General features: G+C 42.7%; 4 protein-coding genes across 6 annotated transcripts in view; 2 read left to right on the top strand and 2 right to left on the bottom strand.

Moving 5' to 3' along the window:
• Window positions 1-93,466: 93,466 nt before the first annotated feature.
• On the bottom strand, window positions 93,467-119,242 carry LOC124032329 (Krueppel-like factor 15). Of its 2 annotated transcripts, none has more exons than XM_046344647.1 (3): window positions 119,060-119,242; window positions 115,564-116,835; window positions 93,467-96,562 (listed from the first exon to the last, which is right to left on the bottom strand). In XM_046344647.1, exons 2-3 carry the CDS (start codon window positions 116,739-116,741, stop codon window positions 96,394-96,396), a joined length of 1,347 nt encoding a protein of 448 aa, XP_046200603.1. In that variant the 5' UTR covers window positions 116,742-116,835; window positions 119,060-119,242; the 3' UTR covers window positions 93,467-96,393. The 2 variants fall into 2 exon arrangements, with proteins under 2 accessions (XP_046200603.1, XP_046200602.1); XM_046344646.1 differs by having other exon boundaries at window positions 119,027-119,242.
• A 6,066-nt stretch (window positions 119,243-125,308) lies between these two features.
• On the top strand, window positions 125,309-149,292 carry LOC124017973 (cilia- and flagella-associated protein 100-like). The gene is made up of 15 exons (XM_046333219.1): window positions 125,309-125,396; window positions 127,126-127,194; window positions 127,325-127,425; window positions 127,622-127,808; window positions 130,366-130,430; window positions 131,819-131,982; window positions 132,175-132,255; window positions 132,442-132,623; window positions 132,727-132,820; window positions 142,481-142,529; window positions 142,627-142,778; window positions 143,210-143,345; window positions 143,586-143,788; window positions 148,935-149,028; window positions 149,179-149,292. Exons 1-15 carry the CDS (start codon window positions 125,309-125,311, stop codon window positions 149,290-149,292), a joined length of 1,779 nt encoding a protein of 592 aa, XP_046189175.1.
• Window positions 149,293-153,089: 3,797 nt separating this feature from the next.
• Window positions 153,090-230,800, bottom strand: LOC124032330 (copine-9-like). Its single transcript, XM_046344648.1, has 21 exons — window positions 230,540-230,800; window positions 228,087-228,127; window positions 207,586-207,632; window positions 201,882-201,985; window positions 199,954-199,993; window positions 199,748-199,750; window positions 198,195-198,271; window positions 183,683-183,746; window positions 176,101-176,204; window positions 175,773-175,877; window positions 174,993-175,034; window positions 174,830-174,905; window positions 172,962-173,015; window positions 172,768-172,829; window positions 172,452-172,498; window positions 170,782-170,963; window positions 162,920-163,047; window positions 158,512-158,614; window positions 158,332-158,389; window positions 157,381-157,454; window positions 153,090-157,154 (listed from the first exon to the last, which is right to left on the bottom strand). Exons 1-21 carry the CDS (start codon window positions 230,617-230,619, stop codon window positions 156,972-156,974), a joined length of 1,674 nt encoding a protein of 557 aa, XP_046200604.1. The 5' UTR covers window positions 230,620-230,800; the 3' UTR covers window positions 153,090-156,971.
• Window positions 230,801-247,300: 16,500 nt separating this feature from the next.
• LOC124023225 (LHFPL tetraspan subfamily member 4 protein-like) overlaps window positions 247,301-255,000 on the top strand; it is an 11,826-nt gene continuing 4,126 nt past the window's right edge. For both annotated transcript variants that reach the window (XM_046337753.1, XM_046337759.1), the window contains exon 1: window positions 247,301-248,389. In XM_046337753.1, the coding sequence (XP_046193709.1) occupies window positions 247,984-248,389 (406 nt within the window). In that variant the 5' untranslated portion in view covers window positions 247,301-247,983. The remainder of the gene's footprint in view (window positions 248,390-255,000) is intronic.

A 255,000-nucleotide genomic window follows, 5' to 3' on the forward strand; every position in this document is an offset into this window, starting at 1 on the left:
GTCCAGACGTCACTAGAGTGTTCACTCTCTCTGTCATATGATACTACCACAGCTGTTGACCACACTGCTAACAGGCTCTATCTTACTGGCACACAAAGTACTCTACCAAGAGGCTTTCACTCAATTCCTGGTCCTTGACTCGGTACCGGTACCCCTGTATATAGCCTCGTTATTGTTATTTCATTGTTGCTCTTGTATTTTATTAATTACTTTAGTTTATTTAGTAAACATTTTTCTTAACTCTTATTTTTCTTAGAACTGCACTGTTGGTTAAGGGCTTGTAAAGTAAGCATTTCACGGTAAGGTCTACTACACCTGTTGTATTCGGCGCATGTGACAAATAAAATGTGATTTGAGAATAGAAAGAGGCAGCAGGTACAGTTGATCCAATTAGAATCTTCTTGTTGCTCCCGTTCCATTGGTTTGATTGTTTCCATGGCCTTTGCTGGCTCACTGACAGGAAACATGCTCTCTGTGCCTTCTGAGAAAACAGAAAGGAAAAATGACTCATTCACCGTCAGGGTAGGCCTCTGCAGGAGATATTTTTCTTTTAAAGAATCGATATTTCAGTGTCAAGACACTTTAATTATTTTGGAAGTATGAATTATGCCCTCAAATACTAAGATAACACACCAAGATTTTGGCATTATTATTTGATAGATGATCCAACAGAGTAAGCATCAGTGATTGTCTATATAAGCCAGTCTACTTCATAGACTTGTGATGTATTCACTCGAACATGAGAAGGCAACATGCACGGGTTCCATGCCGGGGTTCAAGGCAACATGCACGGGTTCCATGCCAGGGTTCAAGGCAACATGCACGGGTTCCATGCCAGGGTTCAAGGCAACATGCACGGGTTCCATGCCAGGGTTCAAGGCAACATGCACGGGTTCCATGCCAGGGTTCAAGGCAACATGCACGGTTCAAGGCAACATGCACGGGTTCCATGCCAGGGTTCAAGGCAACATGCACGGGTTCCATGCCAGGGTTCAAGGCAACATGCACGGGTTCCATGCCAGGGTTCAAGGCAACATGCACGGGTTCCATGCCAGGGTTCAAGGCAACATGCACAGGTTCCATGCCGGGGTTCAAGGCAACATGCACGGGTTCCATGCCAGGGTTCAAGGCAACATGCACGGGTTCCATGCCAGGGTTCAAGGCAACATGCACGGGTTCCATGCCGGGTTCCATGCCAGGGTTCAAGGCAACATGCACGGGTTCCATGCCAGGTTCCAACATGCCGGGTTCCATGGGGTTCAAGGCAACATGCACGGGTTCCATGCCAGGGTTCAAGGCCATGGGTTCAAGGCAACATGCACGGGTTCCATGCCAGGGTTCAAGGCAACATGCACGGGTTCCATGCCAGGGTTCAAGGCAACATGCACGGGTTCCATGCCAGGGTTCAAGGCAACATGCATGCCGGGTTCCATGCCAGGGTTCAAGGCAACATGCACGGTTCCATGCCGGGTTCAAGGCAACATGCACGGGTTCCATGCCGGGGTTCAAGGCAACATGCACGGGTTCCATGCCAGGGTTCAAGGCAACATGCACGGGTTCCATGCCAGGGTTCAAGGCAACATGGAGTCACTCACTGTACAGCACCATGGGGCAGCAGGGAGCCGAGTGGTTAGAGCGTTGGACTTGTAACATAGGTTAAGTAATCCCTCTCACCCCACCCCACCCCCCCTAAGTTTTAGATGCACTATTGTTAAGTGACTGTCCCACTGGATGTCATAAGGTGAATGCACCAATTTGTAAGTCGCTCTGGATAAGAGCGTCTGCTAAATGACTTAAATGTAATGTAACCGAAAGGTTGCAAGATCGAATCCCCGAGCTGACAAGCTAAAAACCTGTCATTCTGCCCCTGAACAAGGCAGTTAACCCACTGTTCCTAGGCTGTCATTGAAAATAATAAATTGTTCTTAACTGACTTATCTAGTTAAATAAAGGTAAAGGAACATGTTAGACTCCTCCTCCACCATGGCCATTGACACCTTCTTGATGAGCTGGATGGGCTGGATGAGCTGGATGGGCTGGATGAGCTGGATGGGCTGGATGAGCTGGATGAGCTGAATGAGCTGGATGCGCTGAATGAGCTGGATGAGCTGGATGAGCTGAATGAGCTGAATGAGCTGGATGAGCTGGATGAGCTGGATGAGCTGAATGAGCTGAATGAGCTGAATGAGCTGAATGAGCTGAATGAGCTGAATGAGCTGGATGAGCTGGATGGGGGGCAATAATGTCAGCACATCTTGCACATCTACCTTGGCCTGTGCCCTTTGGTGTTCCCCTTCCCCTTGGCCTGTGTCTGTCCCCTTGGCCTGTCCCCTTCCCCTTGGTCTTGCATGCCTCCCCCTCCCTGTTTTTAATTGGCTTAATTGTATTTTGAGACAGAGAAACTTTTTCTAATGTTTGCAAGTATGCCTCCCCTTCCCCTTGGCCTGTCCCCTTCCCCTTGGTCTTCCCCTTGGTCTTGCATGCCTCCCCTTCCCCTTGACCTGTCCCCTTCCCCTTGGCCTGTCCCCTTCCTCTGGCATGCCTCCCCTTCCCCTTCCTCTGGCATGCCTCCCCTTCCCCTTCCTCTGGCATGCCTCCCCTTCCCCTTCCTCTGGCATGCCTCCCCTTCCCCTTGGTCTTCCCCTTGGTCTTGCATGCCTCCCCTTCCCCTTGGTCTTCCCCTTGGTCTTGCATGCCTCCCCTTCCCCTTGGTCTTCACCTTGGTCTTGCATGCCTCCCCTTCCCCTTGGTCTTCCCCTTGGTCTTGCATGCCTCCCCTTCCCTGTCCCCCCTTGGTTCCCCTTGGTCTTCCCCTTGGTCTTGCATGCCTCCCCTTCCCCTTGGTCTTCCCCTTGGTCTTGCATGCCTCCCCTTCCCCTTGGTCTTCACCTTGGTCTTGCATGCCGCCCCTTCCCCTTGGTCTTCCCCTTGGTCTTGCATGCCTCCCCTTCCCCTTGGCCTGTCCCCTTCCCCTTGGTCTTCCCCTTGGTCTTGCATGCCTCCCCTTCCCCTTGGCCTATCCCCTTCCGCCTTGGTCTTCCCCTTGGTCTTGCATGCCTCCCCTTCCTCTTGGCCTGTCCCCTTCCCCTTGGTCTTCCCCTTGGTCTTGCATGCCTCCCCTTCCCCTTGGCCTGTCCCCTTGGTCTTGCATGCCTCCCCTTCCCCTTGGCCTGTCCCCTTCCCCTTGGTCTTCCCCTTGGTCTTGCATGCCTCCCCTTCCCCTTGGCCTGTCCCCTTCCCCTTGGTCTTCCCCTTGGTCTTGCATGCCTCCCCTTCCCCTTGGTCTTCCCCTTGGTCTTGCATGCCTCCCCTTCCCCTTGGTCTTCCCCTTGGTCTTGCATACCTCCCCTTCCCCTTGGTCTTCCCCTTCCTCTGGCATGCCTCCCCTTCCCCTTGGCCTGTCCCCTTCCCCTTCCCCTGTGCCTGTCCCCTTCCACCTTGGTCTTCCCCTTGGTCTTGCATGCCTCCCCTTCCCCTTGGTCTGTCCCCTTCCCCTTGGTCTTCCCCTTGGTCTTGCATGCCTCCCCTTCCCCTTGGTCTTCCCCTTGGTCTTGCATGCCTCCCCTTCCCCTTGGTCTTCCCCTTGGTCTTGCATGCCTCCCCTTCCCCTTGGCCTGTCCCCTTCCCCTTGGTCTTCCCCTTGGTCTTGCATGCCTCCCCTCCCCCCGGTCTGTCCCCTTGGTCTGTCCCCTTCCCCTGTGCCTGTCCCCTTCCCCTTGGTCTTCCCCTTGGTCTTGCATGCCTCCCCTTCCCCTTGGTCTTTCCCCTTCCCCTTGGTCTGTCCCCTTCCCCTTGGTCTTCCCCTTGGTCTTGCATGCCTCCCCTTCCCCTTGGTCTTTTTTTTATTATTATTTTTTTAAACCTTTATTTAACCAGGCAAGTCAGTTAAGAACGTATTCTTATTTTCAATGACGGCCTGGGAACAGTGGGTTAACTGCCTGTTCAGGGGCAGAATGACAGACTTGTACCTTGTCAGCTCGCATGCCTCCCCTTCCCCTTGGTCTGTCCCCTTCCCCTTGGTCTGTCCCCTTCCCCTTGGCCTGTCCCCTTCCCCTTGGTCTTCCCCTTCCTCTGGCATGCCTCCCCTTCCCCTTGGCCTGTCCCCTTCCCCTTGGCCTGTCCCCTTCCCCTTGGTCTTCCCCTTCCTCTGGCATGCCTCCCCTTCCCATTGGCCTGTCCCCTTCCCCTTGGTCTTCCCCTTCCTCTGGCATGCCTCCCCTTCCCCTTGGCCTGTCCCCTTCCCCTTGGTCTTCCCCTTGGTCTTGCATGCCTCCCCTTCCCCTTGGCCTGTCCCCTTCCCCTTGGTCTTACCCTTTCTCTGGCATGCCTCCCCTTCCCCTTGGCCTGTCCCCTTCCCCTTGGTTTGTAAGTCGCTCTGGATAAGAGCGTCTGCTAAATGACTTAAATGTAAATGTAAATGTCTTCCCCTTGGTCTTGCATGCCTCCCCTTCCCCTTGGCCTGTCCCCTTCCCCTTGGTCTTCCCCTTGGTCTTCCAAGCCTCCCCTTCCCCTTGGCCTGTCCCCTTCCCCTTGGTCTTCCCCTTGGTCTGTCCCCTTCCCCTTGGTCTGTCCCCTTCCCCTTGGTCTGTCCCCTTCCCCTTGGTCTGTCCCCTTCCCCTTGGTCTTGCATGCCTCCCCTTCCCCTTGGCCTGTCCCCTTCCCCTTGGTCTTCCCCTTCCTCTGGCATGCCTCCCCTTCCCCTTGGCCTGTCCCCTTCCCCTTGGCGTGTCCCCTTCCCCTTGGTCTTCCCCTTCCTCTGGCATGCCTCCCCTTCCCCTTGGCCTGTCCCCTTCCCCTTGGTCTTCCCCTTCCTCTTGGCCTGTCCCCTCCCCTTGGCCTGTCCCCTTCCCCTTGGTCTTCCCCTTCCTCTGGCATGCCTCCCCTTCCCCTTGGCCTGTCCCATTCCCTTGGCCTGTCCCCTTCCCCTTGGCCTGTCCTCTTCCCCTTGGTCTTCCCCTTCCTCTGGCATGCCTCCCCTTCCCCTTGGCCTGTCCCCTTCCTCTGGCATGCCTCCCCTTCCCCTTAGCCTGTCCCCTTCCCCTTGGTCTTCCCCTTCCTCTGGCATGCCTCCCCTTCCCCATGGCCTGTCCCCTTCCTCTGGCATGCCTCCCCTTCCCCTTGGCCTGTCCCCTTCCCCTTGGTCTTCCCCTTCCTCTGGCATGCCTCCCCTTCCCCTTGGCCTGTCCCCTTCCTCTGGCATGCCTCCCCTTCCCCTTGGCCTGTCCCCTTCCCCTTGGTCTGTCCCCTTCCTCTGGCATGCCTCCCCTTCTGGCATGGTGGTGGATGTAATGTGGTGTCTTATACTGAACACTTTCCACACAAAAGCAATCAATAATATTACATAACACGCACCAAACCAACAACCAACCTGTTTGCTACACTAATAGGTCTTGCACCTGCATGACAGGAACCGTCAACCCTGCGAAACATAAAACTTTGCCTGGTTGATAATATTGTAGCTATATGGCCATTCAGAATCACAACAACACAGACTTCTGCCCTATTGAAGCACGTGCAATGCTTTCTTGACATTGGAACACAGGAGATGGTTGCTGATATTGGGCCAATGTACGCCTATGTAGATATTTTATAAAAAAATCTGCCGTTTCCAGCTACGATAGTCATTTACAACATTAACAATGTCTACACTGTATTTCTGATCAATTTTATATTATTTTAATGGACAAAATGTTTTGCCTTTCTTTCAAAAACAAGGACAGTTCTAAGTGACCCCAAACTTTTTAACAGTAGGGTATGTTGTGCAGAAAAAAGTCAATTATGAATGATTTTGGCTTAGTTAAAAACAAAATGTCATCCATTAGGCTTTGATTAAATTTCCAATATCCCCATCTACGTGGAAATTCTGTAAGAGTGATATGGAGGTCAATTAGATGGTCTAATCACATACTGTCTCCTATTAATACTTTTAAAACTTTTGATGCCAGCAAGAATGAGACCAGGAAGTTACCAAGACAGCTAGCTTGTTTAAGCCTCCTCCATGTTTATCTCACTAGGTCAGGATTTTTCAGCCTCCATATGTCCACTAGTTCTAATGTATCCATGATATTTGCGATCTCCTTAAGTCCTTGAGGGTGATAGTTTGTAGTGTGATTTCCTTTATGATCCATTGAGGTACTTAAAACCATATTATAATCTCCCACCATAATAATAGATTCATTTATTGCTTGTGAGCCCAATAGATTATTATATATATTTTCAAAGAAGTGTGGATCATCATTATTATTTGGCCCATATAGATTCATTAGTCAGATCTGTTTATGGTCCAATAGCATTTCTAAAATAATAAATATTATTTGTACAGTTTGCACGATCAACATTTATATGAATATGTATAATCACCCCTTTTCCGTTTCTTTGCCCATGACAAAAATATATTTCTCCCTCCCAGTCCCTTTTCCACCCAACCTCATCTATATTTGTAGACTGAGTTTCCTGTAAACAATTGATATTATATTCTTTCTCTTTTTGCCATGTAAAAATGGATCTTCTTTTTTTATGATCTGGTAAACCATTACAATTATAACTGGCTGTACTTATTTCCCTAAGGGGCCATAAAGATACTCAAGTTTCAATTATACTTACCACAACCAATGTCAAACCATTCTTGAAACACACGGTAAATCTGTTGAGCGTGAAAAAACCCCAGCAGCATTGAAGTTCTTGCCACAAATCGGTGCTCCTGGCACCTACTAACCTTCTTTAACCTGTCTCCTCCCCTTCATCTACACTGATTGAAGTGGATTTAACAAGTGACATTAATACGGTTTCAGCTGGATTCACCGGGTCAGTCTATATCATGGAAAGAGCAGGGTGTTCTTAATGGTTTGTACTCTCAGTGTGCATTAGAGTGTTCCCACTAGGTGGTGTCGTGGAATAACGAAACAGACAGAACATACTGGAAAAGGAAAACCGAAACGTCTTTATTATGCCTCAATCAGCCATGCATAAACATTGATTTGAGAAGTTGTACCACTCACCACATTGCAACCGAATTCTTCGCCGACAGTTGGCTGGCAATTACAACAGAGTTACTAATGTCAAACAACTTACAGTTGTGCTGTTTTACAGCTGTAGGAGACACATACGGAAATGTACAACGGTATGTTGATGTATTTCAGCGGACGGCTTGCAGTAGTTTCTATACATGTTTATATTCCTGTCAAAACACCATGATTGTATGGTTTGTAGCAGAAGCTGTAGTACAGCGATTATTATTGTTCCAATAATCCTTGTTCATGATGTAGATTTGAGCGTAAACCCCTGAGAGGTGGAAAGCCCCAGGAGATGTCTGGGTTTGTCACGGTCGTCCTCCTCTTCGTCTGAAGAGGAGAGGCGAGAAGGATCGGAGGACCAATATGCAGCGTGATATGTGTTCATGTTGAATGTTTAATTAAAGAAAGGACTGAACACTGAAACACTATACACAAACAGTAAACACGCTGAAACAAGCCATCAACATAGACAATCACCCACAAACAAACAGTGCAACCCAGGCTACCTAAGTATGATTCTCAATCAGAGACAACTAATGACACCTGCCTCTGATTGAGAACCATACTAGGCCGAAACATAGAAATACCCCAAAACATAGAAAAACAAACATAGACTGCCCACCCAACTCACGCCCTGACCATACTAACTAAATACAAAACACAGGAAATAAAGGTCAGAACGTGACAGGGTTTTGGTTGACGGTCCACTGATGTTTATTTAACATCACATGTAATCAAAACCAGCAATATGCCAATACTACACCTTTTCCAATTTGAACATTTTCTTTTACTACTTTCTTTTTTAGCGTTAGGAGTTTTGGCAGCCAAGCAGCCGTCTACATGAGCGGAGGTGTTTTCATCACCTCAGTAACACCTCCATGCAGACATCATACAGTTCACTCTGGGTTCCACACATGCACTCCACAGGAGGGCCTAGGGGGCAGCGCTGTGGGTTCGGGAGCTGTCAAAGGGGGGAAACAATCCCCTCTAGCTAAAGCTGGTACATCCGTGACGTGACAAGCCGACAGTTACGCTATTCACTGTGGAAGTTTTAGTGCATTTTCCTTTATTAGAAATGTTTGGAATATGAGACATGGGAGACAATTTGATCAACTGTGGTGTGGATCATTGGAGTGTCTTGAGTCAGTGTCTCAACTCAACAGAGGGCTGTCCTATATCCTCTCTGAACCTGAGGATGGGTATTTCCAGACCCTCTGGCTAGCATTGTGGAAACTCTCATGGCTAAAAATACATGTCCCTGTCCCTCTGGGCCTGGGCTGTCTGTCAGGGACACCTGTTGCCAGCCCACCAACAGACAGCTGTTGGCCTCACGCTACTTTCACTTTTCTGTTCCCCAACACCCCTGCAGCACCTCGGTGTGTGATCTCTGTCACTGTCACTAACAACGTCATAGGCACAACCCATGAGAAGAGGAAGACAATGGCCTGACTCGGAGTATGCCAACGAAATCATGTGGGTGCCACTGCCACTCAAGAACATTCGTTAAAAAGTGTGATTGTTGCAGGCACACTCATCTATAGTTATGCCTGAACTGGTTTTGCATTCATTCATTTTTCATTTCCCCACACTCTCTATCTTACAGTTTTAGCATGACTTGCAATTGCTTTTAGTCTGCCAATTATTCCACGAGTAAACTCCAGAAGTATATCTGGGACAACAAAAAACAACAGTTATCTACTGTTTATAGTCCTACTGACAGTTACCTACTGTTTATAGTCCTACTGATAGTTATCTACTGTTTATAGTCCTACTGACAGTTATCTACTGTTTATAGGTCCTACTGACAGTTATCTACTGTTTATAGGTCCTACTGACAGTTACCTACTGTTTATAGGTCCTACTGACAGTTATCTACTTACTGTATGTAGACCTACTGACAGTTATCTACTTACTGTATGTAGACCTACTGACAGTTATCTACTGTTTATAGGTCCTACTGACAGTTACCTACTGTTTATAGGTCCTACTGACAGTTATCTACTTACTGTATGTAGACCTACTGACTGTTATCTACTGTTTATAGGCCTACTGACAGTTATCTACTTACTGTATGTAGACCTACTGACAGTTATCTACTGTTTATAGGTCCTACTGACAGTTATCTACTGTTTATAGGTCCTACTGACAGTTACCTACTGTTTATAGGTCCTACTGACAGTTATCTACTTACTGTATGTAGACCTACGGACAGTTATCTACTGTTTATAGGTCCTACTGACAGTTACCTACTGTTTATAGGTCTTACTGACAGTTATCTACTTATTGTATGTAGACCTACTGACAGTTATCTACTTACTGTATGTAGACCTACTGACAGTTATCTACTGTTTATAGGTCCTACTGACAGTTATCTACTGTTTATAGGTCCTACTGACAGTTATCTACTTACTGTATGTAGACCTACTGACAGTTATCTACTGTTTATAGGTCCTACTGACAGTTATCTACTTACTGTATGTAGACCTACTGACAGTTATCTACTGTTTATAGTCCTACTGACAGTTACCTACTGTTTATAGGTCCTACTGACAGTTATCTACTGTTTATAGGTCCTACTGACAGTTACCTACTTAATGTATGTAGAACTACTGACAGTTACCTACTGTTTATAGGTCCTACTGACAGTTACCTACTGTTTATAGGTCCTACTGACAGTTATCTACTTACTGTATGTAGACCTACTGACAGTTATCTACTGTTTATAGTCCTACGGACAGTTATCTACTGTTTATAGGTCCTACTGCCAGTTATCTACTTACTGTATGTAGACCTACTGACAGTTATCTACTGTTTATAGTCCTACTGACAGTTATCTACTGTTTATAGGTCCTACTGACAGTTATCTACTTACTGTATGTAGACCTACTGACAGTTATCTACTGTTTATAGGTCCTACTGACAGTTACCTACTGTTTATAGGTCCTACTGACAGTTATCTACTTACTGTATGTAGACCTACTGACAGTTATCTACTGTTTATAGTCCTACTGACAGTTATCTACTGTTTATAGGTCCTACTGACAGTTATCTACTTACTGTATGTAGACCTACTGACAGTTACCTACTGTTTATAGGTCCTACTGACAGTTACCTACTGTTTATAGGTCCTACTAACAGTTATCTACTGTTTATAGTCCTACTGACAGTTATCTACTGTTTATAGGTCCTACTGACAGTTATCTACTTACTGTATGTAGACCTACTGACAGTTATCTACTGTTTATAGTCCTACTGACAGTTATCTACTGTTTATAGTCCTACTGACAGTTATCTACTGTTTATAGGTCCTACTGACAGTTACCTACTGTTTATAGGTCCTACTGACAGTTACCTACTTACTGTATGTAGACCTACTGACAGTTATCTACTGTTTATAGTCCTACTGACAGTTACCTACTTAATGTATGTAGAACTACTGACAGTTACCTACTGTTTATAGGTCCTACTGACAGTTACCTACTGTTTATAGGTCCTACTGACAGTTATCTACTTACTGTATGTAGACCTACTGACAGTTATCTACTTACTGTATGTAGACCTACTGACAGTTATCTACTGTTTATAGGTCCTACTGACAGTTACCTACTGTTTATAGGTCCTACTGACAGTTATCTACTTACTGTATGTAGACCTACTGACAGTTATCTACTGTTTATAGTCCTACTGACAGTTATCTACTGTTTATAGATCATACTGACAGTTATCTACTTACTGTATGTAGACCTACTGACAGTTATCTACTGTTTATAGGTCCTACTGACAGTTATCTACTGTTTATAGGTCCTACTGACAGTTACCTACTGTTTATAGGTCCTACTGACAGTTATCTACTGTTTATAGGTCCTACTGACAGTTATCTACTGTTTATAGGTCCTACTGACAGTTATCTACTGTTTATAGGTCCTACTGACAGTTACCTACTGTTTATAGGTCCTACTGACAGTTATCTACTTACTGTATGTAGACCTACTGACAGTTATCTACTTACTGTATGTAGACCTACTGACAGTTATCTACTTACTGTATGTAGACCTACTGACAGTTATCTACTTACTGTATGTAGACCTACTGACAGTTACCTACTGTTTATAGGTCCTACTGACAGTTACCTACTGTTTATAGGTCATACTGACAGTTACCTACTGTTTATAGGTCCTACTGACAGTTATCTACTTACTGTATGTAGACCTACTGACAGTTATCTACTTACTGTATGTAGACCTACTGACAGTTATCTACTGTTTATAGGTCCTACTGACAGTTACCTACTGTTTATAGGTCCTACTGACAGTTATCTACTTACTGTATGTAGACCTACTGACAGTTATCTACTGTTTATAGACCTACTGACAGTTATCTACTTACTGTATGTGGACCTACTGACAGTTATCTACTGTTTATAGGCCTACTGACAGTTATCTACTGTTTATAGGCCTACTGACAGTTATCTACTGTTTATAGTCCTACTGACAGTTATCTACTGTTTATAGGTCCTACTGACAGTTATCTACTTACTGTATGTAGACCTATTGACAGTTATCTACTGTTTATAGGGCCTACTGACAGTTATCTACTGTTTATAGGCCTACTGACAGTTATCTACTGTTTATAGGCCTATTGACAGTTATCTACTGTTTATAGTCCTACTGACAGTTATCTACTGTTTATAGGTCCTACTGACAGTTATCTACTTACTGTATGTAGACCTACTTACAGTTATCTACTTACTGTATGTGGACCTACTGACAGTTATCTACTGTTTATAGGCCTACTGACAGTTATCTACTGTTTATAGGCCTACTGACAGTTATCTACTGTTTATAGTCCTACTGACAGTTATCTACTGTTTATAGGTCCTACTGACAGTTATCTACTTACTGTATGTAGACCTATTGACAGTTATCTACTGTTTATAGGTCCTACTGACAGTTATCTACTGTTTATAGTCCTACTGACAGTTATCTACTGTTTATAGGTCCTACTGACAGTTATCTACTTACTGTATGTAGACCTATTGACAGTTATCTACTGTTTATAGGTCCTACTGACAGTTATCTACTGTTTATAGGCCTACTGACAGTTATCTACTGTTTATAGGCCTATTGACAGTTATCTACTGTTTATAGTCCTACTGACAGTTATCTACTGTTTATAGGTCCTACTGACAGTTATCTACTTACTGTATGTAGACCTACTGACAGTTATCTACTTACTGTATGTGGACCTACTGACAGTTATCTACTGTTTATAGGCCTACTGACAGTTATCTACTGTTTATAGGCCTACTGACAGTTATCTACTGTTTATAGTCCTACTGACAGTTATCTACTGTTTATAGGTCCTACTGACAGTTATCTACTTACTGTATGTAGACCTATTGACAGTTATCTACTGTTTATAGGTCCTACTGACAGTTATCTACTGTTTATAGGCCTACTGACAGTTATCTACTGTTTATAGGCCTATTGACAGTTATCTACTGTTTATAGTCCTACTGACAGTTATCTACTGTTTATAGGTCCTACTGACAGTTATCTACTGTTTATAGGTCCTACTGACAGTTATCTACTGTTTATAGGTCCTACTGACAGTTATCTACTGTTTATAGTCCTACTGACAGTTATCTACTGTTTATAGGTCCTACTGACAGTTATCTACTTACTGTATGTAGACCTACTGACAGTTATCTACTTACTGTATGTAGACCTACTGACAGTTATCTACTGTTTATAGGTCCTACTGACAGTTATCTACTGTTTATAGGTCCTACTGACAGTTACCTACTGTTTATAGGTCCTACTGACAGTTATCTACTTACTGTATGTAGACCTACTGACAGTTATCTACTTACTGTATGTAGACCTACTGACAGTTATCTACTGTTTATAGGTCCTACTGACAGTTACCTACTGTATCTACTTACTGTATGTTATAGGTCCTACTGACAGTTATCTACTTACTGTATGTAGACCTACTGACTGTTATCTACTGTTTATAGGCCTACTGACAGTTATCTACTTACTGTATGTAGACCTACTGACAGTTATCTACTGTTTATAGGTCCTACTGACAGTTATCTACTGTTTATAGGTCCTACTGACAGTTACCTACTGTTTATAGGTCCTACTGACAGTTATCTACTTACTGTATGTAGACCTACGGACAGTTATCTACTGTTTATAGGTCCTACTGACAGTTATCTACTGTTTATAGGTCCTACTGACAGTTATCTACTGTTTATAGGTCCTACTGACAGTTATCTACTTACTGTATGTAGACCTACTGACAGTTATCTACTGTTTATAGGTCCTACTGACAGTTATCTACTGTTTATAGGTCCTACTGACAGTTATCTACTTACTGTATGTAGACCTACTGACAGTTATCTACTGTTTATAGGTCCTACTGACAGTTATCTACTTACTGTATGTAGACCTACTGACAGTTATCTACTGTTTATAGGTCCTACTGACAGTTATCTACTTACTGTATGTAGACCTACTGACTGTTATCTACTGTTTATAGGTCCTACTGACAGTTATCTACTTACTGTATGTAGACCTACTGACAATTATAGTTATCTACTTCATGTGTTTGGTCAAATTGAACTCAACTAGTCGTAGGTAGGAGCCATGTTCACTGTAATGTCATCCCATGTTAACACGCTGAGCCCATTTCCCCTGGTAAGATCCTCAAAGCCTCATCCAACGACCTGTGACACTTTTTTATTTAACTTGTATTTGACTAGGCAAGTTAGTTAGGAACTAATTCTTATTTTACAATTGAGGCCTACCCCGACCAAACACTCCCCTAACCCGGACAACGCTGGGCCAATTGTGAGTTCCATTGCGTAATGGAACTCATGATCACGGCCAGTTGTGATACAGCCCGGGATCGAACCTGGGTCTGTAGTGACGCATCTAGAACTGCGAAGGAATGCCTTAGACCACTGCATCACTCAGGATCCCAAAAAGACGTGGCAGCCATTCAAAGGGGTTGCTTGATATGGATAGCTGTTCCTCTTTTCCTGCCTCCTCCAGCCTGGTCCAAACAAAGTCTCCATCTGTTTCCCCATGCTGTGTTCTCCATCTGTTTCCCCATGCTGTGTGTTTTGACTGCGTTGGCAAGGGGAGCTGTGATTCCTGCAGGATGAAGTCACGACCGACCGTGAGACTGACTGTGGAGGGTTGAAAGCTCCTGCAGTGAAATATGCTTCATCCACTTACTGCAGCAAAGTATGTCCTTTAGTTTGTCACAAATCTTTAAAAAAAAGTTATCTTTCACCATAAATTCTCTAGGTTCATCATAAATTGTGTGACGTGTTCCTGTATTAGTTGTTTTCTTTTGGTGGTAATTTCAATCAAAAGCTTCAAACAAATACTCATTACACTGTTTTCTGACTGTCTCCCATTCGGAAGTGGAAGAACTCAGTCCACCACACTCAACCACATGACATCTGGTCCTTCTGTAGCTCAGTTGGTAGAGCATGGCGCTTGTAACGCCAGGGTAGTGGGTTCGATCCCCGGGACCACCCATACGTAGAATGTATGCACACATGACTGTAAGTCGCTTTGGATAAAAGCGTCTGCTAAATGGCATATATTATATTATATTATCTTCAAGACACCCTTGTGTTCATATCAAATCTAAAGAAAAGAGTAAAACAGTTTCATGTGTCTTAATCTTTTACCTCTGTGGGTTAGATATCAGTCAGGGAGCTATTTTGCCAGAAACTGAGCGCTGCGACAGTGTCTACTGGTTATGATTCATGGACAAGTGGAAGATATAAAGGACATTTCAGTCCAGAAGGAGTGATGACTGCACAGTCATTCTGTCTAATAAGTATGTACTACACATTTGGCCTGAGAGATACAATGACTACATCAGAAACAGTGGGAAATAAGGGCTTATTTTACCCTTTGTCTATTGGCAATAACATTTACTGCTCAATCCAGCCTTTGTTTCAACCTGATCAGAGTAAAACAGATGTGTGTGTTTGATAGGGTTGAATGTGTTCGGATCCACCATGTGTTATTATGCTGCCCTCCGACCCTTTCAATAAAAAAGGACATGACATACATTTACCAAATTTGATTGATGATGGCTTCCTATTACAGTTGCTCTGTGCCAGTACCTCAACAATTCCATTTTTAAAAATCCAAAGTGCATTAATTTTCCTTTTTATTTATTAAGGTGAATGTGTAAAGATTGACTTTTGATAAGACTAGAATGGGTCCACAGTGGTGAGGTCAGGGCGTAATGCTGGGGGGAGCAGAGGCAGCCTGTAGTTTTAAAACTAGAATGGGTCCACAGTGGTGAGGTCAGGGCGTAATGCTGGGGGGAGCAGAGGCAGCCTGTAGTTTTAAAACTAGAATGGGTCCACAGTGGTGAGATCAGGGCGTAATGCTGGGGGGAGCAGAGGCAGCCTGTAGTTTTAAAACTAGAATGGGTCCACAGTGGTGAGGTCAGGGCGTAATGCTGGGGGGAGCAGAGGCAGCCTGTAGTTTTAAAACTAGAATGGGTCCACAGTGGTGAGGTCAGGGCGTAATGCTGGGGGGAGCAGAGGCAGCCTGTAGTTTTAAAACTAGAGTGGGTCCACAGTGGTGAAGTCAGGGCGTAATGCTGGGGGAGCAGAGGCAGCCTGAAGGTGTGAGCAACCCTTCCCCCTCTCTCTCCTCACACCTCTAACACACGCACCTACACTTTCACACATGTACTGTATGTATTCTACTCCTGAATGTAAGGATACTCCTGCCCGTTACGGGAAAGGGGGATAGAAACCAGCTTGAATTCCACCTAAAGTAGAAGTTGTAGTGATGGAAGGCGTTATGCCCAAAAGAGCAGCATCAGATTAATTTTCATTGATGGTTATTTTATATCTGCACTACTAATTTCTAAAACATGATATTGATACAAATTAGGCCAGTTTGTTCTGTGTGTTTTAAATCATGTATTTTTTTTTAAATATACAGTGGGGAGAACAAGTATTTGATACACTGCCGATTTAGCAGGTTTTCCTACTTACAAAGTATGTAGAGGTCTGTCATTTTTATCATAGGTACACTTCAACTGTGAGAGACGGAATCTAAAACAAAAATCCAGAAAATCACATTGTATGATTTTTAAGTAATTAATTAGCATTTTATTGCATTTTATTGCATGACATAAGTATTTGATCACCTACCAACCAGTTAGAATTCCAGCTCTCACAGACCTGTTAGTGTTTCTTTAAGAAGCCCCCCTGTTCTCCACTCATTACCTGTATTAACTGCACCTGTTTGAACTCGTTACCTGTTTAAAAGACACCTGTCCACACACTCAATCAAACAGACTCCAACCTCTCCACAATGGCCAAGACCAGAGAGCTGTGTAAGGACATCAGGGTTAAAGTGTAGACCTGCACAAGGCTGGGATGGGCTACAGGACAATAGGCAAGCAGCTTGGTGAGAAGGCAACAACTGTTGGCGCAATTATTAGAAAATGGAAGAAGTTCAAGATGACGGTCAATCACCCTCGGTCTGGGGCTCCATGCAAGATCTCACCTCATGGGGCATCAATGATCATGAGGAAGGTGAGGGATTAGCCCAGAACTACACTGCAGGACCTGGTCAAAGACCTGAAGAGAGCTGGGACCACAGTCTCAAAGAAAACCATTAGTGACACACTACGCCATCATGGATTAAAATCCTGCAGCGCACGCAAGGTCCCCCTGCTCAAGCCAGCGCATGTCCAGGTCCGTCTGAAGTTTGCTAATGACCATCTGGATGATCCAGAGGAGGAATGGGAGACGGTCATGTCGTCTGATGAGACAAAAATAGAGCTTTTTGGTCTAAACTCCACTCGCTGTGTTTGGAGGAAGAAGAAGGCTGAGTATAACCTCAAGAACACCATCCCAACTGTGAAGCATGGAGGTGGAAACATCATTCTTTGGGGATGCTTTTCTGCAAAGGGGACAGGACGACTGCACCATATTGAGGGGAGGATGGATGGGGCCATGTATCGACCCGAAACAAAGGGCTAGGGCAACTAAGGAGTGGCTCCGTAATAAGTATCTCAAGGTGCTGGAGTGGCCTAGCCAGTCTCCAGACCTGAACCCAATAGAACATCTTTGGAGGGAACTGAAAGTCCATATTGCCCAGCGACAGCCTCGAAACCTGAAGGGTCTGGAGAAGGTCTGTTTGGAGGAGTGGGCCAAAATCCCTGCTGCAGTGTGTGCAAACCTGGTCAAAAACTACAGGAAACGTATGATCTCTGTAATTGCAAACAATGGTTTCTGTACCAAATATTAAGTTCTGCTTTTCTGATGTATCAAATACTTATGTCATGCAATAAAATGCTAATTCATTACTTAAAAATCATACAATGTGATTTTCTGGATTTTTGTTTTAGATTCCGTCTCTCACAGTTGAAGTGTAAAAAAATTATAGACCTCTACGTGCTTTGTAAGTAGGACAACCTGCAAAATCGGCAGTGTATCAAATACTTGTTCTCCCCACTGTAGCAGGCGGTCGTTGATTCAAATCACAGCAGCATGTCAAGCTGTGAGCCGACTAGATCAGAAGAGCTTACAAAGTAGCACGGCGATAAACATCATATATTTTCTCCATTGACTCAGGATGCTGAGGGATTAATTCCTGTATTGCTGACATCTTCAAAACGAATAACAAGGCCGGATCTCATTCCTCTCTCTCACGCTGTAGAGACCCTTCTACTATGTTCTATCACCCTGTAGTCTAATGTTAGAATGTGTTCTATCACCCTGTAATCTAATGTTAGAATGTGTTCTTTCACCCTGTAGTCTAATGATAGAATGTGTTCTATCACCCTGTAGAGACCCTTCTACTATGTTCTATCACCCTGTAGTCTAATGTTAGAATGTGTTTTATCACCCTGTAATCTAATGTTAGAATGTCTTCTATCACCCTGTAGTCTAATGATAGAATGTGTTCTATCACCCTGTAGTCTAATGATAGAATATGTTCTATCACCCTGTAGAGACCCTTCTACTATGTTCTATCACCCTGTAGTCTAATGTTAGAATGTGTTCTATCACCCTGTAGTCTAATGATAGAATGTGTTCAATCACCCTGTAGAGATCCTTCTACTATGTTCTATCACCCTGTAGTCTAATGTTAGTATGTGTTCTATCACCCTGTAGTCTAATGAAATAATATGTTCTATCACCCTGTAGTCTAATGTTAGAATGTGTTCTATCACCCTGTAGTCTAATGATAGAATGTGTTCTGTCACCCTGTAGTCTAATGTTAGAATGTGTTCTATCACCCTGTAGTCTAATAATAGAATGTGTTCTGTCACCCTGTAGTCTAATGATAGAATGTGTTCAATCACCCTGTAGTCTAATGTTAGAATGTGTTCTATCACCCTGTAGTCTAATGAAAGAATGTGTTCTATCACTCTGTAGTCTAATGTTAGAATATGTTCTATCACCCTGTAGAGACCCTTCTACTATGTTCTATCACCCTGTAGTCTAATGAAAGAATGTGTTCTATCACTCTGTAGTCTAATGTTAGAATATGTTCTATCACCCTGTAGAGATCCTTCTACTATGTCCTATCACCCTGTAGTCTAATGTTAGAATGTGTTCTATCACCCTGTAGTCTAATGAAAGAATATATTCTATCACCCTGTAGTCTAATGATAGAATGATAGAATGTGTTCTATCACCCTGTAGTCTAATGTTAGAATATGTTCTATCACCCTGTAGTCTAATGTTAGAATTTGTTCTATCACCCTGTAGTCTAATGTTAGAATGTGTTCTATCACCCTGTAGAGATCCTTCTACTATGTTCTATCACCCTGTAGTCTAATGTTAGAATGTGTTCTATAACTCTGTAGTCTAATGTTAGAATGTGTTCTATCACTCTGTAGTCTAATGTTAGAATATGTTCTATCACCCTGTAGAGACCCTTCTACTATGTTCTATCACCCTGTAGTCTAATGTTAGAATGTGTTCTATCACCCTGTAGTCTAATGATAGAATGTGTTCTATCACCCTGTAGTCTAATGTTAGAATGTGTTCTATCACCCTGTAGTCTAATGAAAGAATGTGTTCTATCACTCTGTAGTCTAATGTTAGAATATGTTCTATCACCCTGTAGAGACCCTTCTACTATGTTCTATCACCCTGTAGTCTAATGTTAGAATGTGTTCTATCACCCTGTAGGCTAATGATATAATGTGTTCTATCACCCTGCAGAGATCCTTCTACTATGTTCTATCACCCTGTAGTCTAATGATAGAATGTGTTCTGTCACCCTGTAGTCTAATGTTAGAATGTGTTCTGTCACCCTGTAGAGACCCTTCTACTATGTTCTATCACCCTGTAGTCTAATGATAGAATGTGTTCTATCACTCTGTAGTCTAATGTTAGAATATGTTCTATCACCCTGTAGTCTAATGTTAGAATTTGTTCTATCACCCTGTAGTCTAATGATAGAATGATAGAATGTGTTCTATCACCCTGTAGTCTAATGTTAGAACGTGTTCTATCACTCTGTAGTCTAATGTTAGAATATGTTCTATCACCCTGTAGTCTAATGTTAGAATTTGTTCTATCACCCTGTAGTCTAATGTTAGAATGTGTTCTATCACCCTGTAGAGATCCTTCTACTATGTTCTATCACCCTGTAGTCTAATGTTAGAATATGTTCTATCACCCTGTAGTCTAATGTTAGAATGTGTTCTATCACCCTGTAGTCTAATGTTAGAATGTGTTCTATCACTCTGTAGTCTAATGTTAGAATTGGTTCTATCACCCTGTAGTCTAATGTTAGAATGTGTTCTATCACCCTGTAGTCTAATGTTAGAATGTGTTCTATCACCCTGTAGTCTAATGATAGAATGTGTTCTATCACCCTGTAGTCTAATGTTAGAATGTGTTCTATCACCCTGTAGTCTAATGAAAGAATGTGTTCTATCACTCTGTAGTCTAATGTTAGAATATGTTCTATCACCCTGCAGAGACCCTTCTACTATGTTCTATCACCCTGTAGTCTAATGTTAGAATGTGTTCTATCACCCTGTAGTCTAATGATAGAATGTGTTCTATCACCCTGTAGAGATCCTTCTACTATGTTCTATCACCCTGTAGTCTAATGAAAGAATATGTTCTATCACCCTGTAGTCTAATGTTAGAATGTGTTCTATCACCCTGTAGTCTAATGTTAGAATGTGTTCTATCACCCTGTAGTCTAATAATAGAATGTGTTCTGTCACCCTGTAGTCTAATGATAGAATGTGTTCTATCACCCTGTAGTCTAATGTTAGAATGTGTTCTATCACCATGTAGTCTAATGTTAGAATATGTTCTATCACCCTGTAGTCTAATGTTAGAATGTGTTCTATCACCCTGTAGTCTAATGATAGAATGATAGAATGTGTTCTATCACCCTGTAGTCTAATGTTAGAACGTGTTCTATCACTCTGTAGTCTAATGTTAGAATATGTTCTATCACCCTGTAGTCTAATGTTAGAATTGGTTCTATCACCCTGTAGTCTAATGTTAGAATGTGTTCTATCACCCTGTAGAGATCCTTCTACTATGTTCTATCACCCTGTAGTCTAATGTTAGAATGTGTTCTGTCACCCTGTAGTCTAATGTTAGAATGTGTTCTATCACCCTGTAGTCTAATGTTAGAATGTGTTCTATTACTCTGTAGTCTAATGTTAGAATATGTTCTATCACCCTGTAGTCTAATGTTAGAATGTGTTCTATCACTCTGTAGTCTAATGTTAGAATTTGTTCTATCACCCTGTAGTCTAATGTTAGAATGTGTTCTATCCCCCTGTAGAGATCCTTCTATGTTCTATCACCCTGTAGTCTAATGTTAGAATGTGTTCTATAACTCTGTAGTCTAATGTTAGAATGTGTTCTATCACTCTGTAGTCTAATGTTAGAATATGTTCTATCAAATCAAATCAAATCAAATCAAATTTATTTATATAGCCCTTCGTACATCAGCTGATATCTCAAAGTGCTGTACAGAAACCCAGCCTAAAACCCCAAACAGCAAACAATGCAGGTGTAAAAGCACGGTGGCTAGGAAAAACTCCCTAGAAAGGCCAAAACCTAGGAAGAAACCTAGAGAGGAACCGGGCTATGTGGGGTGGCCAGTCCTCTTCTGGCTGTGCCGGGTAGAGATTATAACAGAACATGACCAAGATGTTCAAATGTTCATAAATGACCAGCATGGTCAAATAATAATAAGGCAGAACAGTTGAAACTGGAGCAGCAGCACAGTCAGATGGACTGGGGACAGCAAGGAGCCATCATGTCAGGTAGTCCTGGGGCACGGTCCTAGGGCTCAGGTCCTCCGAGAGAGAGAAAGAAAGAGAGAATTAGAGAGAGCATATGTGGGGTGGCCAGTCCTCTTCTGGCTGTGCCAGGTGGAGATTATAACAGAACGTGGCCAAGATGTTCAAACGTTCAAATGTTCATAAATGACCAACCAGCATGGTTGAATAATAGTAAGGCAGAACAGTTGAAACTGGAGCAGGAGCATGGCCAGGTGGACTGGGGACAGCAAGGAGTCCTCATGTCAGGTAGTCCTGGGACATGGTCCTAGGGCCCAGGCCAGTTGAAACTGGAGCAGCAGCATGGCCAGGTGGACTGGGGACAGCAAGGAGTCATCATGTCAGGTAGTCCTGGGGCATGGTTCTAGGGCTCAGGTCCTCCGAGAGAGAGAAAGAAAGAGAGAAGGAGAGAATTAGAGAACGCACACTTAGATTTACACAGGACACCGAATAGGACAGGAGAAGTACTCCAGATAAACAAACTGACCCTAGCCCCCCGACACATAAACTACTGCAGCATAAATACTGGAGGCTGAGACAGGAGGGGTCAGGAGACACTGTGGCCCCATCCGAGGACACCCCCGGACAGGGCCAAACAGGAAGGATATAACCCCACCCACTTTGCCAAAGCACAGCCCCCACACCACTAGAGGGAAATCTTCAACCACCAACTTACCATCCTGAGACAAGGCCGAGTATAGCCCACAAAGATCTCCGACACGGTACAACCCAAGGGGTGGGGGGGGGAACCCAGACAGGCCGACCACAACAGTGAATCAACCCACCCAGGTGACGCATCCCCCCCCAGGGACGGCACGAGAGAGCCCCAGCAAGCCAGTGACTCACCCTGTAGAGACCCTTCTACTATGTTCTATAACCCTGTAGTCTAATGTTAGAATGTGTTCTATCACTCTGTAGTCTAATGTTAGAATATGTTCTATCACTCTGTAGTCTAATGTTAGAATGTGTTCTATCACCATGTAGTCTAATGATAGAATGTGTTCTATCACCATGTAGTCTAATGATAGAATGTGTTCTATCACCCTGTAGTCTAATGTTAGAATGTGTTCTATCACCAAGTAGTCTAATGATAGAATGTGTTCTATCACCCTGTAGTCTAATGTTAGAATGTGTTCTATCACCATGTAGTCTAATGATAGAATGTGTTCTATCACCCTGTAGAGACCCTTCTACTATGTTCTATCACCCTGTAGTCTAATGTTAGAATGTGTTCTATCACCATGTAGTCTAATGTTAGAATATGTTCTATCACCCTGTAGTCTAATGTTAGAATGTGTTCTATCACCATGTAGTCTAATGATAGAATGTGTTCTATCACCATGTAGTCTAATGATAGAATGTGTTCTATCACCCTGTAGTCTAATGTTAGAATGTGTTCTATCACCATGTAGAGATCCTTCTACTATGTTCTATCACCCTGTAGTCTAATGTTAGAATGTGTTCTATCACCCTGTAGTCTAATGTTAGAATGTGTTCTATCACTCTGTAGTCTAATGTTAGAATATGTTCTATCACCCTGTAGAGACCCTTCTACTATGTTCTATCACCCTGTAGTCTAATGATAGAATGTGTTCTGTCACCCTGTAGTCTAATAATAGAATGTGTTCTGTCACCCTGTAGTCTAATAATAGAATGTGTTCTGTCACCCTGTAGTCTAATGATAGAATGTGTTCTATCACCCTGTAGTCTAATGTTAGAATGTGTTCTATCACCCTGTAGTCTAATGATAGAATGATAGAATGTGTTCTATCACCCTGTAGTCTAATGTTAGAATGTGTTCTATCACTCTGTAGAGATCCTTCTACTATGTTCTATCACCCTGTAGTCTAATGTTAGAATGTGTTCTATAACTCTGTAGTCTAATGATAGAATGTGTTCTGTCACCCTGTAGTCTAATGTTAGAATGTGTTCTATCACCCTGTAGTCTAATGTTAGAATGTGTTCTATCACCCTGTAGTCTAATGTTAGAATGTGTTCTATCACCATGTAGTCTAATGATAGAATGTGTTCTATCACCCTGTAGTCTAATGTTAGAATGTGTTCTATCACCATGTAGTCTAATGATAGAATGTGTTCTATCACCCTGTAGTCTAATGTTAGAATGTGTTCTATCACCATGTAGTCTAATGATAGAATGTGTTCTATCACCCTGTAGAGACCCTTCTACTATGTTCTATCACCCTGTAGTCTAATGTTAGAATGTGTTCTATCACCATGTAGTCTAATGTTAGAATATGTTCTATCACCCTGTAGTCTAATGTTAGAATGTGTTCTATCACCATGTAGTCTAATGATAGAATGTGTTCTATCACCATGTAGTCTAATGATAGAATGTGTTCTATCACCCTGTAGTCTAATGTTAGAATGTGTTCTATCACCATGTAGAGATCCTTCTACTATGTTCTATCACCCTGTAGTCTAATGATAGAATGTGTTCTGTCACCCTGTAGTCTAATGTTAGAATGTGTTCTGTCACCCTGTAGTCTAATAATAGAATGTGTTCTGTCACCCTGTAGTCTAATGATAGAATGTGTTCTATCACCTGTAGTCTAATGTTAGAATGTGTTCTATCACCCTGTAGTCTAATGATAGAATGATAGAATGTGTTCTATCACCCTGTAGTCTAATGTTAGAATGTGTTCTATCACTCTGTAGAGATCCTTCTACTATGTTCTGTCACCCTGTAGTCTAATGTTAGAATGTGTTCTATCACCCTGTAGTCTAATGAAAGAATATGTTCTATCACTCTGTAGTCTAATGTTAGAATATGTTCTATCACCCTGTAGAGACCCTTCTACTATGTTCTATCACCCTGTAGTCTGTTAGAATGTGTTCTATAACTCTGTAGTCTAATGTTAGAATGTGTTCTATCACCATGTAGTCTAATGATAGAATGATAGAATGTGTTCTATCACCCTGTAGTCTAATGTTAGAATGTGTTCTATCACTCTGTAGAGATCCTTCTACTATGTTCTATCACCCTGTAGTCTAATGTTAGAATGTGTTCTATAACTCTGTAGTCTAATGATAGAATGTGTGTGTTCTGTCACCCTGTAGTCTAATGTTAGAATGTGTTCTATCACCCTGTAGTCTAATGTTAGAATGTGTTCTATCACCCTGTAGTCTAATGTTAGAATGTGTTCTATCACCCTGTAGTCTAATGTTAGAATGTGTTCTATCACTCTGTAGTCTAATGTTAGAATTGGTTCTATCACCCTGTAGTCTAATGTTAGAATGTGTTCTATCACCCTGTAGTCTAATGTTAGAATGTGTTCTATCACCCTGTAGTCTAATGATAGAATGTGTTCTATCACCCTGTAGTCTAATGTTAGAATGTGTTCTATCACCCTGTAGTCTAATGAAAGAATGTGTTCTATCACTCTGTAGTCTAATGTTAGAATATGTTCTATCACCCTGCAGAGACCCTTCTACTATGTTCTATCACCCTGTAGTCTAATGTTAGAATGTGTTCTATCACCCTGTAGTCTAATGATAGAATGTGTTCTATCACCCTGTAGAGATCCTTCTACTATGTTCTATCACCCTGTAGTCTAATGAAAGAATATGTTCTATCACCCTGTAGTCTAATGTTAGAATGTGTTCTATCACCCTGTAGTCTAATGTTAGAATGTGTTCTATCACCCTGTAGTCTAATAATAGAATGTGTTCTGTCACCCTGTAGTCTAATGATAGAATGTGTTCTATCACCCTGTAGTCTAATGTTAGAATGTGTTCTATCACCATGTAGTCTAATGTTAGAATATGTTCTATCACCCTGTAGTCTAATGTTAGAATGTGTTCTATCACCCTGTAGTCTAATGATAGAATGATAGAATGTGTTCTATCACCCTGTAGTCTAATGTTAGAACGTGTTCTATCACTCTGTAGTCTAATGTTAGAATATGTTCTATCACCCTGTAGTCTAATGTTAGAATTGGTTCTATCACCCTGTAGTCTAATGTTAGAATGTGTTCTATCACCCTGTAGAGATCCTTCTACTATGTTCTATCACCCTGTAGTCTAATGTTAGAATATGTTCTATCACCCTGTAGTCTAATGTTAGAATGTGTTCTATCACTCTGTAGTCTAATGTTAGAATTTGTTCTATCACCCTGTAGTCTAATGTTAGAATGTGTTCTATCACCCTGTAGAAACCCTTCTACTATGTTCTATCACCCTGTAGTCTAATGTTAGAATGTGTTCTGTCACCCTGTAGTCTAATGTTAGAATGTGTTCTATCACCCTGTAGTCTAATGTTAGAATGTGTTCTATTACTCTGTAGTCTAATGTTAGAATATGTTCTATCACCCTGTAGAGACCCTTCTACTATGTTCTATCACCCTGTATTCTAATGATAGAATGTGTTCTGTCACCCTGTAGTCTAATGTTAGAATGTGTTCTATCACTCTGTAGTCTAATGTTAGAATATGTTCTATCACCCTGTAGTCTAATGTTAGAATTTGTTCTATCACCCTGTAGTCTAATGTTAGAATGTGTTCTATCCCCCTGTAGAGATCCTTCTATGTTCTATCACCCTGTAGTCTAATGTTAGAATGTGTTCTATAACTCTGTAGTCTAATGTTAGAATGTGTTCTATCACTCTGTAGTCTAATGTTAGAATATGTTCTATCACCCTGTAGAGACCCTTCTACTATGTTCTATCACCCTGTAGTCTAATGTTAGAATGTGTTCTATCACTCTGTAGTCTAATGTTAGAATATGTTCTATCACTCTGTAGTCTAATGTTAGAATGTGTTCTATCACCATGTAGTCTAATGATAGAATGTGTTCTATCACCATGTAGTCTAATGATAGAATGTGTTCTATCACCCTGTAGTCTAATGTTAGAATGTGTTCTATCACCAAGTAGTCTAATGATAGAATGTGTTCTATCACCCTGTAGTCTAATGTTAGAATGTGTTCTATCACCATGTAGTCTAATGATAGAATGTGTTCTATCACCCTGTAGAGACCCTTCTACTATGTTCTATCACCCTGTAGTCTAATGTTAGAATGTGTTCTATCACCATGTAGTCTAATGTTAGAATATGTTCTATCACCCTGTAGTCTAATGTTAGAATGTGTTCTATCACCATGTAGTCTAATGATAGAATGTGTTCTATCACCCTGTAGTCTAATGTTAGAATGTGTTCTATCACCATGTAGAGATCCTTCTACTATGTTCTATCACCCTGTAGTCTAATGTTAGAATGTGTTCTATCACTCTGTAGTCTAATGTTAGAATATGTTCTATCACCCTGTAGAGACCCTTCTACTATGTTCTATCACCCTGTAGTCTAATGATAGAATGTGTTCTGTCACCCTGTAGTCTAATAATAGAATGTGTTCTGTCACCCTGTAGTCTAATAATAGAATGTGTTCTGTCACCCTGTAGTCTAATGATAGAATGTGTTCTATCACCCTGTAGTCTAATGTTAGAATGTGTTCTATCACTCTGTAGAGATCCTTCTACTATGTTCTATCACCCTGTAGTCTAATGTTAGAATGTGTTCTATAACTCTGTAGTCTAATGATAGAATGTGTTCTGTCACCCTGTAGTCTAATGTTAGAATGTGTTCTATCACCCTGTAGTCTAATGTTAGAATGTGTTCTATCACCCTGTAGTCTAATGTTAGAATGTGTTCTATCACCATGTAGTCTAATGATAGAATGTGTTCTATCACCCTGTAGTCTAATGTTAGAATGTGTTCTATCACCATGTAGTCTAATGATAGAATGTGTTCTATCACCCTGTAGTCTAATGTTAGAATGTGTTCTATCACCATGTAGTCTAATGATAGAATGTGTTCTATCACCCTGTAGAGACCCTTCTACTATGTTCTATCACCCTGTAGTCTAATGTTAGAATGTGTTCTATCACCATGTAGTCTAATGTTAGAATATGTTCTATCACCCTGTAGTCTAATGTTAGAATGTGTTCTATCACCATGTAGTCTAATGATAGAATGTGTTCTATCACCATGTAGTCTAATGATAGAATGTGTTCTATCACCCTGTAGTCTAATGTTAGAATGTGTTCTATCACCATGTAGAGATCCTTCTACTATGTTCTATCACCCTGTAGTCTAATGATAGAATGTGTTCTGTCACCCTGTAGTCTAATGTTAGAATGTGTTCTGTCACCCTGTAGTCTAATAATAGAATGTGTTCTGTCACCCTGTAGTCTAATGATAGAATGTGTTCTATCACCCTGTAGTCTAATGTTAGAATGTGTTCTATCACCCTGTAGTCTAATGATAGAATGATAGAATGTGTTCTATCACCCTGTAGTCTAATGTTAGAATGTGTTCTATCACTCTGTAGAGATCCTTCTACTATGTTCTGTCACCCTGTAGTCTAATGTTAGAATGTGTTCTATCACCCTGTAGTCTAATGAAAGAATATGTTCTATCACTCTGTAGTCTAATGTTAGAATATGTTCTATCACCCTGTAGAGACCCTTCTACTATGTTCTATCACCCTGTAGTCTGTTAGAATGTGTTCTATAACTCTGTAGTCTAATGTTAGAATGTGTTCTATCACCATGTAGTCTAATGATAGAATGATAGAATGTGTTCTATCACCCTGTAGTCTAATGTTAGAATGTGTTCTATCACTCTGTAGAGATCCTTCTACTATGTTCTATCACCCTGTAGTCTAATGTTAGAATGTGTTCTATAACTCTGTAGTCTAATGATAGAATGTGTTCTGTCACCCTGTAGTCTAATGTTAGAATGTGTTCTATCACCCTGTAGTCTAATGTTAGAATGTGTTCTATCACCATGTAGTCTAATGATAGAATGTGTTCTATCACCCTGTAGTCTAATGTTAGAATGTGTTCTATCACCATGTAGTCTAATGATAGAATGTGTTCTATCACCCTGTAGAGACCCTTCTACTATGTTCTATCACCCTGTAGTCTAATGTTAGAATGTGTTCTATCACCATGTAGTCTAATGTTAGAATATGTTCTATCACCCTGTAGTCTAATGTTAGAATGTGTTCTATCACCATGTAGTCTAATGATAGAATGTGTTCTATCACCATGTAGTCTAATGATAGAATGTGTTCTATCACCCTGTAGTCTAATGATAGAATGATAGAATGTGTTCTATCACCCTGTAGTCTAATGTTAGAATGTGTTCTATCACTCTGTAGAGATCATTCTACTATGTTCTATCACCCTGTAGTCTAATGTTAGAATGTGTTCTATAACTCTGTAGTCTAATGATAGAATGTGTTCTGTCACCCTGTAGTCTAATGTTAGAATGTGTTCTATCACCATGTAGTCTAATGAAAGAATATGTTCTATCACTCTGTAGTCTAATGTTAGAATATGTTCTATCACCCTGTAGAGACCCTTCTACTATGTTCTATCACCCTGTAGTCTAATGTTAGAATGTGTTCTATCACTCTGTAGTCTAATGTTAGAATATGTTCTATCACTCTGTAGTCTAATGTTAGAATGTGTTCTATCACCATGTAGTCTAATGATAGAATGTGTTCTATCACCATGTAGTCTAATGATAGAATGTGTTCTATCACCCTGTAGTCTAATGTTAGAATGTGTTCTATCACCAAGTAGTCTAATGATAGAATGTGTTCTATCACCCTGTAGTCTAATGTTAGAATGTGTTCTATCACCATGTAGTCTAATGATAGAATGTGTTCTATCACCCTGTAGAGACCCTTCTACTATGTTCTATCACCCTGTAGTCTAATGTTAGAATGTGTTCTATCACCATGTAGTCTAATGTTAGAATATGTTCTATCACCCTGTAGTCTAATGTTAGAATGTGTTCTATCACCATGTAGTCTAATGATAGAATGTGTTCTATCACCCTGTAGTCTAATGTTAGAATGTGTTCTATCACCATGTAGAGATCCTTCTACTATGTTCTATCACCCTGTAGTCTAATGTTAGAATGTGTTCTATCACCCTGTAGTCTAATGTTAGAATGTGTTCTATCACTCTGTAGTCTAATGTTAGAATATGTTCTATCACCCTGTAGAGACCCTTCTACTATGTTCTATCACCCTGTAGTCTAATGTTAGAATGTGTTCTGTCACCCTGTAGTCTAATGTTAGAATGTGTTCTGTCACCCTGTAGTCTAATAATAGAATGTGTTCTGTCACCCTGTAGTCTAATGATAGAATGTGTTCTATCACCCTGTAGTCTAATGTTAGAATGTGTTCTATCACTCTGTAGAGATCCTTCTACTATGTTCTATCACCCTGTAGTCTAATGTTAGAATGTGTTCTATAACTCTGTAGTCTAATGATAGAATGTGTTCTGTCACCCTGTAGTCTAATGTTAGAATGTGTTCTATCACCCTGTAGTCTAATGTTAGAATGTGTTCTATCACCCTGTAGTCTAATGTTAGAATGTGTTCTATCACCATGTAGTCTAATGATAGAATGTGTTCTATCACCCTGTAGTCTAATGTTAGAATGTGTTCTATCACCATGTAGTCTAATGATAGAATGTGTTCTATCACCCTGTAGTCTAATGTTAGAATGTGTTCTGTCACCCTGTAGTCTAATGTTAGAATGTGTTCTGTCACCCTGTAGTCTAATAATAGAATGTGTTCTGTCACCCTGTAGTCTAATGATAGAATGTGTTCTATCACCCTGTAGTCTAATGTTAGAATGTGTTCTATCACCCTGTAGTCTAATGATAGAATGATAGAATGTGTTCTATCACCCTGTAGTCTAATGTTAGAATGTGTTCTATCACTCTGTAGAGATCCTTCTACTATGTTCTGTCACCCTGTAGTCTAATGTTAGAATGTGTTCTATCACCCTGTAGTCTAATGAAAGAATATGTTCTATCACTCTGTAGTCTAATGTTAGAATATGTTCTATCACCCTGTAGAGACCCTTCTACTATGTTCTATCACCCTGTAGTCTGTTAGAATGTGTTCTATAACTCTGTAGTCTAATGTTAGAATGTGTTCTATCACCATGTAGTCTAATGATAGAATGATAGAATGTGTTCTATCACCCTGTAGTCTAATGTTAGAATGTGTTCTATCACTCTGTAGAGATCCTTCTACTATGTTCTATCACCCTGTAGTCTAATGTTAGAATGTGTTCTATAACTCTGTAGTCTAATGATAGAATGTGTTCTGTCACCCTGTAGTCTAATGTTAGAATGTGTTCTATCACCCTGTAGTCTAATGTTAGAATGTGTTCTATCACCATGTAGTCTAATGATAGAATGTGTTCTATCACCCTGTAGTCTAATGTTAGAATGTGTTCTATCACCATGTAGTCTAATGATAGAATGTGTTCTATCACCCTGTAGAGACCCTTCTACTATGTTCTATCACCCTGTAGTCTAATGTTAGAATGTGTTCTATCACCATGTAGTCTAATGTTAGAATATGTTCTATCACCCTGTAGTCTAATGTTAGAATGTGTTCTATCACCATGTAGTCTAATGATAGAATGTGTTCTATCACCATGTAGTCTAATGATAGAATGTGTTCTATCACCCTGTAGTCTAATGATAGAATGATAGAATGTGTTCTATCACCCTGTAGTCTAATGTTAGAATGTGTTCTATCACTCTGTAGAGATCATTCTACTATGTTCTATCACCCTGTAGTCTAATGTTAGAATGTGTTCTATAACTCTGTAGTCTAATGATAGAATGTGTTCTGTCACCCTGTAGTCTAATGTTAGAATGTGTTCTATCACCATGTAGTCTAATGAAAGAATATGTTCTATCACTCTGTAGTCTAATGTTAGAATATGTTCTATCACCCTGTAGAGACCCTTCTACTATGTTCTATCACCCTGTAGTCTAATGTTAGAATGTGTTCTATAACTCTGTAGTCTAATGTTAGAATATGTTCTATCACTCTGTAGTCTAATGTTAGAATGTGTTCTATCACCATGTAGTCTAATGATAGAATGTGTTCTATCACCATGTAGTCTAATGATAGAATGTGTTCTATCACCCTGTAGTCTAATGTTAGAATGTGTTCTATCACCAAGTAGTCTAATGATAGAATGTGTTCTATCACCCTGTAGTCTAATGTTAGAATGTGTTCTATCACCATGTAGTCTAAAGATAGAATGTGTTCTATCACCCTGTAGAGACCCTTCTACTATGTTCTATCACCCTGTAGTCTAATGTTAGAATGTGTTCTATCACCATGTAGTCTAATGTTAGAATATGTTCTATCACCCTGTAGTCTAATGTTAGAATGTGTTCTATCACCATGTAGTCTAATGATAGAATGTGTTCTATCACCCTGTAGTCTAATGTTAGAATGTGTTCTATCACCATGTAGAGATCCTTCTACTATGTTCTATCACCCTGTAGTCTAATGTTAGAATGTGTTCTATCACCCTGTAGTCTAATGTTAGAATGTGTTCTATCACTCTGTAGTCTAATGTTAGAATATGTTCTATCACCCTGTAGAGACCCTTCTACTATGTTCTATCACCCTGTAGTCTAATGATAGAATGTGTTCTGTCACCCTGTAGTCTAATAATAGAATGTGTTCTGTCACCCTGTAGTCTAATAATAGAATGTGTTCTGTCACCCTGTAGTCTAATGATAGAATGTGTTCTATCACCCTGTAGTCTAATGTTAGAATGTGTTCTATCACTCTGTAGAGATCCTTCTACTATGTTCTATCACCCTGTAGTCTAATGTTAGAATGTGTTCTATAACTCTGTAGTCTAATGATAGAATGTGTTCTGTCACCCTGTAGTCTAATGTTAGAATGTGTTCTATCACCCTGTAGTCTAATGTTAGAATGTGTTCTATCACCCTGTAGTCTAATGTTAGAATGTGTTCTATCACCATGTAGTCTAATGATAGAATGTGTTCTATCACCCTGTAGTCTAATGTTAGAATGTGTTCTATCACCATGTAGTCTAATGATAGAATGTGTTCTATCACCCTGTAGTCTAATGTTAGAATGTGTTCTATCACCATGTAGTCTAATGATAGAATGTGTTCTATCACCCTGTAGAGACCCTTCTACTATGTTCTATCACCCTGTAGTCTAATGTTAGAATGTGTTCTATCACCATGTAGTCTAATGTTAGAATATGTTCTATCACCCTGTAGTCTAATGTTAGAATGTGTTCTATCACCATGTAGTCTAATGATAGAATGTGTTCTATCACCATGTAGTCTAATGATAGAATGTGTTCTATCACCCTGTAGTCTAATGTTAGAATGTGTTCTATCACCATGTAGAGATCCTTCTACTATGTTCTATCACCCTGTAGTCTAATGATAGAATGTGTTCTGTCACCCTGTAGTCTAATGTTAGAATGTGTTCTGTCACCCTGTAGTCTAATAATAGAATGTGTTCTGTCACCCTGTAGTCTAATGATAGAATGTGTTCTATCACCCTGTAGTCTAATGTTAGAATGTGTTCTATCACCCTGTAGTCTAATGATAGAATGATAGAATGTGTTCTATCACCCTGTAGTCTAATGTTAGAATGTGTTCTATCACTCTGTAGAGATCCTTCTACTATGTTCTGTCACCCTGTAGTCTAATGTTAGAATGTGTTCTATCACCCTGTAGTCTAATGAAAGAATATGTTCTATCACTCTGTAGTCTAATGTTAGAATATGTTCTATCACCCTGTAGAGACCCTTCTACTATGTTCTATCACCCTGTAGTCTGTTAGAATGTGTTCTATAACTCTGTAGTCTAATGTTAGAATGTGTTCTATCACCATGTAGTCTAATGATAGAATGATAGAATGTGTTCTATCACCCTGTAGTCTAATGTTAGAATGTGTTCTATCACTCTGTAGAGATCCTTCTACTATGTTCTATCACCCTGTAGTCTAATGTTAGAATGTGTTCTATAACTCTGTAGTCTAATGATAGAATGTGTTCTGTCACCCTGTAGTCTAATGTTAGAATGTGTTCTATCACCCTGTAGTCTAATGTTAGAATGTGTTCTATCACCATGTAGTCTAATGATAGAATGTGTTCTATCACCCTGTAGTCTAATGTTAGAATGTGTTCTATCACCATGTAGTCTAATGATAGAATGTGTTCTATCACCCTGTAGAGACCCTTCTACTATGTTCTATCACCCTGTAGTCTAATGTTAGAATGTGTTCTATCACCATGTAGTCTAATGTTAGAATATGTTCTATCACCCTGTAGTCTAATGTTAGAATGTGTTCTATCACCATGTAGTCTAATGATAGAATGTGTTCTATCACCATGTAGTCTAATGATAGAATGTGTTCTATCACCCTGTAGTCTAATGATAGAATGATAGAATGTGTTCTATCACCCTGTAGTCTAATGTTAGAATGTGTTCTATCACTCTGTAGAGATCATTCTACTATGTTCTATCACCCTGTAGTCTAATGTTAGAATGTGTTCTATAACTCTGTAGTCTAATGATAGAATGTGTTCTGTCACCCTGTAGTCTAATGTTAGAATGTGTTCTATCACCATGTAGTCTAATGAAAGAATATGTTCTATCACTCTGTAGTCTAATGTTAGAATGTGTTCTATAACTCTGTAGTTTAATGTTAGAATGTGTTCTATAACCCTGTAGTCTAATTTTAGAATGTGTTCTATCACCCTGTAGTCTAATGTTAGAATGTGTTCTATAACTCTGTAGTCTAATGTTAGAATGTGTTCTATAACCCTGTAGTCTAATTTTAGAATATGTTCTATCACCATGTAGTCTAATGTTAGAATGTGTTCTATCACTCTGTAGTCTAATGTTAGAATTTGTTCTATCACCATGTAGTCTAATGATAGAATGTGTTCTGTCACCCTGTAGTCTAATGTTAGAATGTGTTCTATCACTCTGTAGTCTAATGTTAGAATATGTTCTATCACCCTGTAGAGACCCTTCTACTATGTTCTATCACCCTGTAGTCTAATGTTAGAATGTGTTCTATAACTCTGTAGTCTAATGATAGTATGTGTTCTATCACCCTGTAGTCTAATGTTAGAATGTGTTCTATCACCCTGTAGTCTAATGATAGAATGTGTTCTATCACCCTGTAGTCTAATGTTAGAATGTGTTCTATCACTCTGTAGTCTATTGTTAGAATGTGTTCTATCACCCTGTAGTCTAATGTTAGAATATGTTCTATCACCCTGTAGTCTAATGTTAGAATTTGTTCTATCACCCTGTAGAGACCCTTCTACTATGTTCTATCACCCTGTAGTCTAATGTTAGAATGTGTTCTATAACTCTGTAGTCTAATGTTAGAATGTGTTCTATCACCTTGTAGTCTAATGTTAGAATATGTTCTATCACCCTGTAGTCTAATGTTAGAATGTGTTCTATAACTCTGTAGTCTAATGTTAGAATGTGTTCTATCACCTTGTAGTCTAATGTTAGAATATGTTCTATCACCCTGTAGTCTAATGTTAGAATGTGTTCTATCACTCTGTAGTCTAATGTTAGAATATGGTCTATCACCCTGTAGAGATCCTTCTACTATGTTCTATCACCCTGTAGTCTAATGTTAGAATGTGTTCTATCACCCTGTAGTCTAATGATAGAATGTGTTCTATCACCCTGTAGAGATCCTTCTACTATGTTCTATCACCCTGTAGTCTAATGATATAATGTGTTCTGTCACCCTGTAGTCTAATGTTAGAATATGTTCTATCACCCTGTAGTCTAATGTTAGAATTTGTTCTATCACCCTGTAGAGACCCTTCTACTATGTTCTATCACCCTGTAGTCTAATGTTAGAATGTGTTCTATAACTCTGTAGTCTAATGTTAGAATGTGTTCTATCACCTTGTAGTCTAATGTTAGAATATGTTCTATCACCCTGTAGTCTAATGATAGAATGTGTTCTATCACCCTGTAGTCTAATGTTAGAATGTGTTCTATCACTCTGTAGTCTAATGTTAGAATATGGTCTATCACCCTGTAGAGATCCTTCTACTATGTTCTATCACCCTGTAGTCTAATGTTAGAATGTGTTCTATCACCCTGTAGTCTAATGATAGAATGTGTTCTATCACCCTGTAGAGATCCTTCTACTATGTTCTATCACCCTGTAGTCTAATGATATAATGTGTTCTGTCACCCTGTAGTCTAATGTTAGAATGTGTTCTATCACCCTGTAGTCTAATGTTAGAATGTGTTCTATCACCCTGTAGTCTAATGTTAGAATGTGTTCTATCACCCTGTAGTCTAATGATAGAATGTGTTCTGTCACCCTGTAGTCTAATGTTAGAATGTGTTCTGTCACCCTGTAGTCTAATAATAGAATGTGTTCTGTCACCCTGTAGTCTAATGATAGAATGTGTTCAATCACCCTGTAGTCTAATGTTAGAATGTGTTCTATCACCCTGTAGTCTAATGAAAGAATGTGTTCTATCACCCTGTAGTCTAATGATAGAATGTGTTCTATCACCCTGTAGAGACCCTTCTACTACGTTCTATCACCCTGTAGTCTAATGTTAGAATGTGTTCTATAACTCTGTAGTCTAATAATATAATGTGTTCTGTCACCCTGTAGTCTAATGATAGAATGTGTTCTGTCACCCTGTAGTCTAATGAAAGAATGTGTTCTGTCACCCTGTAGTCTAATGATAGAATGTGTTCTGTCACCCTGTAGTCTAATGATAGAACACATTCTATCATTAGACTACCTATCATGTAGTCTAATGTTAGAATGATGTTCTATCACCCTGTAGTCTAATGATAGAATGTGTTCTATCACCCTGTAGTCTAATGATAGAATGTGTTCTATCACCCTGTAGTCTAATGATAGAATGTGTTCTATCTCCCTGTAGTCTAATGTTAGAATATGTTCTATCACCCTGTAGTCTAATGTTAGAATGTGTTCTATCACCCTGTAGTCTAATTTTAGAATGTGTTCTATCACCCTGTAGAGACCCTTCTACTATGTTCTATCACCCTGTAGTCTAATGTTAGAATATGTTCTATCACTCTGTAGTCTAATGTTAGAATGTGTTCTATCACCCTGTAGTCTAATGTTAGAATGTGTTCTATCACTCTGTAGTCTAATGTTAGAATATGTTCTATCACCCTGTAGTCTAATGTTAGAATGTGTTCTATCACCCTGTAGTCTAATGTTAGAATGTGTTCTATCACCCTGTAGTCTAATGATAGAATGTGTTCTATCACCCTGTAGTCTAATGAAAGAATCTGTTCTATCACCCTGTAGTCTAATGATAGAATGTGTTCTATCACCCTGTAGAGACCCTTCTACTATGTTCTATCACCCTGTAGTCTAATGTTAGAATGTGTTCTATAACTCTGTAGTCTAATAATATAATGTGTTCTGTCACCCTGTAGTCTAATGATAGAATGTGTTCTGTCACCCTGTAATCTAATGAAAGAATGTGTTCTGTCACCCTGTAGTCTAATGATAGAATGTGTTCTGTCACCCTGTAGTCTAATGATAGAATGTGTTCTATCACCCTGTAGTCTAATGATAGAATGTGTTCTGTCACCCTGTAGTCTAATGATAGAATGTGTTCTGTCACCCTGTAGTCTAATGATAGAATGTGTTCTGTCACCCTGTAGTCTAATGATATAATGTGTTCTATCACCCTGTAGTCTAATGATAGAATGTGTTCTATCACCCTGTAGTCTAATGATAGAATGTGTTCTATCACCATGTAGTCTAATGAAAGAATATGTTCTATCACTCTGTAGTCTAATGTTAGAATATGTTCTATCACCCTGTAGAGACCCTTCTACTATGTTCTATCACCCTGTAGTCTAATGTTAGAATGTGTTCTATAACTCTGTAGTCTAATGTTAGAATATGTTCTATCACCCTGTAGAGACCCTTCTACTATGTTCTATCACCCTGTAGTCTAATGTTAGAATGTGTTCTATAACTCTGTAGTCTAATGTTAGAATGTGTTCTATAACCCTGTAGTCTAATTTTAGAATGTGTTCTATCACCCTGTAGTCTAATGTTAGAATGTGTTCTATAACTCTGTAGTCTAATGTTAGAATGTGTTCTATAACCCTGTAGTCTAATTTTAGAATATGTTCTATCACCATGTAGTCTAATGTTAGAATGTGTTCTATCACTCTGTAGTCTAATGTTAGAATTTGTTCTATCACCATGTAGTCTAATGATAGAATGTGTTCTGTCACCCTGTAGTCTAATGTTAGAATGTGTTCTATCACTCTGTAGTCTAATGTTAGAATATGTTCTATCACCCTGTAGAGACCCTTCTACTATGTTCTATCACCCTGTAGTCTAATGTTAGAATGTGTTCTATAACTCTGTAGTCTAATGATAGTATGTGTTCTATCACCCTGTAGTCTAATGTTAGAATGTGTTCTATCACCCTGTAGTCTAATGATAGAATGTGTTCTATCACCCTGTAGTCTAATGTTAGAATGTGTTCTATCACTCTGTAGTCTATTGTTAGAATGTGTTCTATCACCCTGTAGTCTAATGTTAGAATATGTTCTATCACCCTGTAGTCTAATGTTAGAATTTGTTCTATCACCCTGTAGAGACCCTTCTACTATGTTCTATCACCCTGTAGTCTAATGTTAGAATGTGTTCTATAACTCTGTAGTCTAATGTTAGAATGTGTTCTATAACCCTGTAGTCTAATTTTAGAATGTGTTCTATCACCCTGTAGTCTAATGTTAGAATGTGTTCTATAACTCTGTAGTCTAATGTTAGAATGTGTTCTATAACCCTGTAGTCTAATTTTAGAATATGTTCTATCACCATGTAGTCTAATGTTAGAATGTGTTCTATCACTCTGTAGTCTAATGTTAGAATTTGTTCTATCACCATGTAGTCTAATGATAGAATGTGTTCTGTCACCCTGTAGTCTAATGTTAGAATGTGTTCTATCACTCTGTAGTCTAATGTTAGAATATGTTCTATCACCCTGTAGAGACCCTTCTACTATGTTCTATCACCCTGTAGTCTAATGTTAGAATGTGTTCTATAACTCTGTAGTCTAATGATAGTATGTGTTCTATCACCCTGTAGTCTAATGTTAGAATGTGTTCTATCACCCTGTAGTCTAATGATAGAATGTGTTCTATCACCCTGTAGTCTAATGTTAGAATGTGTTCTATCACTCTGTAGTCTATTGTTAGAATGTGTTCTATCACCCTGTAGTCTAATGTTAGAATATGTTCTATCACCCTGTAGTCTAATGTTAGAATTTGTTCTATCACCCTGTAGAGACCCTTCTACTATGTTCTATCACCCTGTAGTCTAATGTTAGAATGTGTTCTATAACTCTGTAGTCTAATGTTAGAATGTGTTCTATCACCTTGTAGTCTAATGTTAGAATATGTTCTATCACCCTGTAGTCTAATGTTAGAATGTGTTCTATAACTCTGTAGTCTAATGTTAGAATGTGTTCTATCACCTTGTAGTCTAATGTTAGAATATGTTCTATCACCCTGTAGTCTAATGTTAGAATGTGTTCTATCACTCTGTAGTCTAATGTTAGAATATGGTCTATCACCCTGTAGAGATCCTTCTACTATGTTCTATCACCCTGTAGTCTAATGTTAGAATGTGTTCTATCACCCTGTAGTCTAATGATAGAATGTGTTCTATCACCCTGTAGAGATCCTTCTACTATGTTCTATCACCCTGTAGTCTAATGATATAATGTGTTCTGTCACCCTGTAGTCTAATGTTAGAATATGTTCTATCACCCTGTAGTCTAATGTTAGAATTTGTTCTATCACCCTGTAGAGACCCTTCTACTATGTTCTATCACCCTGTAGTCTAATGTTAGAATGTGTTCTATAACTCTGTAGTCTAATGTTAGAATGTGTTCTATCACCTTGTAGTCTAATGTTAGAATATGTTCTATCACCCTGTAGTCTAATGATAGAATGTGTTCTATCACCCTGTAGTCTAATGTTAGAATGTGTTCTATCACTCTGTAGTCTAATGTTAGAATATGGTCTATCACCCTGTAGAGATCCTTCTACTATGTTCTATCACCCTGTAGTCTAATGTTAGAATGTGTTCTATCACCCTGTAGTCTAATGATAGAATGTGTTCTATCACCCTGTAGAGATCCTTCTACTATGTTCTATCACCCTGTAGTCTAATGATATAATGTGTTCTGTCACCCTATAGTCTAATGTTAGAATGTGTTCTATCACCCTGTAGTCTAATTTTAGAATGTGTTCTATCACCCTGTAGTCTAATGTTAGAATGTGTTCTATCACCCTGTAGTCTAATGATAGAATGTGTTCTGTCACCCTGTAGTCTAATGTTAGAATGTGTTCTGTCACCCTGTAGTCTAATAATAGAATGTGTTCTGTCACCCTGTAGTCTAATGATAGAATGTGTTCAATCACCCTGTAGTCTAATGTTAGAATGTGTTCTATCACCCTGTAGTCTAATGAAAGAATGTGTTCTATCACCCTGTAGTCTAATGATAGAATGTGTTCTATCACCCTGTAGAGACCCTTCTACTACGTTCTATCACCCTGTAGTCTAATGTTAGAATGTGTTCTATAACTCTGTAGTCTAATAATATAATGTGTTCTGTCACCCTGTAGTCTAATGATAGAATGTGTTCTGTCACCCTGTAGTCTAATGAAAGAATGTGTTCTGTCACCCTGTAGTCTAATGATAGAATGTGTTCTGTCACCCTGTAGTCTAATGATAGAACACATTCTAATGATATAATGTGATAGAACACATTCTATCACCCTGTAGTCTAATGATAGAATGTGTTCTATCACCCTGTAGTCTAATGATAGAATGTGTTCTATCACCCTGTAGTCTAATGATAGAATGTGTTCTATCTCCCTGTAGTCTAATGTTAGAATATGTTCTATCACCCTGTAGTCTAATGTTAGAATGTGTTCTATCACCCTGTAGTCTAATTTTAGAATGTGTTCTATCACCCTGTAGAGACCCTTCTACTATGTTCTATCACCCTGTAGTCTAATGTTAGAATATGTTCTATCACTCTGTAGTCTAATGTTAGAATGTGTTCTATCACCCTGTAGTCTAATGTTAGAATGTGTTCTATCACTCTGTAGTCTAATGTTAGAATATGTTCTATCACCCTGTAGTCTAATGTTAGAATATGGTCTATCACCCTGTAGAGATCCTTCTACTATGTTCTATCACCCTGTAGTCTAATGTTAGAATGTGTTCTATCACCCTGTAGTCTAATGATAGAATGTGTTCTATCACCCTGTAGAGATCCTTCTACTATGTTCTATCACCCTGTAGTCTAATGATATAATGTGTTCTGTCACCCTATAGTCTAATGTTAGAATGTGTTCTATCACCCTGTAGTCTAATGTTAGAATGTGTTCTATCACCCTGTAGTCTAATGTTAGAATGTGTTCTATCACCCTGTAGTCTAATGATAGAATGTGTTCTGTCACCCTGTAGTCTAATGTTAGAATGTGTTCTGTCACCCTGTAGTCTAATAATAGAATGTGTTCTGTCACCCTGTAGTCTAATGATAGAATGTGTTCAATCACCCTGTAGTCTAATGTTAGAATGTGTTCTATCACCCTGTAGTCTAATGAAAGAATGTGTTCTATCACCCTGTAGTCTAATGATAGAATGTGTTCTATCACCCTGTAGAGACCCTTCTACTACGTTCTATCACCCTGTAGTCTAATGTTAGAATGTGTTCTATAACTCTGTAGTCTAATAATATAATGTGTTCTGTCACCCTGTAGTCTAATGATAGAATGTGTTCTGTCACCCTGTAGTCTAATGAAAGAATGTGTTCTGTCACCCTGTAGTCTAATGATAGAATGTGTTCTGTCACCCTGTAGTCTAATGAACACATTCTATCATTAGAATGATAGAACACATTCTATCATTAGACTTCTTCTATCATTAGACTACAGGGTGATAGAACACATTCTATCACCCTGTAGTCTAATGATAGAATGTGTTCTATCACCCTGTAGTCTAATGATAGAATGTGTTCTATCACCCTGTAGTCTAATGATAGAATGTGTTCTATCTCCCTGTAGTCTAATGTTAGAATATGTTCTATCACCCTGTAGTCTAATGTTAGAATGTGTTCTATCACCCTGTAGTCTAATTTTAGAATGTGTTCTATCACCCTGTAGAGACCCTTCTACTATGTTCTATCACCCTGTAGTCTAATGTTAGAATATGTTCTATCACTCTGTAGTCTAATGTTAGAATGTGTTCTATCACCCTGTAGTCTAATGTTAGAATGTGTTCTATCACTCTGTAGTCTAATGTTAGAATATGTTCTATCACCCTGTAGTCTAATGTTAGAATGTGTTCTATCACCCTGTAGTCTAATGTTAGAATGTGTTCTATCACCCTGTAGTCTAATGATAGAATGTGTTCTATCACCCTGTAGTCTAATGAAAGAATCTGTTCTATCACCCTGTAGTCTAATGATAGAATGTGTTCTATCACCCTGTAGAGACCCTTCTACTATGTTCTATCACCCTGTAGTCTAATGTTAGAATGTGTTCTATAACTCTGTAGTCTAATAATATAATGTGTTCTGTCACCCTGTAGTCTAATGATAGAATGTGTTCTGTCACCCTGTAATCTAATGAAAGAATGTGTTCTGTCACCCTGTAGTCTAATGATAGAATGTGTTCTGTCACCCTGTAGTCTAATGATAGAATGTGTTCTATCACCCTGTAGTCTAATGATAGAATGTGTTCTGTCACCCTGTAGTCTAATGATAGAATGTGTTCTGTCACCCTGTAGTCTAATGATAGAATGTGTTCTGTCACCCTGTAGTCTAATGATATAATGTGTTCTATCACCCTGTAGTCTAATGATAGAATGTGTTCTATCACCCTGTAGTCTAATGATAGAATGTGTTCTATCACCCTGTAGTCTAATGATAGAATATGTTCTATCACCCTGTAGTCTAATGATAGAATGTATTCTGTCACCCTGTAGTCTAATGTTAGAATATGTTCTATCACCCTGTAGTCTAATGTTAGAATGTGTTCTATCACCCTGTAGTCTAATTTTAGAATGTGTTCTATCACCCTGTAGAGACCCTTCTACTATGTTCTATCACCCTGTAGTCTAATGTTACAATATGTTCGTGTGAAATTGGCAGATATTTTGATCTTCTAAATTGCTTTACTTATTTTGTGGGAATATTGCCAAGGTTGATTTAGTTTATAAATGGAGTGGTACATAACGTTACTATCAGGTTATTAACAAACTAAGTATGTAATTACATACAACACGCGGAATGTTTCCCAATGATGGAAGGGGGGACAGAGTGAAGAAGTTTGGGAACCACTGCACTAAATCACATACAGTAGCATGATTATCCATACAGGCTATATGATATAAATATTGAATAGGAATTAAATTATTCATCATCAATTTCGGATAGTACTCAGGGAAACGATAGGCAGCTACATTGCTTAATCACAGTGGTTAGAGAGGTTCCATTCTTTTGTAGCGCTGTGGTGGAGAAGCATTGGCCTAGGAAAAAGTGTTTTTGTCCAGTCTAACTGGCAGGCGACACACCAGGAAACATTATGTTTTGTTGGAAAAATGGGCCAAAGGGGGCTGCGACATATGTGTGTTGGCTTTGACTGGGCTATTGTAGACAAGTACTGTGGAAAGACGTTGGTGGGAGACCTGGACAGTCTGGGCATTGAGGGAAACCAGTGGTGTGTGTGTGTGTGTGTGTGTGTGTGTGTGTGTGTGTGTGTGTGTGTGTGTGTGTGTGTGTGTGTGTGTGTGTGTGTGTGTGTGTGTGTGTGTGTGTGTGTGTGTGTGTGTGTGTGTGTGTGTGTGTGTGTGTGTGTGTGTGTGTGTGTGCGTGCGTGCGTCGGAATGCCCACACAAACACACCCACACAAACACACAGAGATCCCTCTCGAAGGCTTCAAGCCTTCGATCACTCGAAGCAAATCTCCCTTCGAAATCTCCTGGATCTGATTTTCTCAGCTCGTTAAGGCATTAAATCACGATGTGGTATTGGTTACGGGTTCTCTTGGAAATGTACAGGGCTGTCCTGACAGTCATATGAAGGGAACAGAGCAAATGTCCAGAGCATGGAAGGGGAACGTTAACCAGGATACAGTGGATGATGACAGTCTCTGGAAAACATCTTTCTGTCTTCATCTCCTACATGTTTGCGTAAGTTAGTTTGAAAGCCATTGTGCATTGTGTTATTGACTGATGGTGTGTATGCATGTGTGTAAACTTGTGTGTGTGTGTGTGTGTGTGTGTGTGTGTGTGTGTGTGTGTGTGTGTGTGTGTGTGTGTGTGTGTGTGTGTGTGTGTGTGTGTGTGTGTGTGTGTGTGTGTGTGTGTGTGTGTGTGTGTGTGTGTGTGTGTGTGTGTGTGTGAACCACTATAAATATTTGACACTGGTGCTGTTTGACTTAAAGCACACAAGGCCTTGTGGTCCATCACCAAACATACTCTAATCGGTTTAGTGATTGGTCTAAACCAGTGGTTCTTAACCTTGTTGGAGGTACTGAACCCCACCAGTTTCATATGCGCATTCACCGAACCCTTAATTGGAAAAATAAATTATGATTTTTTTTCAAATTCAAAACATAGGTATATATTTTACTGGTGCACAAAATGAACCGTGCGTCAACATCACTGTGTTCAAAGAACAAAATCATCAAAACATGATTTTCACACAAAAACAAAAACATAATAATGAATATTTACTGCAAATCAGTGTGACTTCTGCTGTTGCCTTTCAGAGACCAGTTCAGAAATGCGCGGCTTCACCTTGGCAAGTGCCACTCTCATGTCCTTTTCGCAACAAAGTCTGTTCCTTTTCTTCGTTTATGTCCAGCATCCTCAAAGGATTGCTCGCAAAGATATGTTGTATGAAAATCTCAGGAGCTTTCTTAGCAATAACAGGGTACGTTACCATTTGTTGACACCAAAATGTTGAAAGCGTTGTTGTTCTAAAGAGTTGCTGTTGAACCTAGCTCTGCTGAATTTCAATGATTTCATCGAGGTATTCATCATTGACATCTGTTGTCTCAACACTAAACGTGAACGGCTGTCTCACCCATGCTGGATATGACTCTCTTGTAGGGAAGTATCCGTCGAGAGACTTTGGAAGCTCATCTAAGTGTGTGACCATTGCTTGCTTCAGTTCCGCAGGTGCAGAAATGTCTCCGATTCCAGATACATCTTCGATCTTACTTACACAGTCGTCCAGCAGGGGAAAGTTTGCGAAGTTATCGTTCTCTGTTCGTCGTTTCCATAACGGTAGCTTTTTTTGAAAAGCCTTCAGGTTTTCCTCCACTTCGATGATGTTGACTCCACCGCCCTGCATCTTTTGATTGAGATGATTGAGAGCTGCGAAGATATCAGCCATGTACGCTAAAATGAGAATGAACTCATTTTTGTAGCAATCTGCATGACAATGTTGGTGCTTTTGCAAAAACAGGGCTAATTCCACACGCACGGCAAAAACACGATTCAGCACCTGTCCCCGGAACACCACCGAACATTACAATGGTACAGAAGTACCTCGAATTCAGAGCCCTGTCATGTTTGTCATTTATTATCATGTCTTGTCCCTGTGCTCCCCATGCTATTCGTTTCCCTCTGCTGGTCTTATTTGGTTCTTTCCCTCCTATCCCTCTCTCTCCCCCTCCCTCTCTCACTCTCTCGCTCTCTCTTCTCTCTATCGTTCCGTTCCTGCTCCCAGCTGTTCCTATTCCCCTAATCATCATTTAGTCTTCCCACACCTGTTCCCGATCCTTTCCCCTGATTAGAGTCCCTATTTATTCCTTTGTGATCCGTTCCTGTGCCGTCGGTTCCTTGTTTTGTATTCCATGCTGTGATTGCGTTTCGCCCTGTCCTGTCGTGTTTTTTGCCGTGATTGTGTATCACCCTGTCCTGTCGTGTTTTGTGCCTTCTTCAGACGCTGCGTGTGAGCAGGTGTCTCAGTCGTCTACGGCCTGCGCCTACCCGAAGCGACCTGCAGTCTGTGGCCGCTTCTCCAGTTGTTTTCCCCTCTACAATTCTAGAGGATTTCAGTTATTCCGTTTTGAACATTAATAAACTCTGTTTCTGTTAAGTCGCGTTTGGGTCCTCTTTCACCTGCATGACAGAAGGAACCGACCAAGGAATGGACCCAGCGACTTCAGACGCTCGTTACACTGCCGTCGAGTTCCAAGGAGCCATGCTCGGCAGACACGAGCAGGAATTGTCTGCTGCTCGCCATGCCGTGGAGAACCTGGCCGCTCAGGTTTCCGACCTCTCTGGACAGTTCCAGAGTCTACGTCTCGTGCCACCTGTTACTCCCTGGCCTGCCGAGCCTCCAGAACCCAGGGTTAATAACCCACCTTGCTACTCCGGGCAGCCCACTGAGTGCCGCTCCTTTCTCACGCAGTGTGAGATTGTGTTCTCTCTCCAACCCCACACATACTCTAGAGAGAGAGCTCGGGTTGCTTACGTCATTTCACTCCTTACTGGCCGGGCTCGAGAATGGGGCACAGCTATCTGGGAGGCAAGGGCTGATTGCTCTAACAGATTCCAGAACTTTAAAGAGGAGATGATTCGGGTTTTTGACCGTTCAGTTTTTGGTGAGGAGGCTTCTAGGGCCCTGGCTTCCTTATGCCAAGGTGAACGGTCCATAACGGATTATTCCATTGAGTTTCGCACTCTTGCTGCCTCTAGTGAGTGGAACGAGCCGGCGCTGCTCGCTCGTTTTCTGGAGGGACTCCACGCAGTGGTTAAGGATGAGATTCTCTCCCGGGAGGTTCCTTCAGATGTGGACTCTTTGATTGCTCTCGCCATCCGCATAGAACGACGGGTAGATCTTCGTCACCGGGCTCGTGGAAGAGAGCTCGCATCAACGGTGTTTCCCTGCTCCGCATCGCAACCATCTCCCTCCGCTGGCTTTGAGACTGAGCCCATGCAGCTGGGAGGGATTCGCATCTCGACTAAGGAGAGGGAACGGAGGATCACCAACCGCCTGTGCCTCTATTGCGGAGTTGCTGGACATTTTGTTAATTCATGTCCAGTAAGAGGCCAGAGCCCATCAGTAAGCGGAGGGCTACTGGTGAGCGCTACTACTCAGGTCCCTTCATCTAGATCTTGTACTACTATGTCGGTCCATCTACGCTGGACCGGTTCGGTGCTACATGCAGTGCCTTGATTGACTCTGGGGCTGAGGGTTGTTTCATGGACGAAGCATGGGTTCGGAAACATAACATTCCTTTCAGACCGTTAGACAAGCCTACGCCCATGTTTGCCTTAGATGGTAGTCATCTTCCCAGTATCAAATTTGAGACACTACCTTTAACTCTCACAGTATCTGGTAACCACAGTGAGACTATTTCTTTTTGATTTTCCGTTCACCGTTTACACCTGTTGTTTTGGGTCATCCCTGGCTAGTATGTCATAATCCTTCTATTAATTGGTCTAGTAATTCTATCCTATCCTGGAACGTTTCTTGTCATGTGAAGTGTTTAATGTCTGCCATCCCTCCCGTTTCTTCTCTCCCTACTTCTCAGGAGGAACCTGGCGATTTGACAGGAGTGCCGGAGGAATATCATGATCTGCGCACGGTCTTCAGTCGGTCCCGAGCCAACTCCCTTCCTCCTCACCGGTCGTATGATTGTAGTATTGATCTCCTTCCAGGGACCACGCCTCCTCGAGGTAGACTATACTCTCTGTCGGCTCCCGAACGTAAGGCTCTCGAGGATTATTTGTCTGTGTCTCTTGACGCCGGTACCATAGTGCCTTCTTCTTCTCCGGCCGGGGCGGGGTTCTTTTTTGTTAAGAAGAAGGACGGTACTCTGCGCCCCTGCGTGGATTATCGAGGGCTGAATGACATAACGGTTAGAATCGTTATCCGCTTCCCCTTATGTCATCAGCCTTCGAGATTCTGCAGGGAGCCAGGTGCTTTACTAAGTTGGACCTTCGTAACGCTTACCATCTCGTGCGCATCAGAGAGGGGGACGAGTGGAAAACGGCGTTTAACACTCCGTTAGGGCATTTTGAGTACCGGGTTCTGCCGTTCGGTCTCGCCAATGCGCCAGCTGTTTTTCAGGCATTAGTTAATGATGTTCTGAGAGACATGCTAAACATTTTTGTTTTTGTCTATCTTGACGATATCCTGATTTTTTCTCCGTCACTCGAGATTCATGTTCAGCACGTTCGACGTGTTCTACAGCGCCTTTTAGAGAATTGTCTCTACGTAAAGGCTGAGAAGTGCTCTTTTCATGTCTCCTCCGTTACTTTTCTCGGTTCCGTTATTTCCGCTGAAGGCATTCAGATGGATTCCGCTAAGGTCCAAGCTGTCAGTGATTGGCCCGTTCCAAGGTCACGTGTCGAGTTGCAGCGCTTTTTAGGTTTCGCTAATTTCTATCGGCGTTTCATTCGTAATTTCGGTCAAGTTGCTGCCCCTCTCACAGCTCTTACTTCTGTCAAGACGTGTTTTAAGTGGTCCGGTTCCGCCCAGGAGCTTTTGATCTTCTAAAAGAACGTTTTACGTCCGCTCCTATCCTCGTTACTCCTGACGTCACTAGACAATTCATTGTCGAGGTTGACGCTTCAGAGGTAGGCGTGGGAGCCATTCTATCCCAGCGCTTCCAGTCTGACGATAAGGTTCATCCGTGCGCTTATTTTTCTCATCGCCTGTCGCCATCTGAGCGCAACTATGATGTGGGTAACCGTGAACTGCTCGCCATCCGCTTAGCCCTAGGCGAATGGCGACAGTGGTTGGAGGGGGCGACCGTTCCTTTTGTCGTTTGGACAGACCATAAGAACCTTGAGTACATCCGTTCTGCCAAACGACTTAATGCCCGTCAAGCTCGTTGGGCGTTGTTTTTCGCTCGTTTCGAGTTTGTGATTTCTTACCGTCCGGGTAGCAAGAACACCAAGCCTGATGCCTTATCCCGTCTGTTTAGTTCTTCTGTGGCTTCTACTGATCCCGAGGGGATTCTTCCTTATGGGCGTGTTGTCGGGTTGACAGTCTGGGGAATTGAAAGACAGGTTAAGCAAGCACTCACGCACACTGCGTCGCGCGCGCTGTCCTAGTAACCTCCTTTTCGTTCCTGTTTCCACTCGTCTGGCTGTTCTTCAGTGGGCTCACTCTGCCAAGTTAGCTGGTCATCCCGGTGTTCGAGGCACTCTTGCGTCTATTCGCCAGCGCTTTTGGTGGCCGACTCAGGAGCGTGACACGCGCCGTTTCGTGGCTGCGTGTTCAGACTGCGCGCAGAAGAAGTCTGGTAATTTTTTTCTGCTTCTGCTCCTGGTCTTGCTGGGTCTCAGTCTGTTCCCTGCCATCGCATCTCTCCTGTTCTTGTCCCTGCCCTTGCTGTGTCTCAGTCTGTCCCTAGTTCTCATTTTTTTTTTTAGAGTAGTACCCTAGTTTCCCTTTTTATCGTTTTTCGTTACGGTCCTGAGGAGAGGAGTTGGGTTCTTTCTCGGGACGTGCTGGACCGTTTGATCTATGATTTCCTCCGTTGCTGCCAGTGTTCCTCCTCGAGAGCGCCAGGAGGCGCTCGGTGAGTGGGGGTACTGTCATGTTTGTCATTTATTATCATGTCTTGTCCCTGTGCTCCCCATGCTATTCGTTTCCCTCTGCTGGTCTTATTTGGTTCTTTCCCTCCTATCCCTCTCTCTCCCCCTCCCTCTCTCACTCTCTCGCTCTCTCTTCTCTCTATCGTTCCGTTCCTGCTCCCAGCTGTTCCTATTCCCCTAATCATCATTTAGTCTTCCCACACCTGTTCCCGATCCTTTCCCCTGATTAGAGTCCCTATTTATTCCTTTGTGATCCGTTCCTGTGCCGTCGGTTCCTTGTTTTGTATTCCATGCTGTGATTGCGTTTCGCCCTGTCCTGTCGTGTTTTTTGCCGTGATTGTGTATCACCCTGTCCTGTCGTGTTTTGTGCCTTCTTCAGACGCTGCGTGTGAGCAGGTGTCTCAGTCGTCTACGGCCTGCGCCTACCCGAAAAGCGACCTGCAGTCTGTGGCCGCTTCTCCAGTTGTTTTCCCTCTACAATTCTAGAGGATTTCAGTTATTCCGTTTTGAACATTAATAAACTCTGTTTCTGTTAAGTCGCGTTTGGGTCCTCTTTCACCTGCATGACAAGCCCATTTCTTTACACAGCTCACTGAAGATGCGGTGCCTCAGAGCACTAGTTGGCACATAGTTCACACATTCCACTACAATATTTAATACTTCTGCCAGTTTTGGAGGCAAGGTTTTTGTTGCCAACGCATGCCTGTGCTGAATCCAATGCGTAACAATGATGTGTGGTGCATCGGCTTTGACTAGCGCACCAAAACCAGACTTTCTTTCCAGCATTATTGTAGCTCCGTCCAAACAAACTGCAGAAACCCACGAAAGATTGTTGTCTTTGAAGAAGTCATCCACAAGTTTCTTCACATCGGCTGCCTTAGTTGTTGTTGTAAGAGGCAAAATAAACAAAATCTTCCTTTATCACGTCGTCTTTCACATAGTGCACGAATAGAGCAAGCTGGCTTAGATTGGAAACGTCTGTGGTCTCGTCGAGTTGAAGGCAGAATTTTGCCGGGCTTGAAATCAGATCTGCAACTACTTGAGCCAAGATGTCTTTGCTCATGTCTTCTATTCTGTCGCTGATGGTGTCATTTGAAAGAGGAATTTGGGATAACTTAACTTCAGCCTCTTTGCTCAGCATGATATATTCACCATTTTCAACACAGCTGGTTTTATGAGTGTTTCACCAATGGTGTGTGGTTTGCCCTGCTTTGCGATCAGGTAAGCAACTTCGTACGATGCTGTCAATTTGTTGATGGGTACAAAGCCGAGAACAGGCAGAGTAGCTTTTACATCGAATCTGGCTCTCTTCACCTTGAATTCAGCGAGCGTTGTGTTCTTGTATTTTCCATCTCCATGCAGCTTAAGGAAGTGTTCTTAGTTTTGCTGGTCCTAGACTAGAATTACTCAACTTGGCCTTGCAAATCATGCAGTTAGGATGCTGACTCCCATCACGTTCCGTTATACATGTGAATCCATATTGTACATATTCGTCCGACCACTTTCTTTTTTTGCTCGACATAGTAAGTATGAAGGGATTCAACTATTAAGAAAGAAATCACAAGACATACCATCACGACAGTCACAAGTAGACTACTGGGCACACCAAATTCCCTGCAGCACAGATAGGCCAAGCGTTGTAGCGTGATCACCTGCAGCCAATGATGGCCAAGCAGGGCGTGTCATCACAAATCATATGAGTCGGATGTGTGTCTTGACCTCCACCGAACCCCTGAGACTGACTCACCGAACCCCTGGGGTTCAATCGAACCCAGGTTAAGAACCACTGGTCTAAACCATCAACACTGGACTGTTGTGCGCTCGGGTACAAAAGGGAGCTAGCTCATTCTCTCTCACACATCTGGGCTCCATAACTGTGGGCTTCCTTGCATGTGGTAGTGTTTTAAAGACCTATGTCTTGAAGCAGTGAGCAGAGGCAGCCAGGTCTCTCTCACTCTTCCACTGCCAGCCGTACAGCAAAGGTGGTCTCTCTCTCGCTCTCTCTCTCGCTCTCTCTCTCGCTCTCTCTCTCGCTCTCTTTCGCGCTCTCTCGCGCTCTCTCTCTCGCTCTCTCTCTCGCTCTCTCTCTCTCGCTCTCTCTCTCTCTCTCGCTCTCTCTCTCGCTCTCTCGCTCGCTCTCTCTCGCTCTCTCTCTCTCTCTCTCGCTCTCTCGCTCGCTCTCTCTCTCGCTCTCTCTCGCTCTCTCTCTCTCCCTGTGTGTGCGCTTGTGCCTGCCTGCAGCAGTGGATCGGCAAGGTCTGTCTTTGTACAGTCCCTCCATAACAAGAACAGCAGATTTCCCAGGAGGCATTTGACATGATTAATGTACACCTAGTAGAAGTGGGGAGCTGTGTATCATGCCATTGTGACGTGCTTGGCCACCTCTATAAAAGGCCTCATAAACTGACCTGTTAAGATCTGTCCACTCCGTTCCCCTGCTCTGATCTAAGGGCCCAGATGAACAGGGTGAGGTGGGGCATCTAGATACAGCTCCAGCGGGGAAGTAGCAGCTATTTTGCTATCCGGCACACAAAGTGCTCCATTTGAGGAGGCAAACAGAGAACATGCAAGATGCAGCATCAGTCATTTGAATGCACTGAAGGCCCCTCCAATTCAAACAAACATTTGGCAGAACACAGCGCAATTCCGTAAAGAGTCATTTTATCTTGTGAATAGGGCGAGTGTGTCCATGCCAGTGGCGGCTGGTCCCACTTTAAATCAGAGGATGGGCTCATTGTAATGGCTGGAACAGAATCAAACACACCAAACACATTGTTTTCATGTGTCCCATACCGTTCCACTCATATCATTCCAGGCTTTATTATAAGCCGCCCTCCCCTTACCAGCCTCCTCTGGTCCATGCGTCTGTGTGCATGGAACAGACGGACGGACGGACAGACGGACAGACGGAGTATATTATAGACCGCGGGTCAATGCTGGAGACTCCGGGCCATGGATCATCACTGGAGGCTTCGTGCCATGGATCATCACTGGAGGCTTCGTGCCATGGATCATCACTGGAGGCTTCGTGCCCTGGATCATTATTATATTATATTATTATTTATCATCACTGGAGTGAGGAGACGTATAGGCAGCCTGGTGCGTGGAGCTGCCACAGGGCTTACCAGGCTGGGGAGACATACAGGAGGCCTGGTTCTGGGAGCAGGCACAGGACTCACCAGGCTGGGGAGACATACTGTGGAGGCCTGGTTCTTGGAACAGGCACCGGATACACTGGGACGTGGAGGCGCACTGGAGGTCTCAAGCGTAGAGCCGGCACAACCCGTCCTGGCTGGATGGTTCCTTTCGCCCGGCAAATGCAAGGCGCTAGCACAGGACGCACTGTGCTGTGCAGGCGCACCGGAGACACAGTGCGCAGAGCCGTCCTGGGCCGTAGAGACGCACTGGAGGCCAGATGTGCTGAGCCGGCACCCTCCGTCCTGACTGGATGCCCACTCTAGCCCGGCCGATGCAGGGAGCTGGAATATAGCGCACCGGGCTATGAGTGCGCACTGGAGACACCGTGCGCATCGCTGCATAACACGGTGCCTGACCAGTTACACGCTCCCCACGGTAAGCACGGGGAGTTGGCTCAGGTCTCCAACCTGACTCAGCCAATCTGCTCGTGTGCCCCCCCCAAAAAATGTTTTTGGGGCTGCCTCTCGTGCCTGCTCCAATGTGCCAACTCCTCATAATGTCGCTGCTCTGCTTTCGATGCCTCTATCTCCTCCCTTGGATGCCGATACTCTCCAGCCTTTGCCCAGGGTCCCTTGCCTTCTACGATCTCCTCCCATGTCCATTCCTCCAGAAAACGCTGCTCCTCCCGGCCACGCCGCTTGGTCTGTTTGTGGTGGGTAGTTCTGTCATGAACGTCGTCAGGGAAATGACTGGACCAAGGTGCAGCGTGGTTTTCCTTTATTAAGAATGTCGCCAACAAAACAAGAAACACCAAAAACGAACGTGATGCTGACTAGGGCTATACTAGGGCTATACTAGGGCTATACAGGCCACTAACAAAGACAACTACCCACAACTAAGGTGGAAAAAAAGGCTGCATATGTATGATTCCCAATCAGAGACAACGATAGACAGCTGTCCCTGATTGGGAACCACACTCGGCCAAACACACAGAAATACAAAACATAGAATGCCCACCCCACATCACACCCTGACCTAACCAAATAGAGAAATTAAACAGCTCTCTAAGGTCAGGGCGTGACAGTATGTAAACTTCCGACTTCAACTATATATATATATATAGATATATATATATATAGATATATATATATATATATAGATATATCTATATCTATATCTATATCTATATATATATATATAGATATAGATATATCTCTATATATATATATCTATATATATATATATATATATATATATATATATATATATATATAGATATATAGATATAGATATAGATATAGATATAGATAGATAGATATGTTATATTATAGATATGTTATATTATAGATATGTTATATTATAGATATGTTATATTATAGATATTATATTATAGATAGTTATATTATAGATAGTTATATTATAGATTTATATTATAGATAAGTTATATTATAGATATGTTATATTATAGATATGTTATATTATAGATAGTTATATTATAGATATGTTATATTTACATTTACATTTAAGTCATTTAGCAGACGCTCTTATCCAGAGCGACTTAGTTATATTATAGATATGTTATATTATAGATAGTTATATTATAGATATGTTATATTATAGATAGTTATATTATAGATATGTTATATTATAGATAGTTATATTATAGATATGTTATATTATAGATATGTTATATTATAGATATGTTATATTATAGATAGTTATATTATAGATATGTTATATTATAGATAGATATAATATACGTAGATGGATAGATAGATACATAATGACTGGGAGAAGGTGAAAAGAGAGAGAGAGAGGTTTTTCACATGTGCATTTGTCTGTAGTTTAATTTTTTTACGACCACCATCCTTCATCCATCATCCCTGTACAGCATTTCCAGGTTTAACAGTGCCACCACAGCTGACATCCAATCAGCACCAATATCAGTTAGCAAGGTTGTGTGTGTTTAATGTGGCATAGCCTATGTGATTTGGAAAACATATTTGGTCACAGTGAGCTCACTCAAATAATTGAATCTGTGTTCCATTCATGCATCATATGCATGTGTTTTGTAAAGAAAACAAATCATTGCTTCACCATCACACCTCCTAGCATTCAGAGTGTGCTGAACAAAGACCTCTTAGGAAAATGAGTAGTTATATATGCACTTCATTACAGTGTAAAAACAAAAATCTCCCACCGGTGCCTAATAAATTCTGCTGAAGGTGAAACAGCCGAAGATTGAAAGTGCTTGTTTCCATGTCCAGAGTGGTAAAGCGTTGCTGCCAGGAGAAGTGAAGAGAAGGTTCAGTTCATTAGCGGGCAGGGCAACATGATGGGTGGACTGGCACAGAGAGCTGGACGTGTGACTGAAGGGTCATAGGTTAAAGACCAAGGTTTGTGTAAAAATATTGATTCAGCCAAATGTTTTACATAACATTATAGTGAGAGAGAGAGACAGAGTGAGAGAGACAGAGTGAGAGAGACAGAGTGAGAGAAACAGAGTGAGAGAGAGAGAGACCAATTCATGGTAAAGGATAGGGTTAATAGTGTTGAGATGACAGTGTAGTAAATACAGTTCTTCAGTCGTAGAGGGATGTGACGTCAGAGCTGGACAAAGGCTTCCTGCCACACTCCAACCCAACCAAAAGCATGGGTCATAACACTACCAGATAAAAAGGTGGGAGGCTGACAATTTTCCAGCAGGGAGGCTGACAATTTCACAAGTATCATTTAGTGACTTGTCTCAAATGCATGCCAGATAATAGATTAAATTTGGCAAGAGAGGAGAAACTGTGTGCATATCAATGTATACTGTAGCTATGAAAGTATACCTTTTACAGAGTGCAGCAGCAGGGACTGAGGCATTGTGACTTCCTAAGCTGAGCCAACATGCTGGAGTGACTGGAATGTGGGGGTTGTTTTAGGATCTCTGCTGAAGCACACATTTTCAGACAACCTGAGACATGCCCACAGCGCCCTTACTGCCTGAAATCACCGGTGGAATGGATCAAACACTATGTCAGCATAAAGCAAAGTGAATACAAATCCAAAAGTATTTAGTGAATTTTTGTGAAGTGTTTAAACAGAATCAGTAGCCTGTCTGAACTGATCTCCACATCTCTTTCATACCCAGGTACCCACAGTTGAAGAATAGATTCTTGAATCTGCTTACAGGGCATTGTGAACATACCAAGCCCCCACAAATATTTCAACCAAAGCGAACTGTAATAAACAAATGAAATACAATAAAGTAAAGGGGAAGTAGAGGCCCGTCTAGAGAATGTGTTTCCTCAGCACGCCTTTACAACCGTTAGTGCTGAGGATGTTATTTCTCCTCTCTCCTTTGTTACTTTACCCCATCCTCATTCTTCCCTCTCTCCATTGTTACTTTACCCCATCCTCATTCTTCCCTCTCTCCATTGTTACTTTACCCCATCCTCATTCTTCCCTCTCTCCTTTGTTACTTTACCCCATCCTCATTCTTCCCTCTCTCCTTTGTTACTTTACCCCATCCTCATTCTTCCCTCTCTCCATTGTTACTTTACCCCATCCTCATTCTTCCCTCTCTCCTTTGTTACTTTACCCCATCCTCATTCTTCCCTCTCTCCATTGTTACTTTACCCCATCCTCATTCTTCCCTCTCTCCATTGTTACTTTACCCCATCCTCATTCTTCCCTCTCTCCATTGTTACTTTACCCCATCCACATTCTTCCCTCTCTCCATTGTTACTTTACCCCATCCTCATTCTTCCCTCCATTGTTACTCCTTTGTTACTTTACCCCATCCTCATTCTTCCCTCTCTCCATTGTTACTTTACCCCATCCTCATTCTTCCCTCTCTCCATTGTTACTTTACCCCATCCTCATTCTTCCCTCTCTCCATTGTTACTTTACCCCATCCTCATTCTTCCCTCTCTCCATTGTTACTTTACCCCATTGTTACTTTACATTCTTCCCTCTCTCCATTGTTACTTTATTCTTCCCATCCTCATTCTTCCCCTCTCTCCTTTGTTACTTTACCCCATCCTCATTCTTCCCTCTCTCCTTTGTTACTTTACCCCATCCTCATTCTTCCCTCTCTCCTTTGTTACTTTACCCCATCCTCATTCTTCCCTCTCTCCATTGTTACTTTACCCCATCCTCATTCTTCCCTCTCTCCATTGTTACTTTACCCCATCCTCATTCTTCCCTCACTCCATTCCATTCTTGCCACAATAAAAGTCTGTTCATCATCATGCCAGAGGCAGAGTTGTTCAACTTTAACATTCCCCCACAAATGATATGGTGTCAGTGAGAAAAAGCCTAACTTTAAAACCCATGTGTGTATGTGTGTTTCATTTCACTGTTGTCAGTTGGGTTTCTCTCCTCTTGTCTTCTACAGCATAAAATGTTATCTGTTCTGCCCTTCTATCCCTCCATTACAATGAGAGAGAGAAGAGATGCTGCTTGATAAAACAGTGACAGTATTCTTGCAGGGAAGACCTGAAGTCCCAATGCAACCCAAATGGGAATGTGCCATAACTAGAGAGCAATGGGGCGTCTTTATATGTTCCACACGAAGTATAACCATATTGCATATATATCATGTCTTGACATGTGTGAAACAGTCTATCATGTTGCAACGTGTACACGGTAAAAAAACAAAAACATGTTGATTCAATATACAGTTGTTAGGCAACCAGCTGCTGTAGGATTGTGAGTTTGCGCAACAAAAGTTTCACACACGTTTATTTGTTGAGCTATATTCACAATACTAATGCAGCTGATTGCTATATATTTATAGGTTGAATCAACTTTCTTTGTGTGTGTGTGTGTGTGTGTGTGTGTGTGTAACAATACAGTAATATACCCATACAGACCATTTTTCTCCTAAAACCGCTGTTTGCATTGTGGTGAGACCAAACCAGTCTGTTAAACTGTAACAGATATCGTGGACCAGTGGTTCCTATATTCTTATAGTCCCGTACCCCTTCAAACATTCAACCTCCAGCTCCGTACCCCCTCTAGCCCCAGGGTCAGCTGTACCCCCTCTAGCACCAGGGTCAGCGCACACCAGGGTCAGCGCACTCTCAAATGTTGTTTTTTTGCCATCATTGTAAGCCTGCCACACACACACTATACGATACATTTCTTAAACATAAGAATGAGTGTGAGTTTTTGTCACAACCTGTCTCATGGGAAGTGACAAAGAGCTCTTATAGGACCAGGGAACAAATAATAATATAATAATAATCAATATTTTTTTCTCTTTATTTAACCATCTTACATATAAAACCTTATTTGTCTTTCTTTTTTATTTCACCTTTACTTAACCAGGTAGACTAGTTGAGAACATGTTCTCATTTACAACTGCGACCTGGCAAGATAAAGTATAGCAGTGTGAACAGACAACAACACAGAGTTACACATGGAGTAAACAATAAACAAGTAAATAACACAGTAGAAAAAAAAATCTAAATTGTGAATAACTCACCACAGGTTAATGAGAAGGGTGGGCTTGAAAGGATGCACACAACTCTGCGATGTTGGGTTGTATTGGACAAAGTCTCAGTCTTAAATCATTTTCCACACACAGTCTGTGCCTGTATTTAGTTTTCATGCTAGTGAGGGCCGAGAATCCACTCTCACATAGGTACGTGGTTGCAAAGGGCATCAGTGTCTTAACAGCACAATTTGTCAAGGCAAGAAACTCTGAGCACAGCCCTATCCAGAAATCTGGCACAGATCTACTTTACAGTGATCCAGTTTACAGTGATCTGGTTTTACAGTGATCTACTTTACAGTGATCTAGTTTACAGTGATCTGGTTTTACAGTGATCTACTTTACAGTGATCTGGGTTACAGTGATCTAGTTTACAGTGATCTAGTTTACAGTGATCTATTTACAGCGATCTACTTTACAGTGATCTAGTTTACAGTGATCTGGTTTACAGTGATCTAGTTTACAGTTATCTAGTTTAATGTGTGTATGCATGTGTGCCTGTGTGTGTATGCGTGTGTGTATGCGTGTGTGTGTGTGTGTGTGTGTGTGTGTGTGTGTGTGTGTGTGTGTGTGTGTGTGTGTGTGTGTGTGTGTGTGTGTGTGTGTGTGTGTGTGTGTGTGTGTGTGTGTGTGTGTGTGTGTGTGTGTGTGTGCGTGTGCGTGCGTGTGTGTGTGTATTTCAGAGAAAGAATCTGTGTTTTTGAAAGCACAAGCCTAACTGGCTGGCGTAGCAGATGGTAACGTGATATTCTAAACCAAAGAAAAGAGACTCTTTGTCTTTATAGGATGAATGGAAACACTGGAGGGTTCGTCCTCTCTGAGGCGGATGCCAGAACAGGATAACAGTGAGTGTGTTGTCATTTGAATAAACACACATCATAGAGTATTAAGCCTTGTACAGAAATGTGGAGGAACCAGAAGAGAAATAAAAATGTTTAAAAAGAAGGCTGAGAAAAACCACAATCAAAGTCATAGCTCAAATTAAAAACACATTTGAAGTGACTGAGAAGTAGCTTAATGACTGAGAAGTAGCTTAATGACTGAGAAGTAGCTTAATGATTGAGAAGTAGCGTAATGACTGAGAAGTAGCTCAATGACTGAGAAGTAGCTTAATGACTGAGAAGTAGCTCAATGACTGAGAAGTAGATTCATGACTGAGAAGTAGCTTAATGACTGAAAAGTAGCTTAATGACTGAGAAGTAGCTTAATGACTGAGAAGTAGCTCAATGACTGAGAAGTAGCTTAATGACTGAGAAGTAGCTCAATGACTGAGAAGTAGCTTAATGACTGAGAAGTAGCTCAATGACTGAGAAGTAGCTTAATGACTGAGAAGTAGCTTAATGACTGAGAAGTAGCTTAATGACTGAGAAGTAGCTTAATGATTAATGACTGAGAAGTAGCTCAATGACTGAGAAATAGCTTAATGACTAAGAAGTAGCTTAATGACTGAGAAATAGCTTAATGACTGAGAAGTAGCTTAATGACTGAGAAATAGCTCAATGACTGAGAAGTAGCTCAATGACTGAGAAGTAGCTTAATGACTGAGAAGTAGCTCAATGACTGAGAAGTAGCTTAATGACTGAGAAGTAGCTTAATGACTGAGAAGTAACTCAATGACTGAGAAGTAGCTTATTGACTGAGAAGTAGCTTAATGACTGAGAAGTAGCTTAATGACTGAGAAGTAGCTCAATGACTGAGAAGTAGCTTAATGACTGAGAATTAGCTTAATGACTGAGAAGTAGCTTAATGACTGAGAAGTAGCTTAATGAATGAGAAGTAGTTCAATGACTGAGAAGTAGCTTAATGACTGAGAAGTAACTCAATGACTGAGAAGTAGCTTATTGACTGAGAAGTAGCTTATTGACTGAGAAGTAGCTTAATGACTGAGAAGTAGCTTAATGACTGAGAAGTAGCTCAATGACTGAGAAGTAGCTTAATGACTGAGAAGTAGCTTAATGACTGAGAAGTAGCTTAATGACTGAGAAGTAGCTCAATGACTGAGAAGTAGCTTAATGACTGAGAAGTAGCTTAATGACTGAGAAGTAGCTCAATGACTGAGAAGTAGCTCAATGACTGAGAAGTAGCTCAATGACTGAGAAGTAGCTCAATGACTGAGAAGTAGCTTAATGACTGAGAAGTAGCTTAATGACTGGATTATCATTTCTGTTGGAAAATGTATGCTAAAGTTATGGCACCTAATCTGCTTTTTTTTCATACACTCATTCCTTTTAATGAATTGTTCTCTGGTGCTTAAAGAATCAGTCTATTGAGCCCAGATCCTGGTGTGCAGTACAGGGGAAGGTGAAGACTGTAATCAACCCCAATCACAGCCACTTTAACGCTGCCCTCTGAATTGGATTTGTTCATAACTTTATGCTAGTGATGTTAATCATATTTACGGTAAGTAGATTACATCATGATAATATGCCTTGCCTATAGTGAATTACAGCAAGAGTGCAGAGTTAAATGGATTTCAAGTAATGAAAGTTATTGCCCTTTCCTTGCACACTCATGGTGTGTGGAATGGATGTATTAAAAAACAATGGTGGTCATACGCACATCCTTAAAAACATAGGTGCTGGGCTAATAAAGAATACCAGTAAAGAACAAGATGGATCTTCGTCAGGTCAAAACAAAGATCTGTTTGGGTTGGAAACGCTGTCAAGAAAGCAGTGAATTGGGAGCTTTTACAGTGTGTGGGCCTTCTTGTTCTATACTGGCATGGATATATTACTATTGCATTACACTAGGAAGTGTTGGGGGTTACAATGTCCTCTTTATTGAACAAATCATTTAGAGGCCCACTGCTGTAGGGAAACAGCAAACAAACACACATCAACCAAGAAAACATAAAACAACCCAATTCATGTCCATGATTTATACAGCCTGGCAGGACATTGGAGGTATGAGTCTGACACGGGAAACACTGGAACACTGGTCGATGACTAACTCACATAGGAATCAATCATCAGTGAACATTTATTCAGACTACAGGGGCATTGGCAAACTGCATTTGCTTCCATAACACGGCATGGGCAATACATAACTTTGTTGGCCTTGTTTAATAAGCACTCGACTCTGAGATGCCGCGTCTATCCCCAGCACATAAAGATGGACTTTGTTAAACCCTTCTCAAATCAAATCAAATTGTATTGGTCACATACACATGGTTAGCAGATGTTAATGCGAGTGTAGCGAAATGCTTGTGCTTCTAGTTCCGACAATGCAGTAATATCTAACAAGTGATCTAACAAATTCACAACAACTACCTTATACACACAAATACACACATATGTAAAGGGATGAATAAGAATATGTACATATAAATACATGGATGAGTGATGGCCGTGCGGCATAGGCAAGATGCAGTAGATGGTATAGAGTACAGTATATACATATGAGATGAGTAATGTAGAGTATGTAAACATTATTAAAGTGGCGTTATTTAAAGTGACTAGTGATACCTTTATTAAGTCAATTTATTTAAGTGGCCAGAGATTTGAGTCTGTATGTTGGCAGCAGCCTCATTATGTTAGTGATGGCTGTTTAACAATCTGATGGCCTTGAGATAGAAGCTGTTGTTCAGTCTCTCGGCCCCCACTTTGATGACAAGCCAAATATCTTCAGCCTCCTGAGGTTGAAGAGGTGCTGTTGCGCCTTCTTCACCACACTGTCTGTGTGGGTGGACCTTTTCAGTTTGTCCGTGATGTGTATGACGAGGAACTTAAAACTTTCCACCTTCTCCACTACTGTCCCTCGATGTGGATGGGGGGTGGGGGTGCTATTTCTGCTGTTAACCTGATGTCCACGATCATCTCCTTTGTTTTGTTGATGTTGAGTGAGAAGTTATTTTCCTGACACCACACTCCGAGGGCCCTCACCTCCTCCCTGTAAGCTGTCTCGTCGTTGTTGCTAATCAGGCCTACCACTGTAGTGTCTTCTGCAAACCTGATGACTGAGTTGGAAGCGTGCATTGGCCACGCAGTCATGGGTGAACAAGGAGTTCAGGAGAGGGTTGAGAACACTCCCTTGTGGGGCCACAGTGTTGAGGATCATCGGGGTGGAGATGCTGTTTCCTACCCTCACCACCTGGGGGCGGCCCGTCAGAACATCCAGGACCCAGATGCACAGGGCGGGGTCGAGACCCAGGATCTCGAGCTTAATGACGAGTTTGGAGGGTACTAGGGTGTTAAATGCTGAACTGTAGTCAATGTACAGCATTCTTACATAGGAATTCCTCTTGTCCAGATGGGATAGGGCAGTGTGCAGTGTGATGGCGATTGCATTGTCAGTGGACCTATTGGGGCGGTAAGTAAATTGGAGTGGGTCTAGTGTATCAGGTAGGGAGGAGGTGATATGATCCTTGACTAGTCTCTCAAAGCACTTTATGACAGAAGTGAGTGCAATGGGGCGATAGTCATTTAGTTCAGTTACCTTACCTTTCTTGGGTACATGAACAATGATGGCCATCTTGAAGAATGTGGGGACAACAGACTGGGTAGGGATTGGTTGAATATGTCTGTAAACACACCAGCCAGCTGGTCTGCGCATGCTCTGAGGACACGGCTATGGATGCTGTCTGCCGGCAGCCTTGCGAGGGTTAACACGTTTAAATGTTTTACTCACGTTGGCCACGGAGAAGGAGAGCCCACAGGCTTTGGTAGCGGCCATGTCAGTGGCACTGTATTGTCCTCAAAGCAAGCAAAGAAGTTGTTTCATTTGTCTGGGAGCAAGACGTCGATGTTTGCGACAGGGCTGGTTTTCTTTTTATAATCTGTGATTGTCTGGAGACCCTGCCACATACAATTGAAGTCAGAAGTTTACATGCACCTTAGCCAAATACATTTAAACACAGTTTTTCACAATTCCTGACATTTAATCCGAGTAAAAATTCCCTGTCTTGGGTAGGTTAGGATCACCACTTTATTTTAAGAATGTGAAAAGTCAGAATAATAGTAGAGAGAATTATTGTTTTTAGCTTTCATTTCTTTCATCACATTCCCAGTGGGTCAGAAGTTTACAAACACTCAGTTAGTATTTGGAAGCATTGCCTTCAAATGATTTAACTTGGGTCAAACGTTTCGGTTAGCCTTCCACAAGATTCCCCCAATACGTTGGGTGAATTTTGGCCCATTCCTCCTGACAGAGCTGCTGTAACTGAGTCAGGTTTGTAGGCCTCCTTGCTCGCACACACTTTTTCAGTTCTGCCAACAAATTTTCTATAGGATTGAGGTGAGGGCTTTGTGATGAGCCAATTTGCCACAACTTTGGAAGTATGCTTGGGGTCATTGTCCATTTGGAAGACCCATTTGCGACCAAGCTTTAACTTCCTGACTGATGTGTTGAGATGTTGCTTCAATATATCCACATAATTTCCCTCCCTCGTGATGCCATCTACATGGGATAGGTGCAGTCAAACTTAGTGCAGTAGCACTAATGGATAGGGAGTTGAGACAGCTACAGTAGCAGTAATGGACAAGGAGTGGAGGCAGCTGCAGTAGCAGTAATGGACAAGAAGTGGAGGCAGCTGCAGTAGCAGTAATGGATACGGAGTGGAGACAACTGCAGTAGCAGTAATGGACAATGAGTGGAGGCAGCTACAGTAGCAGTAATGGATAGGGAGTGGAGACAGCTGCAGTAGCAGTAATGGACAATGACTGGAGGCAGCTACAGTAGCAGTAATGGATAGGGAGTGGAGACAGCTGCAGAAGCAATAATGGACAATGACTGGAGGCAGCTACAGTAGCAGTAATGGATAGGGAGTGGAGGCAGCTACAGTAGCAGTAATGGATAGGGAGTGGAGACAGCTGCAGTAGCAGTAATGGATAGGGAGTGGAGGCAGCTACAGTAGCAGTAATGGATAGGGAGTGGAGGCAGCTACAGTAATGGATAGGGAGTGGAGACAGTTACAGTAGCAGTAATGGATAGGGAGTGGAGGCAGCTACAGTAATGGATAGGGAGTGGAGACAGCTACAGTAGCAGTAATATATAGGGAGTGGAGACAGCTGCAGTAGCAGTAATGGATAATGAGTGGAGACAGCTACAGTAGCAGTAATGGATAGGGAGTGGAGACAGCTACAGTAGCAGTAATGGATAGGGAGTGGAGACAGCTACAGTAGCAGTAATGGATAGGGAGTGGAGACAGCTACAGTAGCAGTAATGGATAGGGAGTGGAGACAGCTACAGTAGCAGTAATGGATAGGGAGTGGAGACAGTTACAGTTACAGTAGCAGTAATGGATAGGGAGTGGAGACAGCTACAGTAGCAGTAATGGATAGGGTGTGGAGACAGTTACAGTAATGGATAGGGAGTGAAGACAGCTACAGTAGCAGTAATGGATAGGGAGTGGAGACAGTTACAGTAATGGATAGGGAGTGGAGACAGCTACAGTAGCAGTAATGGATAGGGAGTGGAGACAGCTACCGTAGCAGTAATGGATAGGGAGTGGAGACAGCTGCAGTAGCAGTAATGGATAGGGAGTGGAGGCAGCTACAGTAGCAGTAATGGATAGGGAGTGGAGACAGTTACAGTAATGGATAGGGAGTGGAGACAGCTACAGTAGCAGTAATGGATAGGGAGTGGAGGCAGCTACAGTAATGGATAGGGAGTGGAGACAGCTACAGTAATGGATAGGGAGTGGAGACAGCTACAGTAGCAGTAATGGATAGGGAGTGGAGACAGATACATTAGCAGTAATGGATAGGGAGTGGAGGCAGCTACAGTAGCAGTAATGGATAGGGAGTGGAGACAGCTACAGTAGCAGTAATGGATAGGGATTGGAGACAATTACAGTAATGGATAGGGAGTGGAGACAGCTACAGTAGCAGTAATGGATAGGGAGTGGAGGCAACTACAGTAGCAGTAATGGATAGGGAGTGGAGACAGTTACAGTAATGGATAGGGAGTGGAGACAGCTACAGTAGCAGTAATGGACAGGGAGTGTAGACAGTTACAGTAATGGATAGGGAGTGGAGACAGCTACAGTAGCAGTAATGGACAGGGAGTGGAGACAGCTACAGTAGCAGTAATGGATAGGGAGTGGAGACAGATACAGTAGCAGTAATGGATAGGGAGTGGAGGCAGCTGCAGTAGCAGTAATGGATAGGGAGTGGAGACAGCTACAGTAGCAGTAATGGATAGGGAGTGGAGACAGTTGCAGTAGCAGTAATGGATAGGGAGTGGAGACAGCTGCAGTAGCAGTAATGGATAGGGAGTGGAGGCAGCTACAGTAATGGATAGGGAGTGGAGACAGCTGCAGTAGCAGTAATGGATAGGGAGTGGAGACAGTTACAGTAGCAGTAATGGATAGGGAGTGGAGGCAGCTACAGTAATGGATAGGGAGTGGAGGCAGCTACAGTAGCAGTAATGGATAGGGAGTGGAGACAGCTGCAGTAGCAGTAATGGATAGGGAGTGGAGACAGCTACAGTAGCAGTAATGGATAGGGAGTGGAGACAGCTACAGTAGCAGTAATGGATAGGGAGTGGAGACAGTTGCAGTAGCAGTAATGGATAGGGAGTGGAGGCAGCTACAGTAGCAGTAATGGATAGGGAGTGGAGACAGTTGCAGTAGCAGTAATGGATAGGGAGTGGAGACAGTTGCAGTAGCAGTAATGGATAGGGAGTGGAGGCAGCTACAGTAGCAGTAATGGATAGGGAGTGGAGGCAGCTACAGTAGCAGTAATGGATAGGGAGTGGAGACAGTTGCAGTAGCAGTAATGGATAGGGAGTGGAGGCAGCTACAGTAGCAGTAATGGATAGGGAGTGGAGGCAGCTACAGTAATGGATAGGGAGTGGAGACAGCTACAGTAATGGATAGGGAGTGGAGACAGCTACAGTAATGGATAGGGAGTGGAGACAGCTACAGTAATGGATAGGGAGTGGAGACAGCTACAGTAATGGATAGGGAGTGGAGACAGCTACAGTAATGGATAGGGAGTGGAGACAGCTACAGTAATGGATAGGGAGTGGAGACAGCTACAGTAATGGATAGGGAGTGGAGACAGCTACAGTAATGGATAGGGAGTGAAGACAGTTACAGTAATGGATAGGGAGTGGAGACAGCTACAGTAATGGATAGGGAGTGAAGACAGTTACAGTAATGGATAGGGAGTGGAGACAGCTACAGTAATGGATAGGGAGTGGAGACAGCTACAGTAATGGATAGGGAGTGGAGACAGCTACAGTAATGGATAGGGAGTGAAGACAGCTGCAGTAGCAGTAATGGATAGGGAGTGGAGACAGCTACAGTAATGGATAGGGAGTGAAGACAGCTACAGTAGCAGTAATGGATAGGGAGTGGAGACAGCTACAGTAATGGATAGGGAGTGGAGACAGCTACAGTAGCAGTAATGGATAGGGAGTGGAGACAGCTACAGTAATGGATAGGGAGTGGAGACAGCTACAGTAATGGATAGGGAGTGGAGACAGCTACAATAATGGATAGGGAGTGGAGACAGCTACAGTAATGGATAGGGAGTGGAGACAGTTACAGTAATGGATAGGGAGTGGAGACAGTTACAGTAATGGATAGGGAGTGGAGACAGTTACAGTAATGGATAGGGAGTGGAGACAGCTACAGTAATGGATAGGGAGTGAAGACAGCTGCAGTAATGGATAGGGAGTGGAGACAGCTACAGTAGCAGTAATGGATAGGGAGTGAAGACAGTTACAGTAATGGATAGGGAGTGGAGACAGTTACAGTAATGGATAGGGAGTGGAGACAGCTGCAGTAATGGATAGGGAGTGGAGACAGCTACAGTAGCAGTAATGGATAGGGAGTGGAGACAGCTACAGTAGCAGTAATGGATAGGGAGTGGAGGCAGCTACAGTAGCAGTAATGGATAGGGAGTGGAGACAGCTACAGTAGCAGTAATGGATAGGGAGTGGAGGCAGCTACAGTAGCAGTAATGGATAGGGAGTGGAGGCAGCTACAGTAATGGATAGGGAGTGGAGGCATCTACAGTAGCAGTAATGGATACTGGGTTGTACCATTATCTGCAATATCCAGATCTGCCTGGAGTCAAGGACCCACTACTATTTCCTCATGCACAGAACATGGTAGCCTAGCAGTTAAGTGCGCTGGGCCAGTAACCGAAAGGTTGCTGGTTTGAATCTCCAAGCTGACTAGATTTGAAATCTGTCAATGTGTCTGTTGTTGAGCAAGGCTTTTAATCCTAATTGCTCCTGTATGTCTCTCTGGATAAAAGTGTCTAATGTAATGTCCTCCTTTCTGTACAAAGGCAAATGTAGCAGCATATTACCTGAATATGATAATGAATGTTTTTATTACACTGTGCCTGCTATATTAACAAAAACAGTGTCACATGCAGTCTGGAGGAGAATATTGAAAAGTAGCAAACCATTTTCTTCAAACCGTGTCCTATAAGTGCCTCAGATTATTTTAATATTATACTGAACAAAAATATAAATGCAACATTTAAAGTGTTTGTCCAATGTTTCATGAGCTGAAATAAAAGATCCCAGAAATGTTCCATACACACAAAAAGCTTATTTCTCTTAAATTTTGTGCACAAATTTGTTTACCTCCATGTTTGTGAGCATTTCTCTTTTGCCAAGATAATCCAGCCACCTGAATGGCATGTCAAGAAGCTATAAAAGGCCATTCTAAAATGTGAGGTTTTGTCACACAACAGATGTTTCAAGTTTTGAGGGAGCAGGCAATAGGCATGCTGAATGCAGGAATGTCCACCAGAGCTGTTGCCAGAGAATTTCATGTTAATTTCTCTACCATAAGCCGCCTCCAACGTCTTTTTAGAAAATTTGGCAGTACGTCCAACCAGCATCACAACCGCAGACCACGTGTAATCACGCCAGCCCAAGATCTCCATATCCAGTTTCTTCACCTGCGGGATCATCTAAGACAAGATACCCAGACAGCTGATGAAGCTGAGGAGTATTTTTGTCTGTAATAAAGCCCTTTTGTTTGGAAAACTCATTCTGATTGGCTAGGCCTTGCTCCACAATGGGTGGGCCTATGCCCTCCCAGGTCCACCCATGGCAACACCCCTGCCCAGTCATGTGAAATCCATATATCACGGCCTAATGAATTTATTTCAATTGACTGATTTCTTTATATGAACTGTAACTCTGTAAAATCGTTGAAATGCATGTTGCGTTTATATTTTTTGTTCAGTATAAATGGATTGACCTTAGATTTATGTCTCCTTCTATTGTGTCCTCCTATAGTACACATCTTGTCACGTTCTAACCTTAGTTCTTTTATTATGTCTTTGTTTCAGTAGGGTCAGTGCGTGAGTTGGGTGGGTTGTCTATGTTATTTTATTATATCTTTGTTTCAGTAGGGTCAGTGCGTGAGTTGGGTGGGTTGTCTATGTTATTTTATTATATCTTTGTTTCAGTAGGGTCAGTGCGTGAGTTGGGTGGGTTGTCTATGTTATTTTATTATGTCTTTGTTTCAGTAGGGTCGGGCGTGAGTTGGGTGGGTTGTCTATGTTATTTTATTATGTCTTTGTTTCAGTAGGGTCAGGGCGTGAGTTGGGTGGGTTGTCTATGTTCTTTTATTATGTCTTTGTTTCAGTAGGGTCAGGGCGTGAGTTGGGTGGGTTGTCTATGTTCTTTTATTATGTCTTTGTTTCAGTAGGGTCAGGGCGTGAGTTGGGTGGGTTGTCTATGTTCTTTTATTATGTCTTTGTTTCAGTAGGGTCGGGCGTGAGTTGGGTGGGTTGTCTATGTTCTTTTATTATGTCTTTGTTTCAGTAGGGTCAGGGCGTGAGTTGGGTGGGTTGTCTATGTTATTTTATTATGTCTTTGTTTCAGTAGGGTCAGGGCGTGAGTTGGGTGGGTTGTCTATGTTATTTTATTATGTCTTTGTTTCAGTAGGGTCAGGGCGTGAGTTGGGTGGGTTGTCTATGTTCTTTTATTATGTCTTTGTTTTAGTAGGGTCAGGGCGTGAGTTGGGTGGGTTGTCTATGTTATTTTATTATGTCTTTGTTTCAGTAGGGTCAGGGCGTGAGTTGGGTGGGTTGTCTATGTTCTTTTATTATGTCTTTGTTTCAGTAGGGTCAGGGCGTGAGTTGGGTGGGTTGTCTATGTTATTTTATTATGTCTTTGTTTCAGTAGGGTCAGGGCGTGAGTTGGGTGGGTTGTCTATGTTCGTTTTTCTATAATTTGGGATTTCTGTGTTCGGCCTAGTATGGTTCTCAATCAGAGGCAGCTGTCAATCGTTGTCCCTGATTGAGGATCATACTTAGGTAGCCTGGTTTCACTTTTGAGTTGTGGATGTTTATTTTCCGTGTCAGTGTTTGTGCCACATGGGACTGTTTCGTTTGTGTCGTTTATTGACGTTTATTGTTTTGTATTTCAGTGTTCATTTTGATTAAACATTATGGACACTTACCACGCTGCGCATTGGTCCTCCGATCCTTCTCGCTACTCCTCCTCAGGAGAGGAGGACGAGAGCCCTTACACATCACCACTGGATGCATTGTTGTCAGCTCGAGAAGAACCGGTTTGACTCATACATAAGCCTACATAAGGGTTCCTCGTGAGCTGAAAACAATTCCTAAATCAAATCAACAATGGGAGTATGACTGCACCAAGGCCACGATGCATCCTGTCTCATGATGCCAGGACCAAAACAGGACCAAAACAGGACCAAAACAGGACCGTAACAGGACCAAAACAGGACTGGAACAGGACCAGAACAGGACCAAAACAGGACCAGAACAGGACCAGAACAGGACTGGAACAGGACCAAAACAGGACCAAAACAGGACCAGAACAGGACTGGAACAGGACCAAAACAGGACCAAAACAGGACCAAAACAGGACCAAAACAGGACTGGAACAGGACCAAAACAGGACCAAAACAGGACCAGAACAGGACTGGAACAGGACCAAAACAGGACCAAAACAGGACCAAAACAGGACTGGAACAGGACCAAAACAGGACCAAAACAGGACCAGAACAGGACCAGAACAGGACTGGAACAGGACCAAAACAGGACCAAAACAGGACCAAAACAGGACTGGAACAGGACCAAAACAGGACCAAAACAGGACCAGAACAGGACTGGAACAGGACCAAAACAGGAGTGGAACAGGACCAAAACAGGACCAGAACAGGACCAGAACAGGACCAGAACAGGACTGGAACAGGACCAGAACAGGACCGGAACAGGACCGTAACAGGACCAAAACAGGACCGAAACAGGACTGGAACAGGACCAGAACAGGACTGGAACAGGACCAGAACAGGACCAAAACAGGACCAGAACAGGACCAAAACAGGACCAAAACAGGACCGGAACAGGACCAAAACAGGACTGGAACAGGACCAAAACAGGACCAGAACAGGACCGGAACAGGACCAAAACAGGACTGGAACAGGACCAAAACAGGACCGTAACAGGACCGGAACAGGACCAAAACAAAGCACTGAGGATGACCTTCATCTCATATGTGGGTCAGATCAGCTTGTTGTTGTTACAAACAAAACAACTGACTGTATGTGGAACAATGAATTCATACTTCCTTTCATTTCTCCCTCAACGTCTCTTATCAGACCTGGCACTGGAGAGGGACATGCTTCCACTGTCTGCCATGTTCTCCACTGTACAGGACACCATGGAACGGAAGTATTACCTAGAAGTTTTTCACTATCAATTCCATATCCAGATATGTCAACAGCTATCTTTCTCTGTGAGCTGTGGCAGTGAATTCTTCCTTATGATCAGTGTAATCATAACCATAATGTCAGGGCAATTACCAAGGAGGCTCAAGGCCAACTGTAATAGCCAAATTATTCTTCACAATCACAGGCATTCTCGTTCTCAGAGACCTGAAACCCTGAAAGGTTTTGAAATATTTTGTTTCCAGAGCCACTTTCACAAATTATAAGATGATTTGAGGCACACGAACATACAGTACCAGTCAAAAGTTTGGACACACCTACTCATTCAAGGGTTTTGCTTTATTTTTTATTATTTTCCACATTGTAGAATAATAGTGACGACATCAAAACTATAAAATTACACCTATGGAATATAACATATATTTCGATTAATTTAACACTTTTTTGGTTACTACATGATTCCATGTGTTATTTCATAGATTTGAAGTCTTCAATATTATTGTACAATGTAGAAAATAAAACAAATAAAGAAAAACCCTTGAATAACCCTAACCCTAATCCTAAACCAAACGTTTGATTTAGTACTGTATCTCAACATAATGTACAAACTATTGTCTTCACACTCTGGGGCATTCATCAAAATGCTTCATTTGGTCTGGCTGTGTCCATCACTTCTTGTGTAAGAGTTGTGTACCATTGCTATGGCCTAATTCCAGTCTCAATGGTAAATAATGGCCAGTGTGTCTTGTTTGTTTTGTACTCTATAAACATACTGTACACTATACCTCAAGCCTGTTTCCCAATAAAGCTGGCTGAAGCATCACCCCATCATCGGTCTATATATAGAAAAAGAGCCAAGACATGACATGGAGAGCTATCCCTGCTGATCCAGCCTGCTGACCCTCCCCCTCCCTCCCTCCCTCCCCCCTCCCTCCCTCCCTCCCTCCCTCCCTCCCTCCCTCCCTCCCTCCCTCCCTCCCTCCCTCCCTCCCTCCCTCCCTCCCTCCCTCCCTCCCTCCCTCCCTCCCTCCCTCCCTGCCTCCCCCCCTCCCTCCCTCCCTCCTTCCCGTATCCCACCCACTCTGCTGTCCTGCCTGTCTATCTTCCTGTTCTTGGCCTGGTATCAGTGATCTGATGGAAACAGCCCCCAGCCACCAGCCCTATGCACAGCAGGGAGCAGTGCTGCTGATACCCCACCTCCACCATGTCAGCTGATTGTCAAGCCACCCCTGTGTTGTCCTGTTTTCCAGAAGGACGTCATCACTGCTGACATACTGCCTGTCAACTGACAGTCCTGACTGGGTGCACCTGACCTAAGTTTCACTTGGCGACTTAGGCCACTGTTGTTGTGACAAACCACTTGAGTTTTGTGACATGGTATGTGGTGACATTGTATTTGTAGTGACTAGGGCTGTTACAGTTGTCACCGCCACACCGGCAGTCACGAGTCATGAAGGCGTGAGGTGGGCAATTACTAAGGAGGCTCAAGGCCAACTGTAACAGCCAAATTATTCTTCACAATCACAAGCATTCTCGTTCTCAGAGACCTGAAACCCTGAAAGGTTTTCAAAATATTTAGTGATGTGTGTTTTGTCCTATATTTATATATATTTTTTAATCCCAGCCCCCGTACCCGCAGGAGGCATTTTGCCTTTTGGTAGGCCGTCATTGTAAATAAGAATTTGTTCTTAATTAACTGACATGCCTAGTTAAATAAAGGTTAAATAAAATAAATGAAAATAAATAAAGGCAGTAAAATTCTAGCTGATCGTTCAGTCATGGTAACTTGCTGATGGTCATTAGTAGCCTACCAAACTTGCTAACTGCCCGGTACTCAGCACTTTATTGTCCCTCTAATCACTCTGACATCAATGCAAATGTAACTGAAAATCAAATCAAACACTTCATGAGAACCCATGAGCTCATAGGGAATGCAATTGCGTGTGAAAACTGAGTTCTGATGGCCTCTATTAAAAAGAGGAGGATCCCATAAGCTTTCTAAAGGCTAGGCCTACTGTATTTATTTCTCAACTTTCCAATATTAAGCACATTGCTTTGCTTTACAACAAAAGTATAGCCTACCTGGCTGGCAGGAAAATGAACTACGGGGAAAGTGTCCTCCATTCGCTATTGAAGTGCATAGATGACATGTCTTTTTTCCCCCTGCCCCTGTTCCGAGACGGGTGCATGATAATGGTCTATTTTAAATCAAAACTAATTCCACACATATATTATTTAGTACATGTAAAGACAAGATTAAATCAAGAATTGTGTGATGGGTGAGAATACTAGCATATCACTTGTGAATGATATATTATCACTTGTGAATGATGACCAGCTTGTGTGCAGTAAGGCAAGAAACAGAGCATGCCTTTTTTTTCCAAATCATAGTCACACACCTCATGTAGCCTAACCCATAGGCCTATATGTTTTGATAATGTTTGTAAAATAGCCAAATAACTTCTTAAAATTAAGCACATTCCTCTTTTACTGGCCACAGTCTGCTTGGGGGCTGGGTATAGTGGGCCTGTAACTTTACAATCAAAGGTTGAGGGTTTGGGAAAGCTTTCCCTGTAACTTGACAGTGAAACTGACTGTTTAGCAGTGATGAACTTTCATTAGTCTCCCTAGGCAGACAACCCACAATGTATCCAATGTTTACTGAACTTGCCCAAGTACAGTCAGCTCCGGGGTTGGACAAGCAGAGGTAGAAAGGGAACTGATTGTTCTGCACTGCAGCATACACTGAGGATGCAGACGCTGTCTATCCAAGGAAGTAATCCCAAAAAGTAATCAGATTACATGACTCATTTAGAGTATTCCAATGGACTGCATTAGTAATAACTCCTATGTTAGCCATGCATGTCTTGCTTTCCATCCTTGAATGCATATCCATTCCATTATAGCGTGAGTTAAATCACTGATTAAAATTGTGGGAATTGAGGCTGATCTTGCAGGAATATGGACACAAATAGGAAGTCAATTCTGACTTAGCTAGTTTAGGAGTTCAAGCTGTCATTTGCTAACATCATTTCTTTTTTTTACAACTGTGCTAGAATTAGCTGATGCAATTTTTAAAAATGAATATATGGAATAAATGCAGTGAAACACATGGACAGAGCTCAACTTTAGGACACTCCCAAGGTATGACAGGTTTGTTTCAATGGTGAAACGTTTAACCTTGCAGTCATGGAACGTTCCATACAAAACATTACATCTACCCACAGTTCAGTTTAGAAAAGCAGCAGCCAAGACCACCAAGATCTCTCCACCAAGACAGACATTTTCTGTCAGACTGTTTAAAATGCATCAACCCACACTGACCCCCGGGTTTGATTTATTTACATTTAATAAATGGTGCTTTGTATTTACAAAACCGTAGCCCCTGACGTGGAAAGGGGATGATTTGACCTTTGACCTGAGATCCAAATAATGACCATAGTTATTCAAATGTTAAATAAACTCTTCCATTGAAGTTAATGACTTCCAATAAACGCTTCAATTAGTTAGAGGCTGGGGTGTAACAAACCACATTTCCTTAAGGCGTCCGCATACATGGGTTTGTTTAGCTCCTAGCAGAACTCGGCTAGGCGAAGGTAAAGTCTGCGCTCGCATATGCCCCTAAAATACCTTTGCTTACGCCCTTTAAAAAAATCAGCAATATTACAGTTTGTACCACTTGAGACACCATAGCAACAAGTACACTTCCTCAAAATAGTCAGAATTAATCTAAGAAAACTCAAGAAATCTGTAATTAATTTAGAGATTTTTGCCAAAGAGGTCTTTATATCTCTAACTCTGATGTTTGGTTATTTTCTGAAGTGAAAAAATGTGCATGTAAATTAGTATGTCATTGAATAACAACAAACACTTGTTGATCAATCACAGATGAAGGGGCGTAGACTTTTATGACTGAACTTCGACAAGCCTTTCATGCAAATCTTTTCAGCCTCAGTGAAAAAAATGTGGATGAAAACTAGTCTGTAATTAATTTAGAAGAATCATTGAAGAGTCAAATCAAATCAAATTGTATTTGTCACATACACATGGTTAGCAGATGTTAATGCGAGTGTAGCGAAATGCTTGTGCTTCTAGTTCCGACAATGCAGTGATATAACCAACAAGTAATCTAACTAACAATTCCAAAACTACTGTCTTATACACAGTGTAAGGGGATAAAGAATATGTACATAAAGATATATGAATGAGTGATGGTACAGAGCAGCATACAGTAGATGGTATCGAGTACAGTATATACATATGAGATGAGTATGTAGACAAAGTAAACAAAGTGGCATAGTTAAAGTGGCTAGTGATACATGTATTACATAAGGATGCAGTCGATGATGTAGAGTACAGTATATACATATGCATATGAGATGAATAATGTAGGGTAAGTAACATTATATAAGGTAGCATTGTTTAAAGTGGCTAGTGATATATTTACATCATTTCCCATCAATTCCCATTATTAAAGTGGCTGGAGTTGGGTCAGTGTCAATGACAGTGTTGGCAGCAGCCACTCAATGTTAGTGGTGGCTGTTTAACAGTCTGATGGCCTTGAGATAGAAGCTGTTTTTCAGTCTCTCGGTCCCAGCTTTGATGCACCTGTACTGACCTCGCCTTCTGGATGATAGCGGGGTGAACAGGCAGTGGCTCGGGTGGTTGATGTACTTGATGATCTTTATGGCCTTCCTGTAACATCGGGTGGTGTAGGTGTCCTGGAGGGCAGGTAGTTTGCCCCCGGTGATGCGTTGTGCAGACCTCACTACCCTCTGGAGAGCCTTACGGTTGAGGGCGGAGCAGTTGCCGTACCAGGCGGTGATACAGCCCGCCAGGATGCTCTTGATTGTGCATCTGTAGAAGTTTGTGAGTGCTTTTGGTGATAAGCCAAATTTCTTCAGCCTCCTGAGGTTGAAGAGGCGCTGCTGCGCCTACTTCACGACGCTGTCAGTGTGAGTGGACCAATTCAGTTTGTCTGTGATGTGTATGCCGAGGAACTTAAAACTTGCTACCCTCTCCACCCTCTCCACTACCCTCCAAGCTCGTCATCAAGCTCGAGACCCTGGGTCTCGACCCCGCCCTGTGCAACTGGGTACTGGACATCCTGACGGGCCACCCCCAGGTGGTGAGGGTAGGCAACAACATCTCCTCCCCGCTGATCCTCAACACGGGGGCCCCACAAGGGTGCGTTCTGAGCCCTCTCCTGTACTCCCTGTTCACCCACGACTGCGTGGCCACGCACGCCTCCAACTCAATCATCAAGTTTGCGGACGACACAACAGTGGTAGGCTTGATTACCAACAACGACGAGACGGCCTACAGGGAGGAGGTGAGGGCCCTCGGAGTGTGGTGTCAGGAAAATAACCTCACACTCAACGTCAACAAAACTAAGGAGATGATTGTGGATTTCAGGAAACAGCAGAGGGAACACCCCCCGAAGCTACTCCTGCGTTGTCTTGGCTGTGTGCTTAGGGTCGTTGTCTTGTTGGAAGGTGAAATGTATGTAAGAGAATGTAAGAGAAAAATGTATGTAACAGAAAAAACAAACAGGGTTTATATTTACAACTGTGGATCATTGGCCCAATAGGCTTCCTGGCTCTCACTGTTGTTATTGGTTACTGCGATTAGAAGCCAGAATGCGTCCCGCTCAGTCTCTAATTCAATGTCTTCCTACTATCTTGTCGAGCTGTCAAATTGATAAACACTCCTTGGTCTCCATTTTCTCATATTCAAACCTGTTGAATTGTACTCTGTATCACTAAGTACATACCAATCAATGACACAATACTTTTTTAATTTTTTTAAATATATATTTTTAACCTTTATTTAACCAGGCAAGTCAGTTAAGAACATATTCTTATTTTCAATGACGGCCTGGGAACAGTGGGTTAACTGCCTGTTCAGGGGCAGAACGACAGATTTGTCAGCTCGGGGGTTTGAACTCACAACCTTCCAGTTACTAGTCCAACGCTCTAACCACTAGGCTACGCTGCCGCCCCATTGTAGGAGTCCCATGGTTGCCTTATGCAAACTTTCATTGAAAAAGGTAATTGAATTGCTCAGAAAACCCAGAAAATATTTTGAGGACGTCTATACCATGTCCTCACATCCTTCCATGTTTATACTTGTGTGTGTCCTCTCCTTCACAGGGGCATACATGGTGGCAGGATAGGGGTGCAGAGTCACAACTGTAAAAGGAAACTGTTATGGGGCCCATTTGGCAAGATGCCCAAAACCCTCTTCCTCCGGTCATCACATGGTGTGGAGGGTGGAGGGAGGAAGGGGAAAGAGGGAAGAGAGGGTAATGGGTACATATTTTCCAGAATGACGATTCTCTTGTTGGACTATCGGTTTTCCTGTCGTGGAAATGGTGCATTGCAGTGTCTTCATTATCCTGACCGACTTAGTTTCTTTACATCAGTAATACTGTATATATGGACGTCATTCCCTATGTTTGACACACACAACTACGAGCTTCCTAGAGAGACTCATTTTGATCAAACTAAATATGCAGTTAAAGTGAATCCACACCGCTATCATCATCATCATCATCATCATCATCATCATCATCGTCATCATCATCAATCCCCCCCACCCCAAAAAACGCCATATTCCAAAGACTGTTTGAATACATGACTTTGCCACTCTGAACCTGATATTTATAAGGATTCCTCTGGTGAGGAAGGGGGGCCAGGGAATGATGAAGAGTGTTTATTCTGAACCCGAATACAGTTATTGTGAATGGACGGAGACATTTGAAATGTGAGGAGTGATTATGCCATGGAGCGTTACGGTTGGGACTAGCAGAGCCAAACACAGGTAATAACAATGGCTTAATCTGCCTCGAAAAAAACACCAAATCTGCATCCATCTGCTTTTCTCGTCAGGCAGTAGCAAATCGATTCTGTAATGGGCTCTAGAGGAAGCACAACTAGACTAAATAAGAGACACACACACACACACACACACACACACACACACACACACACACACACACACACACACACACACACACACACACACACACACACACACACACACACACACACACACACACACACACACACACACACACACACACACACACACACACACACACACACTGTGTCAGCTCACACGTCAATCATGATGATGAGAGTAGGACAGAGAGTAGGACAGGGAGTAGGCCAGAGAGTAAGACAGAGAGTAGGACAGAGAGTAAGACAGAGACTAAGACAGAGAGTAGGACCGAGAGTAGGACCCAGAGTAGCACAGTGAGTAGGACCCAGAGTAGCACAGAGAGTTGTTATGCGGGTGAATGAGGACCCAAAAGCGACTTAACAGAAACAGAGTTTATTCCAGTCTTAACAGAAAACGACTAATCCTGTATTCTTTCACAGGTAATGTCCAAACAGGAATAACAGAAATCCTCTAGTCTGTAGAGGGGAACAACAGGAGAAGCGGCCACAGACTGCAGGTCGCTTCGGGTTGGCGCAGGCCGTAGCTGATAGAGACACCTGCTCACACGCAGCATCTGATGAAGGCAAAAACACGACGGAACAAGAACACAGCACAGCAAACATCAAACAAGGATCCGACAAGGACAGAAGCAGAAACGAAGAGAGAAATAGGGACTAAATCAGAGGGCAAAATAGGGGACAGGTGTGAAAGAGCAAACGAGGTAGTTAGGAGAATGAGGAACAGCTGGGAGCAGGAACGGAACGATAGAGAGAGAGAGGGATAGAGAGAGAGGAAAAGAAACCTAAAAAGACCAGCAGGGGGAAACGAATAGAAGAGAAAGCACAGGGACAAGACATGACAATATATGACAAAACATGACAAGAGTAGGACCCAGAGTAGCACAGAGAGTAGGACCGAGAGTAGGACCCAGAATAGCACAGTGAGTAGGACCCAGAGTAGCACAGAGAGTAGGACCCAGAGTAGCACAGAGAGTAGGACAGAGAGTTGGACAGAGAGTAGGACAGAGAGTTGGACAGAGAGTTGGACAGAGCGTAGGACAGCGAGTAGAACAGCGAGTAGGACAGAGAGTAGGACAGAGAGTTGGAGAGAGAGTTGGATCGATAGCAAGACAGAGACTAAGACAGAGAGTAGGACAGAGAGTAGGACAGAGTGTAGGACAGAGTGTAGGACCCAGAGTAGCACAGAGAGTAGGACCCAGAGTTGGACAGAGAGTAGGATCGATAGTAAGACAGAGACTAAGACAGAGAGTAGGACAGAGAGTAGGACAGAGAGTAGGACAGTGAGTAGGACAGAGAGTAGGACAGTGAGTAGGACAGAGAGTAGCACAGAGAGTACGATAGAGAGTCGGACAGAGAGTAGGACAGAGAGTCGGACAGAGAGTAGGACAGAGAGTAGGACAGAGAGTAGGACAGAGAGTCGGACAGAGAGTCGGACAGAGAGTAGGACAGAGAGTACACTCCTGTCCTGGATGGCGTATGATTGAGACAGTGAGCCATTGTCCCACTCCTAAATGCAGCCCAAACTATGTAGACAGGTCTGCTTGTGTTTCACTGTCCCTCAAATGTCACAACAGCACATCCCATGACCCCATGCTCCAATTCCACCAGCCTGGGAACTGGCAGCTAACAACCAGTCTCATCTGCCTAGACTGATTAGAGATGTGTTGAGCTTGTGTTAATTGGTCTGAGAGAACCCAACTGTTGGTCAAGTAACTACGTAGTAAATGTACCCAACGCAGTTGCCCCCCCCCCCCCCCCATCTCATCTAATGTTCATGTAGGCTTGGGTGTTAATGATCCTCCTTTAATACTGTACTCAGCCAACAGGTCTGGCTGCTATGTTGCATATACTGTATGTACATTCCTTTAACTTCAAGGTTTCTGCATGAAAAGGCTTCATTAAACCACGTTGAAAAATAACTCCCTTTTAAGCTATTTCAAGGGGAAGAAATGTGGACGTGACAGCAAGTTAAATACGCTGAAACGGTAGCACTGAAAACATGCAAATAACACTGACTTGGCTGAATCAAGAAACACTTTAAAAGCTAATGGAATCCCTATTAGTGTTAATGTGTATCTAAGGGTGTTCTATAGAGTTCAGGTTTAAGTCCTGTATATTTCTCCTCTCAGCTTTGCGTTTACACAACAGTGAGTAGTTCTCTACAGGCGTGCCGGCACACTGACTGCGGTCCGCCTGCCTCGGTGTTTTTGTTTTGGATATTCAAACCTTGATGGAATGATCAGAGCTTCCCTCGGGGGGATGTAGACTATTAGGGAGAAAGGAGACAATGTTAAGATCTGCTTCTTCCTCAAGAAAAGGTAAGCTCTGTGTATGTTCATAAGCTTGTAAAAGAACATTGTTTATGGAGAAGACAGGAATTTGTACAAACCTCTGACTAGGCCTTCATGTATTCTATGGAGATTCCAAGTGCTTTTTATTCAATATGTGTGCTCACACAACTCCACAAATCCAAAAACACTCTCAGGTCTTATTCTTCTGTGGAGATTGGCTGCCTTTCCGCTAGGATACAATCCGTATGACTCGGGGGCCCTGGCCTCAGTAGCCTGGAGCCACTTAAAGATTTATTTCATGAGTCAGAAATACCCTGAGTCATAAATAAGGCACTGTGTGGAGAGAGTGAAGTGATTGTGAAAAGGAGAAGAACCTGCTCAGAGAGGGGCTGTCACACCCTGACCTTATCTATGTTTTCTTTATAATTTTGGTCAGGTCAGGGTGTGACTAGGGTGGGTATGCTAGATCAGGGCGTGACAGGGGCCTGTAAAGGAGCCTGAGGGACAATCTACTAACAGAAATATGCTTTTCATCGAAGTCTTATATTTCTTTGACTTAAAGAAATAATTTTATTCGTAACACATTTTGACCTGTACTTCTACCTGTTTAAAAAACACCTCAAACAAAAACTGTTGGCAGGACTTCAGTAGGCTAATGGTTGACATTGACCAGGCTACCAGGGCAGTCAACACATGTTCCAGGGTTTTAGCTCCTTGCCAGACAGACACCGACTGAGCTGCAAGAGAAGAATAATCCAATGCCGCGATGAAACACCAACTTCTTCTTTATGCTCAAGTTCATCAACAACAACAGGATTTTAAGAGAGCTTCTCAGACATTGTATCATGACTGTTCCACCAACAGCTGCATTTGAATCATTCACGTCCCTCAAGGTACAGGCGTTGTGTGTGAGGCCTCAAAACCCTATTCTACTCTGGTTTCTGTGGATACATATCGACTGGCTGCAGGACCCGTTGTCATCATCAACAGCAGTGAGATAGAGGACATTAGGGGGGTTTACTGATCTGTAAGGAATGTTACGTGAGGCTTTCATCAAAAAACAAAAACACAATATTATTAACTACTAGAGAGTTGATTAACGTGGATGTGACACACATATTAACAGATTATACAGTATTCACCATCAAGGACATCGCTGCAGATCATAAATCATGCCTGGGAGGAATTATGGAAGCCATGTGGATTAAATGATATGTTGATCTATAACGTACATTCTATCTTTCTAGATTGTTTCTGGGCCTGCTATTGTTGGTCACCAGCCTATTGTTGAGGTCTGTTAGAATTGCCAGAGCCTGGGCCCTGAGTGCATAGCAGGTCCCAGAACAGTTATAAAGCTGTCAAGCTGAGCAGAAGAACACTCTGTGCCTAGCTAAGATACATTGCACTGCTACCATATGGAAAAACTTTCCCGTTTTAGTCTTGGCGTGCACCTATTCTTTAAAGTCTAATGGAAGACATGTATTGGACGTGCTTTGGCAAGACTACATGAGAGAATCAGGTATGACAACAGGAAATATATGTTGTTTTCTGTGTTTGAAATGCTTTATTTTCAAATGCTTTATTTTATGATGACATTCTTACGATGATTTTCAACCTGATAAAAGCTTCCTGTAACTTCCTTTCTGGTATAATGTTTTTCTGTACAGTATTTTTCCATACAGTATTTTTCCATACAGTATCCACAGCATGCGCTGCCCCCCGTAGAAGTGCTACGTTTTTAACTAGCACCATTACAGATGAAAAGCACAGTTTACAAATGCTGAATAAGAAAATAGATTTAGTTTTTTTAAAGGAAAATATTAGAATGCATGCACAAACACACACACTCGCTCGCACACACGCACACAAACATATGTCAAGCCCACGCAGACCGCTCGCACACACACACACACACACACACACACACACACACACACACACACACACACACACACACACACACACACACACACACACACACACACACACACACACACACACCACCAGTCACAAACATATGTCAAGCCCACACAGACTGCTACAGTATGTCCACACTCACTAACTCACACTCTTTTACAGACAGCTGACACTGCAGTCTGGAGTGGAGATTTCACTGTAAATTGTCCCGTGACAGTGCACACTCCTCTTCGCACATGGACGGACATATACATTGCATAACGGGGAACATCTGACTCCCCCCCCCCACACCGTAGTCATAGTGATAGGACAGAGGCCAGCTCCCTGTGACCTTCATCAGAAAGAACAGGACCCCCCCACCACAACCCCTCCCTCTCAGCACGTCAACCCTCTGCTCCAAATCATGATGGCAACCATCAATGTCCCTCTCTTTACATGTAGTCTGGTGCAACTTACTCTAGAATACAATACTGTGCCTCAAATCTCACATTCAAAATAGATCACTTTCAAGAAACAATATTCTCGGGAATAACTAGATGGTTCTTGGAACTTCACTGGCAAAGATCCATGAGAGATATACAATATTTGACCATTTCAATGAATACTATTGGCTGCAATTTGATTAGAAAGATGGGATATGGAGCGGTTGGTTGGATGTCATTGTATAGTACTTTGTACTAATGCTTTATTGTGGTTGCTTTCGCTCTTCTAGAATCAACAGAGAGTCTTCTAAGCCACTGGGGGAGAAAGGAGATCTTGTATCCAACAAAAACTGCTTTGTGATTGGGTCTCCTTCAAAGTCTGCTTTCCCCAGAGAGGAGCCAGTTAGTTACCAATGTTTGGGAGTTGACAATGCTTTGCTTTCAAGTTTTGTCCAATTCACCCTTTTTGTTCTGTTTTGGCTCTCTCTTTTTGTGACTTATTTCTGGGTAATCTGCTGTAGTGTTAGGTTTAGGGCATAAGACAATAGCTATACTGTGAAGATGGCGATAAAGATGGTCTCTCAGGTGTTCCCTTGTGGTGTCAGGTGTTGTTGTCCAATGTAGATATTTCAGCTGTAATCGAGTGACGTAATGACATCTCTGTGCCTGAGATATAACTCTCTCATTTTTGTGTCTTTTATGAATGAAAACTGGAAGGTGATATGAAAGACTTACTTCAGTCTCTTTCTATTACCAGTGGACGTAACTACACGTTATGAAGAGTAAGCACAACTACTGCCCGGAAGAGCCATCTCCACTTACCAGAGGGGTCAGCTGTATGCTATGCTCTCTCTCTATCTCTCTATCTCTCTCTCTCTATCTCTCTTTCCTCTTGACACCATGGACAGCATGTTCCTAAGCACATTGAATACCAAAGGGAGTCTTGGGCAGAACCCCAGATGGTTTGGAATTACCAAGGAACTCAATGTATCCCGTAATAGTTTTCCCCCCACAATCTCTAACCCCATCTATCTCTTTCTCCTATTCATCTGGACGTGTATCTGGTCAGCTGGGACAGAGGTCGTTTTACCACTACATCTCTTCTCTGCCTTTCTGTCCCACATGTTACCAATGTGCCTTTTTTGAATGTTTTTTTATTTAATATTTAAAACATACAGTATACTTGCAGTGAAGCCTCTCAACAACTACATCACATTATGCATCTAACAGAGTCCCATCCAGTGACACCAATGCGCCTGAGTTGACATGCAAAAATCCCCCATTCGAAAGGGACCGTGATGACTAACGCTTCATTAAGGGATTTACAACTTTGGAAAATAGCTCTTCATATTTGAAAGAACAACATCCTACTATTCAGATTTCTATTTCTGAGAAGGGATTAATATTGCTCTCTGTTTAAGGCCCCCAGCTACTCATCTGTCTCTGTGTGTCTTGTTAGCACACCACCGCAGTCTAATCCTAGACCCAAAATTGGATTATATTATAGGACACCACCACAGTCTAAACCTAGACCCAACACTGGATTATATTATAGGACACCACCACAGTCTAATCCTAGACCCAACACTGGATTATATTATAGGACTCCACCACAGTCTAATCCTAGACCCAACACTGGATTATATTACAGAACACCACCACAGTCTAATCCTAGACCCAACACTGGATTATATTATAGGACACCACCACAGTCTAAACCTAGACCCAACACTGGATTATATTATACCCATCCACCACAGTCTAATCCTAGACCCAACACTGGATTATATTACAGAACACCACCGCAGTCTAAACCTAGACCCAACACTGGATTAAATTATAGGACACCACCACAGTCTAAACCTAGACCCAACACTGGATTATATTATACCCCTCCACCACAGTCTAAACCTAGACCCAACACTGGATTATATTATAGGACACCACCACAGTCTAATCCTAGACCCAACACTGGATTATATTATACCCCTCCACCACAGTCTAATCCTAGACCCAACACTGGATTATATTATACCCCACCACCACAGTCTAAACCTAGACCCAACACTGGATTATATTATACCACCACCACAGTCTAATCCTAGACCCAACACTGGATTATATTATAGAACACCACCACAGTCTAAACCTAGACCCAACACTGGATTATATTATAGGACACCACCACAGTCTAAACCTAGACCCAACACTGGATTATATTATACCCCTCCAGCACAGTCTAAACCTAGACCCAACACTGGATTATATTATACCCCTCCACCACAGTCTAAACCTAGACCCAACACTGGATTATATTATACCCCTCCACCACAGTCTAATCCTAGACCCAACACTGGATTATATTATACCCTCCACCACAGTCTAATCCTAGACCCAACACTGGATTATATTATACCCACCACCACAGTCTAAACCTAGACCCAACACTGGATTATATTACAGAACACCACCACAGTCTAATCCTAGACCCAACACTGGATTATATTATAGGACACCACCACAGTCTAATCCTAGACCCAACACTGGATTATATTATACCCCTCCACCACAGTCTAATCCTAGACCCAACACTGGATTATATTACAGAACACCACCGCAGTCTAATCCTAGACCCAACACTGGATTATATTATAGGACACCACCACAGTCTAAACCTAGACCCAACACTGGATTATATTATACCCTTCCACCACAGTCTAATCCTAGACCCAACACTGGATTATATTACAGAACACCACCGCAGTCTAATCCTAGACCCAACACTGGATTAAATTATAGGACACCACCACAGTCTAATCCTAGACCCAACACTGGATTAAATTATAGGACACCACCACAGTCTAAACCTAGACCCAACACTGGATTATATTATACCCCTCCACCACAGTCTAAACCTAGACCCAACACTGGATTATATTATAGGACACCACCACAGTCTAATCCTAGACCCAACACTGGATTATATTATACCCCTCCACCACAGTCTAATCCTAGACCCAACACTGGATTATATTATACCCCTCCACCACAGTCTAAACCTAGACCCAACACTGGATTATATTATACCCCTCCACCACAGTCTAATCCTAGACCCAACACTGGATTATATTATACCCCTCCACCACAGTCTAATCCTAGACCCAACACTGGATTATATTATAGGACACCACCACAGTCTAAACCTAGACCCAACACTGGATTATATTATACCCCTCCAGCACAGTCTAAACCTAGACCCAACACTGGATTATATTATACCCCTCCACCACAGTCTAAACCTAGACCCAACACTGGATTATATTATACCCCTCCACCACAGTCTAATCCTAGACCCAACACTGGATTATATTATACCCCTCCACCACAGTCTAATCCTAGACCCAACACTGGATTATATTATACCCATCCACCACAGTCTAAACCTAGACCCAACACTGGATTATATTACAGAACACCACCACAGTCTAAACCTAGACACAACACTGGATAATATTACAGAACACCACCACAGTCTAAACCTAGACCCAACACTGGATTATATTATACCCCTCCACCACAGTCTAAACCTAGACCCAACACTGGATTATATTATAGGACACCACCACAGTCTAAACCTAGACCCAACACTGGATTATATTATACCCCTCCACCACAGTCTAATCCTAGACCCAACACTGGATTATATTATACCCCTCCACCACAGTCTAATCCTAGACCCAACACTGGATTATATTATACCCCTCCACCACAGTCTAAACCTAGACCCAACACTGGATTATATTACAGAACACCACCACAGTCTAAACCTAGACACAACACTGGATAATATTACAGAACACCACCACAGTCTAAACCTAGACACAACACTGGATAATATTACAGAACACCACCACAGTCTAAACCTAGACCCAACACTGGATTATATTACAGAACACCACCACAGTCTAAACCTAGACACAACACTGGACAATATTACAGAACACCACCACAGTCTAAACCTAGACACAACACTGGATAATATTACAGAACACCACCACAGTCTAAACCTAGACCCAACACTGGATTATATTATACCCCTCCACCACAGTCTAAACCTAGACCCAACACTGGATTATATTATACCCCTCCACCACAGTCTAAACCTAGACCCAACACTGGATTATATTACAGAACACCACCACAGTCTAAACCTAGACCCAACACTGGATTATATTATACCCCTCCACCACAGTCTAAACCTAGACCCAACACTGGATTATATTATACCCCTCCACCACAGTCTAATCCTAGACCCAACACTGGATTATATTATACCCCTCCACCACAGTCTAAACCTAGACCCAACACTGGATTATATTATACCCCTCCACCACAGTCTAAACCTAGACCCAACACTGGATTATATTACAGAACACCACCACAGTCTAATCCTAGACCCAACACTGGATTATATTACAGAACACCACCACAGTCTAATCCTAGACCCAACACTGGATTATATTACAGAACACCACCACAGTCTAATCCTAGACCCAACACTGGATTATATTACAGAACACCACCACAGTCTAATCCTAGACCCAACACTGGATTATATTATACCCCTCCACCACAGTCTAAACCTAGACCCAACACTGGATTATATTACAGAACACCACCACAGTCTAATCCTAGACCCAACACTGGATTATATTATAGGACACCACCACAGTCTAAACCTAGACCCAACACTGGATTATATTATACCCTTCCACCACAGTCTAATCCTAGACCCAACACTGGATTATATTACAGGACCTCTATATATTTTTGGTAGCAACAGTCTAATTATGAAGTTAGTCAACTAAATACAGCGTTTGGTCCACATGTAACGGCATTATCACATACAGTATATCACAAAAGTGAGTACACCCCTAAGTGAAAATGTCAAAATTGGGCCCAAAGTGTCAATATTTGGTGTGGCCACCATCATTTTCCAGCACTGCCTTAACCCTCTTGGGCATGGAGTTCACCAGAGCTTCACAGGTTGCCACTGGAGTCCTCCTCCATGACGACATCACGGAGCTGGTGGATTTTAGAGACCTTGCACTCCTCCACCTTCCGTTTGAGGATGCCCCACAGATGCTCAATAGGGTTTAGGTCTGGAGACATGCTTGGCCAGTCCATCACCTTTTCCCTCAGCTTCTTTAGCAAGGCAGTGGCCGTCTTGGAGGTGTGTTTGGGGTCGTTATCATGTTGGAATACTGCCCTGCGGCCCAGTCTCCGAAGGGAGGGGATCATGCTCTGCTTCAGTATGTCACAGTACATGTTGGCATTCATGGTTCCCTCAATGAAATGTAGCTCCCCAGTGCCGGCAGCACTCATGCAGCCCCAGACCATGACACTCCCACCACCATGCTTGAATGTAGGCAAAACACACTTGTCTTTGTACTCCTCACCTGGTTGCTGCCACACACACTTGACACCATCTGAACCAAATAAGTTTATCTTGATCTCATCAGACCACAGGGCATGGTTCCAGTAATCCATGTCCTTAGTTTGCTTGTCTTCAGCAAACTGTTTGCAGGCTTTCTTGTGAATCATTTTTTAGAAGAGGCTTCCTTCTGGGATGACAGCCATGCCGACCAATTTGATGCAGTGTACAGCGTATGGTCTGAGCACTGACAGGCTGACCCCCCAGCCCTTCAACCTCTGCAGCAATGCTGGCAGCACTCATACGTCTATTTCCCAAAGACAACCTCTGGATATGACGCTGAACACGTGCACTCAACTTCTTTGGTCGACCATAGTGAGGCCTGTTCTGAGTGCAACCTGTCCAGTTAAACCGCTGTATGGTCTTGGCCACCATGCTGCAGCTCAGTTTCAGGGTCTTGGCAATCTTCTTATAGCCCAGGGCATCTTTATGTAGAGCAACAATTATTTTTTTTCAGATCCTCAGAGAGTTCTTTGCCATGAGGTGCCATGTTGAACTTCCAGTGACCAGTCAGTATGAGGGACTGTGAGAGCGATGACACCAAATTGAATACACCTGCTCCCCATTCACACCTGAGATCTTGTAACACTAACGAGTCACATGACACCGGGGAGGGAAAATGACTAATTGGGCCCAATTTGGACATTTTCACTTAGGGGTGTACTCACTTTTGTTGCCAGCGGTTTAGACATTAACGGCTGTGTGTTGAGTTATTTTGAGGGGACAGCAAATTTACACTGTTATACAAGCTGTACACTCACTACTTTACATGGTAGCAAAGTGTCATTTCTTCAGTGTTGTCACATGAAAAGATATACTCAAATATTTACAAGAATGTGAGGGGTGTACTCACTTTTGTGATATACTGTACATGTATCAAATAACACATGTCATTCAGCAGACACTTTTATCCAAAGCGACTTACAATCATGCATGTGTACATTTTCCGTACGGGTGGTCGCATGAATCAAACCCACTCACCTGGCATTAGCAGCACTATGCTCTACCACCTGAGCTACAGAAGACCAATGAGACTAATACATATACACTCCAGACTGGGTATGAAGAATCTGACACACAACTAAATACAAATGACATGAGAGAAATAACAGCTGTGTATATTGTCAGTGTCATTGATGTAAAGGTTTCCTGTGCCTCAACACAGTGGTGTCTGAACATCAAGCAGAACAAAAAAACATTTGCATAGCCTGAACACAGGAACAAGGCTGAAGATAACAGGCCTGGAACCAGAATGGCCCCGAACCGATGTCTGGAATAAAGTCCTACTGCATCCCAGAAGGCCTCAAAAACATAGTGGTTCATACATCAATGGGATGTAGTCAGGTCTGTTCTATATAACATCATGTAGTCAGGTCTGTTCTATATAACATCATGTAGTCAGGTCTGTTCTATATAACATCATGTAGTCAGGTCTGTTCTATATAACATCATGTAGTCAGGTCTGTTCTATATAACATCATGTAGTCAGGTCTGCTATATATATATATAACATCATGTAGTCAGGTCTGTTCTATATAACATCATGTAGTCAGGTCTGTTCTATATAACATCATGTAGTCAGGTCTGATATATATATATATAACATCATGTAGTCAGGTCTGTTCTATATAACATCATGTAGTCAGGTCTGATATATATATATATATAACATCATGTAGTCAGGTCTGTTCTATATAACATCATGTAGTCAGGTCTGTTCTATATAACATCATGTAGTCAGGTCTGCTATATATATATATAACATCATGTAGTCAGGTCTGTTCTATATAACATCATGTAGTCAGGTCTGTTCTATATAACATCATGTAGTCAGGTCTGTTCTATATAACATCATGTAGTCAGGTCTGATATATATATATATATAACATCATGTAGTCAGGTCTGTTCTATATAACATCATGTAGTCAGGTCTGATATATATATATATATAACATCATGTAGTCAGGTCTGTTCTATATAACATCATGTAGTCAGGTCTGTTCTATATAACATCATGTAGTCAGGTCTGATATATATATATATATATAACATCATGTAGTCAGGTCTGTTCTATATAACATCATGTAGTCAGGTCTGTTCTATATAACATCATGTAGTCAGGTCTGTTCTATATAATATCATGGTCTGCTATATATATATATAACATCATGTAGTCAGGTCTGTTCTATATAACATCATGTAGTCAGGTCTGTTCTATATAACATCATGTAGTCAGGTCTGTTCTATATAACATCATGTAGTCAGGTCTGATATATATATATATAACATCATGTAGTCAGGTCTGTTCTATATAACATCATGTAGTCAGGTCTGATATATATATATATATCTATATATATATATAACATCATGTAGTCAGGTCTGTTCTATATAACATCATGTAGTCAGGTCTGATATATATATATATATAACATCATGTAGTCAGGTCTGTTCTATATAACATCATGTAGTCAGGTCTGATATATATATATATATATATATATAACATCATGTAGTCAGGTCTGTTCTATATAACATCATGTAGTCAGGTCTGTTCTATATAACATCATGTAGTCAGGTCTGTTCTATATAACATCATGTAGTCAGGTCTGTTCTATATAACATCATGTAGTCAGGTCTGTTCTATATAACATCATGTAGTCAGGTCTGTTCTATATAACATCATGTAGTCAGGTCTGATATATATATATATATAACATCATGTAGTCAGGTCTGATATATATATATATAACATCATGTAGTCAGGTCTGATATATATATATATATAACATCATGTAGTCAGGTCTGTTCTATATAACATCATGTAGTCAGGTCTGCTATATATATATATATATAACATCATGTAGTCAGGTCTGTTCTATATAACATCATGTAGTCAGGTCTGATATATATAACATCATGTAGTCAGGTCTGTTCTATATAACATCATGTAGTCAGGTCTGTTCTATATAACATCATGTAGTCAGGTCTGTTCTATATAACATCATGTAGTCAGGTCTGTTCTATATAACATCATGTAGTCAGGTCTGTTCTATATAACATCATGTAGTCAGGTCTGTTCTATATAACATCATGTAGTCAGGTCTGTTCTATATAACATCATGTAGTCAGGTCTGATATATATATATATATATATCATATATATATATATATATATATATATATATATATATATATATATATATATATATAACATCATGTAGTCAGGTCTGTTCTATATAACATCATGTAGTCAGGTCTGTTCTATATAACATCATGTAGTCAGGTCTGTTCTATATAACATCATGTAGTCAGGTCTGTTCTATATAACATCATGTAGTCAGGTCTGTTCTATATAACATCATGTAGTCAGTAGTCTGTTCTATATAACATCATGTAGTCAGGTCTGTTCTATATAACATCATGTAGTCAGGTCTGTTCTATATAACATCATGTAGTCAGGTCTGTTCTATATAACATCATGTAGTCAGGTCTGTTCTATATAACATCATGTAGTCAGGTCTGATATATATATATATAACATCATGTAGTCAGGTCTGATATATATATATATAACATCATGTAGTCAGGTCTGATATATATATATATATAACATCATGTAGTCAGGTCTGTTCTATATAACATCATGTAGTCAGGTCTGCTATATATATATATATATAACATCATGTAGTCAGGTCTGTTCTATATAACATCATGTAGTCAGGTCTGATATATATAACATCATGTAGTCAGGTCTGTTCTATATAACATCATGTAGTCAGGTCTGTTCTATATAACATCATGTAGTCAGGTCTGTTCTATATAACATCATGTAGTCAGGTCTGTTCTATATAACATCATGTAGTCAGGTCTGTTCTATATAACATCATGTAGTCAGGTCTGTTCTATATAACATCATGTAGTCAGGTCTGTTCTATATAACATCATGTAGTCAGGTCTGTTCTATATAACATCATGTAGTCAGGTCTGATATATATCATGTAGTCAGGTCTGTTCTATATAACATCATGTAGTCAGGTCTGTTCTATATAACATCATGTAGTCAGGTCTGTTCTATATAACATCATGTAGTCAGGTCTGTTCTCTATAACATCATGTAGTCAGGTCTGTTCTATATAACATCATGTAGTCAGGTCTGTTCTATATAACATCATGTAGTCAGGTCTGTTCTATATAACATCATGTAGTCAGGTCTGTTCTATATAACATCATGTAGTCAGGTCTGTTCTATATAACATCATGTAGTCAGGTCTGATATATATATATATATATAACATCATGTAGTCAGGTCTGATATATATATATATAACATCATGTAGTCAGGTCTGTTCTATATAACATCATGTAGTCAGGTCTGTTCTATATAACATCATGTAGTCAGGTCTGTTCTATATAACATCATGTAGTCAGGTCTGTTCTATATAACATCATGTAGTCAGGTCTGTTCTATATAACATCATGTAGTCAGGTCTGTTCTATATAACATCATGTAGTCAGGTCTGTTCTATATAACATCATGTAGTCAGGTCTGTTCTATATAACATCATGTAGTCAGGTCTGTTCTATATAACATCATGTAGTCAGGTCTGTTCTATATAACATCATGTAGTCAGGTCTGTTCTATATAACATCATGTAGTCAGGTCTGTTCTATATAACATCATGTAGTCAGGTCTGTTCTATATAACATCATGTAGTCAGGTCTGTTCTATATAACATCATGTAGTCAGGTCTGTTCTATATAACATCATGTAGTCAGGTCTGTTCTATATAACATCATGTAGTCAGGTCTGATATATATATATATAACATCATGTAGTCAGGTCTGATATATATATATAACATCATGTAGTCAGGTCTGTTCTATATAACATCATGTAGTCAGGTCTGTTCTATATAACATCATGTAGTCAGGTCTGTTCTATATAACATCATGTAGTCAGGTCTGTTCTATATAACATCATGTAGTCAGGTCTGTTCTATATAACATCATGTAGTCAGGTCTGTTCTATATAACATCATGTAGTCAGGTCTGTTCTATATAACATCATGTAGTCAGGTCTGTTCTATATAACATCATGTAGTCAGGTCTGTTCTATATAACATCATGTAGTCAGGTCTGTTCTATATAACATCATGTAGTCAGGTCTGTTCTATATAACATCATGTAGTCAGGTCTGTTCTATATAACATCATGTAGTCAGGTCTGTTCTATATAACATCATGTAGTCAGGTCTGTTCTATATAACATCATGTAGTCAGGTCTGCGCTCTCTGCTTTTACAGGATGACTCAGCAAATGTGTGGCTGCCATCCAGCCAAACGTGTCATCAGTGAGACCTGTCCAGCCAAGTGTGGCTGCATTGAGACCCGTCCAGTCAAGCGTGGCAGCATTGAGACCCGTCCAGCCAAGCGTGGCAGCAGTGAGACCTGTCCAGCCAAGTGTGGCTGCATTGAGACCCGTCCAGCCAAACGTGTCATCAGTGAGACCTGTCCAGCCAAGTGTGGCTGCATTGAGACCCGTCCAGTCAAGCGTGGCAGCAGTGAGACCTGTCCAGTCAAGTGTGGCTGCATTGAGACCCGTCCAGCCAAGCGTGGCAGCAGTGAGACCTGTCCAGCCAAGTGTGGCTGCATTGAGACCCGTCCAGCCAAACGTGTCATCAGTGAGACCTGTCCAGCCAAGTGTGGCTGCATTGAGACCCGTCCAGCCAAGCGTGCCAGCAGTGAGACCCGTCCAGTCAAGCGTGCCAGCAGTGAGACCCGTTCAGTCAAGCGTGCCAGCAGTGAGACCAATGCTGCTCCCATTAAAGAAGTAGTTTAACGTACATAGAGACAAGGAGAGAGCATGAGAGGAGAAAACAAGGGAGTGCCCTATGAGTGCTAACCATATGGTATACATCTTACCCTGGCATTCTGCAAGTTTTCCAACTTAGTAAAGTTTTTCATGTCTCGCTTTAAAAAATGTTTTCCAACCAACTCATGAGCAGGGAAATCAAACACACTGGAAAAACATACTCTTGTTTGAGTAACCAAATGGTCCACTGGAGACACGCATGGCCATAGGAGCATATTGTGTTGTTTGACTGTTTGTCCCCTGTTGGTAGTGGTGTAACATGATTAATGCTAATGATAAAGGGTAGCAGTGACAGTCAAAGAGAGCAGGCGGTCATGTAGAGATGAAATGACAACAATGGATCTTGTATGAATGGCCACTGATTGTCTGGACAACAAAGCCCTAACTTGACCAATTGTGATAGGCAAAGAAGACCCCAACCATAATCACTCCATCTTTTGGATTGTTTTAATTTGTAAATGCATCGTATGTAGAACAAAGAAAAATATATAATATTTATAATAGTATATAATATTTATAACAACATATAATGAATTGTCATTATATACACATGCACTAGAATTGTACGTAATCACAGAAATAATTACAATAATATTTCTGTTCCTTTTAGGTGTAGTTGCAGTATTTACATACATTCATGGGTTAAAATAACCTGTTTTTAAAAACATTTAAAATGGGATTGAAGGAATGCATTGCTACAGTATAAGTTTTCCTGCCCTCTCTAGACCCCTCAGGTTCCGACAACGTTAACACAGAAAGGACATGGCCATCATAGACAGTGCAGTTTCGTACAGGGAAAAGAAAGCATTAAAAAAATAAAAACATTCCTAAACCTTACAGTATTTGAGTACTGTATTTCACTAAACCAATCGTGTGTCTTCCTGTGATGTCATCTGTAGATCAGGAAGGTGACTGTAGAACTTGTGTATGGAGGCTAAGATTTCTACCACCGTTTACTTCTTCACATGTTCCAGAGGAGGTAACTACATTTATTTTGATTTAACTAGGCAAGTCAGTTAAGAACCAATTCTTATTTTCAACGACGGCCTAGGAACAGTGGGTTGTTCAGGGGCAGAACAACAGATTTTTACCTTGTCAGCTCAGGGATTTGATCTTGCAACCTTCCGGTTACTAGTCCAATGCTCTAACCACTAGGCTCCCTGCCGCCCGAATATAGCACCATGCAATTCCAGCTCCTCCAGATGAAATGTAATAGCCCAGGAAGCTTGGCTAGGTTGGCATTGCTGTGTGTCTGCTAAAAAGGCTTTTGGGGGTTCCAGTTTGAAACAGAGGTCACTTCTGAAACACTGTAGGGTGCTTCATCAACATGCATTGATGACACGAGGCAGACGATTGTGTTGATATCGAGGAGACTTACCCTCAAGCTACTGTAGCTGCAGTTTTTCAAGAATCCCTAAAAAAATATAGTTCAACTATTTTACTGAAAGCATTGATTAGACTGACATTGAAGTGTATGGTTTGAGTCCTTCATACTGTAGCTCCTACCAGCACTGTTTGAAACTGTACATTGATTGACTGTCACTGACATTCACACGCTGTATACAACATGGCAGGCTAGGCATTAAATGCTTATGTGCTATGAAGATTTAATACAGTCACCAACGGGTTAAGTGTTATCATTATATTCAAACAGATACTACGTAGGCCTACTCAGTTGACATATTGGCCCCAGAGAAGGCCAGCTTTAAGCGCCAATGACATAACACAAAATGAAAGAAAATGACAATAACAGCTCCTCCAGCTAATGTATACAAATATACAAAAGGAAAAGTTCTTCAATGTCTTCAATAGTGATCAGAAAGCCAGTCGGTTCACATATAAACAACGCACCATAAGACATCAAATATTTTTTTGCTGCACCTCGTTGTATTGCAGTTGGCTGTTCACTGGTAGCTGATCCAGCCTTTACCAGGCACGAGTCGTCATATTGCTCCTGTAGTGAAAATAGGAGACAGCCTCTACATGTTGCCGGTAGCTTATAATGGCATGATTCTGATCATGATCAGTAGTTCAACATGAACGTTTGAATACAACCTGTAATTTTTGGGTTTGAAGAGGTACATAGTAAAAACTCCCTCGGTGATGAGAAGATCATTTCTATATACAGCAGAAGGAATGTTGATGCGTTAATGATAGGCAGGTACATCAACAACAATTAATTCAAACCACAAAGTGTAAAAATACTTTGCATAACAAAACCTCTTTTATATTCTCAAATCGTAGCTTAAACATTTTTATGGAAAAAAAACCCTACAAAAATTAAGAAAAGCTATTTACAAGAAACTTAGGACTCGATTCATCTGTGCTGCTGAAGTAATTGCAATTTAAAAGTCATTTCCGATTGAGCCGGCATATGCAGTGTTTACTGTGAATGCAGTATCCACGAACGCGGGAACATTGCTTAAAGTGTAAATCCCGCTAAAGCACTGAACTTCCCATCATGCACCAGTGAAGATGTCATGTTATGTAACAGTTCTTGTTTTTTCAAAATGTTTTCTCTTTTGAGTCCCTGCATTACTCAATAAATTATCACAGTACCACCAATGTGCGTCACACACACACACACACACACACACACACACACACACACACACACACACACACACACACACACACACACACACACACACACACACACACACACACACACACACACACACACACACACACACACACACACACACACACACACACACACACACACACACACATAAACAAACAAAACATTCAAACACTCTCTCCCTTAACTGTTGTTTGAAAGTTCATTCTGTCTGTCCCACTGTCCCCTCTGCTATTAGCAATCTCCCACATTCATTCTGTCTGTCCCACTGTCCCCTCTGCTATTAGCAATCTCCCACATTCATTCTGTCTGTCCCACTGTCCCCTCTGCTTTTAGCAATCTCCCACATTAATTCTGTCTGTCCCACTGTCCCCTCTGCTATTAGCAATCTCCCACATTCATTCTGTCTGTCCCACTGTCCCCTCTGCTATTAGCAATCTTCCACATTCATTCTGTCTGTCCCACTGTCCCCTCTGCTATTAGCAATCTCCCACATTCATTCTGTCTGTCCCACTGTCCCCTCTGCTATTAGCAATCTCCCACATTCATTCTGTCTGTCCCACTGTCCCCTCTGCTATTAGCAATCTCCCACATTCATTCTGTCTGTCCCACTGTCCCCTCTGCTATTAGCAATCTCCCACATTCATTCTGTCTGTCCACTGTCCCCTCTGCTATTAGCAATCTCCCACATTCATTCACTCTCACAAACATTATATCTCTGTCTCTCCATGTGTCCTGTGGCGTGGCCTCATCCTAGCAGGACCTGGAGGTCAATGTGCTCAGTTTGTGGATTGCACTGTCCTGCTGTTTCTTGGAAAGCGGTGGACTTTGATGTGTTTGGACAGGTGATCGCTGCGGGCAAACTTCTTCTCGCAGATGGGACACTGATAAGGCTTCACTCCAGAGTGAGAGCGCCGGTGTCTGGAGAGTTCGTCTGACCTCGAAAACCTGTGACAGACAGACCCAGAGCACATCAGACAACCTATATCAGAGCCACGGTTTCCCATAACACCCTGAGGTAAAATGCCCCCTCTCTCTGTCTGACTACACCAGTACACTCTATCCATATTATATCTCTACACATATTTGATTTTAACACATGTGCACAGTAATGTCCAACATATCTATTTCTGGTCTTCACTCTGATTCCTGGGTAGCTTTCTGTTGGTAAGGTGTCCAGTCAGAACTGAAGGGTTAACTCATTACTGAGGTGTTCATTCCCAATGGTAACACATTGATTCAAGTCATGTAAAGTCATCTTGAAACATTCATTCCATACACACTCATCATGAATCATGAAGCAACTGTGCTATTGAGATGAATGGATAGAATCCCTGCATGGTAACATGGCCTTTCATCATGCACTCACACATGCAGTACGCACATGCAGTACACACATGCAGTACACACATGCAGTACGCACATGCAGTACACACATGCAGTACACACATGCAGTACACACATGCAGTACACACATGCAGTACACACATGGGTCAACAGGTGCTACACATGCAGTACACACATGGGACAACAGGTGCTACACATGCAGTACACACATGGGACAACAGGTGCTACACATACAGTGCACACATGGGACAACAGGTGCTACACATGCAGTACACACATGCAGTACACACATGCAGTACACACATGGGACAACAGGTGCTACACATGCAGTACACACATGGGACAGGTGCTACACATGCAGTACACACATGGGACAACAGGTGCTACACATGCAGTACACACATGCAGTACACACATGGGACAACAGGTGCTACACATGCAGTAAACACATGCAGTACACACATGGGACAACAGGTGCTACACATGCAGTACACACATGCAGTGCACACATGGGACAACAGGTGCTACACATGCAGTACACACATGCAGTACACACATGGGACAACAGGTGCTACACATGCAGTACACACATGCAGTACACACATGGGACAACAGGTGCTACACATGCAGTACACACATGCAGTACACACATGGGACAACAGGTGCTACACATGCAGTACACACATGCAGTACACACATGGGACAACAGGTGCTACACATGCAGTACACACATGCAGTACACACATGGGACAACAGGTGCTACACATGCAGTACACACATGGGACAACAGGTGCTACACATGCATAACATGGTAGTGAAATGGTTAAGTATTACTAGGCCTCATTATCAACAGAGGATTTTCCTGTATGGCCAGAAGTGAACAAAAAAAACAGATTCTGCCACTGTATTTAAAACGAACTGGTTCTGGGGATGTTACTCAGACATTAGGAAACCTCATCTACCTCTATTGTGATATTACATAGTATTCTACATCAGTACTACACAGCACTCGTTACAGCCCCAAGCTGATGGTGTGCTATAACATGTTGCCAGTATCTTAGAATGGCATGACTCAAAATCACATCAAATCACATTTTATTGGTCACATACACATAATAAGCCGATGTTATTGGGTGTAGCGAAATTATCAGTAGTTCAACATGAACGTTTGAGTATAAATAGTAATTTTTTGGTTTGAAGAAGTACATAGTAAAAACTCCCTCGGTGATGAGAAGATCATTTCTATATACAGCAGAAGGAATGTTGATGCGTTAATGATAGGCAGGTACATCAACAACAATTAATTCAAACCACAAAGTGTAAAAATAATTTACATAACAAAACCTTTTTAAGATTCTCAAATCGTATCTTAAACATTTTTATGAGAGAACCCCCCCCCCAAATAAAAAAAATAAGAAAGAAAATATATTTGCAAGACATGTAGGACTCTTTCAATCTGACATACTATGCTACTTCCATTCCAGGGGTGCAATTTTCACTGGGGACAGGGGGGGGCATGTCCCCCCTACATTCTGAAATTGCATTTATCATTGGAATGTGATCATTGGAATGTTTTATCATTGAAATGGGATACAAAACGAGGCAATGGTATACTTTAGGACCATAGGGATGTCTCCAAGCGGTCGGGAAGGCTGTTTGGAGTTTTTATAAACATTATACATTTATTTTTTAAATGCCCCCCCCACCACTTCTGAAACCAAAGCTGTGCCGTACAATACATGATGTGTCAGCACTCGCTATACCCCCAAGCTGAAACTGTGATATAACTCCTTCATGTTGAGACAAGATGGCTACAGTTCATCTCTGACTGAAACAGCCTCACCCTATCCTTGTCTAAGCCAATAAGCAATACATGCGGGACAAAGTTAACTGAACTAATTGTCTCTGCTATGTTAACATCCTGACACACTACTACTATCTCTCCCTGGAAGTTGATATGAAGTATTTCCCTGTATAAAATTGTTAGACAATATTATATGGCTGTTATATGAAACTGTTAGGCCTTGTTATATGGCTGTTATATGAAACTGTTAGGCTATGTTATATGGCTGTTATATGAAGCTGTTAGGCTACGTTATATGGCTGTTATATGAAGCTGTTAGGCTATGTTATATGGCTGTTATATGAAGCTGTTAGGCTACGTTATATGGCTGTTATATGAAACTGTTAGGCTATGTTATATGGCTGTTATATGAAGCTGTTAGGCTATGTTATATGGCTGTTATATGAAGCTGTTAGGCCTTGTTATATGGCTGTTATATGAAACTGTTAGGCTATGTTATATGGCTGTTATTTGAAGCTGTTAGGCCTTGTTATATGGCTGCTATATGGCACTGTTAGGCATTGTTATATGGCTGTTATATGGCACTGTTAGGCCTTGTTATATGGCTGTTATATGGCACTGTTAGGCCTTGTTATATGGCTGTTATATGGCACTGTTAGGCCTTGTTATATGGCTGTTATATGGCACTGTTAGGCCTTGTTATATGGCTGTTATATGGCACTGTTAGGCCTTGTTATATGGCTGTTATATGGCACTGTTAGGCTACGTTATATGGCTGTTATATGAAACTGTTAGGCTACGTTATATGGCTGTTATATGAAACTGTTAGGCTACTGTCACGCCTTGGTCATTGTATCTTGTGTTTTTGTTATATGTTTGGGTAGGCCAGGGTGTGACATGGGTTTATATGTTGTATTTCGTATTGGGGTTTGTATTAATTAGGAGTGTGTATTAGTAGGGGTGTGTCTAGATAGGCTTGGCTGCCTGAGGCGATTCCTAATTGGAGTCAGCTGATTCTCGTTGTCTCGGATTGGGAACCGTATTTAGGCAGCCTGAGTGCGCGTTGTTTTTCGTGGGCGATTGTACCTGTCTTTGTGTTAGTCACCAGATAGGCTGTATTAGTTTCACTCGTTTGTTGTTTTGTATTCTCAGTTATTTCATGTACAGCATTTGCTTCATTATATGTCATGAGTAACCTACACGCTGCATTTCGGTCTGACTCTCTTCAAACAACAGACGAACGACATTACAGAATCGCCCACCACGATTCACAGACCGAGCAGCGTGTGAACTGGCAGGATCTAAAGGAGGACGCTATGGACGGCAGAAGCAGGGATTATACGACGTGGGAAGAAATCGACAGGTGGGCGGCCGACCCAGGGCGAGTGCAGGAGCCCGCCTGGGATTCCCTACAGCAATGCGAAGAGGGCTATACACGTATGGAATCAAGAAGGAAAGCATTGCTGTACAGAGCGAAAACTGAAGGTAACAGGGGAAAGCACAGAGAGAGAGTGGCTGAGTCAGGAAACAGACCTGAGCCTACTCTCCCTGTTAATCGTGAAGAGCAGTTGCAATGGGAGAGAATGCATCATTTGGAGATTTGGACATGGGAGGAGGAATTAGACGGTCAAGGACCCTGGGAGCAGCCGGGAGAATATCGCCATCCCAAGGAGGAAATAGAGGCAGCTAAAGCGGAGAGGCGTATGTATGAGGAGGCAGCACGGCGACGCGGTTGGAAACCGGAAAGTCACCCCCCAAAAAATATTGGGGGGGGTTAAAAGGGAGAATAGTTATGCCAGGTAGGAAACCTGCGCATACTCCCTGTGCTCACCGTTGGGCTAGAGAGACCGGGCAGGCACCGTGTTATGCTATGGAGCGCACTGTGTTTCCAGTGCGGGTGCAGAGCCAGCTGCGACACATACCAGCCCTTCCTATTGGCCGGGCTAGAGTGGGCATCGAGCCAGGTAAGCTTGGGCAGGCTCGGTGCTCTAGAGCTCCAGTGCGCCTGCACGGTCCGGTCTATCCAGAGCCACCTCTACACACCAGTCCTCCGGTAGCAGCTCCCCGCAGCAGGCTTCCTGTGCGTGTCCTCGCGCCAGTACCACCAGTTCCAGCACCACGCACCACGCCTCCAGTGCGCCTCGCCTGTTCAGCGCAGCCAGTGCTTTTCTCCCCTCCTGCACTGCCGGAGTCTCCCGCTTGTTTAGCGCAACCAGAGCTGTTCTCTTCTCTTGCTCCCGCTGTTTAGCGCAGCCAGAGCCTTTCTCCTCTCTTGCGCTGCCGGAGTCTCCTGTCTGTCCAGCGCCACCAGTGCTACCAGTCGGCCCAGCGCGTCCAGTGCGCCTCGCCTGTTCAGCGCAACCAGAGCTTTTCTCCTCTCCTGCACTATTGGAGTCTCCCGCCTGTTCAGCTCAGCCAGAGCCTTTCTCCTCTCCTGCGCTGCCGGAGTCTCCTGTCTGCCCAGCGCCGCCAGTCGGCCCAGCGTCACCAGTCTGCCAGGATCCGCCAGAAGTGCCAGTCTGCCAGAAGTGCCAGTCTACCAAGATCTTCTAGATCGGCCAGACAACCTTAATCATCCAGGTCCACCAGCCAGCCAGGATTTACCGGAGCCTACTACCTGCCTGAGCTTCCTCTCAGTACTGAGCTTCCTCTCAGTACCGGGCTCCCTCTCAGTACCGAGCTTCCTCTCAGTACCGAGCTTCCTCTCAGTACCGAGCTTCCTCTCAGTACCGAGCTTCCCCTCAGTACCGGGCTTCCCCTCAGTACCGGGCTGCTTCGGTCCCGGGCTGCTTCGGTCCCGGGCTGCCCCTCTGTCCCGGGCTGCCCCTCTGTCCCGGGCTGCCCCGCTGTCCCGAGTTGCCCCTCTATCCCGAGTTGCCCCTCTATCCTGAGTTGCCCCTCTATCCTGAGTTGCCCCTCTATCCCGAGTTGCCCCTCTGTCCCGAGCTGCCCCTCTGTCCCGAGCTGCCCCTCTGTCCCGAGCTGCCCCTCTGTCCCGAGCTGCCCCTCAGTTATGTGGGGATCAGGGTGAGGACTATTAGGCCATGGTCGGCGGAGAAGGTGGATTATCCTAGGACGCGAAGGGGAGGAACTAGGACATTTATGGAGTGGGGTCCACGTCCCGAGCCACAACCGCCACCATGGACAGACGCCCACCCGGACCCTCCCTATGCTCTTGAGGTGCGTCCCGGAGTCCGCACCTTAGGGGGGTTCTGTCACGCCTTGGTCATTGTATCTTGTGTTTTTGTTATATGTTTGGGTAGGCCAGGGTGTGACATGGGTTTATATGTTGTATTTCGTATTGGGGTTTGTATTAATTAGGAGTGTGTATTAGTAGGGGTGTGTCTAGTTAGGCTTGGCTGCCTGAGGCGATTCCTAATTGGAGTCAGCTGATTCTCGTTGTCTCGGATTGGGAACCGTATTTAGGCAGCCTGAGTGCGCGTTGTATTTCGTGGGCGATTGTACCTGTCTTTGTGTTAGTCACCAGATAGGCTGTATTAGTTTCACTCGTTTGTTGTTTTGTATTCTCAGTTATTTCATGTACAGCATTTGCTTCATTATATGTCATGAGTAACCTACACGCTGCATTTCGGTCTGACTCTCTTCAAACAACAGACGAACGACATTACAGCTACGTTATATGGCTGTTATATGAAACTGTTAGGCTATGTTATATGGCTGTTATATGAAGCTGTTAGGCTACGTTATATGGCTGTTATATGAAACTGTTAGGCTATGTTATATGGGTGTTATATGAAGCTGTTAGGCTACGTTATATGGCTGTTATATGAAACTGTTAGGCTATGTTATATGGCTGTTATATGGCACTGTGTTATACGCAGCGGTTAGGGGATGACGGAGGTTAGGCTTATGAGGGCCTGGGTAAGGCTGTTTGTGGAGCCATTGTTGGGCAGGGTGGGATGCCCAGGTGTGTGGAGAGGAGGCTTGATGCCCCAGCTACAGCCTCCACAGCTTCGTTAGGCTACACTCTGGCTCTGTTCGAGCTTGTTCCTGAGCTCAGCCCTGAAGCATACAGTAATCACTGACAAGACGCTGGCAAGGACCAAAAGAAGGGGCGGTGGGACTTACTGTAGTGAATCACAAGAACTAAATGTATCCTAAACTCTTTCCTGTAAACATAATGTACAACAACACTAATGAATGATCACTTACAGATAGATGTAAGTCAACAGGAAAGGACAGTGTTATTGTAACTCATGTAAGTCAAAATATATTTTTTAAATTAATTAATTTAACCTTTATTTAAGTAGGCAAGTCAGTTAAGAACAAATTCTTATTTACAATGACGGCCTACCAAAAGGCCTCAAGGGGGGACCGTGGACTGGGATTTAAATAAATAAATAAATAAATACAATATAATTATAGGACAAAACACACATCACAACAAGAGAGACAACACAACACTACATGAAGAGAGACCTAAGACAATAACATAGTAAGGCAGCAACACAATGACAACACAACATGGTAGCAGCACAACATGGTAGCAGCACAAAACATGGTACAAACATTATTAGGCACAGACAACTGCACAAAGAGCAAGAAGGTAGAGACAACAATACATTACACAAAGCAGCCACAACTGTCAATAAGAGTGTCCATGATTGAATGTAGAGATAAAACTTTTAAATTTGAGTGTTTGTTGCAGCTCGTTCCAGTCGCTAGCTGCAGCAAACTGAAAAGAGGAGCGACCCAGGGACATGTGTGCATTGGGGACCTTTTGTATGTGGAGGATGAGGGCTGCAGTAGATATCAAAATCAAATCAAAATCAAATCAAATCAAATTTTATTTGTCACATACACATGGTTAGCAGATGTTAATGCGAGTGTAGCGAAATGCTTGTGCTTCTAGTTCCGACAATGCAGTGATAACCAACAAGTAATCTAACTAACAATTCCAAAACTACTGTCTTATACACAGTGTAAGGGGATAAGGAACATGTACATAAGGATATATGAATGAGTGATGGTACAGAGCAGCATACAGTAGATGGTATCGAGTACAGTATATACATATGAGATGAGTGTGTAGACAAAGTAAACAAAGTGGCATAGTTAAAGTGGCTAGTGATACATGTGTTACATAAGGATGCAGTCGATGATGTAGAGTACAGTATATACATATGCATATGAGATGAATAATGTAGGGTAAGTAACATTATATAAGGTAGCATTGTTTAAAGTGGCTAGTGATATATTTACATCATTTCCCATCAATTCCCATTATTAAAATGGCTGGAGTTGGGTCAGTGTCAATGACAGTGTGTTGGCAGCAGTCACTCAATGTTAGTGGTGGCTGTTTAACAGTCTGATGGCCTTGAGATAGAAGCTGTTTTTCAGTCTCTCGGTCCCAGCTTTGATGCACCTGTACTGACCTCGCCTTCTGGATGATAGCGGGGTGAACAGGCAGTGGTTCGGGTGGTTGATGTCCTTGATGATCTTTATGGCCTTCCTGTAACAACGGGTGGTGTAGGTGTCCTGGAGGGCAGGTAGTTTGCCCCCGGTGATGCGTTGTGCAGTCCTCACTACCCTCTGGAGAGCCTTACGGTTGAGGGCGGAGCAGTTGCCGTACCAGGCGGTGATACAGCCCGCCAGGATGCTCTCGATTGTGCATCTGTAGAAGTTTGTGAGTGCTTTTGGTGACAAGCCGAATTTCTTCAGCCTCCTGAGGTTGAATAGGCGCTGCTGCGCCTTCTTCACGACGCTGTCAATGTGAGTGGACCAATTCAGTTTGTCTGTGATGTGTATGCCGAGGAACTTAAAACTAGCTACCCTCTCCACTACTGTTCCATCGATGTGGATAGGGGTGTTCCCTCTGCTGTTTCCCGAAGTCCACAATCATCTCCTTAGTTTTGTTGACGTTGAGTGTGAGGTTATTTTCCTGACACCACACTCCGAGGGCCCTCACCTCCTCCCTGTAGGCCGTCTCGTCGTTGTTGGTAATCAAGCCTACCACTGTTGTGTCGTCCGCAAACTTGATGATTGAGTTGGAGGCGTGCGTGGCCACGCAGTCGTGGGTGAACAGGGAGTACAGGAGAGGGCTCAGAACGCACCCTTGTGGGGCCCCCGTGTTGAGGATCAGCGGGGAGGAGATGTTGTTGCCTACCCTCACCACCTGGGGGCGGCCCGTCAGGAAGTCCAGTACCCAGTTGCACAGGGCGGGGTCGAGACCCAGGGTCTCGAGCTTGATGACGAGCTTGGAGGGTACTATGGTGTTGAATGCCGAGCTGTAGTCGATGAACAGCATTCTCACATAGGTATTCCTCTTGTCCAGGTGGATTAGGGCAGTGTGCAGTGTGGTTGAGATTGCATCGTCTGTGGACCTATTTGGGCGGTAAGCAAATTGGAGTGGGTCTAGGGTGTCAGGTAGGGTGGAGGTGATATGGTCCTTGACTAGTCTCTCAAAGCACTTCATGATGACGGAAGTGAGTGCTACGGGGCGGTAGTCGTTTAGCTCAGTTACCTTAGCTTTCTTGGGAACAGGAACAATGGTGGCCCTCTTGAAGCATGTGGGAACAGCAGACTGGTATAGGGATTGATTGAATATGTCCGTAAACACACCGGCCAGCTGGTCTGCGCATGCTCTGAGGGCGCGGCTGGGGATGCCGTCTGGGCCTGCAGCCTTGCGAGGGTTAACACGTTTAAATGTCTTACTCACCTCGGCTGCAGTGAAGGAGAGACTGCATGTTTCCGTTGCAGGCCGTGTCAGTGGCACTGTATTGTCCTCAAAGCGGGCAAAAAGTTATTTAGTCTGCCTGGGAGCAAGACATCCTGGTCCGTGACTGGGCTGGATTTCATCTTGTAGTCCGTGATTGACTGTAGACCCTGCCACATGCCTCTTGTGTCTGAGCCATTGAATTGAGATTCCACTTTGTCTCTGTACTGACGCTTAGCTTGTTTGATAGCCTTACGGAGGGAATAGCTGCACTGTTTGTATTCAGTCATGTTTCCAGTCACCTTGCCCTGATTAAAAGCAGTGGTTCGCGCTTTCAGTTTCACGCGAATGCTGCCATCAATCCACGGTTTCTGGTTAGGGAATGTTTTTATCGTTGCTATGGGAACGACATCTTCGACGCACGTTCTAATGAACTCGCACACCGAATCAGCGTATTCGTCAATATTCCCATCTGACGCAATACGAAACATGTCCCAGTCCACGTGATGGAAGCAGTCTCAGATAGGGGGGAGTGAGGCCTAAGAGGGTTTTATAAATAAGCATCAACCAGTGGGTCTTGCGATGGGTAAATAGAGACGACCAGTTTACAGAGGAGTATAAAGTGCAGTGTTGTGTCCTATAAGGGGTATTTGAGGCAAATCTGATGGCCGAATGTTTAAGAACATCTAGCCGCTCGAGAGCACCAACCCTTAGCTGCTGATCTATAAATGATGTCTCCGTATCCTAGAATGGGTAGGATGTACATCTGAATCAGGGTTAGTTTGGCAGCTGGGGTGAAAGAGGAGCGATTACGATAGAGGAAACCAAGTCTAGATTTAACGTTAGCCTGCAGTTTTGATATGTGCTGAGAGAAGGACAGGGAAGGACAGTGTTACTATAACTAATGTCAGTCAATAGGGAAGGACAGTGTTACTGTAACTAATGTCAGTCAATAGGGAGAACAGTGTTACTGTAACTACTGTCAGTCAATAGGGAAACACAGTGTTACTGTAACTAATGTCAGTCAACAGGTAGCGACAGTGTTACTGTAACTAATGTCAGTCAATAGGGAAGGACAGTGTTACTGTAACTAATGTCAGTCAATAGGGAAGGACAGTGTTACTGTAACTAATGTCAGTCAATAGGGAAGGACAGTGTTACTGTAACTAATGTCAGTCAATAGGGAAGGACAGTGTTACTGTAACTAATGTCAGTCAATAGGGAAGGACAGTGTTACTGTAACTAATGTCAGTCAATAGGGAAGAACAGTGTTACTGTAACTAATGTCAGTCAATAGGGAAGGACAGTGTTACTGTAACTAATGTCAGTCAATAGGGAAGGACAGTGTTACTGTAACTAATGTCAGTCAATAGGGAAGGACAGTGTTACTGTAACTAATGTCAGTCAATAGGGAAGGACAGTGTTACTGTAACTAATGTCAGTCAATAGGGAAGGACAGTGTTACTGTAACTAATGTCAGTCAATAGGGAAGGACAGTGTTACTGTAACTAATGTCAGTCAATAGGGAAGGACAGTGTTACTGTAACTAATGTCAGTCAATAGGGAAACACAGTGTTACTGTAACTAATGTCAGTCAATAGGGAAACACAGTGTTACTGTAACTAATGTCAGTCAACAGGTAGCGACAGTGTTACTGTAACTAATGTCAGTCAATAGGGAAGGACAGTGTTACTGTAACTAATGTCAGTCAATAGGGAAGGACAGTGTTACTGTAACTAATGTCAGTCAATAGGGAAGGACAGTGTTAATGTAACTAATGTCAGTCAATAGGGAAGGACAGTGTTACTGTAACTAATGTCAGTCAACAGTTAGCGATAGTGTTACTGTAACTAATGTCAGTCAATAGGGAAGGACAGTGTTACTGTAACTAATGTCAGTCAACAGGTAGCGACAGTGTTACTGTAACTAATGTCAGTCAATAGGGAAGGACAGTGTTACTGTAACTAATGTCAGTCAACAGGTAGCGACAGTGTTACTGTAACTAATGTCAGTCAACAGGTAGCGACAGTGTTACTGTAACTAATGTCAGTCAATAGGGAAGGACAGTGTTACTGTAACTAATGTCAGTCAACAGGTAGCGACAGTGTTACTGTAACTAATGTCAGTCAATAGGGAAGGACAGTGTTACTGTAACTAATGTCAGTCAATAGGGAAGGACAGTGTTACTGTAACTAATGTCAGTCAATAGGGAAGGACAGTGTTACTGTAACTAATGTCAGTCAATAGGGAAGGACAGTGTTACTGTAACTAATGTCAGTCAACAGGTAGCGATAGTGTTACTGTAACTAATGTCAGTCAATAGGGAAGGACAGTGTTACTGTAACTAATGTCAGGCAATAGGGAAGGACAGTGTTACTGTAACTAATGTCAGTCAATAGGGAAGGACAGTGTTACTGTAACTAATGTCAGTCAATAGGGAAGGACAGTGTTACTGTAACTAATGTCAGTCAATAGGGAAGGACAGTGTTACTGTAACTAATGTCAGTCAATAGGGAAGGACAGTGTTACTGTAACTAATGTCAGTCAACAGGTAGCGACAGTGTTACTGTAACTAATGTCAGTCAATAGGGAAGGACAGTGTTACTGTAACTAATGTCAGTCAATAGGGAAGGACAGTGTTACTGTAACAAAAGTCAAATAGGGAAGGACAGTCTGTAGTCAAATAGGGAAGGACAGTGTTACTGTAACTAATGTCAGTCAACAGGTAGGACAGTGTTATTGTAACTAATGTCAGTCAATAGGGAAGGACAGTGTTACTGTAACTAATGTCAGTCAATAGGGAAGTATTACTGGACAGTGTTACTGTAACTAATGTCAGTCAATAGGGAAGGACAGTGTTACTGTAACTAATGCCAGTCAACAGGTAGCGACAGTGTTACTGTAACTAATGTCAGTCAATAGGAAGGACAGTGTTACTGTAACTAATGTCAGTCAATAGGGAAGGACAGTGTTACTGTAACTAATGTCAGTCAATAGGGAAGGACAGTGTTACTGTAACTAATGTCAGTCAATAGGGAAGGACAGTGTTACTGTAACTAATGTCAGTCAACAGGTAGCGACAGTGTTACTGTAACTAATGTCAGTCAATAGGGAAGGACAGTGTTACTGTAACTAATGTCAGTCAATAGGGAAGGACAGTATTACTGTAACTAATGTCAGTCAATAGGGAAAGACAGTGTTACTGTAACTAATGTCAGTCAACAGGTAGCGACAGTGTTACTGTAACTAATGTCAGTCAACAGGTAGCGACAGTGTTACTGTAACTAATGTCAGTCAATATGGAAGGACAGTGTTACTGTAACTAATGTCAGTCAACAGGAAGGACAGTGTTACTGTAACTAATGTCAGTCAACAGGTAGCGACAGTGTTACTGTAACTAATGTCAGTCAACAGGTAGCGACAGTGTTACTGTAACTAATGTCAGTCAATATGGAAGGACAGTGTTACTGTAACTAATGTCAGTCAACAGGGAAGGACAGTGTTACTGTAACTAATGTCAGTCAACAGGTAGCGACAGTGTTACTGTAACTAATGTCAGTCAACAGGTAGCGACAGTGTTACTGTAACTAATGTCAGTCAATATGGAAGGACAGTGTTACTGTAACTAATGTCAGTCAACAGGGAAGGACAGTGTTACTGTAACTAATGTCAGTCAATAGGGAAGGACAGTGTTACTGTAACTAATGTCAGTCAATAGGGAAGGACAGTGTTACTGTAACTAATGTCAGTCAACAGGTAGCGACAGTGTTACTGTAACCAATGTCAGTCAATAGGGAAGGACAGTGTTACTGTAACTAATGTCAGTCAATAGGGAAGGACAGTGTTACTGTAACTAATGTCAGTCAATAGGGAAGGACAGTGTTACTGTAACTAATGTCAGTCAACAGGTAGCGACAGTGTTACTGTAACCAATGTCAGTCAATATGGAAGGACAGTGTTACTGTAACTAATGTCAGTCAACAGGTAGCGACAGTGTTACTGTAACCAATGTCAGTCAACAGGTAGCGACAGTGTTACTGTAACTAATGTCAGTCAACAGGTAGCGACAGTGTTACTGTAACTAATGTCAGTCAACAGGTAGCGACAGTGTTACTGTAACTAATGTCAGTCAATAGGGAAGGACAGTGTTACTGTAACTAATGTCAGTCAATAGGGAAGGACAGTGTTACTGTAACTAATGTCAGTCAATAGGGAAGGACAGTGTTACTGTAACTAATGTCAGTCAACAGGTAGCGACAGTGTTACTGTAACTAATGTCAGTCAACAGTTAGCGACAGTGTTACTGTAACTAATGTCAGTCAATATGGAAGGACAGTGTTACTGTAACTAATGTCAGTCAACAGGGAAGGACAGTGTTACTGTAACTAATGTCAGTCAACAGGTAGCGACAGTGTTACTGTAACTAATGTCAGTCAACAGGTAGCGACAGTGTTACTGTAACTAATGTCAGTCAACAGGTAGCGACAGTGTTACTGTAACTAATGTCAGTCAATATGGAAGGACAGTGTTACTGTAACTAATGTCAGTCAACAGGGAAGGACAGTGTTACTGTAACTAATGTCAGTCAACAGGTAGCGACAGTGTTACTGTAACCAATGTCAGTCAACATGGAAGGACAGTGTTACTGTAACTAATGTCAGTCAACAGGTAGCGACAGTGTTACTGTAACCAATGTCAGTCAATATGGAAGGACAGTGTTACTGTAACTAATGTCAGTCAACAGGTAGCGACAGTGTTACTGTAACCAATGTCAGTCAACAGGTAGCGACAGTGTTACTGTAACTAATGTCAGTCAACAGGTAGCGACAGTGTTACTGTAACTAATGTCAGTCAACAGGTAGCGACAGTGTTACTGTAACTAATGTCAGTCAATAGGGAAGGACAGTGTTACTGTAACTAATGTCAGTCAATAGGGAAGGACAGTGTTACTGTAACTAATGTCAGTCAATAGGGAAGGACAGTGTTACTGTAACTAATGTCAGTCAACAGGTAGCGACAGTGTTACTGTAACTAATGTCAGTCAACAGGTAGCGACAGTGTTACTGTAACTAATGTCAGTCAATATGGAAGGACAGTGTTACTGTAACTAATGTCAGTCAACAGGGAAGGACAGTGTTACTGTAACTAATGTCAGTCAATAGGGAAGGACAGTGTTACTGTAACTAATGTCAGTCAATAGGGAAGGACAGTGTTACTGTAACTAATGTCAGTCAATAGGGAAGGACAGTGTTACTGTAACTAATGTCAGTCAACAGGTAGCGACAGTGTTACTGTAACTAATGTCAGTCAATAGGGAAGGACAGTGTTACTGTAACTAATGTCAGTCAATAGGGAAGGACAGTGTTACTGTAACTAATGTCAGTCAATAGGGAAGGACAGTGTTACTGTAACTAATGTCAGTCAATAGGGAAGGACAGTGTTACTGTAACTAATGTCAGTCAACAGGTAGCGACAGTGTTACTGTAACTAATGTCAGTCAATAGGGAAGGACAGTGTTACTGTAACTAATGTCAGTCAATAGGGAAGGACAGTGTTACTGTAACTAATGTCAGTCAATAGGGAAGGACAGTGTTACTGTAACTAATGTCAGTCAATAGGGAAGGACAGTGTTACTGTAACTAATGTCAGTCAACAGGTAGCGACAGTGTTACTGTAACTAATGTCAGTCAATAGGGAAGGACAGTGTTACTGTAACTAATGTCAGTCAATAGGGAAGGACAGTGTTACTGTAACTAAAGTCAGTCAATAGGGAAGGACAGTGTTACTGTAACTAATGTCAGTCAACAGGTAGCGACAGTGTTACTGTAACTAATGTCAGTCAACAGGTAGCGACAGTGTTACTGTAACTAATGTCAGTCAATATGGAAGGACAGTGTTACTGTAACTAATGTCAGTCAACAGGGAAGGACAGTGTTACTGTAACTAATGTCAGTCAACAGGTAGCGACAGTGTTACTGTAACTAATGTCAGTCAACAGGTAGCGACAGTGTTACTGTAACTAATGTCAGTCAATATGGAAGGACAGTGTTACTGTAACTAATGTCAGTCAACAGGGAAGGACAGTGTTACTGTAACTAATGTCAGTCAACAGGTAGCGACAGTGTTACTGTAACTAATGTCAGTCAACAGGTAGCGACAGTGTTACTGTAACTAATGTCAGTCAATATGGAAGGACAGTGTTACTGTAACTAATGTCAGTCAACAGGGAAGGACAGTGTTACTGTAACTAATGTCAGTCAATAGGGAAGGACAGTGTTACTGTAACTAATGTCAGTCAATAGGGAAGGACAGTGTTACTGTAACTAATGTCAGTCAACAGGTAGCGACAGTGTTACTGTAACCAATGTCAGTCAATAGGGAAGGACAGTGTTACTGTAACTAATGTCAGTCAATAGGGAAGGACAGTGTTACTGTAACTAATGTCAGTCAATAGGGAAGGACAGTGTTACTGTAACTAATGTCAGTCAACAGGTAGCGACAGTGTTACTGTAACCAATGTCAGTCAATATGGAAGGACAGTGTTACTGTAACTAATGTCAGTCAACAGGTAGCGACAGTGTTACTGTAACTAATGTCAGTCAATATGGAAGGACAGTGTTACTGTAACTAATGTCAGTCAACAGGGAAGGACAGTGTTACTGTAACTAATGTCAGTCAACAGGTAGCGACAGTGTTACTGTAACCAATGTCAGTCAACATGGAAGGACAGTGTTACTGTAACTAATGTCAGTCAACAGGTAGCGACAGTGTTACTGTAACCAATGTCAGTCAATATGGAAGGACAGTGTTACTGTAACTAATGTCAGTCAACAGGGAAGGACAGTGTTACTGTAACTAATGTCAGTCAACAGGTAGCGACAGTGTTACTGTAACTAATGTCAGTCAACAGGTAGCGACAGTGTTACTGTAACTAATGTCAGTCAACAGGTAGCGACAGTGTTACTGTAACTAATGTCAGTCAATATGGAAGGACAGTGTTACTGTAACTAATGTCAGTCAACAGGGAAGGACAGTGTTACTGTAACTAATGTCAGTCAACAGGTAGCGACAGTGTTACTGTAACCAATGTCAGTCAACATGGAAGGACAGTGTTACTGTAACTAATGTCAGTCAACAGGTAGCGACAGTGTTACTGTAACCAATGTCAGTCAATATGGAAGGACAGTGTTACTGTAACTAATGTCAGTCAACAGGTAGCGACAGTGTTACTGTAACCAATGTCAGTCAATAGGGAAGGACAGTGTTACTGTAACTAATGTCAGTCAATAGGGAAGGACAGTGTTACTGTAACTAATGTCAGTCAACAGGTAGCGACAGTGTTACTGTAACTAATGTCAGTCAACAGGTAGCGACAGTGTTACTGTAACTAATGTCAGTCAACAGGTAGCGACAGTGTTACTGTAACTAATGTCAGTCAATAGGGAAGGACAGTGTTACTGTAACTAATGTCAGTCAATAGGGAAGGACAGTGTTACTGTAACTAATGTCAGTCAATAGGGAAGGACAGTGTTACTGTAACTAATGTCAGTCAACAGGTAGCGACAGTGTTACTGTAACTAATGTCAGTCAACAGGTAGCGACAGTGTTACTGTAACTAATGTCAGTCAATATGGAAGGACAGTGTTACTGTAACTAATGTCAGTCAACAGGGAAGGACAGTGTTACTGTAACTAATGTCAGTCAACAGGTAGCGACAGTGTTACTGTAACTAATGTCAGTCAACAGGTAAGCGACAGTGTTACTGTAACTAATGTCAGTCAACAGGTAGCGACAGTGTTACTGTAACTAATGTCAGTCAATATGGAAGGACAGTGTTACTGTAACTAATGTCAGTCAACAGGGAAGGACAGTGTTACTGTAACTAATGTCAGTCAACAGGTAGCGACAGTGTTACTGTAACCAATGTCAGTCAATATGGAAGGACAGTGTTACTGTAACTAATGTCAGTCAACAGGTAGCGACAGTGTTACTGTAACTAATGTCAGTCAACAGGGAAGGACAGTGTTACTGTAACTAATGTCAGTCAATAGGGAAGGACAGTGTTACTGTAACTAATGTCAGTCAACAGGGAAGGACAGTGTTACTGTAACTAATGTCAGTCAACAGGGAAGGACAGTGTTACTGTAACTAATGTCAGTCAATAGGGAAGGACAGTGTTACTGTAACTAATGTCAGTCAACAGGGAAGGACAGTGTTACTGTAACTAATGTCAGTCAACAGGTAGCGACAGTGTTACTGTAACTAATATCAGTCAATAGGGAAGGACAGTGTTACTGTAACTAATGTCAGTCAACAGGGAAGCCCAGTGTTACTGTAACTAATGTCAGTCAATAGGGAAGGACAGTGTTACTGTAACTAATGTCAGTCAACAGGGAAGCCCAGTGTTACTGTAACTAATGTCAGTCAACAGGGAAGCCCAGTGTTACTGTAACTAATGTCAGTCAACAGGTAGCGACAGTGTTACTGCATAAGAGCTTCCAATTCCACACAACGATCCAGCTCTTTGGACATTCATGAAGCTACTATTACAGAATACAGTAAACAGCAATCATAAACCACTTGAAGTTCCCAGTTTGAAGAATGGACACTAAGGAATATCATTATATCTTGTTCAAAAACAAGACATACCCTTATTTCAGAACATCATGGTGTTTTCACAGTAAACTGCTTGTGTTCAAATATACAGTCCACTAGAAACCCCATATCAATGTTCACATTTAAGTCCTTACCCAGTTTGAATGTGTGTGTGTCTACCTACACTTGCCTGTATACATGCATGTGGGTATGCATTGTGTATGTATTGTGTACATGTAGGTATGCATTACGTGTGTGAGGAGAATGGAGATGCCAGAGGAATGCCAGCTGTACAGTGAATGTGTCATTTGGTTTTTATGGGCATGATGAGAATCAGAGGAATGTCAAAAAAAACTTTATTTTGTTACAACACAAGGCACTCAAATGACAGATGGCTGGAGGTGCCTATTTCCCAAGCTCACTTCCATTTCCTGACAAGGATGAGAGGAGGAGGTGGAGGCAGAGGAGGGAGGAGGAGTGAGGGTCCCTCAGACAGAGAGCAGTTTCTGAAGGCCACACTGTGCCCTGTGGGATGGCGAGGGGGGATACCACATGCCCGGGGCAGTCATGTGTTGGGGCTAACCCAGGTTACTGTGATAAGACCACAGGACTGCTGAGCACTGCCAATCTTATCTGACTCGAGACCTTCTCACCAGCTGTTCCCACGGGCACACTGAGCTTTTTATGTTTAGTTGTGCAACCACATTGGATGGAGAGGTCAGAGAGATGGGAAATGAATAACATGGGACAAATCTATGCTTTATGCTTGCTGAGTAAGTGGAAACAGAGAAACAAACTCCTTTGGCACACTAATATATCATGGACAATAATCAAATTAGTATGCCGTAAAGTCATTCATTATGCCATAAAGTTAGTGCTGCTACCAAAACTTTGAACTTGATTCTGCAAGAGTGTAACTGAGTGCAGATGGAGAGCAAACAGAGAGGCAGCTAGAGGGGGCAAAGTCTGCCCACACTTCAAAGGCCTTATCTAATCTCAAACTCTGCAACAGAAGAAAACACAGAGATATGGAGCCAACGAGAGAGCATGAGAGGGGAGGAGAGCATTCATTATGAGGGACACAAATCATTTTAGTTCTCCATCACGTCTAATTGAGCTGACACACAACTTGGAAAATGAATGATATTTTTCTCATAAAATGAATATCTGTGTTTTGCAGAGCAGCTGGTGGGATTGGCTTCGGATCTCTCTGTGATACTATCAGCCAGCGAAGGAAGTTGATAACCCTGTTAACCTCTGGAAGGAATCAACACATCTCAGATAATCCAACCACAGTCAACAGAGATAGTTGTATACTCTGTGGCTTCTCCAACTAAAACATGGACTGGTATCACTAAATTGTCATACATTGTTGGACCATCACAGCTAAACATCGCCTGTTGCACTCACTGACTGTCACTGCTGTGTATGTAGTCACATGAATAACCACACATTTAGTAGACCTATGAGCTCCACCCGTGAAGTCTGGCTCTAACACGACCTACACAGTGTCTTGAACCTACTCACCTCCATCCACAGCCAGGCCAGGTGCAGGCGAAGGGCTTTTCCCCCGTGTGCCTCCTCAGGTGGGCCTTCAGGTGGCTGCTCTTGGTGTACATCTTGGCACAGCCAGGGAAAGTGCACTTATGCATTTTTATAAGGTCCGTAACCGAGCTCTTCTGGAACTTCTGTCCCCCCACCAGGATCCCTGCAGCCTGGCCACCTGCAAGTCCACCCTCCCTGAGACCCAGGGGCTTGGCGGCGATGGGTACGGGCGCGATGCGCACAAATTTGGAAGACGTACCATTGAGATTAGCTGGAGACACCAGCTGGGGCACCAGGGCAAACGTCTGGCCCTGGATGTTGACCAGGAGCTGGGCGATTTTTATGTCTGAGGAGGGCAGGGTGGACTGCGGTGGTACTGGTGTTGGTATCACACCTGGGCTGGGCTCTTGCTTAATCTGGATTGGTTGGATCTGCAAGATGACAGGCATCAAGCCAGACCCCTCCCCTGAGGCTGGTGGTTCAGCAGGTTCCTCCTGTTTAATCCCACTACAACCGTTGGAATGTGTTATTGTGGATGTTGCTGTGTATTTGGTCACTGTGGTGGGGACAGTAGCCCTGGCAACAGGTACCGACTGCTCTAGCCCAGGTTCTAACCCTGTCACCTGACTGTCTACATCCAACATCCCTCCCTCACTAGCCTCCTTCTTCAACGTTACCACCTCCATATTCTCCTCCAGGAACTCCTCTATCTCCTCTAGGGTGGGCTGAAACAGCAGCCCCACATGATCCTCCAGGTCCACTGGGAACACAGGGAACTCAAAGCACTCCTCTTTGGTTGGCTGAAACAGGCGGTCCGTCTTCGACTCCCATGCTAGACCCCTGGGGAGGATGGGTGGTAATGAGGGAGATAGAGTGGGAGTAACTCCACTTCCAAGGGTGGCCTGGGAGAGCAGGAAGTCGAGGAGACCATCCTGGCTCTCTCCACTGGAGCTGCTGCCATAGCTGGAACCCAGCACCTGGGACTCAGGGCTGGAGCAGGAGCAAGGGCTGGACGAGTCACTCAGGTCGTCCTCTGAGAACGGGGAGGGCACCGCCTGGTAGACACCTGTGTCTATCACCATGTCCGATTCGTGATGTTCTGCAGGAAAGCTGGCGTAATACAGGAAGGTCTCCTCTCCTACTGGCAAGTTATCCACCATTCCTGACCTGAGCCAGTCACCTGAGTCACAGCTCTGCTAGCTCCACTTGATTGCTAGAAGTTATGAGTGTATGACTCAGTTTCTCCTCTTCTCCCTAGAAAACAGAAATAGATGTCCATCATGTTTGCAAAATGGCATGGCAATAGAGAAAATAATGAAAGAGAGTATGCGAGGGAAAGAGAGTAAGAGAGGGAGAGAGAGGAAGAGAGAGAATAAGAGAGAGAGTAAGAGAGAGAGTGAGAGATGTACATTGCACATTGTTACAACACTGTATATATATATATATATGACATTTGTAATGTCTTTATTATTTTGTAACTGCTGTGAGTGTAAACTTCTGAGTGTCTACTGTTCATTTTTATTGTTTTTTTCACTTTTGTATATTATCTACCTCACTTGCTTTGGCAATGTTAATATATGTTTCCCATGCCAATAAAGCCCCTTGAATTGAATTGAGAGAGTATGAGAGCAAGAGAGTAAGAGAGGGAGTAAGAGTAAGAGAGAGAGAGTAAGAGAGAGAAAGAGAGTAAGAGAGAGAAAGAGAGTAAGAGAGAGAAAGAGAGAGAGAGTAAAAGAGAGAAAGAGAGTACGAGAGGGAGAGAGGGAGAGAAAGAGATGGAGAGATAGTAAGAGAGAGAGAGTAAGAGAGAGAGGGTAAGAGAGCGAGAGTGTGTAAGAGAGAGAGAGAGAGTAAGAGAGATAAAAAGGGAGAGAGAGTAAGAGAGAGAGTGAGAGAGAGAGTAAGAGAGAGGGGAGAGAAAGAATATAAGAGAGAGAGAGAGAGAAAGAGAGTAAGAGAGAGAGAGAAGAAGAGAGAGAGGTAATGTTATCCTCTGTTATAAAATAATAAATAACTCAAAATAACTCGAGTCAAGAGGTTAAAACAAAATAAAAAGAGTTCTATAACACTGCCCCCTGCACCACAGCACGAGCCGGCCTGAGGGTTTAAACAGTAAATACCATCTTGGCTTGCAGGGGGTTAAATTGCATTTTTGAAACCTTCAGTTTGGGCATGCAAGTACTGCCACTCAACGTCTGGAGAAGGAGAATAACTGTCAATATGTAACTCATGGTCAGCACGAATCTATTGTAACTACCTACTCGTATAACCGTTTTGGATAAAGAAGTAGCCTTGCCAATGAATGCCATTCGTTATTTTATTTCACTTTAAATGTATAGTAGCTCTGGGGCATCACGTGTGAAGGAGGAATTTCAAGAGTGGGTTTCCAATTCACTTCGATTGACCGTCATAAACCAATGTCGAAAATAGATGACCGACTGCAATTATCAACGTTTTTCGTCTAGATATTTATCATTAAATAATACTGTAAAAGCAATACTAATTCCTATGGGCTACAAGGCAGGCAACAGCTGCTGTCGCCCAAACCCGCCATCGTCTTCAAGTAATAGGCTTAACCACATATTTCAGTGCATTTTATTATCATGTGATTCCTTCAATAAGATTAAGGGACATGAGAAGTAAGGATTCACATGGTGTATTTTATCTTCCAAGTAATATTCGCTTGGGATTTTCCTTGGTAAGATGTAGGAAAAAATAGTTTGTAAAATCGAAGAGATTTTCTTGGCATTGATTATCTTCCATTGATTTAGATCGTTATAAAAACGTACGTGTATTACATTGTAAAACATGTGGATGCTTGAATGCATAAACTAGCTGCGCGCCCTCTCAGTTTTCATTGATTTGACGGAGAATAACCTGAACATGAAAAAGCGTTGACTCACTATGCTAGACACAGTTTGAGGAGATCGGACTGGGAGCATTTAACTACTGTCATACCACACAGTGTGTGGATGAAATAAATAAAAAACATTTAAAAGTACGTAGCAGATCAAATGTTAACAAATGGACAACTACGGTGTAGGCCATTTCAACGAGATTTAACAATGTAACCACATTGATAACATGTAACGGTCTCTCTCATTCCCTCTCTGTGAACACGGTTTTTAGTTTCATCCAATCATTTATGCAACTCAAATATATCCAAAACAGTGCCCCTTTGGTGTGCATATCCACTGTGAAAATACGTGCCTATGCTATACATAATATGAGCGTATATCGTCATCAGCATATTTATTGTAGCAGTTTTCCCCAAACTGTTTGCGCTGTATGCAGAAAGCATGTCGCACCATGCGTCCAATCGACGTAAACATGTTATTGTGCAGTGTGCTGCGGGAGGGAGCGCGCAACGGGGCGCACGCACCAATTCCTTTCTGTCATCGCTTCCTATGTGAAACACTTTACACGGTATAGTTTATGCACCAACCTTTATGTATCGAGAGAATGTTAGTCCTTTCACCTGAAGTAAGTGAAAAATGATCCGTTGGTGAGATGATGTCAATAGTCAATAGCGTTGTGGATTAGCCCTTGAGACGAGCTTCTCATCGCAATGCCAATCCATAGGACGGGTGCTACGATCGACCGTAGTAGTAGTAGTAGTAGTAGTAGTAGTAGTAGCAGTACAATACCGTCACATGATTGGTGCTGTGTAGTTTATAAGTAATTAGGGGTTGGGTTATGAAGGCTCGTCTCCTCTGCGCTTCGTATTGGCTGACAACATTTGGAGGCTGGACTCGATGTTTTGTAGTTTATGGACTCACTAAAGACAGACAGACAGACAGACAGACAGACAGACAGACAGACAGACAGACAGACAGACAGACAGACACTGCAATTACATAAATTCCCTCTCATCTTCCTGTAGCTAAAAGGCAATGGAGACTGGGTAACTTTGATGCAATCATAGTGAATGCCACATTCATAGAAATTGATTTCATTATAGTATAACATTTTATATTCGAATATGACATGTGTGTTTGTGTCTAAAATGTTTGTGCTCCATAAAATCAATGTAATCTAGCAGGTATGGTCATGGGTCATTAGTACCTTTTAAAGTGCTCCCTGACTACTCAGAGACACGCCTAAAGCACAGTCCAAAGGTATAACACTAAAGGAAGCGTATGAGGCAGGCTACACTCCGCAGCGGCCTGTCTATACAGACTTTAGCCTGTTGATGCCAGGCCAGGCTGGGGAAGCTTTTGCCTGTTGTTGCCAGGCCAGGCCGAGGGAAGCTTTCGCCTGTTGTTGCCAGGCCAGGCTGAGGGAAGCTTTCGCCTGTTGTTGCCAGGCCAGGCTGAGGGAAGCTTTCGCTTGTTGTTGCCAGGCCAGGCTGAGGTGTTGGGCTCTAAGCTGCTAAATTAAGGCACAGGAGGAATTTTTCTAGGAACTAGAGGACAGTTAGGGGTAGCAGGACACTTGAATTCACCCTGGAACAGACACTCTAGCTCTAGGACGGATTGCTTTCAAGAGGTCTCACTACCAACAAAGCAGTGTCAAATGTAGTACCAAAACATCTCTAGGGAGACCGAGAGCCCCTGAGAATTATGCAATGTTCTCTCTAACGCACATATAAACACAACACAGCCCATCCTGGTTCTCCTCTCTGCCCCCCTCTGTTTAATGCACATATAAACACAACACAGCCCATCCTGGTTCTCCTCTCTGTCCCCCTCTGTTTAATGCACATATAAACACAACACAGATCATCCTGGTTCTCCTCTCTGCCCCCCTCTGTTTAATGCACATATAAACACAACACAGCCCATCCTGGTTCTCCTCTCTGTCCCCCTCTGTCTAATGCACATATAAACACAACACAGCCCATCCTGGTTCTCCTCTCTGCCCCCCTCTGTCTAATGCACATATAAACACAACACAGCTCATCCTGGTTCTCCTCTCTGTCCCCCTCTGTCTAATGCACATATAAACACAACACAGCCCATCCTGGCTCTCCTCTCTGCCCCCTCAGTCTAATACACTTATTAGACAGCTTAGCGGGCTTTTGTTACATCGGACTGTCTCATCCTCTTCAGTGGATTAGGCCCTCGCCTTTTGCCTACTTCCACACATGTTGGTGGGGGATATATATTTTCACCGACCCTGTGTTCACCTTTACACTATCAGATTTGTGAAAATGTGTTATTGTAATTAAATGGATGAATGCATTTACTTAATGAATGGACATTGAAATGTGTGTACAGTATAAAAGGCATTTGAAATAAAGTCAAATCAATTTATTTTTATTTTTAAGGTGATTCCTTTGGAGCACTTAGGAATATTGTTTATGATAGCAGTTGTACACACACACACACACACACACACACACACACACACACACACACACACACACACACACACACACACACACACACACACACACACACACACACACACACACACACACACACACACACACACACACACACACACACACACACACACACACACACACACACACACACACACACACACACACACACACACACACACACACACACACACACACACACGTGTGGGGTTTTCCTGGAAGTGTGAGGGAGACCCTCGGGGAGAGGAGAATTGGACTCTGGAGTGTTTCTCAAGTCTCTGGAACAGAACCCTGTCCATAGGTCAGGCGAGATCGGGAGGGAGGGAGTGAGAGAGACAGAGAGAGAGAGAGAGAGAGAGAGAGAGAGAGAGAGAGAGAGAGAGAGAGAGAGAGAGAGAGAGAGAGAGAGAGAGAGAGAAAGAAAGAGAGAAAGAGAGAGAGAGAGACAGTGAGAGAGAGAGAGACAGAGAGAGAGAGAGAGAGAGAGAGAGAGAGAGAGAGAGAGAGAGAGAGAGAGAGAGAGAGAGAGAGAGAGAGAGAGAGAGAGAGAGAGAGAGAGAGGGAGATGGACAGAGAGAGAGAGAGAGAGAGAGAGAGAGAGAGAGAGAGAGAGAGAGAGAGAGAGAGAGAGAGAGACAGAGAGAGACAGAGAGAGACAGAGAGAGACAGAGAGAGACAGAGAGAGAGAGAGAGAGAGAGGGAAGGAGAGAGAGGGAGGAGAGAGATGGAGAGAGATGGACAGAGAGATGGACAGAGAGAGATAGAGAGAGAGATAGAGAGAGAGAGAGAGAGAGAGAGAGAGAGAGAGAGAGAGAGAGAGAGAGAGAGAGAGAGAGAGAGAGAGAGAGATGGACAGAGAGAGAGAGAGAGAGAGAGAGAGAGAGAGAGAGAGAGAGAGAGAGAGAGAGAGAGAGAGAGAGAGAGAGAGAGAGAGAGAGAGAGAGAGAGAGAGAGAAACAGAGTGCTGTCCCTGGTTCGAATCGGGGTAGGCCGTCATTGTAAATAAGAATTTGTTCTTAACTGACTTGCCTAGTTAAATAAAGGTTAAATAAATAAAAAATATCCTCTGGAGTCCATCCCTGGACTACAGCTCCAATCTCACAGCCTTCAGTCTGGAGGGTTGTTTTCACCCCCCTTTTCATTGTTTGAACCTAGAAGAACATGCAAAGGTCTAAGATCCTCGCCATCTAAAGGGCATGATTCCAATGTTGTGGACGTCAACCGTGTTTTCCCCTCAGTTCAGCACCCAGGAAAAGAACATGGTACGGGGAAATGTTTGTGATTTAGATTGTAGACACATGTTCAAGGATCAAGCCGCAAAACACAGCTCAAAAAAAAAAACTGGAAAGAACAGACCTGTGAGTAAACAAGCTTTAGTTGCTATGGTGAACTGCTAGAGAAAATCAACAGTTGTGACCAGCAGTGACCTTACTTGAGAAAACTGAGATCATTCTGTTTTTGTCTTTAAAGGAGGGAACTTGTTTGGTTGTTGCTGCTTGCCAAATGCCATATAACACATCTAGGCTACTATTATTAGCAGTTATTTGGGACACGTCAATAGGACAAGCTACATCAACAAATCAACAAATCAAGTTTTGGGCTAGTTGAGAAAAAGTTCTCATTTGCAACTGCGACCTGGCCAAGATATAGCAGTGTGAGCAGACAACACAGAGTTACACATGGAGTAAACAATTAACAAGTCAATAACACAATAGGAAGAAAAAAAAGTGGAGTCTATATACATTGTGTGCAAAAGGCATGAGGAGGTAGGCGAATAATTACAATTTTGCAGATTAACACTGGAGTGATAAATGATCAGATGGTCATGTACAGGTAGAGATATTGGTGTGCAAAAGAGCAGAAAAGTAAATAAATAAAAACAGTATGGGGATGAGGTAGGTAAAAATGGGTGGGCTATTTGCCGATAGACTATGTACAGCTGCAGCGATCGGTTAGCTGCTCAGATAGGAGATGTTTGAAGTTGGTGAGGGAGATAAAAGTCTCCAACTTCAGCGATTTTTGCAATTCGTTCCGGTCACAGGCAGCAGAGAACTGGAACGAAAGGCGGCCAAATGAGGTGTTGGCTTTAGGGATGATCAGTGAATATAAATTGGAATGGAATATAACTAATAACATGAAATAACATTGGAATATAACATTTAATAACAATAACTTAAATAATTAACTCAGTGTAACATTGATGTGGCAACTCTCTTATGTTCTACTATTGCACGATTCTAATTTGTACATACAGTAAGTCATAAATTAAGCTATCCCCAGTAAAATTGGAGCACAACTCATGAGCATACCTCTTGCACTGCTCACACCTAATCCAGTCCCCACTGAAACAGGGGGACTGAAAACAGGGGGAGAAATGCTAATTGAAAAGCTCGCTTTTAAAAATGTAGCTAGCTATCTAGCTATATGACACAAATGCTGTGTAAAATAGCTAAAAGGCTATAAAGTCTGGTAGTAAGGTTTCTAGCTAGCACTCCTAGCAGTTTATGCTAATTAACTAACTGGCTAGCATTTACTGCTAGTGAAGTTGCTAGCTAACAAGTTAGCATAGACTAGCGCTAACTGGGCTAGTCATTGTCTACAGGTAGAAATACATTCATAACCATAAAGGTCCAATTACCCCCTAGGAGGGGGAGTTGCCCCAACACACTCATCCAACATATTACTACTTTACAAAAAAAGCATCTATATGTTGTATTTATTTATCTTAAGGCTTTCCTACTTGCATATTTTAAAAACAATTATGGATCTAACTTCATTGGAATATATACATTTACCACACACTCGTTTGGTTGAAATATCTCCAAAAGCTGTGAAATGTTTTGTTGAGCAAGAGCAGTGGCAGCCAGGGAAAGATTGGAGAAAATAATTTGATGACATCTTGTGGTTTAAATGTTACCCCAGGCAGTTACCCCAGGAGTCTAGTCACATATTAGCATATGATATTATTCACTTTTTTAAATTATAATATATTTTTTTAATTATTGTAATTATTCACTTCTAATAGTGATTTGAAACAAGTACCTTGCAATGTTTGCTATTGGATTAACTGGTAGTTAAAACGACTAAATTGAAAATATATCATTATGTTGTGTTTTGGTGATTAAACCAATGTTCTCATTACATTTCGCAATAAACACATTTTGAATCAATGGTTGTGTGGTGAGAGATGTTTACAATCCAAATGAATGCAAAATGACAGCTTTTGAATGAAAGACTGTCTTCATAACAAGTGTGACCAGTTTGGAGTGCTGTACTAAGAGTTGTGAAAATGTACCACATACAGTAGACCTACTTGTGAAAATAGTACCAAGGCGATTTAAAAAAAACACTTAAAAAACAGTAATATTTACTGCATATAATATTGAGGTATTTGCAACAGCAGGATAGGATTAGCCCTAGGCATAAGGCTACAGTGGATAAGTAATTATGAAAATTGAGCATTCAAGAATGCAGAACGTTCTAGAATTGCCATTTGAAACGAGGAAGGCAACACTAGAATTCGATGTTGTGGGCAACTCAAAACTGGGGTAAATATTTCATACCAGGGATGGCTTGAGTGAATATTCAAATACATTATCATGGGAAAAAATCAACCATTATTGACTACCATTATGCATTGAACTATAACGCTCGATAAAGTGCAACTGCATTCTTGAATGCTCCATTTTCATAATTTCTTCTCCACTGTAGCCCTACGCCTAGGGCTAATCCTCTCCTGCTGTTGCGAACAGTTTTACCTCAATATTATATGTAGTAAATTGTATATATTTTTTATTGCTTTGTAAACATTTCACTGTAAACTAAGCATTTCACAGTAAGGTCTGTTGTATTCGGCGCATGTGACAAATAGCATTTGATAGCATTTGATTTTGGGCCAATTCTCATTCAATAGGTAGCCAACATCCAATTTATTCATTGTAGACGGCCTATTATGCCAGACAGGTTCACTGCCATCTATCGGATCTGTTGATGTCGGGTTAGCTCACGTAGCTCTACATCTTGATCAATTGTGACGCTCCAGCCATGTCACGGCGATTGCCAAATCCATAATCAAAATATTTACATATATTGCAAGTCGCCGGTGAGATGCGTCATAATCAATACCCTACAGATAGCCTTAGTCTATGAAGACATTTACTAAATAGTGTACTTAAATATATATATATATATATTATTGTTTATAGGAGCATAGCTATAACAACAACTTCACAAAGTAAGGTAGGCTATAATTTTAAATGAATTATTTGCATTAGCCTATTTAAAGAAAAAGGCCACAATTGAGGCTGTGGAACATAGGATGACAGCCTAGCAGTAGAATATTTGCATAATTGGACTTGAACGATTAGGATCCATACTGGCCAATGTAATTGATTTTTCTTCATGGATGCTCAAGAAGAGATGTCTGTGAAGGATACCGCGGGAGCGGAGTCCCCGGACAGCATCGAAGACAGACCCCCAGCAATTTATAGTAAGTGAGAAAGCCGTCTACTGGGTCTGACGCTCAGTGTCACTACAGTAGGCAATATGCGCGGTGACTGTAGAATACAATATAATATAATTCTAGGGTGAAGAGAGGTCTAGATAGTGCAGTTCAATTGTCTTACCCCATTAGAAACGAAAATATAAGTTTGTTTTACTCCAATGTTTGTAAACACTGTAATTGTAAACACACACTGTGGATGGTAGGCCTACCTTCCAAACATGGTTCAAACCATCATTTGGATCTCATGGATCTCTATGAACTTGGCTACATTTCTCCAGCCCCATCCCTGAGCTTTTTACCCAAACAGTAGAGGGTGGCAGCTTTGTTATGGTTTACATTTCAGTTTGCACAAACAGGTAGGCACAATGGTAAGCTACTTTGTAACACTGAAATTACACTATTCCCTATGCTGCTATTGATCAACCAAAACCTCACTTACAGACACTCACACACACTTGTAGACTCATTACATGCTGCTACTCTTTATTCTTCTTCTTCTTATGATCTATCCTGATGCCTAGTCACTTTACCCTGCCTTCATGTACATATCTACCTCAAATACCTTATTATTATCTATCCTAATGCCTAGTCACATTACTCTGCCTTCATGTACATATCTACCTCAAATACCTTATTATTATCTATCCTGATGCCTAGTTACTTTACTCTGCCTTCATGTACATATCTACCTCAAATACCTTATTATTATCTATCCTAATGCCTAGTTACTTTACTCTGCCTTCATGTACATACTGTATCTACCTCATTATTATCTATCCTGATGCCGAGTCATTTTACCCTGCCTTCATGTATGTATCTACCTCAAACACCTGGTACTTCTGCACATTGATCTGGTACTGGTACTCCCTGTATATAGCTCCACATTGATCTGGTACTGGTACTCCCTGTATATAGCTCCACATTGATCTGGTACTGGTACTCCCTGTATATAGATCCACATTGATCTGGTACTGGTATTCCCTGTATATAGCTCCACATTGATCTGGTACTGGTACTCCCTGTATATAGCTCCACATTGATCTGGTACTGGTACTCCCTGTATATAGCTCCACATTGATCTGGTACTCCCTGTATATAGCTCCACATTGATCTGGTACTGGTACTCCCTGTATATAGCTCCACATTGATCTGGGACTAGTACTCCCTGTATATAGCTCCACATTGATCTGGTACTGGTACTCCCTGTATATAGCTCCACATTGATCTGGTACTGGTACTCCCTGTATATAGCTCCACATTGATCTGGTACTGGTACTCCCTGTATATAGCTCCACATTGATCTGGTACTCCCTGTATATAGCTCCACATTGATCTGGTACTGGTACTCCCTGTATATAGCTCCACATTGATCTGGGACTAGTACTCCCTGTATATAGCTCCACATTGATCTGGTACTGGTACTCCCTGTATATAGCTCCACATTGATCTGGGACTGGTACTCCCTGTATATAGCTCCACATTGATCTGGTACTGGTACTCCCTGTATATAGCTCCACATTGATCTGGTACTGGTACCCCCGTATATAGCTCCATTCTTGTGTATTCCTCATGTTACTATTTTATTTTAACAATAATTTCACTGTAAAGTCTACACCAATTATAATCGGCACATGTGACAAATACAATTGTTTTTGTTTTTAACCCCCACTGTAACCCCCACTCTAACCCCCACTCTAACCCACACTATCTATAGAGAAACAAACAGCCTTCAGACTAGCAGGTCCTCTCATCTCCTGCAGTGACACCAAGCCTCCAGTCTCAGGTGACCTGACATCCTGGTGCATTAGTGTCTATAGACAACTAGAGATATATGGAGATACAGCTCTCTGGTCAACAACCAGTGTTCAGTATGGTTGTGTAAAGTATGGAAATGTTTATGTATGTTTATGTAGAGAGACAGAGAGAAGTGAGGACAGCGAGGTGGAATCCCTTCAAACTCCCGGCAGACAACATCTTCCTCCTGAGAAACAAGGAAAATGAACAAAGGAAGCTGGTGAAGAAGTCATGTTGTGTCGTCTGTAGTGTTTGAACATTCTCTGTTTGACTCAGGGTTTCAGGGTTTCATTGCATTCGTGATCCTTTTCCACTGTGACTGTGGACCTGACCATAATATTTCATCAAACTCTGATCCTCAGTGCCATCTTTCAACATGCCATCTTGACCATGCTCATTTGTGTGATGAACCATAGGAGCGCCAGCGACAGAAGACGCTGAAGGTCCATGAGAAGTCCACTTATGCTGGGAGGATACAGGCCAAGCAGGCTAACCTGAGGCAGGAGCTGAGGCAGGGGCAGAATGAGGTGGACTCCACCTCCTGCAGCAAGGCTGTGTCCACCCTCAGGGATGATCCGGCATGGAGGAAAGCTGCCGTCCTGAGTGAGTGCCCATCAGGCCTTTCATGACCACCAGAGCCATTTATTTAGAGAGTTTGGACAACTTTTAGAACAGAGGCCATGTTAGCACCTTTGAGCATTTCCCTTAATTCCTCCATTCATTATCAGTATTTGGAATCTTGTACATAGCATTGTTTGAAATTTAGAAGATTCTGTGAACTGCTATAGGTCAATATTGCCCATGGAGAGCTAACATGGCTGTCATGGAATGTAGGTAATATAAATACATCATAATGCAGAGACCTCAAAATCCTAACTCTCGAATACATGGCTCTGATGACCAGTATATTATGATGCTTCTCTGAGTCATTTTACTGTAGGGTCAGGGGGGTGAATCCTAACTTCCACGGAAGTCAAATCTTCACTTATTCTCCAATTGACATCAGTGCATGACTAAGTGGAAGCCTAGGATTATCCCCAGAGACATTGAGGATAAGTTGATAACTTGACAAGTTACTGAATCTGACTGTTGACGCATAATGAAATGATGTATGCTCTGTTGTTTTCCAAGACCAAATCAAATCATCAAATCAAATCAAGCTTTATTTATGCAGCACATTTCAGAATGAAACGCAATGTGCTTCACAGGAAAAAAACAACAACAAACAAACAATGAAGATAAAAACAGAAATATTTACTACACAGCAAACAGAAGAGGATGAAAAAACCAAAAGAATAACAATAAAAACTGAGAGTTTAAAAAGCACACTAAGGAAAAGCAAACCTAAAAAGGTTTGTTTCAAGATCTCTTTTAAATATGACCATAGTTTTAGCCCCCCTCGTGTTCTCTGGCAGGCTATTCCAGAGGCTGAGGGCATAATAACTAAAGGCGGTCTCTTCATGTGTCTTGGTCCAAGGCTTTGGGATAGTTAAAAAGGTCAGTGCGAGAGGACCCGAGGAACCTACTAGGTACATAACTCAAAAGCATGTCTGAGATGCTTTGGGGAGCACAATCATGGATTGATTTAAAAACCAAAAGAAGAATCTTAAAACTAATTCTAAAACTCACTGGCAGCCAGTGCAGAGATCTTAAAACTGGTTTAATGTGTGCTCTCCATCTGGTCTTGGTCAGTACCCGTGCTGCAGCATTCTGTATGTTTTGCAGTTGACCAATGGCTTTCTTGAGTAGACCAGACATGAGACCATTACAGTATTCAAGCCTGCTTGTAATAAAAGCATGGATGAGTCTCTCTGTATCAACCTGAGAGAGAAACGGACACACATTTGCAATGTTTCTCAGGTGGTAAAAAGCTATTTTGGTCACATTCCTAATGTGTGATTTCAAAATTGAGTTCAGTATCTAAAATGACACCTCGGTTTTTTACCTGGTGTTTTATCTTTATTGCCAGTGAAGTAAAATGTGAAGCCAAATTCTCTCTCTGTGCTTTGGCTCCAACAATAAATACCCTGGTCTTGTCTTGATTTAGCTGGAGGAAGTTGTGAGCCATCCAATTATTTAAATCACTAATACAGTCTAATAATTGATCTGTGGAACTAAAATCCTCTGGTGCCACAAATGTAAAGTTGTGTATAGTCTGCGTAACAATGAAAATCAATGCTATGCTTTCTGATAACGCGGCCAAGGGCTAACTTATACAGTATAAACTGACCAGTACCGGACCCAAAATCGAACCTTGTGGAACGCCACGTGATATATATTTTCTTGGAATTGTATTCAGGAAGGGTGACAAAAAACTCTTGACAGGTTAAATAGGTCCTAAACCAATTTAGAACTCGAGCAGAGAGGCACACCCACCTCTCCAGTCTTTTCAGAAGGACATCATGATTAACAGTGTCGAATGCAGCACTTAAATCCAAGAGTACAAGGACAGAGAGCTGTTTGGCATCTGTGTTGGCTCTAAGATCATTTACCACTTTAACTAAGCCCGCCTGGCATTTCTAATTGCCTTATATATGCCAAGTTGCTCTCTCAGAATATCATAATGGATGTGCAACTCTGACTTTCTCCAATTCCATTCTGCCTTTCTGCAAATTTCTCTTTAATTGATACGTTTCCTCACTCATCAGGATTACTTAGTTATTGCTATTTTCCAAGACAAAAAGTGTTTTGTGTTACTGTAGTGATGATGCTCCAGAGAAAACGTGTCCTCTCATATTGGACCTGCTCTCCTAATTCTAACCCTAACCATTTAGAGAAGAGAACAAAGACGGTCCTGTATCTAAAGTCAAAGGGATTTCATATGTATTCAATCTCCTGTCTTTGCCTCAAAGTATGAGTTTGCATAAAAGCATTTGAGTTAGCATAAAAGCATTTGAGGTAGCATTAAAGTATTTGAGTTAGCATTAAAGTATTTGAGTTATGCATTAAAGCATTTGAGTTTGCATAAAAGCATTTGTGTTAGCATTAAAGTATTTGAGTTAGCATTAAAGTATTTGAGTTAGCGTAAAAGTATTTGTGTTAGCATTAAAGTATTTGAGTTAGCATAAAAGTATTTGTGTTAGCATAAAAGTATTTGTGTTAGCATAAAAGTTTGCTAAAAGGACAGGCAGTAATCAATGAGAGTTTGTTCCCTCATCAGACTCAAATGACAGGGAGAATATTAGTGAGTACATCACTAAGAAGAGAGAGATGTTTCTTATTGAGGTAAGAAATTACATAATGTTTAGTACACCAAACCAACCACTGTCCAGTTATGAATGATTACTGTCTCACACTCACAAAACCCAAAAGACATATCAATGCACTTCCAGAAGTTAACATGGCATTGTTGTTTTCACCTCTGGAGTATATCTTTTCTAATCATTCAAACCAGGCTTCTGAGCTTCAGAGTTAATAACAACAACAAAAGCTGTTTTATACGTTAATCAGTTCAGAGATGAGGTAAGTGGAAAAACAGAAAGGCGCGATTGCTGTTATTGGTAACACAGCGCATGGCTTGGTTCAGCTTCGTGTGCGTCCCCTTTTTGCTTGAAGGCTCCGTTTATATTTGCCCAAAGTTTCCCTGAGCTAAGCTTGTCTGACCTATTACCCAAGCTCTGACAAAACCTGCATTGTTCCTTTAAAAACACACATTTTCGTCCCTTAATTCTTTCCACAGCCTCATAAAAAGATGTAAAAAAAAATAAAATAAGGAAAAAGGGCAGAATTACATCAGGATATGCTAGTTGTTGTCCAGTCCTAACGATTTCAGAGAAAGTAAATAGCTACATGAACATGAAAACACTTTGAGGCAGTAGCTTACTTGAAAGGCATCAAATCCCCAGGCTGCATGTCTAATAGGTCCCCTGGCATCACATTTCACCCTCTTAAGTCCCAGTGCCGCAGACATTTACATTTCCTGAGATTACTCACTCTCCAGACTGTACAAAACTCCAGTCACTTCCTTCACTGAGGAGTCTGTTTGCCTCAAGGGAGAGGCAGCTCTTTAACTTATTACATGTACAGTATTAGCATATCACAGCATGGAGAAGACGCAAATCATCTCTTCAAATGTGACCTTTTGTCACGTTCTGACCTTAGTTCCTTTGTTATGTCTTGGTTTTAGTATGGTCAGGGCGTAAGTTGGTTGGTCAGGGCGTAAGTTGGTTGTCTATGTTCCGTTTTCTATGTTGTGTTTTTGCGTTTGGCCTGGTATGGTTCGTTAGTTGTCTCTGATTGAGAATCATACTTAGGTAGCCTTTTTCCACCTGTTTCGTGGGTGTTTGTTTCCTGTTTTTTCACCTTACAGGACTGTTGTGTCGTTCACTCTCTTTGTTGTTTTTTGGTCATTCAGTGTTCAGTTTATTTAATTAAATTTACTATGAACACTTACCACGCTGCGTGTTGGTCCGATGATTCCTATTCCTCATCATCAGATGAAGAGGAGAGCCGTTACACCTTTCCTGTTGCGTCTTTCCATTGCTATACCAACAAAACAATAAACACTCTCCGTCTCCGTTCTTACTTGGACCTGTTCTCTGTTTTGAACGCAAAGTCTCTCATCTCCTCTCCTTCCTTCCTGTGGTCACTGACCTTTAACCCTTTCTCCCCAGTACTCCCTGGCTGTGAAGAGGGAGGTGATTCACAAGCTGGCTGAGGTGGCCACCAAGGAAGAGAACAGGCTGCAGCAGGCGGAGACATTTCTGGACGAGGACACGGCCATGTTTGACGAGTTCCTCGAGGAGAATGACAAGAACTCAGTGGAGGCAATCAAAATGTACCAGACTACAGTCCACTGTCTCTACAAAACCGTTTTCATATTGTGTGATTTTACAGTGTTTGTTTTATGGGTATAATGATTATTATGAATAATAACAATAAGATATATTTTGAATGACTGAACCAACCAGAAGACTGTATTTCCCTCCATGTGCTTCCTTTAAATCATCATTCGTGTTGACTGTTGTAGTGCTGAACACGAGACCAAAGCCAAACTGGAGAAGGTTGCAGAGATCAAGAGGATCGCAGGCAAAATGGTGGCAGTAAAAAGGTAGTATGGCAGACAGTAAAGGGTCCTTTCTTTTACTATGTACTGTGCATGAGTTATGCATAAGTTGACATACATTGTGTGATGGCTTCTGGATGTGTGCCATTGTTTGTGGTGGGTGTAAGCTTTACAAATGTTATTGCATACATGCAATTGAGCATGATGGCACATGTTCATACGTGTCCACAGTGACATCTCCAAGAACGAGGAGATCCTGAAGGAGTACACCCTGTACAATGGCTTCCTGCTGAAGCTGTCCCCTACAGAGTGGCAGGAGAGACAGCAGGCTCGCAGGGTCATGGTGGACAAGATCAAAGCTGCCATCAAGGAGAGGGAGGCTCAGCTAGCTGGGCCAGCCAAACCCGGCAGACGTATGTCAATTACAGTAGTTGTCACATCATATCACACCAGTCACATTTGACAGACTGTGATTATGGGTCTGGTTCATTAGAGATCTATGTTCTCTCTGTTCAGGTAAAGAGAGTATGGCCAGGGACCTGCCTCCTGTATGTGACCCCAGGGCTCCCCAGAGACAGAGTATGATGGGAACCAGAGAGAGCATCAAGCCGTGAGTGGAGCCCCAGTACAGGATCATTACTCCAGAGCAGGGCTCGCCAACCTTGTTCCTAGAGAGATATCCCCCTGTTCCCTACAACCCCAGTTGTAACGAACCTGATTCAGCTTGTCAACCAGCTAATTATTAGAATCAGGTGCGCTAGATTAGGGTTGGAGTGAAAACCTACAGGACAGGAGCTCTCCAGAAACAGGGTTGGACTGAACCTACTGGGCGGTAGCTCTCCAGGAACCGGGTTGGAGAGCCCTGTTCAAGAGTGTTGTTGAGATGTCTCTGTTGCATCGTTTAACTGTATCTGTGACAAATACAATTTGATTTGATAACTGTATCCCTGTCACGAGGTTGGTAGCACCTTAATTGGGGAGGACGGGCTCATGGGAATGGCTGGAGCGGAATAGGTGGAATGGTATCAAATACATCAAACACATGGCTTCCATATGTTTGATGCCATTCCATTAACCCTGTTCCAGCCATTATTATGAGCTGTTCTCCCCTCAGCAGCCTCCACTGATGCCTATGTCCTTATGTCTCTAACCAAGATGGCATAGCAGTCGAACATTTGTTTTGTCTTGTCCCGTGTAAATATAGTTTTTCCTTGTTTTTTTTCATATATATTTCATATATATTTAAATATCACTTTCCATCTACAGACTGGATATATTCTCCTGCAACCCGCCTCACCCAATGTGGTAGGGATCTGCTATTTTTTTAATACTTAAGAACCGGAACACCCATCAAAAGTTAGCCAGCTAACTGGCTACTAGCTTGTAGTCAGTTAACCATTGCTAGGCCCATCTGCTAGGCGCATCTCCCGGCTAGCCCGCTAGCTGTCTAGAGCACATCGGACTGTTCGCTTAAGATGTCCAACGGACATGTTCTTTTGCCACTATATCTATTTTGCCAATTGGCCTGGTTTACCCCACGGAGCCCTATTGATCCGTCTGCCGACGTCACAGCACGAGGGGGCCACAACAGACTTTCTTCCATCGCAACTTCCCTCAAAGGCCCTTCTGCTAACTTGCTATCCCCGGCCCGCTAGCTGTCTGCAGCCACTCACTGGACTCCTGTGATCACTTGGCTACGCATGCCTCTCCCCAATGTCAATATGCCTTGTCCATTGCTGTTTTGGTTAGTAATTATTGCCTTATTTCACTGTAGAGCCTCTAGCCCTGCTCAATACGCCTTAGTTAACACTTTAGTTCCACCTCCCACACATGCGGTGACATCACCTGGTTTAAATGATTTTTCGACAGACAATATCTCCTTCATCGTCACTCTATGCACAGGTTTACCCCCACTGTATTCACATCCTACTATATCTTTGTTTGTACATTATGCCTTGAATCTATTCTACCGTGCCCAGAAATCTGCTCCTTTTACTCTCTGTTCTGAACATACTAGACGGCCAGTTCTTTTAGCCTTTAGCCGTACCCTTACACTACTCCTCCTCTGTTCCTCTGGTGATGTGAAGGTTAATCCAGGCCCTGCAGTGCCTAGCTCCATTCCCATTGCGAAACAGAGTCTTTAATCCAGTAAAGTAAATACAAACAAAAAACACAACTTTCACTCGAAATGACGAGGACAAACTGGAGACTCGATCTTGAACAGCAGGTGAACAGCAGGTTGCCTCGGGAAGGCACTTGAACCAGACAGACTCAGACACCTGCTCACCACGCAGCATCTGAGGAAAATAGACAAGGAACCGACAGGACAGGAACGGAACACAAAGGAAGAAATAGGGACTCTAATCAGGGAAAGGATCGGGAACAGGTGTGGGAAGACTAAATGATTGATTAGGGGAATAGGAACAGCTGGGAGCAGGAACGGAACGATAGAGAGAAGAGAGAGCGAGAGAGTGAGAGAGGGAGGGGGAGAGAGAGGGATAGAAAGAGGGAAAGAACCTAATAAGACCAGCAGAGGGAAACGAATAGAATGGGAAGCACAGGGACAAGACAAGATAATAAATGACAAAACATGACAGTACCCCCCACTCACCGAGCGCTCCTGGCGCACTCGAGGAGGAATCCTGGCGGCAACGGAGGAAATCATCAATGAGTGAACGGTCCAGCACGCCCCGAGACGGAACCCAACTCCTCTCCTCAGGACCGTAACCCTCCCAATCCACTAAGTATTGGTGACCCCGTCCCCGAGAACGCATGTCCATGATCTTATGTACCTTGTAAATAGGTGCGCTCGACAAGGACGGGAGGGGGGAGGGAAGACGAACGGGGTGCGAAGAAAGGGCTTGACACAGGAGACATGGAAGACAGGATGGACGCGACGAAGATGTCGCGGAAGAAGCAGTCGCACAGCGACAGGATTGACGACCTGGGAGACACGGAACGGACCAATGAACCGCGGAGTCAACTTACGAGAAGCTGTCGTAAGAGGAAGGTTGCGAGTGGAAAGCCACACTCTCTGGCCGCAACAATACCTTGACTCTTAATCCTGCGTTTATTGGCGGCTCACAGTCTGTGCCCTGTAACGGCAAAGTGCAGACCTCACCCTCCTCCAGGTGCGCTCACAACGTTGGACAAACGCTTGAGCGGAGGGAACGCTGGACTCGGCAAGCTGGGATGAGAACAGAGGAGGCTGGTAACCCAGACTACTCTGAAACGGAGATAACCCGGTAGCAGACGAAGGGAAGCGAATTGTGAGCGTATTCTGCCCAGGGGAGCTGTTCTGCCCAAGACGCAGGGTTTCTGAAAGAAAGGCTGCGTAGTATGCGACCAATCGTCTGATTGGCCCTCTCTGCTTGACCGTTAGACTGGGGATGAAACCCGGAGAGAGACTGACGGACGGACCAATCAAACGACAGAACTCCCTCCAAAACTGTGACGTGAATTGCGGGCCTCTGTCTGAAACGGCGTCTAACGGGAGGCCATGAATTCTGAATACATTCTCGATAATGATTTGTGCCGTCTCCTTAGCGGAAGGAAGTTTAGCGAGGGGAATGAAATGTGCCGCCTTAGAGAACCTATCGACAACCGTAAGAATCACAGTCTTCCCCGCAGACAAAGGCAGACCGGTAATGAAGTCTAGGGCGATGTGAGACCATGGTCGAGAAGGAATGGGGAGCGGTCTGAGACGACCGGCAGGAGGAGAGTTACCCGACTTAGTCTGCGCGCAGTCCGAACAAGCAGCCACGAAACGGCGCGTGTCACGCTCCTGAGTCGGCCACCAAAAGCGCTGGCGAATAGACGCAAGAGTGCCTCGAACACCGGGATGACCAGCTAACTTGGCAGAGTGAGCCCACTGAAGAACAGCCAGACGAGTGGAAACAGGAACGAAAAGGAGGTTACTAGGACAAGCGCGCGGCGACGCAGTGTGCGTGAGTGCTTGCTTAACCTGTCTTTCAATTCCCAGACTGTTAACCCGACAACACGCCCATAAGGAAGAATCCCCTCGGGATCAGTAGAAGCCACAGAAGAACTAAACAGACGGGATAAGGCATCAGGCTTGGTGTTCTTGCTACCCGGACGGTAAGAAATCACAAACTCGAAACGAGCGAAAAACAACGCCCAACGAGCTTGACGGGCATTAAGTCGCTTGGCAGAACGGATGTACTCAAGGTTCTTATGGTCTGTCCAAACGACAAAAGGAACGGTCGCCCTCTCCAACCACTGTCGCCATTCGCCTAGGGCTAAGCGGATGGCGAGCAGTTCACGGTTACCCACATCATAGTTGCGCTCAGATGGCGACAGGCGATGAGAAAAATAAGCGCAAGATGAACCTTATCGTCAGACTGGAAGCGCTGGGATAGAATGGCTCCCACGCCTACCTCTGAAGCGTCAACCTCGACAATGAATTGTCTAGTGACGTCAGGAGTAACGAGGATAGGAGCGGACGTAAAACGTTCTTTTAGAAGATCAAAAGCTCCCTGGGCGGAACCGACCACTTAAAACACGTCTTGACAGAAGTAAGAGCTGTGAGAGGGGCAGCAACTTGACCGAAATTACGAATGAAACGCCGATAGAAATTAGCGAAACCTAAAAAGCGCTGCAACTCGACACGTGACCTTGGAACGGGCCAATCACTGACAGCTTGGACCTTAGCGGAATCCATCTGAATGCCTTCAGCGGAAATAACGGAACCGAGAAAAGTAACGGAGGAGACATGAAAAGAGCACTTCTCAGCCTTTACGTAGAGACAATTCTCTAAAAGGCGCTGTAGAACACGCCGAACGTGCTGAACATGAATCTCGAGTGACGGAGAAAAAAATCAGGATATCGTCAAGATAGACAAAAACAAAGATGTTCAGCATGTCTCTCAGAACATCATTAACTAATGCCTGAAAAACAGCTGGCGCATTGGCGAGACCAAACGGCAGAACCCGGTACTCAAAATGCCCTAACGGAGTGTTAAACGCCGTTTTCCACTCGTCCCTCTCTGATGCGCACGAGATGGTAAGCGTTACGAAGGTCCAACTTAGTAAAGCACCTGGCTCCCTGCAGAATCTCGAAGGCTGATGACATAAGGGGAAGCGGATAACGATTCTTAACCGTTATGTCATTCAGCCCTCGATAATCCACGCAGGGGCGCAGAGTACCGTCCTTCTTCTTAACAAAAAGAACCCCGCCCCGGCCGGAGAGGAAGAAGGCACTATGGTACCGGCGTCAAGAGACACAGACAAATAATCCTCGAGAGCCTTACGTTCGGGAGCCGACAGAGAGTATAGTCTACCCCGGAGGAGGAGTGGTCCCCGGAAGGAGATCAATACTACAATCATACGACCGGTGAGGAGGAAGGGAGTTGGCTCGGGACCGACTGAAGACCGTGCGCAGATCATGATATTCCTCCGGCACTCCTGTCAAATCGCCAGGTTCCTCCTGAGAAGTAGGGACAGAAGAAACGGGAGGGATGGCAGACATTAAACACTTCACATGACAAGAAACGTTCCAGGATAGGATAGAATTACTAGACCAATTAATAGAAGGATTATGACATACTAGCCAGGGATGACCCAAAACAACAGGTGTAAACGGTGAACGAAAAATCAAAAAAGAAATAGTCTCACTGTGGTTACCAGATACTGTGAGGGTTAAAGGTAGTGTCTCAAATCTGATACTGGGAAGATGACTACCATCTAAGGCGAACATGGGCGTAGGCTTCTAACTCTGAAAGGAATGTCATGTTTCCGAACCCATGCTTCGTCCATGAAACAACCCTCAGCCCCAGAGTCTATCAAGGCACTACATGTAGCACCCGAACCGGTCCAGCGTAGATGGACCGACAAAGTAGTACAGGATTTTGATGGAGAGACTTGAGTAGTTGCGCTCACCTGTAGCCCTCCGCTTACAGATGAGCTCTGGCTTTTACTGGACATGAATTAACAAAATGTCCAGCAACTCCGCAATAGAGGCACAGGCGGTTGGTGATCCTCCGTTCCCTCCCTTAGTCGAGATGCGAATCCCTCCCAGCTGCATGGGCTCAGACTCTGAGCCAGAGGAGGGAGATGGTTGCGATGCGGAGCAGGGAAACACCGTTGATGCGAGCTCTCTTCCACGAGCCCGGTGACGAAGATCTACCCGTCGTTCTATGCGGATGGCGAGAGCAATCAAAGAGTCCACATCTGAAGGAACCTCCCGGGAGAGAATCTCATCCTTAACCACTGCGTGAGTCCCTCCAGAAAACGAGCGAGCAGCGCCGGCTCGTTCCACTCACTAGAGGCAGCAAGAGTGCGAAACTCAATAGAATAATCCGTTATGGACCGTTCACCTTGGCATAAGGAAGCCAGGGCCCTAGAAGCCTCCCTACCAAAAACTGAACGGTCAAAAACCCGAATCATCTCCTCTTTAAAGTTCTGGAACTTGTTAGAGCAATCAGCCCTTGCCTCCCAGATAGCTGTGCCCCATTCTCGAGCCCGGCCAGTAAGGAGTGAAATGACGTAAGCAACCCGAGCTCTCTCTCTAGAGTATGTGTTGGGTTGAGAGAGAACACAATCTCACACTGCGTGAGAAAGGAGCGGCACTCAGTGGGCTGCCCGGAGTAGCAAGGTGGGTTATTAACCCTAGGTTCTGGAGGCTCGGCAGGCCAGGAAGTAACAGGTGGCACGAGACGAGACTCTGGAACTGTCCAGAGAGGTCGGAAACCTGAGCGGCCAGGTTCTCCACGGCATGGCGAGCAGCAGACAATTCCTGCTCGTGTCTGCCGAGCATGGCTCCTGGATCTCGACGGCAGTGTAACGAGCGTCTGAAGTCGCTGGGTCCATTCCTTGGTCGGTTCCTTCTGTCATGCAGGTGAAAGAGGACCCAAAAGCGACTTGGCGAATTAATCCAGTAAAGTAAATACAAACAAAAAACACAACTTTCACTCGAAATGACGAGGACAAACTGGAGACTCGATCTTGAACAGCAGGTGAACAGCAGGTTGCCTCGGGAAGGCACTTGAACCAGACAGACTCAGACACCTGCTCACCACGCAGCATCTGAGGAAAACACGACACGACAGGGCGATACACAAACACAGCACGGTGAATTCTAGACAAGGAACCGACAGGACAGGAACGGAACACAAAGGAAGAAATAGGGACTCTAATCAGGGGAAAGGATCGGGAACAGGTGTGGGAAGACTAAATGATTGATTAGGGGAATAGGAACAGCTGGGAGCAGGAACGGAACGATAGAGAGAAGAGAGAGCGAGAGAGTGAGAGAGGGAGGGGGAGAGAGAGGGATAGAAAGAGGGAAAGAACCTAATAAGACCAGCAGAGGGAAACGAATAGACAAAATTTGAGCTTCTACTTTTAAAAATCCACCTCTCCAGAAACAAGTCTCTTACCGTTGTTGCTTACTATAGACCACATTCTGATCCCAGCTGTGCCCTGGACACCATATGCAAATTGATTGCCCCCCATCTATCTTCAGGGCTCGTGCTGTTAGGTGACCTAAACTGGGACATGCTTAACACCCCGGCCATCCGACAATCTAAGCTTGATGCTCTCAATCTCACACAAATTATCAATGAACCCACCAGGTACAACCCCAAATCCGTAAACATGGACACCCTCATAGATATCATCCTAACCAACCTGCCATCCAAATACATCTCTGCTGTCTTCAACCAGGATCTCAGCGATCACTGCCTCATTGCCTGCGTCCGTAATGGGTCTGCAGTCAAGCGAACACCCCTCATCAATGTCAAACACTCCCTAAAACACTTCAGCGAGCAGGCCTTTCTAACGACCTGGCCCGGGTATCCTGGAATGATATTGACCTCATTCCGTCAGTCGAGGATGCACTGGTTATTCTTTAAAAGTGCTTTCTTCACCATCTTAAATAAGCACGCCTCATAAAAAAAAAATTGAACCGGGAACAGATATAGCCCCTTGGTTCACACCAGACCTGACTGCCCTTGACCAGCACAAAACATCCTGTGGCGTACTGCATTAGCATCGAATAACCCCCCGGGATATGTAACTTTTGAGGGAAGTTAGGAACTAATATACAGGCAGTTAGGAAAGCAAAGGCAGATATTTGCATCCTGTATCACAAACTCCAAAAAAGTTCTGGGACACTGTAAAGTACATGGAGAATAAGAGCACCTCCTCCCAGCTGCCCACTGCACTGAGGCTAGGAAACACTGTCACTACCGATAAATCCGGGATGATTGAGAATTTTAAGTTGCATTTTTTTACGGCTGACCATGCTTTCCACCTGGCTACCCCTACCCCGGTCAACAGCCCTGCACCCTCACTGCATCTTGCCCATGCCTCTCCCATTTCTCCTTCACCCACATCCAGATAGCTGATGTTCTGAAAGAGCTGCAAAATCTGGACCCCTACAAATCAGCAGGGCTAGACAATCTGGACCCTCTCTTCCTAAAATTATCAGCCAAAATTGTTGCAACCCCTATTACTAGCTTGTTCAACCTCTCTTTCGTATCGTCTGAGATTCCCAAAGATTGGCAAGCTGCCGCGGTCACCCCCTCTTCAAAGGGGGAGACATTCTAGACCCAAACTGCTACAGACCTATATATTTCCTACCCTGCCATTCTAAGGTCTTTGAAAGCCAAGTTAACAAACAGATCACTGACCATTTAGAATCCCACAGTACCTTCTCCGCTATGCAATATGGTTTCCGAGCTGGTCATGGGTGCACCTCAGCCACGCTCAAGGTCATAAACGACATCATAATCGCCATCGAAAAGAGACATTATCGTATTCATCGACCTGGCCAAAGCTTTCGACACTGTCAATCACCACATTCTTATCGGCAGACTCAACAGCCTTGGTTTCTCAAATGACTGCCTCGCCTGGTTCACCAACTACTCCTCTGACAGAGTTCAGTGTGTCAAATCAGAGGGCATGTTGTCCGGCCCTCTGGCAGTCTATGGGGGTGCCACAAGGTTCAATTCTCAGGCTGACTCTTTTCTCTGTATACATCAATGATGTCGCTCTTGCTGCTGGTGATTCTCTGATCCACCTCTACGCAGACGACACCATTCTGTATACTTCTGGCCCTTCTTTGGACACTGTGTTAACTAACCTCCAGACAAGCTTCAATGCCATACAACTCTCCTTCCATGGCCTCCAACTGTTCTTAAATGCAAGCAAAACTAAATGCATGCTCTTCAACCGATCGCTGCCCACACCTAACCACCCATCCAGCATCACTACTCTGGACGGTTGTGACTTAGAATTAGTTAGACTGTAAACTTTCCTTCCAGACTCACATTAAGCATCTCCAATCCAAAATTAAATGTAGAATCGGCTTCCTATTTCGCAAACAAAGCATCCTTAACTCATGCTGCCAAACATACCCTCGTAAAACTGACTATCCTGCAGATCCTTGACTTTGGCGATGTCATTTACAAAATAGCCTCCAACACTCTCAGCAAATTGGATGCAGTCTATCACAGTGCCATCCGTTTTGTCTTCAAAGCCCCATATACTACCCACCACTGTGACCTGTATGCTCTCGTTGGCTGGCACTCGCTTCAAATCCGTCGCCAAACCCACTGGCTCCAGGTCATCTATAAGTTGTTGCTAGGTAAAGCCCCGCCTTATCTCAGCTCACTGGTCACCATAGCAGCACCCACCCGCAGCACGCGCTCCAGCAGGTATATTTCACTGGTCACCCCCAAAGCCAATTCCTCCTTCAGCCGCCTTTCCTTCCAGTTCTCTGCTGCCAATGAACGAACTGCAAAAATCACTGAAGCTGGAGACATATCTCCCTCACTAGCTTTAAGCACCAGCTGTCAGAGTAGCTCACAGATCACTGCACCTGTACATAGCCCATCTGTAAATATCCCATCTGTAAATAGCCCATCCAACTACCTCATCATCATATTGTTATTTATTTTGCTCCTTTGCACCCCAGTACCGCTACTTGCACACTCATCTTCTGCACATCTATCACCCCAGTGTTTAATTCATCGTACTGTAATAATTTCGCCACTATGGCCTATTTATTGCCTCAACCCCCTTATCCTACCTCATTTGCAAACACTGTATATAGACTTTCTGTACTTTATTATTGACTTGACTGTATCTTTGTTAATTCCATGTGTAACTCTGTTGTTGTTTGTGTCACACCGCTTTGCTTTATCTTGGCCAGGTCGCAGTTGTAAATGAGAACTTGTTCTCAACTAGCCTACCTGGTTAAATAAAAGGTGAAATAAAATAAAAATAAATAAAACATTTTGGTTGTGTTTTAGGAAGGAAGTTACAGTACCGGTGGATGAGAGCAAACTGCCTGAATATGAGGTCAGATACGTTTTATGCTATATCATTCACCTGGTGTCAAAGTAGCCTTAACGTTGACCTAAGTAAAGGTTCACTGTGTGTATGTATTACCCCACAGGAGCCGGAGCTGTTCTTCACTGACCCTCAGCAGCTGTTGGACCTGCTGACAGACCTGGAGAAGCAGAACCTGACTCTGATCCAGAACTCCAGAGAGACGGAGGAGACCATGGAGGAGTTCAAACACACTTTGGACAACACTCGCAACAAGATGTTAGAGAGCCCAGCGACTTTATGTCCTCACATCTATATACAGTGGTCCTTCCTTTAAAATTTAGGATCTTATGCCGCAATCGTTTGTGGTAGATGGTGTCAGATTGTGGTAAATTGCGTCATTCTGGCAACAATGTCTGACACTACGTATAACGTGCCATTTCATTCTGTGGCACCTCGCAAGCTGTGCTGCAGTACGCCAAAACTTTTGAAGGAAGAACCATTGTAGTGGCGATAGTGATTGAACTACCTGTATTCAAACTGCCATTACCTCGAGTAGCATAATCTGTTGGCGTTTATTAAAAATACCGTGCATTCTCTTGTTTATACAAGAACGATCTTCAAAGAACACCTGAAGGAGCATACTGTCGAGAATGCATGAATGCAAAGCATTCAAAATTGGTCATTTTAAACATTGTGTGTGTATCCAGGGACCAGGAGACAGAGCAGCTGACCCAGCAGATTGACATAATTACCCATGCCATCCAGAGAGAGAAGGACACTGCTGCTGAGCTGGAGCTCAAATCGCGACTCTTCTCCTTTGGGAAATACAAGGCAGAGGACCAGGTAAACATGAACTGTTCACAGACAGACAGACAAACAGACAGCACACACAACTGCTTGCATTCATATGTATACACACATACAGTACACAGAGTGAACTCTACTTGGGCAAAGTCACCATACAGACCTAATATAGAGAAAATTAGGTATGGTGGGAGTGTGAAGCAGTGAAGTTGAACTTGATCACCCTCAAATGGCTCTTACACTGACTGACTGACTGACTTCCATTATCCCTCTGTACAGGATGTGATGCTGGAGGCCCTGGGCAGGAAGGTGGCCGAGGTGTACAGGAGCTATGCGGGGGAGAGTGGGGCCAACCTGACCACGCTACAGATGCTGACCAACATCGAGGGCCGCTTGGGGGAGTTGCTGGAGAACATGGAGCTGGTTCCCAAGGGCCGTGTGCTCATGGCCGAGAAGGCCAAGGAGAAGGAGAGGAGACTCAGGTGGGTCATCAAGAGTACAGTCAGTTAGATAACATATCAGTAGTCAGTCAGTTAGCTAACATATCAGTAGTCAGTCAGTTAGCTGACATATCAGTAGTCAGTCAGTTAGATAACATATCAGTAGTCAGTCAGTTAGCTGACATATCAGTAGTCAGTCAGTTAGATAACATATCAGTAGTTAGATAACATATCAGTAGTCAGTTAGATAACATATCAGTAGTCAGTCAGTTAGATAACATATCAGTAGTCAGTCAGTTAGATAACATATCAGTAGTCAGTCAGTTAGATAACATATCAGTAGTCAGTCAGTTAGATAACATATCAGTAGTCAGTCAGTTAGATAACATATCAGTAGTCAGTCAGTTAGATAACATATCAGTAGTCAGTCAGTTAGATAACATATCAGTAGTCAGTCAGTTAGCTGACATCAGTAATCAGTCAGTTAGATAACATATCAGTAGTCAGTCAGTTAGATAACATATCAGTAGTCAGTCAGTTGGGTAACATATCAGTAGTCAGTCAGTTGGGTAACATATCAGTAGTCAGTCAGTTAGCTGACATATCAGTAGTCAGTCAGTTAGCTGACATATCAGTAGTCAGTCAGTTAGGTAACATATCAGTAGTCAGTCAGTTAGCTGACATCAGTAGTCAGTCAGTTAGATAACATATCAGTAGTCAGTCAGTTAGATAACATATCAGTAGTAAGTCAGTTAGCTGACATCAGTAGTCAGTCAGTTAGATAACATATCAGTAGTCAGTCAGTTAGATAACATATCAGTAGTCAGTCAGTTAGATAACATATCAGTAGTCAGTCAGTTAGCTGACATTTCAGTAGTCAGTCAGTTAGCTGACGTATCAGTAGTCAGTCAGTTAGCTGACATCAGTAGTCAGTCAGTTGGGTAACATTTCAGTAGTCAGTCAGTTAGCTGACATATCAGTAGTCAGTCAGTTCGCTGACATTTCAGTAGTCAGTCAGTTGGGTAACATTTCAGTAGTCAGTCAGTTGGGTAACATATCAGTAGTCAGTCAGTTGGGTAACATATACTACATTACAAAAAGTATGTGGACACCTGCTCGTCGAACATCTCATTCCAAAATCATGGGCATTAATATGGAACTGGTCACCCCTTTGCTGCTATAACAGCCTCCACTCTTCTGGGAAGGCAGTCTGCGTTCCAATTTATCCGAAAGTTGATCGATGGGGATGAGGTCAGGGCTCTGTGCCGGCCAGTCAAGTTCTTCCACACCGATCTCGGCAAAATATTTCTGTATGAACATCGCTTTGGGCACAGGAGCATTGTCATGCTGAAACAGGAAAGGCCTTCCCCAAACTGTTGCCACAAAGTTGGAAGCACATATTTGTCTAGAATGTCATAGTATGCTGTAGCATTAAGATTTCCCTTCACTGGAACTAAGGGGCCTAGCCCGAACCATGAAAAACAGCCTCAGACCATTATTCCTCCTCCACCAAAATTTACATTTGGCACTATGCATTGGGGCAGGTAGCGTTCTCCAGGTCTCTGCCAAACCCAGATTAGTCCGTCGGACTTCCAGATGGTGTGTAAACCTATAGGCGCCGACAGAGATGGCTGCCTCGCTTCGCGTTCCTAGGAAACTGCAGTTTTTTGTTTTTTTTACGTGTTATTTCTTACATTGGTACCCCAGGTCATCTTAGGTTTCATTACATACAGTCGAGAAGAACTACTGAACATAAGAGCAGCGTCAACTCACCATCAGTACGACCAAGAATATGACTTTCGCGAAGCGGACCCTGTGTTCTGCCTTTCACCCAGGACAACGGGATCGATCCCAGCCGGCGACCCCAAAAAACGACTTTGAAAAAGGGGAAAACGAAGCGGTCTTCTGGTCAGACTCCGGAGACGGGCACATCGTGCACCACTCCCTAGCATTCTCCTCGCCAATGTCCAGTCTCTTGACCACAAGGTTGATGAAATCCGAGCAAGGGTAGCATTCCAGAGGGACATCAGAGACTGTAACGTTCTTTGCTTCACGGAAACATGGCTCACTGGAGAGACGCTATCGGAGACGGTGCAGCCCGCTGGTTTCTCCACGCATCGCGCCGACAGAAACAAACATCTTTCTGGTAAGAAGAGGGGCGGGGGCGTATGCTTTATGGTTAACGTGACGTGGTGTGGCCAAAACAACATACAGGAACTCAAGTCCTTCTGTTCACCTGATTTAGAATTCCTCACAATCAAATGTAGACCGCATTATCTACCAAGGGAATTCTCTTCGATTATAATCACAGCCGTATATATTCCCCCCCAATCAGACACATCGATGGCTCTGAACGAACTTTATTTGACTCTTTGCAAACTGGAATCCATATATCCGGAGGCTGCATTCATTGTAGCTGGGGATTTTAACAAGGCTAATCTGAAAACAAGACTCCCTAAATTTGATCAGCATATCGATTGCGCAACCAGGGCGGGAAAAACCTTGGATCATTGCTATTTCAACTTCCGCGACGCATATAAGGCCCTGCCCCACCGCCCTTTCGGAAAAGCTGACCACGACTCCATTTTGTTGATCCCTGCCTACAGACAGAAACTAAAACAAGAAGCTCCCACACTGAGGTCTGTTCAACGCTGGTCCGACCAATCTGATTCCACACTCCAAGACTGCTTCTATCACGTGGACTGGGATATGTTCCGTATTGCGTCAGACAACAACATTGACGAATACGCAGATTCGGTGTGCGAGTTCATTAGAACGTGCGTTGAAGATGTCGTTCCCATAGCAACGATTAAAACATTCCCAAACCAGAAACCGTGGATTGATGGCAGCATTCGCGTGAAACTGAAAGTGCGAACCACTACTTTTAATCAGGGCAAGGTGTCTGGAAACATGACCGAATACATACGGTGTAACTATTCCCTCTACAAGGCAATCAAACAAGCTAAGCGTCAGTATAGAGACAAAGTAGAATCTCCATTCAACGGCTCAGACACAAGAGGTATGTGGCAGGGTCTACAGTCAATCACGGATTACAAAAAGAGAACCAGCACCGTCACGGACCAGGATGTCTTGCTCCCAGGCAGACTAATGAACTTTTTTGCCCGCTTTGAGGACAATACAGTGCCACTGACACTGCCCGCAACTAAAACATGCGGACTCTCCTTCACTGCAGCCGACATGAGGAAAACATTTAAACGTGTCAACCCTCGCAAGGCTGCAAGCCCAGACGGCATCCCCAGCCGTGTCCTCATAGCATGCGCAGACCAGCTGGCTGGTGTGTTTACGGACATATTCAATCAATCTCTATTCCAGTCTGTTGTTCCCACATGCTTCAAGAGGGCCACCATGGTTCCTGTTCCCAAGAAAGCTAAGGTAACTGAGCTAAATGACTAAGGCCCCATAGCACTCATTTCCGTCATCATGAAGTGCTTTGAGAGACTAGTCAAGGACCATATCACCTCCACCCTACCTGACACCCTAGACCCACTCCAATTTGCTTACCGCCCAAATAGGTCCACAGACGATGCAATCTCAACCACACTGCCCTAACCCATCTGGACAAGAGGAATACCAATGTGAGAATGCTGTTCATCGACTACAGCTCGGCATTTAACACCATAGTGCCCTCCAAGCTCGTCATCAGTCTCGACCCCGCCCTGTGCAACTGGGTACTGGACCTCCTGACGGGCCGCCCCCAGGTGGTGAGGGTAGGCAACAACATCTCCACCCCGCTGATGCTCAACACTGGGGCCCCACAAGGGTGCGTTCTTGAGCCCTCTCCTGTACTCCCTGTTCACCCACGACTGCGTGGCCACGCACGCCTCCAACTCAATCATCAAGTTTGCGGACGACACAACAGTGGTAGGCTTGCTTACCAACAACGACGAGACGGCCTACAGGGCGGAGGTGAGGGCCCTCGCAGTGTGGTGTCAGGAAAATAACCTCACACTCAACGTCAACAAAACTAAGGAGATGATTGTGGACTTCAGGAAACAGCAGAGGAAACACCCCCCTATCCACATCGATGGAACAGTCGTGGAGAGGGTAGTAAGTTAAGTTCCTCGGCGTACACATCACAGACAAACTGAATTGGTCCACCCACACAGACAGCATCGTGAAGAAGGCGCAGCAGCGCCTCTTCAACATCAGGAGGCTGAAGAAATTTGGCCTATCACCAAAAGCACTCACAAACTTCTACAGATGCACAATCGAGAGCATCCTGTCGGGCTGTATCACCGCCTGGTACGGCAACTGCTCCGCCCACAACCGTAAGGCTCTCCAGAGGGTAGTGAGGTCTGCACAACGCATCACCGGGGGCAAACTACCTGTCCTACAGGACACCTACACCACCCGATGTCACAGGAAGGCCATAAAGATCAAGGACAGCAACCACCCGAGCCACTGCCTGTTCACCCCGCTATCATCCAGAAGGCGAGGTCAGTACAGGTGCATTAAAGCTGGGACCGAGAGACTGAAAAACAGCTTCTATCTCAAGGCCATCAGACTGTTAAACAGCCACCACTAACATTGAGTGGCTGCTGCCAACACACTGACTCAACTCCAGCCACTTTAATAATGGGAAATTATGTAAAATTTATCACTAGCCACTTTAAACAATGCTACCTAATATAATGTTCCCTACATTATTCATCTCATATGTATACGTATATACTGTACTCTTTGTCATCTACTGCATCCTTATGTAATACATGTATCACTAGCCACTAACTATGCCACTTTGTTTACATACTCATCTCATATGTATATACTGCACTCAATACCATCTACTTTCTTGCCTATGCCGCTCTGTACCATCACTCATTCATATATCTTTATGTACATATTCTTTATCACCTTACACTTGTGTCTATACGGTAGTAGTTTTGGAATTGTTAGCTAGATTACTTGTTGGTTATTACTGCATTGTCGGAACTAGAAGCACAAGCATTTCGCTACACTCTCACTAACATCTGCTAACCATGTGTATGTGACAAATAACATTTGATTTGATCTGAAGCGTGATGATTCATCACTCCAGAGAGTGCGTTTCCACTGCTCCAGGGTCATTGATGATCACGATGATCATACCAAGCTCAAAGTTGATTCACTGTCCGTAGGAATGAATGGGGTGGTGTACCTAATAAACTGTATGTGTCTGTGTTTCCAGGCTAAGGGAGGAGAAGGTTCGTGTGCAGAAGATGCAGCAAGAGGAGCGCCTGCGTAAAGCCCTGGAGAGAGCTCAGGCTAACACCAAGAGACCTGTGAATCAAACACCCAACAATACAAAACACAACACACTAAATGTTGGTGACAGACCTTACAAAAGAAAACATCATACATGACAACCCTTACCAGACGTCAGTGTATAGACATATCGACACAGACACTAATATTAATTTTGTCATTTTCAGACGGGGAAGAAGCTTATGCCTCGCTCACTACCTCCGGTGACTGAGCAGTTAGTGAACAATGATGACAGAGACACTGACATGGAGAGGGAGAAGCAGCTCTACTTCTTCACCTGAACCCCTCCAGCCTAGACCATGGTCCCTGATGGATCGTCAGTAGTTGATGTGTTCTGTATGTTAATGTTAAATCCAAAATTCAATTGTCGGTATGTGCAGATTATACTTTGGAGAGTTGACACTTTGCCAGTACATTTTCACTGCCACACGATGGCATCAAGATCCTGCGATCAGGAGTATGTGTAGAGGCTAAAGAAGAAGACATCATGAACGGTCCTGTAGACTGAAAGTACAGACCTCCAGAAATACTGAACACAAATACTACCACACACGTTGGAACTCTGTTTTCAAGTGCTTTAATGGCACCTGATGCGTTCACGTAAAGCTGAGTTGGGCCAGGATTCAATCCAAGACATATGTTATGGGCCAGGATTCAATCCAAGACATATGTTATGGGCCAGGATTCAATCCAAGACATATGTTATGGGCCAGGATTCAATCCAAGACATATGTTATGGGCCAGGATTCAATCCAAGACATATGTTATGGGCATTACAATCCAATACATATGTTATGGTCATTACAATCCAATACATATGTTATGGGCCAGGATTCAATCCAAGACATATGTTATGGGCCAGGATTCAATCCAAGACATATGTTATGGGCATTACAATCCAATACATATGTTATGGTCATTACAATCCAATACATATGTTATGGGCCAGGATTCAATCCAAGACATATGTTATGGGCCAGGATTCAATCCAATACATATGTTATGGGCCAGGATTCAATCCAATACATATGTTATGGTCATTACAATCCAAGACATATGTTATGGTCATTACAATCCAATACATATGTTATGGTCATTACAATCCAATACATATGTTATGGTCATTACAATCCAATACATATGTTATGGTCATTACAATCCAATACATATGTTATGGTCATTACAATCCAATACATATGTTATGGGCATTACAATCCAATACATATGTTATGGGCATTACAATCCAAGACATATGTTATGGTCATTACAATCCAATACATATACAATAATGTTAATGTTATGGCATTACAATCCAAGACATATGTTATGGGCATTACAATCCAAGACATATGTTATGGTCATTACAATACAATGACATATGTTATGGGCATTACAATCCAATACATATGTTATGGGCATTACAATCCAAGACATATGTTATGGGCATTACAATCCAAGACATATGTTATGGTCATTACAATCCAAGACATATGTTATGGGCATTACAATCCAAGACATATGTTATGGGCATTACAATCCAAGACATATGTTATGGTCATTACATTATGTTATGGGCATTACACAAATACATATGTTATGGGCATTACAATCCAAGACATATGTTATGGTCCAATACATATGTTATGGGCATTACAATCCAATACATATGTTATGGTCATTACAATCCAATACATATGTTATGGGCATTACAATCCAATACATATGTTATGGGGCATTACAATCCAAGACATATGTTATTCATTACAATCCAATACATATGTTATGGGCATTACAATCCAATACATATGTTATGGGCATTACAATCCAATACATATGTTATGGGCATTACAATCCAAGACATATGTTATGGTCATTACAATCCAATACATATGTTATGGTCATTACAATCCAATACATATGTTATGGGCATTACAATCCAATACATATGTTATGGTCATTACAATCCAATACATATGTTATGGTCATTACAATCCAATACATATGTTATGGGCATTACAATCCAATACATATGTTATGGGCATTTTACATATGTTATGGGCATTTCCAAGACATATGTTATGGTCAGACATATGTTATGGGCATTACAATCCAAGACATATGTTATGGTCATTACAATCCAAGACATATGTTATGGGCCAGGATTCAATCCAAGACATATGTTATGGGCATTACAATCCAATACATATGTTATGGTCATTACAATCCAATACATATGTTATGGGCATTACAATCCAATACATATGTTATGGTCATTACAATCCAATACATATGTTATGGGCATTACAATCCAATACATATGTTATGGTCATTACAATCCAATACATATGTTATAGACATTACAATCCAAGACATATGTTATGGTCATTGTGGCTTTTAAAGGCCATTTCCGATTGAGCAGACAATACGCAGCGTTTACCGTGAATGGGATCTCTACGAACGTGGGAACATTGCCTTTAAAAACCCACAATGCCTAAAATCCCGAGATCGGTTTGAATCCCAGCCTTAGGTATTTGAAGACCACAGGAATGGATCTCAAGGCATGCATACTGTGTGAATTTCAACATCTTAACCAGACCGCCAACTCACAGACATGATGGGTTTACAAAAAGGTTTATTTTATGTGCATACATTTAGCATTTTACATGACTAAGGGCTCTCTTTTGATAGAGCTCCCTCCCACCTTCTGTAGCCTATAAATGTGTAATAATCTCTCAAATTAAATCAAGATGATTGAATCATATCCAATATGGTAAACTAAAGTTATTCACATGAGTTGGCTGTCCCTGGTTGAAATACATGAGTTGGCTGTCCCTTGGTTGAAACACATGAGTTGGCTGTCCTTGGTTGAAACACATGAGTTGGCTGTCCTTGGTTGAAACACATGAGTTGGCTGTCCTTGGTTGAAACACATGAGTTGGCTGTCCTTGGTTGAAACACATGAGTTGGCTGTCCTTGGTTGAAATACATGAGTTGGCTGTCCTTGGTTGAAATACATGAGTTGGCTGTCCTTGGTTGAAATACATGAGTTGGCTGTCCTTGGTTGAAACACATGAGTTGGCTGTCCTTGGTTGAAACACATGAGTTGGCTGTCCTTGGTTGAAACACATGAGTTGGCTGTCCTTGGTTGAAATACATGAGTTGGCTGTCCTTGGTTGAAATACATGAGTTGGCTGTCCTTGGTTGAAATACATGAGTTGGCTGTCCTTGGTTGAAATACATGAGTTGGCTGTCCTTGGTTGAAATACATGAGTTGGCTGTCTCTGGTTGAAATACATGAGTTGGCTGTCCTTGGTTGAAATACATGAGTTGGCTGTCCTTGGTTGAAATACATGAGTTGGCTGTCTCTGGTTGAAATACATGAGTTGGCTGTCCTTGGTTGAAATACATGAGTTGGCTGTCCTTGGTTGAAATACATGAGTTGGCTGTCCTTGAAATACATGAGTTGGCTGTCTCTGGTTGAAATACATGAGTTGGCTGTCCTTGGTTGAAATACATGAGTTGGCTGTCCTTGGTTGAAATACATGAGTTGGCTGTCCATTTGGTTGAAATACATGAGTTGGCTGTCCTGGTTGAAACACATGAGTTGGCTGTCTCTGGTTGAAACACATGAGTTGGCTGTCCTGGTTGAAACACATGAGTTGGCTGTCCTTGGTTGAAATACATGAGTTGGCTGTCCTTGGTTGAAATACATGAGTTGGCCGTCTCTGGTTGAAATACATGAGTTGGCTGTCATTGGTTGAAACACATGAGTTGGCTGTCTCTGGTTGAAACACATGAGTTGGCTGTCTCTGGTTGAAACACATGAGTTGGCTGTCTCTGGTTGAAACACATGAGTTGGCTGTCCTTGGTTGAAACACATGAGTTGGCTGTCCTTGGTTGAAATACATGAGTTGGCTGTCCTTGGTTGAAATACATGAGTTGGCTGTCCTTGGCTTGAGTTGGCTGTCCTTGGTTGAAATGAGTTGGCTGTCCTTGGTTGAAATACATGAGTTGGCTGTCCTTGGTTGAAATACATGAGTTGGCTGTCCTCATGAGTTGGCTGTCCTTGTTGAAATACATGAGTTGGCTGTCCTTGGTTGAAATACATGAGTTGGCTGTCCTTGGTTGAAATACATGAGTTGGCTGTCCTTGGTTGAAATACATGAGTTGGCTGTCCTTGGTTGAAATACATGAGTTGGCTGTCCTTGGTTGAAATACATGAGTTGGCTGTCCTTGGTTGAAATACATGAGTTGGCTGTCCTTGGTTGAAATACATGAGTTGGCTGTCCTTGGTTGAAATACATGAGTTGGCTGTCCTTGGTTGAAATACATGAGTTGGCTGTCTCTGGTTGAAATACATGAGTTGGCTGTCCTTGGTTGAAATACATGAGTTGGCTGTCCTTGGTTGAAATACATGAGTTGGCTGTCCTTGGTTGAAATACATGAGTTGGCTGTCCTTGGTTGAAATACATGAGTTGGCTGTCCTTGGTTGAAACACATGAGTTGGCTGTCCTTGGTTGAAATACATGAGTTGGCTGTCCTTGGTTGAAATACATGAGTTGGCTGTCCTTGGTTGAAACACATGAGTTGGCTGTCGTTGGTTGAAACACCGGAAATGGATAAATGCACAATCCATTTGACACAAATCACAACGAATTACTACGTTTACATTCATAACACATCAAATGTGAAGACACCCTGATAGAAAAAGTGACCTTCTACTTCCTAGCGTAGTACTGTAACAAACTCTTCATTTGATGTTCCTATTTACAATGGATGGACATTCAAATCACATCCGTTGCATTATACATCTGCATAGAGAGACAACATAGTATTTACATTAATTTATCTATTCACACCTGTTGTTCTAAACACTAACTAAATCCTATGGTGTAAAACATTTAGCATTCTCTGTTTGAAGGGAATGAAGTTGATCAAGAGGAGAATGTTAAGTAACACAAGTGAAATGCATATTAAGATATATATTTTTTCAGCTGTAGTGGACAGTGACCAAACATCATCATCAAACACCAAGAACAAGGATTGTATAGTATAAGTCACAGCATGCGAACTCTCCTATTCACTGCACAAGACAAGGTATGATCAAGAGATGCACAACTTACTGTGGCACACACACATACATCCCTAGCCACACTGACAAGACATGGCTTTGCAAAGTGAGGGATTGTAAGGCCACACAATAGTCCACATATTCAGTTAACCAGTATAGCATGAGCCAGGGTCAACCCAACCTCACCGTACAGGAGCCAGGGTCAACCTCACCTCACCGTACAGGAGCCAGGGTCAACCCAACCTCACCATACAGGAGCCAGGGTCAACCTCACCTCACCGTACAGGAGCCAGGGTCAACCTCACCTCACCGTACAGGAGCCAGGGTCAACCTCACCTCACCGTACAGGAGCCAGGGTCAACCTCACCTCACCGTACAGGAGCCAGGGTCAACCTCACCTCACCGTACAGGAGCCAGGGTCAATCTCACCTCACCGTACAGGAGCCAGGGTCAATCTCACCTCACCATACAGGAGCCAGGGTCAACCTCACCTCACCGTACAGGAGCCAGGGTCAACCTAACCTCACTTCACCGTACAGGAGCCAGGGTCAACCTCACCTCATCTCAACCAAACCTCACCGTACAGGAGCCAGGATCAACCCAACCTCACTATACAGGAGCCAGGGTCAACCTAACCTCACCTCACCTTACTGTACAGGAGCCAGGATCAACCCAACCTCACTATACAGGAGCCAGGGTCAACCTAACCTAACCTAACCTCACCTTACCGTACAGGAGCCAGGATCAACCCAACCTCACTATACAGGAGCCAGGGTCAACCTAACCTAACCTCACCTTACCGTACAGGAGCCAGGATCAACCCAACCTCACTATACAGGAGCCAGGGTCAACCTAACCTAACCTCACCTTACCGTACAGGAGCGTTATCAACTCAACACATCTACCAGGAAATCATGTCAGTCTGTAGCATCCTCATACTGTACTGAGCTCAGAAGAGCCTCAATTAGCAGTGACCGCTAGGTGGTAGAGCTGAGCCACTCTACAGAACAGTTAGTTGAAAACATTCTTGAATTATTGCTGTATCTTAGTGATTACCTCAGTTTCCTTTCCATCTGATACTGTGCAAATAACATTGAAAGTAGGATGTACAGTGTTATCTCAACATTGGCAACGTGAGGGGGGTGGTCAACTCCTACTGGTGTAAAAAAAATGCTTTGCTATATACATTTTAGGTTGGTGAACATTTTGAGATGGGGATTCTAGTATCCTGCGAGTTTTTTCTGACATGCTTTTTAATGAGGTCACAAAAAGGAGATTTAATGACAGTGTATAATTGATGTCAGAATCAGAACCATAGAAACTATGATCAGAACTAAGCCTGGAGCTTCAGGTGGCAACAGGGTTGCTAACCTGATTTCTCCAATGTATTATGACAACAAGAAATCCAAGAAATCTTTCCTCTCTCTTTCTCCTTTCATTTCTGACAAACACACAAAAAATAAAAACATCAACCAAACAGCTGGAGCCCTACTGTCACAGGCCTGAACCTCCCCTCCCTATCTCTCCTCAACCTCCCCCTACCTCCTCGGTCTCCCTCTCCCTCACTGCAGGAGGGCACTGAGACTGGCATTTCTGTTCCAGCAGGGTGTAATCTGCGCCCAGCATCATCCCATGCTGGGCAGGATGGTATGATAGACAGGGGGGTGAGAATGACTGGCGCTAACGAACATGTGACCTGGGCCCCATGCCAGCCGTGTCAACACTCTCCAGGGCCACATGTTCAGTTGCCAAACGTTTCAGATAGAAATGCCTTGAATAGAGCCAACATGATTGCTTGTTTTACATGTCGGGAAGGCATGCTTGTTCTACATAACATATTTCTATCCGAACGTTCCAAAACGCTGTGTCCTGCTGAACCGACCCCTAGTTCATGACACAAGACCTGCTTCAAATCAATCATCAACAAAACAAACACATAAAGTTTGCCCAGGACAACCTCTTCATTCACCTCCCTAAAGACAGTCAACTGCACTCATGTGTTTTGGTGCTTGGTTTTTATAAATCACTCTGAGTCATTTAGTTTCAGAAAATCGAATGAAAGGCAACAGAAAACACCCATTGTGCATTATAACATGACACTCAGAGAGAGGGAGTGGATACAGTAATTGAAGAAGATTGTGTGTGGAGGTGTGGGCTGAAAGCAACATGTCAAGTTTGTTTACCAAATCAATAAATCAGCAATGATTACATTTTACATTACATTTAAGTAATTTAGCAGACGCTCTTATCATTGATTGAAGTTTTTTTTACCTGTTCTCTCCAGTTTATGGCTAAGCTGCTTTGCATATACAGTGCCCTCAGAAATTATTTTTCCACATTTTGTTGTGTTACAAAGTGGGGTTAAAATTGATTTCATTGTCATTTTTTTTATTTGAATTTTATTTCAATTGACTGATTTCCTTATATGAACTGTAACTCAGTAAAATCTTTGAAATTGTTGCATGTTGCGTTTATATTTTTGTTCAGTATATTTTCTATATCAATAACTTTCACAGACTGTAAACTCCTCCCTCTGCATATGCTTGTGAACGTTGTAAGTATACAGCATGGCATCACGGCATAGTCAGTTATATTTCTCCCTTCTCTTCAGAAGTGACAGTGCTTGTGGCTATTGCTTTGGGTGCTCAATCTATCCGCCCCTACGTGTCCAATGGCACAATGTATGAATACATTCATTCTGTGTGTAGATATAAACTGTGTTAAGCATGCGCAGTTGTAGGGGGGAGGCGACATCGGCTTGCAGTGAAATGGCAGTGGCATAGGGTTAAAAGAGATGAGGGAGATGTCAAGTGTGTGTGTGAGCATCAAATATGTGTAGACCCAAGGGGGGGGGGGGTTGAAAGGTGCTGTCCCACTACAGTGGGGGTGTCAGATGTGCCTGTGGAGGTCGGGCAGGTCTGAGGTGGTGAGGGCGGGCCGGGGCTCGATGCCTCTGGTCTTCATGAACCCCAGCAGCTGCTCGGGGATCTCAGCCAGCACGTCCTTAGCCAGCCGGGCCATGCTCAGGACCTGGTTCCCCGACCGGTCCATGTAGTCCCGGAAAGGAACGAACTGTAGGGGGGTTGGGGGGGACAATGACAGGGACAGGACACACTGTAGTAGAGCACGGGAAGTCCTCCCTAACGTCTGGGAGAATAAACTTGTTGGTTCTTGTGAATAAATACATGACTGTATCAGAACTACTACAGCGTGTGGTTTTCCTTCTGTCAAATAGAACGTTATTGCACGTACATAAATGTACACACAAACATTTATCGGTTGTCTGGCCACAACCTACCTGCACAATGTCTCTTTCAGCAAAGTGCCCCCTGAAGGACACTCTGACCTCATCGCCATCTAGCTCCTCCATGGCTAGACAGAGAGGGGGGTAAGGTCCAAGCAAATAATAGAAAAACAAAGATAGGGAACACAAGTCAGTTTGACACGATACATGACACATTTTCAGACTAGCACTCCTGGGAACAGATCAAGTCAAACCTTCTGCAGATACTAGAATGGGACTGTTAAGTGCTGCTAGCAGTTATTTAAAATCAGACTAACCAGTTAAAGGACCGTCGACCCATTGATACTGCGTGGCTCAGTTGGTGGAGCATAACGCCAGGGTTGTGTGTTCGACTCCCATGGAGGACCAGTATGAACAAATATAAAAATGTATACACACTACTGTAAGTTGCTCTGGATAAGAGCGTCTGGATAACACTAAAATGTCAAATGAAAAGAAGGGTAATTCTAATGGTCTTACAGAACATCTCATTGAGTCTGATACTGAGACAGATCAACCCTGACATAAAGAAGTTTTCATAACCGCACACAATTCCCAGATACACACAGGATCGGACAAATAAACCAGACAAGCACACAGACACACATTTTCTCACAAAGCTACTGGTGAAGAGTGGCTTCCCTGTGCTGCTAACAGGCAGTCTGACCGTGTGACCTGAGCAATTCTTGGCTGACTTCAATGCGTTCGATTGTCTAACCAAGGGGAACATTTAGCCAAATCGAGCGCAGATGATGCCTAGGATTATGCTTAGGTGGGCTGGAACGGAGACTCCCCTCCCTCCCTTCGTTAAGGAGACATTGATCTGAAGAGGGCCAGGATACTTGACTCTGCAACACTGATTTTCTAAAGGAACCCTCAAAGGAGAAAAGCTCCTTATAAGTAGTCCAATAACAGCTGACAGGAGAGTTTGCTCCTCTGTTCTACCTCTAGGGGCGCCATGCTCACCGTCAAACTCTGCAGGTCCGACCCCGATGATGATGATGGACATGGGGAGAGCAGCTGCCTGTAGGGAGAGAAAGAACTAGGAGTTACAGACAGACAGTAGTAGGCTATGCTTGGTTTGCAGACAGCCGCAACTCAGAACAATACACTGTCCGCAGATAAGATGAACTGTACTGTACTCACATTGACTACAGCCTCCTTGGTCTGCAGCATGTCAGAGATAACTCCGTCTGTGATCATCAACAACACAAAATACTGAGAGCCATCCGTCACATCCTGCGCAGACCTGAGGGGAACACGCACGCACACACTGGAGAGTTCAAACTCAGGGAGGACTGTGTGCCTAAATGGGATTGAGAGTATGTGTGTTAATGTCAATTTATGTCATGGCAAATGTTTACAGCCTCTCACTAGAGACTAAACGAAGGACCGTTTTCCAGTGAGCCTTGACCCTTTGACCTCTGTAATTACCCAGCAGTCACCTCTCATCTCACAACGAGAGGATCGACCCCCCATCAAAAAAATAAATATATAAAAAAATACAAGAGAAAAATGTCACGTGGTTTTTTTCCAAAACAATTTTCATCAAGAGAGCCACAGGCACTGCAAGAAATAAAATGAACAACAGAGAGACTAGATACATTTCAGGTCCAATCTGTTATTATGTTAGACAAGCTCCAAGACATGTGTCACAGTTGTTTGTCTGTAGGCCATCGACAAAGTCCTCCCTGGACTTTCCTTCACCTGGTTTAGGCAAAATACACCCCTAATAAACATGGAATTAAAGTGTTCCACTTAACCGAGTGTAGCATGGATCCTTGTCTGAGACCTTGGCTGAATGAGGGCTTTACAGTGCTCTGACATATCTAAGAGCCAGGTAGCAGTGTGCTGTGAGGGTCTAGGGATGAGACACAGGGGCTGTGACACAGGGGCTGGTTATTACAGCACACAGAATAATTAAAAAACAAACCCCTTGCCTTTCATATTGAACCTTTATTTAACTAGGCAAGTCAGTCAAGAACAAATTCTTATTTACAATGACTGCCTAACCCAGCCAAACCTGGACGACGCTGGGCCAATTGCGCGCCGCCCTATGGGACTCCCAATCACGGCCGGATGTGAAACAGCCTGGATTTGAACCGGGGACTGTGGTGACACCTCTCGCACTCTGATGCATTGCCTTAGACCGCTGCGCTACTCAGGAGCCCCCTGAGTGATACTGTGTCATGGATGGTCAGTCCTTGCATCCATCCATAGCTATGTCTATAAATTTGACAGTGGTTACATTTCTCCAGGCCCATCCATCAGCTGTTTACCAAACAGGTGAGGGGATAATGCCTTATTATTTATACTGCTGATTGACACTTTAAGATAGCTAGGTCCACCACATAGTAAACATTTTCTCCGCTCAATAAAGCAGCTCAGAAAAGTCAAGGCAGTTTTTACATTTTAGTCATTTAGCAGACACTCCTATACAGAGCAACATAGTACATACATTTTTATACTTTTTTACATTTTTTATTCTGCTCCCCCGTAGGAATCAAACCCACAACCCTGGCATTGGAAGTGCCATGCTGTACCAACTGAGCCACAGTTAGTATGAAAAGACAAGTAGTTAGTATGAAAAGGCCTTTATGAAGTTGAATGTGATTGCTTAAATATGTTTATTTTGTTATTGTGTGATGAATGATATTGTTTTGTTCAGATGTGTATGTTTTATTATTCTGTTTTAGGTTCAATCATTTTTTTTTTAGATCTAACCATATATTGTTTGTTTACATTTACTTTGTTTACAAACATTGGAGTAAAACAAGCACATATTTTGGATTCTGATGGGGTACGACAGTTGAATAACGTTCATCAGGCATTTATAAGTTATAATCTTCAAGAATCAATGGGTACATATCATTAAAGGTCTGAGCATGAAAAAAATCATGTTTTTCATGAAATTGGATGATATTTGAATGAAGGAAACCTAGATCAAAGTATAATGACCAAAGCATGAAAAATGACTGTTGCTTCTACAGTGGGGAGAACAAGTATTTGATACACTGCTGATTTTGCAGGTATTCCTACTTACAAAGCATGTAGAGGTCTGTAACCTTTATCATAGGTACACTTCAACTGTGAGAGACGGAATTTGATCCCTGATGTCCTTACACAGCTTTCTGGATTTGGCCATTGTGGAGTGGTTGGAGACTGTTTGATTGTGTGGACAGGTGTCTTTTATACAGGTAACTGGTTCAAACAGGTGCAGTTAATACAGGTAATGAGTGGAGAACAGGAGGGATTCTTAAAGAAAAACTAACAGGTCTGTGAGAGCTGGAATTCTTACTGGTTTGTAGGTGATCAAATACTTATGTCATGCAATAAAATGCAAATTAACTACTTAAAAATCATACAATGTGATTTTCTGGTTTCTATTTTTAGATTCCGTCTCTCACAGTTCAAGTACCTATGATAAAAAATTACAGACCTCTACATGCTTTGTAAGTAGGAAAACCTGTAAAATCGGCAGTGTATCAAATACTTGTTCTCCCCACTGTACATTGATCAATTCTGTTTACCTCCTCCATGTCAAACACTTGGATTCATTATTAAGGGGACTAGGTGACATCACCTTACCTCTCATTTTAATACACCAACGGTAACATGATATTCTCTTATCTAATTTAATTTAAATAAGTGTCGGCTTATATAAAACAAAATGATATCACTGACGCAAATGTCAATGTTTGAGTTGCTTTGTGTTTCACCAAATTAGCTTGAGATGATTTGACTGCAACACTGCTCAATGCATCCAAGTTGCTTGACATAGGCGTTTCAAAGAGCGGTCAGTCAAGGCGAGATCATGAATGTAAGCTCCCCACCCTTTCAGCCGGTCTTTACAAATGTCCTGGTAGTTAGCCATGAGAAAAATATATTTTTCAGAATGACTGTTCAGAACCATTCATTTCTAAGTCCAAAAATGGATTTAGCAACTGCTGATTACCCCTTTAAGATGAATGCACTCGCTGTAAGTTACTCTGGTACGTCTGCCAAATGACTAAAAGGTTCATTGTAATTATTCTGGTAAATTTACACATCTGCTAGAATGGCCTTCCAATGCCATGTCGTCTTCAATTTCCCATCACATGGTCAGTAACCTGAATGAAATTAAAAAAATAAATCTTAGCCAGAGCTCTCTTGAAATGACTGCTTACACGACTTGAGAAGCACCAAAAACTTCTAAACCAGTTGTTTTGTTTATTCCCCAAAAATGATCCCATAAAATTACTCCCTGCTTCCCTGTTTCGGAACTACCAGAAACTTCTTAATGACACTTGAGGAATCAAATGCTCTCAGCACACATGAAGACTACTCTGAGCAGAAGCTACAGAATAACATCACTAGTCTGAAATACACATTATTGAAATATTTCTCCAGACACCTCCACATTGTACTTTTGCTGCAGCAATCTGCTAGAGGGAGAGGGAGAGCAGCAGTCTGCTAGAGGGAGAGGGAGAGCAGCAGTCTGCTAGAGGGAGAGGGAGAGCAGCAGTCTGCAAGATGGAGAGGGAGAGCAGCAGTCTGCTAGAGGGAGAGCAGCAGTCTGCTAGAGGGAGAGGGAGAGAAGCAGTCTGCTAGAGGGAGAGGGAGAGCAGCAGTCTGCTAGAGGGAGAGCAGCAGTCTGCTAGAGGGAGAGCAGCAGTCTGCTAGAGGGAGAGGGAGAGCAGCAGTCTGCTAGAGTGAGAGCAGCAGTCTGCTAGAGTGAGAGCAGCAGTCTGCTAGAGGGAGAGTGAGAGCAGCAGTCTGCTAGAGGGAGAGTGAGAGCAGCAGTCTGCTAGAGGGAGAGTGAGAGCAGCAGTCTGCTAGAGGGAGAGTGAGAGCAGCAGTCTGCTAGAGGGAGAGGGAGAGCAGCAGTCTGCTAGAGGGAAAGTGAGAGCAGCAGTCTGCTAGAGGGAGAGTGAGAGCAGCAGTCTGCTAGAGGGAGAGCAGCAGTCTGCTAGGGGGAGAGTAGCAGTCTGCTAGAGGGAGAGTAGCAGTCTGCTAGAGGGAGAGCAGCAGTCTGCTAGAGGGAGAGGAGAGCAGCAGTCTGCTAGAGGGAGAGTGAGAGCAGCAGTCTGCTAGAGGGAGAGTGAGAGCAGCAGTCTGCTAGAGGGAGAGGGAGAGCAGCAGTCTGCTAGAGGGAGAGCAGCAGTCTGCTAGAGGGAGAGCAGCAGTCTGCTAGAGGGAGAGTGAGAGCAGCAGTCTGCTAGAGGGAGAGCAGCAGTCTGTTAGAGGGAGAGCAGCAGTCTGTTAGAGGGAGAGCAGCAGTCTGTTAGAGGGAGAGCAGCAGTCTGTTAGAGGGAGAGCAGCAGTCTTGCAAGAGAGGGGAAAACATCAGTCTGCTAGTCAGAAAGGGAGAAAGCATTGTTGCCTAGGGGTGAAAAAGTCTGGAAGAGAACACAGCTTCAAGTACATAGTTTAGCCTTGCAACTCCAGGGGATGTGTGTTTCTACTCTAGTATGTATGAATGTGCTGCTATGTGAACCATTAGGCAGCAGTGTTCTGTATTGTCTCCTGGGATCATAATGAACATATATGGTCTAGCCCATTGTAATCTCCTTACCGTGCCACTTGGTTGATGACTGGAGAGAAGTTGGTGGGTCCGTAGAGTTGGACCGTCCTGAGGCTCTGGAAGTACGCCTCCAATACTCCCTCTATCCCCACACAGTTTGGGTTTTCATTGTCACCACTCTGCAAGGAACAGGAAGAGATGCACGTCACCATGTCAGCCTTTACGTACTTCAAGACATTCAGTTATCAATAACGCCATGGGAAATTGTTTCACCGTTGATCCAAACCTCAACCATCAACCCACTTTTTACACATCCACTTCTTTCAATGACAAGGCTCAGCATAAGTAAGATCTAAATGTGCATTGTGGTAATAACAATAAAAAGTCAAGTGCCTGCCACAAAAAAATTGTAAATAATGAACAAGGTTCTATTTATAATTAATATGGGACGTTAATATTCCACTAGCCACTGGAGAGCGACCAGCCCTGTTCACGGAGCTCCTGTGCTTGTTGTTGTCGTGCGGGTCCTTCTGTAGCTCAGTTGGTAGAGCATGGCGCTTGTAACGCCAGGGTAGTGGGTTCGATTCCCGGGACCACCCATACGTAGAATGTATGCACACATGACTGTAAGTCGCTTTGGATAAAAGAGTCTGCTAAATGGCATTTATTATTATTATTGTTGTTGTTGTTTGGGAAGTAATTCTGCAGGTCAGAGAGAGACAGAAAGCTGTTGGCTTGACAACAGCAGCCAGCGGAACAGAGCCTGTGATTGGAGAGGCTCCTCAGGAGGAAGTGAGAGGATGCTGGGAGTCCCCCGCAAGGCTGGGAGATGAGCCGGCTGCTGAGCGCGTGTGGCCAGCTGTCACCGAGGCGATGAGGTTCGGCCCCTGCGCCACACCCTGTCCTCACTCAGGTCCTCACAGCTCTCACAGCTGCATTGAGACAATGTCTGGACACGCTTACTGCTGGTGGTGAAGAGATCTGATCCTACAGACAGACACCTTCAGGGGTGACCTTGAGACGTTCACTTACAGTATATACACCGAACAAAAATATAAACGCAACATACAATCATTTCAAAGATTTTACTGAGTTAATGTTCCTATGAGGAAATAAATGCATTAGGGCCTAATCTTAAACGTTTACCTAAAATAAATTATTTCTCAGATAATTCAGTTTCAGAAGAAAAATACATTGTGACAATGTACACTGAACAAAAATAAACGCCACATGGTAACATGTACCCTCATAATGGGCCTCAGGATCTCATCATGGTATTTTTGTGCATTCAAATTGCCATCGATAACATGCAATTGTGTTTGTTGTCCGTAGCTTATGCCTGCCTATACCATAACCCCACCGCCACCATGGGGCAATCTGTTCACAATGTTAACATCAGCAAACCGCTCACCGGTTGGACGTACTGACAAATTCTCTAAAATGACATTGGAGGGGGCCTCCCGAGTGGCACAGTGGTCTAAGGCACTGCATCTCTGTGCTAGTTGTGCCACTAGAGATTCTGGGTTTGAGTCCAGGTTCTGTCGCAGCCGACCGCGACCGGGGGACGCATGGGGCGGCGCACAATTGGCCCAGCATCATCGGGGTTTGGCCGGTAGGGATGTCCTTGTCCCATCGCACACTCCTGTGGTGGGCCGGGCACAGTGCACGCTAACATGGTCGCCAGGTGTACGGTGTTTCCTCCTACATATTGGTGCAGCTGGCTTCCGGGTTAAGGGGGCATTGTGTCAAGAAGCAGTACAGCTTGGTTGGGTTGTGTTTCGGAGGACGCACGGCTCTCGACCTTCGCCTCTCGCGAGTCCGTACAGTAGCTGTAGCAATGAGACAAGACTGTAACTACAAATTGGATACCACGGAATTGGGGAGAAAAATAGGTAAACATTTTTTTTATTTTGATAAATAAAATAAAATGAAATTGGAGGCAATTTATGATAGAGAAATTAACATTGAATTCTATGGCAACAGCTCTGGTGGACATTCCTGCAGTCAGCATGCCAATTGCACGCTGCCTCAAAGCAAGAGACATCTGTGGCTTTGTGTTGTGTGACGCACTTTAGAGTGGCCGTTTATTGTCCCCCAGCACAAGGTGCACCTGTGTAATGATCATTTTTGTACGTATGGGACATTTCCGGGATCTTTTATTTCAGGCTCATGAAACATGGGACCAGCACTTTACATGTGGCGTTTAGATTTTTGTTCAGTGTACATTGTCATAATGTCCTTTTCTTCTGAATCTGAATTATCTGAGAAATAAACGTTTACGTAAAATACATTAAGTGGAGAGAAAGTATTTGAAGCCAAACAATGGAAATGTACAGAGTAACTTTTATTTGTCTGCCAGTCTCTCTCTATTTGTTTTTTCATCATTCTTTTTTCTCTCCATATACTTCACTGTGTGCTGCAATGGCCAAAAACCTCTCTGCACCCTGCCAGACACATTCCAGCACCTTCCCAGCCCGTGATTGAACCCAGCTGAGGCTCTTAGGCCAAACAAGGGCATGATTGACAGCACAATCAACCCCATCCCTTTAAAACGCCACTCTTATCCTGAAACCGAGTCGCCAATTTGATTGAATATGGCCCTGACACAGTGTTCTCTCTGGCATTTCCTCCCACTTTCCTTCCCTGCCTCCTTTTCCTGCCTCTCCCACACATGAAACACAGATTATAGCACACACTCACACTAACAACTACACACATTAACACACACACAGACTCACCCTCCACACACACACACACACACACACACACACACACACACACACACACACACACACACACACACACACACACACACACACACACACACACACACACACACACACACACACACACACACACACACACACACACACACACACACACACACACACACACACACACACACACACACACACACACACCTACCTACTACTATAGGTGTATTGAAGGTGCTAATAGGAGAAGTACAGTATGAGGATCTGATATATGATACTAGAAGTGTTTTACTCTAATCTGATACATGATACATTATACTAGAGGTGTTTTACTCTAATCTGATACATGATACTAGAGGTGTTTTACTCTAATCTGATACATGATACATTATACTAGAGGTGTTTTACTCTAATCTGATACATGATACTAGAGGTGTTTTACTCTAATCTGATACATGATACATGATACTAGAGGTGTTTTACTCTAATCTGATACATGATACTAGAGGTGTTTTACTCTAATCTGATACATGATACTAGAGGTGTTTTACTCTAATCTGATACATGATACATGATACTAGAGGTGTTTTACTCTAATCTGATACATGATACAATAAGTGTTTTACTCTAATCTGATACATGATACTAGAGGTGTTTTACTCTAATCTGATACATGATACTAGAGGTGTTTTACTCTAATCTGATTCATGATACTAGAGGTGTTTTACTCTAATCTGATACATGATACATGAGGTGTTTTACTCTAATCTGATACATGATACAATAAATGTTTTACTCTAATCTGATACATGATACTAGAGGTGTTTTACTCTAATCTGATACATGATACAATAAGTGTTTTACTCTAATCTGATACATGATACTAGAGGTGTTTTACTCTAATCTGATACATGATACTAGAGGTGTTTTACTCTAATCTGATTCATGATACTAGAGGTGTTTTACTCTAATCTGATACATGATACTAGAGGTGATTTTGTTTTACTCTAATCTGATACATGATACTAGAGGTGTTTTACTCTAATCTGATACATGATACTAGAGGTGTTTTACTCTAATCTGATTCATGATACTAGAGGTGTTTTACTCTAATCTGATACATGATACTAGAGGTGTTTTACTCTAATCTGATTCATGATACTAGAGGTGTTTTACTCTAATCTGATACATGATACTAGAGGTGTTTTACTCTAATCTGATACATGATACTAGAGGTGTTTTACTCTAATCTGATACATGATACTAGAGGTGTTTTACTCTAATCTGATACATGATACTAGAGGTGTTTTACTCTAATCTGATACATGATACTAGAGGTGTTTTACTCTAATCTGATTCATGATACTAGAGGTGTTTTACTCTAATCTGATACATGATACTAGAGGTGTTTTACTCTAATCTGATACATGATACTAGAGGTGTTTTACTCTAATCTGATACATGATACTAGAGGTGTTTTACTCTAATCTGATACATGATACTAGAGGTGTTTTACTCTAATCTGATACATGATACTAGAGGTGTTTTACTCTAATCTGATACATGATACTAGAGGTGTTTTACTCTAATCTGATTCATGATACTAGAGGTGTTTTACTCTAATCTGATACATGATACATTATACTAGAGGTGTTTTACTCTAATCTGATACATGATACATGATACTAGAGGTGTTTTACTCTAATCTGATACATTATACTAGAGGTGTTTTACTCTAATCTGATACATGATACTAGAGGTGTTTTACTCTAATCTGATACATGATACATGATACTAGAGGTGTTTTACTCTAATCTGATACATGATACTAGAGGTGTTTTACTCTAATCTGATACATGATACTAGAGGTGTTTTACTCTAATCTGATACATTATACTGGAGGTGTTTTACTCTAATCTGATACATGATAGAGGTGTTTTACTCTAATAAATTATACTAGAGGTGTTTTACTCTAATCTGATACATTATACTGGAGGTGTTTTACTCTAATCTGATACATGATAGAGGTGTTTTACTCTAATAAATTATACTAGAGGTGTTTTACTCTAATCTGATACATGATACAATAAGTGTTTTACTCTAATCTGATACATGATACTGGAGGTGTTTTACTCTAATCTGATACATGATACTGGAGGTGTTTTACTCTCATCTGATATCAAATAAAATCTTATTTGTCACATACACATGGTTAGCAGATTTTAATGCGAGTGTAGTGAAATGCTTGTGCTTCTAGTGCCGACCATGCAGTAATATCTAACAAGTAATCTAACCTAACAATTTCACAACAACTACCTTATACACACAAGTGTAAAGGAATAAATAAGAATATGCACATAAATATATATGAATGAGTGATGGCCGAACAGCATAGGCAAGATGCAGGAGATGGTATAGAGTACAGTATATACATATGAGATGAGTAATGTAGGGTATGTAAACATTATATAAAGTGGCATTGTTTAAAGTGGCTAGTGATACAATTATTACATACATTTTTTTATTATTAATGTGGCTAGAGAAGAGTCAGAGTCACTCAATGTTAGGGATGGCTGGTTAACAGTCTGATGGCCTTGAGATTGAAAAACAGCTTTTGTCTCTCGGTCCTCGCTTTGATGCACCTGTACTGACCTCGCCTTCTGGATGATAGCGGGGTGAACAGGCAGTGGCTCAGGTGGTTGTCGTCCTTGATGATCTTTTTGGCCTTCCTGTGACATCGGGTGGTGTAGGTGTCCCGGAGGGCAGGTAGTTTTCCCCTGGTGATGCGTTGTGCAGACCTCACTACCCTCTGGAGAGCCTTACGGTTGTGGGCGGAGCAGTTGCCGTACCAGGCGGTGATACAGCCCGACAGGATGCTCTCGATTGTGCATCTGTCAAAGTTGTGAGTGTTTTTGGTGACAAGCCAAATTTCTTCAGCCTCCTGAGGTTGAAGAGGCGCTGCTGCGTCTTCTTCACCACGCTGTCTGTGTGGATGGACCATTTAAATTTGTCTGTGATGTGTACGCCTATTCTGGGTTTGGGGCGGGAAGCAAATTGGCCTGGGTCTAGGGTGTCAGGTAGGGTGGAGGTGATATGGTCCTTGACTCTCAAAGCACTTCATGATGACGGAAGTAAATGCTACGGGGCGATAGTCATTTAGCTCAGTTACCTTCGTTTTCTTGGGAACAGGAACAATGGTGGCCCTCGTGTAGCATGTGGAAACAGCAGACTGGGATAAGGATTGATTGAATATGTCCGTAAACACACCAGCCAGCTGATATGCGCATGCTATGATGACACGGCTGGGGATGCCGTCTGGGCCGGCAGCCTTGCGAGGGTTAACCCGTTGAAATGTTTTACTCACGTTGGCTGCTGTGAAAGAGAGCCCGCAGGTTTTGGTAGCGGGCCGTGTCAGTGGCACTGTATAGTCCTCAAAGCAAGCAAAGAAGTGGTTTAGTTTGTCTGGGAGCAAGACATCATGGTCCGCGACAGAGCTGGTTTTCCTTGCATTTAAGAGCAGTTGGAGGCCACGGAAGGATAGTTGTATGGCATTGAAGCTGGTGGTTAGTTAACACAGTCTCCAAAGAGGGGCCAGAAGTATACAGAATGGTGTCACCTGTGTAGAGGTGGATCAGAGAATCACCAGCAGCAAGATCGACATCATTGATGTATACAGAGAAGAGAGTCGGCCCGAGAATTGAACCCTGTGGCACCCCCATAGAGACTGCCAGAGATCCGGACAACGGCCCTCCGATTTGACACACTGAACTCTATCAGAGAAGTAGTTGGTAAACCAGGCGAGGCAGTCATTTGAGAAACCAAGGCTGTTTAGTCTGCTGATAAGAATGTGGTGATTGACAGAGTCAAAAGCCTTGGCCAGGGCAATGAATACAGCTGCACAGTATTGTCTCTTACCCTTGGAGGTAATGGTATCATTTAGAACCTTGAGGGTGGCTGAGGTACACCTATGACCTGCTCGGAAACTAGATTGCATAGCGGAGAAGGTACTGTGGGATTCGAAATGGTCGATGATCTGTTTGTTAACTTGGCTTTCGAAGACCTTACAAAGGCAGGGTAGGATTATAGGTCTGTAGCAGTTTGGAGTGTCTAGAGTGTCTCCCCCTTTGAAGAGGGGGATGACCGTGGCAGCTTTCCAATCTTTGGGGATCTCAGACGATACGGAAGAGAGGTTGAACAGGCTAGTAAATAGGGGTTTCAACAATTTCGGCTGATAATTTTTAGAAAAGAGAGTGTCCCGATTGTCTAGCCTTGCTGATTTGTAGGGGTCCAGATGTTGCAGATCTTTCAGAACATCAGCTATCTGGATTTGGGTGAAGGAGAGTTGGGCAAGTTGCTGTGGGGTGAGCAGGGCTGTTGAACAAGGTAAGGGTGGCCAGGTGGAAAGCATGGCCAGCCATAGAAAAATGCTTATTGAAATTCTCAATTATTGTGGATTTATTGGTGGGGACAGTGTTTCCTAGCCTCAGTGCCGTGGGCAGCTGGGAGGAGGTGCTCTTATTCTCCATGGACTTTACAGTCCCAGAACCTTTGGGAGTTTGTGCTGCAGGATGCAAATTTCTGTTTGAAAAAGCTAGCCTTTGCTTTCCTAACTGCCTGAGTATGCTGGTTCCTAACTTCCCTGAAAAGTTGCATTTTGCGGGGGCTATTTGATGCTAATGCCGTACGCCACAGGATGTTTTTGTGCTGGCCAAGGGCAGTCAGGTCTGGAGTGAACCATGGGCTATATCTGTTCCTGGTTCTACATTTTTTGAATGGGGCATTCTTATTTCAGATTGTGAGGAAAGCACTTTTAAAGATTAACCAGGCATCTTCTACTGACGGAATGAGGTCAATATCCTTCCAGGATACCCGGGCCAGGTCGATTAGAGAGGCCTGCTCTCTGAAGTGTTTTACTAGAATCTGATACATGATACTAGAGGTGTTTTACTAGAATATGATTCATGATACAAGAAGTGTTTTACTCTAATCTGGCACATGATACTAGAGATGTTTTACTCTAATCTGATTCATGATACTAGAGGTGTTTTACTCTAATCTGATTCATGATACTAGAGGTGTTTTACTCTAATGTGATACATGATACTAGAGGTGTTTTACTGTAATCTGGTACATGATGTGTACGTCCTTCTGGGTTTGGGACTGCCAGTGTGTCTAATCATAGCAGTGTGTGTGTCTAACCAGAGGGAATGCGTGGGATATCTTTCCATCGGGAGGTAGCTTGGCTCCGAAGCCGTAGGCAGGAAAGAGCTTGTCACTGTCATAGTCCTGGATGATGTCCCCTACAGCCTTCAGGGCCATGGCATACGCATTCATCTGGTACGGGTTCATGTAGTGGAGGGAGGTGGGCTGAGACGGGTCACCTGTCACACAGCACAAATTCAACGAATCAAAAGGATTTTATAAAGCCATTTTTACCACCAGCAATTTTCATAGTGCTTTACAGATACCCAGTTTAAAACCCCAAAGAGCAAGCAGTACAAAGCCACAGTGGCTAGTTAAAACAGACACACACATAGCTACAACTGAAATGAAGCTAGATCCATGTCTGATCCCTGCTGATGCATGTAGTGACCTACAGTAAACCCCTGTTATTGAATATGTGCATAAATGACCTAAATATACTGTATACACAAACTTATGTGGAGACCACTTAAAGTTAGTGGATCCTGCTATTTCAGCCACATCCGTTACTGACAGGTATATACATTAGAGCACACAGCCATGCAATCTCCATTGACAAACATTGGTATTAGAATGGCCTTACTGAAGAGCTCAGTGACTTTCAACATGGCACCATCATAGGATGCCAACTTCCCAACAAGTCAGCTCGTCAAATTTCTGCCCTGATAGAACTGCCCCGGTCAACTGTAAGTGCTGTTATTGTGAAGTGGAAACATAGTGGAGCAACAACGGCTCAACCGCAAAGTGGTAGGCCACTTCAAGCTCACAGAACGGGACCGCCTGAACGGGACCGCTCACTACCGAGTTCCAAACTGCCTCTGGAAGCTACGTCAGCATAAGAACTGTTCGTCGGGAGCTTCATAAAATTGGGTTTCCATGTCAGAGCAGCCGTACACAAGCCTAAGATCACCATGGACAATGCCAAGCATCGGCTGGAGTGGTGTAAAGCTTGCCGACATTGGACATTGTAGCAGTGGAAATGCATTCTCTGGAGTGATGAATCACTCTTTACCATCTGGCAGTGCCAACAAAAATACCTGCCCCAATGCATAGTGTAAAGTTAGGTGGAGAAGACATAATAGTCTGGGGCTGTTTTTCATGGTTCAGGCCCCTTAGTTCCAGTGAAGGGAAATCTTAACGCTACAGCATACACTGACATTCCAGACGAATATGTGCTTCCAACTTTGTGGCAACAGTTTGGGGAAGGCCCTTTCCTGTTTCAGCATGACAATGCCCAGTGCACAAAGCGACGTCCATACAAAAATGCTTTGTCGAGATTGGTGTGGAAGAACTTGACTGGCCTACACAGAGCCCTGACCTCAATTCCATCAAACACCTTTGGGATGAATATGAACGACGACTGCAAGCCAGCCCTAATAGTCCAACATCAGTGCCCAACCTCACTAATGCTCTTGTGGCTGAATGAAAGCAAGTCCATGCAGAAATGTTCCAACATCTAGTGGAAAGCCTTCACAGAAGAGTGGAGGCTGTTACAGCAGCAAAGGGCGGACCAACTCCATATTAATCCCCATGATTTTGGGATGAGATGTTCGACAAGCAGGTGTCCATACTTTTGGTCATGTAGTGTAATTAGTATGCATTTGCAATTCATCTACTGTGTGTTTAAATGTTTTAGATGGCCAATGACCGCCCTGAGCTCCACTTACCATTAGAAGCAGTGAAGTCGATGGCTACTGTGAAGTTGAGTTGTGTCCTGTTGGGAAAGAAGGGGTTGAAAATCATTAAAAAGATAAACTTGATCCAAATTAGAATACTGCCCTCCGAGGACCAAACCTCTTCAACCAGGACGTTGATCAATAGTTTATTGAGCAGTTGTTATATTACTCTTGCCATGACCCTAATTGACTAACTGGTTAGATGAAGCAATGTAAGTCCAAGGCCTGTAATCACGGGGGTTCCCAAGCTGTTTATCCACACAGGCATAGGCTTAATTGACCCTGGGCTAATTAACATTCCACTCACCCGCCTCGGATGAAATCCACAAAGGTATATTCAGACTCCACTTTGAAGGACAGCAGTGTTACCTGATGATAGTAGTGATGGGGGCAGGGGGGGGGGATAGTATGATGACAATAGTGACCCATATAAATCATTACAATGTTGAAGCTGACAGGCAGATAAGCAGAAGGTACTTACCGTGCCAGATAAGTACTTACCGTGCCAGAGTTAATGTATTTCTTTTTCTTGCCCTTCTTTTTCGGATTTAGAACCTGGTTTATGAAAAATAAAAGCATGGATAAGAAAACACAGTAAGTAGTTATTTCAAAAGCAATATGAACTTAAAATGCTTGTGGTAGATATTTTTCATAATGTGTACATGGATGTACACATCTATTCAAGGTACAACATAACAAACAAAACTGAAAGGATATTCATGACAATAATAACCACATATGCATATACTGGTATACAGAGCATTAGAAAAGTAATAAAACCCCTTGACTTCTTCCATTATTTTTTTAAACGTTACAGCCTTATTCTAAAATGTATTAAAAAGTATTTGTCCCTCAATCTACACAAAATACCTCATTAATGACAAAGCAAAAACAGGTTATGAATTTTTGCAAACGTCTTTTTAAATAATCCAATAAAATATAACATGTCCATAAGTATTCAGACCCTTTACTCAGTACTTTATTGACGCACCTTTGGCAGCGATTACAGCCGAAGGTCTTCTTGGGTATGACGCTACAAGCTTGGCCCACCTGTATTTGGGGAGTTTCTCCCATTCTTCTCGGTTGAACCTCCAAAGTTCTGTCAGTTTGGATGACAGAGCTTTTCAGGTCTCTCCAGAGATGTTCGGGGTCAAATCCAGGCTCTGGCTGGGCCAGTTAAGAACATTCAGAGACTTGTCCAGAAGCGTTGTCTTGGCTGTTTGCTTGGAGTTGCTGTCCTGTTGGATGGTGAACCTTCACCCCAGTCTGAGGTCCTGAGCGCTCTGGAACAGGTTTTCATCAATGATCTCATTCTATTTTGCTCCTTTTATCTTTTCCTCGCTCCTGACAAGTCTCCCAGTCCCTGCCGCTAAAAAAAATCCCCACAGCATGATGCTGCCACCACCATGCTCACTGTAGGGGTGGTGCCAGGTTTCCTCCAGACGTGACACTTGGCGTTCAGGTCTAAGAGTTCAATCATGGTTTCATCAGACCAGAGAATATTGTTTCTCATGGTCTGAGAGTCTTTAGGTGCCCTTTGGCAAACTCCATGCGGGCTATCATGTGCCTTTTACTGAGGAGTGGTTTCTGTCTGGCCGCTCTACCATAAAAGCCTGATTGGTGGAGTGCTGCAGAGATGGGAGAACCTTTCAGAAGGACAACCATCTCCACTGAGGAACTCTGGAGCTCTGTTAAAGTGACCATCGGATTATTGGTCACCTCCCTGACCAAGGCCCTTCTCCCCCAATTGCTCAGTTTGGCCGGGCAAACAGCTCTAGGAAGAGGAAGAGTCTTGGTGGTTCCAAACTTCTTCCATTTAAGAATGATGGAGGTCAGTGTTCTTGGGGACCGTCAATGCTGCAGACATTTTTTGGTACCCTTCTCCAGATCTGTGCCTCAACACAATCCTGTCTCGGAGCTCTACGGACAATTCCTTCGTCCTCATACCTTGGATTTTGCTCTGACATGCACTGCCAACTGTCTGACCATATATACATACACAGGAGTGTGCCTTTCCAAATCAATTGAATTTACCATAGGTGGACTCCAATCAAGTTGTAGAAACATCAAGGATGATCAATGGAAACATGATGCACCCGAGCACAATTTCGAGTCGCATAGCAAAGGGTATGAATACTTATGTAAATAAGGTACTTCTGTTTTAAAGTTAATACATTTGCCAAACATTCAAAAAACCTGTTTTCGATTTGTCATTATGGGGTATTGTGTGTCGATTGATGAGGAAATTGTTTTATTTAATCCATTTTAGAAAAAGTCTAATGTAACACAATGTGGGAAAAGTCAAGGGGTCTGAATACTTTCCGAATGCACTGTATGCTACTGAAAATGAACAAATATTTGTGGCTCACCTCATAGACATTAAACTGGTTTTGTCCACGTGAGAAATCTCTGTAACTTGTGGTGAACTCACCAATGAAATCATGGCTGTAGGCAAGAATAACTGACGGCATGAGACACATTCACAAAGCATTTGATATTCATGTGGAAATCAAAAAGCACACAAAAAAATACCTTCCATCTCTGTCCCAGTCATACACATCCACCTTCACTGTTCTAGGACGGGAAACAGAATAAAAACATATTGGAAATACCCTAAAATTAAAGCTGACAGTCTGCACTTTCACCTCATAGTCATTGTATCATTTCAAATCCAAAGTGCTGGAGTACAGAGACAAAACAACAACAACATGTGTCACCGTCCCAATACTTTCAGAGCTCACAGTATTTCATTTGTTCAACATGACCTTTGACACAACCACCATAGATCTATTCCTTCTAAATAAACAGGTGACATTCTGATACATGTTCATGAGAGGTAGGCTTCTGCCTTGTCAACACAACACTGACTCACAGAGACTCCATCAGCATCGTTGACAGTGAATGGTGTGGTAACGTGGTGTGAATACTCTGAGTCAATCCCAATAACACCAGTGCTGGCCCCTAGGAAACCAGGGCCGACTGCTGGCATTATTCTGATCGCCCCCAGTGACTGACAGTTGAAGTCATCATTCTGCTGCTCGTACTGTAGAGGTCCCCCATTGGTTCCCCCAGAAAGTGTCCCAACGTTATTGATACCCTACAACATACCTGACCTGACGAAGGTCCTTGTGTATTGAAACGCTGTCAATAAAGGTAACTGGGAGCATATTCATACACATTTTTTTATGGACGTGCGTATGACCACAATCCTTTCACACAACATAGTCATAGATTGTCCTTCAGGCTGGGGGTGTGACTATCATTGGTCATGCAACCCAAAGCATACTGTCCCTCTGTCCTCTCCACTCTAACCTGTCATAGTCCCCATTACAGAGGGCCCTCACTGGGATGGTGAAGGGCTGCCACACAGGATTCAGTGTGTTCTTAACCACCTCCGTCTTATGACAGATAGTGAACCTGGAACAGAGTTGAAGAGAATGTTACAGAGAGGAACTCACAATGTGCTTAGGTGATATCACTAGCAATCACTAGAGACAATCCCAAGATGAGGACAAATGATACTCAGAGCTAGAACCGAACCCACAGACTACATTACATACTGTGGTAAAGCATAGGAAAGATGTAGATGAAACTAGACATTACTAGGAAACTAGGATATTTCCTCGGCAGCTACACTCACGTTCCATCCTCGTTACTTCTGTAGAAGACCAGGAAGGGGGCAGACTTCCCAAAAAAGTCTTTCTTGTCCAGCTTGTTGGCACACAGCTGCATGGTAGCAATGTCCTGGAGAAGAACATCAACAGAGAACCTTTGCATAGCATCTCACCGTAGCACACCATATACAGCCATCTGGGCACATACTGTACTTGTTGAATCAATGTTGTTTCCACGTCATTTCAATGAAATTACGTTAAACCAACGTGGAACATCAAATAAAATACAATTTGATTTGTCACATGTCCCGAAGACAACAGGTGTAGACCTTACTGTGAAAAGCTTACTTACAAGACGTTAACCAACAATGCAGTTAAGAAAATAGAGTGAAGAAAATATTTACTAAATAAACTAAAGTAAAAAGATTGTCTATAATAAAATAACAATAATGTTAATCTGTCTGTAAACAACTGTTGGAAAAATGACTTGTCAAGCACAAAGTAGATGCCCTAACCATGACAAAACTACAGTTTGTTAACAAGAAATTTGTGGAGTGGTTGAAAAACACGTTTTAATGACTCCAACCTAAGTGTATGTAAACTTCTGACTTCAACTGTACATTGAATTGACGTCTGTGCCCGTTGGGATATATCTCATGGGTCAAGTATAACCCTAAAGAATAGTCTTCTAGACAACAGCTCTAAAGTACAACAAATGTTTTGATCTTCAACATTTAAAGCTAGTCGGACAGCATAATAACCACAGGAAACACGTTTAGCTTTAATTGTGACTTCCGATCCAACCTCCACTTTAAGTGGAAATTAAAAAGCAACACCATACACTCTTAGAAAAAAATATTATTTGGGGTTCTATATAGAACCTTTTGGTTCTTTTGGTGAGATTAAAGAACCCTTTACTAAAACAGGTTTTTATATAGTATATACTGTATACATACCCAGTGAAGCCAAAGAACATTGAGGGTTCTATCCCTACACTCCCTACACTCTTAGGAAAAAAAGGTTCTATCTAGAACCTTAAAGGGTTTTTCGGCTGTCCCCATAGGAGAACCCTTTGAAGAACCCTTTCTGGTTGCAGGTACAACCCTTTTGGGTTGCATGTCGAATCATTTTTACAGAGGGATCCACATGGAAACAAAAATGGTTCTACCTGGAACCAAAAAGGGTTCTCCTATAGGGACAGCCAAAGCACCCTTCGGAACCCTTTTTTCTAAGTGTACCCCAGAGTGTAATGGGGATTTTAGAAATCAACAGCAAACGAAAGCTAACCCAGTCACATCAAACTTAAATGACAGCTAACATTCCCTTTTAATTTGTTTGACATTTATGTCCATATTAATGATGCTGCTGCATGATTTCGCCTGGTCATAAAAACGACGTCCGACACCATTAGAGTTCTATGGCAGGAGGAAGATCAAATTCAGATTTTTAAACATTGTTGCCAAGGTCTGAGATGAAAACAGCAAGGTTCATAAAAACCTGTGCTGTTGCAAATTAAAAGCGAGAAGCAGGAGAAAATAACAGTGGTTGAACCAACTTGCAAGTAGCCTATCAATAAGCACATTATTTTTCAAGGTATTAAAGTGGAACTGACAGTGTTTTATCTACTTTGCAGATATGAAACAAACAATCATAATATCAGTAAAAAATAACAAATTCCCAGTTTACGCTTCAAAACGAACTTCATAAGAAGTTAAAAATCTTATATTTGACAAAAAATGCATTGAATTGAACTTCAATTGCGCTGCTTTTGTGTGTTTGAGGGAAAGGCTACTATAATGTTGCAGTCTGGCAATCAGTTTTTAAAGCTTGACCATGAATAACCAAATGACTAAATCTGCAACAAAACACCATGCAAAGCAGAAACGTGTAGGCCAATTACAGCAACGTTTGAGTAGTAGCCTAGGCTGGCTACTCAACTACAATATATTTTGAGTGCACCGTACAGCAACGCTGAATTCAACGGCACCGGTGATCCCTACAAATCATTGGGCTAGACAATCTGGACCCCCTCTTTCTAAAATTATCTGCAGAAATTGTTGCAACCCCTATTACTAGCCTGTTCAACCTCTCTTTTCGTATCGTCTGAGATTTCCAAAGATTGGAAAGCTGCCGCGGTCATCTCCCTCTTCAAAGGGGTGACACTCTAGACCAAACTGCTACAGACCTATATCTATCCTACCCTGTATCTCTAAGGTCTTCGAAAGCCAAGTTAACAAACAGATTACCGACCATTTCGAATCCCACTTCTCCGCTATGCAATCTGGTTTCAGAGCTGGTCATGGGTGCACCTCAGCCACGCTCAAGGTTCTAAACGATATCATAACCGCCATCGATAAGAAACAATACTGTGCAGCCATATTAATTGACCTGGCCAAGGCTTTCGACTCTGTCAATCACCACATCCTTATTAGCAGACTCGACAGCCTTGGTTTCTCAAATGATTGCCTCACCTGGTTTACCAACTACTTCTCTGATCGATTTGACACTGAACTCTGAGGGCCTATGTCCGGACCTCTGGCAGTCTATGGGGGTGCCATAGGGTTCAATTCTCGGGCCAACTCTCTTCTCTGTATACATCAATGATGCCGCTCTTGCTGCTGGTGATTCTCTGATCCACCTCTACACAGACGACACCATTCTGTATACTTCTGGCCCCTCTTTGGACACTGTTAACTAGCCTCCAGACGAGCTTCAATGCCATACAACTTTCCTTCCGTGGCCTCCAACTGCTCTTAAATGCAAGTAACACTAAATGCATGCTTTTCAATCGATCACTGCCTGCACCTGCCCGCCCATCCAGCATCACTACTCCGGATGGCTCGGACTTAGAATATGTGGACAACTACAAATAGCTAGGTGTTTGGTTAGACTGTAAACTCTCCTTCCAGACTCATATTAAGCATCTCCACTTCCTTTATAGCAACAAAGCATCCTTCACTCATGCTGCCAAACATACCCTCGTAAAACTGACCATCCTACCGATCCTCAACTTCGGCGATGTCATCTACAAAATAGCCTCCAACACTCTACTCAACAAATTGGATGCAGTCTATCACAGTGCCGTCCGTTCTGTCACCAACGCCCCATACACTACCCACCACTGTGACCTGTACGCTCACGTTGGTTGGCCCTCGCTTCATACTCGTTGCAAAACCCACTGGCTACAGGTTATCTACAAGTCTCTGCTAGGTAAAGCCCCGCCTTATCTCAGCTCACTGGTCACCATAGCAGCACCCACTCGTAGCACGCGCTCCAGCAGGTATATCTCACTGGTCACCCCCAAAGCCAATTCCACTTTTGGTTGCCTTTCCTTCCAGTTCTCTGCTGCCAATGACTGTTCCAGTGATTTCCGAACTGCAACAATCACTGAAGCTGGAGACCCATATCTCCCTCACTAACTTTAAGCACCAGCTGCCAGAGCAGCTCACAGATCCCTGCACCTGTACATAGCCCATCTGGAAACAGCCCATCTATCTACCTCATCCCCATACAGTATTTATTTATTTATCTTGCTCCTTTGCACCCCAGTATCTCTATTTGCACATTCATCTTCTGCACATCTACCATTCCAGTGTTTCATTGCTATATTGTAATTACTTTGCCACCATGGCATATTTATTGCCTTAACTCCCTTATCTTACCTCATTTGCACTCACTGTATATAGACTTTGTTTTCTTTTTTCTACTGTATTATTGACTGTATGTTTTGTTTATTCCATGTGTAACTTTGTGCTGTTGTATGTGTCGAATTGCTATGCTTTATCTTGGCCAGATCGCAGTTGCAAATGAGAACTTGTTCTTAACTAGCCTACCTGTTAAATAAAGGTGAAAAAAATTTAAAAAATCCATGCAGTGCAAAACAAATGTAAACATGTTTTACGTTTAAAACAACAACCTACAGCAACATTTGTTAGTTACTAAATACTTTTTGATTAGGGTCGCACTATATTATGCACATCTGCAAGCATAGCAGCAAAGGCTGGACAAATATGACTTCTCTTCTTTTGTTTTAATATGTTAAAACGCTGAAAATAGCATCCCATAAACATCAGCTGACTTTATAAAAGGGAAATATTTTTTTCAAATAAAACAATTAACAGTTTGGGTCGCAGTTGCCCCTTTATAATGTTTTAAATAGTGTTTATCTGGCCTGCAAATTCATTGTGTTATTTCAATATGGTCTGTGCGTTGATTGAGTTTGATACCCCTTGGCTTCCATATTTGGCATGGTCGGGCAGGCAAGTTCCGTTTCAGTTGTTAAAAAGTGGGTGGGACAAGCATACATTGGCAGGCAAGCTGCAGAAGGACAAGCATACATTGGCAGGCAAGCTGCAGAAGGACAAGCAGCCTATTATTTCCTTTTGTTTCAGTGCAATTTGGATGGCAAACTAGCTTAAACATTTTGAGAGGGTTTATCTAATATTCCCTCATTAGATTTTAGCGCATCTTGCTCTGGCTAACATTAGTTGTTGATCTTGATGTGCATAGGCAACTGAGAGAGAGCCTACCTTTTCATGATTGTTTGATCAATAGGAATGTGAAGTTCCCAAATGTAATTGGACTCCTGTGGTACTTACATATTTACAGAAATCCATTCAGGTGTTGTGGCTTTTGGTGAATGTGTTGTAATGATCTGAAGTCGCGCTGTGGCTACTGCCTGGAAACACACAGTCCAGTTCAAAGTGAATGATGGCAGGCCCTACTGCCTGGAAACACAGTCCAGTTCATAGTGAATGATGGCAGGCCCTACTGCCTGGAAACACACAGTCCAGTTCAAAGTGAATGATGGCAGGCCCTACTGCCTGGAAACACACAGTCCAGTTCAAAGTGAATGATGGCAGGCCCTACTGCCTGGAAACACACAGTCCAGTTCATAGTGAATGATGGCAGGCCCTACTGCCTGGAAACACACAGTCCAGTTCAAAGTGAATGATGGCAGGGCCGTGTGTGCACATAGGCCTATTGTAGCTCTGATTGGCTATGGCGCACTGGCCCGTGTCTTGGACAAAACATACATTTTTATTAGGTTTTATTCATGGCAGTGTCTATTAATTGTCCAAACGCGCAGCAGCTTTACCATTCTAAATTGCTATAGAATCGTAACTAACTGTAACTAAATGGGCAGAATATATTGTATTGTAAAGACGTCAGCCAGTGTTGACGTGGGTGATCATTCAAACAAAGAGATGCCTCCCTGGCCACCAGTTCATATTTCTAAACTACTGTATGTTTGCATAATATAATAATACATTCTAAAAACGATGCTGATATTATTTTGTCCATTATTCAATTGTTTATTCAATTATGTTCTTAGCTCAAAGTATTACTATTTAATAGTAGTAGCCATAATTCATAAATGGCACCATGCAGGGTTCTATATGGAGTTCAGTCAAGAACCCCTAGGTATAAAAGGGATCTATATAGAATCTTTAGGGGTTCCATTTATGAAACAAGAGATGGAACCCTTATTTGTTTCTATAAGCAACCTTTTCTTCTAAGAGTGTACAGAATTAATCACATTGCATGGAGACTATTTATTTAGCTTGAGGCTCATCAATATGTATGGCTGTTTATGGTCTGTCGGTGGTGGTGTATGCGTTGATCGGTACACTGCTTTGTTTTGGGGAGTAGGACAGATCCCTGGGGAGATGCAACGGGACTGAAGCATGACGTGTGGAGCCACCGTAATGAGCAGAGGCAGAGGGGTCTGACAGCAAGAGAGGGCATCATGGGAAATCCCTTAGCAGCCAGTTTCTCACTGACAGAGTAGTGAGCTCCGCCCACGTTCCTCTACATTTCTAAACTGTCTGTCTGTCTGTCTTATAATAAGTCTGGCTGCACATCTGACTGGCTGACTAACTGCAACTTTTGAAATGATATGACTAAACTCAACAAAAACAAGAATAAACTGTATTATGAAGGCAGGAAATACCAACAATGAGCAGTGAGTCGATTATTGTTATCGATCGATAATGACAAACCTCCTGGCATTGACAACTTAGATGGAAATCTACTGAGGATGGTAGCTGACTATGGCCACTCCTATCTGTCATATCTTTAATCTAAGTCTAGTCTTTAATCTAAGTGTTAGTGCTCAGGTCTGGATGGAAGCCAAAGTCATTCCGCAACCCAAGAATTGTAAAGCAGCCTTTACTGGTTCTAACAGCCGACCTATCAGCTTGCTGCTAGCTCTTAGTAAACTGTTGGAAAAAATAGTGTTTGACCAAATACAATGCTGTTTCTCTGTAAACAAATGAACAGACTTTCAGCATATAGAAGGGCACTCAACATGTACTGCATTGACACAAATGACTGATGATTGGTTAAAATAAATGTATACTAAGAAGATTGTGGGAGCTGTACTGTTAGATTTCAGTGCAACCCTTGATATTATTGACCATAACTTATTGTTGAAAAACCTTAAGTGTTATGGCTTTCAACTTCAGCCGTGAATCCACGATATGGCAATTATCTAATAGAATATGTAGGGTTTCCTTTAATGGAAACTTCTCTAATGTTAAACATTTAAAGTCTGGTGTACTGCAGGGCAGCTCTCTAGGCCCTACTCTTTTATATTTTTACCAATGACCTGCCACTGGCATTAAACAAAACCTGTGTGTCCATGTATGCTGATGATTCAACACTATACAGGTCAGCAACCACAGATAATGAAGTCACTGAAACATGTAAGGAGTCGGAGTCAGTTTTGGAATGAGTGGCCGGTAATAAACTGGGTCCTGAAAATCTCAAAAACGAAGAGATTTGTATTTGGTACAAATCATTCCCTAAGTCCTAGACCTCAGCTGAATCTGTGAATGATATGGCTCTTGAGCAAGTTGAGGAGACTAAATTACTTGGTGTTACCTTAGATTGTAAGCTGTCATGGTAAAAAAAAAAAAAATTTTTTAACCTTTATTTATATATTTATATATATTGATTCAATGGTTGTAAAGATAGGGAGAGTGCTGCCACGATAAAGAGATGCTCTGCTTTTTTGACACCACACTCCACAAAGCAAGTCTTGCAGGCTAGTATTGATTATTGTCCAGTGATATGGTCAGAGTTGGGAATGAAGGAATCTTATTAATACTGGAGGGTTTAGACAGGGGAGTTGGGGATGGGGATAGTGTGTGTGTGTGTGTGTGTGTGTGTGTGTGTGTGTGTGTGTGTGTGTGTGTGTGTGTGTGTGTGTGTGTGTGTGTGTGTGTGTGTGTGTGTGTGTGTGTGTGTGTGTGTGTGTGTGTGTGTGTGTCGAGGGGAGCACTACAAAGGAAAATGTTCAAATGACGAAGTGAAACATTTAACAGAAGAGGGAACAGCAAGCCAATTTAGAAAATATAGAAAATATAAATAGATGGGATAAAAAAAATATATAAAAAAATAAGAGTTTGCCACCCTCCTGAAAATCAACTACAGTATGTGAATGGCAAAGAGATACAGAAGAAGAAGTATCTTAGACATTATGGATCCATATAATGCTTCTTGAGGTGGGGTTTACTGGCACGCTTCTCCACAACAATGGCTGAAACATTGGCTGACTCGTGTCCTCCGGCTCAGAGGGGAATAGGTGACATGTCAGATACTGACCCTACAGTTACTGAGCTCCTCCGCCGTGAAGATAATGGCCCCTAACTTCTTCCCAGGAATCCCACTGTAAAAGAGAGAAAGAAAAGGAGAGGGAGAGAGAGAGTGATGGAAACAGAGAGAGAGAGAGACAGAAAGAGATGTTTAAATATGAATGACATTACCATACATAGTCATATAGTCACAGGCATAACTTTCCGTTATTTTTTAGATTACTTCCCCTTATGTGGCATTAGAAGAAGACAAATATTTATATTACCATTTGATCAACATCTACTGCCGGTAAATCAATGTTAGAGTTTACATAGCCGGCCATAAATGGATGTTTCATTGTATTTTATGGGTTGGTTATGGTAGGCTATGGTAGGCTTATTCTAACCCATTGCTTTGTGCTACAGATAATAATATGTTTAGGCTATATCTTTACATAAAATAAAATAAAGATTTTCACTCATTCCCAATGCATTTAATAACCCTCGATCTTCAAGAATAGGACTTAGAAAAATTGAAATATATACTGAACAAAAATATAAATGCAACATGGAATAATTTCAAAGATTTTATTGAGGTACAGTTCATATAAGGAAATTAAATAAACTCATTAGGCCCTAATCTATGGATTTCACGACTGGGAAAACAGATATGCATCTGTTGGTCACAGATACAGTAACTTTAAAAAAAGGTAGGGGCGTGGATCCGAAAACCAGTCAGTATCTGGTGTGACCACCACTTGTCTCATGCAGCATGACACATCCCCTTTGCAAAGAGCTAATCAGGATGTTGAAAGTGGCCTGTGGAATGTTGTCCCACTCCTCTCCAATGTCTGTGCGAAGTTGCAGGATATTGGCGAGAACTGGAAAACGCTGATGGGTGGCCAGTCCTCTTCTGGCTGTGTCGGGTGGAGATTATAACCGTGGCAAAAGGTGTTTAAAATGTTCATAGATGACCAGCAGGGTCAAATCATAATAATCACAGTGGTTGTAGAGGGTGCACAAGGTGAGCATCTCAGGAGTAAATGTCAGTTGGCTTTTCATAGCCGAGAATTCAGAGTTGGAGACAGCAGGAGCGGGAGAGAGAGAGAGAGAGAGTCAAAAACAGCAGGTCTGGGGCATTTTATTTCAGGTCATGAAACATAGGACTAACACTAACATGGTGTTTATATTTTCGTTCAGCATAGATTAGCCAAATTGTTTTACCTGAGCATAGCCCAAAAACGGAAAACATATTAGCCTACGCTGTTGTTTATCATTCTGTGGTCACGGAGCATTGATTGGGCTCATAGGTTGAGTTGGAAAATAAATGCTGTTCTCATGGAATGGCATGCTTTGAGCACTATACTGTGCTATTTGCATGTGAAAATGAATGCCATTTGCTGCATTTACTATAGGCCAATTGTTTAAGTTTTTGTTGGTGACAGTTTAATATCTCAATAATTTGCAGCTGTTTTAAGTCTATCAAAAGTGCCTATGGATGATGTTGTTTATCAATCAGTATGAATTAGATTGAGCGATAAAAGCCCGACTCGTGGTCTTATTAAACGAAACTATTTGTTGACAGTATGGAGCATAAATACCACAGGGGAGTTTAGAAGGAACTCCTTCAGACTTTAATTCCAGACGCTGGGATGAAAAGTCTGACTGCATTCAACCCATACTGCATAGCACATTCACACAGCTGTATTTTCTTTTTTGTTCTGCTTTAATGAAGTTGCCATCACATCAAGGTTAATGCTTTGTTTTTTACTTCCATTCAACTCAGTGGATTCACCAAGTGAATGAGAGCGAGGATAATGAAAGCCAGAGCAGATGAGGAGAGAAGTGTAAGAATGGGATGAAGCGTGAAAGCGTGTGAGAGAAGATAAGAGAGAGGCTATGCGACAGTTGGGGCTTGCAAGGTCAACCCTGCAAGCTGGTCAATTACTGTGCAGTGAAGGTGGACTGCTGAATAAACCTGGGTCACTCTGGGCTAGCTGCATCTCACTCCACAGCTCTCCACTCCTCTCCTCCAGTCATTAGTAGGGACCTCTGACTTTCTCATCAAATGGATTTTGAGAAGGATGAGAGGAATTAAGGAAATGCTATTGAGACTCTCCCCTGGTGCAGCTCATCCTCTCACCACATCTCTGTCTAATCTAACCATGTACAATCTCAGAGAATCCTCACTGAGTTAAAGAGGTGACAGTGCAATACTATTCCAGTCTGTAATTCTGACCGAGAATGGACACCCCTCATTATAATTACTATGTTTTAACTGAGGTGTTATACAGAGCCTTCAGAATGTATTCACACCTCTTTTTCTTTTTTCCAAATGTTGTGTTACAGCCTGAATTTCAAATGTATAAAATTTAAATTTTGTGTCACTGATCTACACACAATACCCCAAAATGTCAAAGTGGAAATTTGTTAGCATTTTTTATGAATAAAAAATACAAGGCTGAAATATCTTGAGTCAATAAGTATTCAACCCCTTTATTATGGCAAACATAAATAAGTTCAACAGTAACAATGTGTTTGACAAATCGCATGGACTCATTCAGTGTTCAACAACAGTGGTTAATATGATTTTAGAATGACTACCCCATCTTTGTACCCCACAGATGCAATTATCTGTAAGGTCCCTCAATCGAGTAGTGAATTTCAAGCAGATTCAAAATATTCAAAAACATGCATCCTGTTTGCAACAAGGCACTTAAAGGAATACTGCAAAAAATGTGTCAAAGAAATTAACTTCTTGTCCTGAATACAAAGTGTTATGTTTGGGGCAAATCCAAAACAACACCAATTGTTTTCAAGCATGGTGGTGGCTGCATCATGTATGGGTATGCTTGTCATTGGCAAGGATGAGGGAGTTTTGTAGGACAAAATTAAATGGAATATAGCTATAAACATAGCAGCAGCGGTGTGTGGGTATTATCAGTGGGGAAGTCAAGCCAGAAAAAAAAGCCATATTACAACCTATGTGATAATTGCATCGTTTGCTCTATAACCTGTTAGTTCATATGCCTTGCGACTGTGATATATAGGCCTAAACCAGAGAACAACCTCTGTCCAGTGAAGTCCACAAAGCATATTGCATGTAACAAACAGTTACATGACCTACAGCATGGTCAAGCAAGTTAATTTTTTTGATTTTTTGGACTAATTATCAATTATGATTTAGAACCAGCGAGAGTTACCACAAGTCACAAAGACAACAGGCTCTGCCTCCACTATTTCAACATCATTTCAACATCATCAAATCACCTCTGCTTAGTCTAATTCAGCGACAACTAAGACACCAAAAACAATTTAGTCCAACCAACGTAAGCTAAATATGATTTGGCTGTCCATGGTTCTGATTTCACTGTGTCTGTCTTTGTGTGTCTTTGTGTGTCTGTGTGCGTTCGTGCAAGTACTACAGAAAACATATTGACTCACCCTACTTGTAGGGAAATGCCAATGCCATCCTCCTCTCCTTCATGTTGACGAAACAATCTATGTTTTTGTTGTAATAGGCTACCTGGCTAAAATAATCACAGTTCAGCTCAACGCAGATTGGCTATTATTTAATTTTAAAAATGTATCAAGGCCAAATGCTTGCTGGCTGGCTCCCCTTGCATTCAATAAGACGGTCGGCAACAATGTCATACTCTTTTTGACCAGACAGCATAAGATAGTCTCTGTATGTGTAACTCATCTAGGCCTGAGGGGCGCTGTTTCACTCTCTCTGGTGAGCTACATTCAACCTCTGGCGAATTGCAGGAAAATTATAAAACACAGAGAGAGTAATGAAATTATGTATTTTTCATTTTTTGGAACATATTTTGGGGAAGCCTGGCTTCCCTAGGCATCCACGAATACACACCACAAGCAAAATCTTAGAGGAAGCCTGGTTCAGTCTGCTTTCCAAAAGACACTGGGAGACAAAATGTACCTTTCAGCAGGATAATAAACCCCAAAACACAAGGCCAAATCTATACTGGAGTTGCTTACCAAGATGATATTGAATGTTCCTGAGTGGCCTGGTTACAGTTTGACTTAAATCCACTTGAAAATCTATGGCAAGACTTGCAAATGGCTGTCTAGCAATGAATAGCAATCAACATGACAGAGTTTGAAGAATTTAAAAAAGAAAAAATGGGAAAATATTGTACAATCCAGGTGTAAAAAATATATTTCTGTATTTAATTTACAATGTATTTGTAAACATGTGTGTAGATGGGTGAGCAAAAATGTCTATTTAATCCATTTAGAACTCTAACAAAACAAAATGTAGAATAAGTCAAGAGGTATACATAATTTCTGAAGGCACTGTATAACACATGGTGAGTAATGGCAGTAAATTGTGGAGGAAATAGAACAGTTAGTGAAAAACAGAGCGTTCTGTCTCCACCATCCTGATGGTATCTGGATATGGAGAGGAAATAACAAATGACCATAAGTTTCCTTGGTAACGGAAGTCATAGCAGCAGCAGCAGCAGAAAACAGGACACATCGTCTAACTATGTCATAGCAGACAACAGAGCCCCGGGGCAGAAATCCTGTTAGCTAAAGGCCCACCATGTCTCAATGTGATTAGACCTGGGAGAGAATGTCCTTCAGAAACATAATCTCCTCCCTGTCACTCCCATCCCCAGTCTGAAGGCAAATGGAATTGCAAGAGTAGCAACAGGTAGGCAACCTATTATTACGGAAGACAAGAAAGGACATATGAATAAATAAATACAAATGCATCGTTATGTCGAGATCACGACTTACAGTATTTCTCATGATCACTACATAAACAATAGTTGTTTGGTCGAAAGTACAATCCATTCATTTGTTCAGATGCATGATAACCACATCATCAAATGAGCCATGTGATCGCAATGCCGTCGTGGGGCATTTAAGCCCTGAACGATGCCTGACAGGCAGTTATGTCTCCCAGACTGTGTGCCGCCCCAAAGAACACAGCCAATCGCATGCAAGGAAAAACACAGCTAACTTGGCTAGTTTTATGAGCTAGCTAGCAAGCTACACTATTCAAATTTTGTGGATTTGGCTATTTCAGCCACACCCATTGCTGACAGGTGTATGCAATTGAGCACACAGCCATGCAATCTTCATTGACAAACATTGGCAGTAGAATGACGTCACTGAAGAGCTCAGTGACTTTCAACATGGAATCTTCATAGGATGCCACCTTTCCAACAAGTCAGTTCGTCAAATTTCTGTCCTGCAAGAGCTGCCCCGGTCAACTGTAAGTGCTGGTATTATGAAGTGGAAACGTCTAGGAACAACAACGGCTCAGCCGCAAAGTGGTAAGACACACAAGCTCTCAGAACGGGACCGCCGAATGCTTAAGCGCGTAGAGAGTAAAAATGGTCTGTCCTCGGTTGCAAAACTCACTACTGAGTTCCAAACTGTCTCTGGAAGCAGCGTCAGCACAAAAACTGTTCACCGGGAGCTTCGTGAAATGGGTTTCCATGGCCAAGCAGCCACAAACAAGCCTAGGATCACCATGCGCAATGCCAAGAATCGGCTGGAGTGGTGTAAAGCTCGCCACCATTGGACTCTGGAGAAGTGGAAACACGGTCTCAGGAGTGATGAATCACGCTTCGCCATCTGGCAGTCCAACGGATGAATCTGGGTTCAGCAGATGCCAGGACAACGCTATTTGCCCGAATGCATAGTGCCAACTGTAAAGTTTGGTGGATGAGGCTGGGGCTGTTTTTCATGGGCTAAGTATCATGGGCTAAAGACAATGGAAGTAGCAAACTTTGTGGAAATTAATATTTGTGTCATTCTCAACTTTTGGCCACGACTGTACAATAAGGCCATGACAACAAAAAGACAACAGTCACACAGTGGCAGAGTAAATTGAACTTTCTTTCATAAAAGAAAACTGAGAACAACATCTGTCCAGTGAAGTCCAAGAAGCAAATATTGTAAGTAAAATAAGAAATGTTGACTTGCGCTACTTGTAGACTAGTTGAACACCAATGCCATCCTCCTCTTTCATTTTGGCATAACAGTCCATGGCTCTGTCATACAGTACTAGGCTACATATTGTAGAATAACCTACAGGCATAATCATAATCTACAAACAACAAATAATCTACAGGCATAATCTCCAAACAACGAACACAATTTAATTTTATCCAGTGGTGTAAAGTACTTAAGTATAAATACTTTAAAGTACTACTTAAGTAATTATTTGGTGTATATGTACTGTTTACATTTTTTGTACAACTTTTACTTTTACTCAACTACATTCCTAAAGAAAATAATGTACTTTTTACTACATACATTTTTCTTGACACCCAAAAGTACTTAGCAGGACAGAAAAATGGTCCAATTCACATACTTATCAAGAGAACATCCCTGGTCATCCCTACTGACTCTGATCTGCAGGACTCAGTAAAGATACACGCTTTGTTTGTAAATGTAATCTGAGTGTTGGAGTGTGCCCCTGGCTATCCTTAAATACTTTTTTTTAAAGAGTTGTACTTTTAATACTTAAGTATATTTGAAACCAAATACTTATACTCAAGTAGTATTTTACTGTGTGATTTTCACTTTTACTCGAGTCATTTTCTGTTAAGGAATCTTTACATTTACTCAAGTATGACACTAGGTACTTTTTACACCACTGATTTTTATTAATGGCAGATTGAATGCACAGAGATACCATGATGACTATAGTTGTACATCAGTAGTTTTCCTCTCATCACTCACTGACAGTCACTCAATTAGCCCATATCAGTAAAAACATTTTAGATTGGTAAATGAGTTTAGTTAGTCTAGCCAGCTATTTAAACGTGTTGTAATCTTGGCTGAATTACTGACCGGACACCCAGGGTATGTGTCCAGGGGCCCTGACCTCTAGGGGGACCCCATTGATTTTGTTAGTCACACTTACTCAGATATTATATTAACATGGCATAAGTCAAGGAAAATGTGTACAATTGTATTAAATGAGCTTTAACACTGCAAAAAGTATACCCACCCCATGGCAAAACGTGTAGAATAGCAGCAAATTAGCTGTTAAACTGCAACCCCAAAACAGTTCTGTAAAGCAAACTCTTGTTTTTATGATAATGCTCTTCTAGTGTAAGAGCTGTTTGAAAAGGCTGCCTGAAATTTAAACCTGTTTGGTGGGATGGAGTGTTGGCCTGCCTTGTGACATCACCAGGCAGTAAATTAGTCAATAGACCAATAAGAAAAAGAGTTCTAAACCTCTCTTCCAATAACAACTAGTTTTCAGACCACTCCCAGACAGTCTTAGGAACATTTAAATGATTTGATATTGAGATAAAAACAGCTGAATCTGACCTTAATTACAATACTTTTTCTGCTAACCGATCCCTCTGCACAATTTAAAGTATAGTTTTTTTTATGTCCAATGTTGAGTTAATGTGAGTAAATGTGTAGTGGCTAATTGTATAGCTAATAGGCTATGTGTTTATAGATTGGTTGCTGTAGCTTCATTCACCTCAGTCAATGTAATAATGTCTGAGGTCAGTTTTGCTTGTCTTTTCTGTTCTCCAATTACAATTTTAGAGTTTTTAAATAGTATAGAAATGCCCGTAAATGAGCGTTAAATTTCTTATAACATCACTGACTGCCTGCAAGGAGCTTTTTCTATGAAACAATCCTGACTTTTCAGCCTCTGAGGCTGCTACTGAATCTGATCCAGGTCTGAGGCTAAAACTGAATCTTATCAGCCTGTCAGGAATGGAGCTCACCCACTCTGTAAATATTATCCATAAAACAAAGTGTCCCATACAATTATATACTGTATTTATCATTTATGCAAGATAACAAACAGCATAACCAACAAGCTAGCTAGCTAACAAGACTACCTAGCTAGCTCACTTGCTCACAAGACCAGCCAAGTTAGCTGCGTTGTGGCTTTGCATGTCATTGGCTGTGGTCTTGGGGGTGGCACACAGCCTGGGAGACAGAACTGCCTGTCAGGCATCGTTTAGGGCTTAAATGCCCCACGAGGGCTTAGCTCTCCCAAGAGCTCTTAGCTCAAGGTAAATGACATTTAACTTGCTTACATTCTAACTTATTAACAGATAATGAGCTCCAAACACAAATGAATGAATTGTCAGCATGAAATGTACCATCCCTTAGTGTAACAATCAATAAAAACGTGGGAGCCGATCCATCGTGGGCTCTGCCACCTCAGCCATACTGTCTATCTGCCGTCAATACGTACACTCCTATTTATAGAGTTTATTTTGTGATCTCGACAAAACATATTTTGTTATGTCGTGATCATGAGGTAAAAAGTTGTGATCGACATAACGAGGGAATTCTTTTTTTTATTCATATGTCCTCTCAGGGCTTCTGTATACTCTTAAGCTGATCCCATAGATATCTATTTCTGAGCTGTTTCTATTGCAACGTATTGTCTACACTGTACTACGCAGATCAAAGTCCAAAACATGTATTTGTATTAACAATACACTTACAATTATGGCAAAACAAAACCCTGTGTATTTTGAATTGCATTCCACAAGAAGTAGAGAATGACAGATGTGGACGCATTACAAAGGTAGCCATTAAAAGATGAAAGAACACCTAGTTCATTATGAATGTATTTGCCTGCCTTGTTCCATCTTTGCAGCTGGCCTTACCCAAAGGAGTCGAATACAAACTTTAGGATGTGTGAGCCCGTCTAGAGTCAACAGTCCTCAATATTTCAGGACCATGCCCCAGATTCAGACGGTGGGATGAAGCAGAATACTGGCACATCTTTATGAGACTGCTCTTTTCTCTGCCAACTGAATCAGAGATGGTCCCTGCATTCTGTGGCTGACAAGGAGACAGTGGGATGTCTGACGCACTTAGGGAGAACAGTTCCCTAACTTCCATGTACATGACACATTAACAACTGAGGAATGATTTATGAGAAATGTCAATCCAACTTTACCTAGCACTATTGTACGGTCTGCATTTATAGACTGGACTTACGGTCCTGAAAAGTCTGGAACATAAATATTGAAAATGAAATCCCCAAAAATGTCCAAAGTAATTAGACAAAGATGAGCTGTAGTTCAAGTACGTCACAAAGATGAGCTGTAGTTAAAGTACGTCACAAAGATGAGCTGTAGTTAAAGTACGCCACAAAGATGAGCTGTAGTTAAAGTACGCCACAAAGATGAGCTGTAGTGAAAGTACGCCACAAAGATGAGCTGTAGTGAAAGTACGCCACAAAGATGAGCTGTAGTGAAAGAGCTGTAGTGAAAGTACGCCACAAAGATGAGCTGTAGTGAAAGTACGTCACAAAGATGAGCTGTAGTGAAAGTACGTCACAAAGATGAGCTGTAGTGAAAGTACGTCACAAAGATGAGCTGTAGTGAAAGTACGTCACAAAGATGAGCTGTAGTGAAAGTACGCCACAAAGATGAGCTGTAGTGAAAGTACGCCACAAAGATGAGCTGTAGTGAAAGTACGCCACAAAGATGAGCTGTAGTGAAAGTACGTCACAAAGATGAGCTGTAGTGAAAGTACGCCACAAAGATGAGCTGTAGTGAAAGTACGCCACAAAGATGAGCTGTAGTGAAAGTACGCCACAAAGATGAGCTGTAGTTAAAGTACGCCACAAAGATGAGCTGTAGTGAAAAGATGAGCTGTAGTGAAAGTACACAAAGATGAGCTGTAGTGAAAGTACGCCACAAAGATGAGCTGTAGTGAAAGTACGCCACAAAGATGAGCTGTAGTGAAAGTAGTACGCCACAAAGATGAGCTGTAGTGAGCTGTAGAAAGTACGATGAGCTGTAGTGAAAGTACAAAAGATGAGCTGTAGTGAAAAGATGAGCTGTAGTTAAAGTACGCCACAAAGATGAGCTGTAGTGAAAGTACGCCACAAAGATGAGCTGTAGTGAAAGTACGCCACAAAGATGAGCTGTAGTGAAAGTACGCCACAAAGATGAGCTGTAGTGAAAGTACGCCACAAAGATGAGCTGTAGTGAAAGTACGCCACAAAGATGAGCTGTAGTGAAAAGTACGCCACAAAGATGAGCTGTAGTGAAAGTACGCCACAAAGATGAGCTGTAGTGAAAGTACGCCACAAAGATGAGCTGTAGTTAAAGTACGCCACAAAGATGAGCTGTAGTTAAAGTACGCCACAAAGATGAGCTGTAGTTAAAGTACGCCACAAAGATGAGCTGTAGTTAAAGTACGCCACAAAGATGAGCTGTAGTGAAAGTACGCCACAAAGATGAGCTGTAGTGAAAGTACGCCACAAAGATGAGCTGTAGTGAAAGTACGCCACAAAGATGAGCTGTAGTGAAAGTACGTCACAAAGATGAGCTGTAGTTAAAGTACGCCACAAAGATGAGCTGTAGTGAAAGTACGCCACAAAGATGAGCTGTAGTGAAAGTACGCCACAAAGATGAGCTGTAGTGAAAGTACGTCACAAAGATGAGCTGTAGACATAGTAACTTGGCTGGCATGACTCAGCATGTTTGTGCATGAGACAGACAGGTGGTGTCCTCTTAGTAACAAGTGGTGTCCCTTATCATCCAATACCTCCTATCCCCTCCACACTTCCAATACCCCCTCCACATTTCCAATACCCGCTATCCCCTCCACACTTCCAATACCCCCTATACCCCCTCCACACTTCCAATACCCTCTATACCCCTTCCACTATGCGTGATTATCTGTAATCATTGTAGTATCCACATTCATGTGTTCAGAAACATATTATATTCTTATTTACAATAACAGTGACTCCAAAATGGCGCAATAGAATATTTATCATTAATTTCTATTGGGCACAAAATAATCTGAAACACAATGAAAACAAACTGCAAATGCAACCAACAAGTTTGTAGAGACACAAGCAAAATACTAAACTTTTGACTACATTAATACAAATAAGTGAATTTGTCCAAATACTTATGACACCTTCACCTTCACACCTTCACTAGATACATAAGTGCTAAACGGTAAAACATATATGTAGGAAAATACCCTCAAATAAAAAAAGGTGACATTCTGTACTGTTGCCTAATATGAAAACATTTTAATAATCTCAAAATCCCAAAAGCTGAAGTTTAGAGGCAAATTATACATTTTAGTTTCACTGTCCAAATGAATACATAGGGGAGTGTTATTCTTGGTGTAAAGTGTAAAATATATAAATAATAATCCACAGCGATACCTCAATCACAGTGGTCAGGTCTGCACCTACATGATTATGGTTATTGGTTATCACTGCATTGTCGGAACTAGAAGCACAAGCATTTCGCTACCCTCGCATTAACATCTGCTAACCATGTGTATGTGACAAATAACATTTGATTTGATTTGATGATTAGGATATTATTATTTAGCTACATATGGACTGCATTATATCCACTAATCTAATGCGTCTGCATTGGCATGCAATTATCTCCACAATTGTGTGTGCGAGAGCGAGTGATCACCTGGATGCAAACTCACAGCAGGTGTGAAGCATGGGGTATGCTCTCCACACCACATTTTACAAATAAAAATACAACCAGTTTGCATTGACCTGTAAAGCACTTATCTTCTAAAATGGGAAAATGAGGTGTATTTGCCCAATCATCCTTTTAGGGAAGCTAACAGTCACCCTCGGTTACCATAGAAACCAACAGGTAAGTGGTAGAGAAGTGCTTCTTCCTCCACAGCGTGCTACCCCGTTCTAAAAACAGTGACCTACAAAAATACGCCCACTGCCGCGCAGAGGCCATGGCCAGGCTCTTCGGCTCTCCTCCTCCTCTCACAGAGGGGAGTGTGTGGCATAAAGTCAACACTGAGAGGATGTGTGTTTGAGGCTGTTTTAACAGAAATGTAAAACACATACAGGACACACACACACACACAGAGATGGCTGTGTAGGAATCCCTTATTTAAGACAGACAGACATGTTTTTTGTTTACTACTTTCAGCTACATCTGGTCTCCCAACCAGGGACCAACCAGAACCAACCCTGTTTAACTTCAGACGTAAACCAGCAGTGGGATGCAGGGTGCTATTCTGCTGGAAAAGAAACTTAATACAAAAAGTATATTACAAAACCATATTCATTCCACAGTGGGCCTAGAGGCTTCAATTAAGACCTAGACAACCAGCTGAGGAGAGTTCCTTAATAATTGGTGACCTAAATGCATAAATCAAGTACAAGGTAACGATCACCTGTGGAAGTTTCCCATTTAAAGGTTTTTCACATGTGAAAATGCAATGCCATTTCCACATTTGCAGTTCTTACACGTGAATCTGCAAATTTGACTTTCACATGTGAACTATAAATTTAAAATCAGCAGTGTGTATTCATTGTGCAAAAGGAAGCCAGAGTTCCCCAAATATTTTACCAATAATAATGATCAAATAGTTTAATTCGTCTCTCTCTGTGTTTTCATAATTTTCTGTCAATTCACAAGTGGCTGAATCTCACCGGAGAAATAATCAGAGCTCAGTACGCGTTGCCCATGTATCAGAGCTGTCTCAGTACGTGTTGCCCATGTATCAGAGCTGTCTCAGTACGTGTTGCCCATGTATCAGAGCTGTCTCAGTACGCGTTGCCCATGTATCAGAGCTGTCTCAGTACGCGTTGCCCATGTATCAGAGCTGCCTCATGTATCAGAGCTGCCTCAGTACGTGCTGCCCATGTATCAGAGCTGCCTCAGTACGTGCTGCCCATGCCAGAGCTGCCTCAGTATGTATCAAAGCTGCCTCAGCTGCCCATGTCAGAGCTGCCTCACGTGCCCATGCAGAGCTGCATGTATCAGAGCTGCCTCAGTACGTGCTGCCCATGTATCAGAGCTGCCTCAGTACGTGCTGCCCATGTATCAGAGCTGTCTCAGTACGTGCTGCCCATTTATTGGAACATGTCTGGACCAAAAGAGTATGATGTTTTTCCTGGAGAGAAGTTGCTTCTTTACTGCACTGCCCTTCTTGAAACCAGGCCATCCTCCAAAAGTCTATGCCTCACTGTGCATGCAGATGCACTCACACTTACCTGCTGCCATTCCTGAGCAAGCTCTGTACTGGTGGTGCCCAGATCTCACAACTGAATCAACTTTAGGACACTGTCCTGGCACTTTCTGGACTTTCTTGGGCGCCCTGAAGCCTTCTTCACAACAATTGAACTGCTCTCCTTGAAGTTCTTGAGGAGCCAATAAATGGTTGATTTAGGTGAAATCTTACTGGCAGCAATATCCTTGCCTGTGAAGCCCTTTTTGTGTAAAGTAATGATGACAGCACGTGTTTCCTTGCAGGTAACCATGGTTGACAAAGGAAGAACAATGATTTCAAGCACCACCCTTCTTTTGAAGCTTCCAGTCTGTTATTCAAACTCAAGCAGCATGACAGAGTGATCTCCAGCCTTGTCCTCGTCAACACTCACACCTGTGTTAAAGAGAGAATCACTGAGATGATGTCAGCTGGTCCTTTTGTGGCAGGGCTGAAATGCAGTTTAAATCTTTTTTGGGGATTCAGTTCATTTGCATGGCAAAGAGGGACTTAGAGGGGCAATTAATTGCAATCCATCTGATCACTCTTCATAACATTCTGGAGTATATGTAAATTGCAATCATACAAACTGGGGCAACAGACTGAAAATTAATATTTGTGTCATTCTCATAACTTTTGGCCACGGTGGTGTATGAAATACCAGGTTATAGAGCAAACAACACAATTATCACAACACAGGTTGTAATATGGCTTTTTTTTAAAACTGGTTTGGCTGGTCTTCCTCAGTGATTTTATCTACGCACCGCTACTGAATTGGACATATGTGTAAAAAAAATTCACGTGCTAAATTTAAACTCAACATGTGAAAACAGTGGTTTGTGTTTTTTTGATCAGCTTGAAACAAATACATGGAGAATTGGGTCAAGACGGCCAGAGAGACCTTTCATTGTGATGGAGTAAAGTCAATGACTAAGAGGTCTGTTCCTGATGAAGAAAACATGATTGGTATTTACACATGTTGTGTATGTGTCTCTCCAAATGCCTCCAAAAATACAGAACATCTACATGACTACACAGACAAAGAGCTGAGAAACGCTCAGTCTGAAAGAAATTTGCACTGAACAACTTAGCTTCTACTCTGCAATTACCATTTTTCCATCTGATTAACTCATAAAATAAATGCACTCTGCACAAACGGCACCTTATTGTTGATTGCTGAAAGCATTAGAAAATGCCAAATTACCCTATCAAGAAGTTGATTACAAGATGATTTGATGTTGAGCACGGGGGGAACATTGGGAATCCACGCTTCTGTCTCTAAGTGATGTAATGGGCTTGGATTGATGTGCATATTCAAATCTCAACGCTGTTTCATTTACAGTTAATCTAAATCGCTGTGCTCCATTTCCAATCCACAAACAGATAGTCCTCCTCAAGACCGAGCTCCTTTTACCATTCACATGACCCATCACATACAGCCAGCCAGAGAGGTACCATGGCACTAGATTGAGAGTCAACTATGGGTCAGAATCATTCCAGAGTTGTCCCTTCATTAGGCCTGTAATGGTGTGATGGATAATGGGGGAGAGGGTTTGACTTACGATAAGCTGTTCTCCAGCCGCCCGCCAGTGGATCCAATGATCTCCCCCAGAGTGCAGAAGGTCTGACCCAGGAAGTCCTGGTGGAGAGAGCCTGGGGTCAGTCTTATGACCCATCTGATCAGGTTTGGGGTCAAATCCATTTAAATTCATGAAGTAAACCAAATTCCAATTCCAAATGGTCCTAATTGAAAAGCATTGAAGAGAATTGGAATTCGAGGTAGAATTTCAGTGTTCTTCCTGAGTGGAAATGGAATTGACCCCAACCCTGTTTCAAACAGCAAGCTAGTTCACAGTACCACAGTACGTGCAGTGCTTTCAGATGGTGGTGAGTAAGATGTAATACAGCTAGGACATCCCACATGCCAGGTTGAAACCTAAGTTATTCAAAGTGGTTGAAGACATTGGGAGCCATTGTGACAATGAAAACTATTCATTTTATAATCTGGACATACGGTACGTTATCAAAAAGGCTAAAATAACCAGATCACTTATTTCTTTTAAACCAAATCTCAATTTTTTATGTAAATGTCATCTTATAGAAGTGTCCAGACACTTTTTTCTCGATTTCACTTAGTTGTGAGAAACGTACCTGAAATATACTTCCTCAGGCTCATTCTGCAGTATCGGGGCAATGATAAAATATTAGCAAATGTTCCAAAAACATTAAAATAATTTATACTCTCAGTATAGTGAGCTCTCCAGGAACAGGGTAGGAGTGAACCTACAGGACGGTAGCTCTCCAGGAACAGGGTTGGAGTGAAAACCTACAGGACGGTAGCTCTCCAGGAACAGGGTAGGAGTGAACCTACAGCATGGTAGCTTTCCAGGAACAGGGTAGGAGTGAACCTACAGGACGGTAGCTCTCCAGGAAGAGGGTTGGAGTGAAAACCTACAGGACGGTAGCTCTCCAGGAACAGGGTTGGAGTGAAAACCATCAGGACGGTAGCTCTCCAGGAACAGGATAGGAGTGAACCTACAGCATGGTAGCTCTCCAGGAACAGGGTAGCAGGGAACCTACAGGACTGTAGCTCTCCAGGAACAGGGTAGGAGTGAACCTACAGGACGGTAGCTCTCCAGGAACAGGGTAGGAGTGAACCTACAGGATGGTAGCTCTCCAGGATGGTAGCTCTCCAGGAACAGGGTAGGAGTGAACCTACACGATGGTAGCTCTCCAGGAACAGGGTAGGAGTGAAAACCCACAGGACGGTAGCCCTCCAGAAACAGGGTAGGAGAGCCCTGCACAACATTATTCTGGTTAAAACAACTAGCCTACTGTAGCTCTGGCTTTGAAGTCTCCTCTCAAAGTGCTTTAACCTGAGATTTTGATATAGTGGGAATGGCTGAATGAGACTACGGTTGACATGACTGCTTGGTTTTGAGCCAACAGAAAAAACACCCCACAGACATCCCATTGGACAAGAGAAAACAGGAGTACAAAAAACCACATCTAAGATCATGAATATGTGTTGTGAAATACAAATCAGTAGACGTTACATGACATAATGACTGACATTACAACAATACATGTCTTTACTAGGTGCACCGATACTAACCTTCTGCTCTCCCGTATGTTGTTGAGGGCAAAGGGAAGAGAACACAGTCAGAGGTCAAATCTAAAGTACAATATTGCATTCATCCAAAGACAACAAGCTTCCTTCTGATAACTATCCTTCCTCTGTACTGTCAGTATTGGCATAACATTGCATAATTAACAACATAACATTAACAACATGATGTATTATATATGGGAGACACTTACAAATTTGGAAATATTTGAACTTCTGGAGTCCACATTGTATCTGCAAGAAACCAAACATAGTTAGGTATAAATCACTCCAAATGACAAACTATATCAGTGTGAATAGCCAGTTCAGGTATTAGATAAGTTTGTTCCTTACGAACTAAATGGGCAAATCTAATTATCTCTAAAATAACCTTGAATTTAACAGGGATGTTTCTGCAGGAGGGAGGAGGGAAACAGGGTAGAAGGGTTGAGAATATACTCCCTGTTTGCTAACATTAGAACATCCACTGCCTGTTGGACTATTACTGCTGACAGACTGTCTCTGAGTCCTATTCACTGTGGATATGAAGCCAATCCTCTACCACCTCGGGCTTCAGGGCTGTGCTGCTTGCTTTACTTTTTCCTTGGTCAAACTCAATAGCGCATTGGTTCATAACATTTATTTGGTCTCATCATTTGGGAGTTCTGTCTGTCTGTAGGGTGTCTGTTATGCTGGAGTAGACTGATTGATTATTTGCAGTTTAAAAATGAATATTGGCCTTGCTAACACCTGAACCACACGGATTGTTTCTAAGAGCTTTGTCACAGTGCAAAACCGTTGCAATTGATTCTTGATTGATTTTCCAGAGCTGAAACAATAGCACCTGAAACTAACTGTCGGAGCAAAAGGCTCTACACAGTAATAGCCTGATAACAACCCATTTAAAGGGCATAATTCAATCTTTAACAGTAGTTATGTAAAACGTTATTTTCTCCCCACATCCCTATGATACAAAGGTCTAACATGTAGCCACAAATAGTTATTAAAATAAACTACTTTTCACAGTTCAACACTAGAATTTTGCAGTTGCATATTACCTGACTTTGAAGAGCAGATCGAACAGTCTATAATGAATAACAGACTGCTCAACAAAACCTACGGTGTATCACTGACTACATTAAAAAGCTATACTGATCTTTCTCTAGTATTGATCTGGACTAAGAGGTGTGGTGGCTGACCAGAATAAACAAGTGGACATAGAGATAGCACTTAAATCACAGTGATAAATGAAAAGGCTTGTTCTTCAGAAAGTATTTACACCCCTTGACTTTTTTACACATTTTGTTGTGTTATAGCCTGAATTTAAAATTGATTTAACATAGATTTTGTGTCACTGGCCTACACACAATTACCCAAATGTCAAAGTGGAATGATGTTTTTCTACATTTTTACAAATGAATTACAAATGAAAAGCTGACATGTCTTTAGTGAATAAGTATTCAACCCTCTTGTTCTGGAAAAAACCTAAATAAGTTCAGGAGTAAAAAAGTAACATAATAAGTTGCATGTGTTTAACATGATTTTTGAACGACTGCCTCATCTCTGTGCCCCACACATACAATGATCTGTCAGGTCCCTCAGTCGAGCAGTGCATTTCAAACACAGATTTAACCACAAAGGCCAGGAGGTTTTCCAATGCCTTGCAAAGAAGGGCATCTATTGGTAGATGGGTAAAAATGTCAAAAGCAGATATTGAATATCCTTTGGAACATGTTGATGTTATAAATTACACTTTGGATGGTGTACCAATACACCCAGTTTCTAAAAAAGATACAGGAGTACTTTCTAACTCAGTTGCCAGGAGAGGAAGGAAACCATTCAGGGATTTCACCATGAGGCCAATAGTGACTTTCAAAAAGTTGGTGGTGGCCCCCTCACTCATGGTGGCCCCCTCACTCATGGTGGCCCCCTCACTCATGGTGGCCCCCTCACTCATGGTGGCCCCCTCACTCATCCGAGAGTGAAGACCTGCTCTGCGACCCGAAAGACTAACAAGGGAGCAAAGAAAATTCTTGAAACTACATACAAATTGGTCCTATGTATAAAACTAAAAAAGTTTATTTAGGCTTTTGGCCTAGCAGTAGGTATTTCCCAGTTGGAGACAGATAGGTTGGTCACTTACACGTCAAAGCGGAGGTTCTGCTTCTCTTCGAAGAAGAAGTCCAGGAAAAACTTCCGCACAAAGTTTGGATTCAGTGTGTTGTCAATAACCTCTGTTCTGCCAAACTGAAACAGTAGACAGGAAAACACTGGTTACAGAGTGATAATCAATGACACAATGTCACTCTAAATCTAAGTATTTGAAAGTTTAACGTCACTAGCAATATTATCCACATTCATCAACCATAACATTGGGATCAACTCAAAAACAATGACCAGCAAATCCCAAGTACTCTAAATGAAATAATCAGCACAGAGCCACAGCCATTACCAATACAGCCTGTGATCTAATCTACATCCTTAGTAAGTTAGAATCACCACTGGGTTTAAACCAATGGAGTGTTGTGTTCTAATGGCTGGCTCCTCAGCCAGAACAGAACCAATGGAGTGTTGTGTTCTAATGGCTGGCTCCTCAGCCAGAACAGAACCAATGGAGTGTTGTGTTCTAATGGCTGGCTCCTCAGCCAGAACAGAACCAAGGGAGTGTTGTGTTCTAATGGCTGGCTCCTCAGCCAGAACAGAACCAATGGAGTGTTGTGTTCTAATGGCTGGCTCCTCAGCCAGAACAGAACCAATGGAGTGTTGTGTTCTAATGGCTGGCTCCTCAGCCAGAACAGAACCAATGGAGTGTTGTGTTCTAATGGCTGGCTCCTCAGCCAGAACAGAACCAAGGGAGTGTTGTGTTCTAATGGCTGGCTCCTCAGCCAGAACAGAACCAAGGGAGTGTTGTGTTCTAATGGCTGGCTCCTCAGCCAGAACAGAACCAAGGGAGTGTTGTGTTCTAATGGCTGGCTCCTCAGCCAGAACAGAACCAAGGGAGTGTTGTGTTCTAATGGCTGGCTCCTCAGCCAGAACAGAACCAAGGGAGTGTTGTATTCTAATTACTGGCTCCTCAGACAGAACAGAACCAAGGGAGTGTTGTGTTCTAATGGCTGGCTTCTCAGACAGAACCGAACCAAGGGAGTGTTGTGTTCTAATTAGAACCGAACCAAGGGAGGGTTGTGTTTTAATGGCTGGCTCCTCAGCCAGAACAGAACCAAGGGAGTGTTGTGTTCTAATGGCTGGCTCCTCAGCCAGAACAGAACCAAGGGAGTGTTGTGTTCTAATGGCTGGCTCCTCAGCCAGAACAGAACCAAGGGAGTGTTGTGTTCTAATGGCTGGCTCCTCAGCCAGAACAGAACCAAGGGAGTGTTGTGTTCTAATGGCTGGCTCCTCAGCCAGAACAGAACCAAGGGAGTGTTGTGTTCTAATGGCTGGCTCCTCAGCCAGAACAGAACCAAGGGAGTGTTGTGTTCTAATTACTGGCTCCTCAGCCAGAACAGAACCAAGGGAGTGTTGTGTTCTAATGGCTGGCTCCTCAGCCAGAACAGAACCAAGGGAGTGTTGTGTTCTAATGGCTAGCTACTCAGACAGAACAGAACCAAGGGAGTGTTTTGTTCTAATCAGAACAAAACCAAGGGAGTGTTATGTTCTAATGGCTGGCTCCTCAGACAGAACAAAACCAACGGAGTGAGAGTGTCTGAGTGATTCTGTCTCAGCCGGCCGGCCCCAGGGCTGGAGCTCCATTTGTATCTTCCAGACACGATTCCCCATTGGGCAGAGGGCCTGGCTGGTATGGTCCAACAGCACAGAGTAATGAGCTATTGATCCCTGCACTGCTTTAATACCCGGCTCATGACCTTAGCGCCCAGCACACATAATCCCAGCTATCAACTCTGTCCCTCCCAATCCATTATCCGGCCTGGGAGGGGAGTTTATTGGAACCCTACCTACCTGGCATCCATCGACTAAGAAACCATCTGTCGTCACCTGAGACACTTCCACCTGTTCTATTTTGGGGCATTGTTTTCTGAGATACGATTAGTTAATGGGTAGTGGAGCGTTGTGGGGAATGTTTGTGTATAAAACGTAAAGAGATTGAAATTGCTGTGAAGTGACTGAAACTAAGAGGGCACAGCACTATAGTGTGTCAATGTTAGTTAGCTAGAAACAAATAGATTTACTCTTAACATTTTACTTTTAGTTTACACCAACACATAAGTGCATATCGTTTATCAACCCTTGTCTCAGTGTATGTGGTGGTGATCAGAAATAGAGAGATGGGAAGTGAGGGAATATGATTCGACTTGTGAGTCTTCACTCAATGAATGGTACACATACGTATGTCTGTAGTTGGGGATTGAAAGTTAACTGTGCTGATTATATAAAATATATACAGCACCAGTTAAAAGTTGGGACACACTTACTCATTCAAGGGTTTCTTACTTTTTTCTACATTATAGAATAATAGTGAAGACATCAAAACTATGAAATAACACATGGAATTGTCACACCCTGTCACACCCTTTTTATGTCTCTATTTGGGTTTGGTCAGGGTGTGATTTGGGGTGGGCATTCTACGTTCTTTTTTCTATGTTTTGTATTTCTTTGTTTTGGCCGGGCATGGTTCTCAATCAGGGACAGCTGACTATCGTCGTCTCTGATTGGGAACCATACTTTAGTGGGAAAAAGCTACCCATGTTTTGTGGGTAGTTATTTTCTCTTTAGTGTTTTCTGCACCTGACAGGACTGTTTCGGATGAGTTTATTCTCTTTGTTATTTTGTTATAGTGTTCAGTTTAAATAAAAAGCATGAACACTTACCACCCTGCGCTTTGGTCCGATCCGTTACAGGAATCCTGTAGTAACCCCCCCAAAAAGTGTTAAACAAATCAAAACAAATCAAAATATATAATCTTCAAAGTAGTCACCCTTTGCCTTGATGACAGCTTTGCACACTCTTTGGCATTCTCTCAACCAGCTTCATGAGGAATGCTTTTCCAACAGTCTTGAAGGAGTTCCCACATACACTGAGCACTTGTTGGCTGCTTTTCCTTCACTCTGCGGTCCAACTCATTCCAAACCATTTCAATTGGGTTGAGGTCGGGTGATTGTGGAGGCCAGGGCATCTGATGCAGGACTCCATCACTCTTCTTCTTGGTCAAATAGCCCTTACACAGCCTGGAGGTGTGTTTTGTCATTGTCTTGTTCAAAAACAAATGACAGTTCCACTAAGCGCAAACCAGATGGGATGGCGTATAGCTGCAGAATGCTGTGGTAGCCATGCTGGTTAAGGGAGCCTTGAATTCTAAATAAGTCACCTGAAAAGGATTCGCACACCATCACACCTCCTTCTCCATGCTTCACTGTGGGAACCACACGTGCAGAGATCATCCGTTCAGCTACTCTGCGTCTCACAAAGAAACGGAACCAAAAATCTAAAATGTGGGCCAAAGGACAGATTTCCAGCAGTCTAATGTCCATTGGTCGTGTTTCTTGGCCCAAGCAAGTCTCTTCTTATTGGTGTCCATTAGAAGTGTTTTTTTTTTGTAGAAATTCGACCATGAAGGCTTGATACCCTCAGTCTCCTCTGAACAGTTGATGTTGAGATGTGTCTGTTACTTGAACTCTGTGAAGCATTTATTTGGGCTGCAATTTCTGAGGATCAGTTAACTCTAATGACCTTATCCTCTGCAGCAGAGGTAACTCTGGGTCTTCCTTTCCTGGAGAGGTCCTCACGAGATCCAGTTTCATCATAGCGCTTGATGGTTTTTGCAACTGCACTTGAAGAAACTTTCAAAGTTCTTGAAATTTTCCAGATTGACTAACCTTCATGTCTTAAAATAATGATGGACTGTCGTTTCTTTTTGCTTATTTGAGCTGTTCTTGCCATAATATGGACTTGGTCTTTTACCAAATAGGGCTATCTTCTGTATACCACCCATACCTTGTCACAACACAACTGTTTGGCTCAAACGCATTAAGAAGGAAAGACATTTCACAAATTATCACAACTGTTAATTGAAATGCATTCCATGTGACTACCTCATGAAGCTGGTTGAGAGAATGCCAAGAGTCTGCAAAGGGTGGCTGCTTTGAAGAATCTCAATTTAAAATATATTTTGATTTGTTTAACACTTTTTTGGTTACTACATGATTCCATATGTGGTATTTCATAGTAGATGTCTTCACTATTTTTCTACAATGTAGAAAATAGTAAAAATAAAGAGAAACCCTTGAATGAGTAGTTGTGTCCAACCTTTTGACTGGTACTGTATTTTATTTGGCACATACACCGGATAGCTGCTGTGCAATGTGTTTTTCTACAGGGTCAGCCATAGGACAGTGCCCCTGGAGCCAATTAGGGTTAAGTGCCTTGCTCAAAAACATATAGATTTTTCACCTTGTCGGCTCGAGTCTTCGAACCAGCAGTTTCTGGCCCAACACTGGGCTACCTACCACCCTATAATTATCTCTTTGATTAGCCCTGTCGCAATGAAAAAGGTAGTGGAAGAAGTCTTGCTGCAAGGGGATCGACTCAGACAAAGCCCTTAATGACATTCTTTAGTCAAGCAGTGTTGACTTATTAAATATATAAACAAACAAAAACAGTCAGCACTGTGGCAGAGATTAAATTGGTTCTGCGCTTTAGGATAAAGGTTCTCTCAAAAGAAATGCAAGAAGAGGATATTCAAGAGAGGTAGAGGGAGCGATAGAGATTGAGAGAGATAGAGGGAGAGAAAAAGACAAAGATAGAGATACAGATTAAGAGAGAAAGAGAGAGAGCACTTTGAGAATGAGCTAGCTTGCTGCTGCTGAGGATATTCCCAGCTAGACATTCCTCTGCATTGTGCAGTGCTCATGGCTTAGGCTGTGGCGGCTGGCATAGCAGCAGTTTTGCTATGTAGAGGGAGTATCGGCAAAGCCGACAGAGAAGGGCCGATAGCCGACAGAGAGGGGCCGGTTGCCGACAGAGAGGGGCCGGTCGCCGACAGAGAGGGGCCGGTCGCCGACAGAGAGGGGCCGGTCGCCGACAGAGAGGGGCCGGTCGCCGACAGAGAAGGGCCGGTCGCCGACAGAGAGGGGCCGGTCGCCGACAGAGAGGGGCCGGTCGCCGACAGAGAGGGGCCGGTAGCCGACAGAGAGGGGCCGGTAGCCGACAGAGAAGGGCCGATAGCCGACAGAGAAGGGCCGATAGCCGACAGAGAAGGGCCTATAGCCGACAGAGAAGGGCCTATAGCCGACAGAGAAGGGCCGATAGCCGACAGACTAGAAAAGGACAATATCGGGTAGGCCGAGAGAAAGAGAGACAGAAAGAGAGAGATCCCCCATCAGCTATGGTGTAGGTGTGAATATTTTAATGAATCCCTCTGGGGAAACTTTGGCTCATCTTGTTCACCATCTTACTACCTGAACCTATCTTATCCTGTCTTGTTCCCTCTCAATTGAGTTGAATTGTAACAATAACAGCACATATTGTTGGGTACATTTCCTGATTTTACATCCTGCCATCATTGACTTGAATGGGGATGACCATTCTATTTCTATGGCAGCACATGCAGTCAGCAGCGGAGGAGAAGAGAACATGTGCGTCTTTAAAAAAAAAAGAAGGTTATTTGAACGGTTATTAAAGTGACCGTGGTCATTTGGCTGGCCAACAACAGTCATCCAAAATTCCATGACCGTCACAGCCCCCTTAATTTCAGTGACGGTGGATAAGCTCCAAAAACCAAAGAAGAAGATGGAACAACATGAGTCTCAGTCTGGAAGGTTCTTACGTTTAACAGAACAGCGAGTCAAGACGCGAATGAAAAAAAGGCTGAAAATAGAACTTAATTTTCAACTCACCTCCCTCCACTCTTTGGTGCCGATACCCTGCACATACAGCACAATCACTGCAGAGAGACAGAGAGAGAAGACAGAAGGCTTTTGAACTGGAGAACATGGGGCCAATTGCATTTGTAGTGTTTTTCTTTTACAGACATAAAATCACAAAGCTCTCTACATTGTAGAGCAACTATTAAAACAAAACTGTTTTAAAAAAAGGTCAAAACATTGAAACTAATAGAGATCTAATTTGGTAGCATAGTATATGACAGTCATTAAATTCTCCCTGAAAACATATTTCTCTAATAAGCATTCAGAAAAAAACCTTGTTGATTCAGTTCAGGTTGGTCAACCGTTGACAGCCATTTAAACACAGCGGTTGAATGTTGGGCATCAGCAGTAATGCACTTCACTCTGGCTTCGTGCAGGCAATTAAAAATATGTTCTCTCTTCTAAAGGCCAATTAGGAACGTTGAGAAAACAGCATTGGGGCAAGTGTCTGGGCACCTTGGCAACATTACTGCATTGGCAATTGCTGCTCATAGCAGATCTAAAATAGTAACACAAGAATGGAGCTATATACAGGGAGTACCAGATCAATGTGGAGCTATATACAGGAAGTACCAGTACCAGATCAATGTGGAGCTATATACAGGGAGTACCAGATCAATGTGGAGCTATATACAGTACCAGATCAATGTGGAGCTATATACAGGGAGTACCAGATCAATGTATCAAGATGGAGCTATATACAGGAAGTACCAGTACCAGATCAATGTGGAGCTATATACAGGAAGTACCAGTACCAGATCAATGTGGAGCTATATACAGGAAGTACCAGTACCAGATCAATGTGGAGCTATATACAGGAAGTACCAGTACCAGATCAATGTGGAGCTATATACAGGGAGTACCAGATCAATGTGGAGCTATATACAGGAACCAGTACCAGATCAATGTGGAGCTATATACAGGAAGAGTACCAGATCAATGTGGAGCTATATACAGGAAGTACCAGTACCAGATCAATGTGGAGCTATATACAGGGACCAGTACCAGATCAATGTGGAGCTATATACAGGGAGTACCAGTACCAGATCAATGTGGAGCTATATACAGGGAGTACCAGTACCAGATCAATGTGGAGCTATATACAGGGAGTACCAGTACCAGATCAATGTGGAGCTATATACAGGAGCTATATACAGGGAGTACCAGTACCAGATCAATGTGGAGCTATATACAGGGAGTACCAGTACCAGATCAATGTGGAGCTATATACAGGGAGAACCAGTACCAGATCAATGTGGAGCTATATACAGGGAGAACCAGTAACAGATCAATGTGGAGCTATATACAGGGAGTACCAGTACCAGATCAATGTGGAGCTATATACAGGGAGTACCAGTACCAGATCAATGTGGAGCTATATACAGGGAGTACCAGTACCAGATCAATGTGGAGCTATATACAGGGAGTACCAGTACCAGATCAATGTGGAGCTATATACAGGGAGTCCCAGATCAATGTGGAGCTATATACAGGGAGTCCCAGATCAATGTGGAGCTATATACAGGGAGTACCAGTACCAGATCAATGTGGAGCTATATACAGGGAGTACTAGTCCCAGATCAATGTGCAGAGGTACAAGGCATTTGAGGTAGATATGTACATGAAGGCAGGGTAAAGTGACTAGGCATCAGAATAGGTAATAATAATAAGGTATTTACATTTTACATTACATTTAAGTCATTTAGCAGACGCTCTTATCCAGAGCGACTTACAAATTGGTGCATTCACCTTATGAACAGTCACTTTACAATAGTGCATCTAAATCTTAAAGGGGGGGGGTGAGAGGGATTACTTATCCTATCCTAGGTATTCCTTAAAGAGGTGGGGTTTCAGGTGTCTCCGGAAGGTGGTGATTGACTCCGCTGTCCTGGCGTCGTGAGGGAGTTTGTTCCACCATTGGGGGGCCAGAGCAGCGAACAGTTTTGACTGGGCTGAGCGGGAGCTGTACTTCCTCAGTGGTAGGGAGGCGAGCAGGCCAGAGGTGGATGAACGCAGTGCCCTTGTTTGGGTGTAGGGCCTGATCAGAGCCTGGAGGTACTGAGGTGCCGTTCCCCTCACAGCTCCGTAGGCAAGCACCATGGTCTTGTAGCGGATGCGAGCTTCAACTGGAAGCCAGTGGAGAGAACGGAGGAGCGGGGTGACGTGAGAGAACTTGGGAAGGTTGAACACCAGACGGGCTGCGGCGTTCTGGATGAGTTGAAGGGGTTTAATGGCACAGGCAGGGAGCCCAGCCAACAGCGAGTTGCAGTAATCCAGACGGGAGATGACAAGTGCCTGGATTAGGACCTGCGTCGCTTCCTGTGTGAGGCAGGGTTGTACTCTGCGGATGTTGTAGAGCATGAACCTACAGGAACGGGCCACCGCCTTGATGTTGGTTGAGAACGACAGGGTGTTGTCCAGGATCACGCCAAGGTTCTTGGCGCTCTGGGAGGAGGACACAATGGAGTTGTCAACCGTGATGGCGAGATCATGGAACGGGCAGTCCTTCCCCGGGAGGAAGAGCAGCTCAGTCTTGCCGAGGTTCAGCTTGAGGTTGTGATCCGTCATCCACACTGATATGTCTGCCAGACATGCAGAGATGCGATTCGCCACCTGGTCATCAGAAGGGGGAAAGGAGAAGATTAGTTGTGTGTCGTCTGCATAGCAATGATAGGAGAGACCATGTGAGGTTATGACAGAGCCAAGTGACTTGGTGTATAGCGAGAATAGGAGAGGGCCTAGAACAGAGCCCTGGGGGACACCAGTGGTGAGAGCGCGTGGTGAGGAGACAGATTCTCGCCACGCCACCTGGTAGGAGCGACCTGTCAGGTAGGACGCAATCCAAGCGTGGGCCGCGCCGGAGATGCCCAACTCGGAGAGGGTGGAGAGGAGGATCTGATGGTTCACAGTATCGAAGGCAGCCGATAGATCTAGAAGGATGAGAGCAGAGGAGAGAGAGTTAGCTTTAGCAGTACGGAGCGCCTCCGTGATACAGAGGAGAGCAGTCTCAGGTGAATGACTAGTCTTGAAACCTGACTGATTTGGATCAAGAAGGTCATTCAGAGAGAGATAGCGGGAGAGCTGGCCAAGGACGGCACGTTCAAGAGTTTGAGAAAAGAAAGAAGGGATACTGGTCTGTAATTGTTGACATCGGAGGGATCGAGTGTAGGTTTTTTCAGAAGGGGTGCAACTCTCGCTCTCTTGAAGACGGAAGGGACGTAGCCAGCGGTCAGGGATGAGTTGATGAGCGAGGTGAGGTAAGGGAGAAGGTCTCCGGAAATGGTCTGGAGAAGAGAGGAGGGGATAGGGTCAAGCGGGCAGGTTGTTGGGCGGCCGGCCGTCACAAGACGCGAGATTTCATCTGGAGAGAGAGGGGAGAAAGAGGTCAGAGCACAGGGTAGGGCAGTGTGAGCAGAACCAGCGGTGTCGTTTGACTTAGCAAACGAGGATCGGATGTCGTCAACCTTCTTTTCAAAATGGTTGACGAAGTCATCTGCAGAGGGAGGAGGGGGGGGGGGGAGGGAGGAGGATTCAGGAGGGAGGAGAAGGTGGCAAAGAGCTTCCTAGGGTTAGAGGCAGATGCTTGGAATTTAGCGTGGTAGAAAGTGGCTTTAGCAGCAGAGACAGAGGAGGAAAATGTAGAGAGGAGGGAGTGAAAGGATGCCAGGTCCGCAGGGAGGCGAGTTTTCCTCCATTTCCGCTCGGCTGCCCGGAACCCTGTTCTGTGAGCTCGCAATGAGTCATCGAGCCACGGAGCGGGAGGGGAGGACCGAGCCGGCCTGGAGGATAGGGGACATAGAGAGTCAAAGGATGCAGAGAGGGAGGAGAGGAGGGTTGAGGAGGCAGAATCAGGAGATAGGTTGGAGAAGGTTTGATAGGATGGAAGAGGAGAGAGTAGCGGGGGAGAGAGAGCGAAGGTTGGGACTGCGCGATACTATCCAAGTTTTTTATTTTATTTTATTTTATTTCACCTTTATTTAACCAGGTAGGCTAGTTGAGAACAAGTTCTCATTTGCAACTGCGACCTGGCCAAGATAAAGCATAGCAGTGTGAACAGACAACACAGAGTTACACATGGAATAAACAATTAACAAGTCAATAACACAGTAGAAAAAAATGGGCAGTCTATATACAATGTGTGCAAAAGGCATGAGGAGGTAGGCGAATAATACAGTTTTGCAGAATAACACTGGAGTGATAAATGAGTAGGGGCAGTGTGGGAGGTGTTGGATGAGAGCGAGAGGGAAAAGGATACAAGGTAGTGGTCGGAGACTTGGAGGGGAGTTGCAATGAGGTTAGTGGAAGAACAGCATCTAGTAAAGATGAGGTCGAGTGTATTGCCTGCCTTGTGAGTAGGGGGGGAAGGTGAGAGGGTGAGGTCAAAAGAGGAGAGGAGTGGAAAGAAGGAGGCAGAGAGGAATGAGTCAAAGGTAGACGTGGGGAGGTTAAAGTCGCCCAGAACTGTGAGAGGTGAGCCGTCCTCAGGAAAGGAGCTTATCAAGGCATCAAGCTCATTGATGAACTCTCCGAGGGAACCTGGAGGGCGATAAATGATAAGGATGTTAAGCTTGAAAGGGCTGGTAACTGTGACAGCATGGAATTCAAAGGAGGCGATAGACAGATGGGTAAGGGGAGAAAGAGAGAATGACCACTTGGGAGAGATGAGGATCGCGGTGCCACCACCCCGCTGACCAGAAGCTCTCGGGGTGTGCAAGAACACGTGGGCAGACGAAGAGAGAGCAGTAGGAGTAGCAGTGTTGTCTGTGGTGATCCAAGTTTCCGTCAGTGCCAAGAAGTCGAGGGACTGGAGGGAGGCATAGGCTGAGATGAACTCTGCCTTGTTGACCGCAGATCGGCAGTTCCAGAGGCTACCGGAGACCTGGAACTCCGCGTGGGTCGTGCGCGCTGGGACCACCAGATTAGGGTGGCCGCGGCCACGCGGTGTGGAGCGTTTGTATGGTCTGTGCAGAGAGGAGAGAACAGGGATAAACAGACACATAGTTGACAGGCTACAGAAGAGGCTACGCTAATGCAAAGGAGATTGGAATGACAAGTGGACTACACATCTCGAATGTTCAGAAAGTTAAGCTACGTAGCAAGAATCTTATTGACTAAAATGAATAATTATGATACAGTACTGCTGAAGTAGGCTAGCTGGCAGTGGGTGCGTTGTTGACACTACACTAATCAAGTCGTTCCGTTGAGTGTAATAGTTTCTGCAGTGCTGCTATTCGGGGGCTAGCTGGCTAGCTAGTAGTGTTGTTTACGTTACGTTGCGTTAAAAGAACGACAATAGCTGGCTAGCTAACCTAGAAAATCGCTCTAGACTACACAGTTATCTTTGAGGTAGATATGTACATGAAGGCAGGGTAAAGTGACTAGGCATCAGAATAGGTAATAATAATAATGTATTTGAGGTAGATATGTACATGAAGGCAGGGTAAAGTGACTACGCATCAGGATAGATAATAATAATAATGTATTGGAGGTAGATATGTACATGAAGGCAGGGTAAAGTAACTATGCATCAGAATAGATAATAAGGTATACACTTAGGTTGGAGTCATTAAAACTCTTTTCAACCACTCCACAAATTTCTTGTTAACAAACTATAGTTTTGGCAAGATGGTTAGGACATCTACTTTGTGCATGGCATAAGTCATTTTTCCAACAATTGTTTACAGACAGATTATTAGTAAGCAAATATTTTACAGACAAACAATAGTAAGCAAATATAAACACCATGGGACCACGCAGTCGTCATACCGCTCAGGAAGGAGACGCGTTCTGTCTCCTAGAGATGAACGTACTTTGGTGCGAAAAGCGCAAATCCATCCCAGAACAACAGCAAAGGACCTTGTGAAGATGCTGGAGGAAACAGGTACAAAAGTATCTATATCCACAGTAAAACGAGTCCTATATCGACATAACCTGAAAGGCCGCTCTTCAAGGAAGAAGCCACTGCTCCAAAACCGCCATAAAAAAAGCCAGACTGCAGTTTGCAACTGCACATGGGGACAAAGTTCGTACTTTTTGGAGAAATGTCCTCTGGTCTGATAACGACCAGCGCAATGTTGAGGAAAAAGGGGGAGACTTGCAAGCCAAAGAATACCATCCCAACCGTGAAGCCCGGGGGTGGCAGCATCATGTAGTGGGGGGGCTTTGCTGCAGGAGGGACTGGTGCTCTTCACAAAATAGATGGCATCATGAGGCAGGACAATTATGTGGATATATTGAAGCAACATCTCAAAACATCAGTCAGGAAGTTAAAGCTTGGTCGCAAATGGGTCTTCCAAATGGTCAATGACCCCAAGCATACTTCCAAAGTTGTGGCAAAACGGCTTAAGGACAACAATGTCAAGGTATTGAAGTGGCCATCACAAAGCCCTGACCTCAATCCTATAGACAATTTGAGGGCAGAACTGAAAAAGCGTGTGCGAGCAACGAGGCCTACAAACCTGACTCAGTTACACCAGCTCTGTCAGGAGGAATGAGCCAAAATGTACCTAACTTGTTGTTGGAAACTTGTGGAAGTCTACCCGAAATGTTTGACCCAAGTTAAACAATTTAAAGGCAATGATACCAAATACTAATAGAGTGAAAGTAAACTTCTGACCCACTGGGAATGTGATGAAGGAAATAAAATCTGAAATAAATCATTCTCTCTACTATTATTCTGACATTTGACATTCTTAAAATAAAGTGGTGATCCTAACTGACCTAAGACAGGGAATTTTTACTAGCATTAAATGTTAGGAATTGTGATTAAAACTGAGGCGTATGTAAACTTCCAACTTCAACTGTATGAACATGAAGGCAGGGTAAAATAACTAGACATCAGGCTAGATAATAATAAGAGTAAAATAAAACAGAGTAGCAGCAGCATATGATGAGTGTAAAAGTGTGTGGTAAACGTGAATGTTTGTTGGTTTTGTATGGGACCGTGTATGTATGTATGTATGTATGTATGTTGGTTTTGTATGGGACCGTATGTATGTATGTATGTATGTATGTATGTATGTATGTATGTATGTATGTATGTATGTATGTATGTATGTATGTATGTATGTATGTATGTATGTGTGTGTGTGTGTGTACGTGTGTGTGTGTGTACGTGTGTGTGTGTGTGTGTGTGTGTGTGCGCGTGTGCATGGTGTCTATAAAGTCTAGTGAGTGTGCGTAGGGTCAGTGCAAGATAGTTGGTACAGATGGTTTGGGTCCCATAATTGACTACTTAACGATCTGGCTATTTAGCAGTCTTATGGCTTGGGAGTCGAAGCTGTCTCAGAGCCTGTTGGTCTGAGAGCCTATGCACCAGTACGGTTTGTCAGACCTTGGCAGAGTGAACAGTCTATGGCTTGGGGGTCGAAGCTGTCTCAGAGCCTGTTGGTCTGAGAGCCTATGCACTAGTACGGTTTGTCAGACCTTGGCAGAGTGAACAGTCTATGACTTATGTGGCTGGAGTCTTTGGCGATTTTTTGAGCCTTCCTTAAAACACTGCCTGGTATAGAGGTCCTGGATGGCAGGGAGCTCTGCCCCAGTGATGTACTGTGCCGTCCGCACCACCCTCTGATATAGAGGTCCTTGATGGCAGGGAGCTCTGCCCCAGTGATGCACCACCCTCTGTAGCGCTTTGTGGCCAAGGGCGGTGCATTTTCCATACCAAGGGTTGATCCAGCCAGTCAAGATGCAAAGAATAATCTGTCTACCCAAGTTGCCTCTGTGTTTGTAAGCATGTCAGAGGACAGTAAGTGAGATTGAGACAGACTTAGTCAAGGCAGAGCTATGAGAGTTCACAGTAGTGCCCTGTAGTCTAATTCTAAAAGCTAACAGGGTGTGCTGGAGCCACAGTTAGCTCCTAGCAGTGCAGCCCATTAAAATATGTATCTCTGGTCAGTCAACAAAGTAAACAGCTATCGGGGTGCCTTGCAGAAACAGCATTTGAACAACAGCATGGAGCGAATCATTCAAAGGAGATAAGAAGTGCTTCCTTGACCTGTGATATTCCGTAGGATTCCAGAAACTAGTACTCCTTTAGATGAATCTACATTTGAGGAAAGATGAGAAAGCCCACAGCCTGAGTAGGCTTGGACGATATATAGTTTATACCGTATAATTTAAAATGTGGTTTGCTAACTTGCCAGCTAAGTGGCTAGAGATGTTAAGATGAAGCTTCTTGGTTACAGAAGAGACATTCAAACCCCCCTCCTGGATCAAGATTCCTGTTGACTAAATTGTTTTGTGCTTCCACAAATTAGAAATAGTGCCCCCTTGTGTGCACATTCAGTAATACCGTATGCCGGTAGGTACAGAAATGGTATGAACATCTGGATATCGCCCAACCCTTAACCTAACTCCCAGCAGCAGATTGATTGTTTGCTTTATGGAAGGTGACTGGGAGAGGACAGCCCATCTGGTGGGATACAGCAGAGCCAAACCCAAAGTTACCTGATCCTTTTCTCCTTTGGCTTCAGGATCAGGTAACCAGGTGAACAGAACTTCAATTCAATCAGCCTTACTATTGAATCCAATTATGCTGAGTGTTGAGGTAGCCAATAAAAAGTTCACGATTATATCTATTGTACAACAGAGCTTATTGTCGTGTAGAAAATAGGTTGGCAAAGTAATACAAAAATACATGCAGACTTCCTATTAGATCTGAAAAGACACCCATCACAAGTCTAGCTGACAGTGCATTACATTAGGCTGGACAGTGCATTACATTAGGCTGACGGTGCATTACATTAGGCTGACTGTGCATTACATTAGGCTGACGGTGCATTACATTAGGCTGACGGTGCATTACATTAGGCTGACAGTGCATTACATTAGGCTGGACAGTGCATTACATTAGGCTGGACAGTGCATTACATTAGGCTGGACAGTGCATTACATTAGGCTGGACAGTGCATTACATTAGGCTGGACAGTGCATTACATTAGGCTGACGGTGCATTACATTAGGCTGACGGTGCATTACATTAGGCTGACGGTGCATTACATTAGGCTGGACAGTGCATTACATTAGGCTGGACAGTGCATTACATTAGGCTGGACAGTGCATTACATTAGGCTGGACAGTGCATTACATTAGGCTGACAGTGCATTACATTAGGCTGACAGTGCATTACATTAGGCTGGACAGTGCATTACATTAGGCTGGACAGTGCATTACATTAGGCTGACGGTGCATTACATTAGGCTGACGGTGCATTACATTAGGCTGACGGTGCATTACATTAGGCTGACGGTGCATTACATTAGGCTGACGGTGCATTACATTAGGCTGACGGTGCATTACATTAGGCTGGACAGTGCATTACATTAGGCTGGACAGTGCATTACATTAGGCTGACGGTGCATTACATTAGGCTGACGGTGCATTACATTAGTCTGACGGTGCATTACATTAGGCTGACGGTGCATTACATTAGGCTGACGGTGCATTACATTAGGCTGACTGTGCATTACATTAGGCTGACGGTGCATTACATTAGGCTGGACAGTGCATTACATTAGGCTGGACAGTGCATTACATTAGGCTGGACAGTGCATTACATTAGGCTGGACAGTGCATTACATTAGGCTGGACAGTGCATTACATTAGGCTGGACAGTGCATTACATTAGGCTGGACAGTGCATTACATTAGGCTGGACAGTGCATTACATCATCCTGTCTAAAATGCATGCAAAAGGGCAAAATACCAGACAATATTCTTCACACTGTTAATTTATCAGAGTGTGAATCAAGTTGAAGTAAGCAGAGGGTACTTTTGTGGTCTATGATGAATGATACATAGTCACATGGATGTTTTATTACACTGTTGATTGCCATAGGCTGGGTTTTGGATTTGCCTTGCACAAATAATCACACTGGATCAGGCCTAAAACCTCCTTACTTGTGGGCATTGCATAAAAGCTGCTTGCTATGAGGAACACAAGAAGATGTAGTGAGGAACCAAAGAGAGGAGGAATATGTTTGCTTGGCAGACAGAGGGAGAAATTATTCACTCAAACACATCAAGCCGGTCACGGATTGAGGGCTACGCTGCAGGTTTCAGGACTCGACTGTGAGAAATCCCCCCTAAATCTCTCTAACAGCAATTTAGGAGGGAGGATAGGGTTTAGGAGAGAGGATAGGGGGGGGGGGCTGACCCTGAATGAATCAAGTGTGGAACCCCCTAAACCCTAGCAGGGATCTGTTTTAACAAGGTCACAGAAACACCACCAGTCTGCACACATAGGGACAATGGCAGTTATGAGTGACACTTCTGAGTCCTTATAGTTGACACATCACAACCTTGAAACAGAGGAGACACACACTAGGGCTGACTCCATTTAGTTGACTGGTCCATTGTTTGTTCGATAGGCTGTTGGTCGACTGAGATTTCTTTAGTCGAGCAGTAGCATAAAATAAAAATCACAGTGTACAAGACCTGTCTGATGTGGCTCCTGTCTGAGTGGACTGATCCATTGTGGAGGCCTGTCTGAGTGGACTGATCCATTGTGGAGGCCTGTCTGAGTGGACTGATCCATTGTGGAGGCCTGTCTGAGTGGACTGATCCATTGTGGAGGCCTGTCTGAGTGGACTGATCCATTGTGGAGGCCTGTCTGAGTGGACTGATCCATTGTGGAGGCCTGTCTGAGTGGACTGATCCATTGTGGAGGCCTGTCTGAGTGGACTGATCCATTGTGGAGGCCTGTCTGAGTGGACTGATCCATTGTGGAGGCCTGTCTGAGTGGACTGATCCATTGTGGAGGCCTGTCTGAGTGGACTGATCCATTGTGGAGGCTGTGGGTATGGCACACCCCATCAGTCTAAGACATGTGCTACTGAAATTGTATATGGTTATATTACGTAAACAAACACTAATAAAAAATATATATTTTTATAACAAATGCGCTACTGAGAAGATACATCCACGTCAATATCCCAGGTCAAGGCATTGTGTTGGAAATGGACTGGGAGTATAGACGGATATCTTGGTCTACAGTCAATGTCAGTTCTTTAAAACCTGTTAGATAACATGTGTTGTAAAGGACCAGTAAAATAACCAGTAGCCCATCTTCTTTTATATCATAAACCACATGGTTGATGGCAGTAATGTTGTGTGTCACCTGTAAGGTAGTTCTGAGTGTAGTATGCATATATACGGCTGCCAATGAGATGGTGGCTTAGGTGGCTAGAAAGGGTACATTTTAGCTGTGTCATGATTCTGAAAGAGAAGAGAAATTCTTAGTTAAAAGAGCCATGGTAAACAATGATTAATGATAGTCAGTGTGGGTGAAATTGCAGCTTTTATATTAATCTGCTGGGGAGACCTATACAACTCCTATTAAAATATGACCTTTTTGAAAAGCTCCTTGAGTGGCTTAATAAGATTTAATAAATGAACGTACAACATTAGGATCTTAATTACATCCACGGCAGGGACTGGCGTTTCCAAGCCTCAATCAGGGAGTATAACTTAATGGATGGAATAATGGGTTTGTGGTAGACCTGCTTAAATTACTTTTCGGGGAATGATCTCAGCAGGGAAGCAGTCCTTTAGTACCTTCCTTTCTAAAATAGACAGAGAAGGTTATGCACATCGGAGGAAATAGTTTTTTTCCACACTGCCTACATTTCTATTTTATCCAGAGCGACTTACAGTACAAATTACAGTTACATGCCTTGCTCAAGGTCACATTGACAGATTAGTTAACTAATCGGTTCGGGGATTTGAACCAACGACCGTTCAGTTATTGCCCCAATGCTCTTAACCGCTTACTACTTCATATTGAGGAGTCTCGTGGTTCTGCATCGGTGTGGGAGTTCAACTACTTGAGTCATACAGATCAGCTATTGTAAGCTATGGAAAGCAATTGTCTCATTCTGACCAATTTACTATTATGCAAAATGAGACTGACGTTTAACTATTTTGGAGAGAGGTTAAAGCATTATAATTTTTTACATTTAGTATACACTCTTATCTACAGGGATTTACAGTAATGAGTACATACATTTTTGTACTAGTCCCCCATTGGAATCGAACCCACAACTCTAGAGTTGCAAGCAACATGCTCTACCATCTGAGCCACACAAGGACCTCCAAACTGCAAAGAAGTGCAGTATACAGAACAGTGAAGTGCTCTAAAACAAAGGACATATCTCATACATCACATTATGTATATCGCATGCCAATCAAAGAGATTATACTCAGAACTCAAATTCTTTTCAGGATCCAACTCTAAGAAGCAATCACAATATGGAATGGATTTCAGTGAGAGGAATTTGTGAGAGCAGTTTTCATCTCCTCAAGGGTAGTCCATGCTTGGGTTAAAGGACACACATGCCTAGAATATATTTAGGTTAGCCTGGATCATACGGATATAAAGAGTGACTATGAGTCCATGGGAAACGTCCTCTCCACCAAACCCCTGGTTATGTTAATCAACCTCCATACAAATCCATGAGCATCTTGGTGGAATTCATACAACACTTTGACAGCACTGTCCATGACAGACTAAAGTCCATGACAAAAAAAAAGGCCATGGCCAATAACATACTGTATTCTGAATAACTGAAACAGTTTCTGGTTTCTAAAATAGATTCATGAACACTAGGGCTGTCCCCGGCTAAAAAAAAGTTTGGTCAACTGAACGTCATCTATTCTTTCGACAAATCGATTGGTCAACATTTTAAAATGTTATTTTTTTCCCATAAGGTGTGTTTTTTTGTTGTGTTATACTAAAATAAATATATGTATTGAGCTCGTCTGATGCTTAAAGCACACTGATGAAATAAGACGCAAATGACTCAAGAGGAAGCCAGAGATCAAGATAACCACAAGAGAAAAACCTTAACCTGACCGACCTGACCGTCCTCCTCTCGCTCCTGCTGGTTTTAGCAGATTCTACCGTTGCTCTCCTGAAGTTGCTGGTAATAGGCGAGGATTTGGCAACCTTGTGTGGAATGCCAATTTACAGGGCTTTCGGAAACTATTCAGACCCCTTGACTTTTCCACATTTTGCTACGTTACAACCTTATTCTAAAATGGATTTGTTTAAATCATCAATCTACCCACAATACCCCTAATGACAAAACAGAAAACAGGTTTATTAAATGTATTCAAAATAAAAAACTGAAATATTACATTTCCATAAGTATTCAGACCCTTTGCTTAGTACTTGTTGAAGCACCTTTGGTAGCGATTACAACCTCAAGTCTTCTTGGGTATGACGCTACAAGCTTGGCACACTTGTATTTGGGGAGTTTCTTCCATTCTTCTCTGCAGATCCTCTCAAGCTCTGTCAGGTTGGATGGGGAGCGTTGCTGCACAACTTTCATCAGGTCTATCCAGAGCTGTTCAATTGAGTTCAAGTCTGGGGTTTGGCTGGGCCACTCAAGGACATTCAGAGATTTGTCCCGAAGCCACTCCTGTGTTGTCATGGCTGTGTGCTTAAGGTCATTGCTCTGTTGGAAGGTGAACCTTCGCCCAAGGCCGATGTCCTGGGCGCTCTGGAGCAGGTTTCATCAAGGATCTCTGTACTTTGCTCCATTCATCTTTCCCTCAATCCTAACTAGTCCCTCAGTCCCTGCCGATGAAAAACATCTGCACAGGCCTCCCGAGTGGCGCAGCAGTCTAACGTACTGCATCGCAATGCTAGAGGATACACTACAGACGCAGGTTTGATCCCAGGCTGTGTCGCAGCTGGCCGTGACCGGGAGATCCATGAGGCGGCACACAACTTGCCCAGCATCGTCCAGGTTAGGGGAGGGTTTGGTCGGCAAGGATGTCCTTGTACCATCGCGCTCTAGTGACTCATTGTGGTTGCTGGGCACACGCACGCTGACTTCGGTCGCCAAATATATGGTGTTTCTTCTGACACATTGGTGTGCGTGGCTTCCAGGTTAAGTGAGCAGTGTGTCAAGAAGCAGTGCGGCTTGGCAGGGTCGTGTTTCGGAGGATGCATGGATCTCTGCCTCTAAGTCCGTACAGGTGTTTCAGCGTTAGTCTTGTCCTAACTACCAATTGGACATCATGAAATTGGGGAGAAAAAAGGGATAGAAGGTACCAACAAAAATGAAATACAAATATTTGTCACCTGTAATGAAACTATGGTAGATGGCATCAAGGGAACAGTGGCTGCTGCATTCTGGTAAATGGTGTCAACATAGTTAAGAACTGTCAGGTACCCTTCCCCAGATCTGTGCCTCAGCATAATCCTGTCTTGGAGCTCTACGGACAATTTCTTCAACCTCATGACTTTTGCTCTGACATGTACTGTCAACTGTGGGACCTTATATAGATAGGTGTGTGCCTTTCCAAATCATGTCCAGTCAATTGAATTTACCACAAGTAACTCCAATTAAGTTATAGAAACATTTCATTTCAACATGATCAATGGAAACAAGATGCACCTGAGCTCAATTACAAGTCTCATAGCAAAGGGTCTGAATACTTAGGTAAATAAGATATTTCCGTGTTTAAAAAAAAATACATTTGCAAAAATTTCCCAAATGTTTTGTTTTGCTTTGTCATTATGGGGTGTTGTGTGTAGATTGCTGAGGACATGTTTTATTTAATCCATTTTAGAAAAGGGCTGCAAACGTAACACAACGTCAAGAGGTCTGAATACTTTCCCAATGCACTGTAGATATGCTACTGCTCGACTAAAAGAAAACTTGATCGATCAACAGCCTGTCGACCAAACAATCGACCAGTCGAATAATTGGGGTCAGCCAAAAATTAACATCAAATTTAAATAGCATAACACACACACACACAACATAAAGCACTTAGACACACATGGGTAATTGCATAGGTACATAGACAAAGCACAAGGTAATTCAATCATGGACACACGAGCAGGCAACAATCTAATTAACTTCTCATAGCAAAGAGAGCCCGGGCAAAGAATTGGTACAAGAACAAAGTTCTATTACTATGAGTTCAGAGCATATTCTTCTATTTACACAAACACACATGCACACAAACCCACATGCACACAAACACAAAGCAGGTGTAATCTATGTGATTGGTTAGTTGATAGCACAAACTAGAAGAGGAAAAACATCCATATCACATTTCACATTCTCAACTAGTTGGAGATTAGGCAGAGCACCTGCACCAGCGGCCTAAATCAATTAAGGACCACTAAACTCATAATCAAAGACCCCAATCTCTGAGTACCTTGGTGGGGCTGTTCCTGTTGCTAATGTGCACCTTCATCAGAGCCCCATGGTGTCTCTGATTCTGTGGGCTTGCTGTAGTGACATCCAGCTCCATGAGCCCTGTCATGTCAGCTCAAAGCCGTCACCCTGTTCTGACCCCAACCTGACAGACTGTTGACCAACATACAGTAGCGTTCACCAAGCAACACTAGAGCAGGAATAATTTCTGCATTGTATCAGGCATTTGAAGAATGGAACAAAATGTCGGCCAAATAGAGGGTTATTTCATTCCTGAGTTCCAAAGTGACCTGTACAGTTTATAAGTCGAGTCCCACTGCAAAGAGCAATCCGACACTCAAAACAAAGTGACCTGTACAGTTTAAGTCGAGTCCCACTGCAAAGAGCAATCCGACACTCAAAACAAAGTGACCTGTACAGTTTAAGTCGAGTCCCACTGCAAAGAGGAATCCGACACTCAAAACAAAGTGACCTGTACAGTTTATAAGTCGAGTCCCACTGCAAAGAGCAATCCGACACTCAAAACAAAGTGACCTGTACAGTTTATAAGTCGAGTCCCACTGCAAAGAGCAATCCGACACTCAAAACAAAGTGACCTGTACAGTTTATAAGTCGAGTCCCACTGCAAAGAGCAATCCGACACTCAAAACAAAGTGACCTGTACAGTTTATAAGTCGAGTCCCACTGCAAAGAGCAATCCCACTCAAAACAAAGTGACAAGTTTATAAGAGTCCCACTGCAATCCGACACTCAAAACAAAGTGACCTGTACAGTTTATAAGTCGAGTCCCACTGCAAAGAGTGACAAAAGAGCAATCCGACACTCAAAACAAAGTGACCTGTACAGTTTATAAGTCGAGTCCCACTGCAAAGAGCAATCCGACACTCAAAACAAAGTGACCTGTACAGTTTATAAGTCGAGTCCCACTGCAAAGAGCAATCCGCAAAAACAAAGTGACCTGTACAGTTTATATCCCCACTGCAAAGAGCAATCCGACACTCAAAACAAAGTGACCTGTACAGTTTATAAGTCGAGTCCCACTGCAAAGAGCAATCCGACACTCAAAACAAAGTGACCTGTACAGTTTATAAGTCTCCCACTGCAAAGAGCAATCCGTGTACAGTTTATAAGTCGAGTCCCACTGCAAAGAGCAATCCGACACTCAAAACAAAGTGACAAAGTGACCTGTAAAACAAAGTGACAGTTTATAAGTCGAGTCCCACTGCAAAGAGCAATCCGACACTCAAAACAAAGTGACCTGTACAGTTTATAAGTCGAGTCCCACTGCAAAGAGCAATCCGACACTCAAAACAAAGTGACCTGTACAGTTTATAAGTGCAAAGAGTCCCACTGCAAAAGAGCAATCCGACACTCAAAACAAAGTGACCTGTACAGTTTATAAGTCGAGTCCCACTGCAAAGAGCAATCCGACACTCAAAACAAAGTGACCTGTACAGTTTATAAGTCGAGTCCCACTGCAAAGAGCAATCCGACACTCAAAACAAAGTGACCTGTACAGTTTATAAGTCGAGTCCCACTGCAAAGAGCAATCCGACACTCAAAACAAAGTGACCTGTACAGTTTATAAGTCGACCCACTGCAAAGAGCAATCCGACACTCAAAACAAAGTGACCTGTACAGTTTATAAGTCCCACTGCAAAGTCCCACTGCAAAGAGCAATCCGACACTCAAAACAAAGTGACCTGTACAGTTTATAAGTCCCCACTGCAAAGAGCAATCCGACACTCAAAACAAAGTGACCTGTACAGTTTATAAGTCGAGTCCCACTGCAAAGAGCAATCCGACACTCAAAACAAAGTGACCTGTACAGTTTATAAGTCGAGTCCCACTGCAAAGAGCAATCCGACAAAACAAAGTGACCTGTACAGTTTAAAGTCCCACTGCAAAGAGCAATCCGACAAAAACAAAGTGACCTGTACAGTTTATAAGTCGAGTCCCACTGCAAAGAGCAATCCGACACTCAAAACAAAGTGACCTGTACAGTTTATAAGTCGAGTCCCACTGCAAAGAGCAATCCGACACTCAAAACAAAGTGACCTGTACAGTTTATAAGTCGTCCCACTGAGAGCAATCCCACTCAAAACAAAGTGACAAAGAGTCCCACTGCAATCCGACACTCAAAACAAAGTGACCTGTACAGTTTATAAGTCCCACTGCAAAGAGTCCCACTGCAAAGAGAGCAATCCGACACTCAAAACAAAGTGACCTGTACAGTTTATAAGTCGAGTCCCACTGCAAAGAGCAATCCGACACTCAAAACAAAGTGACCTGTACAGTTTATAAGTCGAGTCCCACTGCAAAGAGCAATCCGACACTCAAAACAAAGTGACAAAGTGACCTGTACAGTTTATAGTTTATAAGTCGAGTCCCACTGCAAAGAGCAATCCGACACTCAAAACAAAGTGACCTGTACAGTTTATAAGTCGAGTCCCACTGCAAAGAGCAATGCAAAAACAAAGTGACCTGTACAGTTTATAAGTCCCCACTGCAAAGAGCAATCCGACACTCAAAACAAAGTGACCTGTACAGTTTATAAGTCGAGTCCCACTGCAAAGAGCAATCCGACACTCAAAACAAAGTGACCTGTACAGTTTATAAGTCGAGTCCCACTGCAAAGAGCAATCCGACACTCAAAACAAAGTGACCTGTACAGTTTATAAGTCAAAAAGCAAACACTCAAAACAAAGTGACCTGTACAGTTTATAAGTCGAGTCCCACTGCAAAGAGCAATCCGACACTCAAAACAAAGTGACCTGTACAGTTTATAAGTCGAGTCCCACTGCAAAGAGCAATCCGACACTCAAAACAAAGTGACCTGTACAGTTTATAAGTCGAGTCCCACTGCAAAGAGCAATCCGACACTCAAAACAAAGTGACCTGTACAGTTTATAAGTCGAGTCCCACTGCAAAGAGCAATCCGACACTCAAAACAAAGTGACCTGTACAGTTTATAAGTCGAGTCCCACTGCAAAGAGCAATCCGACACTCAAAACAAAGTGACCTGTACAGTTTATAAGTCGAGTCCCACTGCAAAGAGCAATCCGACACTCAAAACAAAGTGACCTGTACAGTTTATAAAACAAAGTGACCTGTACAGTTTAGTCCCACTGCAAAGAGCAATCCGACACTCAAAACAAAGTGACCTGTACAGTTTATAAGTCGAGTCCCACTGCAAAGAGCAATCCGAACAAAGTGACCTGTACACTCAAAACAAAGTGACCTGTACAGTTTATAAGTCGAGTCCCACTGCAAAGAGCAATCCGACACTCAAAACAAAGTGAAATGAGAGGCCATGAACAGGAGTAAAAACAAATGTTTAAACATGAAATAGATCACAGCCATGTAATTATAGAGTTGGGCCAACTTGTACAATTTAGAATATTGTTCTAATTCTAGACATTTAGTTACATAGCATTGTTTAAATATCCCCCATGTAATGTTAGTGGAGCTAACATGGCTGCCATAGAATGTTGTAGTGTCATGTAAATCCATCATAATGCAGAAACACCAATGTCCTAACCAGAATAATTGTAATTCAATAGGATCGCTATGGTCCCAACTCTCTAAATACATGGCTCTTGATCAGATCAGAAACTCTTCAGTCAAACAGATAACACTGCAACTGTGGTTGTGTTTCTGAGACCAAATCTTTGAGTCAAGCAGAAACTATGAAAAACTGAGATGTAGGGAACAGATAAGGTAATGTTGGTCCCTCTCCTTGTTCAGGGGTGTTTGGCGGTCGACGTCACCGACCTTCTAGCCATCACAGATCCATTTTCATTTTCCATTAGTTTTGTTTTGTCTTCCTTCACACCTGGTTCCAATCCCATCAATAACATGTTGTGTATTTAACCCTCCGTTTCCCCTCATGTCCTTGTCAGAGATGGTTTGATTGTATGTTTTGTGTTTTATGTGTATTTAACCCTCATGTCCTTGGCAGAGATGGTTTGATTGTATGTTTTGTGTTTTATGTGTATTTAACCCTCCGTTTCCCCTCATGTCCTTGTCAGAGATGGTTTGATTGTATGTTTTGTGTTTTATGTGTTGATGCGCAACGGGTTTTTATACTCACTTTTTAAAATTATTTTGTCAATTGGGTTTTGGAGTTTTGTGAAGCACTGATTAAACAACTCCGTTTATACCAAGTTTGATTCTCCTGCGCCTGACTTCCCTGCCACCAACACACAACCCATTACAGATAACCGATCTGACTTCCCTGCCACCAACATACAACCCATTACAGATAACCGATCTGACTTCCCTGCCACCAACACACAACCCATTACAGATAACCGATCTGACTTCCCTGCCACCAACACGCAACCCATTACAGATAACCGATCTGACTTCCCTGCCACCAACACGCAACCCATTACAGATAACCGATCTGACTTCCCTGCCACCAACACACAACCCATTACAGATAACCGATCTGACTTCCCTGCCACCAACACGCAACCCATTACAGATAACCGATCTGACTTCCCTGCCACCAACACGCACCCCATTACAGATAACCGATCTGACTTCCCTGCCACCAACACGCAACCCATTACAGATAACCGATCTGACTTCCCTGCCACCAACACGCAACCCATTACAGATAACCGATCTGACTTCCCTGCCACCAACACGCAACCCATTACAGATAACCGATCTGACTTCCCTGCCACCAACACGCAACCCATTACAGATAACCGATCTGACTTCCCTGCCACCAACACGCAACCCATTACAGATAACCGATCTGACTTCCCTGCCACCAACACGCAACCCATTACAGATAACCGATCTGACTTTGAAGACCAACAGATAGGAGTAAATGATGAGTAATACAGATGTTAAAACTGACTACACGTCACAGGTCCATAATCTCTGTAATTTTTCCAATGTCATATTTCAAATCTCAGAAATTACGCGTGTAACCATTCGAATAGCAAGATGTTCTCCGCTCCTCAATCTTCAGTCAGCCGTTTCAAATGGTTATGATGAGTTTTATTTTCATGACAGTCTTCGTCTATAACCGTTGGTTACACAGTTACACAGAAACACAGTAACTGTACAAGCCCTGTATCTGGATAAAACAAACGGCTTTATAAAAGAATGTGCTTAATGGAATGTTCATAACATCCAGTCCCTGAACTAACTCTGAACAAAACCAATTCCATTTACTTGAGTATATTCTGGAAAGATAGAACATACGCATGGAATTCCATGGAATTCCACACATTCTTATCAACATTCATTCAAAAGGATGAAGGAGAAGGACACATACCAGGATCAGACTTGGAGAATGTGTCCACATGCAGAAGATCCCTATGGAAATAACACAGGGGAAAGAGAGGAGGGGGGGGGAAATAACTATTAAATCAGACATTTATTTCTCATAAAATCTATTCAATGTCACTGCAGCATCCACTTGAACATTTTTCTATGAAGTCTTTGTTTGCTTGTTAGTACATCATTTCTCATGGAAAACACCTTGACATTAAACACCTGTTATTTTCCCTCATCAAAACAAAATGTATTACATACAGGTAACTGCCAAAATAATGGAAAAACCAACATAAAGTGTGGTAATAGGACATTGGGCCACCACGATCCGCCAGAACAGCCTCAATGCACCTTGGCATCATAGATTCTCCAAGTGTCTGGAACTCTTTTGGAGGGATTCGACACCATTCTCACACGAGAAATTCCATCATTTGGTGTTTTGTAACATTATCAGTCGTAGTAAACAACTCTTTCCTCCACAGATGAGGACAGCCTCCTGGGACAATTTCTATATAGTCGCTATTTGAGTGACTGCCATTGGGTTCATGGTTCATATTATATAAAAAGGGGAAACAACTATTCCCCATGAAAGAAATGACAAAGACACAGGGTCTCTGTTGAGCTCTGGACCAGTCAGCTAAGGTACATTTGCCCCACAGCTGGTATGTTTTCCAAAGGTCTTCCTTTTAGGTTGGCAGTTTGCCAGGTGCAAAAAACACATAAAGGAAATGGGTTGTTGAGAGGCAGACAAATTAAATCAATGCTGTGCCTGATTGTGTATTCTCCTAGCAATGTTCTATTAGATATGATAAGAGGAGACGTTGCAGATGTGTCTCACAGAGAACGATCCTCTTGTTTCTAAGCATGGAAGAAATCCTAAATTAAAGCTTAGTAATCTCCTAGGAGGCACCAGCAGCCGATACAGTCATTATTCAGGGTCAGGGAGGATTATTGTTTGGTGCCAGTGGTGGATGGGGTTGTGACCATGGATTTCTGACCATCAGGGACATTTTTGTTTTAGGACAGACGACAAAGACCACTCAGCCAATAGTGTATAATCGCACAGCATATGAGGAAATGTTCTTAATTCGCTCTCCAACAGAGAAACGGACAGCCACCACAATCCCAGATCCACATTCTCAATCTTGATCAGCAAATGTGAGACTTGAAATACTACTACAGTATGACATTCTCTGTCTGTATTAGATATGAGGAATGTAACCTGGCCAGTAGGATGAGTTGCTACAGGTTAGTGACAGAGGTCTCAGGGACCATTGCACAGCCTGAAGGGACAATACGGTATAGATACCTGCTAACAGTCTACATCTCTTTTTCATGTAGGATATAGACTTACTTGACAGTTCATGAACACACGTCACTGGTCAAAGTGTTAGAGGCCCCTTGTAAACTCAAGTCAGTTTGTCAGATGCCTTGTGAAACCTCTATATGTGCTGTTGGTTTTGTACAGTAGTACCGTAGGTTTCGCAACGTCAACATTTATCTGTCTCAGTGTGATTCGCCACTGACCTTTCCGGGAAATAACATGTCTGAAAACAAACACGTACTACTGTGGAGAACACTGGAACGGCTGAGACCTAGAGAGCTGAACATTCTTCACATTTTGTCTCCCCAAAACAGTTAGTCCATTTGTTTCCTGAGCTATAACATACGGTACTTACCGGTACAGATCATATTGGATCTGTCGTTGTATGAATTTATTTCTAAATCCATTGTTAAATAACCCACCGATTTTTATATTATATACAGTGCCAGGGCTTTTATGCACACTGCAAACTGATGTGATTAAACATTTTACTGTGAAAAGGATGCCAAGGGGGCAACAACAGGCAAAAAGATGCTATTACGGGCCGTGTGCAGAGGTACGTAGAGGAGCTTGCTTATTATTGAACTATTGTATTTAGAGGACATAATGGCAGAAATGGCAGAAATGTTCATGAAGACAATTAGGTGCAAAATGTGGGTATATACATTCCACACATGTAGAGTAGACAAGCTCTATTGTATTTATGGTTTTAGGCTATACCTGCTTGAGGTGATTAATCAATGGCCACACCACAACATTATCCAGTCTTGGTGCCTGGCACCTCTATGACTGCCTACACAGGGCTGATGTACAGTCAGTCACATCTTGTCACACCTTCGAAGGTGTATCAGGAAAGAGGTTAATAGGTATGCAAGAGGTGAAACAATAGTTTTATCATACTTCTTCTGGATGTTTGAGATTCTAAAAATGTTGACTAAATTAAGCGATATCTAACTTGGTATGCAAACTTAAGTAACTTGTTAACACAGAAAATGTGCTCTAAATAATGATAATCAAATATTAGCACACATCTCATTGCATGTTGTGAAATAATTTCAATACAAGACATTTCACTTTATAGAAGACATCGTCCTGTAATTTTACATTTCATCATACATTCATGACCTTACCTGCATGACACGGTAACTTCTATTTTAGTAGCAGGAACGATGTTGTTCAGCGGATCGAACTCCCCTATTGATGCCATCATCGCGACTCTGAAGTTTAATCTCTTTAAATTTGCACGTGTCAAGCTATTCTGGTGAAATATCTCAAGAATACTACAGACCACAAGTTAGCGGTAGAGACATATCTGTCCTCATTGAGTTTCGGAAAGAATCGCGTCGTAGATTAAAGACATTGCATTGGAGAGAAAAGCAATTTATCCTTCACGCCACGGTGTAGCTTAGAGGAGGACTGAAGCGCGTGCCTCACGGTACGGATGGATTCCCCTCAATTTATATTCCTCCAGTGCTTTCGACAGGTGGTGTTAGAAGCACGGTATGCACTTTTGCTGAAGGTATTTCTTTGGAAAATATTGTATTTGTTTCTTTCGCTGATATCATTTCAACCTTGAATGCGTTTGTTTATTTGATATATTTATTGTTTCACACATTTTAAAATGATTGCGTTGATTGACACGAACAGACAGACGTCATTGTATCCTGTATAATTAAGCAACAAAGGCATTTTCAAATGTTGGTTATTTTTGTCCTGAATACAGAACTAAAATAAGTCTAATTCTGAAACACATTTGTTCATCTGAGAACTTATTATTTAGTAGCTTGAATTATTTATAATTTCCCTCATGCCACCTAGTCTGTGTTTATACAGGCAAGCCCGGTTCTGATCTTATTCCCACTAATTGGTCTTTTGACCAATCACATCAGATCTTTTCACTTGAGATCCTTTACAGAGCTGATCTGGTTGGTCAAAAGACCAACTAGTGAAAGAAAAAAATCTGAATTGGGCTGCCTGTGTAAATGTAACCCCAGTAATGCAGACTGTGCGTTTTCCCACTGGGCACACACTGGTTGAATCAATGTTGTTTCCACGTCATTTCAATTAAATTAGGTTGAACCAACGTGAAATAAACGTTGGATGGATGTCGGTGCCCAGTGGGATATAAAGTCATAAAGTCACCTGCCACCCCAGGTAAATGGGTTTTGAGAATGAAGGTAAAGGGAAGGTTTGAGGATGAAAATAAATGGTAAGTCTCAGGATCATTTTTTTTTAACTAGGACAATTGGTTAAGAACAAATTCTTATTTGTGGGTTTTCTTCCTTGTTCAGGGGCAGAACGACAGGTTTTGATCTGTGTCAGCTCGGGCAGTCAATCCAACAACTCTTTTGGTTACTGGCCCAACACTCTAACCACTAGGCTACCTGCCACCCCAAAGATAAAGGGAAGGTTTGAGGATGAAAATCAAGTTTTCCAGAAGCACTGGCTACAGTAGGGGGAGAAAACTAATCACATCCATCATTAGAGATGATGCGTTTCCCTGTATGAGTTATTTATTTTTGAAGTCTCCGACTGTTCAAACAAGGAACACGAAAACAATTTAGTTCTCACTTAATCAATTACAGAGAGGTGTAGTGAGCTGTGTTGTTGAGATGATTCACTGCTACAAGCAATCAGACAGACATAATCAATTAGACTTCACTAAAATAGGAAAATACGAGACGGAAGATAAACCTCTGACCACCCGGACCCATTTAATGACATACACAAACAAGATGACATATTGTTGTATTGAATAGAATAATAATACACTCCCTCATCCTTAGTCCACTTCAGCTCTAATTGACAGTGAATGTGATGGTATCTTTGCTCCAGTCGCTGACGTGAGCAAATGAAGACGGATAGATGTTATTTATACCTGCTGGCTGTGTACACACTCAATTTGGCAGCTGATCATGCAAAAATTTAAATTCTTCACGCCAAAAAAATTAACTGAGGGAGAAAGAGCGAAAGAGAGAGGGGGAGAGAGAGAGAACGACAGATTAGGGTAGGGTAGTAAAAGAGGGAGAGGACATAGTTACCTGCCCATTTTCCACTTTTCTCTTTTTTGGGAGCCTCTATATCTTGCAGGGTGACAGAATGATAAACTCTGCTTTGGCCTCACTGGCTACATCTGTCTGCTGGGAGATTTAATTGTCCTCTGGGTGGATTCCTGTTTAGTTTTCCTCTCACAGACCAAGGGCTAGCAAGGGAAGAGAGAACCCAGGCGTTAAGTTATTGTTAGTACACCTGCCAACAAAGGGCTGGTGGGGTTCTTATACCCTTGAGATGCCAGTGCACCAGCTAGTTCTTAGCCCTGACAGAGGAGGTAAACAATGTTCCACAGTGGCCTAATTCCCTATCAACACTGCAGGGAGAAAGACTATCCCTGGTCCTTATTGTCCTCATCATCCTATGCACTCTTGCAATGCAACCACATCCATAACAGAAGTCTTGCTGGAGTCAAATTCATACTGGCCACATGGGCAGTTGTCAGCTCAGAGAATAGCCTGGAGTTCTCATCACTTAAAGTCACTATTCATCACGTTATATCATATATCTGTTCCCAAACACCAACCCACAGATGTTTTAAGGCTTCAATCCAGCTAAATGTCTAGTACCGATTAGGCCAGTTTGGATACTCAAAATAGGGCACTCCACTACAATCTCCACAGGGTAGATACTGAAGTACACCCCCCTCCACACACACACACACACACACACACACACACACACACACACACACACACACACACACACACACACACACACACACACACACACACACACACACACACACACACACACACACACACACACACACACACACACACACACACACACACACACACACACACACACACACACACACACACACACACACAGTCTTGTACAGCTTGTACAGCTTGTACACTATGTTCTATTGGCTGCACTGGGTTCTGTTGGCTGCACTGGGTTATGTTGGCTGCACTGGGTTCTGTTGGCTGCACTGGGTTCTATTGGCTGCACTATGTTCTATTGGCTGCACTGGGTTCTATTGGCTGCACTGGGTTCTGTTGGCTGCACTGGGTTCTATTGGCTGCACTGAGTTCTATTGGTGGGCGGGGGCCTTTCTGGCTTACTCTAGTTATTCATAAGATAGTGCCACCCCACTAGGCAAAAACTGGTTGCATCATCATAGTTTCCACATAATTTCAACAACAAATATTACGCTTTTCTCCCAACTGTTAACCTAAATCCAATGACGCAGTGACATTTGTTGGTTGAATTCACGTTAGTTGACATCTCAACCAAATGTAAACCTAAATTAGATGTTGAAATTACATCTGTGCCCAGAAGGACAGGCACTCCCACACAGAACCTAGATTCCATAATCCTTTAAGAACCGTCTCAATCCGCCCCCCCCCGCCCCCACCCCCATCACTGACAACATTGTGTGCGTTTAGCAAAGCAAAACTGGCGCCGATTCCTAAATCAAGTGTCAATCCCACACACACCCACATTTTCAAGTATTCTATGCTGAAATAAGTTAGCAATTTATTGCATTATAATGATTTGATGCCATTCACAGCATGATACTGGAGTGTGAAACCTTTGATGGTATATCTATCTACAGTGCATTCAGAAATTATTCAGACCTCTTACATTACGTTACAGCCTTATTCTAAAATGGATTAAATGTTTTAGAAAATCCTCATCAATCTACACACAATACCACATAATGACAAAGTGAAAAGAGGTTTTTAGACATGTTTACAAATGTATTAAAAATAAAAACAGAAATACCTTATTTACATAAGTATTCAGACCATTTGCTATGAAACTCGACATTGAGCTCAGGTGCATCGTGTTTCCATTCATCATCATTGCGATGTTTCTGCAACTTGTTTGATGTTCACCTGTGGTAAATTAAATTGATTGGACCTGATTTCGAAAGGCACACACCTGTCTATATAAGGTCCCACAGTTGACAGTGCATGTCAGAGCAAAAACCAAGCCATGGGGTTGAAGGAATTGTCCGTAGAACTCAGAGACAGGATTGTGTCCGGGCACAGATCTGGGGAAGGGTAAAAAAAAATGTCTGCAGCATTGAAGGTCCCGAAGAACATGATGGCCTCCATCATTCTTCAATGGAAGAAGTTTGGAACCACCAAGACTCTTCCTACAGCTGGCCGCCCGGCCAAACTGAGTAATTGGGGGAGAAGGGCCTTGGTCAGGAACGTGACCAAGAACCCGATGATCACTCTGACAGAGCTCCAGAGTTCCTCTGTGGAGATGGGAGAACCTTCCAGAAGGACAACCATCTCTGCAGCACTCCACAAATCAAGCCTTTATGGTAGAGTGGCCAGACGGTAGCCACTTCCCAGTAAAAGGCATGTGACAGGCCGCTTGGAATTTGCCAAAAGGCACCTAAAGAACTCTCAGACCAAGAAAAACAAGATTCTCGGGTCTGATGAAACCAAGATTGAACTCTTTGGCCCGAATGCCAAGCGTTGCGTCTGGAGGAAACCTGGCACCATCCCTACGGTGAAGCATGGTGTTGCCAGCATCATTCTGTATGGATGCTTTTCAGCGGCAGTGACTGGGAGACTAGCCAGGATCGAAGGAAAGATGAACGGAGCAAAGTACAGAAATATATTGATGAAAACCTGCTCAGGACCTCAGACTGGGGTCCTCCAACCGGACAACGACCCTAACCACACAACCAAGACAACGCAGGAGTGAGTGGCTTTGGAACAAGTCTCTGAATTTCCTTGAGTTGGTCCAGCCAGAGCCCAGACATGAACCTGATCAAACATCACTGGGGAGGCCTGAAAATAGTAGTGCAGCGATGCTCCCCATCCAACCTGACAGAGCTTGAGAGAATCTGCAGCGAAGAATAGGAGAAATTCTCCAAATACAGGTGTGCCAAGCTTGTAGCATCATACCCAAGAAGACTCAAGGCTGTAATCGCTGCCAAAGGTGCTTCAACAAAGTACTGAGTAAAGGTTTTTATTCATTTTACAAAATCCTGTTTTTGCTTTGTCCTTATGGGGTATTGAGTGCAGATTTATGATTTAAAAAAATTGTAATCCAATTTAGAGGCTGTAATGTAACAAAATGTGGAAAAAGTAAAGGTGTCTGAAAACTTTCCGAATGCGCTGTATAATCAAATACTTTTTTACATTGGTGTTCCATTCCATGCAAGCACTGCACATCTCTGGGGAGGAGATCAGACAGCCCAGGGGTCTAGAAGATCTCAGATCTACTGTGCTTATGAAGGCACCAGTACTAGGACACAGAAGAGCTGGAGGGGACTGCATGGGAATGAGCCGACAAGACAAATCAAATCCAATGTTATTGGTCACATACACATGTTTATCAGATGTTATTGCGAGTGTAGCGAAATGCTTGTGCTTCTAGTTCCGACAGAGTGAAGAGCTCTCTAGCAGAGTCTCACAACTCGTGCTTCTACACCTGCATTGCTTGCCGTATGGGGTTTTAGGCTGGGTTTATGTACAGCACTTTGAAATATCAGCTGATGTAAGAAGGGCTTTATGAATACATTTGATTTGATTTGACAGTGCAGCAATATCTAATAAGTCATAACAATTCCAAAACAGATACCTAATACACACACATCTAAGTAAAGGAATGGTATAAGAATATATACATATACAGTGGGGCAAAAAAGTATTTAGTCAGCCACCAATTGTGCAAGTTCTCCCTCTTAAAAAGATGAGAGAGGCCTGTAATTTTCATCATAGGTACACTTCAATTATGACAGACAAAATGAGAAAAGAGAATCCAGAAAATCACATTGTAGGATTTTTAATGAATTTATTTGCAAATAATGGTGGAAAATAAGTATTTGGTCACCTACAAACAAGCAAGATTTCTCACAGACCTGTAACTTCTTCTTTAAGAGGCCATGTATCGTGAGATTTTAAGTGAAAACCTCCTTCCATCAGCAAGGGCATTGAAGATGAAACGTGGCTGGGTCTTTCAGCATGACAATGATCCCAAACACACTTCCAGGGCAACGAAGGAGTGGCGTCGTAAGAAGCATTTCAAGGTCCTGGAGTGGCCTAGCCAGTCTCCAGATCTCAACCCCATAGAAAATCTTTGGAGGGAGTTGAAAGTCCGTGTTGCCCAGCAACAGCCCCAAAACATCACTGCTCTAGAGGCCACGGAGAAGGAGAGCCCACGGTCCTTGGTAGCGGACCACGTCGGTGGCACTGTATTATCCCCAAAGCGGTTAAAGAAGATGTTTAGTTTATCTTGGAGCAAGACGTCGGTGTCCGTGAAGTGGCTGGTTTCCGTTTGTAGTCCGTGATTGTCTGTAAATCCTGTCACATGCATCTCGTGTCTGAGCCATTGAATTGTGACTCCACTTTGTCTCTATACTCACATTTTGCTTGTTTGTATTCAGCCATATTCCTAGTCGCCTTTCCATGGTTAAATGCGGTGGTCCATGCTTTCAGTTTTGTGCGAATGCCGCCATCTATCCACGGTTTCTGGTTAGGATAGGTTTTTATAGTCACAGTGGGTGCAGCATCTCTTATACACGTCCTTATAAACTCACCCACCGACTCAGCGTATACTACCCAGAAGGCTACCCAGAACATATCCCAATACGTGTGATCAAAACAATCTTGAAGTGTTGATTCTGATTGATCAGACCAGCGTTGAATAGTCCTTAGAATGGATGCAACCTGTTTGAGTTTCTGCCTATAGGGAGGTAGGAGCAAAATGGAGTCGTGGTCAGATTTGTCGAAAGGAGGGCGGGGGAGGTAATAGTGGTCCAGTGTTTTTCCAGTGTGAGTACTACAGACGGTATGCTGATAGAATTTAGGTAGCCTTGTTCTCAAATTAGCTTTGTTAAAGTCCCCAGCTACAATAAATGCAGCCTCAGGATATATGGTTTCCAGTTTGCATAAAGTCCAGTGAAATTCATTGAGAGCCGTTGTGGTATCGCTTTGAGGGGGGATATGCATGGCTGTGACAATAAGGGAAGAGAATTCTCTTAGAATATAATACGGTCGGCATTTGATTGTGAGGATTTCAAGGTCAGGTGAACAAAAGGACTTGAGTTCCTGTATTTTGTTACAATTACAACATGAGTCATTAATCATGAAATATACACCCCCGCCCTTCTTCTTCCCGGAGAGATGTGTATTCCTGTCGGTGCGACGCACCAAGAATCCGGGTGGCTTTACCGACTCCGACAGCATATCCCAAGAGAGCCATGTTTCTGTGAATCAGAGTATGTCAGAGTATCCCTGATGTCCCTCTGGAAAGCAACCCTTGCCCTAATTTCGTCGACCATGTTATCTAGGGACTGGACATTAGCGAATAATATACTCAGAAGCGGTAGGTGGTGTGCGAACCTCCAAAGCCTGACCAGAAGACCGCTCCATCTACCTCTTCACCAGCGGCGTTGTTTTTGGTCGGCCTCTGGGATCAATTCAAATGCCCTGGGTGGTGGGGACAAAGGATCCGCTTCGGGGAAGTCATATTCCTGGATGTAGTGCTGGTAAATTGACGTCGCTCTGATATCCAATAGTCCTTCCCGGCTGTATGTAATAACACTTAAGATTTTCTGGGCCAACAATGTAAGAAATAATACATATAAAAAACTAAATACGTCTCTGATAGTGTGCTTACATCTTCAGATTCTGTATCACCAGCATCAACATCCTCACAGACAACACCTGGGCTCGTATCCACAAAGCCTCTCAGAGTAGGATTGCTGATCTAGGATCTGTCCATATAATCTTATTCATTATGTTTTAAGACTAAACTGATTCTAGATCAGAACTCCTACTCTGTTATACCTTGTGGATACTTGCCCTGGACTGGCAAAGTCAAACACAAGGATAACAAAGAATTACCATGGCTCCTTTAGGGCAAACTTTAAAATTTCACTGTGATTTTGAGGAAAGTTGGCAGTGTATGATGCAGGCGTGCAACTTTCAGGGGAAAAGAGAAGCCAATTTTACCCCTCAATAATATACCATGATGAATTTGAGGGATTAGAAATTATTTTCCAACCGTAGCTACTGGCTTCATGTGGCTTCAAACTACACATGTCTATTAAATTCCTCATTTTATGATTTGATCCACCCGCCGCCAATTATGATTTTGGTTTGGCCCGGTCCTCAGAGGCCGTGGTTTGTGAAGGGAAAAAAAGTTGTGCAAGGCTTGTAAGGAGAACGGAGCAATAGCTTCTGTCTTTCTCTCCTCTCTCTTCATAATAAACACTTCATTATGTGAGCTAACTTGTAACAAATAAAGAAGTAGTCACATTTAACATGGTCAATTCATCAACGAATAAGAATTATATAGAAATGAATGTTTTTCAAAGTGAGGATATGCATATCTCGGTAACACTTTACTTGACACCCTGTTATGACACAGTCATAACCATGTCATAATATGTCATAACATCTGACATTCTTGTCATAACCTGTCATAATATTGTCAAACACTGTCATAACACTGTCATGACCCTTATGTTTACGCCTGTTGTGATATATATTGTTATTTTATAGCTGGTTATGACACCTACATAACAGTGTCAAAACCCACAAGATGTTTCCTTTCGTTTGAAAGTTTGTTTCTTAAATCTTTTGTTGTAATAATGAATTATTTACATGTTTTTTACATCATATTTTAAATAACTTATAGAAAATAGACTTTATGACACTGTGAAGAAGCCTTATGACCATCATAAGCATCACGTACATACATGACCCTTATGTCAGTCATCAGACAAAAAGAGGGTGTCTTGTCCTGCTCCTGAAATCTGCTCCTGCATTCATCCCAGTCATCAGAAACAGAACATTGGGGTAGGTGCATGACTGACATCAATGTGTGCGCAATTACAATGAAAATGTTATATGGTCAAATGAACAGAAAATGTTTTATAACAAACATACTGTTGACACAGAGGCTACGGTGTAATGGAATGTTTTGCCTTGTGTGGTAGGTTTTGGGGGTTTTGACACCCTTATGTAGGTGTCATAACCAGCCATAAAATAACATAATATATGTCATGACAGTGTTGTGACCATATTATGACAGGTTATGTCAGCTGTTATGCCATATTATGACATGGTTATAACCGTGGTGTGTCAAGTAAAGTGTTACCTGCATCTCGGGTGTGAGTGGTATCCATGGTAACGGTTATACTGGGCTCAATTTTGTGAGTTCAAAGACAACTTTGGTAGTATATAAACTTTGCACCAACTGATTTTTAGCAGGCCAAGGAATTGGAGACAGGCTGTTTCTCTGAATCTCTGGCAGTAGGCTCAAGCAAGCCTGTTACTCTCCCCAGTCAGAGGCAGCATGCCTCTCTCACAGACTGACCAGCAACAGCAACCTATTATCCTTATTTATGTTTACAACACAAAAATAATGATCTGGCCAAAATTGTGTGTGTTTGTGTCGGTGGGAGTACTCCTCATGTTTATGCAACCTAATAAACATCCCCTAAGACTACTTCCAGAATCACCTTTATATTTTATTTCAATTTAGAAAATTGACAAAATAAATTGGCCCAGCCCAGTTTATTTCTTATTTTACCTTAAGGCAAGTCAGTTAAGAACAAATTATTTTTTCAATGACGGCCTAGGAACAGTGGGTTAACTGCCTGTTCAAGGGCAAAATGACAGATCTTGTCAGCTCAGGGGTTTGAACTTGCAAACTTCCAGTTGCTAGTCTAATACTCTAACCACTAGGCTACCCTGCCACCCCATTTGTGACCAAGCTTTAACTTCCTGACTGATGTTTTGAGATGTTGCTTGAATATATCCACATAATTTCCCAGCCTCATGATGCCATCTATTTTGTGAAGTGCACCAGTCCCTCCTGCAGCAAAGCACCCCTACAACATGATGCTGCCACGCCCGTGCATCACGGTTGGGATGGTGTTCTTCGGCTTGCAAGACTCCCCCTTTTTCCTCCAAACATGATGGTCATTATGGCCAAACAGTTCTATTTTTGTTTCATCAGACCAGAAGACATCCAAAAAGTACAATCTTTGTCCCCATGTGCAGTTGCAAACCATAGTCTGTCTTTTTTATGGCGGTTTTGGAGCAGTCAAATCAAATCAAATCAAATTTATTTATATAGCCCTTCGTACATCAGCTGATATCTCAAAGTGCTGTACAGAAACCCAGCCTAAAACCCCAAACAGCAAGCAATGCAGGTGTAGAAGCACGGTGGCTAGGAAAAACTCCCTAGAAAGGCCAAAACCTAGGAAGAAACCTAGAGAGGAACCAGGCTATGTGGGGTGGCCAGTCCTCTTCTGGCTGTGCTGGGTGGAGATTATAACAGAACATGGCCAAGATGTTCAAATGTTCATAAATGACCAGCATGGTCGAATAATAATAAGGCAGAACAGTTGAAACTGGAGCAGCAGCACAGTCAGGTGGACTGGGGACAGCAAGGAGTCATCATGTCAGGTAGTCCTGGGGCACGGTCCTAGGGCTCAGGTCCTCCGAGAGAGAGAAAAAAGAAGGAGAGAATTAGAGAACGCACACTTAGATTCACACAGGACACCTTAAGTTATTTAAGAAGCAGTGGCTTCTTCCTTGCTGAGCGGCCTTTCAGGTAATGTTGATATAGGACTCGGTTTACTGTGGATACAGATACTTTTGTACCCGTTTCCTCCAGCATCTTCACAAGGTCCTTTGCTGTTGTTCTGGGATTGATTTGCACTTTTCGCACCAAAGTACGTTCATCTCCAGGAGACAGAACGCTTCTCCTTCCAGAGCGGTATGACGGCTGCGTGGTCCCATGGTGTTTATTCTTGCGTACTATTGTTTGTACAGATGAACGTGGTACCTTCAGAATTTCTTTTGATTTTCCAATGATGTCAAGCAAGGAGGCACTGAGTTCGAAGGTAGGCCTTGAAATACATCCACACCTCCAATTAACTCAAATGATGTCAAATAGCCTATCAGAAGCTTCTAAAGCCATGACATAATTTTCTGGAATGTTCCAAGCTGTTTAAAGGCACAGTCAATTTAGTGTATGTAAACTTCTTACCCACTGGAATTGTGATACAGTGAATGATAAGTGAAATAATCAGTCTAAACAATTATTGGAACAATGACTTGTGATGCAAAGTAGATGTTCTAACCAACTTGCCAAATCTATAGTTTGTTAGAAATACATTTGTGGAGTGGTTGAAAAACAAGTTAATGACTCCAACCTAAATGTATGTAAACTTCTGACTTCAACTGTAGTTGAAATGTCATTGATAGTTTTTAGAGCAACTACAGATGGAATATCCAAATAGAGTTCAGTCTCAAAGACACCTAAAAATTGTAGTCTCTGGTCACAGTCTTAACAAAACTGAGTTAGTGGTGTATGTTACGTTGAGCGAACACAGGGGAACCCATGAGCGGACTCAGATGCAGAAGCTGAATGAACCAAAATGTTTATTGTACACAGAGATATGGAGTGCAGAACCGGGGTAGCTCAGATGAGTTGCAGAAAAACCTGAAGTGTAGAGTGAGGGTGTAGTTGACTGAATTGAACAGGGTAAACAGGTCCTGAGGGGAATCCAAGGTGGTGGTGGTGAGTGAAGTCCAGAGCAAGGTGGTTGGGTGGTGAAACGTGGTACAGGAGACAGGAGCCAGGGAGCAGTACTGCAACGAGAGGACAAAACGGTGTAAGGCAGGGAAACAAGCACAGCAGGGTAACAGGATCTTGAGAACTGACAAAAGGCTAGGATAACAACTGACTGAGCAGATATTACGATCTGGCAGAGTGGAGGTAGAAGGAATGAGTATATGTAGAGGTCTTGATTTATGGGACGATTTGCAGCTGGTAGGGATCGGCTCTGACTCCAGCACACCTGTCTCCAACCACACAATCACAGAGAGAGAGAGAGAGAGAGAGAGAGAGAGAGAGAGAGAGAGAGAGAGAGAGAGAGAGAGAGAGAGAGAGAGAGAGAGAGAGAGAGAGAGAGAGAATACAGGGGAGAACTGCAGGTTAGGTCGATACCAGAGGGCATAGTGGGAGCAGATGTGACAGTGTAAAGGTCCAATGCAACTGTTTTTACCTCAATATCAAATTATTTCTGGTTGGCTGAGAGGTTTGGTACTCTTTTTATTGGCAGAGAGGTTTGGAACTCTTATTATTGGTCTATTAACTAATGTACTGCCTGTTGATGTGACCAGGCAGGCCAAAACACCATCCCACCAAAACAGGCTGAAATTGAGCTGGTCTTTTCAAACAGCTCCTACACTAAAAGGGCATTATCATCGTTTCACAATATTAATCCAACCTCATCGTCTGTAACTAAATATAAATACTGCTCTGGGCCTTTCAAGTACTACTTAACCCCTAAAGTCGATTGATGCACTTGTGCGTCAATCTCTGTTATAACAACAACAACAACAACAACAACAACAACAAAATCCATCAGTTTAAGATACAGATATCTGTCTATATGAATTGGATGCGTCTCAATCCAGCACCTCCGCCAGGGTCGCACCTCCGCATCTGCGGTGAAAGGTGGCAGAGCTAGAGCGGTGTTTGTCAGACCATAAGACATCTCCAAATTTGGTCTTCTCACAAAAACGGTTTGATGGTTACAACCCCCACAAGTGTCGGGCCTCATCTGAAGGTAACCTCTACAGATTTTCTATTTTTATAATGGATGTATGAAGGTAGTTTTGTGCCTACCGGGATAAGAAGGGGTTAAATATGTGTACTTTTTTTTATTTTTTATATCTTTAGATTTAGGAAAGAAACTTCAAAACATATGATACATTTTTTTACTTTCCATTTTGCCATTTATGAATGTGTTTTTCAATGTGTTTCAATAAGATTAGGATTCAAGGCCAAAAGCAATATTTGATCAAATAACGTCTAAGACTAAGGAATTTAGTGGTTTTTTGGGGTGTCTGTACTTTTCTTTACTATTTTACTTTTACTTCACTACATTCCTAAAGAAAATATGTACTTTTTACTCCATACATTTTCCCTGACACCCAAAAGTACTTGTTACATTTTGACTGCTTAGCAGGACAGGAAAAAATGGCCCATTTCACACACTTATCAAAATAACATGTGTTCTTCCCTTCTGATCTGGTGGACCCACTTAAAGTGGTACTCCAGTCTCCTTTACACCTCATTTAACACCTGATTTACTTAACAAAACGGACATCTCAATAGGTGGTCCAGGTAAGTTATGACATAGCACAAGTGGGGAAGGGGCCATTACTCTTTTGTTCTCTGTTGCTCCTCAAGCAAGAGGGGAGAACGATGACATCACAAATTCCCATCAAACCAACTCCTTGAAGTGTGCAGTTGAGTCTAAAAAAAGAATATGTACTTTACTCTGTTTATACTTGGGATGTCGCTGTCCAACATTAAAGGTAAAAACAACGCTGGAGAGTGTCGTCAACACAAAGACATTGTTTGTAATTTATGCCTTAATGTTAAAGTGTGCCCATGGCTATCCCGTCAATAAATACAAAAACAAGGAAATCATGCTTTCTGATGTACTTACTGATTTATAGCATTTAGTTTGGATACTTAAGTATATTTTAACATTTAATATGACTGTTGATACTTAAGTATATTTAAAAACAGATACTTTGAGACTTTTACACAGTAGTATTTCACTCTTTACTTTTACTCAAGTATGACAATTTGGCACTTATTCCACCACTGCCGAGTTGCTGATTTGGTTCTTTGTGCTGAGATTAGAAAACTTGTTTCCAGACATGGCCTGAAATAGATGTAATGAAATACTGCCCCCTGGTTTTACTAAACAGAAGTGCCCCTTTTTTGTATCTCTAGCAGGCACAATATTCTTGCAGTTCCTTCTCCATCCAGCAGGTGGAAGCATATGATAAGACAAGTGTGAATTCACACAGAGGGAACCGTTGTTTCAGATGTAGCTAGTGTTAGCACGAAAATATGTTGAGAATTAGTCCCTAGAGTAGCGACAGACCAGACAATCATAAAGCCACTCAAAAGGGTCAAGCATAACTGTGCACATACATATTAACACAAACACATACATATTAACACATATTAACACTAACACAGACATATTAACACTAACAGGTACATATTAACACTAACATATACATATTATTTAACACTAACACTAGACAGAAACCTGAGCACAACATACAGAGATATACACTCTGTGGCATAGAAACACAAGTGGGTGTTGCGGTTGCATCTCTCGGTGCATGCTGAGCACAGAAATAGTAACAACCTCTGTGAAGGCTGAATGTATCCCACCACTGTATGTGTCTGTGAAGGCTGGAGGCATCCCACTACTGTATGTGTCTGTGAAGGCTGGAGGCATCCCACCACTGTATGTGTCTGTTAAGGCTGAAGGCATCCCACCACTGAATGTGTCTGTGAAGGCTGAAGGCATCCCACGGCTGTATGTGTCTGTGAAGGCTGGAGGCATCCAACCACTGAATGCGTCTGTGAAGACATTCCACCACTGTATGTGTCTGTGAAGGCTGAAGGCATCCCACCACTGAATGCGTCTGTGAAGGCTGAAGGCATCCCACCACTGTATGTGTCTGTGAAGGCTGGAGGCATCCCACCACTGTATGTATCTGTGAAGGCTGAAGGCATCCCACGGCTGTATGTGTCTGTGAAGGCTGGAGGCATCCCACCACTGTATGTGTCTGTTAAGGCTGAAGGCATCCCACCACTGAATGTGTCTGTGAAGGCTGGAGGCATCCAACCACTGAATGCGTCTGTGAAAACATTCCACCACTGGATGTGTCTGTGAAGGCTGAAAGCATCCCACCACTCTATGTGTCTGTGAAGGCTGGAGGCATCCCACCACTGTATGTGTCTGTTAAGGCTGAAGGCATTCCACCACTGTATGTGTCTGTGAAGGCTTGGTGGCATCTCACGGCTGTATGTATCTGTGAAGGCTGAAGGTATCCCACTACTGTATGTGTCTGTGAAGACTGGAGGCATCCCACGGCTGTATGTGTTTGTGAAGGCTGAAGGCACCCCACGGCTGTATGTGTCTGTGAAGGCTGAAGGCATCCCACGGCTGTATGTATCTGTGAAGACTGAAGTTATCCCACTACTGTATGTGTCTGTGAAAGCTGAAGGCTGAAGGCATCCCACGGCTGTATGTGTCTGTGAAGGCTTGAAGGCATCTCACGGCTGTATGTATCTGTGAAGGCTGAAGGTATCCCACTACTGTATGTGTCTGTGAAGACTGGAGGCATCCCACCACTGTATGTGTCTGTGAAGGCTGGAGGCATCCCACCACTGTATGTGTCTGTGAAGGCTGGAGGCATCCAACCACTGAATGCGTCTGTGAAGACATTCCACCACTGTATGTGTCTGTGAAGACTGGAGGCATCCCACGGCTGTATGTGTTTGTGAAGGCTGAAGGCATCCCACGGCTGTATGTGTTTGTGAAGACTGGAGGCATCCCACGGCTGTATGTGTCTGTGAAGGCTGAAGGCATCCCACGGCTGTATGTATCTGTGAAGACTGAAGTTATCCCACTACTGTATGTGTCTGTGAAAGCTGAAGGCTGAAGGCATCCCACGGCTGTATGTATCTGTGAAGGCTGAAGGTATCCCACTACTGTATGTGTCTGTGAAAGCTGAAGGCATCCCACCACTGTATGTGTCTGTGAAGGCTGAAGGTATCCCTCTACTGTATGTGTCTGTGAAGGCTGAAGGCATCCCACGGCTGTATGTATCTGTGAAGGCTGAAGGTATCCCACTACTGTATGTGTCTGTGAAGGCTGAAGGCATCCCACCACTGTATGTATCCTTTCCATATGTCAACTGCTGCACTGCATGCCTCAAACTGGCTGTGCTGCATCACGCTGGAAACTCCCCTGCTATTCACCAGTCTGTTTGTTTGTGTGTATGTGGTGTGTGTCAAATCAAAGTTGTGTGTGTGTGTGTGTTTGAGAGAGAATGAGAGAGTGTCTGTGTACATGTGTCTCTGTGTATGTATAGCCTCTCTCAGTGTGTGTGTGTGTGTGTGTGTGTGTGTGTGTGTGTGTGTGTGTGTGTGTGTGTGTGTGTGTGTGTGTGTGTGTGTGTGTGTGTGTGTGTGTGTGTGTGTGTGTGTGTGTGTGTGTGTGTGTGTGTGTGTGTGTGTGTGTGTGTGTGTGTGTGTGTGTGAGAGACCTCATGGTGGGGGTGCAGTGGAACTCCATTGGCTATGTTCTGTTTGTTTGTTAAACCATGTGGATAAAACGTGTGTGCAGTCTCAGGTGGAAGCCTCTGACCGATTTTAGACGTTCTAGGCTTTTCCTAATGCACAGATGATTCTGATCCTCCTGTTATTCTCTTATCAACATATATGAAGCATGCCTCCATTCGTAAAACAATATGTAGGCCTACTGAGTCATGACCTCTTGTCCTAGACATTCATGGAAAAGGCAGTGCCAGATGAATTTTCCTTAATAGCTTTGAGAGCTTTTAAGGATTCAGTGGTTGGGTTAAATGACACATTTCAGTTGAATGCATTCAGTTGTACAACTGACCTGGTTATCCCCCTTTCCCCTCTCCCTAACAATATTTAACAAGATTCAAACAGCATATTATATCCAACCACTACCCATTCTACTTGCTGATGGACACCTGACAATGGATCGTCTTGATTACCATCATTAGAAAAATACATATTCTGCCTTCTGTGGTCCGGCCTATGTCTAATAGAAAATGGTCAACCTAAACCTGAATTAAAATAAAATGACGCTTCTTTCTGCATACTAACAACCGTTACAATTATGTTAAAATAATAAGTAGGAGTGGGGAATGTTTTTCATGCAAATCCATATATTGTGCACGCGCCGTCATCAACAGTGCTCAGCATCTTCTGAGAGCTGCGCGAGGGAGAGAAGAGGAGGAAGAGGGGGAGAGACGGGGAAAGGGCGCAAGACAAAACAGGGGAAATCACAATAATGGAGAGGCGGCGGAAGAGGTTGGTTTCGCGAGCTCGGACTCTTCATATTTGACATTTACATTTTCTGTAAATTGAATCTAAATTCTGTTTTAACGGGCTGTGCGCCGATATCTCCAGTAGCCTAGCTCACCTAGCTCAAGAAGCACTCCACAGATGCAGCAAATGCTACACGTAAACGGGGATCCACCACTGGCACTAGGCAACGGTTTATCAATTCTGGTGGGCTTGAATTAGAATACTAAAGGACATATTTTGAAGGTAGCATTGGTTGAGTAGATTACAAAACCATTGACCGTTTTACTGTGAAATATTGTATTTTGGACTCTACTTGTTTTTTTCAAAAAGGAAATGTTATGTTATAAATGATTAATTAACAGTATATCTATTCATGTCTAATTTCAACAATGTGTAACCATGTAGGTTCGCAGGTTGAATGTACAATGTTTTGGTAAATTAAAATAAAGGCTAGTTAATAATAATAACAACAATAATAATAATAATAAATCAATGTCTTTGAAATGGATTTCTTCTGAAAAGCTACATTGCTACCAAATGACAAGCACACATTTGGGAACTCGTGGAAACAACCAGAGACGAGCAAAAACTGTGAGTGAGTCACTGAAATAAACTAAAGAAACCTATAGTGGAAAACATGTTGCCTTCACAAGAAGCCGCCAAGATTTACCATGAAAACTACATGCGGAACTCCCGTGCCATCGGAGTACTCTGGGCGATATTCACCATATGCTTTGCCATCATCAACGTGGTGGTCTTCATTCAGCCCTACTGGATCGGGGACAGCGTGAGCACGCCGCAGGTGGGTTACTTCGGTTTGTTTCACCAGTGCGTTGGGAGTGGACCGCCCAACCGAGAGCTCGACTGCACGGGCAGCTTTACTGAGTTCAGCTCCATCCCCTCCGGTGCCTTCAAAGCCGCCTCGTTCTTTGTACTGATGTCCATGATTCTGATTCTGGGCTGCATCGCCTGTATGGCGCTCTTCTTCTTCTGCAACACCGCCAGCGTCTACAAGACCTGTGCCTGGATGCAGCTCCTATGTGGTATGTATAAAACCAATGGAAATTCAGTTACACAATCTTGTTCCAGCCATTTAATCACAGCCATTCATGCAGGCATTGATTTAATTTAAGGAAATATCATTGCCTGATGATAAACTGCCCCTGCAATTGGATTTTTATGACATTCTCGTTGTGTTCTAAAGAGGATTATATGTATCTGCAGATAGGATGTATGATCTATGATTGATTCATTCATCAATTCAATCAGTTAGATAGTGTTCTAGTGCCACATCTCCAGGTGACCTATTGGATTGTGGAGGATTTGGGTTGATGAGATTACAATGTGTTAATGTGTTTTTCAATTATATTTGGGGGTATGATTTTCACTGGTATGTCCACAGATGACTGAAAACACATGGATCTGCAACACTGGTTACATGTTACATGCAAACAACCTTGTCAAAACATACTGCTTGTACTGTTATTATTGCTAAGGATGTTGGGTTGGATCTAGAGGCAGATTAGATTCACCTCGCCACAAAAAAAAATGTTACTTCACATTTCTACACAGATCCAGGCTCAGCTGGCTTACTGGCAGTGGAAGTTGTGTCTCATCATGTAGAATCTGTCTGCGGTACCATTGTCTCTCAGTCATGAGTCATGGAGCTGTGGGAGGAAGACAGAATTCCTATAGGCTGCCACAATCACCCACATTGAGCTCATGAGATTGCAGATGAAGCATTCATTTGCTCAACAAATCGATCTCAAAAACAGGCAACACACAACAAAAGGCCTCCTTGTGTTGGGTTAGATGTATTCGTTCAACCAGAACCTAACCACAGAGAGTTGCCCTTCTCATAAATAGAAAATGAGAGTTATCATTTTCCGGGATATGAAAATTGGGTGTGTCTATATGGAACTAAATTCACTCACTCCCACTCAGATCTATACATCTAGGAGCTTCCAGGGCAGGTATAACTGGATCAGTGTGATATACACCAACGTGTGGGAGTAAGATTACCACAACAGTCAGCAAACTGAGAGAAGACAAATATCAGCAGTTTATTCACTTTCTATTGTTGTTTTCTTTATCTGCCCACTCTCCTTTCTGATCTGCAGAGTCAGTTTCGCAGGTTGGAAGAACGATCAATCAGCAAGATGGAGAAACAGTTTCCATGACATACTCTTTTCTCTTAGGATGCCGGAACACTCACTGTATGCACTCTTATGAAATGAGACAAAAAAAAACATGCATGAAGATATCAATGCTGGTATTCACAAAGCAAGGGCACACACCTGGGTCTATTTATCTGACCATCTCTGTGTTTGCGATTGAGTCCCTTTCCCATTCCCAGTTTCTGATGGATCAACTCTATTTCGGTACAGGGTATAGCCTTGTGATGAGGCTGCCTTGTGTACAGGTGAGAGGCCTGATGGTGTTGGCTATGAGAGGCCTGATACTGTTGGCAATGGGAGGCCTGGTGGCTTTGGCTATGAAGGGCCTGATACTGTTTGCTATGGGAGGCCTGATACTGTTGGCTATGAGAGGCTTGATAGTGTTTGCTATGAGAGACCTGACGGTGTTGGCTATGAGAGGCCTGATAATGTTGGTTATGGGCCTAATGCTCTCTCACTACTGAGGAGATGCTAGTTTAATAAGCTGTTGTATCCTGGGCCGTGGCAGTGTGTGGTGCCAACAGCGGGCTGGAGCTGGGCAGAGGAATAAGAGGACCACCTGCTTCTCCCAGTGCCCATGGGGACTACCATCATACCCCATGATTCTCCTCCCAATGTCCATGAGGACTACCATCATACCCCATGGTTCTCCATGGTTCTCCTCCCAATGTGCATGGGGACTACCATCATACCCCATGATTATCCTCCCAATGTCTATGGGGACTACCATCATACCCCATGGTTCCCCATGATTCTCCTCCCAATGTGCATGGGGACTACCATCATACCCCATGATTCTCCTCCCAGTGCCCATTGAGACTACCATACCCCATGGTTCTCCTCTTTAGTCAGGAGAGGTCAATGTTATATATACAAAACCATAAACTGTACTGTTCTCCCATTCTCCCTTTGCAGCTACATCGTGGACAGAGAAGTTAGATGACAAGACAGAACATAATGACTCAGCTTTTCTTTCTCTCTTTCTCAGTGAGTTGATATAACATGATCTCTGCACCGTCTGTCCTGCTCCACTCTCTCGCTCTCCGAGCAGCGCTCTAGAACAGCAGAGCCGGCGACCGCTCCCTTAAGTCTTTTCACGGGTGCCCTGCAACTGTGTTAGACGGCAGCAGCAGAAATCACACATTCCATTCCAAACACATCGAGAGAGGGATGGAGAGCATACGGACAAAAATAGAAACAGACAAAATCATAGGGCCATGAAAGTGTAGTAAAAAATTGCGTAGTAGAAGTAATATTTCCACTACAGTGCATAATTACAAAAGGATAGCCTGATTTCTATGGGCCGGTGGTTTCCAACTCTATTTCCCATCTCCCTCCATCAACTCATCCCTCCAATAATTTCCTGACCCTGTTTCTCTAAAAGATTCAACTCTGCTCACTAGCTATTCATGTAGCAGAATATCATATGCCTGTTCAGTTACTTCAGGGTCTTACTACTGTTTCTGGTACTGAACAAGGCCATGATACACTGGCAATTCATTGAGGTAATATTGATGAGCAATATTGCTGGCAACGGAGTGAGGTGAGACACTGTAGCAATGATGAGCAATGTGCACATGGACATGAATAATAGATTTCATATGAAGAAGCACATATCAATTTCCCTATTTATTTACTAATCTACTATGGCTTGTTGTTGCCAGTTGACTGACACATCGGTACTGAAATGTATCAGCTAGCAAACAAGCAACAAAGAGTTGTTGCCGCTGCCCTGGGCATCCACTCAACCTACTGCCAGTCAAGTCAATGGCAACGCAGACATAAAGATAACTAGATTTAGAAAACGTTTTACATCACAAATCTAATCTAGGAAGTATAAATGGTATTCGTCAGGCTAGCCAGCTAGTTAAACATACAAAAACAATCTAAAACTAATTGTAAATCATGGCTAGCTAGCTAGTGAATTAGCCTGTTTGTCCCATTGACTTAGCATAGATTGTGGCTAGCATGCTAATAGATTAGCATGCGCACCACCACGGATATTTTCGGCAGTAAATAACATTTTACTGCAGTGGGCTAAATCAGGATCACACATAGTGATTATTGGTAGACTTATACAAGGGATAAGGTGGGAGTAAAGCACACTGTGTGCTAGCTTAGCCATCTAGTCCTGAGGAGTTCTCCGGGACACAACAGATGGAAGGCTGTGGTCGACACCGTGTGCTAGCTTGTGCTAGCTTGCGGAGTCGCTAACTAGCGTTCATATAGGAACCAACGGGGTGCTCGAGGGGTCGTTCATGCAGGAACCAATGGGATTCTCGAGGAGACTGGGATTGTTCGTGAAGAAAACCACGGGATGCTTTAGGGGGTTGTGTTCCTGAAGATGCAGGAATGCCCACATACAGGAATGCCACGAATTGTGGGCTGCAGTTGCACACTATTGACCATTGCTGGCAACATTACTCAGCAATATTTCCTCTCAAAGTTGCCAGTATATCATGGCCTTCAGAGAGAGAAGAGAAAAGGAAGCAGCAGTTTCTACAGGATGTGTATATTGTAGTATTTTATTAATCACACAAGGCCTGACAATAGACAGGGGATGATCCAACTTTAAGGCGAAGGTAGCAGAGCTGTGAAAATTGTTTCATGTTTGGGTTGACCTCTAATCAGACAGAAAACAAGTCCAAGTCGACACAATGGAGAATGGAATAGAATGAAACTAAATGTGGATCAGCTTTCACATAGCCTGAATGAGAGGAGAAGCTCTGAACCAACAGTGCGTGTTGTACAATGGGATTCCCTTCACCAGTGGATCCTTCATGGACAAGAGCTGTAGGCTCCCAAGGGGTGTGTGTTTGAGAATGGCGCTGTACCACTGCGTTAGCAACATAGCCCATGTGTATCTCCCGTTCGCCCTGTTCCTCTCGCTCTCGCTCTCCCCATCTATCTCTCTTTTTCTTTCCCTGTCTCTTGCTCTCTTTCAATTTCAATTTAAGGGCTCTATTAGCATGGGAAACATGTTTACATTGGCAAGTGAAGTAGATAATAAACAAAGCGAAATAAAGAATAAAACAATTAAAAGTAAGCATTACACTCACAGAAGTTCCAAAATAATAAATACATTTCAAATATCATATTATCCGTAAGTAGTTAAAGACCAAAAGGGAAAAAATACCGGTTGCTCTTTTCTTGTGGCGACAGGTCACCAGTCTTGCTGCTGTGAAGGTATTTCACCCAATAGGTATAGGAGTTTCTCAAAATTGGATTTGTTTTCTAATTCTTTGTGGGTCTGTGTAATCTGAGGAAATATGTGTTTCTAATATGGTCATACATTTGGCAGGAGGTTAGGAAGTGCAGCTCAGTTTCCACCACATTTTGTGGGCAGTGTGCACATAACCTGTCTTCTCTTGAGAGCCAAGTCTGCCTACGGCGGTCTGTTTTGTGTTTGACTCTTCTCCAGGTTCATCTCTCTTTAGCTGATCGTTTTGTTATGGAAGGTTTGCTCTGTATAAGTGCATGCAGGTGAAAGTGTTTTCCATAAGGTTGCAAAGGGAGGTGTTGTAAGAGTTAGTTTACATAGAAATAAAAAGAGGAGAGTTTATGCCGGGGAATTACATTTAAATTTGAGTCATTTTGCAGATGCTCTTATCCAGAGCAACTTACAATGCATTTAGAAATTATTCATACTCCTCTACACACAATACCCCATAATGACAAAGTGAAAACATGTTTTTGGAAATGTTTGCATTTTTATTGAAAATGAAATACAGAAATATCTCATATCTCACCCCTGAGTCATTACCTGTTAGAATCACCTTTGGCAGTGATTACAGTTGTGAATCTTTCTGGGTAAGTCTCTTAAGAGCTTTGCACACCTGGATTGTTCAATACTTGCACATTATTCATAAATTATACAAGCTATTTTAAAGTCTTGCCAATTGATTTTCAAGCTGATTAAGTTAAAGCTGTAGCTCATTTACTTAACATTCAAATCACTCAACATTTCCCAGGGAGGCTGGGGAGACCAGGGGAGACCACGTTGGCCGGAGAGGCCAGTAGGCCAGGGAGACTGTGGAGACCAGCAGGCCATGAAGGCTGGGGGAGCTAGGGAGGCCAGAGTGGCTGGAGGGGCTGGGGAGGCTCGCGAGGCCAGGGAGCCAGCCTGAGGAGGCTAGGGAGGGATCTAGTACACACTGCTAAGTGTTACTCACTAGTGAACCAAACCTCAGGAGAAACACACCAAGCCCTAGAAACACCCCAAGCCCCAGAAACACACCAAGCCCCAGAAACACACCAGGCCCTAGAAACACCCCAAGCCCTAGAAACACACCAAGCCCCAGAAACACACCAAGCCCCAGAAACACACCAAGCCCCAGAAACACACCTGGCCCTAGAAACACCCCAAGCCCTAGAAACACACCAAGCCCCAGAAACACCCCAAGCCCCAGAAACACACCAAGCCCCAGAAACACACCAGGCCCTAGAAACACCCCAAGCCCCAGAAACACACCAAGCCCCAGAAACACACCAGGCCCTAGAAATACCCCAAGCCCTAGAAACACACCAGGCCCTAGAAACACCCCAAGCCCTAGAAACACACCAAGCCCCAGAAACACAACAGCATCAGAGAAAAAGGCTATTGTTTCACCTCAAAGGCATCCTCTCTACAGGCAGCAAATGACTGTTATCCAAACATGTTGGGAAAAGAAGAGCCCTTGAGAATGCACATCGGGAGAGGGGAGGGGGTGTAAATTAGAATATCTATTATAGTCAAAATTTAGTACAGGCTTGTCTACATTTAGCAAAGTTATTATTGTAGAGTTTCAGTCGTGTCTTTTCATCTCTCTGTCTGTCTTTCTGTGCATTTGTCTGCGGTTGCATAATGCCATCTTTATCAACCAGAATTTTCCATTGATGGATGAGCTGTTTGGTCATTTTATTTAACCAGGCAAGTCAGTTAAGAACAGATTCTTATTCACAATGACGGCCTACCCCGGTCAAACCCAGACGACGCTGGGCCAATTGTGCGCCACCCTATGGGACTCCCAATCACAGCCAGATGTGATGCAGTCTTGATTCAAACCAGGTACTGCAGTGACGCCTCTTGCACTGAGATGCATTGTTTAGACTACTGCACCACTCGGAAGCTAATGATGGGAGCTATTTGGTATGACGGTTTGAGGGGAGGCCGTATGTTTGGTAAATGACGGTGTTTGGTAGGCCGTGTTTGGTATTTGTGTAATGACGGGAGGCTGTGTATTTGGTAATGACGGGAGGCTGTGTATTTGGTAATGATGGGAGGCCGTGTGTTTGGTAATGACGGGATGCTGTGTATTTGGTAATGACGGGAGGCTGTGTATTTGGTAATGATGGGAGGCCGTGTGTTTGGTAATGACGGGAGGCCGTGTGTTTGGTAATGATGGGAGGCCTAGTGTTTGGTAATGATGGGAGGCCCAGTGTTTGACTCTGCTCAGCAGTATTGTGCATATGGGAGGCCCAGTATTTGGTAATGATGG

This window comes from Oncorhynchus gorbuscha, linkage group LG03 (assembly GCF_021184085.1).
Source record: "Oncorhynchus gorbuscha isolate QuinsamMale2020 ecotype Even-year linkage group LG03, OgorEven_v1.0, whole genome shotgun sequence".
Lineage (NCBI taxonomy): Eukaryota > Metazoa > Chordata > Actinopteri > Salmoniformes > Salmonidae > Oncorhynchus > Oncorhynchus gorbuscha.

Excerpts from the sequence above, each read along its gene's own strand:
- LOC124032329 (XM_046344647.1), bottom strand. The coding sequence starts at position 116,741 with ATGGTGGATAACTTGCCAGTAGGAGAGGAGACCTTCCTGTATTACGCC. Across the intron at positions 96,563-115,563 it reads TGGCCTGGCTGTGGATGGAG|GTTTTCGAGGTCAGACGAAC; the intron begins GTGAGTAGGTTC and ends TGTCTGTCACAG.
- LOC124017973 (XM_046333219.1), top strand. The coding sequence starts at position 125,309 with ATGGATGCTCAAGAAGAGATGTCTGTGAAGGATACCGCGGGAGCGGAG. Across the intron at positions 130,431-131,818 it reads GAGAGATGTTTCTTATTGAG|TACTCCCTGGCTGTGAAGAG; the intron begins GTAAGAAATTAC and ends CTTTCTCCCCAG. Across the intron at positions 143,789-148,934 it reads GAGAAGGAGAGGAGACTCAG|GCTAAGGGAGGAGAAGGTTC; the intron begins GTGGGTCATCAA and ends CTGTGTTTCCAG.
- LOC124032330 (XM_046344648.1), bottom strand. The coding sequence starts at position 230,619 with ATGATGGCATCAATAGGGGAGTTCGATCCGCTGAACAACATCGTTCCT. Across the intron at positions 201,986-207,585 it reads GCACCAAAGAGTGGAGGGAG|TTTGGCAGAACAGAGGTTAT; the intron begins GTGAGTTGAAAA and ends CTACTGTTTCAG. Across the intron at positions 174,906-174,992 it reads GACTGGGACAGAGATGGAAG|CCATGATTTCATTGGTGAGT; the intron begins GTATTTTTTTGT and ends TCTTGCCTACAG.